The sequence below is a fragment of the Xiphophorus couchianus genome, chromosome 7 (genome assembly GCF_001444195.1).
Source record: "Xiphophorus couchianus chromosome 7, X_couchianus-1.0, whole genome shotgun sequence".
NCBI classification, from domain to species: Eukaryota; Metazoa; Chordata; class Actinopteri; order Cyprinodontiformes; family Poeciliidae; genus Xiphophorus; species Xiphophorus couchianus.
In genome coordinates this window covers 11,737,901-12,024,120 of record NC_040234.1, presented here as the reverse complement: position 1 = coordinate 12,024,120, position 286,220 = coordinate 11,737,901, and the positions used below count along the sequence as shown (strand labels likewise).

Below are 286,220 nucleotides of genomic sequence, written 5' to 3'. Positions count from 1 at the left end.
CATGAAGCTGCTTTCCCAGCTGCTGTCCGGCAGTGGCCTCCAGCCCTCCTTCTCTTGTTAGTAGCTACATTCAGCGCACCAGACTGCGTCTCATGCAAGTTTAAACATCATCTACCCACCAGCCCGTCACGTTGGACCCGCGCTGGAGCCAGGTGAGGAAGGGGGTGGTTGATGGATGGTGGTGTGACTGGAATCAAACCTTTTTTTTAAACCTGCCTCTGTAATAAAAGAAAATGGATCGTCTCTGTTGTAATTCGGCCCACATTGGTTTAGCATATGTCTGCCAGGTGGCTCCACAGGAAGCAGGAAACCCCTTCTACTGCACCGAAGACATCGTCACTGGGAGTTGTTTATATTAACGCTGAACAAAACAGCAATGAGAGTGAAACAACAGGCTGTAACAGCTAATTTAAACCCCTTTTCAGTAATTATCTTTATTGGAATTATGAATGAAATCCTTTACTTTCACTTTGTTTTTACTTGACAGTTTATCTTTGGTGATGAGCTCAAAGTCTTTGGGGTTGGAAGGCCTCCTTACCATCACCCTAAACTTTAGCCCCCTCCTCATATAGATTCGAGTCAGGACTCTGGCGAGGCCACACATAAATGTCAATACTATACCCAATCAAAAGAAAATTGTTGGTCAAATTGAAAGGAAAGTTTAAACCTAAATCTACCAGGTAATAATGTTGGATTGAACTGCTTGAGAAACTAGACTGAAAAAACACAATATTTTACCAAGTATTTTTGGTTTAGTTTCTGAGGCAAATATTTGTGTACCCTTGAAATTAGATAACAAGTAACTTTTCAGCAAGATATAAGGTATTTTTTAAGTCAATAATTCATCAAAAAGTACTCATTTCAGAGTTTCAGAGACATTTATGACATAATCTACCATTGGAACTAGTATGTTTTTAATCATTATTAAGGAATTACATATTTAAAACAAGCTTCCATATCTGGCTGGAAAGTAATTTCTAGGTTAGTTTTGTTTTATTTCAAATGTACAAAGATATTTGAACTAAAAACTAAACAGAAAATACTTGATAAGATTTTGTGTTTGCAGTGTATTAAGCTGACTGAACATTGAGTGTGGGAGTAAAAACGTGCCTAATAAATTAGTTATGAATATGTATTTCTGAGATGAGAAAAAAAAAATTTCAAGTCATTAATTTTTCATCTATTGTTTGTTTACAAGCCCACCCTGTAAATATGACAGCTTGAGAAAATCTTTTGAAAAGTTTAGTTTTTGGTGCAGCCCCTCAACATTGGTTCAGTTCAAGTCAGGTCAGTTTTTATTGATATTCCAAAGAGAAATTGTTTTGCAGCGGACATCATAAATACAAAACGAAAAACAGAGAACACATCTACAAAAGACATTCACTCTGTTATCTGGGCCTTTCCTTTTAGACCACCGCTGTACTCACTTCCTGTGGAAGTAAGCTGTGTAGCAGTGCTAATTATGGTTTTTTATTACTGACATTACAGGATGTTTATTGACTAACCTTTTATTATTATTATTATTGTGGAAAAGGAAATGCTGCATATAAGGACTGGAGTACATGCTAGATCCTTTTTAACTATTTAGAAGATAACTGTGCTCCAGTGACGTGCGGTCAGGGGAGGTAAGCAGAACCTCACCTGTCATCATGGAAGAATAATATATAATGATACAATAAGTTATATTGCTATTTTCACCCTGTGGTTTGTACTATAAAGTACCTATTTTTCATTTAGCTTAACCAATTTTGATTATTTGTTCTTCAAAATCGCTGAATTTTCGCATTTTCCCATTTAAATGCTCGGAAGCAAAGCTGGTGAGGCAGCATCGAGCTGAGCCTCACCTGGGATGGATCAACCTCTCACTAACTGCACTGGCTGCCATTCTATGAGAGAATGTTCCTCCTGTCTGTACGTCACCAATAAAATGGCTAAAAAAACATTTAATATATGAACAGATTTTCCATAATTTAGCTTATCTATATAATGTACAGTGCTTTTTGTCACCAACTGTGTGTGTGTAAGGTGATTCGTGGGCTGAGGAGCGATCAGAAACGGCAGAAAACAGATTCGAGGTGAGGCAGGCAGTTCTCTTGTTTCATGGCAGGGGGCGCTCATGATCCCAGACATTGTGACTCCACAACTGCAGAGTAAGAGACAGCGAGCTAGCGATACAGTAAAGTGCAGCGATGATTATTAATAAGTGAAAAAATCCCTTATTAATAATCGCAAAAAACCACAACCTAAAACCATACTTCTGCAACAGACTGAATGTTCTGCTCTTTGTGTAGGAAAAATTTGAGTGATTTTTTTTTGTTTTGTTTTGTTGTTGTGGCGTTGTTGTCCGTTGCTATGGCAACGAGTCTGCCCGTAGCTTGCACTGATTTAGAGAGCGACAAAGAAGTAGTTTTGAGTACTTTAACGGGGTTTCCCTTTACTGTGGAGCACAGCACGAAGTTAATATCATCTACATGTCCAAGTTTGATTGTGTTAACGGAATTATTCTACGTGGCTATGCATGACACGTAGTGTTTTTGCCCTCCAGCGTTGTCCGCATGCGCGAAATTTCCTTACGTAAACAATAACATGCAGGGGGTCTATATTTGTAAATCTGATTATGATGAAGTCAGTGCCTCACCAGCTGAACCTCACCGCACGTCACTGCTGTGCTCTGATGGCTCTAAATTGGGACCGCAGAATATCTATAGTGAATAGTTACTATAGACGTGTTTATTTTTATATCAAAGCACGCTGAGAAGGAATGTTTTCACTTTGTCCTGCTTTTTTGGCAAACCCAGTTCGGATCTCAGCTCACGTGTGTCTGTGAAAGTTTGTTTTGTACTCGAGTTTTACTATTAAAACTGATTTCAGAATGTTTACTCTGCTAATAATTTACAGCTTTTTCTCTCATCCACAAATGTTTCATTTTAATATTATTTTTAGAAACCACCACAAAATGAGCTCTGGATACAATCAGCTCAAAACAATACAAACAAATGAATAATTTAACATAGGTAATTTAGTTTTTTTTTTTTTACTAGTTTCTTTCCCCCATTAAAGCTAAACAGCTGGCAGTTCAAGGGCAATACTGCCCCCATGTGGAGAATTACAAGTAATGCAACAAATTATTCAAAGACCTGAATGATTTTTTCATAACGTAATCATAATCAGTTCTTTGCTGTAACTTTACTCAAGAGCATGTCTCTCCTCAGACTATGATTACTGGAACACCTCATCCCAAATGGGTGGACAACAGTGGAAAATGTGTGTAATATTATATCAAGGTACTGAGTGTGTGAAGCCGGTCACAAAAATAGGAAATGTCGATATGAAACTTTCCTTTCCTTCACCAGCAGCTCTCTGGTTCCACCTCAGTACCAGATAAGAACCCATCTGACAAGAATCATCCGTCCTCAGAGACGGGCAACACCTCAGATTGGAGCTCTCTATAAAAAACTACAGGAAATGATCTTTCAAGTGTTCACACCAAAACATGAAAGAACACAGCTTGGTCTTTCAAGCAATATAACACATAAACTGCAGTGTTGCAATGCTTAGACTGCATGACTCTTCTCTTTCTACGTTTCATTTTATGTCAGGTGATAACTCGGAAGCTGATAATAGCCAGCACACAGAAAGCATGGCATGAGTTTAAAAAGTCATTCAGAATCAACTTTATTCGCCAAGTTTGGTCCTAATAAAGACATTTAAAATATATTTTTTTAAAAGACAAAAGAAAAAAATAATTACACATAACAGCTAAAAGTAGATGGTGAACTTACTGTGATGTTCTCAGTGGATCTTTAAGCATTTATCAATTTAAACTTGCTGCAACAAAAAAAATGATGGATGGTAGCTTTCTTTGACAGGTTTTCTGTTACAGTTTACTTTGTTGGCAGAAACACATTTCTTATTTATAAATTTTCTTTTGTTTCCCTTGAACCGCAAAACTAAAGTAAGTGTTTGGTAATTTTTTGATTCATAAATGATAAAGAAAAAAACAAATGATAATCTCAGAAGAATGTAAACTTTTTCTCACTCTTTTTCAAACAAGTACAGTAGCTGAAATGAATGCTGCAAAACATTGTTTTTGTGTATGCTTAAATGTATGGATGCATGTCGCATGTGTATATATATTATTTTAAAAATAGATTTGTACAAAATAAAGCATAAGTAGCATGTCAAGACTTCGCATGATGACTTTAATCCAGTTGTGAAACCCAGGTGCCTTATGACCTCAGTAAGAACAGGAAGACACAATAGAACCATTAAGGAAGAAGCTAAATTTAGATGTTCTTTGGTACCAAAGGATTGTCAATAACCAGATAAGAGGGAAATAATCAAGAATGTAACCAAGAGACCAATCACAAAATGGCTTCAAAAAACTCCTTTATTGATGGTCCACATGGGAAGCTTCAAGCTCTACAAAGATTTAATTTATTAGGAAAAACAAAAAGGAAACCCTTAAACTCAAACTTCACTGGATTTAAACCCAGAACCGTCAACGCTGCATGAAACAGTCACGAGTGTTTGTCAAAAAATTTTATTGAACAAAAGTATCTCAATTCTCATCACGTTGTCAGTGATACAGTACCGTAGGTTGGATCTTAATGATTCATATATGCACCTCTTCTTATTTGAATATATACATACAGTGGAGACAAGAATTAAATAACAGTGCTCAATAACATTCAGATATATCATATAAAAGCTGAGGACCCCGTGATCAACACTTCCATTGGTAAACAAACACAGAAACAAGTGGATGTTTGGTGTTGCTAGATTTCTGGATGCAAATCAGATGGTGGTGTATTTGGTTTCTTTACAATGAAGGATGATTTATTTCAACTGAATACAAGCTAAACAAGGGTTTTAATCTGCTACTATGCTATGCCTGTATAATACAGTTATTGGGCCCTCTGTTAAAGATGTGTAAAATAGAATATTAATCTTATCACAGCAAATCCTACTAAAAAAGTTATTAGAACTTTTTAGTGTGTTTTTTCTTGTTAATTTGTGCATCCAGAAACATTTTCCATTGGTCAAATTATGATACCGAGGCCTAATTTTCTTAGCCACTCTTCTAAATGAGAAAGACAAGAAAACATTTGAACTTCTTCTTATTCTGTGGATAAAGAAATTTAAAAAATCCCTCAGTAAAACTAATTTTTTGCTGAACTTCACCTGTGCCAAAAATCAGCTCCAACATTTCATATGAAATAAATATAAATTTTAAAGTGTAGTTAAGTTTTCCTCTCTTGATCTCAGAGTCAATAAGCTTTTAATGACCAAGTGAAGATTTCATGTTTCCAGTGGGGATAATTACTTCAAAATAGGAAAGACAAGAAAACATGTCATTTTGTTAAAGTAGATGTGTGTTGATCAGATAACTCATAAAAGGATGCAACAAAAAACAAAAGCCACTCACCTAAATGTGACCATAGCAAGACTGAGAGAAGTGATTAAAAATAAAAAATCACTAAAGAACTGTGACAAAACACAGTTCTATAACTATCCCACTCTACAGAGAGTGGGATAGTAAATAAGGTAAAAAAATAAACCCTCACCTTTAAAAAATGATTTATTTTCCTTTTTGCACATCTTAAGCAGTGATGCCAATAAATGAGGAGCATCCAGAATGTCTAAATACAGCAAATCGACACTAATTTTACAATCAGGTGTTTGTGACTTTAATATTAAATAACTAGTTTTAAATATTCAGGCCTAAACAGAGCTGAAGTAGCCGCTAACCAAGGGTGCTAATATATCAAATTACTTTGATTTATAAAGATAGAGCTCTAAAATACCTATCCCTATATAGACTTCTGTTCAAATCGGGGTTTCATTTAATTACTGATTAGTCTTTAATATATATTTCCTGCAAAGTTATTTGTAATCACAAAGATACTATCAGAAGAGGTACTTTCTTTCTTTTTCCCCAAAAAGCATCGCCATCACAGAAACAGTGTAGTTACTCAGGAAGCATTCCCAAAACAAACAAACAAAAAAGATTTTATTGTTGTTCTTCCTCATGTAGCTACAGACACGTACTGGAGAACAGAACGGCAACATGTTCAACTCGACACAATATAAAGCATGAGCACTGAGCTGTGGGTTAATCTGAGAGTGCAGTGCAGACCTGGAGCCAGTAGTAAACGGGTACAGGGTGGCACGTTTGGTTACATGGATCAACATTCAAACTCTACAGGAACTCTGAGGTCTCTTCTATTGCACCGCCTGGTAGAAATACTACAGTGATTGTTGTTGTCCAGATTTAAAGTATCACTAGCAATTAACTGTTCGGTAGAAACAGAAAAAGGTGGCACTAAAAAAACAAAAAACAAAAACGAGCAGGTGGAGGAATGGTGAAAATTTGAAAGAAAAAAAAAAAAAGGCAAAAGTGATTCCGGTCACTTTGTGAAAAAGTAACTACAAAACTTGAACAAATTTAAATAAGCTTTAAAAAAAATATAATAAAGTGAGTTAACTAACAAGTGGGTCTTGATAGACTAAATGAAACATGGGCTGCGATTAGACGTGACAGAGTTGGGCCCCACTGAGGTCTGAGTCCCTCTTTGAACCGGTGAGAACGTCGATTCTCTCCTGGATGAGTTAAGAGCAATGGTGGAACTTACAATGTGCGTGCTAGTAAGAAGACGTTACATATGACATCAGAGGGAGAGCTCAACCCCCCGACAAGGCCTCAGGCGTTCTGTTAGCAGCAAATGTGGTCACTGCATGTTAGCACATCCAAGAGAACAGAGGCTCGGTACACACTGTGTTCTCCGTGTGGCTCGGTGATGGCTGTCTGAGGGTCGTCTGCAAAAAACAGTAAAGAGCTAGAAAAAACAAACAAGAAAACAAGTTTGTCTAGTTTTCACTTGAAAAAACAAATCCAGGAGATCTGAGGATCTGGATGTGGTACAGATGCCACAGCAGGAGGGGTCCAGAGCTAAGGCTTGGGTTAAGACATTTAGGGATCGTGTGTGTGTGTGTGTGTGTGTGTGTGTGAGAGAGAGATCCAGTGTAGGTGTGTAGATCACAGCAGCGCCTTCACCAGGTACAGCTTCTCTCCGTGATCGCTTGTGTAGATGGGGGCCTTCTTGTAATGCTCCACTAGTTCCTCCATGGAGTTGAACCTGCGCTGGCCGATGCAGTACATCCCGTCTGACAGCTGCACTTTAAAGTGCTTGTTTTTCTCCAGTGCCTTCAGGGACACGGAGAAATCACTGGGCTAAAAGACAAAACAGGAACACACGATTACGTTGAGCAAATTAAGATCGGCCAGCAGGGGGCAGCATTGTGCTCATAATATAAAAAAAGAAAAATCTTGTGCTATAATTTAAAGGTTTAAAATGGCAGTTTTACAACTTTTAAAACAAGTTAATCAAAAGGTGAAAAGTTACTTTCTATTAAGGCCATAAATACTGAGTGGATTTTATTTATTAAAATTTTTTTTCAACATTAAAGGGATTAATTGACACTAATCAGACAGGAAATGGGCAAAAAGAGTGAAAAGAGGGAGAAGAGATGCAGCAAAGGTGTCAGGTTCAGGAATCAAACCCAGGACGGCGGCAATGAGGATTACAGACTGTGTACGAGAGACGCTCACTCTAACGCTACACCACAAAGCCTCCTGAGCTCATTTTAGACCTCAGAAGTTCATCTACTGAGATTAAAATAGTTTCCTCTGAATTCAGGATGTTTACTAATTATGAGTGGCTCTAATGACTGAATTAGAAAAAAAGAGAAAAGTTAAGCAGAAAATAAGAATACCATTTATGTATGCATACATTAAACTGCTATGTATGAATTATGAAATTACTGAGCACTAAGTATATTTCAACATAAAATATTCTGCGCCATTTAGATAATTGTTTATTGGCGATTAATCAGTGTGAAAATGCAGAAATATGGTGGATTACTCGGATGCAGCCAGGTGCAACAGCTTGTTTAACTGGAAAATTATACGCAATGGGTACAGACCTTACTGATTCATCTGCAGCCATAGCTACAAGTCAACGACCTCAATAATGTGTGTGAAAACATTGCTGGAAGCAGATGTAGATTCAATTCCTGCACCTCAATTACATTTTCATGTGATTCTTGACCATCTACTCTTTAAAGTCGTTAATATGCTTCTTTCATTTTATAATGTGTGCAAATTTGCCATGAGAATTTAATTAAGATTTCTAATTTTATTAACTTTGGATAAAAACCTTGTCAGCGTCTCCTACATGGTGCCATGACTTCACCTAAATGACTCACCGATGACTCGCTGTCTCGTATGAGGAAGTCGCCCTCCTCTCCCCGTTCGTTGAGTATGCACTCAGCCTCATGTCTGGTGATGTTGCCGTAGTACCAGTCCCTGCCGGCAAACCTCCCCGAGCGAGCCGGTCCCGCATAGCGGCTCTGAGGGGAGCCCGACGTGGTGGAGGGTGGGCCGGGTTGCTCGTCCAGCACCACCACATAGTTTTTAGGCACCAGGCCCACTATGCCACGAGAGTTCTTACACCTCCACCACTCTGGGTCGTTCTCCGGCTTCTCTATCACGTCCATGATTTCTCCTTTTTCAAAGTTCAGCTCCTCCTCGGTTGTCGAGCTGAAGGGGTAGAGCGTTTGGACCAGGTGGAGGACGACGCCCCGGCCGCCGGCGCGGCCGTTGGCCAGCAGAGTTCCCTGAGGTCCGCCGATGTAACCCCGCGGGGAATCCCCCTCTCTGTCGTCCACCCCCATGAGCTCCTCCTGGACGTAATTGGAGGGGAACCAGCCGACGCGGCCGCCCTGACTGCCACGCCACCAGCCGTCGCTGCACTTCTCCATGACGACCACCCTGGAGCCTTTGAGCAGAGTTAGCTCGTCATCTCGCTCTTGTGTGTACGCAAACTTGACCACAGCAGGGATGTTGAGGTCATAGATCCTCTCTGCGGCGCCGACCACACCTCCGCCCCCGCTGCCGTTGGAAGGATACTCTGTGTCTGAGCTCGGCGTAGGGGAGGTATCACGCGCACTCGCCTTCCTCTTACCCTTTCCCAAACCTGTGCATGAAAAAGACAACACCTTCAGTTGAATAGTTTGGAAACACTGGACATAACTGCATCTGTGATCTTAAGTCCTTTAGCAGCATCTTAGATGGCCAAACTTAATCACAAAGTATAATTTGATTTCGTTTGTTTAAGCCTTCCTTTTTCTGGAAAGAAGTAATGACTTAAGAACTGACTGCCCTGCATTCAAGAAGACAAGCAGGAAGTTCGTGGATATTTTTGTTGTGAAAATATTGTTTAGGTAGAAACAAAAGTCTCATATGTCCTGTAGAATGGCTAGTTTTATCTGTATTTAAAATTTCAAGAAGTGTTCTTTTTCGTGCCATCTTTTGGATCAGCAGAATATCTTTTAGGAGTCACCACTTATCAAATATGACAATCAAGCATCCAGTTACTGGACGTCTGAAGACGGATTTCATTGAGCTCCTGCTATCGCTAAAAACACAAGCTGAAAAACAGTGCAGAAAATCAACGTCATTGTTCGCAACTTCTCCTTCTATTCCCTGATTGGCCAGCTTGAAATTCCACTGGAGGGAATCCAAACTAATGGGAAAAAAAGATTTAACTGAGTTGAGTTGTATCGAACCTTGGGGCTTGATCAGCAAACTAATCCGGGGGGGGGGGATTATAAAATAAAGATGCAGGCAAATTGAAGAAATTGTACTGGCATGTGTCAAGTCAGCCATTTCTTCAAAACTGATCAAATGAGGTTTTTATTGTAAAGCACATTAAAGTTGAGTACATGTGTTAATGCCATTTCAGTTATTTTTAATGCTGTAGTTTGCATGATCTCCCAGTTCATATGTGGTTTTCTCTCCAGCTTCTTCCCACAGTCCAGAAACATTACTGTTGGTTATTTGGGTTTTTTAAATTGTCCTTAGGTACGAGTGTGTGTGCATGGCTGTTTGTCCTGTGGTGCCCTGCGATGTACTGGCAACCTGTCCAGGGTGTACCCCACCTTTACCCCAATAAACCCTGGAGATTGGCACCAGCTCCCTTGCGACCCAGCAAGGATAAGCAAATTGACTGGAAATCAGTATTGCCCAAAATTAAAATATTTACAAAGGTTTCTGGGTCAAAAGAAACTCCTGATCAGGATATCCTTCACATTCGATATGAGGAAGACTTTGTTCTTGTAAGAACTTTTGTTTAATGATCAATTAGAAGAAAACAGAGAAACTGCTGAGGCTTTTGCGGTAAGATGTCCTGCACTGGACAACACATGCCTTCCCCCAACTCCTACAGAACAAAACTAGGGCTTTTCTCTACTTAGCATTCAGCTGACATCATCTACACACCACATACACCTCCATATAAACCCAAAGGTTGAAAATAGATGGAGCACAGAGGGAATGAAAAGTGGAGCAGGCACCATGGGCTTAATAATGACAGGCACATCCAGGATCAAAGTCAGGCCCTGCCTTACCTGCTTCTGACTCCGCCATTCATGTTCTTTCAAAGACGAGTCTTTAAACTGTTTGAACACTTCACTCGGAATCAAACATTGTTTTTTTGTTTTAAAACTCGACTGAACATAAACTGAGGAAGTCTCCTCTTCTTCCTCACATGGATGTTAAAACAGTAATTACACACAGCACGGCTGTCTGCATTTAAACCATTTACTTGACGGCTGAAGCTGGTGTCAGTGGAAGCTGGTGTGTGCTGCTAACGACTGAAGAGAGAGAAATTTTGACAGCTCCTCTCTCAGACTCTGCCGCAGAAATGTCACTGCTGAACAGAGCATTTACTTTGTTTGAAAATTGCAGGGTTCATGCAGAGTAGCATGAAACTTGTTGGCAGAGAGTAAGAGAGAGGGGAGTGTAGTGGAGAAAGACAGGGGGTCTCTTGGCAGCTGTTCCTCACACACGCTGGAGACCAAACACATCAGAGGCTATAGCTGACAAAAATGCAAAGGAGGAGGATGAGGTAGGAATAGCAAGCAGTGTGTGTTTGTGTATGGCACTGAGTAGCCCACAAATCTGATATTTATGAGTGAGGAGCAAGGCTGACATCTGGGACAACTTGAGAAGGTCAAGGAAAGAAAAACTAAATAAAACGACCAGGGTAATGCGGTTGAGAGATGCTTCACGTCTCCCTCTGAGCCTAGCAAAAAACACCTGTATCTCCACACACCTCTCCCCTACACACATTTCCACTTCAAGGCACCGGTCTGCCTGTTAGAGCAGCGGCGTGACATCTTCTCTGAGCCTTCATCTACCTCTTCATCTTGTGAAAGGAGACGCGATTTTTAAACCCAGAGGGCTTCAACTAAGGGGGAAGTGAGCTGATGAAAGGCTCAAAGTTGCAGCATATTGCTTCACTCTTCTGCTTCCACTGAAAGGCAGCGGGGAAATAACTGTATTAAGCGAGTCCTTGCAAAATCGTACCACCCACCAAACACATGTGTCCGCAATCAAAAAGCCCAACAGGACCGTGTAGTGAAGTGTTAGCTCTAAAACAGCGGGTGATGAGGTTTAAGAGCTCTTTGAGAGTGAATCACAGGTGAGATATGTGGTCTTTTAAATAGCCCCTCCAGCAGTGCGGCTCTGTTTTTAATCGAAGGGCTATGAGGTCTTAATGCCCCATTGTGTGTAAAGTCGGTAAGGCTGTCAAAAGGCTTGCGGAGTAAAAAAAAAAAAAAACTGAAGAAAAGAGGGAAAAAACTACAAGGAGTGTTGGACGACCCATGTTTTGGTCTAATATATTCTCTCAGACTAGGAGAACTTTGGACAAAAACTGTCAAACTTATCAAGTCAAAATGCTGGATGCTAATGACCAAAAATGACTTAGTGATGAAATCTAATAAAAACTTGGTGAGACAAAGTATTACTCTAAGGGTGTGCACACTTAAATGTAACCAGGAAATGGCAACTTTTTACAGTTTGTTTTTTGTTAGTTGAATCATATTTGACTACTTTTACAATACGAGTGAAAAACGCTTTGAAAAGGTCTTACTTTGTTGTGTTTGTGCAACAAACACAACAACGCATATATAGTCACACACAGTCAGGGTTACCCTCTAGTGTATTATATTTTTAAATTTCCTGTCAACTTTAAACATTTTTTAACTCAAAAACACGGCAGGCCGCTGAATGAATGACTGAGCTAACGCCCAACCGCCAGGCTTAGCAAGCTTCCTGGGGAAACCTTAGGAAGACTTAACGAAAATTGTACTCTTTAAAAACTCAAATAGGCAGAAATTGAATGTTCTATTTAGTTTTATAGGTGAGTATTGACCCAGTTCCAGCAACTATTAACACAACTATGTTTTTTTATTTCCAAGGAGAAGAAAGTGGGGCACCGAGCAGCAGGCAGCCATTTATAGTTAAGACTCTGTTCAGATGGATGCTAATGATACAACTGCTCTAAAAAGCAGCATACATAGAGAAGAGAAGCTGCAGAGAACAGAAAAGAGAGGGTATCAAAATGCTCACTGAAGAGAATTAAAACAATGAGGAGGAAAAAAAAAGTCTGACAAAGTCATCAAACTCTCAACCAATCAAATTGTCCTCTGAAGTGTGTGCGTAGTTTCCATTATCACCTGACCCTCACCTATTTCTCATCGGCTTGTCGTGAAAGTGTTCTCGCCTATTGGATTTTCGCAGGCTTTTAACAGGAAAGAGCTGCAGGCAGGAAGGATGCTGCCCAGACTGGGATGGAACGGGGCCATAATGTTGTAGTCGATATATAACTCAGTCAGAGAACAGGGGGGTGATCCATCATTCCGATACAGCCATTAGGTGCCTGATTTGTCCTGCAGTATAACTACTGATAAGAGAAAAGCAGGGGTCCAGAGAGGAGCTGATGAAATTGGCGCGGGAGTGGAGAACAGCGGGAGGAGGGCTTCATCCCTGCGCCCTGTGACCTCTGGTTAAGGTGACCGACTGCAGCAGGCTGCGTCAGGGCGGCCGGCATGCAGCTGCAGCTCCCCCCCTCCCCCCGAGGGTCTGGATCCACAGAGTGGGAGAGGTGAATACATTAAAGCTGACCTCGATCCACCTCGCTCCGTCACCTCCGACTACAGCTGCCTTAAGAAACCACACATTTATTGCTTGTTTTACATTTAAACTGCTTTCCACCAGACATTTCCATTTCCTGTCCAGGTTCCTCTCGTCCCCGTTCCCAACCATTCTGATAGCGGAACTGGTATCCCATAGTGAAGCTGTCAAAACAAATTAATTTCACTGTTTGCTTTGCTACCCATTAGTAGATCAAAAGAGCAAGTTTTTATATTTTGCTCCCTTGACTTGAGCATCAAAGATCAGGAAAAAAAACTAAGTGCTGCCATTTAATTTGTGGAGGATGTTTGCTGGGGGTGACATCTGTGGCATTTGTTCACTTCAGAGGGAAAACATCTGAGTGGGTGTTAAAGAGCGCCATTGTCCCAAATGATTTCTTGCCTACATTTTCATATTCAAAAACTTGTAAAAATGAATCAGGGCACAATCTACCTAAAGGCTAGAGAATTATTTCTCCCATAAGACGCCAAAATAAACTAAACTTTTCGTTCAACTTTACAAACTAAAAAGTCAACACTTGGATGCAAAACAATGTAACCAGAGGGCCCATTGTCACATAAAATATCACAACAACCAATCAGGATTCTTACCAAATTGATATTTGTCTAACCATGTCAGTCTTCTCATAAAGTATGTCTGCAAAAATTTATGATTTTACTGCAGATATTTTTATGTCAGTCAGACTTTATACCATCACAACCCAAAGAGGCATTTTTGCCCTCAGTCCGTCTGATAAAACTCATTTGGAGCTGCAGATATTACCGGACGCTTTAACAACAGGACTAATAATTTCGGATAAATATCTACTTTGTTGTCAATCTTAAAGGCAGACCATTTTATTTCTGTTTTAGGCGTTTTAAAATTTTTAAAATAAAAACATAACTTTTATTTTATGTTACAATGCAATGTTAACATTTGTGGAAAAAGATGAGAACAAAAAGCAGCTTCCAACTTGACATGACAATATATATACGTATATAAATATATAATTATTTTCAGGGTACTTTTAGTTATTTTGTTAATTCCTTTAAAAAAACAGTAAAACTTATATTTGTTATATCTATTTACAAAAACATTATGTGGTTCTTTATCATTTAAAGGGCCGTTGTAGAAGATCCAAGGAGCCACGGATGGACAAACAGATTGGTTGTCAGATGATGATTGGTGGAAAGACAAAAGGATTGATGGATTATGGACAGAAAATGGATGGACAGATTGATGAATGAACAGACGAATGATCGATGGATAAAACTTTGAGTCAGCAGGATTGGGAATATATATATATATAAAAACTATGCTCAGTGACAGCTTTTCGGGACCACTAATGCACTGCACACCTGTAAGCTCTGCTTACAAGCAAAAAATAAAAATAATAAAAAATTTTAAAAAAACACAGACCCACTAAATGTTGACCTAAAATGTTCAGTGTGTTCTGTTTTTTCTTTCAACAGCAACATAAATCATAATTTCTCAAAGCCTAACGTGTTTCTTTTTTCTGGGCAACAATATTATTTTTGTTCTTTGTTTCATTTTCCTCCTTTAGATTCAAAAGTTTTAAACATGACTTAATAATGGGATGGAAATTTCTTCCTTTGATACAGATAATTGGTGTCTTCTTTGTGCCTGAATGACAAAGTCGAGGAAAATTTATTGCATAAAGGAGAAGTCTCTTTGAATAATCTGTCATCTGTCGTTACTTTCATTGCCAATCAATAGAAGGAGGGCTTCTATTTTCCTCTTACTTAATCGGAGAAAAGTAGAGACTTCCTTTCACATACACTATACACACCATTTTCACCCCCTTAGCTGAAAGCTATACCCACACAGAGAGACTAATATATTCAAGTCATGGCTGGGGACACTGAGCAACAGAGTGCTGACAGCTGAGAGCAATGGCCGACTCAACAGGCTCCCTGGAGAGACTGGTGACAGCTTCCAGCCAAGATAGAAACACAGTGAGAAAATCGTTTTACTCTTTATGAAAATCCAGACTGAAAAACAAACTCACAGAGCACAGAAATATCTCATCTTAGTCAATGTGGGACACAGATTTACTGCTTTTGATGAAAAGCATTTCTACACGTTAGTAGTGATAATTTGTGCGCTCAGGGGACTTCATTCTCTGTCGCAGCCAGAAGCTGAAAGCCTCTTACCCAGAGTGTCTTTGATGTTCTTCACCAGAGAGCCTTTCTTCAGGCTGTTCTTGCGCTCCACGTAGTTCGACGGCACGTAACCCGTCTGGTTGGCGGTGTTGCGGACGCGCCACCACGTTTTCGAGTCGTCGAGGAGGTAGAGGCGCTCGTTTTTACGGATGTCAAGTTCCTGGTCCTGCTGGGCTATGTAGTCCCACTTGGCTACAACAATCACCTCCTCTGTCATCTTTCATGGAGTCCTCCTGGGGAGAAGGAGGAGGAGTCACAAGTCAACAACAAATACATGATGCCGAGCGATCTGTACATTTAAACAATCCGACTTTTTCTCATGACAGAAAAACAAAAGCTGAACAGACAATAGACTGAGTTAATAATTAATCGGCTATAAATTACTGCATTTCAATGGTAGCTCCTGCAAAGGATTTGCCATGTTGATATTAAACAGTAGTCTGAATGGACAAATTAAATATTTGGTTTTTAGGAAACTTTTTTTCAGCTTTATCAATGAGGCATCCCTCATTCAAACACAGAAGGGAGTTTTCTAGACATCTTCACATCATGGCCAAAAGCTTCCTGGTAAGTATTGGGATTTTATAAACTAAATGAACACAAAGTAGAGCACATTTCCAATATGGGAAGAAGTAGATTCATGGTTGTCAAAAGAATTTTACAAATGAAAAAAAACCCCTAAAGAGTCAATCTTCAGAGTTCACCCTATGAGTCCATCTGAATGTAATTTAATCTTGATATAGAGTTGGTCTGCATGAAACATGGTGGTGGCAGCATAATGTTGCGGGCACACTCTTTAGAGTTGCAACTAACGATTATTTTAGTAATCGATCATTCTTACGATTGAAAATAAAAGTTGTTTTATTATACAAAACTACAAATACATTAAAAGATGCAAACAAATAAATAGCTTTTTTTTTTTTTTAAAGAAAAAAAAGAAAAACACATTGCCTAAAATGCAATTACATACCATTGCTTCCGTGTATGCTTCATTCTTTGCAGTAAAGGAGGCATCTGCAGCTAAAACAATACTTTCAGCATCAACATGACAATAGCCCGGAGCTCTCAGCTTAACTTAATAGCTTCAAGCTAATCTGCCAACTATGTTTTGGATTAACTGATAAATAAATGGATAGCAAAAAAAAAATACATAGTTAAAAAAACTGATTTTGAACCAGGTGAAGCTAAAACTTTGCCACTTGAGGAGTTTTTGGTAGAACTTGTTTACAGACAAAAAAGGTTTTTCATCTTAAAAGCAAAATGTAAATTTTTTGTACAGTTTAGGCTTAATTATGTCTTTTTTTCAGTCTGCTATACTCAAGTTAATTACAAAATCAGTTGACAGTTATTTCAGTAATCGACTCATCACAATCTTTTCCATCTAACGTTGATCTACTACCAAGGTTGGTGGCTGTAACATGACTAAATGAGGAAGGGTTTAAAGGGTGTGAATACTTTATCGCTGTGTTTATGAAGCTCAGTGCTGCTGTCACAAGTAAGAAGTCATTAAAAAATGATCCACACTCATCCCCGAGTAGAATTGCTAAAGTGCTTATCCCTGCTCACGCTGGGTATTAGTCCGGATAAACCCAGGAAAGGTTTCCAGTATATTATATAACCAAGATGTTCAACCAAATGTTCATGGTAATATTTTGAGCATAAACTGGCATTAAAGCCTTTAATTCCTTAAATGGAAATTATGGCAGCATTTCATATACGTCTAACAGTGAAGCCCAGTCGTGTCAGAAGATACCAGGTAACACCATTAGCTCAAAGCACGAAGTTTAACGGCAGATACTGCAGCTCTACAGACATCGAAGCTTCTACAAAATGCTTATTTTGGCAGAAAGCAGCACAAACACACCAAATAAATCAATTTATGTGCTCTCGCTTGTGCACAAATACACAAACACACCTTGCCTGTTGGGGGTTTCGTTTTTTTAGACAGTGCAGTGAGCGATTACATGCTCTATTTCACCAGGCTTTGAGTAAGGTCATTTGACATGGGTCAACTAGACCACCTTCCTGTTCAGGAACTGTAGTCTTGAGTCTGTGCATGTATGAGTAACGGCTGCTGTGGGATAACCTCACTTAATAAATACAACCTCACGGTATGAAAACAATCTGATCGACCCAGTTTATATTTAGCTCACCTTCAAGGTGTGAGAATAAAAACAAGAACATGAAAGGAAAGTCAACCGTCTCCAGACTGATTTAATTACTTGTAACAAATTGGTGAATACTCAGTACAACAAACAGCCACTTTGTCAATGTTCCGCCATTGAAGATAAGCTGCAAAATTAATAAATGCGTGATCTTTTTATGAGCGATTGTTCTTTTAGAGTAATAAATGAAAACCTAATCTCAAGCAAGATTATGATTAGAGATTGAGATGTTAGGAAGTAGCTGTGAGCAACCTTTAGACAAGAGTTAAAAATAGTCTTCCACATAAAAGGGAATAATAGATATCCATTGAGTTTTTTTCCACCATGTTGAAATGATCAGTCATTAACTGATTCAAACAGAAACCCCTGCAGTGGTTAAAATGGAAAACAACATTGATTTGAGTGCAGAGAGAAGCATGTGGGTGAGATTACCCATTAATATTTAGTGTATGTGAACAATGGATAGTTTTACACAGTCTAGACAAGGAAAAAAATGCATATTAGCCTGCAGCACAGATGCAAGAAGAATGTTTGCTTAATTATTTACATTTTACTCTTCAGTGAAAAAAATGGGTAAAAGCTACTCTGAAGAAAGATGACTCACGCTAAGAGTTGCTTAAATTAGACGTTATAGAAAGATTCCATTAGCGGAGGAACAATTTATATCTTCTGCGTAGATTACTTATTAATACATGCTAATAGCAGCAGTGGAAAATGGTGCCCTCTTTACTCAACCACAGACATTTATCTCAGTTTCACTTAGGCCACAAGCGCAGAGTCAGAGATGACTGGGAACATTCCTGCTGTTACAACCCATAGGTTGTGTCACTGCAGGAGAATGCCTAATGGCTGCTCTACAGCCGCTCATGTGCAACAGTTTGCACAGAAAATGTGCCCCTGCTTGCCGTCACTAAAAGCTGTCAAACTGGCTCTCGCCTCGCAGGCCGGGACAGGGACGGCTGAGAGGAGGAGGAGGAGAAGAGTTGTGCAACACTGAGGAGTGTGTGCCAAGTTCGCTACAAGTTAAACAGCTTGACTGTTCAGGATGTGTGACTTTTATTTTTTCTTACTGCAGCGGAAGAATTGAGGTTAAGATGGTTCGGTTGATGTTTAAGGAGGAGACAAAAGCAACAGCTGGGATTCTTTAGAAACGGGGAGGAAAGTGGATCAGAAGGACGGATTTATGACAAGATGAGGGACGGTGACGTCAGCTCTTCCAGGAGACAGGCGGTGTGTGAATGTGCTTGGGTCTCTGTGCCTCAGAAAGCAGTAGCTGGATTAGACTGGATTACAACTTTCTGTCAGTTTTACAATGTTTATTCCTCCTTTAAATGCATTCATGAAATCTGAGAACCACTTCATTGTTGCAGTGCCCAGGATTCGCAGTCGTTAAACATCTACTGCAACCACAAACTTTTTTTTTTTTGATTCTATTATATACTAGCAAAAGTACTGCACTACTCCAAAGTGCAAGAAATTTTTTAAATGAGAAATTTAAAAAGCATTGCCTGCATTTGTAGTTAGCCCCTTTCTGCTGCATTAACACGTGTAGAAGTCCTGGTAATGATTACTGTTTGATAGTGTAATCAGGTTTGATCAAAAGATTTAACCCAAGTCACCACCAAACTTGTGAGGAGAAGAAGGTACTGTAGCTGAATTGGAAGCAAGACTAACAGGACATTTCCTTTCAAAAAACTGTTTTAATTTTTTCCTTTCACTTCACTCTGTTCTTATTATTAACCAGTTATTTGGCATGAAACACGAAACCGCTACCGCATAAGTTACTAAGTTACTTAACAGATTGTTGCTAGGTAACCAAAGAGCAGTGAGTTAGCTGATGCCACCAACATAGCTTAGCTTAGCTGGCCGAGAGAGGTTGAGCAGTTAAAGTCTTTCATCTGCCTACATTCCCCAGAATGCTGTGCGTTTCTGGATCAGAGTTCAGTGAAATTATTGAATATTCTATTGGATGTATTATCTATCGATATTACTCATGTGTCTATCACAATATATTATTGATTTATTGCCCTGTCTCACATTTTAGCACCTACTATTTTAGTATATTTACAGTCTACATCTTGTGTACTGATGGTTTATTTTTCTATGCAGTTTATCATTTTCAGTGAATACTATATCTGAAAATATAGTATTCCTCTTGGTGATCACCAGAGGAGACTAAGCTTTACTTGTCGCCTCTCCCGTCTAACAGTTACAGTAAAGACGGATTAAGCTAGGTTTATAGTGGCACCAACTGAACCTTCCCTGCACCTGCCTGTTGGCCTCACATGCTATTATTTTGAAATTAGGACACCTGCGCGTCCACCTCCAAATTTTTGTAACTTTTTACATTTTTTAACACACACGCGGTGGGCCACTAGTGGACTGTCCTACCGCCTCTACCACTGGGCTGAGCAGATCTACTGGGGTAAACCAGAAAATCCAGAAGAACCAGAAGATCTGCCACATGCCCTGTAAACAGGGCATGTGGCAGAGTGAAACTGCTTGTAACTGGAGTGAAACACATCCTGTTTCATTCCAGTTTTCAATATGAAGCACTGAAAATCTACTTTTTTGCCTGCTAGACATAAATAAAATATACATAAAACCTTTCGATGCTTTCTACCATTGTGCCATGATTTAGTGGCTTAATAATATTTTGTTTCTTAGCATGATTTCTCACATGACGATGTCAAAATGTTGCCTTTCTTTAGCTGTGATATCAATTTCTGCATCTTTGACAACCTTGCTCTGTATCTGCTACCCTAAATTATGAACACTCAGCAATCAGCCCCATGAGAGAGCTCCTTCTGACTTCCTGATTCACTCCCATTAAGACAGTCAGAAATCTATCTACGACAACCGAAGAGCAGTGAAAAACAGATCTGGTTATGCTAAAAATAACATCTATTTTATATGATTTTATTTGCTGCCTTTTTAGGGCCATGTAATTACTGGTTGCTCACTGGATGCTAACCAACAAATTTGGATGAAGTATGTTAAAATAAATAAATAAAGGAATGATTTACAGCTCAAACTCCTCATGACCCCCTGTTCCTCTACAAAGAGATGTTAAAAGAGAAAGATGAGCAACAGACTGCTGAGCTGGGGTTCAACAACACTTCACAGCTCCCCTCGCTGATGGGGGAGCGTTCAGAGGCTCTTTCAACACTTCACAAAGAGGAAGAGAGAAAATAAAAGAGGATTATAAAAAAGAGGGAATGTTTAAAGTGGAAAAAAAATGTTGGCAGAATTTTCTGTGTTTGGCATTTAGGTCAAAGGCTGGCAAATTTCAACCAATGAGAGACTATTTCCACCCCCCTATCCGCTCTACAATGTTTGCAGTAGCTACCTCTCACAGGAAGGAGGCGGACTGCTTCACTCCCCATTGGCAATCGCTGTCGGAAACATTTAGAGCGAACTGAACGCACTGAAACAGGAGGAAGCCAAATTTGATGCAAGAGCCACCCCGGACAAGACTTTCTGTGATTTAAAGAGCTCTAATGCTCGTCTTCACAAGATGATTCATCTCCGATAACAAAACCAGGCGGAGGCAGAGTTGGATACCTTTCACATGCACTTGGGGATGAAGATGTCATCCACATGTTTGCTGGCTGCTGCTATATTTCCTTGCATTTTGTGAAGGAAAAAAAAAACATAGAACTGGAGTGTACACCTCAAAAGGTTTTCTATCTGTAACATTTACACATTAGCAGCCCTTTTGTTTTCAAAAGCTCCTGAAACAGAGGGTGTGGTGTAAGTAGAGTGCATCTGCCTCCCCATGATGTGGTTGTTTTTTACTCCTCTTCAGTCTCAGAGGACAAAAATAGGTGCTGTGCACATGAATGCCATCATATTAATAAAAAAATCCCAAACCACAACAGGATGACATCAAAAGCATGTCTTGCAGTTAGATGGAAATAGGACAGAAAAACCACAAAAACTGAGCCAAGCCTGGTCACAGACAGAGGAGGCTTCTTCAGACTAGCTTCCTGGAAAAGTCAGGCATGTTTCAAGGTTTTTACAGAAAATCCAGACCAAAACCAATGAAATATAAAAAGAGTATTCCAGAAAGAAGCTCTGTCCTTCAGTAGGAGTAGAAATTGTGAAATACAGAAAAAAAAATTGCTCTATCAACACAACTCAGCCCAGAACTGTGATCCGTTGGATTAAATTCTCCTACATGCTCACAGTTACACAGTGAAAACATGAAGCTTAGAGATTCATAAAATTGCCTTACAATTTGGTACATCACAACTGCAACGGAGTACTTGGATGTAATATTTGATAGGATGTCATATTTCAAATGCCGTGGATGCATATCCTGCAAGTCAATAATATATTTGGGCTTCCCCTGCCCTCAATGTCCACACCTGGTATATTTTTAGTGACTGCGATGAAAACATTCACAAAGAGTGGAAACTCAGAGAGGGAAGAACTTCAAATGAATCCAACATGTCAAGATTCATTAAAACCTTTTTGTGAGTATGATGAGGAAAACAAATTAACTAAGAGCAATTTGAACATAAAGTTGACTTTATACAATACAATTTTTGTTTACATAACAGTTTCAGTAACTAGGAATCATGATTCTTAAGTTCTGTTAATATGTATGTAATATTTATCATCAGTAAAACTTCCCAGAGTTGTGCTGATTTACCAAGAACAAATAGTGATGGTTCCTCAGCTCTGAATGAGAGAATAATTACATAAAGTTCTCTTCAGGTCAGCAGTCTGGGGCCCTGATTGGATTATGTCTTAAATACACACCGACTTAAAGAAAAATGTCCTAAAAAGCTTTAAAAAAAAAAAAAGGTGTCATTTCCATGTTTCCATACTTTCAATGAGAGCAATTCCACTTTCATTTCCTGTCATCACTTCAGTCTGTCTCCCAAGAGGGGAAATTCAGATTCTTCAGTCGGTCTCAATGGGGGAAAAAATAGACAGTTCATTTTTCAGCTGCACAGTTGTTCCCTTATGAATTTCAGATTTATCCCTTCACCCTTCAGTTCTAGATAGCTCTTTTCTGAAGAACAAAATCTCAGCCACACAAAGGCAAATGGGAGCTATAGAGCCACAGGGTGGAGAAGAAAGGGGAAAAGAATGAGCCAGACAGAACCGGCATCTGATTAATCTACCAACAGAATGATCACTTCAATTACCTGCATCGCCTGCCAGATATGTCATCATCTGATTAAACAAAAATGCTAACCTTTCTGGAGCGAGTTAAATATAAAGGGTTTCTGGATAATAATGGTAGATTATTGATGCAAAATAATGCATTCTAATTCAAGAAACAATGATATCTCAAAATGGAAATGCGGTCCTCTTGGGGTTGCTTTTGAATGTTTTGGTATGTAACAAAAGCTAAGTCAGCTAAGTCAGTAATGTTTGATCTAATTGATCTAAAAGGTCAACTTATACACCTATGGCAGCCACTAAACCACTCACTGATAATGAAACCAGTAAATCACCCAGTTTACTACCCAGAAAGATCGGTCTGATTTGGATATAATTGAGCACATGCAGACCAGGAATTAGTATGCAAATGGTTTGATTTGCAAAGAGCTTTCTCATCTAAAACAGAAACGACAATACATGTGTGCATCATCAGTTGCGATGTGTGTTGCAGGTAGTTCCTGGTGCTTCTGACAGTCTGTCAAAGCAGTGAATGAGGATGCTTCATTCGTGCATTAGAAACAGAGTTTGACAGGATGCGCTTTGTGGGTTTGAATGAGGCCAGTGCAATAGTAGGGCATAAAGATGTCAAAAAACGGCAATACAAGATGTCACCGACACATAACGTGTCATCCTTCGCCGTGTTGTGAATAGTGTGTCCCTTGTGTCGGACAAAAACTGGCATTACCGCAGCCTATAGTGGATCACTCAACTCCTGGTGCCGCCGCTTATGTGCTGTGGTGCAGTTTAGAGACGGCTCAGCTTCTTGCTAATCAAATCATTTACATGCCCATCACCGGTCTTCATGCAGTCCAAATTACATTAAAATCAGATCATTCCCTCTGGGTGTCTATGCTCAAAATTTTGATGAAGCCTTTTATAAGATTCAAAGTTGTACCCACAGGGTTGCACCCCACTCGTGTTTGCTATAAGTTTTTTGATAATTTTTCATAACATCCCAAACTTGGGCTGCAGCATATCTGAAAAAACTCAACCTGAAAACTTTTGCTTAATATTGAAAATAATGATATTGATTAAAAATAACCCAGATTTCAAATTACTATTTTTCCAACATTACCAATTTCTTCACTAGCTTTAGGATCCAAGACACAAAAAATATACATATACTATGCTGAAAGGCAGCTTCGGTCTATCCATTTGGTCAAAAATTTTATCAGCAGGCACAATTACATGCACCGTAGTAGCTTGATTTGAAATACAAGTATATTCTTAGCATGCAGAGGGGGAATTCACAATACTTGAAATAAGATATTAAGCCAAATATTTAAATCAGGAGGTTCCTAGCCATTTTCAACAACAACATTGTGATGAACACTGCAATTTGATATATAGTGCAGCTCTATTTAAACCATGTATTTCCGTTTTACTGTAAATACATTTAAATATACCAATTAGAACAACCATTATGCATTAGTACAGATTCAGATTCATTTTATTCGTATCCCAATTTGGGCAATTAATATTGCAGCAAATACAGAGGGCTAAAAGACAAAGTATCAAAGATTTTAATAAACAAAACAAACAAAAAAAAAACTATAAGCACATAAAATACAGATCAACACATAAAGGGAAGAATACAGCAGCATATTTCATTATTGGTCAACAGTTGCTACACTATATCAGGTGCAAGTCCCCCTACCTTGTCCTGCATTAAAAATAGATATTGCTGTAGGAACAAAGGAGTGCTTGTACCTGTTACTTTTTATACAAGGAAGTCTGAGCCTCATGCGAGAAGGCAGAAACTGGAAATCAGCATGTAAAGGATGAGAAGTATATGCAATAATGTCTTTAGTTTTCCTAATGATTTGTTTTTTACACAGTTCTGTAAGTGATAATTGTTCAACCCCTAAGATCTTATTGCTAGTATGTATTACTCTGCTAAGGGCATTTTTTGGTCTAATACTGAGATTCCCAAACCAACAGAGGAGGGGAAAAAGTCAACACAGATTCAATATATGATCTATAAAATAGGATCATCAATGATTTATCAACTTGAAACTTTGCGAGCCTCCTTAGACAAAATAATCTTTGCTGGCCCTTTTTTTGTATGTTTTCTGAATGCAGGTAAATTTTAACTTATTATCCAAAATAGTCCCAAGATATTTGTAGTTTTCTACTCTACAGACTGATACTTAGAATATATAATCACAGAAGATGATTAAAAACTTTTTAAATAGAATGGATTTAAATTGTATGATATTTTGGAATATGTTTTAGAAACTAATAGTTGGCTGATGTTTGCTAAGCTAGTAAATGTCATCTACCAATGATGGCAAAAAAGCAGCAAAAAAATACAGAGTAAAACAAGATTTGCTCCATCACCAGTAATACTGTAGCCATCATACCACAGTTATGTTGTTAAAAAATAAAACAAATCAAGCAGAGGTTGACTTACCAAGAAGAAATGTAGCTTTTTACATGTAGCTACATCTAAAAAGCTGCTGTGATGATTAACCTTGTTTTATTTTGGGCTCTGCCTAATTCTTGCCTTTTAGGTTTGCCTGTCATCATGCGTTTAATTTTGTTTTCCTCTCGGTTTTTTTGAGCAGGTACAAGTCGAGAAATTTGCAGTTTTGCGATAACTTAATGTCACTTCTGTAACATTAGTCCATCTGCAACACACCAGTATCTTCAGCCTCAAAGGCGATTGCACGCTGTTCAGGAGAAGAGTGTGAGCAGCACATCTATGAGCATGATTGACAGCACTAAAACCCTCCTCCTGGCTCTGATTGGTTGTTTTTGAATAAGAGTGATGTATTACTGCAAGTGGCATTAGGACCGTAGGGAGAAGTCAAGGGAGCTTGATTTTGTTCAGATTATCTCTCATATTCTACTGTCAGGACCTACCAAGATTTTTTAAAAAATATGAAAAAAATATTTTCCAAAAAGTTACATACTGCAGCTTTAATCTCATATTTCACTCAGAAATACAGAACTGCGGAAGTGTATAACGTCCCAATTTTTAATAATTCCTTCCAGCAATGCACCACACTTTACTCTCTAGTACGATTGGATTCAAATTATGCAAGATTCTGTTTTGATTAACATCTTAATTTAAAAACAGAATGATGCTGCATACAAATTTGATTCAATTTTCCACTACTATGATTATATTAAAAGTTGATAAAAAGCCCTGGAGCTCAGAAATCTCAATAATTCCCAGTTTGTGTTTTTGTTTATAGGCCTAAATACAGCTTAAAAACTTGGGATACTTTTTCTACTGTTAATATTAGGTTTGTCTCCTTCCTCAACAGCACAGTGTTTGTTCCAGTTGCACACCTCCCTGTACTCTAAATATATAATGTAACACTTCTACAGAGCAGCATGTTCTCAGGAAATGAAATAGCCTAATTTTCTGTACACAGCCTTTTTCTACCTTGCAGACATGCTCACCAGCATAAGGTTTTTTGTGTCTTTTTTATTTATTTTAAGTAGTAATGTGGTGCATCTTGCAGGACAAAAGTAGAAAAGTGTAACTGCATAGGTTCAACAAACTGCAGATGTTTAGTTTTTTCTCTGGTTGAATAGACAAAGCACTTGAAATGATGATGTGATTGACAATTAAATGATGGAGAAGAATTCAAGGCAGAGTAATTCTGTATCAAATTAGTAGATTATTAAGAAAACTGAAGATGTCCTTTGTTGTAACAGAAAAACATCTGCCGTTTTCCTGCTGAGTTTAAGATCTAAATGACAGGGTTCAAGTCTTCTTCAGTACAACATCCCATTTAGAGTTGAAATAGACATCTTTTGGTTAACTTATAGCATCCAACCTCAAAGATACACAAAATGTTCAATGTTTATAATCCATGTCTATAACTGGCTTACGAATGCAGCAATTTATGCAAATGATACTGTTCAGGGTTCTTCTTCCTTTACTTATATCTCTAGATATTTTCCACCCATGCAAGATAGATCCTGGGGAACCTACTCAAGTAAAATGGGCCTGGGGACACGTTTGGTCAGAGATACTGCAGTCGCCAAATTCTCGAAACTCTTTACATAAGAGAAGTAATTACCAAACTACTTCAGCATCAAACAATGCAAACATTTCCCTATTATTTTAAACTAGGCATAGCAATTGGTGTTCAGTCAATGTGGAACATTGTTTTTAGTTTAAACTTCTGTAAAAACAAAATATGCAAAACAGATAATATTAATAGTAATAAAAACTAAAATAAACCACAGTCACACAATATTAGAAAACCGGACATATTGATTGCAACTGACCCAGATTTCCATCACTACTCTCTTTTCCATTACCACAATGTTCCCAACACTCTTGAGATTTATCATCTTGATAACCAAGATCTACATTAGGTGTGTGCCTGAATGATTGTGAAAGTCCATCCAAGTTGCTAAAATATATGATTTAGCAATATGATTGGTAATATGTTTTATATTTTTTGTAAATCTGAGATATTATTGCCACCCAACCTAAAATAAATGTTTTTAAATAAGAGTACTACAAGGTCAGAGTTTGTGGTGATCACTGGTGAAAAATGAAACCAGAAAAAAATCTATGACAAAAGCAATATGAGAAGCAATGACCCAATTACACCTGATCTAACTAACCACATTAGCGGAAGAATCTGGAGAAAATTTGGAGAAAGGAAAAGCAAAGAAAGCGTCTCAGTTTACGAAGTTGTAACCTCATGGTGGAATGAAGGCAAGGCAATAACACACATTTACATACATCTGTCAGATTTCCTACAAGCAACCAATTTTGCAGGGATTTCTGTTAATGAGGTAACATGGGAGATGAACCAGATCAGCCATTTTTGAAGAATGCATAATTAGTATGAATTCCTTACTTGTAGCTTAAGAGATCAATCAGAAGGATCACAACTGCTGAAAATAACATAATTTTGTAAGCCTATCGGGTGACTAGATTTAGTTAAATACTACCTATTCTCAATAGACTGATGTGAAAATTTAAGCTAACCAACTAGAGAAAACAAGCAAGAAAACAATCCAGACATTCTCCTCTAAATTTCTAATCTCTTCCTTGGGTAACGCAAACCACAGCTGACTAAAATTGTGGCTTGAGATTTACCTTCTCTTGCACTCTCTGCTCCAGTAACTCTCTCCCTACTCCTCCCTCAGCTATAAACCTGAATTATTCCCTTTGATCAGATTTTATCTTCAGGCTCCCAGGAGAGAACAGCCCAATGTTTTAATAAAAATGCACGAGGCGCAGTGTGATGTGATGAAAACCTGTTGGGCACAAATATAGAGATTACACAAACTGTCCTATGAATATTTTTGTATCTGACAACACTAATACACAATAATTATCCGCCTTTTAAGGTTAGACACTTGTGTTTCACCTCTGCTGGGACCAAGATTTAAAGTAAAGTGGTCTCAACGTTAACAGCATTTGCATTAATCCCATTAGTGCTCTTAGAAAGTGAATCGTGGGACAATAAAAACAAAACAACTGGGATGAATCTTGTCAATTTTTGCATCAATACAGTGACTGGGTCTTGAGTTTTCAGCCTTCGCAGAATTTAAACCTTAGACTTTAACCTGGTAATTTCCTGGTCCCAGTGGGACAATAAAGTTACAGAGTTACGTGTTTCATTAAAATGCCGTTAAACCTCATAGTAAGCACCACCATGTGCCTACGTAACTACGTGGTTTTCAAATAAGTTGACAGTGTAATTCATCAAGACTTGTCAAGCTTCCCTTTAGATTTGTTGAACAGTTCAATGAGATTTGACTGATACGACCAGAAAAGATTTAGATCATGTATGCACAGTAATTACAAACTCAAAATGAGCAAATTACTGGCAATATGAGGGGTGGAAGACAAAGCAGGAGTCAATGAAAGCACTGTGTCTCCAGAATTATCTTTAGTAATGACAATTATAGAAAAAATGTGAATTCTACTTGTTTTCAAAGAGTTTTGGAAAATTATTTTTTCATCTGAACTTAATTGTTCATGAATAAAATCTTCCATCACTGACTGGAGAGAAAAACAATCTATATTTAACCAAGTTTTCTGATACACATGGGAACCTTCTCTAAGGGAATTTGAGCAGGGAGTTTTTACTGCCGTTCTGCTCGTCAGTCTTGCTCGTGTTTATTTGCTTTTGTTGCACAACCTAATTTTGATCCGTGAGGCACAAGAGATGCTCTCAAAACTATGGTGGAAACATAGCAGCACGTAAAGCTTACATTGTGCCTTGCATGCTTAACTTAATCAGGAAGTCTTCAGATAAGAGCAAAAACAAGGGGGGACTTGCGTCACTGCACAAATCACAAAAATCAGATTACCAGCTAATGATTTTAACACCTAAAGGAAGTTTCCTTTTAGGGTGTTTATCAGCCAAAAGTGACAGCATTTTAATAGCAAATTATATCTGCAATCAAAGCAACAAACTGATCACAATTTCAGACGCATCAACCAACTGATCAGAGATTAGCTTTTTATTTTTTTTTCTACATTCAGTAAAATAGATTATAAAATGTTATTGGCCAAGATCAGCAGGTCAGACATTGAAGAAAAGTGGAAATCTGTATTGGCCATGAAAAGCCTTATCCGAACATTTCTAACTACAATTACAGTCAAATTAAAAGAAAGTTCACCAAGTCAAATGTGAGATGAATAATCTCATCATTATTTCCTAACACCATGAATCATACACAGAAATGTAACCAATGTGAAAATAATTGAGACAGTATTGATTATATCAAATTTATATTCTGGAGACCTTTTGAACATTTTCTATTTTCAAATTAATATTGTACCTCATGTGAAAACAAGATCCTGAAACCTCTGTGATTTTAATAAATATTGATTTTTCCTACAGTCTTTACTTATATCAATTGTCCTGCCATCCCCATTAATGCCGTCTCCTCTTTGTCCACCCCTCTGACTGATAATTCAATCCATTTAAGCCCTCCTGCTCCCAAGATGGTTTCTGCACTGCTGGGTTCCATAGCTTGACATTTTCCACTGCTGGCTACAGTGATTTGCTCTGGCCTGAACACACAAAGGCATTCCTGTTTCTGTGACACGAAGATGATATCACTCCTTCAACATAAAACCGTGAAGCGCCAGAGTCAGCAAATGTCTGCCGGCAGCTCGCTGGAAACTGCCAAGGTCACGTTCAAACAGATGTAGTTCTGCCAAGCTAAACCTGCACGAAAAGGGTAAACAGATGCTTTGTAGCAAGTGCATATAAGAATGAGAGAGAGCAAAGAGCGGATGCTTACAAGCCAAATACAGAGCACGCAAACGTGAATCCTCGGGAGAATCGTGTGGCATTCTGAGCTGTACACCTTATAAATAAAGCAGGACTCACTTCACCTGCAGCCATGTGGCTGTGTCTGAGTGTACGCCTGTTGAAGGAAATATAAGAGTGCACAAATGGATTAGACAAGGCCTATCACGTTGCTCTCTCCATCAATTGAATCAACTTCCAAGCACGCAGCAGCACCACATCACATGGTAATATCTAGTAGTATAGCTTGAATTTGTGAATAAATCTAGAAGAGAAATATCTAAAATGATGAAAACTGTCCAGATGGTTCACAGAAATCTATGTGACAATGAGTTAAATTATGTGTATTTACTGGTACTACGATTCTCTCTGGAACACCCTCTAAACACAGAACCCCAAATTAAGCTAATCACCACAAAACATTTATAATTCAAACTTGGACTTCTCAAAAAGAGTTTCATGGTTTATTGTAGCGATGGAGCCAAACTGATCAAATATCTGTAGCAAAGCCAACACTAATATCCTTCTTTTTCTATTGGATGTCGTCTAGACATTTAAGCCATCACTTAAACAAAAGTTAGAGATTTATGTGTTAAATTGTCAAATTAAATACATAGACTCGACAGATTGCTAGTAGTTCAAACATACTGATGGTACATTTAGTCAATCCTTATGAATTAAATTATGATTTTAAATGTTGGCCGACAAATCGAAAATTTTAAAACCAGGTAGGAATATGTAATTGTTAATCAATTCAATTTATTTAATCTAGAACATGGAGAAGTTGATGTTACTGAGTGCTAAACTGCTAAATTATTAAATGGTTTTGTGTAACTATTTGTTCACACCAATATGGCTCTGCTCATAATTACTGAGGGTTTGCTGCAGAAACCTTGTTGTGTAAGGATTCCTGAGACTAAATTACCAATATCTACACCCCAATAAAGCTTAGGAGTTGATGGCACCAACCTTTTATGAACTACTTTTATGTGCTGAAGTGCATCATGTTGACCATTCTGCTATTCAGTCCTTACTCTTAGTTTATTTACAGCTTTAACACTTCTATAAGATAATTTTGACAGGCATAAAATGGTCATTTTGAAACTTATTATGCAATTACCAATCCAGTGAATACAGAAAGAACTAAAATTATGGGTAAATAATGTAGCAGTTTTGCTGCAGTGTGTGCTTTATAGATTTGCTGATCGTACAGCAAAGAGCCCTTCAAGATTTCCCAACATGCAGAATTTCCATAATGGGATGAATAAAGTGTAAAAAGAGAATGAACGATAATAAGAAACGCACAACCTGGTAGGTCAGAGTTCTTTGCTGACAAAGGAGCAACTATCAGTTTGCTGGTTGCTGTTGTGTCTTGTCTCATCTATTTTGCAATTCCTGCAGCTCTGTTTGGCCTTGCAGTGGAAGCGGTGGGGTTGGTGGCAGGTTTACACTGGAGTTAAATTCCATTCACAGTTCCTCACTTAATTCATGCCTCAGCACAGGCACTCACCATTTGTATACTCCTGCTTTCATTTTTTTTCTGTGTATAGTCTGGGCACTTCCCATAAATGCAAGGATTTGTCCCTAATCTTTTAAGGCAACACTTTATTGTTGAGCTGAGTTAAATGTAATGTAGGAGCATAAAGGGTTTAAAGACAAAATCACAACCGAAGCAGATTTCAGGTTGGAAGTTTGTTAAACTTTATCTGTAGCCCGAGTCTCTGAAACCGGCTGTAGTAAATAACTACTGTTAAACAAAACCTTAAAATCAGCCAAACCCTTTGGAAAAATGTTGATGTTTTTGTTCCAGAAAACTCTCTAAAATGAAGACTTACACATCTACACTGCGACTTCTGTGAACTCACCCAATTCCTGGCAGTGCTGTGCCAGAATTTATTATCTTGGCTACTTCATAATTATATCATAGCTGTACCTGAAGTAAAGCATTTTGTTTAGAAATTCAATCTTATGTAGTGCGCTGTATCTTTTAATTAATTTGTTGTTAGCTAAAATTCTAATTTTTTTGTCAATTACAATAATCACACAACTACGAACATGCCCACCTGTCGCGGACCTTAATCAGATGGAGGAGGCACATCCACTCAGAGAGAAACTGGATTATTTTTCTACCGGTTACAGACAGAGATATCAAAATGAAAGTGGCTGATGAATCTAAATTTAATGTCTTTGTCTTGTATTTGTTCCCCCATTTGTAAACATAAGCATAAGAAGGATGAAAATCCTTTTCCCTCTTGTGCTCGGGCTAGAATAAAAGCACTAGAGGAAAAATAAAATTTTGCAGAGAACAGAGAAGGTATGATTTTACGAGTCACAACTACATGGAAGGAAGTAACTTTTACCAATCATAAACGTGACTTCCTTTTATGATTGGTCATTTCATTAGTGGATAACATCCCAGTCTTTCCATCCACCATTTTCAACCAATGACAGAAAATGAGCACCTTAAAATATTAACAATACCCAAGTATATTTTGCAAATCCAGACCTCCCTAATACAATGTAAGCATTTTTATACTGAAGTGGTTGCATCGTGCAGGTCTACACTAGTGGGAATAAAGCTGTTACACCTTAAACATTGTTTTAAAGGCCTGACCATCTAACAATGCTTTTGCTGCAGCTTTTAATGACCAAGACTATATAAAAAAAGAATGTGAAATCTAGATTCAGTTAAGCAAAATATCTATATAATATTACAGAAAGTACATAAAATCATGATTATGACTCACTATTATGCAGCTCTACCTCCTCTGTAAAGAATACATTATCTGACTTGACAAAACAATGAACTTAATAAAGTTTTTTGTGATTATTTTCATGTTTTCCTAATGTATTTTTCCACATTTATTAGAACGCTGATGCCTTCTGCAGCATCCACAAGAATGGCCCAAGTCCGTCAACGAGGTTGAACCACAGATGGATTGATGCTACGTGGGCTGGGAAGCTCTAGAGGGAAACTTGGATCGTTCTGCAAAATACAGATAAGCAAAGCTCATGTTGTGGAGTTTGAGATAACATGATGCGTGTCTGCATGCTGTCAGCTTGTGCATTAGAACAGCCAAAGGGGGGGGGGTGTACGTCCACTTAATTAAATCAATTAGAGCGTGAAGGGCCCGTCAAAGCCTCTGCCGAGAACAACAGAATCGAACGAACTCTGAAACAAAAGCTGAACTCTCTTTATGAGTCAGACAAGCTGCAACATTTTCCTCTGAACCTTTTTACAGACAATGCACCCACATTGATGCGATTACAACTATCCATCAACAAATGAAAACGGTCTGGTTCATATTTAAACTATTAACATTTTACCCTGCTTTAAAAAAATTTATCCATTCATCGACAATGTTTATATTTTTTTGCTCTCTTTCCTTGTTGTTCAGTTTTAGTAACGAGTTATAGTTGTGAGCTTTTGTCCCAATTTGAAAATTTCCTTTTAAGACGTGCTTGTCATCATGTCTCTCCTAATGGCTCAAGTGGTAATTTTCTCCCATGTAAGACAATCCCCATACACATTAAAGGAAAGAGTGGGGGGACTGTTACAATTTAACGAGCAGCTCTCCGCATGTTTATGAATTTGTGCTCACTTTCTCTCGAGTAAGGAGAAGATGAAGTTAGAATCTGCAAGATGATCTTCTAGAAAGCCTCGAACGGATCACAGCCTGGTCTTGAAACGCATTCCCTGAAGTAAAGAAGAAAAATGAGAATTTTCCTCAAAATAGGAGTTTAATTTCACAGCAGTCTGGGAAAACTGCTGCACATTAATTTGTAGCTGGCTGGTTTCACCGTTCCCTTTCTGATTTGCGTTTGGTGAGACGTGGTTAAAGCCAAAGAAAGAGTAAAACTCTTCAACTCAAATGACTGCTTTAAGTGGTTCTTCAAGTCAAAAAGTCTTGATTTAAAACAGGAAGACGGAAGCAGCATTGGAGAATAGCATGATATGACTCACAGTTGTTGCTTGTCTGAGAAAACCCTCACATCACAGCCGCGTTTATTCCCACATATTATATCCCACAGATCCCCGAAGATGAAAGTAATTCCAGGAAGAGAACGTTCTCCTTTTCCATCCAATGGATCTACACAGCAGATGTTTTTCCTCTCCCTGATGAATGCTTTGCATTAGGGGCGTCTACTTTTTTTCCAACTGAATTACCACCAGGAGCAACAAAGCCTACAGACTTTCCCCATTCTCCAGCAAACACACAGGAAAGTTGGCCTTCAAACCAGTCAATGAAAAAATGATTTATTTTGATCTTTCACCACTACTTTAGTGATTTCCTTCAATGCCATCTTGGGTCTTATCATACACCACTAAACAGCATGTTGGTTTCTGTGGAAAACTGGGCTTCTACCATATTTACTCACAAACTTACCACTCCTCCCAGTTTTCTGCCCTTTCTTGCCGTCCCAACCAATGCCAAGGATTAGGCAGGTTGCCCAGTGGTGAACAGGGACAGTGAGGCCAACAGACTGAAACCAGTTGTCTGGCATTAATTGGGAACTCAAGTCTGAGTGTTGGCGAAAGGAGATACTGACTGAGATGAATGTTAAAAAAAGAGAATAAATAGGAGAAGAGTAGTAAGTACAGATGAAAGAAGCAGAAAAAGGTCATGTCTGAATGACATTCAAATTTAAACAAGTTTAACACTTTGACAACAAAACGACTTTTAAGAAAAAACAAATCATTATGATGTATGGTTTTAGCATACATAAGATGTACCGGTACTATAGATTGTCAAAAAACAAACAAAAAACCCCCCATAATTTCACAAATGGATGTAGATCAAACATCCTGACATCAGATGATCCCAGAATAGCTTTGGCTGGCTTTAATAATGTTTGGAGTGCTAATATGTTTAATTAGCCTATTATTTCTCATAACTGATTCGGCTGTTTCACAACACATAACTTCAATATTTATTAATCATCTGGTGCTCAGTGTTGCGCAAGTTCACTAAGCACAACCACAGTTCACACAGTTAACCTAATTCAATATAGTTCACCATCGGAAAGGTTTTAGCTGTGTTCAAAGTTCCAAAATAAACAATATGGCATTCATCTACATTTTAATATACGAGTATACTGTCACCTCGTAGCACATTCACTACAACAGATTCTGTAGTCTGTGTTAATTTCCACTGTATTCACATTTAATAAATCTTAATTTCAGGATGCTCATCTGGAAGTCATTGCAATAATAATGTTCAAATGAGTCATTGAGTTGCAAGAAAGCTGCAATTTCATGCTTCCTTCATGATTATAGGCACCATGTGGGAGCACCTACTGCAGGGAGATGCCAAAATCCAGTAATAATTAATTTGTCATTAGCAACCAAAAAGAAATTTTACATATTTGGGATAGAAAAGGACACAAATGCTGCACTGCAAATGGTTATTTGAAAACAAATACTAAAAAGATCTTTTTTTACATCTGTATATCCAATCATATGTCCAATAAAGCATTTCATTTTCAAATACTCTCTTTTTATCATCAAAAAGTAAAAAAAGAAAAAGATCTTCCATTTCTCTACTATGTCTGGATACTATGGATGTAATTATGAATCAAGCTTACTAACTGAAACGATACACCGTAGGTCTCAAAGTCCAGTACTCACGAGCCACTTCCCAGAAATTTTTTTTGTTTCCTGCTCAAAACCATCTGGATCAAAGTTTAAGGCCATTTACCTGATTCCAGCATGTTGGACGCAAGCTGAAAGGCAATGGCTCTCAAGGACTGGAGTTAGAGACAGCAACAACAACCCGCATTGGGGTTATGAGAACAAAAAACAAACACATTTTCCAGTAGCGTAGTTTTTAAGCACTGTCTCATAGATTGGTCCTTAGTCCCCAAAATAGAAGTAGAATCCCAATTGTTATGATCCTATATTCAGATTTAAGTGTTTTAGATGTTTTAGCGATGCGTTATCAAAATCCTTAAAAGAACCATTTGCTCAGCACCCACCAGGAGCTACAGATCAGTTTCATAATTCAACATTTAACACTAAACAATTAATAAATTGTGCTTTAAATAAGCTGCAAGAATTGTGAAATAATTCAGTTCTAGTTGATATTCAGTCAGAACTGAATTAATGAGCCAGCGTGATATTCGGCGTTAAGAAAAAGTACTACAAAATGACTACAAAAATCATTAGCTCTTAAACCGATTAAGCCATGTAATTAATGTTTAAAAGCTAAAATTTTTTACCAAAAGGTTCCCCAGTTTCAAACACAGCCAAATCCTAGAGCAACCTATGCATGTTTAAAATACAGAAGATTTTGTGAACTGTGACCTGGAGTGACTCTTAAAAACACTGAGGCATGCGAGATTATGCAATTATAATACAATTTTAATTCTATGTCCCAAGCCCTTAATGCGTTTCCACTAATGTCACCACAGATGTAAACACAGTGCGATAGTTACCATATCTCTAGATCACTGGGTCATAGGAACAGGTTCAGCTATTAAGGTTGCTGGCCCTCCCAGTTTAACAACAATCCCATTCACCAGGTTACAGTTCCCCACTAAGACAAAGGCCTTTATTTTGCTATCAACATGATGATCTTCATGAGTAATTTTCTGTCTCCTGACCGCCCATCTGTTCCTACGCTTATTAATTCCTCTCTCTTTCTACTACAGAGCTTAAATTTTCCCAAAGGGAAACAAACATGTTGCTTTCCTCGGGACAAAAATACCATATGTGAAAAATATTTCCACTTCCTAAATATGCTTTCCTATTTCTCGATCCTAAAGATTACGACTAAAAATTAAGTTATTGTATTTTGCCAAGCAAACAAACAAAAAAATGGAAAAAAAATATAAACATCCCATAAGGGACGGAGAATTAATTATAGCAAAATAATTCTGATCCTAAACTGTAAACCCACAAGGTTTACAGTTTACACAAGTTTACACAAAAAAATATTCTAGTTACTTCCCAATTGGAAAGTCATAAGATACAGGTCACAAGATCTATGGCAATGTTTCTGCTCCATTTTATTTATTTATTTTTACATATTTTTTAAAAAGTCACCACAAACACAGATAAAGGTTTCAAACCTCTAATGAAATCCATCAGACGAAGGCATGTAGGCCTTTAAACCACCAGCAGTGACTCAGGACATTTCAAACGCATTAAGCAGGAGAGGAATAGGAGCAATTAGTCTGATGTCATGACTGCATTTACAAAGACTTCATCTGTCAAAACATTTCTCATTGGATCACTACATCTAAACAGAGATTCAATGCAAAAACTTAAAAGTAGATAATTTTTTGAACAATAAAAGAGAACAAACCCAGGAGCTTACATTGAGATACTTTATATCCAACACTGACGCACTAACCAGCAGTACGACCGAAACTAGAAGCTCAGAGTCCTTGCAGTTCACACACCTTGTATCAAACTGTAGTTCAAAGTGCTGAGGAACAAAAACATGTTTTCAAAATGAACTACATTATGTCATTAACCAGTTGTTATGTCTTCAGCACACTATGTTCAAGAAAACAACATATATCAATTTACTAATCATTTACTAAGTTTACTATGTTTTATATTCTCAATATTACAACCAGCACTAAACCAAGAATCACCAAGTACCCAATGGTTACCATTTCATAACATTCGACTTTGTTCATTTGTGATAACTAGTAAAGCCACTGAATGTGAAATAAAGGCTCAATTTATGCTGTACCGACAATTATTTTGTATACTTAGCTTAATAATACTTAGCTTAATTCTCAATTGTCCATTTTTTGAATACGCATTGTTTTTAAAATGGTCTAACGTGTTATTAGCTGAAGTTCAAAATTTCCCGCTAATAAAAAAGAAAAAAAAAGGAAGTGAATTCTTATAAACAAAATTATGGTACAAAAAAAAGTTTTAATCCAAATTACAATGAAATCTAGCTCGTTATGTTCTCAGCCCTTTCACACAATAAAGAAAATGTTTGCGATGTGAACTTTATTCCAAAAATAAAAAGATCACAAAGGAAGTGAACTCTAAAAAGACCAACAGGAAACAATGGTAAACCGAAAGCATTACCAAAGCACTCTGCTGCTGATCAACTGTCTATAAAACAAACATTAGAGATGGTTCAGATTTCCAAGGTTACCACAAGCCAGTGTCTTCTTGGGATACACCCAGGAAATGGTTATTGGTCAGTTAATGAATATGACTGGTGATCGGCAAGTCAAATTCAAAAACTGAATCAATTTACGCTCAGAGAACACGCCGCGTCTCAGCTAACGCGAATGCTAATGCTAAAAAAATTAGCCAGTCAGTGAGATGTTTAAAAAATAGTTACAAATGCTAACCAAGCTAATTAGTAATACTAAAATAAACAAGAAGTTTGACTTTTATTTTATTTATTTATTTTAACAGTCACTCCTCTCAAATATAGTGTTGCTTCACATATGTTCTTGATATCAATGATTGTTCCTGGTGAGAAAGGTAGAAAAAATACTTTTTCTACACAAATTAGCATATCTTTTCTTTAACCAATTCAAAATCTGAAGCTCTCATCTTAAAAAAGATTTTAAACAAAGGATTATTCAGAGAAATTTTATTCTGAGAAATTGAGGTTGGAGCCAAGTAAAGTAAATATACAACTTGCTCTTCCTGTTATTATATCTAAAATACCTAGTCAGAGTTTATACCTTTACTCAGATTTCTGAGATGATAAAATTGTCAGGTATTCAAAGCTGAAAGTGTCTCTGCTTGACATGTTGTAATAGTTTCTGTGATTCAGATCTAGGAGTCCAGAATGTGCTGTTGCCTTTCACCCAAGTAAAACACCTGAGTGAACCTTATCTTAGTCTCAAAATAATAACGTAGTGAACTCAGAGGGTGTGTCAGCAGAATGGGTGTGCCATGGAAGTAGCTGAATATAGGAATAGATGCCTTCTTGCACCTGTAACCCCTTCATTAACATTGCAAACCTGTAGTATAACTTTGGGCCTCTTCAGAAAAATGCTGATGAATCAATGATAATTACTACAATGCTTCTTACAATCCACAGAAACTAGGCATATAGGCTTCAACAAGCCTGTGGATGCCATCTTGGCTCCAACCACTTGATTGGTGATGGGGCTACTTGCTTGACCAACCCCTTAAAAATTTTTATGGCCTATTTGAGGTTTATAAAAGTCCCACTGATATAGTGAACAGACCCAGAATATCAATGGTTATCCATTTCTTTTACCGTTACTATTAGCAACATAGGGCTTAAGATGTGTTCAATGTGTCTCGGAAATCTGAGCTGGAACTGAAGTCACACCTAGGTTAAGTGATTTAAATTAGTAAGTCGGAAAAGAGTGGGATTTCTTTTGATGAAAAAATGGTATTGACATAAATAATATTAAGTTTGTTTGTTGTTTATTTTCAAATCAAGTAGCAATATGCAACAACAAGTTTCTTCCATTTTAAGAAATAAAGATTGACAACTGCAACAAATAAAAAGAAAAAAGATCAACTTAAATGGTCACAGATATAGATTTATTCATTTTGACTCTGAACCGAGACTGTCATTGCTAATGTTAGCTCACAGCAACATTCCTGGCATTGAAATCATACGGCTAGAAATGAACTGTAAAATATACAATTGAACAGACATTTTCAAAAGGATCTCTGTTTTCTGTAATTAATTAATAAAACTTGACACATTAAAGCCCCACAAATCCTTCCTAGGTTAAAAACCCCCCCACTAAATTCAACAATCATTTACAGCAAGTGCATGCGTTTAACGATACAATCTATCATGAGAACTGATGAACAGATAATACCTTTCATTTTATATGTGATTATTACGGGAAATTATGGGATACGAAAGATAATGTTCCTCTGAGGGTGTTATCGTATTATTTTATTCTCAAGATAAACTTATTTAAAGTGTAAGCACATTCTTAATAATTGTCCAATTTCTACCAAGTTGGGTAATAACATACTCTGGGAAACATAACGTGATAAACTGGCTCAATAAAGTCAATTAACTTACACTTATTATAAGAACACTAAAAAGATGCATGTTATCATTAAATTAGGCATTTATTTTGCTATTACTTACCACTTTCTTTCAGACGTACATTTTAAACCTACACACCTGACCTTGGCATCAACTGATAGATACTTCAATGCCAGTCCAGATAATCTCGTTTGTTTAGAAGTACAACTCCTAAAATCATTGGAAGCACATGTAATTAGAGGGATGGGTGGTGCAGTTCCCAATGAAAGCCACTAGAACCATTGACAAAGCTAGGCATGTGGCACCAGTCGCTAATCTCCAGTGTTTTGGCAAGTAAGGGTCATTGTGTACGCTGTTGCGGCTTCAACAGGAGATCCACCACACAGCAGGGCGCATTACGATTGAATGAATGAGAAAACGTCTGTCTGGATTTATTACAGACAATAAATGTGATGGACATTACAAATAAAAAGCAGATGTCTCACTACATAGAGATTTCTCAAGACCTGTTTGTGGATTGCAGCCCTCGCTTGCAGGCCTTTATTAAGTGGCCCCGAACAAAAATAAATAGGGAAATTATGATGTAGATGAACGTAAGCCTTTTGATTTTGCTGTAAACAGTAAGGAAAAGTAGACATGAGGCAGAACAGAGATAAATCAGGGGCGAATTGAGGTTTGAGCTCGATGTGTGGTTAAACCACATCTGAGTGGACAAAGAGCAGGCGTCAAAGCGTGAAAGTGACACCAGTAAGCCGCCGTCTTTGTCCCAACTTTTACTACAGTTTCCAGTCTCCTCAAAGACAGACCAAACTAAACCATAAAGATACAAAAGCGTCTAAAGTCACCGGTTCAACCCCACCAACTTAACACAGTTCATTTGTAGGGTTTGCAGGCTCTTACCTTAGTGTTCACTCCAGTGACAATGGGCAAACAGCGACACGCTCAACACGCCACAGCCCGAGAGCCAAACAATAAGTAACTGAGCCCGCGTGAAAGTGACGAAAACCCCACTCACATCCACATATCCTCCACTTTAACTAATTTTCCTTCTTTTAAAACACGGGCTGGGCATGTAGTGCCCGACCTGTCCTCGTTTGTTTTCCCTTCGCAGGCTGACTGCCTCCACCTCGATCACTTCTCTCAAGCTAGCTGGAGCGAACTACGCACTTCCGGTCAGACGTTTCACAATAAAACAACAAAAAAAAGGAAAGTTATGTTTACTGGCCATCCGTTTAAATTAATAAATGAACTACAAAAATAGATACCCTACTGTAGACACTCATTCCAAACTATATAGGACTTTTGCTGTCCTAAGATAGTTATCACGTCATTATGAGAGACTTTTCTCACCCTGAAATATTGAGATGATAATTCTGTTATTACGAGTAAAGAATATTGATTTTCCCAAAGAGAAAAAAAAAGAAAGATTTGATTTTTCCATTTTCATGAGAAAACAACTTTTACTATCATAAGATAATTAACCCGTTATCTTTAGATAATTAAAAATATTCACAGCAGGCATGGCTGCTATTGGCTTCACTAAAAATGGCAATAGCAAATATTTTAACTAAAAATGACAGTAAATGAAGAATATCTTCTTACCACGGCATTGTTTCGCACTGACTGGAAAAAAAAAAGTGTTTTTACACCAATTAGACAAACTAGGGTCTTCAACTCTGGGCCTTGATGGCTAATTTCCTGCAACTTGTAGGCGTTGTTTTCTGCTTCAACACCTAAGTCAAATGATTTTGACTTGAGCAGGAATCTGGAGAAATTGACTTCATACTGAGGAAGTAATTCAGCCAATTGAGAAAAGTGTTTTGGACCAAGGACACATTTAAAAGACACTGGCCCTTGAGGACTGGAGGTGAAGACCTCTCTTACACTGACAATTAAATTGAATAAAGCTGATTCGATCTTCATTATCACACGTTAACAGGTAGAATATTATTTGTCTGTAAGTGCTGTTAAAGCAGAAAAATGGGTAAGCATAAAGATTTCAGCTAGTTTGACAAAGGCAAATTGTGAGAGCATGATGATTGGGTCAGATCATCCCTTGTGGGTGATGTCGGTCTTCAGAGCTCAGTTTCTATTTCAGTCCAGTTGAGGGTCTGTTGCATGTATTGGGCAGACAAGTCCGATCCGCAGATGTCCCTACCTCACAACAGGACTTTATCTGTTGGTAACACATTGGCACAAACCTCATAGCACACCTTTGAGGGTCAGGTAGGGTCCATGTGTTGAGAAGTTAGCACTGTTTTGGCATCAAAATGGGAACCAACACATTCACAGGCGGATAGTCATAGCGTTATGCCGAATCAGCAATGAACAGTAATTGGCCACTTTTCAGGTACTTCTGTTACTTAATATTAAATTGGATCAGACAATCGGGTGGCAGAAACTCAGCACATGTAGGCATGTAGGTGAGAGCAACTTGCTTCAAGTTCAAATCATAATGGGGAGAAAGGATATTTAAGTACCTGGTCTGAGTGTTTCAGATCAAAAAGTTACATTTAGGGCATTTGTATATTCAAACATGTTTACTTAAAAAAAATCATCCAGATCTGACTTAATTTGCAAACAGATTTAACTTAACTGAATGTGGTGCAGACTTAAAATACGTTTGTGGTCAGTAGCTCAACGTGAACCTTTACACAAAACTTTATGACTATTCACAATGTAAATATTTATTTTTTCTTTTCATCATTTTACTACCGACTTTCCTTTCTTGTTTCTATTTTCTCCTTTGTTTTTAACTTTGCAGTAAATTTGGGGTGTCGAGCTCTTATTTTGAAAGAACACACTTTTAATTTGCGGTTTGACGTAGACGTTTTCCTGCAGCTTTATCGCGGACCCGCTTGGTGACGTCGCTGACGCCGGGACTAGTACAGGACAACGCCGGAGGAAAAGGGACAGATTGTGGATGAATATGTCGCCCCTTGGCGATGGCAGTGAGAAATGGGTGATACTTTCCTTGCCTCCTTTTTTTAGCTCACCCATCAAACCCTTTATTGCTCACTGATGTTGACAGTTTGCAGAAAGACCATATTAAGCATCAGAGGCCACCAAGTTTATAAATATTTCGATTGTTCAGAGAAAAATAAACAACCTTAACCACAATGGCTCACGTTATGATACGTAGTTACTCACATACTAAAATTGGACTGTTATTTCCTGTTGTGGTTTTATTTTTAGGGCTTTTTGACAACCTTCACACAACGTGGTAACCGTATATTGGTCTAACCAAAGCAACTGCGTTGTAAATTCTCCACCACATTTTAGATAATGCAAGTCAGCAGGACATAGCTAGACCAAAAAGACTTCTCCAGTTTGAAAAAGAGTGTTTTCTTAAAGTCTAGGGCTGTATTTATGGTAGAGTGAACGGTGGCATTGTGCAACTTATAATAAATATATTTAAAAATAGCTAAAGAGTGACTAAAATAAAAAAGAATATATATATATTGTAGACATTGGGTTAACTTTATGTTCCAGAAAACTATTAAAACTCATGTTACTCCAAACTGCTGCACACAGTGTAATACATGATGGGAAAAGCAAGGGTTAACTTTTTTTTTGTTGTTGCCGTGAAGACATATTGAACTTACAGTTCTTATAGATAATAGTTCAGATTATTTTTTTAGAGATATTAAATTAGTGTGCCCACTCTAAAGCCTGTCATATTTTCTACTGAGTCGAATCAAAGTCAAATCAAATTTTATTTGTATTGCACATTTCAGCAAGAAATAGTCGGTCTCACCTCGACGCATGGCTCTGGTTCTGGAACCAGTCTCCTTGAGAGGGGCTGGACATACTTCCACTCTGGAGTTGCCCAGGGAGAGAGACGTCGGGCAGGAGTGGGCATACTTGTTGCTCCCCATCTCGGCGCCTGTACGTTGGGGTTTACCCCGGTGAACGAGAGGGTAGGATCCCTCCGCCTACGGGTGGGGGGACGGGTTCTGACTGTCGTTTGTGCTTACGGGCCGAACGACAGTTCAGATTACCCACCCTTTTTGGAGTCCTTAGAGGGGGTACTGGAGAGTGCTCCTCCTGGGGACTCCCTTGTTCTGCTGGGGGACTTCAACGCTCACGTGGGCAACGACAGTGAGACCTGGAGGGGCGTGGTTGGGAGGAACGGCCCACCCGACCTGAACTCGAGCGGTGTTCTGTTGCTGGACTTCTGTGCTCGCCATGGATTGTCCATAACGAACACCATGTTCAAGCATAAGGGTGTCCATATGTGCACTTGGCACCAGGACACCCTAGGCCGCAGTTCGATGATCGACTTTGTCATCGTTTCATCGGATCTGCGGCCGTATGTCTTGGACACTCGGGTGAAGAGAGGTGCGGAGCTGTCCACTGACCACTACCTGGTGGTGAGTTGGCTCCGGTGGCGGGGGCGAAAGCCGGTCAGACCTGGCAGGCCCAAACGTGTTGTGAGGGTCTGCTGGGAACGTCTGGCGGAATCCCCTGTGAGACGGAGCTTTAACTCCCATCTCCGGCAAAACTTCGAACACGTCCCGGGGGAGGTGGGGGACATGGAGTCTGAGTGGACCGTGTTCCGTGCCTCCATTGTCGAGGCGGCCGATCGGAGCTGTGGCCGCAAGGTTGTCGGTGCCTGTCGCGGCGGCAACCCTCGAACCCGTTGGTGGACACCTTCGGTGAGGGATGCCGTCAGGCTGAAGAAGGAGTCCTATCGAGCCTTTTTGGCCTGTGGGACTCCGGAAGCAGCTGATGGGTACCGGCGGGCGAAGCGGCGTGCGGCTCGGGCGGTTGCTAAGGCAAAAACTCGGGTGTGGGAGGAGTTTGGAGAGGCCATGGAGAAAGACTTCCGCACGGCTTCGAGGCGATTCTGGTCCACCATCCGGCGTCTCAGGGGGGGGAAGCGGTGCAGCACCAACACTGTTTATAGTGGGGATGGTGTGCTGCTGACCTCTACTCGGGACGTTGTGGGCCGGTGGGCAGAGTACTTCGAAGACCTCCTCAATCCCACCAACATGCCTTCCACTGAGGAAGCGGAGCCTGGGGACTCTGGGTTGGGCTCTCCAATCTCTGGGGGCGAGGTCGCCGAGGTGGTTAAAAAGCTCCGCGGTGGCAAGGCCCCGGGGGTGGATGAGATCCGCCCGGAGTTCCTTAAGGCTCTGGATGTTGTAGGGTTGTGTTGGTTGACGCGACTCTGCAATATCGCATGGACATCGGGGGCAGTTCCCCTGGATTGGCAGACTGGGGTGGTGGTCCCCCTGTTCAAAAAGGGGGACCGGAGGGTGTGCTCCAATTATAGAGGGGTCACACTCTTAAGCCTCCCTGGCAAGGTCTATTCAGGGGTCCTGGAGAGGAGGGTCCGTCGGATAGTCGAACCTCGGATTCAGGAAGAGCAGTGTGGTTTTCGTCCTGGTCGTGGAACACTGGACCAGCTCTACACCCTCAGCAGAGTCCTGGAGGGTGCATGGGAGTTCGCCCAACCAGTCTACATGTGTTTTGTGGACTTGGAGAAGGCGTTCGACCGTGTCCCTCGGGGAGCCCTGTGGGGGGTTCTCCGGGAGTATGGGGTACCGGGCCCTTTGATACGGGCTGTCAGGTCCCTGTATGACCGGTGTCAGAGTCTGGTCCGCATTGCCGGCAGTAAGTCGGGCTCGTTTCCGGTGAGAGTTGGACTCCGCCAGGGCTGCCCTTTGTCACCAATTCTGTTCATCACTTTCATGGACAGAATTTCTAGGCGCAGCCAAGGTGTTGAGGGGATCCGATTTGGTGGCCTCAGGATCTCATCTCTGCTTTTCGCAGACGATGTGGTCCTTTTGGCTTCATCAGATCGTGATCTGCAGCTCTCGCTGGATCGGTTCGCAGCCGAGTGTGAAGCGGCCGGGATGGGGATCAGTGCCTCCAAATCCGAGGCCATGGTCTTGAGCCGGAAAAGGGTAGAGTGCCTTCTCCGGGTCAGGGGGGGTGTCCTGCCCCAAGTGGAGGAGTTTAAGTATCTCGGGATCTTGTTCACGAATGGGGGAAGAAGGGAGCGGGAGATCGACAGGCGGATTGGCGCAGCGTCTGCTGTCAAGCGGGCGCTGTACCGGTCCGTCGTGGTGAAGAGAGAGCTGAGCCAAAAAGCGAGGCTCTCGATTTACCGGTCGATCTACGTTCCCACCCTCATCTATGGTCATGAGCTTTGGGTCATGACCGAAAGAACGAGATCGCGGATACAAGCGGCCGAAATGGGTTTTCTCCGTAGGGTGGCTGGGCTCTCCCTTAGAGATAGGGTGAGAAGCTCAGTCATCCGGGAGGGACTCAGAGTAGAGCCGCTGCTCCTTCACATCGAGAGGAGCCAGTTGAGGTGGCTTGGGCATCTGGTCAGGATGCCTCCTGGACGCCTCCCTGGTGAGGTGTTCCGGGCACGTCCCACCGGGAGGAGGCCCCGGGGAAGACCCAGGACACGCTGGAGGGACTATGTCTCTCGGCTGGCCTGGGAACGCCTCGGGATTCCCCCGGAGGAGCTGGAAGAAGTGGCTGGGGAGAGGGAAGTCTGGGCCTCCCTTCTGAAGCTGCTACCCCCGCGACCCGACCTCGGATAAGCGGAAGAAGATGGATGGATGGATGGATGGACATTTCAGCAACAAGGCAGTTCAACATGCTTTACATCATAAAAACATAAGAACATCACAAAAACATTGTACAATCATCAGTTGTGAAACCAGTAACAAACATTTCATTTTGTCAAACGCCATAAACAAATGATCAAATATGTTGATCATTGTTCCAATTATTATGAATCAAAAGAAACTCTAAAAAGGCAGATTTTTAAAAAAAATTGTTTTAGCTTGTTTTCATTGCATCTCTGATGGCTGGGGGGAAAAATAACTGCTTGTTTACTGCTGTGCATTTCTGAGTTAAGCATGTACAGTAGACGTCATGCTCTTTGAAGACGTTCTGAGGACCAGAACTAAAGAACTTGCTGCAGAATTTAGTCTCTATGCTCCTCGTCTCGGGGACAAACTCCCTGAAAATGAGCTGTGGAGAAACTGCTGGCTCTTTTAGATCAGGTCTTTGAAAAACTGTTATTTACAATAGCCTTTGATAGAACAATTGAACTTATAAACTGTTTTCCTGCTTGAAACACTCTATTAAAGATGAGATTTGAATTTGGATTTAAATGTAAAGAACCCATTTCAGTTTATATTTTGTCCATTTTAAAATGTTATGCAACCCTTAAAAAAATTGAGCTCCTTTTCAAACCAGTTCGCCAGCTTCTTAATGTCCTGTAAACTCTATAGCTTGGCTTGTGTATGAATACTGCAACATAAATAAACTTGTCTTGCCTAGCATCACTGTGAGAAAAAAAAAACACAAAACAAAACACAAAGCATAATGGTATTAATGTCAAATGCTTCCTGAGATTTTCTATCACAAGGGGGCAGAGCATCCCAGCAGACAGATCTCACTGCACATCACCCTACTAAACTTCACCAGGTTGTTGCCATGGTGCCAGAAGGAGAGATAAATGTCCGAGCTGTGTGTGATTTAACCAGCAATTTACACTCCTTCTTTTAACTTTAAAGTTTTACCAGAATCAGTTCAACAAGGTAACCAGATGCACATGCTTGTCAGCTGAAGAGAGGCACGTTTCCCCTGAAACTTGCTTTCAGACAGCTGACTTGTGACCGGAAAGAGCTGAGTGGCGTGGCGAACATACTTAAGAGTTTGCATCGTTCAGTTACGTGACTGAGTTTAATTTAATTTAATGGAAACCTTATTACGCAGGACAGCGTAAGGCCACAGGTAGCATCTGCAACGCTGTGCTGAAAATGAGCAGTTAGTGGAATGGCTCGCTATTTGTAACCCTTCTCCTCGTAAGCTCGACTAATTCAACCAGCCCGAGGAACACATCAGCACTCTATCTGCTGCTATAACTGGGATGTCTTCCATTGTAGATCCACAACCCCTCATACTCTCACCAGCTGCACAATATGGTCCCACTGAGAGACTGTTTGCTGAGAGGCCTGCAGCAAAGTTATAGTTACTGATGAGGCTGGATGTTTATTTTGGCAGAAAGGCGCCTGTCCTTAAGTCCACCTGACTAGAGGTGATGATGTATGTGGTGAACTAGCGGCTCCTGTGCTATGTTTGCTATCCTCTGGCCTCTGCTCCCTCACTCTGTGAAACGTGAATCTCATGAAATGTAGATTATGTGTATGGTGAAAAGGTGTGTATGCAATTCACATAGATAAGATGCACTTATCTAAATCAGAAATATATCTTTGGGAATTAACACACTCTTAAGTTTTTACGCTATTTAATACGTAAATAACTGCCAGCAGCTGCTGTAGCTGAAAATTACAGCAGTCATCTAGTTAATTGTTAAGTTATGAGCTGTTTAAGAGAGATGTAGATACTTTTCACGCTGTCAAATATAAAGCAAAGATTCCCACAGGAGAGTTTGAAAACGGAAGGTTATATATTGAGAATGATCACATTATAAAAGTATAAACAAAATAAAAGAGAAATAAATATTAGTTATTATTTTTAGATAAATTAGTCACATAACCTTTAGAACTGAAAAAAATGCCAGATCTATATCTCTGGTTTAAGTAATTTAGATATAAGCGTTGTGAGAAGATTAAAAACACATACATTTTAATTAACATGACCCACAGTACAGCATTAGAGTTAGATGAAGATAAAATGTGAAATAGAAATATTAGGATTTAATGTATTAAAAGTGAGAAAAAAAACAATCAGAAGTAAAATTAAAATTTGGTAAAATTGTTTTTGGGGGGAAAAAAAGTTCCACTGATAGACAAGAAACAAGGAACAAAACAGGAAAACTGGAATGTAAGGAAGCAAGAAAAGCACTGGGAGTATTTCTAAATGATCATTTTCAAAGTGGCTTTATTCATCTGCTTTCCTCTGAACAATCATTATGATCAACTTATTGTTTCCATCTTTGAAGCTAAACTTAAAGGTATCAAACAAAAATGTGCTTGTTGCTTCCCCTATTTCTATTAACCCTTAGAGAATACGTTTGTGTACTTCCTTCAAGGTTGCAATTTTTCCTGTTTAACTTTGTTTTTCTCCCAATGTATGATGCTTTGTAGAATAAACAAGCTAATACATGTCTACCTGCATTTCTGGAACTGCCAGTATGAGCAACATCTTTTCTAGGAATCACAATTAGCAAAAGTTTCCAGTCATAAGTACAGTGAAGGGAAAGTACAGAAGACTCTCTGAGGGAACTTACTTTACAAAATGCTTTGAGGTTAGCTGTTTTATTGGCCAAAGAAGGACTTTAGTTATCAGTTATCTAAGGTCTAAGTAAAGAAAACGATAACTTAATCACTAAAAAGGGATCTAAAAGGAACTTTGTACAGTTTATTCCATTAGTTTCACCTTTAAAGTGGACAGCTTTGTCAGAGTAAACTAATAAACTTTGATAGTGGCTACTGAAGGACAAAGATAAACTAGAAAATTCCTGACAAAATTAAACCGGCACCTGCCAAAGTGTGCCCGTTGGTTTGGACCCAGGGTTCTGATGCTAAAACTTAGCATCAATGCTAAGCTTAGCTAAATTGTAGTCAATAGCCTGTGGAGAGTCAGAAGAATGTTGATTAACATGGACTTCTGCTAATAGAAAATTAGCTTGATGGCAACCTTGAACGGTTCAGTTCAACAGCTAAAGATTTATGCCTGCATCTCTGTGTGAAGCTGAGTTTTAACTTGAAATTAGTTGATTCTCCTGCTAGGCTCTGTATATTTCTGAGGTATTTTTGGCTTCAAAACGACGTTTGATAACATTTGATAACAATAATTAAAACTTCTCAATGTTTGACATTGCCTAGCAAAATGTTTTACATCAGGCTACATGGCTACTGCATTCATGGAGCTGCTCTAAGCTATAGTTGGGGATATGTTGTTTGCTGCTGATCATTTATGTGGCTAAAACAAACAATATATTTACATGATGGTGCAATACGCCCATCATATAAATATGATGGACGTATTTACAAAGTGAAATTTGAATGGCATTTCTACATGAATTCATGATGGCACAGAAATTCCTCAAAAACAGGGTACTTCTAGGATTTCTTTGTTCCCTCGCTCCCTTGACTTACATTGGATTTTGGGGCATCCTTTTTCGCTTTTTAAGTCGCCATAGTAACTCCGAATCCCAATAAAAGCAATAGCTCCCTTCTCGAGACCGTGCCTCACATTTTGATACCACTTGGGGATAGGGGAGGGTTAGAGTTATCCCTCTTGCAAGGATAAATAAACATCTTCAAGGACCAAAACCAAAATCGTTCATCTGGTAATATCTAGAGGTGGCATCATCTTTGTGAATACTGGAGTAAAAAAAAAAAAATCTCCATGAAAAAATAAAATCCATATTTTTCCTTATTCCGCTACCATGTGTGATTGTAACACTGTGAGCTCATCTTGAGCTCTGTATTCTCTATCTGGTGTGAGTATTTACTGTTTCACATTTAGCAAACTGAATATTAGATGTGCTTGCAAAGTGTGAACTTATGGTATCAAAGAAAGTACATTTCAAACAGTCCTTTAAAAAACAATATTCCTCACACTGATATTTTGATGAGTCTCTTTCTGCAAAGATTTATTGCAACTCTAAAGCTTGTTCCATCGCTGAGCCAAATTCTTGGAAGAAAAATCCACTGTATTGTTTTCTTGGAAAATTAAAACTAATCCAAGCACTGTGACTGCAGTCTGGATTTAGGCCTAGTTTGCAGAACAGGTCAGTAGAGAACTATAGAGAATATTATAATGAAATAGAGTAGCTCTTATTTGTAAATTAAATTTTAATAGAATTTTTGGGAAAATGGTCAGAAAAGCATTTTGGTATTTATGCAAATGTATTAATTTAAATATTTATTTGCAAAGCATTGCTTTAAAAATAAAGTAATGCAATAAAAATGGTTTTGCTAATTTAGTTGACTGTTTATGTTTTTCATCTTTTTTTTGTGTTGTAACTTATGTTTTTCACATTACAACTCTTTAGCAGAACCTTGTTTGGAGTTGCATCGGAGAAAAGTCAAAGTACCAAATAAACTATCTGCATTGTGAAAGGCCTGTTCTTCCACTTCTGAAATAGATTCCTTCAAACTCATGACACGCACACTGGGTGCCTTCACATGATTTTGTCTGGGTACAGTGTGTTTGAGAACTTAAGCAGATAATAAAAAAATAAATACCAGAATGTTTCTAAAAGCCTAACCTGATTAAGAATGTCAGTAAATAACTGAACTTTATTAAACACAAGAACAGGCCATATACTGTCTTTTTTTTTTAACAATCACTAGTGATTTTAACTTAAGCATGCAACTGCTTATTTTAGCAAATTCATTTAACTGAAACAGTTAAAATGAATATTTATTTGCAATGAATTCTTGTTGCCACGCGTCTGAAAAGTACAAATCCACAAAGAAAGTGGAAGGTAAACAAAATAAGTCAGATTTCAGCCTGAAGGGCCCTGAGAAGTAACTGGCTGGTTGGAAGCTCTCTCAAAACACTCTTCTGTGTCCTCTGCTCTAAAGAATAGGTGGTCTGTCAGTGGAAGCTGAGCTATTGCTGAGCTACGTCTGAAGAAAGAAAGGGCTACATTGTAAAATCGTCTCTTTTTTTTGTTTCACTTTATGTTAAAATGTAATTCTCTTATTAATGATTGTCTAATGAATAATGTTCTCCTTCAAAATACACGAATAAACCCAGAGTGTTGCTTTGATTCTTTTCTGCATGCTTGAGAAATCCTTGAGTCTCCCCAGCAATTAACAAACACCTGGTGGGATTGTGAGTCTGCTGAACCCATAACAGGAGCTAATTCTCGGTCCAAAGTTCCTAAAAATGGACGTAAACAACACAATGGACAGGCATTGTTATGGTGATGTGCTGAAGAAAGAGTGTTGGAAAGACAGAGGCCAATTTCAAAGTGTCAGATTGCAAAGTTAAATTTCTTTTAAGTTGTGTTTGATATATATACAGCTGAAGGTAACAAAGTTACTTTATTGTACTATAAATTGGTACCCTCTCTTAATACCCTCCCTTTAAAAATACATTGATAAACTGACTGTAAATAAAAACAAAAGTAAAACCGATCTAATTCCAATTCTGACAAAATGGGATTGTTGGGCACATTTGACCCTCATCTGCCACCATACCAACAGACTCGGCCTTCCCTCTCCTCGCCAGATCTTTTAGATCTGTGTCCAGCAAAGCGTGGGCTTTGTATTAGCTGTCAGGTTAGTCACCATATCAGCTGTCTTTTTTTTTTGCGGCAGACATATTTAGTGAGATAAATTCGTCCATGGGGGCCAGCTGTCATTCAACAGGTGCAGCTTTTAATCACCTGTTTGTGAATGCAAACACCAGAGAAACCAACAGGCTCTTACAGACATGTTCAGTACTCAACCTTATAGAGTAATTATTACTAAGGCGCATGTCTTTGTTTAGCATCATTCATGCACAAGGTAATAAAATAAAGAAAACTGAATTTCGTCATATTAGTAGTGAGTTTCTAGGTACTATTTGAAGTGAAATCATCTGAGAATGATTATTGAAGAGATTTTCAGAAGAAGTCTTGAAGTTGCATGAGGTTTTATGTAACTTCTATTGCTTTTGGTTTATTTAACATCTGGCTCCTGGAAGGCGTTTGACTCAAGATGAATTGAAGACCACCTCCTCCAAATGATCTAGGTAGGCTTGTTTTGGTCCCCATCCTACTGTGATTGCTGTGTTCACATGTAAACAAGCTGTGTAAAACAAACTAGTGTGTTCTGTATATTTCAAATACTTGAAATGTGAAAACAAGATTTAGATCAGAGGTAATTTTAGGCTAATATTAAGGGTGCATCTCTAAATCTTAACTTAGCAACCCCAAAACATAAATAAACAATTTTTAATATGGGAGTCCCAAATCTAAGATTTCCGTAAGTATTTTTTAGAGAATGGGAAAATATTGGCATGTTCATTTGTAGTCAAAACACAGAAAAATCAGTTTCTCAGTTAGAAAAATGGGATTGAAGTTTGTTTTTTTTACATGATCCATTTTTCTGGTGTTGACAGCATTATGGATGACTGACTGACCAGAGACATGCAAAGACACCTTTACAGTAATCTAACTTAGTGAAAGTCAAATCTTGTTTAAGTTTTTCTGTCATGCTAAAAACTTTTTTTTATCGTTAAGATGATCTAAGGTAACATGGAAAGCAAATGTTACAATAAAAATTAAAATGTAAATAATTGGAAAATCCTGTGCAAGTAAAATTCTAAATTAAACAAGAAAGGGAAAGCATTTCATTCTCACTGTAACCCCACACCAGGTGGCCCTTTAAGGGTGTGCTAAAAAAGAGGTTGCATCAGAACCCTGTTCTGATGTTTGGGGGGAAAAAATCCAAATCAAATTGTGAATTAAAATAATTTCTTTTAAATTTGGTAAACAAAATCTTTAAACACTTGCTTTTCTAAAAGTCTTTCATGTTGCACAATAAACTTCTTCTTTTGGATTAAAAAAAAGAAGCGGAGCTTTTGAGGCAGGTGTGACAGCATGAGGTATTTTGTGTGAAAATTAACACGGGCCAGGAAGAACATCAGACAAAAGAGAGATTTCAGTATCTAAATAAAGTGGCAGGTCAAAGCTGGGGTCGAAATACCCCCTCTAGTCTCTGCAGGGGATTTGGTCGCCAAGGAACACAACACCAAGCTAAATGACGGAGGATTTGTTGTGTCGTATTTAGACCCACACCACCACAGTGGCACCAAGTGCAAAAAGAGCGACAATGAGTGAAGGAGCCTTTTAATCATGCTCATAAATTCACGATTAGGTGGAAAATAACCCACCAGAGCAGAAATAGGTGCCGAGTGGATGGGTGCTCCAGGGTGATACGTTATATGTACATTGCATAGATCACAGAATCTGAAGCTCCGGCAGGAACTGTATATTTAAACTGTTCATAATTCAGAAAGTAATTACTTGTTTATCTTTTCAGCTTGCCATACAAGGATAAGACTATTTTTGTTTTTCACTTGAGAGTTATTTTGCACTTGCCACATGAGCGTTCCTCAAATCATTCATTTTCTCAGAGAAGATCACATTCTTCCCCTTAATTTTGGTTTACTGACTGGATTCATAAAAATGTCACATGTTGTAATTTGATGTTCATTTGGGTACAACAAATAACGACGCACATAAATGTTTTCCCTTAACAAAATGAGAGGAGCTGATGAGATTGGTGTCTTGTGAAGACCGGTGTCACGCCTTGCACTTTAGGATGAACCTTTCAGTAACACTCAACACATCAATCTCATTGTACTTCATGGTGGTGGCAGCATGCTGTGGTGGAGCTTTTCTACAAGTGGGACAGGTAATATGTGTTGGAAAGATGCATGGAGCAAAATACACAAAAATCCAGGGAGAAAACTTGTTAGAGGCCTCAAAAGACTTGAAAACCGAGCACATTCAAGTGCAAGAATGGCCCAGTCAAAGTCCATGGAAGGGGTTTGCTTCACACTGTTTTTATCACTGCATAATCTGTCCTGGAAGCACAATCTGTACCATTAGATCATGTGGGCATGTGATAAAATAAATACTTCTGAGGTTGTGTTTTTTTAAAACACACCCTCTTTTTGCTCTTTTTGTATCTTATTATAATTGCAAAAATAGCATGTGACAAAAGAGACTAAAAAAACAGAGATAAAAAGGGTTTAAATGCACTTTGCTAGACATCTTTTACTGCTATTTTCTAAAACAAACTTACTCAAATAAATTTATGCGTCTTTATAGAATAATCAAATGTGAAGAAAGTTGCTGTGATAAATTGGTGTTTCCCATGAACACATGGGATATAGTCTTGTACATTTTGATAACACCTTTAGTTAATCTTATAAAAGGTGAGACTATTATGAAAATAAAGGTCTTAAATTGTCTATGATGGGTCCAACGGAGGACACATTGATAGCGTAGATACATTACAGAAGCTCCTGTATTGGACTCAATTAAACTAAATTACAACAATTATTGTTAATTAAAGGAATTATTACTAATATTATTTTAACTAACATAAATAAATGTGCTGCACTTTCTAGAATAGTGATACGGAAGTGTGCAAATAAACTAAAGATAGGAATCGTGCTTCAGGGACTGATAGCATGGTGATACTTTTACAAGTTGTGGTTATCGCTGCAGGTTGTGCATCTTTTCTTGTTCCACACTTCTTCCTTCCAATAAACTTTCTATTAATACACTGTCTAAGATACAGTTGTCTGTAAACAGACAGCTTCTTTAGCAAGGACCTCGTGTGTCTTCCCTTCCTTATGCAGGGCGTCCGGCAGCTGTCTGCTGGACAGCCGGACAACTGTCAAATCAGCAGTCTTCCTTGTGATTACATGAACCATAAAATTGCATTTCTGTGTTTATAATAAGTTTTGCATTGGTCTTGTATAACATGCTAATTTTCTAGGAAGTTCCACTTCATTAGCTGTGAGCCAAAAGACAACACACATACACTTGTAATATATGACTTTGTGTTATTAATCTATGAAAATTTAGATTTTTTTAATTGGATTACTGAAATATACTTTTCAACAATAGTCTAATTTATTAATGTTGAACTTTTCTGTTTGCTATGTTCCTTCAATCCTTCTTTTGGTTTGTAAAACGACACAGATTTCTTCCCCACTGTTTTCATGCTCAACTAAACCACCTGGTGACTGCAGCCTCTTTTAAATTGTGTTCATGGAAGATGGATATGAAACACCTCGGCTCACGTAATGTCAAGACGGGGATAGTTGCCTTCCTATTCCCACAGTGGAAACCCCAAATGATTGTATCCGTCTTCACCGGCTCTAACTGCCCCTCTGAGACACTCATTGTGACGCTGCACGTTCTTCAAAGCTGGTTGCTGGGATCCATTTCGACCACCTCCACATGAAGTGCAGTTAAGTTCTTCCAAAGCGCTGATACTGGATCTTGGATGACCCAGAGTAATTCCAGTCCAATTGGTTGCTGTGGCATTAATGATTAACAGTACTCTGGTGATGATGGGGACTGCCTCGGCTGACCTTTTCACGCGGCTGTATTTGTGCTTGCGTAAGTACCGGGCTTTACCATCATGATAGTCCGGACAGCTGCACTTTTATCCGCTGGCTTTAGCAGCTGAGGTGGCCGCCCTGGTTCGGAGCCTGCGGAGTGGAGGAGGGGAGGCTTTGCACCAGCTGAATGGAAAGAAGAAGGGACAAGGAGAGAGGGAAAGCAAGGGGGCATTATTTCAGCTGGGCATTAAAACAGAGTTGTCCCTTGAGGTATTAATTTGATCACCCGTCTGAATCTAACCAGACTGAACTGAACTGATTGGCTCTCATGCCTAATTGTACAACTAATGGCAACATTTCTATAATAATCATTTCTATTATAGTAATAAAAAAAAAACAACAGGTAAGTGGTCTCCAAACTGTTAGTTTTTCCCAAATTAGAAGGCAGGTAATGGACCTTCATTTTGCTTTGAGCTGGAAACAAAGCAGGGACACCAGGACAGTGATTTTCATCATGAACAGCTTCTTCTATAATATAATAAAATCCTCCTCCAGTCGTTTTACCTCAGCTAATACAACATGATCTTCTATCATCTGACTTCAATTACAACTACAGTACTAGTCAAAACTGCACAAGTTCCTGTTTGTTCCAACTGTTTGGTTCTAACCTTATCGGCATGCAGAGACACTAGCAGAGTGTTTTTATGGTTGGAAATGAAGGAAATTAGATATTTATCTAATTTAATAATTGGTAGAATTTGAACTGGATCAGTTTGTTTTCTGAAATGTTTTTTTAAAAACTTGAGTATTGTTTTTCTGAAGATAGGACAAGAAACTCTTGATGCCCTGAATATGCATACACACACACACACATATATATATATATATATATATATATATATAAATCGTCATGATTATGCGGAGAGGAAGGATCTATGGTCGGATTTGAAATTTTCAACTTCCGTCATGAAAATACACATGGGCAGAGGTGGGTAGAGGGACCAAAACTTGAATTCAAGTAAGAGTACCGTTGTGTCCATGTATTTTTCTTTTTGAAGTGAAAACTAAATGACAAAACAAGCTCAACAGAAAAAAAACCCCCAAGACATTCAAACTATGAAGCATGTCTTAAAACCAAAAATATCTCTTTAACCTAAACTGTAATTGTATGTCTGTGTTGTCAAGTAAACTGGCATGGAGTTGTGAGATCTTTCCAGGTACATGCAGAAAAGGTGTATGAAGGCCTGAGAGAAATAAAGCAATCTAGTGGTTTACTTAAATAAATCATTTCAGTTTAATATGTATATCAATAATCAATATATAACTTCCAGAATTGTATTTCTAAATGTAATGTTGATCTGTAATGTGATTAATTATAATGAAGATGATTGATGACTTATAGTAAGAGAAAAATGTGATTAATTATAATATGTTGATCTGTAATGTGATTAATTATAAGGACTTAATGAATATCGAAGCCAAGATGATTTAAACAGATTCAAAATGGTTTTAATGCGATGGTTAAAGGTTTGTAACAGATGATAAAGTGAGTTATAGCGAAGTCAGGAAAGATACAGTCTCATGATGAGTGAGGCCTCGCTGACAAGATGTCGCAAGCTGGGGAAGCAAGGGACTTTCGCAAGACTCAGTGAACAGGGTGGGGAACACCGGGGATTACACAATGAGCAGCAGATGTTCAGGAAGCCACAGGAGCTCGCCATACACACATATGGGAGTGGAAAAGCAGAAGTTCAAGAAAAAAAAATAGTAAACCGAGCTGCCCATACACACATATGGAGGAAAAAAGTATAAAACAGGACGGGAAAGAGGAAGTAACTGTTCTTTGTCTGCGGCACCGAAGTAGAGTTGACACAAAGAAGCAGATCGAGGAGACAGCAGCAGACCACACCTTGGAGCTACGGGAAAAGCTGAAGCTTCGTGCCGCCAAAGGGAGACAAGTTCCAATCGTCCAACCCAGGTTCCTGATTCGATCGTCGGTCTTGCCTCAACCCAAACATTGCAACAGACTTGGAGGAAAGACAAAGGTTCCGGAGGGATAAAGAGTCGGGTTTTCAAAGCAATTGAACCCTCTCTACTTTGCTTCTATTCTAAAGAGGATTTTTCCACACAAAGGACAAAGATTCAGACCAAGGTTTTCGGACGTTCCTGTTGCTAAAGATCCACCTCCAACTGGGTATGAGTTGAACTTGCTTCCTAAAAAGCTATCTCAGAATCTGCGACATAGGTTAGGGAAAAGAGACAGGATGGTATGATTATACATGTTGATTTTATTACACTGCTCTTGAATTATATACAATTGATTATTGATTTGTATGTCACATATCCCTGCTTAAGCTTGCTTAATAAATTCATACTCTAAAATTCTAATGAGGTTGGTGGACATTGGAATTAATTGAGTCATTTACTCATTTTTCAGTTCTTTTAATAAAGGTAAAACTAATGTACAGGGTTCTAGTAAAGAGGAGGCTTCATAATTTCCTTTGGTGAGAGTAAAATAATGACCCAGGGACTTACATCCAAGTCACTAAATTTAATCTAGCCGGTTCCAAGAGCAAGTTATATTTTAGAAAGCGAGCTACCATTAACAGGAGTGGTTATTGGAATTATGCAGCTGTGAGGGCTACTCAGCTGATTGTTCCTTAACTGAAAAGGGTCGTAGCTTCTGGATTGAAGGTAGTTAGAGCTAGACGAATCGCTTTCGACACCAGTTTGAATAGATTATCTCTTATAGATCTCGTTTAGGGTAATATCCAGGTCTTAGAGATTTTCCAGACCTGTTAGATAGAGAACTGGTCAGTAGTCAGCCCCGGAGGGTTGTGATGAAGTGGGCGGGGCTAGCTATTGCAGGATAACGGACAGTGTTCAGTGCATTTTTGGTTGAAACTAGCTAGTTCTTCATTCAGTGAAGCAATTAGGTTGGTAGAGTATGCACAATTGTACTCAATGAAGAGCAGAGCGACTTTAAAATCGTATTGCTCGAGTAGACGTAAAAGCATGGTGCAGTAAAACTGCTTCTAGAAGTACGCACTTTTCAAAAAGTTACTCAAAATAAATGGAACTGTGTAAATGTATAGAGGTATTATGAACTAAAAGGAAAAAATGTAAAAACAATAATATATGCTCTATCGTCATCATCTAGAAACACAGATACACTTGGTGACACGTGGCCTCAAAATCAAAGTGGGTCCATGGTGATGCTCATTCTGAGAAAAACCTTCCCAATACACAGAGAGAGAGACTGGAAGAGCACCCACATGAAGGATTGAACACAAGAAAGCCAAACTTTCCTAGAAACGGTGTGAGTCTCTGTTGTTAGCAGGCCTGGATACCGTAGCCATCACACTGGGCTGTAAGACGGAGTCTCCTGTGAGGGAATGTAAGAAGACGTGGGGACAGATGAGACATCTGAGAATAGGAAATCCTCACTAATCTGTGACATCATTGCAATCATATACGTGAAACACAAAAAGTCAGCAGGGAAAAACCCTAGCAAGTGAATTACTTTACAATCCAAGGAAATTTTGAGTGAGTGCACGAGAGACTGAGAAGAACAACTGAGTGACCTTAAAAGGCTACGTGGTGGTGCTGGTGCCTGAGTGTGGACATGAAAAGGGGCCTTGAGAGTTATCTCTCAGAGGTGCTGCTGTATTTATAGATCATCTCAAAAAAAAAAGAAAAGAAAAAAAGACCCTGCCCTCATGTTGCACTCCCCCTGAACCCCTCCCTCATTTCCAATTAGCCCGTGATGGCTCAGCTAATGTAATCAGGAGTAACTACAGCGCGCCCGGAGCTTCCTCTCTCAGTCAGCCCCAGACTCAGCACAGACACACACTCCTCACACAGGAAGGTAAGAGCCAAACTCAGCTCCTCTACTCATCCATCCATTCACCTGTCCATCCTTCTCTTCCTCTTCACTGGTCTTCATTCACCATGTACTCCACTCTGAGGCCATGCTGCTCATCGGCATCCTCATGTGTGCCTCCCTTTTCCACCCATTCATGTTCTCCTGTTTTCCAGAGGCACAAGATCCCTAATTGTTTACCTCCTCTTCATCCCTCACTCCACTTTCCTCTCCATATTTCTGTGCAAATTGAACACTTTGAAAATCTGCTAAATGAATTTTATAGAGCTAGTTTAGGCCTTTCCTTCCTGTTTTCTCCTCATCCAAGAGAAACTCTTGTTGCAAATTGAAAAGTGGTGACTATCCTTTGATGCTATGATGCTGTTTATGGCAAACTATTACAGGGACATCTGATGTTTGGCTTCAGCATTAAATCTAGTGAGCATTGCGTGATTAACATGTACTTGTTTGGTTGAGTCGCATTATGGGTTGAGCATACATTCAAACTCAGCCCTTGCAAATTAAGGCCTAAATTGTTTTAACTCCATTATCCACTTTAAAGGCTGTAATTAATGTGCTGATGTCAAACTGTGTTTAATTGAAAAGGAATGCCCTCGTGATATGTTGCTTTGGAAAAGCAACTAATCCCAGAAAATAGCTGAAACATCTCAGTCAGAGTACGTACAAGTCGCTGAAATATTTAAATGCTGGAAGACAACTTCAAAAGCAACTATCAGCATCAATAAAACATCTGTAAGCTTGGAAAAAAAGCAGCAAATGACATTTTTTATTCTCTCATTTCTTTCTCCGGGATATTGTAAGTTTTATTTCAGATGTAAAGACGTTTTTAAAAGAGGCCGCCTTTTCTTTAGAGGTAAAGGCTCACTGGAGGTTAAATTCCTTGCAGTCTGTCTCCCAGATGGATGGGCATCAAAGTGGACCCCATAACCTGACAAAACAGCTGCATGGCACGTCCAAATAGCTGCAGGTCTTATTTGTGGCCGCTCAGATTATCTTTCCGTATTTTTAGGAGTCAGATAAATCCTTATATAAGCTAGGTGAGTCATGGTGGGAGCAGCAGACAATGAGGGAATGTTAGAGGAGTCCACTGCGTTCGTAACGGGGAGGCACGGACGGGATTAAAAGTCTTGGTTTTGTCCAGACAAAAGATGGTATTGCCTCCTCAATTCCAAGAGGATCCCCCAGTTGGTCACAGGTCTCGTTTTAAAACTAGAGCCAGTCATGAAGAATGGACAAAACTGACTGGATTTGTAAGAAAAATACGTAGTGTCACAGTAAACCCCAAGCAGCTGCTCGTTTTTTAATAGTCATTACTACGAGTGCCGCTCACAATGACCAGGGAAACAGGGATCTGGCGCTGACAGTTGGAGGTGAGGCCCTGGATGGGTCAGCACACACTTGTATAGTGGGCGTTGGTATGCAGGGAGGGCAAGTGTTGACTGTCTCTAAGCAGGGCTGATAGGAGTTATTTATATCTCCGCAACCAGTCACTCTCTGCTCCTGATGCACAGAACAAAGTGAAATCTGGTAGGAAAGATTAGAGAGAAAACTGTTTTCCTTTTTTATTTTGAAAGGTCTTACAAATAAATATAGCCTGCAGTCTTTTGATTCTCAGGTGAGTGACTCTTGGTCAAAATGACTGAGCGCTACGACTGCCACTACTGCAAGGAGTCTCTGTTTGGGAAAAAGTACGTTCTTCGAGAGGACAATCCCTACTGTGTGAAATGTTATGAGAGCCTGTACTCCAACACTTGTGAAGAGTGCAAGAAACCCATTGGCTGTAACACCAGGGTAAGTGATTGAACTGAAAAAGAAACACTACAAACATGTACAGGATGAGACTGTGTCATCTTGGCAACAACTATCTGACATTCCTTGCAGGATCTGTCCTACAAGGACCGTCACTGGCATGAGGACTGCTTCAAGTGCTTCCAGTGCAAGCGCTCCCTGGTGGACAAGCCATTCTCCACCAAGGATGAGCAGCTTCTTTGCACCGAGTGCTACTCCAATGAGTATTCCTCCAAGTGCCATGAGTGCAAGAAAACCATCATGCCAGGTAAAAAGGAAAGCAAATACGCCATGCAAAGATTTTTAGATTTTCCTTTGCCGAGCTTTGATGTGACCAAAAGCAGGCAAGTGGGGGACGTTTCCTGAGGGGTGGGTGGCCTGGTGTGAACAGCGGCATTTCTAGCATAACGTCTGCCTTAGCTGAGTTCTTATTTCTGCAAGTTGAGTACTGCTTGCACTGCCCAAAACGATTCCATTCACCTTTAAATGGACATGCACGTAAGCAATTCAAAAATTATTTGAGGCCCAAGCAACTTATAAAGAACTGACAAGATATTTTTGAGTGCCTGTTACCTCCATGATCAGGCTGAAGTGGCCTGAATGACACTCACAATGAAAAGTAGAAAGAAGTGACCAAAAATAAATTCCATCGCCAGAGGCATCAATAAGTGAAGTGGCATTCACATAGGTGGCAATTACATGTTCATTTTAAATCTACATCCTCATTAACACATCAACACTTAAATCTGCGCTATAATGATTACCTACTGACCGGTTTCCATCCTCCATCCATTTTCTTACACCCTTGTCCCTAGTGGGGTCAGCAGAGGTGCTGGTGCACCAGCGTGACATTTCAGGCGAGAGGCGGGTTACACCCTGGACATGTCGCCAGTCCATTGCAGGGCAATACCGGCCAGTTTGTCAAATGAAAAAGATATGAAAAAAAGACGAAAAAAACATGTCTACTTTTCTTACTTCCCACTACTTGTGGCTCTGCTGCATAACTATCAGCTTGTACATGAACAGGAAACATTTGGAAAAACTTTCAGTTTCTGCTCATGTGTTTTTTGTTTAGTTGGTAGAATACAAACTTCCATTGACCTTTTCTTTTTGTTTTTCCACCTTTTAAACTTTTTTACATACTACACTTCTTTCTATTAAAATTATACAATTGTAAAAAAGTTGACAAATAACCAAGGTTCATCCTTCCTCCAGTGTAGTTGAAATACTCTTATTTCTCCACCTACAGCAGAAAGCCAAAAATGTTCATCTTTGGCGTGTATAGATGTACTGCAGGGGTCCGCAAAGTCGGTCCTCGAGGGCCGGCATCCTGCACATTTTAGTTCTCTCCCTGGTAATACCAACAACCTTTTCAGCAAGCCAGTGTTCTTCTTAGGCCTTCTAACGAGCCATCATTTGATCCAGGTACGTTAAACCAGAGAGAGAACTAAAACATGCAGGATGCTGGACCTGAGGACCAACTTTGGAAATCCCTGACATACAGGATAAACTCCAACCACTTAGTCCTGATTTACTTCTGGTTACATTTATTCACACCATTCACAATTCAACCAGTCTTATAAACTCACCTGATTGTTATGAGTATACCCAATTACTCTAATTAGGATTCAAAGCTGCCTATTGGTGGTTCCTATAGTTTTGTCTCAGCACTGGTTCTTTTTCTGTCTCCTTAACTTCCTGTTGTCTCTTCCATCTCGATTTCCTGAAGGCTCCAGGAAGATGGAGCACAAGGGCAACAGCTGGCATGAGACCTGCTTCACCTGCAAGCGATGCCAGCAGCCAATTGGTACCAAGAGTTTCATCCCGAAGGAGAACCAAAACTTCTGTGTGCCCTGCTACGAGAAGCAGTTTGCTATGCAGTGTGTGCACTGTAAGAAGGTAGGACTTCAAGCACGTCTATGTGTATTTATGAAACACGAAAGGGTAATAAGATGATGCTCATTCTGATTAGCCCATCACTACCGGTGGGGTGACCTACCGTGACCAGCCCTGGCATAAGGACTGCTTCCTGTGCACCAGCTGCAAGCAGCAGTTGTCCGGCCAGAGGTTCACCTCCAGAGATGACTTTGCCTACTGTCTGAACTGCTTCTGCAACCTTTATGCCAAGAAGTGTGCCTCCTGCACCACCCCTATTAGTGGTAATCAAACAATCCTTGCGCTAACTGGATCCAAAACTGCTCTTCTCAGGTTTCCTGATGGCAGCCTTGATGTTTTTTCTTCAGGTCTGGGAGGAAGCAAATACATCTCCTTCGAGGAGCGCCAGTGGCACAACGACTGCTTCAACTGCAAGAAGTGCTCTGTGTCCCTGGTTGGCCGTGGCTTCCTGACTGAACGGGACGATATCCTGTGCCCAGAGTGTGGCAAAGATATCTAACTCGGCCTGAGGGATAACAATACAACTAACAAATAGCAGATATTGACTAAGTACTATTAGACCATAAAATATGTAACATCTTTAACGTAACTATGATTGTACATTGTTTTTAGCTCTGGATTGCACACTAATTGTGTTCTTTGACTTCATGAAGCTTATTCAAAGTTACCTGTAAGTTCCTTCAAGATGAAAATGTATTTACTAATAAAGTAGCTGTAGGCATGAATGTAAAGAGTTGCATGCTAAATAAAGCAACAGCGTTAATTTAAACTTTCAGCCATGAAGTGTAACATGATCAGCATTTTTTGAGCAGTCAAACCCGATGCAAGTACACCGTGTTCCAAATTATTATTCTAATTGGATTTAAGTGTCATAAAGATTACATTTTTTGTGGTGCTATTAAATTTATAGATGGTATTGTGTGTCAGGGCTCTTTGAATCACTATAATTAATTTCAGAGAGCTGGGTTCATTAGTTTGTCTGGTGAGTTCAATTATAGAAAATCTACTTAAGAAGGATGTTCCTCATTATCAAGCAGGCCACAGGTTTCAAGCAATATGGGAAAGAGAAAGGACCTCTGCTGACAAAAATCATCAGATAGTGTAGTGCTGTATGACAAGGTATGGAAACATTAGATATTTAACGAAAACTGAAGCGTTATCGTACTGTGAAGAGATTTGTGGCTGATTCAGAACAAAGATGGGTTTGTACAGATAAAGGCAGAATGAGGAAGGTTTCTGTTAGACAAATTCATCGGATTAAGAGAGCAGCTGTTAAAATGCCCTTACAAAACAGCAAACAGTTATTTGAAGCTGCTGGTGCCTCTGGAACCTCAAGGTGAAGGATCCTCCAGAGGCTTGCAGTGCATGAACCTACTATTCAGCCACCCCTGCACCATCTCATGCTGCAAGGAATACCACTGTGTCATTGGCTGCTATGATCATAAAAGGGGAGAAACTCATGGTGTGGTCACCATCCTCCTCTGACCTCAACCCTATTGAGAACCTTTGGAGTTTCCTCAAGCAGTCCATCTGAGGGTGGAATGCAGTTCATATCAAAACAGCTCTGGGAAGGTTTTCTGACATCCTGCAAAAAAATTCAAGCAGAAACTTTCCACAAACTCACAAGTTCAATAGATGCAAGAATGATGGTGCAGGTGATGTCAAAGAAGGTCCTATGTTAACATGTAACTCGGTCTGTTAAGATGTTTTTGATTGAAATAGCTTTTGATTTTAGTACATGTGACCACTTAATGCTGCACATTCAAAGAATGACCGTTTGCAGTTCTTTATAATCCATAAAATGTTTAGAAAATCTGCTGTGCATAATAATTTGGAACAGTGGATTTTGAGTTTTTTATTTTTGAAAAAAATACTGTTCTCATGGGAGCTTTGTTCAGTAACATTTGATTTATACTGTTTTATGTGGAAATGCTTTGAGAAAATTAGGTTACAAAACTATATCCCAAGCTCAAAACATTTCAGAGCCAATGTTTAAATCACCACTTCATAATAATAATAAAAGTGATACAATGGCTTCTCACCTAAACTGATAGCTCAGGTAAGCAGCCAAGATGCTCAAAGCAGCTCTGGAGGAGCTGCAGAGATCCACAGCTCCGGTGGGAAAATCTGTCAAGATACATTATTAGTCAAGCGGTCAATAAATCTGGCCTTCATGGAAAAGTAACAAGAAGAAATCCAACAGAAATCACACTTAAATTAAACAGCAAGTCATGCAGTTGATGCAGCAAAAACATTTTAAGATGGGAGGAGAAAAAAGTTACTTTTTGGCCTACAACGGTTTAGATCAAAGCATATTAATGTGTTAAAATTACCAAGTGAAACTCCAAACCTGAATCAATTTGAAAATTTGCGGCAACATTTGAAAATGTACATTGCAAGATGGATGTGGGAAAGCTGACAGAACTGCAAAAGACTTGAAACAGCGATTCAGGCAAGTAATACTATTCGCATTGTATTACAACTCTAATAAGGCCATATTGAACATAATACATGTTTGCTCACTACTAAAAAGCATTAAAAAGATACGCAAAAAACTCTCTGGAGGAGCTTTAGATACTGTAGTGTATTAGTTCTGGAAAGCATTTATTGAAAAGTAGTAATTATCAAGTAGTTTTGTAGGACTGATTAAGAGCTGATATAACTTTTTGTAGCCTTTTATAATGTGCAAACAAAATGACTTATAAAAAAATGAAAGGGCTTTGACAATAATATTTGATTTTATAACAGTACGTCATGTGCTGTAAATTTTAGAATAAATGTATATGAAATAATTGAGACAAAACCAACAAAACTTTCCTCAAGATTTAAGGCAGCAAAGAGATTTGTTGAGAATTTATTTTAAAAAACTGTTTCTACAAATGCTGAAAACATTTTTTTCCTGTGTGTCTGTAATGAACTTTGTCTACATCAAAGACATCCACTACAAAAGGGAAATTATCCTAACCAATAAATACAGCATTACAGGGATCTAAGCTCGGGTCAGTTGACGTTCAATATACAAAAGTAGTCATAATTTTCCCAAACCTTCTGCTTGATGCCTATTTAACCCTTGAGCATGATAAATTAAGGATTTTAGAAATATTACTAAATAAAACCTCGATCTTACTGGAATTACAGCAACAACTGAAAATAATCCATTGGTTACCAAATGACACTGATTCAACTGCTACACAATGTGGTGATTAGGGTAACAAGTCTGTCTCATTGGGGCATCAATATGCCTATCCATATCAAAGTGTAGGATTCTTCTGTATTTTTTATAAACCAGGAAAAATCACATTTTCATCAAATACATGAAATCATCAACAGTCATTCTTATCAAATTTAAAAAATAAAAAAACAACCGAGATGACAGATGCTGGATATGAGGACAAAAAGGGCACTTGAGGCTGCAAAAAGCAACCAGGAAGATCCTGACTTCAACAAGCAGGGTTGATCTCCTGAGCGTCTCTGTCCACCATAAATAAGAATATTAAAGGGGTCCTTATGTACGTCCAAAAAAAACCGCTCATTACATCTTTTAGTTGGAAAACTGTAATCGTGAGAGGTTAGGCTGTGAGAGGTAAAAGAGATGATGGGGAGAGATTTACGGATGAGTCTGAGCTGCTATGCTGGGTCAGATGTCATGGCCACGTTATGTGTTGGATCTTTTTCTTCACCTCTGGAGATTTTAGAGCACCCTGAAAAAACAAGAGAAAAATTAATCAGAGCACTTAATCGTTATTATAATCTTTTAAAAACAATATTTGTTCATCATCTTTTCGGGAAAACTCCGTAAGCTGTTATAGTACAATATTTTGAATTGATTTTAAGGATTTCCAGCCGATCAGAGTAACTTCCTACCGAGTCGCCTGTGTCCTGTTTGAGGTTTGCGGTTTCAGAGCCGCGATGTGTGGACGAGGAAGACGACGATGAAGTGCCTGAGAGTTTACGGATGGGGTTGGAAAGATTTGCAGCAGGAGGAGGTTTTAGTCTGTCTGTGACTCCGGCTGACACTTTCGTGCCCTCGGGTTTCTTCACTTTCAGCGGGCCCGACTGAGAGGACTTCCCGTCAAACACAATCAGTGGCCTCTTCCTGTGTTGGTCATTACAGGAGCTGAAAACACGACAAAAATATCCAACAGATGTTCAGTGTGAAAAGAATTCAGCTTAGTCAAAGATAGACACATCTGCAAAGGAATGAATAAACACTGAGGTCGGTACTGTTTTAATTTTTTTCTACCATTTCTTACATTTATGGTGGACAATTTCTTGTGATCGACCTCAGATCCCAGTAGGGATTTTCCAACTCTCCAAATGCATATCTACTACAGTTAGTCCAGTCTGAAACAAGTGACACACCTAATACTAAGATATAATTTGATTTTGTTGAATTATGATGTCTCAAAACCATGTTTCCAGGGGTGCTATGGTGGTGTAGGGTTACATAACGACCCATGTATGAAGGCCTTAGTCCTTGATGCAGCCACAGGTTCGAGTCCCAGCCTGATGCCCTTTCATGCATGTCTTTCCCCTCTCTCATTTCCCACTTTCATGTCAAATAAAGGCCACTAAAACCAATAAAACCATCTTTTTTAAAAAAGAAATGCTTCCAAGAACTACACCAGATGAGAAGATTATAGAAAATAAATAATAAATTATCAGCTGTAAAGCTGAGTAACAATCATCCATAAGGTGGGAATTTATTGACGAACGGCTGGTACAATGGCTGTGCTCGAAATCAATTGCAAAGAATAAAAAGCTCTTCTAAATGCAATACACTATGCGGGAAGCATGTACTGTAGTCTCTCAAAATGTTTCACAAGATCAACAATAAATATTTAAAAGAGACAAGTTGACCTGAAAGGTATTTGAAAGACCCTGTCAGCAATAGCGTGGCAGGAGAGTTAGTATGAGAACGCTGTCAAAAACAATCATGTATTGTACTCTCTGTGTGTAAATGTTACTTCATTAGGTTACATTTTTATGTAACAATAAAAATATAAAAATAAAGAATGATTCAGGAAATGCTCATCTAAAATCCTTATGATGGGTGTTTTTTGACATTAGAGGCTTAAAAAATTTAAAAAATGCAACGTCTTTTAATACTTAGCTTTGTCTAAAATCGATATTTTAGATATTTCTTCACTTTATGTGTTGATTTTTAAAAAAATGTTATTTTATTTTGTGGTGTTAAATGACACGTGGGATAAAATATATTTAAAATATGCAAGAGTTCCTTGGGATAAATATAGAAAAAAGTAGCCTAGCCGACAGCAAGAAATGTATCCTTCAGATAAAATCCATCAATGTCCTGCAGCCTGAAGAGTGAACCTTGACCTTTCTGACCTGTGTCCAGCGGCTGTCTGTCTCCCGCGGCTCTTCTGCATCCTCCGTCCCCAGCGGTTGTTGGGTAAAGTCCTCTGCGGCAGCGGGATGACATGCCGCAGGTAGAGCTCTGTGAGCCGGTCCCTGTCTTCACAGGCTCTGGTACCGACATTTCTCTGGTTCAGAACAAAGAAAACCTCAGAGTCCAACATAAAATTCACACAACAAGCACTGAGAGAGAGAGAGTTAAAAAAATAAAATAGCCCTACTGTTTAGCTGACAAGCTAAAATTTAAACATTCTTCTTTTTTCCACAATCAAAGGATTACCTCCGCATCCACCTTAAGCATTTAACTCACCTCCTTTAAAATGAGCCTCATAAAATCTTGAGATAGAAGCTCAGGGTGAAGTAAGAGGTCCGCATCTGAGGTTGAAACACTCTCTTTATTTTGTCCTGTGGAAGCAGCCATTGTTGCTACTCTTCTTCTTCGAGGATTTGTCGACGATGGCTTCTCCTTTGTAATCCTGCATTGCCACCTGCTGGACACAACAGGCTCTTTCTGCTGTGTCTTTCAGAAGGCCGTTTTCTTTCTTAATTTCTTGGTAAATTCCTACATTTCATGATAAACGAAACTCTCGAATAGGAAAGAATCATTCGAGAACGGCATTAGCTCCTTGAGGGTCAAGTACCCACAGAAGATGGATGAGCAGATAGATGGATGGACAAAGGCCTAGACTATATTTTGTTTCCTATTTTAGGAAAAACACACACACTTAGTGGAACTTCATACAAAAAAGATCTTTAATAACCTTGCTTTGCCTTTCAAAAAATTAGAAATTAAACTCAACAAACATTTAAAACTGACAAAACAACTGTTTGATATTACAAAATTCTGCACTTCTTGGTATTGTTTTTTTTTTTTTTTAATAGCTTACTGAACATTTATACTGCCTGATTTGTCTGTAACCCCTTCACTTTTACACATTTGACAACAACAGTATTTTCCCCCCCAATGATTTGTTTCAGGACAACAGGTTACAGCGTGCAGCAGACAGGTCAAACCAGTAGCTCACAAGGGAAGATGTACAACAGGTGGAACTTCTGTAATAATCTGCAAACTAAGCATATATTTACTTATGGAAACAAACAGTAGACAATATACTGCACATGATGTTTTCAGAAGATATGATGTGTTTCTTCTATTTCATTTTTTTACCTTTTTGTACACAGAAAGGACACACTGGCTCAGTGCCATATAAGACTGTTCACACCAATGTTACAACCCAGAACTTTTACGTGTTTTATTAAGATTTTATCTGTTAGGCCAACACAAAGTAGCACCTAATTGTGTAATGTAAGAAAAATGATACATAGTTTTAAAGATAAAATGAAAAGTGAATAAATGGGGTGGGATAGGCTATACAAAATTACCCCAAGCTTTCAGCATCTCACTGAGCACTACATAATCCATCTTCTTAAAGCAAATGGAGTGTAGTACAACATCAAGCTTATCAAGACATAGGCAGGTGTTTTACATTCTATTCACTTCCACCCCATTGTTAAACCATGGTAGTGGCAGCAATCTGTTGTGGAAAGGTTTTTCTTCAGCAGGGAGAACTAATCTGGTTGGAGTTGATTGGAACAGTGATGGAGTTAAATAAAGGACTATTGTGGAAGAAAACCAGAGGCTGTAATGACTTGAGGTGAAGCTTTTCCTTCCAGCAGGACAGCAACCCTAAACATACAGACAGAACTACAATAGAATGGTTTAGATCAGTGGTGTCCTATTGCACTCCTCTAGATCTTCCGTCCTGCAGCTTTGAGATGCATCCATGTTTTCTCACACCTGAATCACATTAATGATCCTGTTGGAGAAACTGTATATATTTATCAGACATTTGCTTAAACATTGTATATTCTGAATTGTTTTAACTATATTTCTGAGTGTGTTAAGTACGCATGGTTTAGAACAAAAATATAAAAATCTTAGAATGGCCCAGTCAAAGTGCAGATCTATCTCTACCTGAAAATATGCATCGAGACTTCAGAATAAATGTTTACATACCTTCTCCAGGTATGAAACATTGCTTAAAGTTAGCTTACATAAAATGATGGGAACAAATGTCATCCTCTGATGTATGTGCTACTTTGTGTTGGAGTATGCACATGAGTTTATGGTTGCAAACAAAACAATGTGAAAAAGTTCAAGAGATTATGTTTAGATGGAGTGTTCATTATTGAATCTATGTTTTGTGGTATATTGCTTTTAAACATACTTCCTGTTGGGCAGCATTTAAGACAGGAAAACATCTAGCAGAAGGGTCAGTTGCTGTTTCACACAGCAGACTGAGTCTCGCTGCACACATAAATGTTGCTGGGCCTCACTCTCCTGTGGCTCCTGCCTGGCATTTGGGGACACAGCCTGCAGCTTTTGGGGATGAACTCCTGACAGGCCTCCCTGAACTTGCGGATCCTCCAGCAGTAGATGACGGGGTTGAACACCGTCTTCAGGTAGCTGAGCCACAGAGCGCCGATGCTCACCGGGTAGAAGATGGGGCTGTAATAGAACTGCCGGCTGAACACGGCCAACAGGCTGACCACGGTGTGGGGCAGCCAACACACGGAGAAACCCACAAAGAGGATGAGGATGGTGGTGAAAGCTCGGGTCTTGAAGCTCATGTCTACCTTGATGTGAGGCGGTCGCTGCAGCCCGGTGAGCCTCATCTTGCTGACCTGGTTGAGGGCGGGCAGACAGGAACGCTCGCTGGTGTGGTTGTGTATGCGCAGGGTGTTGCGGCGCACCGTGTTTAGGATGCACATGTACGAGTACAGCATGACAGCAAAAGGTACAAAGAACACGGCCACAGCCAGGAGCACCGTGTACCCCCGGTCTGCCATTGACTCGCTGTATCCCAGCACGCACTGCGGCGCCCAGGTGCCCCCGATCCCCGCTGCACCTGTCCTCCACCCAACCACAGATGGCAGTGACACGCACAGACTCAGCACCCAGGAACCTGCTATCAGCACTTTGGCCCTGTGTGGGGTCAGCTTATCCTGCCGTTGCACAATGATGAGAAATCGGTCCACGCTGATGATGAGGAGAATGGACACCCCTTCCAGAACGAACAGCCAGTACAGCATGATGGAGGCCCGGCAGAAGCCGCTCCCGAAGCTCCAGTCAGATGTAGCCACGGTGACAGCGGTGAAGGGCATGCAGAGCAGCGAGAGCATTATGTCAGAGAAAGCCAATGTGGCCAGCAGGAGATTGATAGCTGAGCGCATGGCGGGCTTCTGGTAGACGATCAGACAAACGATTGCGTTGCCGAGGAAACCAATGGTTATCATGAAGATCATAATGGCCGCCAGTGTCACCCGGAGAGTGACCGATATGAGAGGAGGCGATGCTTCCGGCGGAAGAGTTTCTGCTGGTTGCTCCACATCTGGCTCCAAAAGGTCACAATCGTCCAGCAGGCTTTCGTTACAAAAAGCCATGGCAGCTTTCATCAGGCACAATCAACCCAGAGGAAGAAGAACATAGCTGGCTGGATGCTGTCACTCTGAACAGTTTACCAAGTGATGCTTCTGGCAAAACCTGGAACAGGAAGACAAGAGTAAAAAACTTTGTGATTCCGTAAAGTGAATGCAGTGTTTTTCTGAAGTACGTTAATATTTTTAGATTTTGTCATGTACAACTGCAGACTTTTGAGAAAAGAAAGAAGAGGAAAGCAAGCTTTTTCACAGTTTTGCAAATAGAACGTTTAAAAATTGTATTCATCCCCTTAGGATAGGACAGACGAACTCACGGCGCTGGTTAGGACCCAGAAGGAGTACTGGGAGTGCAGTATCTCTGCTTCACGGAAACCTGGCTGCACTCGCTTATTGAGGTCTTGTGCGCTATTCGGTTCCCCTGCGAAAATCTGTTCCCCCTGTGTCGGGAGCGCGCATTACAGCCGGAGAGGCGGATCTGACCATTTTCACGGCGCTTCTGATCGATTTCTCGGTAAAAACAACTCAGTTAATCATGTCAAGCTTGTAACATTTAGTTTAATCGGCAGCTATTGTTTACAAAATTGTAAAAATAATTAAATAAACGAGGTCTTTTTACGCTGTTTTATGTTATTTTAAACGCCAAGAGAATCGGTCTTTTTCTAACTTTTGTCACTTACGCCTGACAGAAATAAAAGTCAGTCAACACTTAGTGTGTATTTATAATTTTTCATTGCTGATATAAGACGATTGCTGAAAGCATGGCATAATTATTAAGACTTCCTGAAAAGACGAAAGCGTGGACTTTCTGGTAAATCCCGTTCTAATGTAAAATATGACAGATTACTGTAGTAAGGGCATTTCTAGTATACTGCAGGCTATCACACATAACAATTTTTGAGAATTTGGCAACAGTTGCCCTTTATTCCCAAACGTTATGGGGGGAGGAGAGTAGAGAATGAATATTTCAGCTGCCTGAAATAACCTGTTCCCCTCCATAACATGGGAACAAATTAATTCACCAACAAGGCCTTAACTCTGTTTATTCCTCTTATCATCAACAATAAATCCTGTGAATTTGGTAACATTTGCTCTTTATTTGACAAAGTTATGAGGGGCCTTGGGATTTAAACTTTTTTCCATAGCTGCCTTATATCAAAGTCTTGTAAGTATAAATATCAAACTACTACAGCCAAACTCCAGACTCAACACCCAGACGTTGTTATTGTGTCTTGTCTCTATGCTGTAACTGCGAAGTAATTTCCCTGCTGGGATGAATAAAGTACTTCTATTCTATTCTATTCTATTCTATTCTATTCTATTCTATTCTATTCTATTCTATTATTCTGTGGTACCCCTGAATAAAATCCAGCTCAACTATCTGCCATCAGAGGTAAGCTAATGAGTAAATGGAATAGCTCCAGCAATGTTCTTATACAACTCTAACTAGCTTCTTTTTACCTGCTAAATTAAAGAATCCACTCAGCATGATGCTGCTACCGCTATGTTTCACTGATGCACCACAGACAGCATTTTGCATGTAGATTTTCAGTTTTGATCTTGTCGATGTCAGCTGTGTCCTCTAAATGGCTTAGGGTGAACGACAAATGAGACTACTTATGGCCTTCTCTATTTAAGAAAGAATTTTATCTTTCCACATCTCTATAATGCACTCCACATTTCCATGTAGAATAGTTCATGCAATAGTTCTTCATTGTTTTTCAGCCCTTCCCACCTGAGTTGTGGATCTCTGTTGCTCCTCCAGATGTACATCTACTGACTGCTTCTCTGATCACTGCTCTCTTGATCTTTTTTAGTTTAGGTAGACGGCTATCTCTAAATTGGTTTGCATTAGTGCCAGATGTTTAACAATCTGTGCAAAGAACCAAAGATCAATGTCGATAGAAAGGATCCTCAGAAGTTTCATGATCTGAGGACAGTTTGTGGAAGAATAGGTCAAAAATAATTTCTTGTGATGCCTGTGACTAGTTTCTCCATAAAGATGTCTTGAAGTTTTTGTTACCAATAAAAGGCTTTCGTGTGTTCAATTACTCCATATGTTCTTCAATTTTTTTTCTTACATATACATTTATTTGAGGACAAATTTTGTATATGTGGATCACTTGTGTTGCTACCAACATCTGGTGTGAATTTCATGTCAGTGGAAATGCTTCAAAAATATTCACTGAGGAAAGTGTTGACGATTCAATACTGCTTTTACCCGCTGTTTACAGGCCTGGAAAACAGGAGAGAAATGTGTCGCCGAGCTCAGTCCACAGAAGTTGATGATTAACTGCCAAGCGGTCATCATCAGAGTTTCACACGAGTGGGAATATACACATTTACAGCCCACCCACGGTGCAGTCAGCTGTCATCCTAATCCACTCTCCCTCTAGGTTGCCTTATTGGATAATGATGATGCAGCTTTATTAAGTCAGAGGCATGTGAGTCACCCCTGAGTGTGTGGTGACTCTCAGCATGATAAGATTTTTATTATTACACTTTAACTGTCATGGTAGTTAGGGCTCTGTTCTGTTTTAGCCTTTATATTTAAAGGAACCATATTTTCTTTATTGGCAACACTTCAAGATGGCTGCTGCATGTCTTCAATTTTTTGGCAAAACTAAAGGTGACACCGTATCTCATCATGTTAACTATAACTTAAAATGATTTCAAAAATGACTTATTAGGCTAACATATTTTTTGTTGTTGTTCTATTTTAGATTGAAATACCAGAAAGTAATGAAAATATATTATTTTATATTGTCAAACCAATTTTCAAAGTTCAAGTGGGAGCAATGTGGATATTTATATACATACTACAGTAAAAGCCAACATTATATGAATTCTTAATTGCACTTTCATCCAGCTACAGTTTATATCTCAATGCAAAATAGTTCAAATCTTTCCAGACATGAAACCTTTTAAAATATGGATATAAGCAAACCAGGACTGTGAGTACATTCTCTTATTTATGGCACCTCTGGTAAAGATATAAAACCTTTAAAACTATCTCTGGCTATCTTTATAACTGAAGTATAAGTATATTTTTGTTATCAAAATGTCCAATGTGAGATAAAGCTACTGGAGTAGCAAATTAATTTATTTCAAGTATTTTAAACATAAAGCATCGAAATCCAATTTAGAAGATCAACACTAATATTAACTCATTTGATGTAAGTTATATTTTCTATAAAAGGTTTATAATTTCAATGTATTTGTAATGTCTTGCATAAATGTAGATTAAAATCAGAATCCAATAAATCAGTCAGAATCCTATCATTTCTAAATAAAAAAAGAGAGAAAGAAAGAAAACAAAACAAAAATTAATTGCAAAAAAAAAAAACAACAAAGAAAATCATCTCTGTAGAACTGAAATCTATCAAGTCACTGCATAGTGATGCTGGTTGTTGCCATGGAAACAAGGTCAGCAGTTCCATGGCAACAAGCAGCTCTCACTTTCATCCGCTGTGCACAACTGTCAAAAAGAAATGCTCATGATCAGCCTGTCTGCGCAGACAGAAGAGGATTACAGTCCCCGTATGAATAAAGGCCAAATAAACAGCAACATCTCATCTGCTTTAGGGTCGCAGTTTTCAGGTGTGGTCAGAATTACAGCAGCCCTGCTGCGATTACAGCCTGAGATAGAGCCGCGAATTTCTTCATTTTCATGCAGATTTCCAGGCATTTTCCCCCACCGGATGTTCCCAACATTTTCCCTCTATTAAAGTTTCTTTTTTTTTTTGATTCAGCTCCGTCACTTGGGCTGCACAGCGTGTTCTCAGCTCGACAAGCGAATATGGATTTCTCCCGCAGATGATTTACTTTGCTGCAAGCCGCATCCGTCGTTTTTCTACGGAAACCGAAGGAGAAAATGCCCTCTTAAGAGAACCGACCAAAATCTCTTTAAATGCTCCCCAGAATGACTTACCTGATACAAGAGGTTTGAGGGTAAAAAAGGAGTCGTTCCCGTGCCTTTTATCCGGCGCATGCCAGCGTTGTTATGAGAAGATGTCACATTGCAACATTTCACTGCCGGATCGATCGTGCAGCCATCGTGCCGCCCGTGGGCGCTGCTGACGCCAGAGGAGCAGGTGGTCTCTGAGTTAAAGGAGCAGCCAGGCAGGAAACATGATATTCCTCACGATGTTCCTCCTTATGGCCAACTTCGCCATGCTGCATCAATTGCTCCCGACAAGTGTGTTCGTTAAAGATAAAAATAACGACTTTGTCATTATGTTTATTATTTTTTTATGTAATCAAGTTTAAAATAGGTTAAATTGGAACAGAAAGCTCTGCCACAGGACTGAAGTCTGGACTTTGACTGGACCATATGGTTCTCAAGCTGTGGAAAGTACCTCAGAGAGTTTTGACTTCTTGGATTCTCAGAAGAAAGATTTTGCATCAATTCCAGTGCACTAGGTGTTATGTGCTGGGATACTTCTGTTGACTTCAAGCTAAAGTTTGCTGTAATCCAGTTGTATTTGCTTATTGTTGTCTTCACTGACCAGGCTGCAGCTAGCCAGTTGAACTGTACACAGTAATAAAGTATTTCTATCCATTTGTACTTTTCAATAAAGACGTTTATCTAAGATAGTGCTGCTTGGAGGCCTTAACGTTTGCTTTATTGGTACTTGTATAAACATTTGAGCTGAAATATAGAGTTTAAATATTTCATTAAAGCTCTGACTTTATATTAAGGGTTGTCATCCTGCTGCAGTGAACCTCCAGCTCAAACTCAAACACTTTGCAACTTCCAACAGGTTTGTTTTTTCATAATGTTCCTTTTTCTACTTCCATCCACCCTTCCAACAATTTTGAACAGATTGCCTGTTCTTCCTGAAAAAAGACAACCCACATCAAGATGCTGCCATCCCTATGTTTCACAGACAATGGTGCGTTCAGGGTGATGGGCAATGTGTGTGTTTCCTCCATGCAAAATATTCTGCATCAAGGTCGAAACGTTCAGCTGTATCTCATCTAACCAGCGCCTCTTTGTCTGCATGTTTGCTGTGTCCTCTTCGGACTTTCTTTTATCAATAGTTCTTTTTTTCAATAAAGGTCAGATTAAACAAGCAAACACCTGGCAAGCAGAGTTATAGTGATCATCCTATAGGCAGATGTGTAGGAAAAGATAAGTTATTTATAGACAGACATGTAGCTAAAATGTTAATTGTATTATTTTTTCTAATGTCCATTAAATGTACAAAATTAATCATAAAAACAGCATTTTTAAAAAAAGAAGTCCTTCTGGTGATGGTTCAGTTCTGAATGAATCACATATTCATTGCATAACTCATTAACATGACTCATCTAGATTAGCTTCATAACTCAGAAACAAATCCAGTTTTTTCCAAAGGTAATTTATTTGTGTTTGTCCAAATTGGGAAATTGTTTTGCTTGTTCCAAAATGTATTTTATTATCGCCCTTAGTGTTGTCAACGTATTGTTTTGCTTTATTTATTTTTGTTGAAGGTAAATGGGTTTGTTTTTGTTCTTATCCCTTTTTTCTTTTTACCCAGAACCATTAATAAAGTTCACATGCGTTGCTAATTCTCTCCAGAAGATGGCAGTATTGCTGTAATACTAACTTCCTTCTGGTCAAGCTATTCTGCATTGTACTGTATGTCCAGGTACTGATTGAATTACTGTTTGCTTTTAACTTATATGTATTTAATATCTGTCTACATTAATACAAAAAATAAATATCCTGTCTTCCTTCGGATCTTATTGATTTTTAATTGAATGCCAAAGGGGAGTAAAACCTCCCCTTCATACACAGGCTTTCCACAAATATTTGAGTTTTTGCAATAGATACCTGGTGTGCTCATACAGAAACAGCTACGTTTAGTCACTTAGCATGCAGGCCGATATTCTTTCAAATGGCATGCTTGTCTAAATTGGCATCGTGCCCATGTGCTGAACATGCCCATCAAACGAGTTCCACTCCAGCGGTCTGGCACATGCATGCTTGTCACGTTCGGTGGCAGCCACACAACAAAGCTTGCTGGAAAGACAATTCATTCCCCCGTCCGTCGTTCCACAGATGTTTGCTTTAATTCCTTCCTGATTGGGAGACTTTGGTACCTGCTCCATCAATCAGCGAAGAAAAAGCAAACACAAGCAAAGTGAAAAATCTCTTTTGATCAGAACCTTCAGATGGGAGAGGACACTGAGCTTTGTTCAGGGTTTTTTGTTTTTTTTTTAAAAAAAGGGGGAAAAAGTCAAGACTCTTTAAAATGCACTCGCACGCACTGAATAGGGGCACTTTTTAGGATCTTCTGATTCCAGGAAATCATTACTCACCTCATGAGTTTCTGCTCTTTTCTGTAGAACCCGCAGTGTGTTAATCAGTGCTAGACGTGGTGGTTAACATATCTCCCTGTTGTAAAAAATAATTAACACAGAGCAGTGGGGATTGATAATGTTCAAACTGGATTGAAACAGTTGTAGATTGGGGCTTTGCCGCTGTTAAATGATTAGTTTGATGCAGGCACAGGTGTTAGTCAGCTGAATGTGTGGCTGTGCTGCAAACTGTGAGACACAAACAACAACTATTAAAGAGGGGGATTAATCTCGCAGTAATTGCTTCATGAAAAGCACCTCTGAACAAGGCTTTAAGAGCAATTATGAGCAATCATATTAGTAGTTACAACTGCAAGGAGGTAATAACGTCCTCGGTGTGGAACTGCAATCACCACATGGCTCAGAGACGCAGAAAACAATAATCTATTGATGAATGATGTCACTTTTGAGCTGAGCACACAGACACAATTTGATTCCTCATATGAACGTTGCATGTTTTTTTAAATATATATATACGAGCTGAGCCTGTTCTGCTGATTGAGGAGTTTGCATGTCTGTAGCATCATCAGCTCGTCCTCTTCAAATCCCAGCATTGATATTCACTGAGCGACATGTGATGACAAAACCCTTTAAACATCTTTTTATCCCCCAATTCCAGACTTATCTCCTATCTTTGCATCACCAGGCTTTGAGGGGATCACAACACAATCCTGCAAGCGTATATTATACCTCCATTTTCTTCTTGCTGTTAAGAGGGAAGATGTCATGTTAAAAGGCAAAGGATAGATGTTGACCATTAACACTGTGACCGAGGATGCTGCTAAAATGTGCAGAGGACTTTCTTTTTTACTTATTTTTATCGAAAAATGCTTGTGAAAGGACATAAAATGTCAAGTTGTGTAAAGTTGCATCAAAGTTTTAGTTTAGGTTTGACTGCTAATGTCTCAGGAATAAAATATAGTTGCAAAAATGGATTTAATAAGTATGTTTGCAAAATTACTCATTTAAAAATCAACCATAAAAGAAGAAGAAAAAGAAACGTTTTATCAAACGTAACAGAAAAGAAAATGTACAAGAGAATTGTCAGAAATGCAAAACAAGGAGACCATCCATCCACTGTTTCCACCCGTTTGTCCTTGCAGGGTCACAAGAGGTCATAGTACAAGAGGCAGGGTACACCATGGACAGGTCGCCAAAACACAAAATATTAAAAGATGTTGTAGCAAAATGTAGAACTGGACAAAATAAAAATAAAAAACAGTAACTAAGTTGGCAATATACTAAGCAAAAATATTGACTGAAGACAGCAAAAGCAAACAAACTGATTCAATTAACCAAAGCAAGACAACTAAAACCTAAAACTTCAAACATTTTTTCAGCAAATTGTGAAAAACAAAACAATTTGCTCTTTCTGAAACAAAACAGGAGAAATACAGCATAAGCAAAGAAGAAAGAAACTCAGGCTTAATAAAACAAAAACAAAAAAAGGCAGAATATGCAAATTATAACTAATATGCAATCAGTGTGTTATAAAACGAAACTTTATAACTCAACACGGCAAAACAAAAATATGGAAGCTGTTTGGCAATAAAAAAAACAAATCACCAAAAGGGAAAAAACTGAGAAAATTCAAAAATATTACCAAGCAAAACAAAACGACAAACAAATTCAAGTAAATAAACCAAAACTAACAATGTATCTTTATTGTAAAACAAAACATTTTCAAAGAATTTAAAGCATCTATTTTAAACAAATCAGAAAATGTACTAGAAAAAAAATACAAACAGGCTAAAAGAAATAACAGCAAAAATAGGAAAATAAATAAAGTTAGCAAAAAAAACCTGAAGAAACTCATCTTCAAAAATACAAAACTTTTTGATGATGTCAGCAAAAAAAGGAAGACCAAATGTCATATAAATACAGTAACAACAGTGCAATTAAGTCTGTAAAAACAAAATCAACAGAAAGTAAAACTTCCATCAAAAACTACATTTCTGTTAAACTAAATTAGAAATTGTTGTATTTTTGTCTTTAAAGTTGTTTTTTTGCAATATTTCTGAAACATACCCTGAAAAAATCGCGTTTTCTGAAAAACTGTCAGTGAAAATGTTTTATTTCTTCTGTTCTCAAATAGTTTAAATGTTGCTGCTGTGGTTTGTTGGGAAAAAAAAAACCTTCTGAAACTTTGTTCCACTTTGATTTTCGCTCTATTTTCACAGTGTAGCGTTATTGGTTTTTCTTGTTGCAGTTTGTCCAAAGTCTGTCCAGACTTTTCCTGAAACTCTGCCAGCTGCCCAGCGAGGAACAACAAACGAACACCTTGTACAGTTTCTGCCGCCTGCTTGGGTGTTTTGACAAATCTACACGACAAGCTACTCCAGCGGTAAAAGATATAAAAAACTGATTTCATTATGTAGCGTATAGAGTGACAGCTCCAGAAGAGAAAAATAAAAATAAAAATCACGTGTATAAGGCAGTGTTTTGTTTGCATGCCAGCACAGACAGTGACCAAAAGTGATGCATTAACTTCCTGGTTTGTTGTTTACCTCCCAGCAGCTACAGTAGCAGCAAACCTTTGACCTCTCGCAAGGGGTCAGACAACCTCTGTGACTTTTTCTACAGCTTCGCCCCCTTACCGTCAGCGTCCCCAGATGTCCAACATCATCTCATGGATTATTGTGATATTTAGAGACAAGGAGATGAAATTACAGGCTGTTTGTTAACCCTCGCTCACTCGGCTCCCATCTCCCCAAACCCATCATCCGTGGCAAAAGATCCGCTTGCTGCCTCGTGTCACTCCATCTCTCCGTCACCTTGGCAACTGCTGCCGAGGTGAACCGCCATCTGGGATAGCCGACCCCATCCGCTGGCTGATTTCCACGGAGCTGCAGTCCACAGCACTGCCACACCGGCTGGTCTGATGTGCGGTTTATCACCCCACGAACGGGCTCATTAACTGATCCGTGATCAGTTCAGCCACTCTTGATGGGGTTAGAGGGGCTCCAACAGAAACATGAGGCAAATTATTCAGATTTGTGCTCAGTGTGAGAGCAAACTAATTTGTTTCAACAAATTTGGGGTGCTGATCTTCCTTAGATCCTCTGTGTCTACGTCAGTCTTCCTCTGTAAACGAGGAGTCCTAAAAAATGGCCCCTCATTATCTTTTTTTCTAACCCACAAAACCAGCACATGATTTAAAATAAAAAGAACTTGGTGTTGATTTCCCTGCACCTATGTGAAAATATCTGTAGGTTACCCCACAATATCTAAAAGTGTAGACCAATCAAGGGTTTTTTTTAGGCCTTAAATGGTCACAAAAATCACAGATCACGTCTTAGTTTATCAAAACCTAAGCAGAGATGATGCTGATGAGATGTGAGCATGTGAATGTAAGAACAAATGATGATCATCTCATATATTAACATGGTTTTATTTCAAATTTATTAAATTATTGGTCTTCCATGAAAATAGACACATAGGGAAAAATAAATAGACTGAATCTTTACACAGGAGCACACAGCAGACCTTACATACAGTTTTGGGAATTTGTGCTAAATTCTTACTGAATAAAAGGAGTGTTCAACTACACTTTTTTGCCATTTTCGTGTCACAACTTAATTCCACTTATGCACAACACAAAATGGGAGGTGATTAAATTATTATTGCTGGCTTACAAAAACTATTCATGGACAAAGTGAATAAAACAAATGTCTTTCTTTCAGGTCTAACAGGATGGACATGAAAATCTGCAGAATCACAAAGAAAACTTGTATTTTGTACAATTTAGGAAAAATGTTTAACTTTTTGTCTTCATATTTATGTAACTTTATATTTAGAGTACTTTATTCTTGCTTCTGTGCAGATTCTAGATTAGCGTTAATATTTTTGTCCCAGAGACAGTATCACAGATAAATACCAAACAAACACAAAAGTAGATTTCTTGTCTTTTTTCTTTTTGTTTCTTTTTTTTTTTTTGCTTCTGGAATGAACACATACAGAAAAACACTAAAACTGCGGATGGATTTATGATATATAAAAAACTTCTTCAGAAATTCTGGTGAGTCAGGAAACATTTTCCCTCCTCTTTGCTCTCAGTTTCTTGCCTTGGCGGTTCGTCCTGGCTGTTTTCACGTGTCGCTGTACATCCTCTTGCACTCTATGGAAGGAGACGGCGTGTCCGGACCGATGCTCCCCACCTGAGAATACGCGTCCTCCGGGGTGCGCGGCAGTCCAGGCGGCGTCATGCGCTTCTCCTTCTGCCTGCGGTTGCAGAACCAGACCCGGACCACCTCCTTCTCCAACTGCAGCGTGTCCGCCAGGGAGTTGATTTCCTGCGCGGACGGCTTGGGACACTTGAGGAAATGGCTCTCCAGCGCGCCTTTTACGCTCACCTCGATAGACGTGCGCTTCTTCCTCTTCCTCCCCTGCGTGGCGATCTTGTCGATGCTGGTCGGGCTCCCCGTCGTGGAGTCGGCCTCCTCCAGCCATTTGTTGAGCAGGGGCTTCAGTTTGCACATGTTTTTGAAGCTCAGCTGGAGCGCCTCGAACCTGCAGATGGTGGTCTGGGAGAACACGTTGCCGTACAGCGTCCCCAAGGCTAAGCCTACGTCCGCCTGGGTGAAGCCCAGCTTGATCCGACGTTGCTTGAACTGTTTGGCGAAATGCTCCAAGTCGTCCGACGTCGGCGTGTCCTCGTCGGACTGCGGCTCGTGGCCCATTTCGTGGTGCTGGTGATGGTGCGTGTGGTGGTTGTGGCTCTGGTGGTGATGGTGGTGGTGGTCCAGCTCAGGGGAGTCCCCGCGCAGCAGCCCCGAATGAGCGAGGCTCTGCCCGGTGTGTGAGCTCAGCATCCCGTTGACTGTAAATCCTGAAGGCTGGGAGTAAACCAGAGACTGTTGCTGCTGTTGCTGCTGCTGCTGGCCCTCGCTGATGATGCTGATGTGCGCCGCGGAGCTTCCTCCCCAGCTTCCCGCGTGCGTCTGGTGAGCTCCCAGATGCGGGGACCTGTGGTGCAGAGCGGAGCCCGAGTGCAGGTCATCCCTGTTCCGCTTCACCTCCTGCGGCTGGGAGGTGGGGGGCCACGGGGAGCCGGTCTCTGCTGCTGCAGCGGCCGCCGCCGCCGCCGCCGCTGCTGCGGCCGCTGCGTGAGGCAACGATGTCACCCACTGGTGGGCATGGCTCAGCATGTGTCCACCGTTGCTCGCCACCATGGCTCCATGCATGAAGTCTGCACTCTGCACCATCTTAACCGATGGGTCCCCTCTGTATCCGCCGGACACCGTGGTCACGGCGGTGGTGCCCGGCTGCATTCCAGCACCTCTCCGGTCAGAGTGCACGATGGGACCGGATAAAATCCTGCTGCTGGCCAAATACGGACCGGAGGTGGCTGCTGCCATCCCCCAAGGCATAAATCTGCAGATGTGTCTCACCTTTAGGTTTGGTCTTACTTTGCTTTAATCCATAAAAAAAATACTCTAATAAGTCTTGGCGCTATTAAAAAAGCACCAAACACTCCCGAGACAATTTGACGGAAAAAAAAAATGTTCAGCTTTTCATAAAGTTTACTTCCCTGTGTATCCCCGAGAGTTTGATAACTTTCTTGAGTCCCAGAATCCACACAGAGCGTAATCCACTGTGCAGGTGATGAGAAGAGAGAGAGAGAGAAAAAAAAACCCTCTTTCTTTGATCCGTTCCAAGCAGTCGATCTTTTATCATGAGATTAAATAACCTTGAAGTGATACGAATTAAAACTGTAAAACTGAAATTGTTTCACCTCCTCCTTTTGAATCTGCGCGATCTGGTGCGTCTTCTATCAGGAGCCACGAAGACGGATTGTGAGTTTACTCTGTGCCAAGGCTGCGTTTTGCTCCCACCATCTCCGCCCAATTACAACAGCAGGGCTGCGCAGACCCCCCTCCCTCTCCCCCCCGCTGATTGGACTCTCTGCTGAAAGAGAAGTTTGTGTGTTTATGTGGTCGGTGCTCGGAGTTCCTGCTTTCAGGTAAAGATGCGACAATTTGATGGTGGGAAAAAGTATAAAAACACTCACGAAAAAGCCGCGTTTAGTGATGGAATAGAACAAAAAGGAGAAGATTTGATTAAATTACAATATTATTTCGTATGTACAATTATTATTATTTGCTGGACAATATATTCATGTAATTTGGAGCAGCCTGGGCTTGAATCGAAACTATCAGATTCGGGCAAAAACAAAAGCAAACAAAAAAGAAGGTGTTCGCGCGCGTCTCTCGTGCCTAATGGTCCCCCTTTGCATGTTGTAACCTTGAGGCGCGCGCCAGAGAGCTGTGCTGAAACATTTCTTCATTTTTTTTTTTTCTAAGACCAAACAACACAAACCACTGCCTCGGTGTACACATGCAACCTCAGTCATAAAGTGGGGGGTTTTGTTTCACCGGGTCGCCTCGATTTTTACAGGGCGTCGGAGAGAAAATGAACATGGACACACGGAGGTTTGAGTCTGGAGGAGACAGCCAGGTGCTGGTCAGTCAACTTTCTGCTAATTTATATCTTTCCTTGGATTTGTCTTGGGCTGTGTCCAAAAAGGGAATGATAAATAGACTCCATTTCAGTTAAGGGTTTGGTAAGCCATTAGGGTTACTTTTAGCTTATTATGGCAGTGGCGTCCAACGCTGGGGCCAGGAGCCCGCTGGGGGCTGCAAATCAACAAGTGTGGTCTTGAGATTTGATAGATAGATAGATAGATAGATAGATAGATAGATAGATAGATAGATAGATAGATAGATAGATAGATAGATAGATAGATTCCTACAATAAATATATAAATCACACTAAATAAGAAACATAGTAAAAATATTTTTTGACGTGTTATTACAAGAGTTAAAAACAGATAGAGACACTGTATTGGTTTTGATGTTGTTTGTCTTGTTTCATACATGTAGAGCTTATGCCCATTTATTTTTTCGGTAATAGGCTAAAAACTTAATGAAGCACTGGATCACTTTGAATATTAAATATGATATATTAACTAAATTTTGCAATCATTTACAATTGATGAAGCACCTCAGCAACAGGACCTTGCTGATACATGCTTTTTTTCTGATTGTCAAGATGGTTTTAGATATACATTTTACAATATTAACACACACACACACACGCACACACACACACACACACCCACACCTATATATATACACTGCTCAAAAAAATAAAGGGAACACTCAAATAACACATCCTAGATCTGAATGAAAGAAATATTCTCATTGAATACTTTGTTCTGTACAAAGTTCCATTTGCACAACAGGAGGTGAAATTGATTATCAATCAGTGTTGCTTCCTAAGTGGACAGTTTGATTTCACAGAAGTTTGATTTACTTGGAGTTATATTGTGCTGTTTAAGTGTTCCCTTTATTTTTTTGAGCAGTATATATATACATATCTGTACATGCGTGTGTGTGTTTAACCATATATATAGACAATCTGCATATATTACCACTTCTAATGCTCCTGGAAGGATGTGTAAACATACATAATCTTTTATTGCAGCTATATAAACTTGCGATATGGGAAAAAAATATCAAACTTCTGTTATTTTTTTCAGTTGAAGGGAAAACATGCAAAGTTGTGATTTTTTTTAAAACAAAATTCACATTTCCACAAATCCAGGTACCCTTAAAAATAAAATAAAAAACAAAAAGTACCTGAAACATTTTTTTAAACTTGTAATTAATTTCCAAAGTTAATCACAGTGTGTAGGTACTTCTAATTAGTAAGCCAAACCTTCCTCTTTCCCTGGTGAATAGAAGTGAGGTGACAAAAAGTCCCAAGGTGACAGCTTAGGCCAGAATTTCTCTACAATAGGTGAAAATGGGATGTGGTACAGAGGTAAATTTCTCCCTGCTGCTGTTCAAAATTAATAAGATGAGAGAATTTTTAAAGTAAGTTGTTCTTTGTGAGTCATTTGCTATAAAGGAAACTACCACAAAGCTTGTGCACATTGGGAGCAATAATTACAAACTTTAAAACCAAATGTATCTTTCCATCTCTACAGTAGGTGAGATGGAAGAACGATTTCAGTGAGGAGAACGATGATGGGTTTGTTAAAGTTTTAGTAGTCCGCTTTTAGAGAACAGCAGCATTTTCTTTTACAGGGTAATAGCACAGCAATGCAAGAGGAGCTTATTTTAAGATTTTTCGCACAACTTTAACACGGATGTTGATAAATGCGGCGGGGCTTGTATATAAACACACAACCAAAGGCAAAAATTGTCTTAGGAAAAGTCTCAGTTAGAATTTATGGTGCTGCTAAAATGATTTTGTAGAATCAGTGGTCAAACTGTTTACTGCAGTAGCCCATTCAGCTAACTTAAAATACAGAAAAGCACCTTAAATATACCAAATATAACCACCGGGGCCCTCATTGAGCTACATGATGCAAAAAAAAATAAATAAATGAAAAACTAAACTCTTGAAATTTCTGTTAAATCAAAACACCAGGAATATCACTGTGATAAGTTTTTACACTTATCACAAAAACCTCCTTCTGACCATGTATGGGTGTAGAATAACATCTTCCACACCGTAAAATCTGCTCATTACCAAGCTGCAATCTGTGAAACAGCCCAATGTGCATCCAAATGGCACAAAAAGCTCCACAGTGTTTCACATGTTGCGAGCGTCCCACCATAATGTGGGGAGACGCAGACAAATCAGGGAAGGCAGTAATGCTTTTCATGTGTTGTGCTGCCTGGTCACAGCTCTCGCTCCTCTATTTGTTATTCATGAAGGAAGCTGGGTGAAGAGGCCTTCTTATGATGCACATTTTTTCCCGCTGCCCCCACCCAGCCGCCCCTGCTTCACCCTCTCAACTGGGGAGCTGCTCGACAACTACAACTATAATCTGTTAGCGAATGCTGCAATTAATCCAGCGTAATGAGCATGACACCGTCGGCTAATTGACATTATTGTTTCTTTACGATCAACCTCGGATCATGTGTGCAGGGACTCCCTCTGTCGCCCTCCCACCCCGGCCCCCCTTCTCCTAGTCCTCCTCCTGCGCCCTCTGTTCAGGCTTCAATATGCAGATCAGACATTTCTGTCCCCGGGGCTATTTTCTTTGGTGGACTTTTGAAAAATGTAAATGCTTCCAAAAAATTCCGAAAGAGAAAAGTAAAAGCTTTCGTCTGGCAACCAGGAGTTGTTTTTTTTTTCTTTTTCTTTCTCTTTTCCGTTAAGAGAAACAGATGATTTTCTTTATTCTTTTCTGGTGTTTTCGTTTGGTTTGCTTCATCAGTCAAGAGCCAAGCTAATTTAAATGAGAGAGGAGGACGGCCAGAGCAAATGCAACAAGAAATATATTCTCTACAAAGACAACACTGCAATTTTTTAAATAGTTTTTTAGCATAATTTTCTTTACAGATTCTCCCTCTACATAGGGTACTATAGAACAGCGTGAACTCTTTCATTTGGAATATTTGCATGAAGTAGATATTAAAAGACGTACAAAAAGAAAGAAACTGTTGCAATTTACTCTGGGCTCTAAAATGTGGCCTTTGCACACAGAAGCAGACTGTCTGCAGCAAACAATGCAAAGAGAAAACAGACCTTAAGTATCTCTGAGCACTCTTTATTTTCAACCGCTTCAGTGTTGTCCCACGATTCTGATCATGAGTGTGTTTGACCTTCAGCTCCGCCAGAGCAAGAGAGATCCTTCACAGCGTGAGGTCCCCATGCCCACAATCCCCCACTGCGCGTGCTTGGATCAGGAGTAGAGGCAGTCGAGGGAAGACAGAGGCACCAGGACGGACGAACCGCGGTGGTGCAGCGTGCAGAGCAAATGAAAAGCGAAGGAGATGGAGGAGAAATGATCAAAGCGCATTCATCTCCAAGGTCCTCTTTTACGAAGACTGGGAAATATGAGACTAATGTGACCAATAAAGCGCCACTTCAGTGATGGACGTTTTTAAAGGTTTAGCCATCGCTATCAGTGAGCCTGGATGTCATGTTTCAGCCATGTTGCAGTGTGATTCACAGAGCTTTCTTTACATCTTTGTCTGCTATAGAAAGTTTATTTATCAACTTTTCGTCCATTTATCAGAATGGACAGAAAACAGCAAACAAATGGTTTCAATTTAAAAAGTTCTCAGTACTTTGAATCCTATATCCTGTTTTGAAAGACATTTATTTGCAATTACAGCTACAAGTGTTCTGACATTTATTTATCAGCTTTCAGCATCTACAGACTAAAATTTTGGACCTTTCTTTTTTTGCAGAACAGCTCAGTGAGATTTGATGGAGAGCTTTTTTTGAACAACTTTAAGTTTTACCACAACTGAAATTTGAACTCGGATCATTCTAACACAAACGTTCCACAATATTATTCCAGTATTGCACTAAATTTGGCTCCATCTTTCAGATAACCTTGACCAGCATCCCAGTTCCTTAGTAAAACAGCCTTCCCACAGAGTGACACCACTGTTCAAGTACTATTATCACACATTTGATTATTGTCACTTTAACAGATTTTCCTACCTGAGCTATGAATCTCTCCTGCTCCTCCACAGTTACCCTGGGCTACATAATGTCTTGGTTATCGCTTGTGTCTGTTTTCAGATTATGGTTTAAAGTGTGCTCTGTTCGTTGTTCAAACTCTAGGACGCAGGTCCATAACATTAACATGCCCTCAGCTTCTTCCCAGCTTTATTGGGGACAAATCTGGTGTTTTTCTTGCCGTTGTTTACTAGCTAATGTTTACAGCAGAACCATTAAAGCTCACTTTACATACTTAAACTGACATGCAGCTTTCAAGAACCCAGCGCAGAGTTTACTTGTAAGGTTTCAGATAATTTTTTTATTAGCAATCCTGACAAAAGTCTAGAAGATGATGATAACGCTCATTTTCAAAAAGAGTTTAAAAGAAGCACTGCGTTGCTTGTATCATGTGAACTGATTTTTTTTTTTTTACTTTGGTGCAAGAAACTGACAAATGAATAAATTTACTACAGCAGTTTGTTACAATAGATTTTATTTTGGTGTATTGTAGTCAGGGAAGTGAAACCCATGCATTTTCTTTGGTCCAACTTTACAATTGTGCACACCTTTGTGTTGGATTGTCACATTAAATCCAATACAACATTCACAAATGTGAAAAAGTTCAAGGTGTGTCGATATTTTTTGCAAGGCAGAGTAGGAAGGTTCCTGCTGACTAGTCCTGCATCTCTTACAGCCTAGAGAGAGCAGAAAGCAACTGGACCAATCGTCAGTCCCAGACACTGCTGCAGCTTAAAGGAAGGAACCCAATGGACAAATTCAAAGGGAAAACACAGTTGTGGGTCGGCCAATTATGGATGAATGCGAGGCAGTTAATGTGTGAAAATTACAATCATTAATCCCAGCAGATAATTTGAAAGGGACCAAAGTGATGCAGAGACAGAGTACAGCCCAGAAAGGCATCTCTCTTGCTGTTTTTCTATGTGTGCACCCAGGTGTTTGCAGGTGCTCGAAGCCTCTTTCTAAGTGTCTGTATTCATTAACATAATGGTGAGAGGTGTTCCAGGAATGATGGCGCAGAAGTCTATGATTAATGTTTATGTTAAACTAAACACGGAGTAGAACAACATCTGGGCCATCACAGAGGGAAAAAACAGAGGAAATTGCAAAAAGATGAGACTCTTGGCTTTGGAGTATCCAAATAAAGTCCCGACCTGCATGAAAAATGTGGCGCTTATACAACGACGAAAAATAAGACATGTAAGATGGGTGTAGCTGGGGGGGTGGGATGACTTTGGGTTTTATAATTTCCTTTTAGGTTTTTTAGTCAAGCATGAGCAGAAAAAGTAGGGAAATACAGGGCTTCTGCAGTTGTTCTTTATGTTGGATTCATCCATGTTCTGTCTCCAAAGTTTCCTTCACTGAATACAACTGCAAACAGCAGGACAGAGAAATTTAGTCAGGAAATACCTGCAGCTCTGCAGTTCGTGGCTACAGACAACAGTTGCCCTGTGCCGGGCTCTGGACAGAGAGCCAAGTCAAACAGCCGGTGTCTCTGAAGGCCTGGCCAGGCTGAATCTGGCTGGCCCTGGGCCTTTCATAAAGGCAGAGAGCGCTCTCTGAAGCTCCCACCGAGGCCCACGCGGTTATAAAGGCGCTCTGTAGTTAAGATTAATCCTCTACTGGATTTGGGGGGGAAAGAAGGAAGTATTACAAAGAGAAATATTAAGTGACATACAACCAGCAGAACAATTTTGGGGTGTTTACATGGTCCTCTAAAGAATAAACTACATTCCTGTTGCTATTAAGTATTGAAATTCATTTATTAATCATGGTTTTATTAATCATATCCTCTCATGGATTGTTTCAGTCTTAAAACTCAGAGATAAGTTTTAAAACTTATCAGATGGAGATTAAGTTGAATGCTGATAAAAGTAATGAAAGTGAAACAGTGTCCGTCAAAAGTGTATAAACCTCTGTCTAGATTTCAGGTTACTTAAAACTTATCGAACGAATCATTTCCAAAATTTCCCTCTGTGAAGTGACATGTATCTCTTACAATAAGCTGAAAGAAAACTGTTAGAGGGAAGCATCTGAACAATTAAAAACTTGGAATATATTGGTTGAACAAGTTTTTATATCCTTACATTAAAAATTTGTTGGAATGCTTTTGATTAAGTTTTCCTCTTGAGTTCACACACGCCTTTAGTTCAGGGAATCTGATTAACGTGAAATGAAGCTGAGCAGGATTTTGCTCATTTTTGACATTTGCTCATATGCATCCTTTAGCTAAAGTGATAGTTTGCAGGAAGGTTATAAAAGAAAAACAATAAAAGTATCAGTTGGGAATAGAGCTTAAAGAAAACATGCAGTATTACATTATGTGTAAGTTTAGAAAATATGGACGACGACAAAAAGTTGAGTATTTTTCCTAGTAAAACACAAGCTGGAGACTGGTTGCGGAGACCGATAGTTATGTTTTAGCATCTCCCGATAAGTACCGGTTAGCTCCTGTATCATACATGGACTGAGAAACTACAACAGAACCAATGAAACCAACCAGGCCTGACTAAAATCTCCTAAAATCCCATAAGAGAACGTGAAGGAACCAATCTCGAATTATTGTACCGAAATTCCAAAATGGTTCTGTTTGGCACAAGAACATCATTAGTTATTGCCAAAAATAATGCTAACAGTGAAACATGGTTGTGGCAACATCATGATCTGGGTCCCTTTCCGTCAGCTATGGTTTTCATTGAGCTGGATTAAATCCTGAACAGGTCCAAATATTAGTTTGACATAAAGAATTTGGTAAAGATTTTGAACGACTCAGCCAGAGTTGAAAACTAAACCTGACATAAATTTCTGAAATCCTCTCAAGAGGGATGCGGACAGGAAACAGCGCTACAATCTGATAGTTTTGGAGAACCTTTATGAGGCAAAGTAAGCTCTTATTGTCAAGTCATAGAGTGGGATTATGATAGATTCTGAGTGCTTGGATCAAAACAAGGTTGTGGTTTAAGTATGCAGACTTCAACCAGGTTATTATAGGCTTTTATAACAGATTTCTTTGTTAATCCAGTTAGGATTTTCAGTATTTGTATGAGATTAAAGGTCGAAAAGATTTGATAATGATTTACCAAGGTCTCTTTTTTTTCCCCTTACTCTTAAAACCTGAAATTTTAGCCAGTATGTGTACAGACTCCTTCAAAAATTAGAATATTAATGAAACTCTTTTATGTCAGGAACTTAATCACACATTGAAACACATTATGTAGAATAATTACACACAGATGGGTGTTTGAAAGTCCTTATTTCTGTTAATTATAATGACTTTCCACTTACAGGTAATGAATACATGACATTTAAAATTAGAATATTATATAAGACCAATAAAAACATAGCAATGTAGGTTTAATGGAAAGTATGCTCAATATCCTCTTAAACATTGTTATTTTCAAAAGGTACTTTTAATCTGACAACTGAGACTCATCTAAACACATATGCTAATTTATTATGTAAATTATGACTGTACATTTAAAAAAACATCTGTGCTATGGACTGACATTTCTGTTACCAAAAAATAGTCTTTCAATATATATGTAGTTTGGAAAACTTTAATTTTCTGACTAGCTTAATTATGCTTTTGTTAAAGCATAATTATGAGCCTAGCTAAAAAAAAAATAATACTCTAAAATGAGCTTTACATTTTAACATAATTATTTGAATTTATTCTCTTTTTGATGATATTCGGATTTATTGAGATTCAGCATTTTTAAACTATAACTGTATAACTTTGGTGTTACGACCCGTCTAGGGGTGGCCAGATCATAACATGAAAGGTCCCTCCTCCTCGTCCCATCCCAAACAGCCAACACATACAAAGTTAAACATTTTACAATGATGTTTATTAAAAAATATATGTTTGATTTAAATATAACAAAAATGGAGCATATAACTTCAGAATGAGCTAGTGCCAAAACAACAAACAAAAGGAACTATCTAAATAATAATCAACTTACCTAACCGAAAAATAAATAAACCAAATGACAAAAACTTACCTCCCTAACTAAAAAAACAGGAAAGAACTAAGGCAACATAAATGGCAGCTCACTCCTACAAACTCCAAACCAAGAAGTTGAACAAACAAAACAAACAGTGTGGCCGGTTGAGATGAGCAGAGGAGAGATCTTCCAGGAAGTCCACGTCAGCCGCTTTTATACTCCTCACATCCGGGAAGCCACCAATCGGACGTCCCCCGTCGTCCTCCAGGCACCAATCAAAAACAAGTACCTGCACACTCATTTACATAATAACATTTAACGACTCCAGTCGTAACATTGGTGTTTATACTCTTTTATGAAAGAATATTTCTGCGGAGGTTCGCTGGACCAAAAGCTGAAGTCCGCTTTAATTATTGATGAAGCGTTTTGCAGAAAGTGTAAGAGCCAACTTAGGCGGCACACAAACATCCCACTGTACGAGGAACCACAGCGTTTTAGATGAGGAGAAACACAGATGCGAGGACTTCCAACCTCGCACCAGCATCCCACATATGCTCCCTGTGAGTCAGGGGGAATCTGTGTCAAACGAGGGCGGCGTCCCGAACCTGTGAGAGAGCGTTGCTGGTTGCAGCGTTTGACCCACCCCCTCCCCGCGTTGAACTCGGTTTCCGCAGACCCCGCAGCTCACCTTGTGCCATCGAGTTGGCCTGCGTGCTCAAAGCGCACGAGCGGGATCAGAGACGACCTTGGCATGCACACAACGAAAACACAGCCCACTTCAGCGTCTGTCTTTGATGTACATTATCAAAGGCCTTCTCTCCTCCTCTCCTCCCCGGACCAAAGGCTACTATTGTTTTTGTTGTTGTTATTGATATTGTTTTCCAGCCTTATAACACAAAGCAGTCTGACCATGACTCCGATGCTAATGTGGAGGTGGAGAGGGTGTTTTAATGAGCTGCCGAGTAGATCAGAGGGGCTCAGGGGGGGCCGCAGAGGGGGGAAATAGGTAGCTCTGAACATCAAAACAAAGCTGGTGCTCCACAGCTTCTGCTTTTCGCCAGCCTTGACCTTTAAATGCAATGTAAACATCCAACTTCAATTCTACGACTTTAAGCCAAATAATGCAGAAAGATAACCGATGATAGAGGAATACCTTCCACTGGTCACAATCGATACTCGTCGGCTACTCACTGTTAGAGAAAAATCGTGTAAAACCAGACACACAGAAGCACATAAAACATTTACTTTATGTGTTGTGGAATACATTTAGTGCAACTTTGAGAAGGGCTATGAAAAATAGAGAAAATGATTGAAATTTGTTAAGAAAATCTATATTTTCATCTGCTTCTTATCCTGAACAAAAAGTGGTAATGACATTAGTCAGATAAAGATTAACAGATTAATCTATCATAGTCATTAAGCTATCATCATCATCATCAGAATCATTATTGTCAGGGATATCACAGTAATGCAATATGCTACAACAAATAACAGCAGCAGCCTTAATTCATTGTATAAAATTCTTATCCACGGTTTTTAAAGTACAGAGTAAAATATGCAAATGTTGGTGATCACCACAATGGCCACTTCTAAATAGTCACAAATCTGCAGCACACAAGTAATTGTGCTATGTGTTTCAAAAATGTCCTGCCTGAGACGTTTCATGTCTCCCAGTTTAAGAGACATAGCTCAAACATTTTTTTGCAAACACTGCATGTGAGAGATGGTGGGATAAAAACTAGTCTCTGGATCTGGAGAAGAAATAATTTATAGAAAAAGGTGAGGCTGGAGCAAAACAGGACGAGAGAGAAGCAGAAGGAGCACTACACCTAAAGATAAATTACAGGAAGGAAAACGGAAGAATGGAATGCATGCAGCATAAAACGAGGACAAAATTTTATTTTTAAGCTGAAACTTCTGATTATGTCCAAAAACGTTTAGTTTCCAACATCACAAAGCCTTGCAAGCTTCTCCCTCTACCCTACAAATGCAGTGATGGTCATTGTGGCCAAACACTTCCATTTTTATTTCTTCTTCAGATCATAGAACATTTTGGAAAAATGTGAAGAAATAGTGTTAGTGCTTGTACAGAACCCCTCTCCTTCCTAAATATTTTTGGGAAACATTTAAGAACCTAAACCTACTCTTGTTTAGGAATAGGTCCAGATCTGAATATTTAACTGGTGTTTCCTCTTGCAGGCAATTGTCTGACCAGATAAATTTGGCTCTTTCAAACTTCTGGAAGTTGCACTTAAATGCAAACTAGATTGTGGAGTTTCAAATTTCCCTTCCTGCAATCTTGGCTGATTTATTTGGACTTTCAATGATGTCCATGAAAGTCGGGTGTCTTCGATTTTGCCTAAAAATACGCCCAGATGTGTGAATCCAATTGCCGGAAAATATATGTAATTTAATTTATCATAAACTCACAAAGGAGAAAAAAATGTTTTGTAAGACAATCAATTTAGTGTGTGTACATTTTCTGAATTTAAATAAAAATATATTTTTCATCATTCTGGCCATTTAGCACATATGAATAAAACAGAAATTGTTCAGCCAGAGTCAAGGTCAGACAGTTATTTATCTTTTTATGCTGAGTAGATGTCTGATTTAAATAGTTTGAAATGTATTCAGAGATGAGCTCCACTACCACACATTTTCAAACTAGATTATTGCACCAAAAGTTTTTAACTGCTTTGGGCAAATGTTTAAAAAAAAAAACAAACAAAAAAAAAACCTTTTGTTTTATGCAAATTGTTCTGAAGGTGTTTAGAAATTTGCACCTCTACAGCACACTTACAGCTATAACCAGAGAACATTCACTTGAATAACACATATGCCTCTGAAAAGCAAACACATTTTCATCATCTTGTCTAAACTGTCCTTATATTACTGCAAAAAAAAAAAAGAAAAACAATTAAAGATGCATTTTTATCAAGTCTTCAAGCCAGGTTAGAGATCAGCAGAGGGGGAAAAGAGTTGTTGAACAAAACAGATGGCAGGAAGGGAAAGAAAAGACTTGTTTACGTTTCCTCCCTTTCTGGGTGAAGGGGTATTCATTAACTGCTGTGTAAATCAATCTGCTTCTTCTTAAAGGCCTGTCAATTTAACCGTGATGTCTGGCAGCCTGACATCGCTCACTGGATATTTAACTTGAAAGCCAATTAATCATCATGATTAATTCACTCACAAACTGCATGAAACTGTTCCGCTTTACGTTTCGGAGCGAGAGACGAATTTTCCCCCAACATCAAACGAGAAAGAAACGAGAGAATAAGAAAGTCCCGATCACTCTTTATCAGACTGTGGAAAACACTGTTTCAGCTGGATGTCTATTCTCTCTCTCTCTGTTTCTCTCTGCCTGTTTCCTACAAAGCCAACACTCGAAAGGTTCCTCTGCAAACACTGCACTTCTGAAGAAAAAGCAACCAGTGCCGGTGATTATAGAGTGGTGGCTGTAATTGGATTTGTATGTTAGCGCGGGTTTGAACAGTCAATATGAATTTGACTGCGCACATAAAGAAAGAAGAAAAAAAAAGACCCTAGGAGCAGGACAAAGAAAATACATCTGTGCTTAGCGCTGCTCGCCGTGTTCCGCCTGGCTAATATTTTTCTCGCTTAACCTTAATATGCCCACCTCTTTCTCAGTGGAAAAAAAAGGGGGGGATTACAGATCAGGAAAGTGGAGTGTGAATATGTATTCCACTCAGTTCGCTATCATCAATTTCTAAAGTCTCAGTTGTGGTAATGGAAATGACCTAAACTGTGTGCAGAGTTACTGAGAAAGAGGGTCGCACTATCAGCAAACAAGAGATGGCTTTTGCGTTCTTCAATCATCTTCTGTTCTTTCCTCTGCTCATTCACTGAGCCGCGAGAGAATTTAATCCATTCCTTTGGCTGCACGGCTCCGATAGACGGCCCCCAAAAGTGTGTTTTTTAATCGCACCTTTCTATCCTATTTTGCGGTGGAAATGGACATTGCATAATTGGAGCTGCTAAAGAAAGCTCTCAAAGTGTCACATTCATCCTCTTGTGGATCTCACCACGATTGACCAAAGCTGATTCAACCACTTAAACAAGGGAAATAGTAGTTGAAAAATTGCAGCAATCGGCTGACTGATGACTTCCTGCTCCAGTCGCCGTTAGTGCTACTTTCCATTGGATGACACAGATCAGCAGATCAATACACTAATGAATCTTTTAGCCCCTGAAATCATTGAGAACGTTCTTTAGTTGCTGTCTAATCTGTTGTTGGAAGCAGAAACTATGCTGGTAAAGTTGACCGCATATTTTTCCCCTACATTTTTGCCAGAGGGGAAGGATTCAATGTGTGCAGCAACATCTGCTGAACACGTGTAACGTCTTCAAATTACTCCTGAGCTGGTTGTTCTGAACACTCAGAGGAAAAGTCCTAACACTCAACTGTAAATTGGTGCTTGTTTGAGACAAGCTATTTGGATTGAAAAAAAAAAAAAGTTATATATCAGACAGGTCTAACACCATTCATTACTGGTACATTAAAACACTGAATCTCACTTGCAAACATTAACTCTTTTTGCTACCATTACTTGATGGATGTATCAAAACCAGACCAACTTTGTACATTTGGTCTGGCATTTCACACATTGCTCCCAAGCTTGGAAGATTCTGTCATGAAGCGGTGTGTTGAGGTGGTGGTGAGGCAGACGCAGCAGACCCAGGTAGGATGAATAAATGATTTTAATAATGAATGTCCCAAAACCGTCCACACAACCAGGCAGTACGACTGAGCAGAAGCCAGGGCTCAACGCCGGTAGCAACTGGTAAATTGAATGGACAAGACGAAGGACTGAACGCACATTAGACGAGGACCCCACAGAGACACAGGTGACACTAAATACACACGGGGTAATCAGGGAACGAGAAACACCTGGGGACTAATCAAAGGGAGACAGGACAACACGGATACACAGGAAACTCAAAATAAACACACAGAAAAACACAGATCCTGACAGATTCCAGTTTACTGTATTTTGTTTTGAAGCGTTGGGTGATATCGGAAACCGTTTAAGTTGACTCATAAGTGCCTTCTCTATAATAATCATCTTAAAGCTTTCTGAAATAATTTCAAAGATTTTATGCCAGCTTGACATTTAAATTCAGAATAGAATAGAAAGACTTTATTGCCATTGCACACAACCAGCCTTCCTGCAAGTAAAGCTAAATTGTGAGCTTTCAGAGTGCTTGATTGCAATAAAATTTCAAAACAACAGAACAAAAATGTAAAGACAAATAAGACGCAGCATTTTTATTAAATATACAACATAATTAGTTTGTTGCACATGAAAGTTTATTGCATGCGCGACAGAAAATGGTTAAATCATGCTGAAATCCAAAGTTTCTGTCTGACACTGAACTAGTTGCTAAGTTGATCAATCACTGTGTAGCTCTTTTAATTAACTTCTTCACCTTTCTGGATAGGCATCCCCTTTACACACAGTGATACACAAACTCAACATGCAGCAACAACAAACCGCCTCCTGCTGTGCCAGATCCTGTACCAAACTGTCCGCGACGCGAGGCCGAACCTCTATTTGAGGAGCTGGACATGAAAGCAACCGCAGACCCTCCACGTGGGCTTGTATCGGATCTTAATTAAAAAGCTCTGCATATTATTTTCTGTAACAAAGGGAAATTTGGGGGTTCATTTAAATCCAATTAGGCCTGCACTGATGCCTCGGGAGATGAGGGAGTAATTGGTGTTTGAACACGAAGGTCTTTGTTCTGAGCTCCGGTAGATTGATAAAGGCAATGAGCGCACAACGTAGCAACTGGAGCTGGGACCAGGCTGTGAATTTGCAGTGGAAGGGTGCAACCACACCAGCACCTCATAACAGGACAATTAACAGTGAGTTAATTGTTAGGATTTAAAAAAAAAAAAGTTATTCTTGGCCCATATACTGCAGGAGTTACTGAAAAAATCACCTGAATCGATTGATTGAGCCCCACTGTAATTCAATTGAAGGTTTTACGAATTTAAGATCAGAAACCAAAGATATGTTTATTATGTGGCCACCATCTTTTCTTCCGCATTGAATAAATACTGTGGTGCTACTTAGCTAAGAGACCAAATGTTTAATTATCAATCATCCACCCAACAATCCATCCCTCTAAAAATAATACATGCATTCACACTAAACCATCACAACACAGATGACACCTGCAGTCAGTCACAGGTGACCACTGCTATAATTCATAAAAGGACAAACACATTGTATTTTTTCTTCATAAAGATGCAGCTCTGAAAAAAGAATTAAGAGACCATTGCACTGAACCCCATTGAAAACCTCCTGGTTATTCCACCAAATATTGATTTCTGAACTCTTCCTGAGTTAAAGTTTTAATATTGTTGCTTCTAAATGAATATTAACTTGTTTTCTTTGCATTATTTGAGGTCTGAAAGCCCTGCATCTTTTCTGTTATTTTGATCATTTCTCATATTAAATGTTTGCTTGGAATTTCGGATATATGCTGTCAGTAGATTATAGAATAAAAAAATAATGTTCATTTTACTCAAACGTATACCTATAAGAAGTTAAATCAGAGAAACTGATCATTTTAAGTGGTCTCTTTCTTTTTCCAGAGCTGTAAAATACTGTCTAAATCTCTCCACACCAAACAAATGCAAGGATGGTTGGTAATCTCAACATGCGTGCTGCTAAGGAGCAGAAAGTTATATATTTTTAAACTACAGCAGCAGTAAATCTTTAGCAATCGCAAACCTTATGTAAGCCAAGCTGTATCTGAATTTATTTTGTGTTCCTGATTTTTATGTGCAAGTGTGTATATATGCTTATGGCTGCGATCAGGCCTTATTTTTGACTACTTTTTTTAGCTGGTCCTACTGAGAACACCAATACCACCTCTTCACATACGTTCATGTTTCCTTTCCCATTCCTCTGCTAGTTATTAATGGTTGGTAGAAGTGAAATGTAACCTAATATTATTGTTTCTTTTTGTTGTTGTCCTGTACCCATTAGTTAGGTTCACATCTATTTCACAATCTTTTTTTAAAAAAAAAAACAAGATATTTTTGAATGAATTACCTAAGTTGTGTCTGAAATTGTTTGTGTTATTTCATAGTTTTAAAAATAACCCCAAAAAATATTGTTGGTAACTTCATGTTTTTAAATAACAAGGTAGTCTCAAAAAGATTAATTAAAAATATATATTTTTGATAGGCTGATATTTTACCCAACACCTCAGCTTGAGTGTTCAACTGTGTTGAATTATATTAAATTACTAAACATAGAGATTTATTGCTATAGTACAGAGAGCAATCACTATTTCTGTTCTTCTGTATTTAAATTAAAAGGATGCTTAAGTAATTGAATCATGAAATCAATATAATGGAAGTAACCTTACACCTGCTTCATCCATGTGTTTCCTCAGATAACATCCTGCATTGGACATTTCAGACGAGTGAAATCTTCACTTTCTTATAACTTCTCTCAAGGTGATTTTTTTTTTGCTCAGGTAATTTGACCAGGAGCACTGCTGCTAGATATCCACCACAACGCTGTTCAGGTCACATCTGCAGGGGCCAGAGATCAAACGATGAAGACTGAAAGGCAGCTTTCTTGGCTTAAGGCCAAGGTCATAGGGTCAGAGGTCAGTGTCTTGGTTTAGCCTCATCCTGCCCTTGGCCTTCAGTAGATCAATATCAGGAGGTTTTCTTTCTGCTTCAGTCAAGCAATCAATGCAGTATTTACATTTTGCTCAGTCACTCCATACCTATCCCAGTGTCCCAGTGTTTCACACCTCCACTATCTGAGGCCTGCAGAGTTCCTTTGGTCCATTTCTTTCTGCCCCCAAGTCATTTTGAATTTTTCATGGAGACCATAATGTTGTTTTCAAACACAACCTTGTTTACTTAACTTTTAGAGGAACCTTAGTTTTGCTTGTTTTCTTTTTTTTAGATAGATTTACTTTAAGGTATGTGGCTTCTCCCTGCTTTGTTTGACTCCTATCCACAACCTCAGGCTTATTTACCCTAGAGGAACATTTTCTAGAAAGCAGGACAGTTTTCTGGGGTTAATATTTCCCCAGTGCCTAGAAACAAATTACCATGGTAGAAATAGTAGAAATTTATCCCAGATAAACATTCTGGTATGGATGTTACGATCCCAAAGTGTTAGACCTGTGGTTTTCATCTCTGTTTCTGCTTTGATCATTAGTTTATTGTTGTTATTTTTTGCTAACATCTTTTTATTTTAGTTTTTACTATGTGTTAGTTTGTTTATTCTTATCATTTGTGCTTTGGACACGTTAGTTTCAGATTTCTCCTTTCGTCTATGATTTCTCTGTCTCAGCTTTGTTTGAGCCTGCGTCCCTGTCCAGCTTCTTCTTCTTGGATCAAATACTTGATCAAAATATTATTCACAGAACTAATCCAAACATCAGGTAGCAAGTGTTTCATCGTTTTTCATCGTTTTTCATCATCCACCATCCCGTGCCCCACACATGTGCAATGCATCTGCATAATATGGTATGAGATTAAGCTACAAAGTTAAAAGCATTGTTAGCTTTGTGGCGTTAATGCCATGCTGGACCTTTCTGAAAGTTTCAAGCAAAACACCACCTCCAAGTCAGTAGAAGGAAACAATGTGGTGTTATGTAATAATAAAACCTTTGGAAAAAAGACCAAACCTCATCTACAACCTCTCAAACTTCAGCCTCGATATAAAAACTTTTCCTTCCACAGCTTCTACACATGGACTCCTTCCACTCTCCTTCTTTCACTTTCAAATATTCTTGTTTTTTCATCCATACCAAAGTGGGCTCAGGCTTGTCCTACTTACTAAGAAAGACTTCTTGAACTTCGGCCATACATCATCAGAGTTCCCTCTTTTTCCTTTTCCATCTTTAATATTTAGGTGTGGTCTGCAGTAGAAATGTTGACATTTTAAAGATCAAATTACAAAAGGAAATTATGGACTAAACTCTTGGTTCAAAATGTTCCCTCATTCCTTTTACATTTTCTGATTTATCACACACATAGTCACAGGATTACTATTTAGGCTTGACTAACATATAAATAAAAACATTAAATCACTTACTTTACCTTTTCTCTATATACAGTAAGTCCAATGTTATTCAACCAGCTAGGCCATCACTTCCACTTATTTTTGTTCTATTGTTGTGTGTTTTGTACTTTTGAGACGCAGTACATTCTTTATTCTATGAACTTCCACTTTTAGATATATGTTAGCTTTTCAGCCATCATCTTTGGCTGTACAATTATCTTCTTAACCCTGCTGAATTGCCTCCTTCTCCTTGCTTTTGACAGACTGCCATGATTAGCTTTCCCCTTTTTACTTTTTATCTACTTTATTGTTTCTTGCCCGTTAGCTTCCCTTGCTCTCACCTTTTGTAGCCGCTATCATGAGCCACTCTCCATCCTCTGCAGGTTCTCAGTAACATGGGACATTTAGACAAACTGAAGCTATGTTGTTTGGACAGTGTTTCCTATTAAATGGCCCTTCCTTTATATTCACACATGGTGCATTTCCAGTCCCAGAGCAATTATACACATGACTACACATGGAGCTAAAGGAACGGGTTGAATCTTTATCACCAGGCAAAGAGCTGCAGCTCTGTGAGTTGAACTGAGCCGCCTGCCTTCTGTGCTTGGGTCTGCGTTCGCTGCCAAAGAGGAGGGAAATATTATTTTATTCTAATCTAATGACTGGGATTCAGACAGGGAAACATAAAAAGTACCTCAATTAGCATTTCGCATTTCTTGCAGAATTTCTCCACCAACAGAGCAGAGATAATTATTCTCTACGACTAGGTTTGGTAAGTCCAATAATATCACTTTGAATGACAATGACAAAAAACAGTTGCAAGCAAAGTCCTGGCACTACGTTTCACTTGAAGCTGGTCCTCTATATTATGATCCAACCATCTTGATGGGCTGCTTTGTATCTGCAATAAAACTAAATACATTTGTCAAAAAATGTTATGTTTATTTTTATGGGGGGAAAAAGAATAATAATGCAGTGTTAAGCAGTATGCAATACATCGTAAATTTCTTTATTTTTCTACTAGATTAATGTGTTAGGAATCAACGGACACCATTGACTCAAAATCTAAATAAATAAGATTACATGATATTTTCTTTATATTAAAGTAATAAATGCCATTTTGAATTTGGGACTGATAAGGTAGGTGCTTTCTTAAAGTCCTAACCTATACGAGATCTAAAATGACAATTAATTTAAGTAGATGGCCATAAAATGGTTTCTTGATCGATACAAAATGGAAGTGGAAATGTTTAGGTAAGAAATAGAGAGATGAGTTAACAAAAAGGTGAATTCACCAGGAGGTTTTTTTTTAGCCTCAACTCAGAAGCAGAAGCAGAATCAGAATCAGAAGGTTGTCTAATCAAGTCCGTGTGTTTTAAATTATTCTGATGAAAACCTTTTTTTGTATGTTTTAGTGGTTGTTCACATTAGAATTTCAGTGAAACTGCAGTGAGAATAGTCCATGACTCTGAAGTGAGCACTATGCACAGACATAAACCTGATGGCAGATGTTCAAAAGATGGATGCCACACAGGTCTACATGTCTATTTGAAACTGATGTTAAATTGGAAAGGACAGCATTAGCCGCCTGCTGTAGTATTCGTAAATACTGTTGCGGCCAGACTTTTACTTTGAAGGAGTGCAACTACTTCCCATGTGAATAGCTTTACCACTTTTAAGTTGCAATTTTCTGCACTGAGTCCAAAAAAAGAGAGACCCAGTTTAGTGTCTCACTGTTTACTACAGTGAGTCTGTCACTGTGGTAAACCAGCAAACACAGTGGTAAAAGTTGAATGAAATGCAACATGACCATTCAGTGGAGTTGAAGATTTCATTGTATCTTAGAAAATGTTTGTCCCACATTACACTAAGTATTCCAAAAATAACATATCTAATAATAAAATCTCTTAAATTAAGTCGTGTTTTTACAGTGTTTTTTAAAACCGAGAGAATCATCATTGGTTATGAAAATTCAGAGGCAACCAATACAGATAGTTTTAATCCCAGGTATTATGAGCAACACTAAGGGAAGATAAATATTGCAAAAAATAATATATTTAGTTAATCTTCCACTGTTAATCAAGCAATTAAGCGTAAAAGCTGAACGTGAAACTTGTGGCACAACTTACTATCTAATTTAATTAAGCTAGTTAGTATCTAACCACAGACAACACAATTATGGTTGTTTAGCGTAGATTTTAAAATCACACATTATTTTACGAAACAAACTTAAGACCTAAAAGCAGACATAGGGTAAAAATGGGTGCTTAGGGGAGAAAATGACGTACTGACATATGTAATTATCAACAACAGACATGTTGCTGAAAAGGAACCATGAAAGGTTAAACCTAGAAAAAGAAAATATAATTTAAAATTGTTCAGAATAAGACAGAAAAAAGGCTGAAAACTGACCTCACGACTCACATAGACCCCTGTGCAGTACATCAGAGACAAATTTCTATTTGGTCATCATCCTTATTTTACCTAAGTCTTTGCAGAAACTCTTCCTGCAGCTAAGATGAAGAAAGTTTTAAAGATGAAAGATGTTTCAGTCTGCCAGCTCTTCTTAGTGTCCCAGAGGGGTGAATACATGTGGAAACAGGTTACGCAATATACTCAAATCTAAAATTGTGCTTGATCAAGGTTTGACTGGGAAGAGCTTCCAGTTTTAATCTGTGTGGAAAAACTAATGCTTCCAAATGATGCTGACCTTCTGACCTTTACTTTGGATAAAATTCAAAACAGACGTGCAACCAACATTAAATACCCATATTTAAATACTGTACCTATCCTACCAGGCAGGACTGAAATAATCCAGCATGCTATCCCTTGATGAGGCATTAAAAACACTAACATACAATAGCAGAACCACCGGGACCGAATGTTTCAGTCGATCCCTAATTAAACCAGAGATTCCAAGCAACATGGCCTTACACCATTCAGCAAACGAGCCATAGCTAATAAAGCCCTTCAGTAATTAGAAGCTCTGATTTGCGGCTAAAGCACCTTATTAACGGATCAACATTATAATCCCATGATTATAGAGCAGTTTCTCCTGTCAAATGAAGAAAATCAGAATCATATTAGGTATAAAGTCAAACACATGAAGTAAAAAATGTGTTAAAGAGCCACTAAAGAAACAGAAAAAAACAAAAGAGGTGATTTAATTTTAGTCAAATCTCCTCAGGACTGCACCTTGGACAGATGCATGAAACAAATGAAATATACCTTTCAGCTTGATGTTTTGCTGTTTATAGCTTAATCAGAGTGTCTACAACAAACAACACAATCCTTTATATTTCCACAGTGTTAAAACAGAACATGAACCAGAGGTTAATTTCTTTAAACAGTTCTTTAAGATAAAAGACCTTTAAGGCTGTCAACCTTCATAAATCTAAACATATAAGGAAATAGCCGCTTACCACTTTAAACATCAAGAACTGAGACAAGCAAGGCAGAATGAGGACCCGAGGTTGTCTTTCCACCGGCAGTGACCGAAATGGTTCACCAGACATAAAATCAACTCATTTCCATTTACATCTTAATGGCCAGACCTAAATTCAACAGAAACCTGCAGGGTGAGCTAGACAGAATAACAGTATAAAAGAAGGACAATATATTAAGATGATACTAAGGTCGTTCTTCCTGTTTTCTCCACCTTTTGAAATGCTACAGGAGAAGATTAAGTGATTTCCTATTGGTTGTACTAAAGAAAAAAGAAGTGTTTTGGATGAACCAACACTGCCAAACAAGACTTTTTGACAAATTTACACAAAAAAAAAACTTCTTAACCTTCAAGCTACTCTGTACATTGTCATGTTTAAATATTCCCCAGGAAGATTTATTGTCCTCTGTTGATAGGTCTGTAAAGTTGGACAAATGCCTCCAAAAGATGGCTTATCCTGTGTTTTCCCCCCACCTCCTTCCAGCAAGCGCTCGGATCTACAGTCAAGATAATCCATCACTGTGGCATATAATGCAAAAACAGATATTAAACTCCCTGTGAGAAAATGTATTCCCGGGGACTAGGAATGAGTATAAAATGCTGCTTAAGCATTTAGTGAAGGTTAAAAAAGGAGAAGACTTCAGGTGAGACGCCTTCAAACTTGATATCTGAGTAATTCATTTGAGTCTTCACGTCGTTTTGTATTTTGACAACATTCAGTTTTTATTTTTAAAAAATGATTACACAAAGATGACATGTAAATAATAGCCAAACAATAGTGAAAAAAAATTATCATAGATAGATAGATAGATAGATAGATAGATAGATAGATAGATAGATAGATAGATAGATAGATAGATAGATAGATAGATAGATAGATAGATAGATAGATAGATAGATAGTGTGAAAACCCATCTTATTAACCAAACCGTGTCCAGACGCCAAGGCCTTCTCTAATGCCTGTTTCTAAGGGCAACCCGTTCAGCCTCTCTGTCTGCAAAGCAGATGCCCCATTGCTTGTCCCACAGGCTCAGATGTCAGCTTGCCAACAAGCAGGTGTCCTTTGTGCCAATGGGCAAGAGACTCACGCGGCATCTTCTGTTGACTGTGGAGGGGCAGAGCAGCGAGGGAACGGGAGGAAGCTCTTCAGCAAACTCAGGGAAAGTAAAATAATTTTTTTGTTAATAAGAGTTCTTCTATATTTCCTTCATCTTGTTACCTAAAGTAAACTTCTGCCAGGTCATGCTGACAGTATTACTCTTCAGTGTGGAAGTTCAGTGAGAAAAACTCCAAATTATCGGTATCAGTGGAGCGCTTAAAAATTAAGTCAAAAGAATCAATAAGTTATTTGCGAGGAAGTTATTTTATATAGCAGTTGGAGATATTTCTGTGGTTTATCCAAGCTGCAAGAGAATGAGAGAGAGCAGGACAATAATAACAAAATGACAGGAAGGCTGGAAATGTGCTCTGTTAATCTCCTTTTGAGATTTTAGCCTCTATCTGTTATAGAACAGGGTGGATTTGGAAAGGTTGTCAGCCTGTTAGGACATTTTACAAGTAAGGAACGACATTCTGTACACAGAATATACACACAAGCTAATACAGATTGTAATACTAACTGTGCATTAACCACTAGTTTAAGATGCTAAAACCTGTTCAAAATGTGATGTTTTAACCATTTTGTGAAAAAAACAGTAAAGCGACGCACCAGCTTTGGATCTTTTTACATGATACACGTTTTTAGAATTGGCATTCTTCGCTTCTAGCTAAGTGTTTCCATTCATAGTAGATTTACATGGGAAAACATTGCAGTCAAATTTCAGGTAATTGTTAAAATTGAAGAGTCGAGTCCAGCTGTTGCATTAGATCGGTAAATAGTGTTGTATCTGATAATCTGAGTTAAGTTTGTTCTAAACAGCCATCTTATGACAAAACATAAAATATATAGACTAATGACTGAATATAATGAAAATACCTTGTAGCAAAGGTGGGGTTTTTTTGTCTTTAGTGAAATTATTATAAATGTATCTGAGTTTTTGTATATTTTTCAATTATTTTTGTTTTAGTTGCAGGGATTAATATTCTCTTTATTACGACTGATAGATCTGCAAAAGCAACCCTGATCTCACCAGTGAGCCAAGTTGTCCCAGTGTATCAATAGCACATCTTCTTTTTCCAGTACTAGAGAATACACTCCAAGAAAAATAAAATGTAACATTTATCAGTCTAGTTTCTCAATACATACACTAGCTCCTGTACAATTAAATGTTTAATTATAAAAACTGAATGTATTTGAAGAGTAAGTTTTAAGAAAATATGGAAAAATTTTGTTACTGAAATTCAAAAACACCTGGCTTATTTAAACTGAATCATTTCAGAAATAATTCAAATTAAGTTTCACTTAACGTGTCTCTACAGATCACACTACACTGCAACTGTTTAAATGTAGACTTTATATTTTCTTTTACCACTTGGTAGGTGACATTTGGAGACAGTTGGTACTTAAACACTTTTGGTAAGTTTTCTGATTAATTAGTTAATCAAACAACCGAGTTAAGCTAAATTGTATTTAATTTTACTGATCAGTTTTAGACGTTTTCTTTTGAAATAAGTCATACACAAAATAAAGCAACATTTAAACTTCGCATTGTTCTGCTAATGCAAACAAATTTAAATCATCAGCATGCAAATCTTAAACAAAAGTGTCCTAGTCGTGTGTGTGTGGGCGTGTACGCGGGGGTGTGTGTGTGTGTGTGTGCCTGTGGCTTTCAGTAAAAGGCTATTTGTGATTATTCATGTCATTCAGGAGAGCGATTTAATATTCTTTATACCCTGAGAGCAGCGAAACAAATGAACCACAGCCTGCTTCTAACAGGAGCTGACAGATCTTTTAAATAATGTTTATTTATCAACAGTAACATTTTCAGCCCTCATCTGGTCCCTCTGGCATGTGACTTCAGCTGCCTCAAGACCGGCAGCAACCTTCTCGCTCTAAGACTTTGGAAAACTCTGCAGAACTTTGTGCCGTGTTTATCCAGCTTTTTTCTCTCAGCTCATCTTCACATATACATAAAAGAAACATTTGAGGTGTGTAAAAACAAGTGGGTGAATTTGGCTCTGCAATATTGGAGTAAACTGAGCAGGATGGGATTTTGTCTGTCTTCCTACTGTAGGATGTAACAAAAGATCACAATTAAACAAGTGATTTAATGTTGCAAAGATTAACTTTAATGACAAATTAAAAATGAGCTTAGTTTTAAATAATGTTTGGAATAAAAGAAAGCTAAATGCCAATCCAAATGTATAAATTAATAAATGAATATATGAACATATTCATTATGTGCATAGAGATACATTATTCACTGCTTTCTCGTCTCCGCACCGTCCCGGCCACGGATATCATTATACTTCCATTAATACAAAGTCTACTTTTACCATTGCAAACAAAAGCCGCGTGTTTTCCATACAGGATTTTACTTTCAAGAAATGTCAGTCTCACTTGGGGTCAAAGGTATAATTTTGCACGTTGAAACTGGTATAAAAGATCAGCAGCAGCCACAGGACGAGGACATGTGTGGAGCTTTTTCTGGAGCAGCAGAGAAGTCAAAGGATGGTGGGATTAGTTTTCTTTACATTCATTTCAAGCCACAGCCGTAATGTGGATTTTGCTCCTGTGGGATAGCAAAGGAAATCTGAAGGTAAATTTTCCTATATTTCTCTGCAATGTGTTTCATGTTCCTTTGCATTGCAAGATGCATATCCTTTTTTGCCGTTGTTGTTGTTTTCCTGCATGTGTTTTAACTTCTAATTTGAAGGTTTGACTGACTGAATCAAACTTTTTAAATAAAATTTAAGATTCTTAATCAGTTAGTTTCTAACTTTCTGCAACATTAATATTTGCCGTTCACCTTGTTCAACGGAAACCTGAGCCCAAAGGAAGTCCATCGTTGCCTTGCTCCTGGAAGAACGTCGCCCCTGTTCCAATCAAAGCGACTTCTGCTCAGATGTAGTTCAAGTGTTAATAACAGGCCCGTGTTAGCGCCGCCGCGATTTCAATACATCATTTTCATGAGCGTTGCTGCGACAAAATGAGTTTACGTACGAGGCGCCGCTTATGAATACACATGAAGAGGCAAACAAAGAGTGTAGGAATCATTTGAATAGCAACATTAGAATTGTATATTTAGTTTCTATTAATTATGGTAAATAGAGCTTGTGCCTGCTCATTTTTTGAATGCTTTTACGCACACTGACAGGTTTAACACTAACAGATATGACAGATGCTCCTCCGCCCCCCCTTGAACAAATGTCATTAATAAACATGTATGTTGTTAAAACTGACTGTTGAGCCCTAGCTGAAGCAGCAGACCCATCATGTTTAGCAAAATATGAAGCAAAAAGCTAAAGACATAGTTTTGCCACATTTGTTAAAAGCTAGTTAATAAATATTTTAGTTCAGTTTTAAGGAGAGCCATAGGACACATAATAGACATATTCCTTGGATTGTAATGATTAAAAATACTTTTTGGTTTGTCTTTTTTCTGGGGTAGAACAAATATATTTGTAGATACTGACAGAGCAACATGAAATCTTGGTTTTTCCTTTGTAAACAATTATGACTAAAGTGTCTTAGTTCACAATGAGTAAATAAATGAGTAAGCAAGTGAAAACACAACAAAAATAATAATACTGATAATAATTTTAATAATAATGTTTAAAGAGGGAGGCTCTACAAGACAAAGACAAGACTGAGAATAATAAGCTTGAAAGCAACATTTGCAGTTGCAGCAATTAAAGGCACTGCTGCCAAAAACATAAAAAATTCAACTGTGTTTTGTTAGATTTTGCTGTGCTACTTTCCTGTAATTATTAGCAGCTTGACAGGAAGAAGGGCAGATGTTCAGTAAATGACCCAGGGTCGGAAACCAAACCTGGCTGCATGTTGAGGGCTCTGACATCTGTATACGGTGAATCTGCTCTACCACTGATCCGCACGCCACTGTGAACCGAACCAACAAATTTGTAGAATAAAATAGTCCAGGATGATAGCTGTAACTTTTTACAAATGTTTTTTCAACTACACATGATCAATGCAGTCTAGACTACTTAGAAATAGTCCTTTAATTTAGCAAAGAATCCTTTCTTGTGAATCAAATAACATCTTCTGCCACATCAGTCAGCTGGATTTTATGGTTGAATATTCTTCCCCCCATAAAAGTGCATTTCAATGGTAACTTGGCAAAACAACTTTTAACTTTTAAGGAGATCTTTTCTACTGATGGAATCGACATGACATCCTCGTACAAAAAAGATAGTTGTAGGATAAAATGACTTTTCAAGGAATAAGGTGCGATGTCTTTAAAGAATCATTTCTACTGCATGAAAGAAATTTTGAGCGGAACAAACGGAGCTCTGAAGGGGTCCGATTGTTTAAGAGCACCTAAAACTTGAGACAAAACCATAAAGGAATCACTTGAAAATGAATACAAGGCAAAACTGAAATAAGCTCAACTTGCACGATGAGATCAATGCTTGAAAAAGGTGGATTATGCTTAAATCAATTGATTTTCTAAGGCGCGGTTATGTCCAGCGCCTAAAGAGTTACACAAGAAATCAAAGACAAAGTTAGCGTAATCATAAATGTAAAATTAAAACCAGCAGAAGAATGTCACATTTCATTGTGTTAGGTCTCACTTCACGGAAAGAGAAAAAAAAACCCATAAGAGTGTAGATTGCAGGTTTATTGTTCACACTGAAACAGATACACATGGTACATGGAGCCTACTCCTTTGTGGCTCTGCAGCTCACCAACGCTCAGTGTTAGAACACTGCATGAGAAATTATATGCAAGAGAGCCGTCTTTGAATATTCATGACCAAATCCGTTGGCTGTTTGTACTGAAGCATTAATTAATGGCTTGGGGGGGAGCGAGCAAAACCCAAATGCAGAACTGAACTTCTAAAAGCTAAAACAAGAATCCCAAAGAAAGTTAGAAAAGGGGAGAGAACTAGCGGCTTTTTGTGCAGCACGGTTCTCCACAGTGCTCCACTTGATCTCCTACATTTACGCTAAGCGATGTCTTCTCTTAAAACTCTGGAATAATTTCTCAGACTGTGACAGATTTTGAAGTTTTCGTTTTGTTTAGGACTTGTGGATCCATATGCGGCGTTAGAGACGTGTGAATATTCAGGAGGTAAAAGGTGGCAGTGGAGTCCCAATCATCCCCTTCACGGTTGCTCTGGCAGTTTAAAAAACAGAGAGAGAGCCGCTGAGAGGAGCGACAGACATTAGCATGCCTTTGAAACAAGAGACCTTGTGTACGAACAAGAGCCGTCCATACGCTCTCTGGAATGTCATTTATATGCAGGAGCCGAGGTGTGAGGCCACAGGATGTTGGAGGGCCAGAGAGGATCCGCTCAATACAGGTGTAGCTTTCACTGGCCAACAATGTAATAACCGCTTTTAGGCTGCCGGTGCTTCTTTACACATCAGTGAGCTTTTTCTCAACTTGCAGACTCCATTGAAAGAGTCTCTCAGCTGAAAATGAGAGCTGCGTTAGAGAAACGGGATGATGTGCTTCTATGAACTTTTGTCCAAATCTTTTTTTTTTTTTTTGCTGCTGCTGCATCCAGATAAACGTATGGATTTTTACCTTTCTGTGTTGGACGACCCGAGTTACTTCCCATGCCACTGCCACCAATGACCTATGCACTCAGCTCTCTGAATTATGCATGATGATTATACGACATAGTCCTCTGAATTGTAAATTCTCACAATTATGCGGCCCATTGTCTATTCATTATTTCAAACGAATGGGAAATTATGTAAAACTACCTCTAAAGAGGAAAGCAGCGTGTAATATGACTTGCCATATTGTTCATGCAATTCAAATACTTTTTGCTTTTTCGGAGAGTTGAAAGCAATCAGATTTAAATGAAATGCGACTTTGCGTGTCGCGGGGGATTATGATACAGTCGCGAGATAAGCTATGATAACTACACAACATGCCATAAGGTGTGTGCACTCAGGCAGAGACTGTTTTCCAATTAGCTCAAAACTCCTCCAAGGTTGAACAGGAACGACTGAGAGCTGAGCTTATCTTGCCTTGACCACATCAGTCAAGAACGGTGACTATTACTACTTCTCAAATGGCTACATATATTTGGTCAGTCATGGTTTAAATAAAATAAAAATTCAAAAGGTATGATGAATAAAAACACATATTTAAAATAAAGTTTCCAGGTTGATTATCTAGCATACTGTTAATACTCCGGCTCAGACTCAGAACCACTTCCTAATTGAAACTGATTCTTTCAGATGCAATAAGTTTAATCGTATGAGAGTTTTCGGTTTTGTTTTCTTGATCCTGTTTTCATCCTTTTCCTACAGACCTGTTTTATTAAATAGATATATGGTATTCTATTTTCTTTAGCAATGTATTAAAACAATATATAATCCTGTGCAATAAAAACTCAGAAATAATCTCTAAAAGTCTCACAGTCAACAGATGTATGTTGATCTGCTAACTTTTGAGACCTGTTAATGAAATTTGATGAATTATCAAGGTTGTCAGAACATTAAAAAACATATATGGATATACACACTGCATTGATTAGCATCTCCCTATGGAAGTTCTTATTTGTACGTATATGAGTTATTTTTAATTGTGATGTTAGTTTTAACATATTTGACTTAGCTTTTTAAGTCACCTCTTTTATTGTCACATGTATTTATTATATAGTTACTTAAATCCGATTTTTAATTTTCATATAATTTAAAGTAGTTTGGCCACTTATTTAAAATCAAATTTTATTTAAATCTTTAATCACAAAATGTATTTTTAAACAGTTTTATAATCAAATTTCTCTGGTGTTCGGTGTTTTGTTACTCATGGAGCATTTATCTAAAATTGTGAGGTACAGTGAGATAAAACCTTTCTGGGAGCAACACATTTTTTCTGATTAAGGAACAAATATGTCAAATTAAGTAAATAAAGAACTTAAATTGAACTCTGACCCCTAGGTTAAATCCAGAGTAGAAACTTCAGGAAGGCCGGTTATAAACTGCACCCTTAAGTTGTCTTTACAAGATGTTATTGTATATTCATTTGACTAATTTTGCCTGATTTTATTAAGCAATTTTCACAATTTTAAACTGTCCTGTGCAGGTGTGTCATAATAAATGCATCACAATAAATTTTAATTTAATTAAGAAAGGTACAGTATGCACACTCTTTACACACAGTGATAAAGTCCAAGCATTTATTTCACTTGATGTTGACAATTATGGCTTACAGCTTCTGAAATCCCACTTTTTTGTTTCTCAGAAAATTTAATAGCACATAAGACTAATAAAAATAGTTGTAATATTTATTTTATGGTCTACATAATGATGGGGAAGACTGCTGAATTGACAGTTTCAGACAGCAGACAGTCACTAATACTCTTTACAAGCAGAATACGTCTCAAGAGGCACAAGCTTTTTGTTTAGAGTGTTGGATCCAAGCACAATACTGGAAAGTTAAGTGAAAGGAAAACAAATGGAAAAAAAAAGACAGAAGCAAAGCCCATTCAAACGTTTTGGGGGATGACTGCAGCTGATGTCAGAGTTTCAAAGGTCACATGTGCAGGACATGGACCACAGATGTATTATTCCTCATGATGTGTTCCTTATAAACAAGAGTACATTTTGGATTTTATTTACATTTAGATTCTGGATGAGAAGTGGAGAGAGAGAGAGAGAGTTGAAGCTGCCTGAGGTCCAGTTTAAGATTTCTGTAGTCAGTGATGATTATGGGAGTCATATTATCTACTTCATGCTTCCTTCCGCTGACAAGATTCATGGAGACGATGGTTTCATTTAATAATTTGTAAAGGATGTGTGCATACCACAGTACCACTGAGGGTGACTGACCAACAACACAGCCTCACCTTAACCCAGGTGAACCAAGCGCTGAGCACATTTAATGTACAGAATATATAGTATATTTTTCAGTAGGTGCACATTTCTGTATTAAATTTGGGTTTTTTGATAACTGCAAGCCATAATAGCCATAAAAAAATAGATATTTGTTACACTCTGAGCAATAAATCTATCTGCAAATGATTTTCACTTTTTATGTATAAAGACTGAAATAAATTCCTTTCAAATAAATTTGGTTGCAAATAAAAAGCTCATCTAAGAAGGAAAATTGCAAATGAATGATGCCTGTTGATGCCAAGAACTCCCTGTACAAATAGAGAAATTAATAGGTTAAAATAAATGTAATATTGATGTAATTATCAGATTTAAGGTGTTGAGTGTCCCCGATAACAATTGGAATAAATGTGTGATTAAATTGAAATGAACTGAATTTAATTGAATTCAATCAGACTAAACTCAGTCGCTGATCTTGCTAAAAAGAAAAAGCTCACTTTTATAATTCTCAAACTCCCATTAAATCTTAGTTATGCTCTATATTTTACAGAAATTTGCACATCGTTCTACATGGTTCATGAGTTCCTCTAATAAATTGATTCTACTCATGATTCTTATTATTCTCCAGCTTCTCTTATTCTAATTTTTGTCATGTGAAGGACTTTGCAGTGCAACTACTTCCGTTTGTCCTTCCTCCTCCTCCTCTTCCTGCTCCTCATCTCCCTTCTCTGCAAGTGCTACCCTCTCATCCTCTATCTCCCCTCATCCGCTATTCTTCTCCTCACCTCCTGCTGCACTCCATCCCTCTGCTGAGCATAGGTATTTGTTTAGGAATCTCTCGGTGGAAATTATACTCCATCTCCGGCGCTCCCTATCAACACACAATTATCATGGGCAATCATGCAGAACAGTGCTGAATTCAGCTGGGACTCCCACTCTGATGACATTACCGACTGCAGGGCCCCACTTCTCCAGGACCTTGGCTGCTCAGCACATGCATTATGCCTCAACCTTTTACTCCCTCCCCCCTCACCCTTCCTAATCACACTGTATTACTCGGATATGCTTGAAGAAATTATTAAACTTTTTGTAAATCAAATTAGGATTTCATTTAAATCAGGAAGTCTAGTAGATAAGAAATCTCTTTGCTAGGGGAAACTTGGCCGAAAGGACGGCTCCCCGCCTCGGCCCAGGACAAATGCTGAGATCATATCTTGCAATTTATTAGCATTTGCCCACCTGACCTGCAGAGGTTCACCACAGTGCGGATTCTCACATGGCTCCGCCGAAGATGATGCTGCACGATGTGGAGGCAGTAATTTAAAAAAAAAAAAAAAAAATCTCAGAAATGCAGAAGTGGGAACTTCCTTCATTAGAGTCTTTTGTGTGGGGCAAAGTCAGTCTCACAAAAATAATCAGCGCCTCACATTGTGTCACTCCCTCCTGCATTCTGAGGCAAACTGCAGATGCTTTTCCCCGTGTGTGATAAGTACATTATGAATCTTGAAAGGCACAGAGTTGATGCAGACGCACGAGAATCAACACAGGAGTACATTCAGATCCTGATCAAATGCTCCATTCATGAGTGAAATTACCATCCGTCTGTCAAGTCAAGGTGTGAATTCTTTCATCTACAGATCCAAGCTCTGAAGTTGTGATTAAATGCATAACGCCTCGTACTCTCCACACAGACCCCAGATAAGCAAAATGGGATTTCTGCCTTTCAGGTTGTGCAGACTGGAAAGGAGACTCTTTCAGGAAAACACTGCCATCTGGTGGTATGTCCCTTCACTTGTTTACAATTTTTCAGGTCTTTGGTCTTATTTTGTTATGTATATGTTGATCTACTTTAAGGACTTCAAATAATTACAAGCTGAAAAGACTCAAAGTAAAAACTTCGGGAGTGTGGTTATTTGTTAAATTTATTCCGTTGAAGAGCTTGGAAACTTTGAAGCTTCAGTTATTTGTTGTTTTTTTAATGTATTTCTTAAAAATGGTCAAAGTCTTTGGTTTAAGCTCCTACAACTGTCAACAGAGGGCCGTTTTATATATTATATTACTTACAATATAATGATGGTATGCGTTGTGTCATTCTCTGCTTCGGAAGAACTATTCACACCCAAATTTTGACTTCCTGGTTAATCTATTGAGATGTTGTTTTCTTAATATGCCATCTATTTTGAGAGGCACAACAAAACAACCCACAGTATGATACTGCCATGCCTACACTTCACAGTTGGGATGGAGAATAAAAGGTTCCTCCTTTGGGTCTTTATCTCTGAGTAGATTTTCAAATTTTTTTTTTCATGAGTCACTTTTGGAGTAATGGCTTCTTCCTCGCTGGGTGGCCTTTCAGACCCCTTTCCGTCGGATATTGACTCTTTTACCAGCATCTTTACAAGATCTTTTGCTTCTATTTGGAAATTAGCAGAGTTTGAGGTGTTGCCTTAAAATACATTCACAGCTTTGCCTCCAACCATCTTTTTATATAATCATAATTTGGGCTCTCTCATTTTGTTCAAAGGTAATATTTGTGAAAGTAATCTTTACATATTTGAATAAAAGTAATACAAAACGTTATGGAAAAAAAATGTTTTCCTTGATATTTTGACATTTAGCAAATGGAGAAATGTTCTCATATTATTAACACATAAAACAGGAAATAATTACTCTGCTTTAATATCAACTGATATAAAAATTATAACTCATAAGTATTTTTTCTGATATTTTTAAGCTTTAAAATAAAATTTAAAAAGAAGAAATAATTGTGCATCTTGTTAGAAATAAAATTTGACAAAACTGCACAGGAATTTTTTGCAGTTTATGCACACAGTATTTACGAACAGGAATACTGATTTAAATTTATACAAAGTGCATTACCTGGTATTTGCTTCTAAACATGTTATAGCAAACATAGTAAAATAAAAAGATATTTTCTGATGACAAAGTGTTTGAGAGTCAGTAAAGGTTAATTATTCATTTTTGGAAGTACTTATATAAATTAAAACTTAACCAAGTTATTTTGAGCCATCAGCTTTAGCTGTGATTAAATGAGAGAGTTGTTGAATGGTTCATGCAACAACTTTGATAACCAACACTTGTCCACCACACAGACTGAAAAAAAACTTGGAACAAGCACAAATATGCAGGACTCTGCAAATTTAAGTAAAAATAAGTCATGACTTCCCCATCTGCCTAGTAGTAAGTTTTTCTAATTTATTCATTTTTTTGTCATGTGAGAAGTTTTTCTATTATTTTGGAGAAAATTATCATTTTAAGACTGAACAGGACAAATAAAATTAACTACTTCACAGTCAAAGAGCACAAACAGTTTAATATTTTTTTGCAGTTGTGATAAAATCATTTACAGCAAATAGTGTAAAGCCACCAACATAAAACTGTTGCTTCAGACGTGAACCGACTTGATCAGTAAGTAACATCATCACATCAGAATGAAGTCACCAGGATATTCTACAATTTTATCTTCATTATCAATCTGATATCTCTTAGAAAAGGATGAAACGGTGAGTGTGATAGGCTGAAAATACTTTGCTATATTGCATAACATGAAAGCATTCTTATTGCAAAAACGTTGACTAAAACAGCAATAATCCTATTTAAAAAGTCTACTGATAGGTCTGTGTATAAAGCTCCAACATTGCACCAACAAAACTGAAGCCTTTATACCTCCAGCTGCAGCCTAATACTTAGCATCATGCATAAGCCACTCTGCTGCGGAGAAATCACACAAATTCATTCTTTAACTAAAACTAATATAGATATTGCTGCTTCCACTATTGTGAATGTACAGTTGAAAAATGTACCGCAGGGACAATCCTGTACCCGGTTTGGACTCATGGTGCGGAAAAATTAGAATTTGTATAGAAATGTACTCCTTCAACGTCTTGTGCTAATGCAAAAAAATAAAAAATAAAAATAAGCATTGTTCAACAAAATAAAATAAAAAACACAAATTTTACAAAGTGACCTAAAAACTACAGAACCTTGAGAAAATGTATTTACAACCCCTAATGCACAAATCTGACAAAAATGTTGGGATTTTATATGATCGACCAGCAAAATGCATTAGATAACAGTGATGATCATAATGTTACAAGATTTTCAACATTTCCTAAAATAAAAATCCTGGAATAATGTCATGCTTTTATATTCACCCTCTGGAAATCAATACTTTGTAAAATTCCCTTTTGTTGCAATTAAAAGTCGCTGAACAAGAATATTCCTCCCCACAGATAAAAACCTTCTGACTATTTAAAGAAACTTGGACAATGAAATTTACACCAGAATCTAATTTTTTGGGGGTTTAATGAAGTTCATTTTTTGGAGTATGTCTCTGCAAGCTTTACACCTCCTAAGACCAAATGTTTCTCTTTTTTATCGTAACAAAGTTCATTGTTCTCTGAGAAACCTCTGAGACCTTCGCAGAACAGCTGGATTTTGGCTGAGCTCAAGTTACTCAAACATTGGCTATATTTTCTAATCGAGTGACTTTCCAAGACAGCTGCCTCAACTGGCCTTTACTAATTGGCAACAGAGTAAATGGGGGTGAGTGCAATGCTGGAAAAGTGTTATTCTTTTTCTCCCTCTTCACAATTATGTACTGCTATGTGTTGATCAATCTAAAAACAATAGAAATTGACTTAAATTTTAGACTTCAAAGTGACAAAACTGGAAAAAGTAAAAGGGGTATAAATATGTTTTCATCGCACTGTTTCTCAGGCTACCATTTATCAAAACTGCACAAGAAAACAAAGCAAGTGTCTCACTCCAAAATGTTCAAGCTTGTCAGATCATTAAAACCACAGAGGAGAGAACGAATCCACAGAGTCCCGATGACACGGTATCAGACGGGCGTGAAAAGCGAAAACATTTCAATCAGTGTTGAATCTTTACAGTTCGACCGATGAGCAGGAACAGAAGGCCTGCCAAGAGGGAGAAGAAGATCCCAATGGGGGCAAACACGAAGGACAGACCGTAGCTGAGGTTCAGTGTGAAGTTTGGACACTGGGAAGCTCGCTGTTCGTTGATGAAGGTTTGGACCACATTCAGGACCTGAAGCCACACCACATGCATCACCACGGCACACAGCATGAAAAAACCTGCAGGTGCAGAGAAGAGTTACAGAGTGAGCCTGGGATGATTTCAAGTCCTGAAATTCCCTCACTGTAAGTCATATTCAGCATCTGCTCAATAATTTATTTTCTCACATTACACACAGTTAGACCAATCACTTTGAACATTTTAGTCCCCGTCAGCTTGTAGCTATAATCACTTTAAATTCCATCTCTGATTGGCTAATCAGTCCCTCGTGAAGGCTCCTGTTCAAGAAGTAAAGGGTGTTAAAGGGCAGCCAGGTGTTTGTAGACACAAAGAGAACAGAACTTAATTAACTTTTATCCATAAAATAACCCGACTCAGTCACAAGGCCTGTAATCTTGTGCAGAATGTGGTGCAATAATCTTATCTTTGTTTCCAAAACTTTAGGTTTCTGTTGTTTTTTCTTTCCCCTTTTTTAATTTTTTAAATTAAAGTAGATCATAAATGTCTGAATGAATCCATTACAATGACTTACATAATTGCATCTTAGATTCAAACAAATTATTGATTTTCATCTCAGCTTTAAGACATCTCCTCTTTTGTTAGTGCAATTGTTAGCTCACTCGAAATGAGAAACTCACAATTTAGATGAATAAAAGACTTATTTGATTTTTAATAACCCATAAGAACTACTGAGTTATGAACATCGGCGCCTTTTAAAGAGGCTGAAATTCACTCTGGGGGGTTGGTATTTTCAGTACATTAATGCTCAGAAAAACATGTGCTTAGTCACTCACGCCCCTGGATTAAACTCACCAGATGTCAGGAAGAGGCCGCCTCCTGCTTTGTACAAACAGTGGCTCGCAAACGGAGCCGCACAGATGATGAGGAACCCTCCGAAAGTTACCGCTGCCACACTAATGAGCATGAAGATCCTCCAGAAGCCTCCATAGACTGGAGAAAGTGGAGATATTAGCCTGCTGCAGAGAAATGCTGCATCATAATTTGTATGAATGATACTCACTGATAGCTGTATTGTCTTTTGTTGTACTGTTGGTAGGACCTGGCTCTGGGAAAGGGAACAGGTAGCCAGGGTAGCAGGCTTTTATGAAAGACTTGTCCACTTCAGAAAAGAGACATGCACATATTTTAACACCGGCTACAGAAATTAAAGTTAGCAGCACTTAGTTGTACTCATTAGTTTGCAACCTACAGTATGATTTTATATCTTCTCATTACTCATGTGAAATTTCATAAATTCTCAGAAGGCCCCTTTTTATTTCTGCAGACTGTGTCACCATAGTGACCATTAAAAAAAACGGGTGACACATAACCAGCTGACAGACGACATGAAAAACATCACATGGTGCTGCCTCGTTCATCCAGTCACATGAGAGTTTGGGACGTTTCTATCAATAATAATAGAGAAACAAACTCTGCTCCTCCTGTATGAGCAGATTATTTCACTCTTATTGATGTTTTCACTTTATTTAGTGAAAATGAATGAGTATTGTGATTAAATAAAAAAAAATAATGTCAGTTCAAACAATAAAATGATGCTCGCTCACAGAACCATTTTGTCACCATCGTGTTGAGAAACGCATCCGGAAGGATTCCAGAATAGCAACTCCAGAAGAAACCAGAATGGAATGAAACGATCTTGCTGCTTTGGTCGTGCACCACATCAACGGCTAGCTGAAATGAGATTCACAAAACAAATATGGAACTTAAGATGTACACTGAGTATGTTCAGCTTTAATTAATATAATTAATATTGTGTCTCGTGAAAAATATTCAAACATCTTAAAATACAATGCAATCACATTGACTTTTATTTAGAGCTATCAGGATAAGGGAGCTGAATATCAATGCATGCCACACTTTTACTATATTTTTGATGAAACAAATATTAAAAATCATGCATTATTTTATTTCTGCTTCAAAATTAAGTACTACTTTGCTTTACTCTGTCACATGAAATCCCAATAAAATACACTGTTTTGAGTTATAAAACAATGTTTTGGTAAAAAGGTTCAATGTGTTTGGCAAAGTACTGTATGAGGCCTGCTAGGTGTGGCACTTTCTCAAACCTATGAGATACAGTTGCAGCATCTGCTGCCACTTTGTCTGTGCAGCTGCTAAAGAAGGTCAAAGGTTGAGCTGAGCAAGGCCCATTAACCTCTGGCTGCTCCTCTTTGGTGCCAACTGAGATTGCAGGCTCTTCATTCACCAGATAAATGGTGATGGAAATAGGGAGGATGTATTTTCTCATTATGTTTTAGAAAGGAGAAAAAAAGACATTTGATTTCTTATTAAGAAATTCTTACTAAGCGCAGTAAATCAGGTCTGTTTTCCGTATCTTTAAAATGCATTCACGCGCCCCGAACCACAACCTTTAATCAGTTTTATTGATTTATTGATAAATATGAACACAAAGTAAAGAATAAGCATAAAGGTTAAATCATACCAGGTTTTCAAAAGCTTTCCCAATTAATGCCACATCTTTTAAATTACATTTTGGCTTTGATATTCACTGACACTGAAACGTATTTTGATTAAAATCATTTAATTGTCTAAACCCTTAGAAAGTTATAATAGGTTTTCTTCAACAATCTTTCTTTATTTAGTTCTTCTCATCTACTATGACCATCTTTCCCACAGCATGATGCTGTCACCACTATGTTGCACAATGCGGATGAATATAGGCACACAAGCTGAATTTCTGGTCCTTCTGCCTTTCCAAACATGCTATGTCCCCTACATAGCTTGACTTCTAGTGGCTTCTTTCAACAATGGCTTTACTCATCCTTCTTCCACACAGGCTGGAGTTGAGCAGTGTTCAATTAACAGTTGTCTTCTCAACCAATTCTATAACCTGAGCTGAAGATCTCTGCAGTTTCTTTATTTTTTGATAAAATAGTATTTTGTCCAAGGAGCTGTCTCAGTGATTAATGCTTTATTTGATTTCCAAAATCAATTGATTACACTAGATGTTAAAGAGAGTTGAACACAAATGCATGCCACACCTTTTAAAGATTTTATCAATATAAAAATCTTAAAAATGTGGTATAATTATACGAAAACATTTGTTTCCTTTCATCTCACAACTACTTTGATCGCATAAAATCTTTATATCTTGTTGAAACTTAGAAACTTCTCTGTACATCAGATCATCAACCTAAAGCTTCATAAGGAGTCACACTTGTAATACATCTCAGTGTAGCCGGCACACCCAGCACCACACTAGTTTTATGGTCCTGCTGTCCAGTGTCGGTGTCAGTACAAGCCCACTCTGGAAGCTGGAAAGCTAAGTATGGTCTACTCGGTGATATATAATACACCATCATGCCTTTGTGACTACAGGGACTTGTATTTCTATCTTAGAGGCACACGGTACAAGCTCTTCCTCAATCACTGCATAGCTGCACACATATTACATTAAACAGAGTCGAATTACAGGGATCCCTCTCCACTCCGTAGTCCAGCTGCTGAGAAAATAATCGGAGCAGCTGATCTTTGAATCTTGTTGAATGTCAGAAACTAAATGAGTTGATGTCTGGGGAGAATGTTATACAGTAATAAACACAACATGAAGAGAAAAACAGCTTGTCTTATTCTAGTTTCATTAACTAGTCCAAACTTGTAGTGAATACAGCTGTTCTCATATTCTCCCTGACCTGCAGCCTTTTAGAGATCAGTACTCACCGTAATTGTCAGACTGTCTTTAGATTCCTTATCTTCTGGGTCGCAGGTTTGTGAGCCTAAAAGCCAGTAATCAGTTCCAAAAGAAAGGAAGATAAATGCTGCTGCCAAAGCCCCAAAGACCCCAGCAAAACACAATGCCACACTGAGCTTCATATTCCAGAATCAGCCGCTAGATTCACACTCTTGATTTTCTTTAATAGAGATTCAAATCCTCTGATTTGGTGGGTTGCTAGCCTATTCAGTTGTGTATCATTGGGTTACTGGATCTTCAGACCTCCTCACTATCTGTTTCTGTGTTATGGGAGGATAAAGTTGTCCACATGATTCTTTTGGATCCTCCGCTGGGGTCTGAAGCCAACCCAGTCCCCTCCCTGCCCCTGGGCTATTTTTGATGTCTGGCTGAAGGTGGCTTCGCTCCACTGTGGAGCTGAATGTATGGAGCATTTGGAGAGCGTGAGGGGAGGGGGATTAGTGCAGAAATAACTAGGCAATTGGACACCCAGAATCTGAGAGGGAATGTCAGTGGGGTGAGACAGAAATGGCAGCAAAGGAGAGAATAATCCAACAACACCAACCCCTTCTCTCCTACAAGACAACAAAGTGATGATGCCCCAGGAGTGACGAGTTTTAAAACTACTAGCCAGACTTTTCTGCAAAATCTGTGGAACTCACTTCAGAGATTTGACTTATTCTGAAGTGAGTTTTCACACAAAACAGCATATCAATAACCTTTTCCATTAGTTATGCAATATTTGCTTTAAATTGTTTGTCAAAACAAAATCTACGACCTCGTCTATTGACATAGTATGAGGCTCCTGACCGGAGTTTTACATTTTTCTTGTTTTTAATCAGATTTCTTCTTCAAGTGTGTTTCTCTGTATTGTGATTAAGCAGTTTGAATCGTAAGTGAGAATAAAGAAATTATTAAAATATAGCAACAATAAAACACATGGAGGAGTTTTGTTTGGAAGACCAAATCGGGCTGAAATTCTTTATCACTATTTCATTGTCAAACACAATCGGCTGCCATTACAAGCCATCTTAAATACTGTAATGATTGGTTGGTACATGCAAGTAAAATTATACTCAAGTCCCAACAATTATTTCCTGTAGAATTGCTAGTTTGTACTCTAAATCCACTGGATTCACTAACACAAGAATCATCCAGTGATCTTCGGCAGGCAGTAGTCCTTACAAATCATACGAGTATTCAGTGTCAGTGTCAGTTTTATTTATAAAGCATTTTAAAAACAGATATTAACTCCATCAAAGTGCTGTGCAGCATTCATAAAAGTACAGTATTCAAGAAGGTAAAAGCTCAATTTGTCATGTATTCATTTTACAAGTGATGAACTTACACAGAAATGTACCAGACAGAACAATTTCTAACAATAATATAAACATATTTATATTATATAAAGCTCTGAAGACAATCATTGTCACTGTTTGCTTCAGATATCTCTACTTTAACAGTGTTTGGCAGTTCTAGGACTCATCATGGTCAAACTCTGGCTCTAGTACAAACCCTAATACACATAAAGTAGAATTTGAAGAGACTGTCTTTATTTTTGTGACTTGTGGTTTCCCTCCTTTTTTTTGTATGTTTATTTTAATTCATTTCTATATTTTTGCGGTGTTTGTGTGCACACATCCAATAATTCCCTTCATGAACACCTAAAGTAAAATATTTAGCAGTGAACCTATAGATGAGCACTTTCCAATTAACACGCTTCTGTGACCGGTCCGCACTCGACCAAAGATTTTATATCTCGATGCTTGTGAGTGCATGAGTTGGTTTGGTCAGTTTGTGGCGGTCAGGAGTCTAACAGAGTTGGTGTGAACATCTCCTCTCATCCCATTCTGATTTTCAACAAAACATTTTCAGTTTTAGTAATAGCTCAGTTTGGTTAACTGGCAAATTTGAACTTTAATGAAATGCAGAAAATGTGTTTACCTGATAAACAAGAACATAATTATTCACATTCATTATCATTTAGGTTTCCTGATCTCTTTCTCTCTGTTTCTCTCTCTATTTGTACGACAAAATGAGCAAACTGAGGTCCTGACAAATGTTTTAAAGACAATTTTATTTATGTTTTGTTGTTTTTATTATTTAATGTTATATAATTTATTAATATCTTACCTTGCTTGTTTTATCTCACCTTGATACACGTTTATGGTGTCTATTTAGAATTACAGTAATTATATTTTAAAGAGAGCAGCAGTAAACCTGATGACCCACCAGGGCGCAGACAACACAGTTTCTGATAATACAAATGTTATTAAGCAAAATTACACAAAACTAAATAAATGTGCCTTGTATCTGGCATCAGTAAAACATAAATGTTCTTGTTTTTGTGCACATGGAGAATTAGGGGTTTTGTTTTCATTCTGAGAAAAAGAATCCTGCACAGATTTTTCTTTAAGGACAATAATTACATTTTATTTTATTTTGTTTTTGTTTTATTTCGGTTTTCTTTTGATATAAATAATGTGGCCCACCAATTCTTAAAGTCCACATGATACATACTTTAGAAACTGTTTCAGGGTGCATATTTTACTGTATTTATTTGTTTCTTTTTAATGACTCTTTAAAAATACAATTTTAGTTCAATGTGTATTTTACTATATAGTTCCTAACTTCCATGCCATACATCCTTGAGAAATTTGTTGTTAAGAAATTGAGACTTTTTCACTTATTTATCTACTTATTTTTATTTTATTTATTTATTTCACTTCTTTCAGCACATTTAATTTTCCTTGCATGTTTTCAAGGTTTATGTGATGTGTACTTGAGAAATTGTTAAAGACAATAATTTACTTTTGAAAATATGTTTGGTTTCATTATTTCTAATGTCAATTTTAACGTATGTTTTGGTTCTTAAGGATTAACACTATGAATTGTTGAGATTTTATATTTATTTTGTTCTTTGTAATTTGTTTTGTTTTATTATATATCTTTGAAGTATATTAAATTATATTGGTCCTGATGCTAAATTTATTTTATTTTATTTTATTTTATTTTATACTATGTGTTGCATGTTCGTTTTTTTTTTAAATTAATAGCAGTGCTCGAGATGATCCAGTAGGTGGCAGGAAATAAACACAATTTGTTAATTCAACGGTCGTTGAAGAAAACAAACGGAAGGACCTCAAAAATTTAATCTACATCCGTTTTTATTAAACGTCAGAATTACAGGCAGAGCTTTCTATAACTCAAAATAAATTGAAATAAAATTATTTTAATTTCTTCGTTACAAACAATTACAGCTAGTAACGAAAAATAAAATATCTTTTTTTTTTTTCATGTCCACGCTGTGACGTAAATGGATGATACCATCTACTCCACAGCCACGGGGGAATATTCACTTCAAAAATTACTCATAAGAATAAAACAATTCACCTTTAACCTCTGTGATAAGAAATACACACTTCTCTTACAGTTTAAAATGTTTCTGTTATCCCAGTAGCTTTAACGCGATCCAACATGTCTGCCCCCTCCGGCACCAGTTCACCGTCTCCCCCATTGCGGCTGCTGGATCGGCCCGCCGGCTCTGAGACTTGTGCCGTGTTTGCTTACAGTAGAGCCGGATGGGAGCTTCCGCTTCGGCTGTGAGCGAGCTGTCACCGCAGGAGGATGAACAACCAGAGATGTAGCACTTTATTCCTGAAACTGAAAGGACGGAGGGGGATCATACACTGTATCTATGTGGTGGGCTTCATGGTGAGTCGGGAACTGCGGGGTTTTGTTGCTGCTTCGGGTATCTAACTGGGTGAGACGGGAAATCAATGACACTGATAGTCCAGGCAGGCTTTCATAACTCAGGTGTGATGTCAAACATGTAAAGGTACAAGTTAGAACCGGCTCAGTCTTTCTATTAGTGTATAACACAGTGACAGAAAATAATAATAATAATAATAATCATCATTGCTGCCACTGGTTAACCAGTGCTGTGGTAATGTGCTAATCATTGAGAAATCTGAGAATGTTAAATTGTTTTAACGCCTCTGTTTGTTTTCAACAAGCTGCTGCAGAGGAGATTTAAATTCACAAAAACACTCTGATCAATTCCTTGAAGCTCTTGTAATAAAGGAGGTTTTGGGTCACCCCCTCAGATTCTTCCTAATTAAAATCCGTCTGAGTTTCAGTCATCTAATTAAAGGTGACTAAAATAATTCAGGAAACTGACTTGAAAACTAAGGGAGGAGGGGATAAATGTTACCTAAGCTTTAAAAGAATGTCATTATTGGATTGTGTTAGAACGCTGTATGAGCAGCTGTGTGCCTCCAATTAAGCATCTGGCAAAAGCTGCTTCAAACTCAGCTACGCAGAAAAACAGGATGTAGCTGCTGATTGAGAGTCTGACTTGTGCTGTGTAAGCGTGCACGGAATACTGTAATAATAGCTGTAGATTATCTGCATATTTCACCTGTTTCTAACCTGCTGGCTGTCACTTTTTCTGTGACTCCTCCCTCCTGCAGGGAGTGAAGCTGCTGTCAGACACACCCATGTCCTCCATCAGAATGAAAACAAAACAGCAGCCATTCTTTTGAAGCTTGTGTATTCACAAAGTCAAAGATATGTAATTCAGACAAATATTTGCAGAAGAGTATATCCGTAAAAGATCTGATGAATAAGTTGTTGCTTTATAATATTTTCTTCTTTGTTTTTGGTGTGACAGGTTGCCCTGAGAAACATAAGCTTAGACTGGAAGCGCTGCTGATTTAATTTAAGCAGCAGCACAAAGTATAAAATCTGGGAGGATATAATAATTAACTTTTTCTTTTCCAAATCTTCTACAAAGTGTACATACAGACATATTCAATTAATTCCTAGGATACTCTCTAAACCAACATTACAAAATAAAATACAAAAATGTCAGCGCCTTTTATACATACCATATGTGCGCTGAATAAAAACTACATTTTGAAAATAATCTTTCAGGAGATATCAAACATACTTTTCATTACACTTAAATTCCTCTATTAAAATGTATTTTTATTTAGCTGATGAAATATTCTAATCTTAAATGTCACATTTTCATGAACTGTGAGTGAGTAATTATCAACATTAACAGCAAAAAAAGCTTTAAAATATATCAATTTGTGTGATTAATATATGTAATGTTTCAATTAGTGAGTTAAGTTACTGAAATAAACACACCTTTCAATAATATTTTAATTTATTGAATATTACTGTATTTACTTCCACACTTACTCGTAGTAATTTATGCCGTTATTCTTTAGGTTTTGTTTTCTTTTATTGTTTGTTTTTTTTCTTTTTTTTGTCCTGTCCCAAAATGATTGGATCGTTTTTGTGATCTTCTCTTGTTTTCTGTAGGACTTGTTCGGGGTGAGCATGATCATCCCGCTCTTGAGCCACCATGTAAAGGCTCTTGGAGCGAGTCCCACAGTGGCTGGAATCGTGGGTGAGTTGTGTTTTCAAAATAGTTAGTAATATGTTACATTTCTGTGAGCTCAGCCTTCTGAAACAAACTGTCTGATGGCTACAAAAGACAAATCAGATAACATAAATATCACATTAAAAATTAATTAGATGCTAAAAATTTACAGATCAATACGAAAAGGACAAAATTAGTAAATGAATTCAGAAAACATTCATCTTTAACCCAAAACTTAACACATTAGTGTGCTTTTACCAAAGAGTGTCTTCTGTATATTAGAATGCTTTACTTCATTCAACATGTTTTATTGGATTTTTTGTGACAGATCAACACAAAATAATTACTAAGTTGGAAAGGTAAAAGATTTTCATTTTGTTATTAAAATTCGAAATCTAATTAACATCTAGCCCTCTTTGTGACACCCTTCAAAAATAACAAATATTATGACATAAAAAACCACCAAGATATGGTAAACTCACAGGTCGGGTAAGAGAGCATTACTCAGGAAAGCAGCCAAGAATTAGTTATTCATGTCACATATCTGAAGGGACAACAAGAACAAAACCATAAGAAGTCCTGTTTAAACATTTTTGAAAAGCCAAACGGCTTGAGAAAGATGAATGTAATATTTTAACTTGTTCGCCTTCGCTTAAATTTCAATTTGTGGTAGAAAACTAATATAGCAAATCATACTGAGCTCTCCATCCCCAGTTCAGAACATGGAAGTGCAAGCTTTATGTTTTGTAGAGTAATAAATTTCTGCAAGGTCAGAAAAGGTTTTCAGCATAAATAGGAAAATGGACAGAGAACAATATTTAAAAGAAAAGCTATATATAAAAAAAAGACTTGTTATTTGAGCAGATAACATCCTAATAAAAGATGCTGTTGTTTGTGGTTGTTTGTGAAAACGTTCCTGAAATTTGAAGGGTTATGAATACATGTGGTGCTGTGCAATAACCAACATTACCATTGTGGAAAAAAACACAAAATGTTTTCATTTCTTATTATGGATTGTTGAGGGTAGATTAACAAGGAAATGTACATGCAATTTAAATGCAACACTTAAATTGTTTGTTGTGATTTCTTTCATAACTTCCCTTCATATATCAGGATTTATCCACATAAACTCAAAAAATGGAAGTTCCCCAGTTTATAATTGTGGATGCAAATCTGAATCATAAAACCAGTTTTACAGTCAGCTTAATTGTTTAGTAGATAGTAATTAATCAATAACTAGTATTTACACTTTTAATGGTAACAACAAAACCAAGTTTTTTATTTGTAACTTGATCTATAATTTGCAGGATCTACGTATGGAATATTGCAGCTTTTCTCCAGCACAATAGTAGTGAGTATTGACTTTGTTTCTCTGTGCAACCTCTTTTTCTGTAGGATTTCCTGGTAAACAAGATGAGCCCAGTTTAGTGGCCAAAATGGCTGAATTCCTAGTAATTCGTGGAAACAAAAAAAAAACACTGGCTGTTCAGGATTGATTGTGATCGCACAATGGGATCACTGTGAAGACTTTAACGCGCATAACTGGCTCCTGGTCAGCCACAAAATCCTTCTTTTAAAACAGAAATCATTTCTAATTGTCTCCTTCAGAGAGCAACCTACGAAATAAGCAAAATCATAAATGATTTTAAAAAAATAAATTAAGAAAGAGCACAAAGTAAGTTTGGCATCTGCAGCTGAATTCTTAACTCCTTCTGTTGCTGCACACGGCTCCAGAAATTGGTTTAATTTTCAGGGGTCATGGGACAAATTGAGCACATATAGAGTCATCTGTTGGTGCCCTCATGCAGACGGGCTGGATCCCCGTGAATGTTGGGATAATATGAACAGCTGCAACCCAAAAGTTTACATCCAGAGCACAGATCATCTCAACTGTCCCTAATTTGATTATTTCATCATTGCTGTGGGTCTGTGAGAGAGGGAGGGAGAAAGAGGGCGAGAATCTAATCAAACCACAGCTGCTTGGCACACAGAGGATGTGGAGTTTTAGTTGTTGTGCCTCTTGTTTCTGAGTTGTGTGATTTGTTATTACACGACTACTATGGTTTATGAACAAAGTTACAAACGTTTCTTTACTGTACAGCTTGTTAAGAAATATGCTTTTCCTTTGTCTAACTCTGTCATTGATTGCTTAACGATACGCTTATTGCCAAAGCGTATGTCGATGTGTCATTGAATGGATCGGCGTGTGATTGGCAGGGCAGCTGGAGCGACGTGGTGGGGCGGCAATACTCCCTGCTGACTTCCATCCTGCTGAGCGCCTGCGGCTATGGCCTGCTGGGGATTTCTACAAGCATCACTTTATTTGTCCTCGCACGAATACCTGTGGGTGAGTTTAGGGGGGGCAAACCGCCCCAAATGACCGCCTGTTCCAAAGACTCTTGTGGATAAAACGTCTGATTTAAGCTGTACATCCTCTAAACACATCAGAGCCACCTTTTGTTTTTGCCCTGTTGTGCTTTGAAAATATCTCAAGTTCAGCCATGCTGGATTGATTCTGTGAAAATGTATTTTCCCGCAGGTTCTCCACTGTATTTAGGTGTTGACTTTAACTAGGCCATTCTAATACATGGGGATGCTTTGATCTAAGCCAAGTGTCTGCAACCTTAACAATCCAAAGAGGCATTTTTCCCTCTGACCAGCAGAATAAAACTTGTTAACAGCCACAAATGTTAAACAAAATGTACATTTTTCAGCTGGAATGTGAAATTTTAATTCAATCTCAGTCCTGTTGATTTCTTGTAGGATTTAGCTCAATCCATCTTCATATTTTCTCTATTCCTGCTGAAGAAAATCATCCCCACAGCATGATGCTGCCACCATCTTTCACCACCTGGATGGTGTGTTCAGTGCTGTGGACTCAATTCACTAATTAGACAACATCTGGTTGCACTTCATGAATGAAGGATAATGCAAACACACATCCCACATTTCAGATTTTCATTGATTAAAGTCTGCATTTTCTATCTAATTATGCACTACTTTGTTTTATATATCAAACATCAATATGTAGAAAATTTACCAACAATTGTATAACTAGTGTGTGTGTATTTGTTTTTTCAGGACTGTTCAAACACTCCTTGTCCATCTGCAGAGCTTTGCTGTCAGACCTGGTGTCTGAATCAGAGCGCCCTCTTGTGATGGGACACTTTAACGCAGCTTCCAGCGTCGGCTTCATCCTGGGTCCTGTAGTAGGCGGCTACCTCACTGAGCACGAAGGAGGCTTTTACACCTCCTCATTCACATGTGCAGCCATCTTTCTTATCAATGCTGGTGAGCCAAAAGCGCTAAATAATCTAATATTACAAAATCTCTTTCTTAAAACTGTGTTTTTATTTATTTTTATTCCATCTTTGTTCTTCATGCTTCAACTGATTTCACCAATTCATATATTACAAACGTTCACCTTCTTCTGGTGAATTCTGCCGTATCTTTTGGTAATTTCAACTTTCATACTTTTTTGCGATATTTTAACATTTATCCAGATTTTGGCTCCATAGAAACGCATTGAAAAAAATCAGAATTCCACAAAACTCAGCAAAAACTTTGTGCTCTTTAACAGTCTATTATTTTTGCGTACTTCAACCTAGAAACTCCATTCAACTTTTAGATAAATCACAAGATATTAAGCTGTTTTTAACTGATTCAGCTTCTTGATATCTCTTTCGGTTTTTCTAAAATCTGGATTTAAGTTTTATGCAGATTTTTGTCCATTTTCAGTGTTTCAATGTGTTTCAATGATGCGATTCTTCAATTGGCACAGTGTGCACTGACACGTTTTCAAGTTTGACTGGTTTTTCACAAACAAAATGCTGCTGTTCATACATTTTTAACCCTAAGGAAATAATTTGTGCTTCAAAAGATAGCCCCAGGCATCTGCTTTGAGGAAATATAGGCATCATTGCTGCAGGTCTTATGGTTTTCTTTTAAACACTTCCTGAGCGCCAGCATGTCTCCCCTTCCTCCATTGGGCCCCATATGAAATATTTCCAGCTCCGTCTCTTTCTTCAACAACTTCTGGCTCGTTCTTTCAGCAGTTTTTCTATTTGCTGTCTAATGTCGTCTTTGTGCTTCAGGGCTGGTGTGGTTGCTGCCATGGAGCGAGACGATAACCGATCGAAACGCAACTAACGGCAGCAACAGCGCCAGTAAAAGATGCCACAATGAATACTGCGGCAAGTCTGTGCAAAACGGCTCTCACGCAAACAACCACCACTCGGCGTTACCGACGGAGACCGAAGCGGAGCGCAGAGCTGCTGGGAAGCCTGGCCTCAGGTGGAGGGAGGTGTCACTGCTCCAGCCTGCGTGGAGACAGCTCACCTCCGTCAGCTCCAGGATTCACATGGTGGCCTCTTCTGACATGTGGGACCTCTTTCTGGTGCGTCTCTTGATGGCCGTAGCCATCATGCTCTACTACAGTAACTTCTCTCTGGCCATGGAGGAGCGTTTCTCGATGAAACCGAAGATGACGGGTTATCTGATCAGCTACAGCAGCACCTTAGGGGCCCTGGCCGGGTTCCTGGTGGGGCCGGTCACACAGCTCTACAGAAACAACATGCCCGCTCTGCTGCTTCACTCCACCATGCTCACCTGTCTGCTCATTTTCCTCTACGCCGCCGCTCCCAGTGTGTGGCAGGTGCTGCTCACCTCCACCTTCTTCGCCATTTCTACCTCTATCGGACGGACGTGCATCACAGACCTGGAGCTTCAAAGGGGAGGCGTCCACACCAGCGGGACTCTGATCGGGGCCGGCCAGTCGGTGACGGCCGTGGGTCGCGTCCTGGCCCCGCTCCTCTCCGGTCTGGCCCAGGAGATCAGCCCCTGCGGACCGCCCAGTCTGGGGGTTGTGCTCGCTCTGGCAGCTGTGGGTTTGCTCCTCGTCAGAATCCCAAAGTGGGACAGGAGGGCGCTGGCAAAAACAGTAAAATTTTAAAACAGTTTCTGCAGCTGAATGATGATCTTTTATTGAGTCAATGCAGATCTACCACTTTTGGAAGTGCTCTTATTTGCAGCAAGCAGCTGTGGTGAACAGCAGACCCTCGGCGTGAACAGAGTTTCTCCGCCAAACGAATCTGCTGATGTCATGACTCGACACAAGGACCGCAGGCCTTTCTCTCAGGGACCGTGGACGTTTGCAGCTTGGAGGAAACGGCTGCAGAGTTTCTTGTGCTTCCATAAATGCTGAAGTCAGATCTCACAGAAGCATGCAGTGAGGGCCTTAACTTTGGCTCGGTGTCCTTGTTACTGCAATAATCTACTCTGTGTTGTTAATTTAGTTCTGTCGGCACTACTTACAGGTATACTGATTTATGAAGACACAAGACCACTGAAATTGTCATTATTGGAGATCCACTGGTTATAACTTTGTGACCAATACTCGTTCTGCAACTGTTGGAAAGGTTCGCAAGGGTTTTATCCGACTCTAATTTCTCTTTCCAAACCATTTGTGTGCATTTCAAATGTTTCTGCTGTAAGCAGTCATTAAATATTTATATTAGAAATGTTCAGATGTAAAAAAATAAAAGGGGGTTTTACTATCTTAGAAGAAACACTAATTGATGTTGCTGTTTACATTTTAATTCTGTTCAAACTTCCCATTATCTACTTTACTCCATTACATCCTGATTTTTTTACTGTTATATTTCCATTATACACATTTTTGTGTGTGTGGGGGGGGGAAGGTTCTGACAAGCAGATGCTAAAATAAATAAAAATGTTTTATTTAAATATAGGCCGTGTAGTTAATATTAAATTTAGACATATTTCTAATTATTAACATGAACTATAATTGTGAATAATGGTAGGTAAGCTATTTGAAGAACTTAAATTATTTTATTAATGCTGCTATTGCTAAACAGAGCTTTGAAAAATTGAATTAAAGCATGAGTTTTATTGCGGCTTTTTATATACATGTAGTCCTGCACACTGTTACCACTAGATGGCAGGAAGGTTCTTCCAAAATGAACCAAGGATAGATTTTGCATCCACACAGGTAAGTCCTTTGCATTAGGACCAGAAGCAGTTCAAGGCAAAGTCTCAACACTGAAAAGGGTTAGGTCTTGCTCTCTCTCACCGACTCGAAGCCTGATCGAACTGCAGACATGTTTGGAAATGTAATTACCAATGTAATTTCTTGACGCATCTCCACTATTAATTATTTAAGAGAAAGACATATTGTAACTGAGGAAATGTTGAGAAAAGGTCATAAAGTATCAGAATGTAAAGATAATCTACCAAAGAAGAGATTATGGCTTCATCTATACAACACATGCTGTTCTAGACACATCAGTTGTATTTCCTCCTTTTCATTTAGCCTTATGAAATAGCTTTCATGTAGCAAAATTGCACTATGCCTGTGTGTCATTAATTGATTTCTTTTAACTTTGTTTTTTTTTTTTTCAGCTTCATTTGCCGTTTTTGATTTGTCCTAAACAGTTTGAGATTTACAGTACCTACAGTCCCCGGTGAGAAATTTCACCTTAGATAAGTCATTGTGGTAAATTTGTGATTGTAATTTTTACCATTTAAAAATATGTTCTATATTATTTTGGGCATATTGACCCGTCCAAATTGTAGAAGTAGTAATGTAAAAAACTTTTCTTTTCTAATGCAGTGTAAATGATGTAAAGTAAATTCAACTTCTAACCTTAATGGCACCTGTAAATGAAGTTAATGTATTTTTGTTTGCACTACATATTAAATAAACAAGTACAGCCCTAAATAATAGTAAATATTGTACAAAATAATTGTGAATGAAAGTTTTTTTTTTTATGCCTGAATTCAAAATGCCTTTACTGTGACGCATAAAAAAAATGTCCAGTTTCACTTAAAACTGTATTTTGAAAGTTTCATTATATTTCATATTCAGTTGATAAACACCATAATTAATCATTACAACATATTAATATGGACACAGTCCTTTAGATTTAGGGCCAAATCACTTTTTGTTAAACTATTTTAGTTTTACAGTAAGCCCATTTTCTGAAAGAAATGCAATGTGAGTTCATCTTTCTGATGTAATTTTGCTTTTTCCCCCCACTGCATAACTGCACCTCTAATCTATCTGGGCCTCATATGGCTGGATGGAAACTGAGCTTGCAATAGGCACTTGAATTTACTAAATATAACTAATAGCAGTAAAACTGCTGTTCTACTACTACTGTTTTCTGAAAATTTAAAACACATCTAGGACTCCCACAAGACCCACAGCTTTAATTTTTCAATATTTTGCAGGTTCAGAGACTTTGGGAGAGTTTAAATACAAAACATCTGTGTTTTTATAGTTTAATCAGGTTTTGCATTCTTCAGTTGCCTCCCATGTGTTATACAGGAGTTTGTGTTTATGAAGGTTCATCACTGCTGTTGGTTGGACTAATGCTTTACTATTTGCAGTGCCTTTATAAAAGTGTTTGCATGATGCATCAAGAAAAAATGTGCATGATTATGAAATGGAAAGAAAATGATAAACGGTTTTCAAAATAATTGCAAATAAAAAAACTGAAAAATCTGAAACATTTTTTGTGACTAAACTCTTTTGTTTCAGATATAGCTGCAGGCTTTTGAAGAATGTTTATGCTGCCTTTGCAAATCAGAGAAACTGAAGTATTTTTTTTTATATTTGTTTTGCAAAGATGCTCCAGTTCAGTCAGACTGGATGGAGACCATCTCTGTACTTCAGTGATAAAGACTTACCAGATGCAACTGCAAAAAGAGATTTTTATTTGAGGGTGGTAGAATAAAGTCTTGTGAATGAATTTTCCTCTATCATAATTATGAACTACATAAATAATAACATGCACAACATTTTTAGTTATATTTTTTAGTTATAACAAAATGTAAAAATATGAATACTTTTGCCAAGCCCGTCTAGTTTGACATTTTTAAATTGACGAATGAATGAAACATTTGCCTAAAATCGGAGTTTTGTCGTTTTGGGGGTTTTTTGGAAAAACAATTGTAAGAACCTACATATCTAGAGTTGTCCAAACATTTATGTCATGATATATTTTTGTTTTCAAGACTAAAATTGCACGAAAATAATAGTCAAATAAAATAATCTTAAATTTTCCCATCGTTCTCCCTTTATTTATCCAAGTAAATTAGTTTTTCTGATTCAGCTTTTAGTGTTACCTTAAGTTGCGATTGTGCAGTCTACAGTCAACCACATGTTATGCTTAGGGACAAGTTTCTGAAGTTATATCCACATATGCAATACTTGGCAATTTCATGCAACATTGAATTTAAAGATAAAATGGACCAGTGGGTGACGACACTTTAAATACATTAAGGTATCCATAAAATGAAGCTTCCTCAGCTTTATGACATGGAATAAAATAAAAGTCATAATATTTACATTGTAATTCCCTGATAAAATTTATTTGACAACTTAAAACAATATAAAAATTAATAATAAAACTTTAAATGGCAACACATTGAGAGTTGCCTGACATTCTGAAATAGTTCCTTCTCCGTAGTGCGCCGTGTCTCTGATGCGCATCTTTTCTACGAGGTGCTCCTATGAGCTGGGGCTTTATTCAGAAAAAATGGGAAAACAAGACCTCCAGTATAAATTTGCCTTCATCTTTGAAAGTAAAAGTCAGGACACTCAAAGATTTGTTGTTTTTCTTACAATTTGAGGTTCTATTTGATGCAGTCATTTACTTTTTTGGGTTCCACTGCGGCCGTCTGAGCAGAGGGTTTCGAGGCGCGTTGTCTCTGGGTTCAGCTGCCCAGCTGGGAGGAAGCCTCAAAGCCCCACGATGCCGCCGCCGCTGCTCCTCTTCTGCCTCATCCTCATTTCTTAAGTCATCAGCAGAGCCGTTGTTATTGTCAAAAGGAGGGTTGAAGTGGCGACGATGTGTTGGGAAGCGGGAATCCCTGTAAGAGGAGCCAGTCTGGGGTTTGCACTGGTCTTTGCTGAAGCTCTCACTCTGGCTTTCATTGAGGACATCAGTGGAGGGAACTTCCTTCAGAGTTTCCAGCGTGTGAAGAGGCATCATGGCTCCGGACGAGGAGCGTTTGGGCTGGTTGAATCGAGAGCGCCGGGTAGGATAGGCTACCTCTGACATGGTTTCATGGTCATCTGAGAATAAAAGGACGGGAAACATGAAGGAAAAATTATAAAGCAGCAATTAAAAGAACAGACATTTGTGACTTCTCCAACATTTTCTTTCCACTTCACAGGCCTCTTCTATTTGTTGGTCATATTTTAATACGTTGATATTTACTATTATAACATATTGTGAGTAGAGCTATTAAATGGGTCTCTACACGTTTGTCCCAAAACTTTGGTGTCTAATGAAAAAGGACATTTGGGCATGGAATATAGATCATTAATAAAAGGAATTGGTTGCACTGGATTTTGTTTATGGTCTGCAAAGTATTTAAAATACTTTATTAAAACAAATTAGCATGAGCATTTTTGTATTTTATTTTATTTAGCAGAAACTGTTTATTCTTTTCCTTCCAGTTTACAGTTTTTCTGTTCCAGATCACATAAAATCTCAATAAAATACATCAATATTTGTTGTTGACATCAGAAAATGTTAGAAAAGTTAAGTCTGTCTGACTCAATACATTTGCCTCATTAATTTCCTAGCTTGTGAAAAATAAAAAATTGGGTTTGTAAGTTTAGTTTTAGAAGCTTACCTGCATAACGCCGCCTCACAGATGGATATTTTGACCCCAAATTCTGTCCAGTAGGAAGTGAGAAATATTTCTGAGACCTTGGAATCTGGGAATAAAAATACAAAACATATACAAAAATTAGCCTGCCTGCAAGGGTTTTCGTTTTAACCTTTACATCTACATCGTGTTTAGGAATGTGTGTTGAGACCACTAGAATTATCTGATTTTAAAGAAGTAAACTTTAGCCCCTTAAACATCAACAAACCACAAAAAAACTGATGTAATTGAAAAGGATCTTGAAAATTATTTTGTTTCAAAATAAAATATTCAGTTCTCAAATGTACTCATGAATTCCCCAATTCATTTAACAGAGTCACTGAAATTCAGATCCACAAAACCCATTTCTGCAAGTGTCGAAATTAGAACCTGGCAAATAATGATGGATTTTAAGCTTTAGTCACATGATAATTAATAAATAAATGCAATCACTTAGGCAAATTTTCTAATTTCACTATATTAACATTTAATTGCACCAAATTGCAATAATTTTTTTTTTTGGTTTGGGATAATGTTCACTACATGAGAAATAAATTCTGAATTATATTATAATTATATTATGGATTTTACCATATCATGCAACCAAAACAGAAAAAAACAAATAAAGGCAATTTTGGTTAATATATTTAAATTAAACATACGTATAAATCACTTAAAGTTATTGATTTATATCAAAAAATATTACACATACTTTACTATTGGGACTGATCAAAGTCTCCTAAGACACTATCCCAGATGGTTTTCAGATTTCATTCATTTGGATTTTTCTTTAGTTCTTCTACAATTTCTACTAATGATGCAAAAAAGAAAAAATCATGGTTTGATTGCAAAACCAAAAAATTTTTTTAAAGTACGGTAGCATTTGGAAGAATCTGTGAAATCCTGAATTAGAGCTCACTGTTGACTGAAAGCTGCCGTGACGGAGGCTTCGGCGGATGTTGGCGTGGCGTCTGATCAGGATCTCTCTGGGCTGGTCGTCATTGGGCAGAGCATGCTTACTCGTAAATGCCACCGTCTGAAAACATAAACACAAAGTAAGACGACGTTATTTGCATAGTTGTGGCCTTTATGAAGGGCTTCTTTCACACATTTGATCAAGTTTGGCTTTGCAGAAGTCAGAAATGCAACTCCACTGCCTACATCGTCCTCTAGAGATAACCAAGGCTCTGACAAATGAACCAGTAAGTGCTCTCTTTCAGGGGAGACAGCATTCTCTGAAGCTCGGATTGCTCAGCCAAACCTGAACACACCTGTCTGAGCAACAAGGGGGAAGTTTCTGTGTTTGTGCTTTGCAACCATAAAATCATCCTCCATGACACAAAACAACCATTTTTATTTATGTAGATATAAGCAAAACAGTGCAACAGAAAACATGATGTACTGTCACATATGGGATTATTGAATCAAAATTATTTTCTTAATTACACCTTAAGTATGTAAGGGCTGAGTTTAAGGCTGGCAGTTTTCATAACTCCTCAGCAATATCATAAAAAAAGGACATTAGTTCATAATGGACACTGTTTAAAAAGAACAACGCACAACACAGTACTGTAACTATTTAAAATAAAGCTGCCAGCCCAACCAGGAAGCATGTTTTCCATTTGTCTGCACATCAAAGAGGCTTTTGAGGGCTGATGTCATTGTCACTGGTGGAAAAGTACTGCCAGAGACACACCATCGTTATGCAAAACAAGCCCAGTTTCAGTGTTTGGAGTTTCCACATGTCGCTAACACATTACTGGAAGAAAAAAAAAACAATGAAGCTCCATTTACTTTGCCAGACCTGTGTAAAAAAAAAAAATCATTTTGTTTCTGGTTTCCATGTCGACTCTGGCTGTCTGACTCAGTCAATTAAAGACTAACAATGTTATGCTGAAGTTTTTGTCGATAAACAGCTACTGCGTGGACCGTTTGATTAGCTTTACAGAATTTTATTTAAAATAAACATGCTAAAATCAACTTTTATAACAAGGAATGTTTTCTTCAGATATGGAAAAGTGCAGGACCTTCTCTATAAGATGTAGTAAAGTTTAAAATAACAGAAAAATCTATGAAAATTATCCACACACCTAGTCTCATTATTTTCCGGCACTGTTGACGGCATCCCTCAATTTCTTGGCAATACTGGCAAAAAAAAACGTATAAAGCGTGACAGGTGGTTTTTTTTTCTTATCAAATGTTTGAAATGTTTTAATCCAAAATTATTTTAAAAAATTATTCCATGGGAAATAAATGCCAGCATAAAAAAGTAATTAACTATGACACAATAATTGGTAGCAATACCACTTCTATTACAATAAATGTAACTGATGCATTGCACTATTTTTCTTTACTTTGGTAAGTTTATCAGTTTTGGTGAACTTTTCATCCGTAATGCATCACTTTTTTTTCCCTTTAACATAAATCTGACATAAACACTGGCACATTTCTCTTGCCTGTTTCCATCTGAATGAGAACCAAAGCTTATCTTGCCCACAGAAACAAAGAGCAGGGTGGAAATGAAAGTAGAATAAGCAGAAGAGAACTATAGCAAAGTCACAAGTAACTAAGTGTCCATCACAAACATCAGACTGATGCATTTTATCCAGTGGACTCCATTATTCATGGGGCAAAGGATCAGAAAATCTGCATAAACTAGATTTCCTCTAGAAACTCTTACAACTGCCCATATAATAGTTCAAAACACCAAATATATCTTCAGGTGAATTAATACACACAGTACAAACAAGTGTCAAAAATATCATATTCTCACGATTGAGCGTGAAAGAGGATGGTGATGTCAAGGAGGTCTCTCTTCCAAAGTTATTTACAACCTTGCTAGGTTACACCGCATCATGATTTATTTGAAATGTGGAGAAATTTTAAACAACTCTCGTGAATTATTTAAAATAAATTGAAAATGGTTTTAACACAGGGTCTGTCAGTTGGATTTTTACCAAAATAAAAGAGAAATGGTTCCCGAGACAGCAAATGAAAATGACTCCATGGATTGAGTCTGACAAATAAACGACCAAATCCTAGTAGCCTAGAAGCAGTGCTGTTTTTATTGTCCATCTTACCCGTTGCCTGATCTTGTACATGTTCTTGGAAAGGAGGTCGTGCATGTTTTTCAGGTCCTCAGCCATGAATGTCTTCTTTGGATTAGTAGATTCTTTCTTCTCTCCCCTAAATTAAAAAAAAGAGATATTAATTCAGAAAGAACGGTTATTAGTTAGGCTCCTGTTGATCTGACCAAACAATAAGGAAGTTGTGTGGTTTTAGGATCAAGGTTTCATACTGAAGAGAGACGAGGGAAGGAGCAGCACTGATGTCCCCAGACACCGTGTCCAGGATCTCCATGGCGTTCTGCAGCTCCAGCTTCTTGTACAACGCGACAATACTGGACTCAGCCCTGCTGTCTCGGATCAGGATCCTACGTAGTATTCGGTTGTTGAACTTCATGAACCTAGGATTGGGATAAGAAATTTTGTTTGTATGAAATTATTTTCTCATCCTAAGATTCATGAACACAGGCTAAATTTCTGTAGTTCTGACAGTAGCTTCCTGTGTTGCTGTCTTAAAGTTACTCTTGGATTTTTCTCTTTTTAAATCAGTCCCTCCAGGTTGCTGCAGTGTTTCACTAAATCACTAAGTCACAAAGTGGAATCTGAGGGATGATAGAGGAGATAATTCAGGGAGTTATCCAGTTGAAGAACTTCCAGACTCCCCTGCTTTCTCTGGCTGTACCAGTTCACCTGTGTGTTCTTATGCCACATCAGCTTCATAGTTTTGCAGGTAAGTTCTAGCTTTAGGCGTGTTTCTTAATTTTTTATTTCTATTTTTTTAAATGTACATTTATGCACTGACCTATTTCCGAAGTGTTAATGTTTGTCGTGCTTACTGGATGCACACTGGGTTGTCTCATAAAGCTCCGGTCAGTAGTTTACATACATTCTTTATCTGCATGAATGCCGTGTATTATTTGAAGTTTCAAAGCTTCATTTAAACAGTTCTTTTTTTGAAAAGGTGCCACCTTTTCAAATATTTGTAGTTGAAGTTGTGATTTTTTTTAAAATCTGATATTCTAGCATGGGTATTATTATCTGTTTACTTGGAAGAACACTGCAAAATTATTTGCCTTTTGGCTGGCCGATTGCTGAACATGACAGAATGTGCAGCACAGCCAAGAAAATCACATTACCACATCTAATTATTATTTGCTAAATTGTTGTAATAACTGAAAAAAGTGCAGGAGATAGAGGGCATGTATATGGGAAGTGCAGCGGGACATGTCCCCTTCGTTTTTGGAAGAAAAAAAAAAGGTAAATGTTACCGTTAAGCATCGTACATGCTAAATTAAATCAGCTTTCAAGAAACCTTGTGAAATGAGGTTAGATTAAAAGGAGACTAAGGGGAATTGGCCAAAATTCATTTATAAAAAAATGAAATTCAGATCTGCAAAAATGATGATTGTTGAAAATCCCAAATCCTCTTAAAATTTGTGAATGGTGAATTACAACATCACAACTTCCTTGAGGGACTGGTCAATACTCTTCTTGCCCAACCTGCCGGCTTGAAGATGCCAAATAAATGGCATCCGAGTAAAAGGGGGTGAATACAAATATCTTCTCTGACTTTTCTTTTATGTGAAGCCATCAATTGCCCTTTGTACCATTTCCAGTCCAGAAGACTTTCTCCCACTGTTCAAAATAACATGTGACTGAGTTTCTAAAAGTTTGCCCTTAATAATAATCTAGTAGTCCTATATCAATATAAACTTGCTGTGTCAATACATACAACCTGATTGCTCTATATGTAAGTGTCATGTTCAGAGCATGTTTCGACTGGTTAAAACTAATCCACTGTTAGAAACTTGAGAGACCAGTCTCACAAGGCCCGCTAGGGGAATGTCGACACAGCCAAGAGGAAGAGGAAGAAAGGGGGACAACAAAAGAAAATGAAGATGAAAAGAGCAGCATATACAAAAATACAATTAATTTTGAGCAGAAGGAAATTGTACATATTTTCTTTGCTGACTGCTGAGGCTGAACACGGCATTCCTCACCTCGCCATCATGAACACACGCTGCTAAACACGATGTGAAAGACACTCGTCCTCCAGATTTTTAACAGCATTTGATTTGTTGGCATGCAACAAGAAGTGCCAAACCATAAACATACCAACCCGTTAAATAACAATTTAAGCAGAATTAGGATGCCAGAGTTACTCACTTGTCCTTCCAGTAGAAGTGACTCCACTGTCCACAGAGATCCTCTATTCCTGCCATTGTGTGCTCCATGAGCTGAAAGTGACAAAGAGCATCTCACCATTTCCTTGTGAACACACACACACACACACATGCACACACACACAGTAGATGATAAGAATAAATGTCTGCGTTATACCCTGCTGTGAATCTCTACATTGATGGTCTCTACGTCACGGTTGGTCCTCCGTACGTTGATTAACTCAATCAGAGGTCGGATACTGATGCCCTGCAGAGAGAAACAAAAAACACTTTTAAAGTGTTTAAAATGAGCCTGGCTTTATATGATGGTGTCAATTAGAAATTATTAGATGTTTTTCTTTGAATTGAAAGACACAAATATTTGTATTTCAATATAACTCGCGTATTTGCCTCTCACCCAATGAATGCTTGAGCCAGGCATTAACCCGCTTTTTAAACCAGATAACATTAAATTGTTAGACTTTTATCATGTTGATCAGATCTATGCATCAAAATAATAAACTAATGTATATTTACTAATATGTCATGTTATTGTGACAAGAGGAATAAAAGTTGATTTTATTCTTTAAAACCCCCTTAATAAATAATGAAAAACATTCTTGTTTAAAATAGTAATATGATATTTTAACTCAAGGATAATACAGTGAGAATCCAATATCACTCATTAAATCCAAACCTCCCAACATTTCTAGATAGTTTTAATATCACAATGCGCTTCTAGTTCATGAAAATACGCCAGAACTGGCTTCAGTGAAAAGTTTTCAATAAATTAATCTAGTAGGAGAATCATGAACCCCTAACATTACCGATAAATGAACGTTTTAAAGACAAATTACACCAGCAAAACTAATTTAATTATTTTCATTTGTGTCTTTTGTATTCTTTCATTTACTATCAATCATTTAATTAATCTTGCTATGCAGTATTTTAGTGCTTGTAAAGTGTTTTATCAATAAAGTTAACATTGACAGAAGCCAAGTCTAAAAGTCTGACTATGCCATCACATAGTGTAAAGGTGCTTCTCTGAAAGCTTTCACATTAACACATATCATGTTGTTAAACGATCTCGTGACTGATCTACTCACTTCCTGACTTCAGCAGATCTAATTATGATTTGCAAAGCTTCTAGCAAGCTTCAACCACAGCATACAGTCCAGTTTTTTCCACAGACTTTGCATTAAACTGAACTGAAACTGTCACCTGGAGAAACACTGTGAAGAGGATTACTGCGATGGTGGCAGTGATGAACAGCTGTTTCCGGCCAATGCTGTCAGGAAGTGTGAAGGCCAGAGCGAAGGAAATGGCGCCCCGCAGTCCTCCGTAGGCCAAACCGAACTGATCCTTCATATTGAATGGGATGGTTCGGAAAGGGTTAATGATCAGAGTCAGCACCAAAACACCTGGAAGGGGAAAAAATAAAATTATATATATATAAATATATATATACAGTACAGACCAAAAGTTTGGACACACCTTTTAATTCAATGAGTTTCCTTTATTTTCATGACTATTGACATTGTAGATTCACACTGAAGGCATCAAAACTATGAATAACACATGTGGAAATATGCACTAAACAAAAACGTGTAAAACAACTGAAAATACCCCTTATATTCTAGTTTCTTCAAAGTAGCAACCTTTTGCTGTGATTACTGCTTTGCACACACTCTGCATTTTCTTGATGAGCTTCAAGAGGTCGTCACCTGAAATGGTTTTCACTTCATAGGTCAACCTGTCCTGTCAGGTTAATAAGTGGGATTTCTTGCCTTATAAATAGTCATGAAAATAAAGAAAACCCATTGAATTAGAAGGTGTGTCCAAACTTTTGGTCTGTACTGTATATGCTAAATTATACAAACACTGCTCAAAACTTTGAAGTAAATCTTAAAAGTAACACCAATCTTGTAATTTCACTAACAGATTCACATTATTAACACAGCGCCTTGCATCCTGCTTACCCAGACCTCTCCATAAAAAGGTAAATAGCAGCGTGAACAGGATGTAGCCCCAGTTCCACTCATGCTCGGTTGTTATGGTGACGACGCCTAAGAAGAAGAAGATGAGGGTCTCCGAGATAGAGCCGAGCATCTTGACCACGTGCCGGATGGTTGTGGAAGAACGCTGGGAAACGTTCTCCTCGACGTAGTACTTCATGGTGAGGGCACAGCAAACAATGCTGTATCAACGCACAAACAGTAGCAGCTTTTTGATTTATTGTGGTTAAAGCAGTCTACAGGTCAGATATTTGAATACGCAAGACCATTTCAAAGCCACTCACGCCATGATGGAGGAGATGGCAAAGAGCTCGGCCACCAGATACGCCAGATAGCTGAACATGAAGATGAGGAGGGGTTCGATTTCTCTGACCTTGGAGGTGAATCTTGTTGTGAAGGCGGCCACAAAACCAAAAAGGACGCCAAAGCCCATCCCCCCAAGGCCGACCACAAGGAACCTCGCCACTCCCAAGAACACATCTTCGGGCTCCACCACCTCCATTTCCGCCACAAAGGTGAACATGCTGTACAACACCTGAAAACAAGCAAACATAGAAGTTCTCAGAGATCATGGGAATGGTTAGAAACTCTGGTCTCTAATTTTGAAATGTATTCATTTATTTCAGGGTGTCAAACTCCAGGCCTTAAGGGTCGCTGTCCTGCAGTTTTTAGATGTGCCACAGGTACAAAACACTGAAATGAAATGGCTTAATTGCCTCCTCCTTGTGTAGATCAGTTCTCCAGAGCCTTGCTAAAGACCTAATTATTCTATTCAGGTGTGGTGCAGCAGAGGCACATCTAAAAGTTGCAGGATAGCGGCCCTTGAGGACTGGAGTTTGACACCTGTGATTTATGTGGTAGGGACATCGCACATTAAATGTTTTGTAAAAAGCAACAGAAATAGCCAAAAGGCTATTTTTTTTATCTGTGGTTCCTGAACAATGTGCAATTTGTCTAGTTAAAAACAAACAAGGCAAAATTAAAATGACTTACACACATTTTGTCAATAAATACAATCATTACAAACAGAAAATACAAATCCCTGATGACTGAAAAGGTTGTTGAGATTGTTTTGATCTCATTCAGCCAAGATCCTTGGACGACAAATCAGCTCAAGGCAGAGTAATATTTTAACCAGATGTCATCATATCCCCCTAAGTAAAAAACTAAATATTTTTTAGGTGGCTTCAAATTTTTGTGAAAAGCTTTTCACAGAGTAGTAAGCACCTTTCACAAACAAAATAAAAATTCATGTAGAAGTGTGGGCTCGTGTTCCTTAAAAAAGGTCCCTGTCATAATCATTAATTGAGAAAGAAATTAATGATAATTAAAATGCTAATATTTCCAAAAGAATAAAAAATAAAAATACACTACTGAATACTAGTCAGGTTCTAACAACTCTGTGCGTGTAGTAACTACGGTGCTCTCAGTTTTCTGTTTGTATTTGCATACAAATGCCAGTAATACAATAAGCAAACACATTTCCAGCCTAAAGGAGACACTTGAAATAAAACTGCCCACCTGCTAAATGAGGAGTAAACCAGGTGGTCATATGTAAATCCTGGGAGAATCTTATAATTGCTGAAAACACTGCTCCTACTTTTAGCTTATTGGCAAAGTGTCAAATATGTGATCATTCTTATTCCTGGGCTTCCCTATTGACCCAGTGTAATGTTTGTTTTCTGTTTAATCTACTGATGCTAAACAAAAAGGCGACGAACTCAGTGAAAGGAGAACTGGTTTACAGAGCTGGGTTTGGCCGGAGTGTTTGAATATAAAACGAAGAGAACTTGAGTGGTGAGGGAGGGGGATGAGCTCACTTCAGTCATGTAACAGACGATATGTGCATGTGTTGACTCCTCCCACGCTACCAAACGCACATGCAACTGTGACCTCAGAAACAGGTTTGGCAGCATGTGAGCAAACAGGTTCTGAATGAGGCTGACATGACACATTTGTTTCATATCTCAAACATCCCTTTGCTTTTTCTCCCCCTCGTTTTTCTGTACGGCCATCATGCCTGTGGGCCAGCGTTTCTCCCACACACATTATGTTGTCACGCATGCACCCTAACTCCAAAAAAGTAAAATTAAGAAAGTGTTAGTATGGAGATGAAACCTGAGTTGAACCTTTCGAGTGCAGAAGAATAGAAAAACTTGCTCACTGCATAATGGTAGATGTTTCATGTGCTAAAAGGGTTTTAAATGACAGGAGGGGTGAAGCAGTGACGATGATGAATTTAAACTTTTGAAATAATATAAAGAAATACATATTCCTGTGGGACTAGAATGTGTTTATGTGAAGACTAGTGCCATTTTGCTGCGCATTTGTGAAGAAAAATAAACACTAATTGCATACTTTATTTTCTAACCAAATAGTGACACAGAACAATCCCAATAAGGGCAGCAAGTTTCAACGTTAGCAGAAAGGATCAGAAGCGTTCTAGCTCACCACAGTGACAGCATCGCTAAAGAGACATTCTCCGAACACCACGATGTAGAGCTGCTCGTTCACAGAAATGTCCTCAAAGACGCTGAGAACCGCCACGGGGTCCACGGCTGAGATGATGGCCGCAAACAGCAGGTTCTCCTGCAGGTTGATGTCCTGCACGCCGAACGCCTCGATGTGGCATATGGCGAACAGGGACACGCCAATGCCGATGCTGTTCCAGAGGGTCCCCACCACTGCGAACCACATCACCTGCACACCGAAGGAAGAGCACAGGTCATTAAGTGCAGATGAGTGAAGAAACGGGAATGTGGTTGAGTCGTTTACTCACGGTGCCCACGTTCTCGAAGAACAGCCTGGTGGGCATGAAGTAGCCCGAGTCCAGGACGATAGGGGGGAGCATGTAAAGGAAGAAGACATTGCTGCTGAGAACAGCTGGAGGCTCCTCTAGGACTGAGTGCATGATGGCGCCAACAATCAGACCGATGCTTATGAGAAGGCATGACTCTGGCACCCAGATCGTTATCTTGTGATACACATGAAAACCTGAAAGAAAAAAAAGAGGAAGATGTGACTTTGGTGTAGCATTTCCTGCAACTCAATAAGTTATAAAATTATTACTAAGTTATTTCAACGATTCAACCAAAACAAAGCCAAACACTATGTAGATTTGTTACACACAGAATAACATGGTTCAAGTGTTTATTTTTGTTAATTTTTGCTATCTTGGCTTACAGCTAATAAAAAGCCCAGGTTAATTTTCTCAACAAATGAAAATATTATAAGAGCAGTTAAGGAAAATAATTTTAAACACATCTGGGGGAAGACTGCTGAATTGACAGCTGAAGCAGACAGTCATGAAAACCCTTCATGTGGGGTGCTGTGGGGGCGCAGGGCTAAAGCACAACCCAAATGGAGAATTCGATGCCACTGGTTCGAGACCCAGCCTGATGACCTTTGCTGCATGATGTTTTCAGAAAAACTAAAATCCCGGAGTCTGCAGGATGATTGGAAAGCCACAGAATCCAAGTTGCTTGAGGTCTAGCACTAGAATGGCTTGAGTTAGTCCACTTTGACATATACCTATTTCGGCTTAGATAGTCCAACTGGCCTGAAGGATTTTATCTAGCAGGTGCTTTTGTTCAGTAAATAGGGCCATTACCTTAGAAGTACTCTGGTAATGGCCTCAACGCATCTCACAGTTGCACAATTGTTCCTTAGACTTCGACTTAGACTTAGACTGACTTTGTTGTCATTTTCAATGCACAGGGTGTATACAGAACGAAATTTCGTTGCATACGGCTCAGGATAATGTTTGAGGTTCCAATGTTGTGAGTAAAATAAAATACAGTATAAAATATGAATATAAATCTAAATATAAAATATAAAGTGCAGGACTGACAGTAAAATAGAAGTTATTTAGCTCTGTACATGTGCAAGGTATAAAGTGGAGACCAGTTTTTGAGTGCAGTCCAGTTAAGAGTTCAGCAGTCTGATAGCAAGTAGGAAAAAGCTGTTTCGGAACCAGGTGGGCCTGCACCGGATGCTGCAGAACCTCTTTCCAGAGGGCAGCAGGGAGAACAGTCCATGGTGGGGGTGTGAGGGGTCACTGATGATGTTTCGGCCTCAGGACACGCATCCTGCATCGATGGTTGACCTGACACTTCGCCCTTTTGCCTGAGCTGGGTGTGGAAGGTTGTTGCCGAAGCAGTTTCTCCTTGTGTGCCTTCTTCTCACTCACATGAGAGTTACCGAACTCTTTTGCAAGCTCAACCAGGAAGTCCACCCGTCTCTCCTGCACCCCAATGCATGCCTGATAAAGCACATGTGCATTCAGTGCTGCCATGTCAATCATGTTTGCCAGGTTTGCTGACCAGCTGTCACATAGTGATGGAACCTTGGTCACCCCCCGCAAGATTATGACTGAAATAAATGCCATTAGTTCTTGTGAACTAAATAGGTGAAGCAGTCACCTATTTATCCTCCACAGCACAAAAGGCTGCATGCAAATTTGCATGTGCTAAGTCTCCCAGATTTCTTTTGCTTACACTTTTTGCATGATTTTTTTGAGGTGGATCAACACAATTAATTTGGTTAGTTTATTTCTAAACTGTCATGTTATACCCTCTTAGCTTTATTTCAAAGAGAAACATTACTAATTTCTTTTAGAAAAACCTTTGCATATTTTTTGAAACAGATTGTATGTTTTGCAAACTCTATGTACATTTGGCAAAATGACCTGGATAATGCAGCACAACATCATGGATCAGCTGCAAAAGGTAACATCTCTCCAAAAACACTTCATGTATGCTTCAAAACTAAACTGAAGAGCACTACCTACAGGAGAGTCTACTGTAGAGCTGCCTCCATCATAGATCGCACCCACCCCCAACATGGACTATTCACATTCCTACCCTCTGGCCTGACGGTCAACGGCCACATTTACAATTGAAGAAGGGATGCTAATTTGAGCCATCAGAGTCGTCAGGGTGGACTCCGGCCTTTTGGCCCTGTTGAGCCGATATGGGAAGGACTCGAAAACCGAGCCATCCCAGTGCTAGTGGGCATTTTCCACAGTTGGTCTTCATGCTTCATTTTACTTACAAGCTTAATGGACATGATGAGGGCTTGGCCCCTCCCACACTGCTAAAAGTACCAATACCTGCTTTACAAGTGGTACCTTTTTGTAATTGTGATAAACCTGCCAGAAGCTGACTTGACCTAAACCCCATAGAGACTCTATAAAGTAATGTCAAGAGGAAGATAAGAGAGACTGACCCAACAGTGCAGATGAGGTGAAGGCTGCTATTAAATTAATCAGGGCTTCTTTAACATCTCACCAAACCCACGCAAGTATAGAATGTAAAATCTGCATCAATATACTTTTCAGCGGTTTGACATTTCTGTATTAAAAGATATTATTTTGTTCTTGTGCAGTATTCACATTTACTGGAAAGCAGCATTTTGGGTTGTCCAAATGTTGTCCATAATCCAAAACAAACCCAATAACTTTATTTTTCATGAATTTGAATGGACTGAATTATTCAGATACGTTTATGTACAACAAGCTTATATTTGACATCAGACCATCTGTAAATTTCACATATTTAACCCTCCTGTTATGTTCATTTCTCGGGTACAGCAATAATGTCCGTGGGTCAATTTGACCCGGGGAGTGTTTAATCATGCTATAGTGTCAAAAATCAAAAAATTCCTCCAAAACATTTTTGTATCTGATTGTTAACTCCAATACTAACCATTCCGATCAATATTTGTGCAATGGTGTTTTTTTATTTCTCAGAATTTAAGGATCAATGACGACAACCTACTCATTTACTCATTTGGACATAAAAAATCGAATTTACATTTTTTATGTCCACTGAAAAAAACCTAGGCACAAAAAAAACTATAATTTCCTTGAAATTGATCTTTAGTAAAACTTTTTATATTACACTTTTTTGTCAATGGGTGATCTTTATAATTGAACTTGAGACACACAAACTGTTCAGGGTCAAATTGATCTGCTGATTAAAATCAAGATAAATGAGTCATGCAGAGAGTATTTATGTTTCCCTCCACTTCTGCTGAGTGTCACTCAGTGTGGGTGAAGTTTGCCCACGGGAACAGAAAATGTTCCCGTCAAAAGTTGTGTGAACACCTGCTTTCTCACAGTTTCCTAGTGAAGTAAAGAGAATAGTGAGAAAGTGGGCTGGCGTGTGTCGAGGTGTGCATGTATGTGTGTGGTGGGGTGCGTTTGTGTGTGTGTGGTGAAATATGGTTCATAGCTGCAAGGAAACATATAGAATTTGACTTTTTTATTTATTTATCTTTTTTTGCCCTTCAACTTGACTGCCGGGTCAAATTGACCCGAATAATATCTATGTAAAAAGTGGACCCAGGGGGTGGTGCAAATGTGTAAAATGTACAGATTTTCAATTTATATGTAGAATGCACCTATTGAGGCAAATAGAAAAAGTTTTATGCAAAAAAAATACTTCCAACTATTTAAAAAAAAATTTAAACTTTAAAGCGGGTCAATTTGACCCGCAACATAACAGGGGGGTTAAGAAACTATACTCACCGATTTTTGCGAAGGAGGCCAGAAGCATCCATAACGTGATCTCAAACGGGATTTGTATTCTGGGATAGTCCATAGTGAACACAGGTAAATTTGAAGGCACATCCTCTGGATAAGCCTGGGGTCCATTATCGGGCTTAGTCTGGGGCAAAATCGTGGCCCCTGCACTTGGTTTATGTGGAGCTTCTCCGTTACAGCCATAAGGAAGACTTAAAAATATGCAGGTAATAAGCACAGCTAGCGCTCGTTTGGTGGAGCTGTAATTCATGGTGCGCAAAAGACGCAGTTCATAAGCTCCAGTATGAACACCGTGGAGGTTGAAACACAATCACTCCATCGTTAGTCAACAAAAAATTGTAAAAAAAAAATTAAATAAAAGCGAACATCACTTCTGTTAAAAACTCATTGAAATTAAAATTACAGTATACTCTGAGGCAAACCTCTTCAGAAAATCCAGCAGTGATAAAGAAAAAAAGGGAAACCAGTATGGTGTTGTCTTTTTCTACCTGTGGGACTGGACACCTGTGTTTCACCTGAGTCCACAAGTTTCGATACTGACTGGGTGCGGCCACAAGCCTCCCTGGAGAAGGTAAAAAAAAAAAAAAAAAAGAAAAAGAGGCACGTTCTGTGTTTCTGCAGGGCTCACCGCAAGCAGTTTCTGTCAGCAACGTTTCAATTCTCAAAAAACAACAACTACTGCAAAGTGTTTTACAGCCCAAGTGACTGAACTAGATTTATACGACTGATTAAAGCTTATACAGACTGAAATGAGTAGATTTGATTGCTTGTAAATGAAGAAACCTACCAAGTAAAACTTGAACTATGTAAGAAATCGTGGCTGAAATATTTTTCTGCCCATTTACAGTATCACATTTTTTTTATTATTTTGTATATTTTTTTCCCAATAATTTACATAAACAATCTCACGTAATAAATTTACTCATGATTATGTTATTTATTCGTAATGTTCCCTGAGTATTTTCATCTGTTTTGTTTGGATCCCCATCCATGCACCACATGTGGTCGCCATGCGATTTTAGCAGACTGTTGTTGTATTTCATCAACTTATACTGTTGTCTTCAATTCTTTGCTAATGACTTCAAAATAACTCTCTTTTTTTATAATTCAGAATTAGGGTTTTATTTTATTATTTTTATTGACTAAATTTAGCAGCAACAATAATTATAAATACCATTGCTACCAGTAAATATTGATTTAATATCCAAGATAATATTCTTTTGACATTAAATTATTTAAATGTCTCCATACTTTAGAATGCATTTGTTAAAAAGAATAAGACATTTGTCTGATAATCCTGACTGGTTCATCCAAAGATTATCTTCAGTACATGACTGTATTGTATTTTCACATATTGAAAATATCCATAATTCAACATTTTGCCAACAAAATAAATATTTTTTTAAAGTTTTATTGGTTCTAGTGGCCTGGATTTGACAGTAAATTGGGTAATTGGAGAAGGGGGAAAACATGCAGCAAAGGTCACCAGGCCAGGAATTGAACTAAGGCCTCCATATGTGGGTTGTGCTTAACCCCTGCACCACCTCAGGACCCCAAAAAAATAGCATCTAATCTAATTCACAATAACCTAAAATGCTCCTTTTCAATTTTTAATTAAACCTTTCCAGGTGTAGACTACCCTGGAAAAAACATCCTTCTTTTCAGGATAGTTAACACCTCAGATTTATCCATGTTTCCTAATATTCAGATATCCTAAAAAACTGTAGACAGTAGTCTACTACTGTCTACTGTAAACAGTGACAATACTCATTTCACCTGTTTAAATCAAAATTACACAATTGCTACAAAAAATGTGATTAAAAAGTCTTTTTCCTCAATACTATTGTATAATCAATACTCAAATCAATGCCTAAATTTATTTCAATTAAGTAAAAATGTTTTTCCAACATTTAAAGATACTGTGTCACAGATATTCCCCCCTTTTTTTATTATTTTAAATCTATAACAACAGGATTGTATCCGAAAAGTATTTTTTTTCTTTTCTTCCGTTCATTATTGTTTTAGTAAGAAATATGTTTGCATACCAACACACTCGAATATGAAAAATAACATCACGTCTCAAGAATGAACAGTGTGTAAAAACAATTAAAGAACATATTTCATTACGTTACAAATGAGCTTTCCATACCCGCCGTCAGTTTCCTCCAACAGGTACAACAGCGGCCCCCAGTGGCTGGAGCAAGCTTTGCTTCCATCAAGGATATTACGTCTGGATGTGCCAGAGGGAGTCAGGGCGAGTCTTGACTGCAGGCGTCGTCATTGCAACCAGGATGCGCATCAGTGAGGCGAGAAGCCTTCACCTTTTTCCTACAGGTATGACAGATTTCTGTTCAGAGCGTGTTTATGACGCGATTTGGTGGTTACGGCTTTGGATGTTTGTTCTCAGAGAAAGATGATCTCATGAAGCGACGGCGTCGCTCGCAGCCTGATCCCAATGAGACGTGTTTACAGCCATAGCAAGGAGTCCAAACGTCGGTGGTTTGTTTTTAAATGTAATGTAACAGATCGGAGTGAATGTTCTCCTGCAGCCCAGGGCAGCAGCACCAGAGGATGGATGTTGTGACGCAATGCTTGTTATTGTACGTGAACAAATGTAGACATTGAATATTATGGCTTATGTTGCCATAAAAAATAAAAAAGATTTACTCCGGAGGATTTTCTATGTAGGCTGTTTACGTCCAATCAGCATATTAAACAAAGTAGCAATAATGAGGCTTATTAAACAAAGTGATAATTATTAGTAGTTATGAAGGAAATATCATTTTCCCCCTCATTTGAAAGCAGAGGTATGTGCTGCCTTGTGAAGCAACGTGTCACGCCATTGCAGGCCTTACTAACGCTGCTAAAGGCGTCCAAAGGAATACATCTGAACAGCAAGTTGACTTTATGTTTTCTTTTCTGAAATTAAAGGTATATTGACATTCAGATTCCTACTTTCAAATACCTTTTACAGAAGAATTTGTTTGTTTTTAACCTATATTTGTTTATCTGATTTTAAGTTTAAAAATGTATATTTCATGCTGGTTTTATTTGATTTCAATTTGTAGAAAGCAATCACGCAACGTAAGCCAAAACACCCTAATTACATAGATGTGAAGCCTTGCACATTCTTGACTTAAAATTGTCTCCAGAGGTTCTCAGTTATCTGGGGAGCGGTTGTAGGTACGTTTTTTGCTTTTCTGTTCTCTCCCTAGGCGCAAAGTCTTTTGCATAGCCTCCTCGTCTTTCTAGTAGTTTAATTTTAGTGATTAATGAGATACATTTGTTTGGATCAGATTCTCCTGGCCCGCAGATGTTGCACTGGTCAGCACCGAACCGAATCCTTCAGTCGATAAAGTGAAATAAACAGGCTCACTGAGTGACAGAGGAAAGGAAGTTTGCTGGTGCCAAAATGAAGAGAAGACAGGGATGATGACAGAGCAGAAGAGACAGGTCCAGAATGATGTAGAGGAGGTCTGAGAGAGAGGAGCTGCAGTGAATCTGCTGCTGACTGCATCTGCAGGAGGCCCAGTTGTGTACAGGCAGCCCAACAAACTGGGTCATCTTTGTTTCCAGACCATCCCGGAGGACCAACGACCACCTAGAGCTCTGCCTTGCTTTTACTGACGCAGTTATGCTCAGAACTTACACGCATCATGTTTGCAATTGACTTTTGGCTTTTGTTGATATATTTTTTCCAGGTTAGAATGATTTATGGCATATAACATCAACAATATTTGCTGAAAAAACATATCACGATAAAAGCCAGGGGCGTCAAACTCATTTTCATTTTGGGCCGTATAAAAAATCTGAATGTTCTTAAAGGGCAGGTTGTGCCAGAATCTATTGGTAAAACCCATTAAACTGTTGAAATACATGTAAACAGCTTTTTGTTTCAATAAGTGTTTGCTAAAATGAAATAATATGAGACATCTTTTTACACTGATCAGTCCATCCAGAATTTTGTGATTGTTTTTGTAGGTTTTTTTGCAATCAAAGTCATAGATTTTGTGGTGCTGATTTAGAAATATTTGAAGGGAATTTATATGATAGTTGTGCTAATGTATGATGCTAAATGTGACTTTTTGTTTTATTGTCGTATCGATGGCTTGACATCAAGTAAAGCTGAGGCAGCAGTCACTTAAACCCAATGGATTTGGCCAAGTTTGACAAACATTTGCAGTAAAATCAGGATCAAATGTGGGGATCGGTTGATTTTGTGTGAATTTTGCAGATTTGTGAATAACTGGATGTCTGGAGGGCCACATAAAAAGCTGTGGCGGGCCATATTTGGCCCCTGGGCCTTGAGTTTGACACGTGATATAAGCGTTTCATAACAGTTTATCAATAACTATTGACTAGTTTTTTGTTTTAAATATCTGAAATACTGCCGAACTAGCAGCCGTTGCTTCTTTTTTTTAAGCAGTTATGAGGAAACCTTAAACTGCTGCTGCGTAAGTTACTGAATAGGCTGTTGCTAGGTAACCAAAGAGTGAGTGAGTTACTATATGCCACCATCATAGTTTAACTGGCCTTGGAAGGTCGAGCAGCTAAAGACTTTCCTCTGCCTACATCCCCCAGAAGGCTTTGCACTTCTGTATTGGAGTTCAGTGAAATGATTGGACATTCTGTCAGAGGAATTATGGAGGTGTCTATCATAATATATGTTCTTATTGGTTTATTGTGCAGTCCTGCAACAACAGTTTTTAAAGTTTGTAGTTTGACTGTTGTGCCATTTAACAACTTGAATTGTTGACCTAATTCTTCAAGAAATACACACAGCTTTTAGGCACTGTTCAACAATTTTCTGTTATTTATTTATTTTTTAATCTGGACTTTTCTAGAAACTTTAAGATAGTCAATTTAAGTTTATTATTATCCAGTTGAAAAACAAAACTGTGACCAAGTTTCAACTGTCTGATCAGAACGATCACTCTCAGATGAACGGAAATTATCAAAAGCATCCGCCAAGCCTCAAGTTAGAAGCAACGGTGTAGTTGTCCAATGAGCCCCTGCTCAAAAATCAACACTTTCAGTCATGAGTAACAGTTTTATCTGCCTACAAAGATGGACCAAAGCCTTACGAAGAAGGGTTTTATGGTCAAATGATGCAGAGACTGATCTAATTGGGCACAATGGTATTGTGCCCAATTCAAAATCTTGAACTGATCTTGAGACCAGTTCAAGATTAAACCCACCATGATGGTGGTAGCATGATGCTTAGGGCCTGTCTCACTTCCAGAGATACTTGTACGTTGCACAGAATTGGGTGGAATAATGAATGTTTCTAAATCAGCTAGCAAATTTATTCCTACTCTGGACAGATAGATTTAAGGTTATTTTCTTTAAACCAATAAGTTTTCTTCTGATTGGAAATGTTACAGGCATTTCTCAAAAAATAAGAAAACAATGGAAAATATGATCAATTTCTCAATCAAAATGATTGAAAGTGCAAAAACTCAAACTCTGTGAAGGGTCTGTATGTCACTATGAGACAAGTGAAAGGGTGATTATCCTTCCCTGTGGCTTTACATTAGTTCCAGCGTTTGCTTCCTATAGAGATTCCCACAGCGCCCTAGGCAGTAAAGGCTAGAGCTTGTTAAAAAATGTCTCCGACTGACAAAGACTCCCACACAGCCTAATGAGCCATAGCATCCATGGTGTAATTATCATCTGCTTCGGTCTCGCATGTCAGTGCCAAATCAGAAACCAAACTGGCAACGAGCGTCACACTCACTGGGTGGACGGATGGTGTGGCTTTGGGTGAAGAGTACTTGGAGCATCGTATGTGTGTCATTGCGAGAAATGCTGTTTTCATCTGCACGTGCTGCGTGACGTCAGAACTGATTCAAGACTAAAAATAGATCCTCACTGCCAGGGTCTTTAAGCTTGAATGCACAGCATCGAATAGACAATCAGAAACGAGTCTGAATAGACTTGTGGCAGACGCACAAGTGCTTTAATCCTGGTTTGCGTGTATCGGAGCTGAGCGGAAGGAGGAAATCTTTATCACACTGAGCAAAGGTGGCTGGGTATTTGAATGGTGGACACAAATACCAGAGAGGGGATGCTAACTGAGTGTGACGTGCCACAGGAAATGTAAACATTTACCTGTCAGCTCAAATAGAAGCAGCCCATGTTAGTCATCCCACCACCGACTCTGTCCTTTTCAGCCCGCTCAACGGTTCGCAGTTTCTTTGAGATTGTCCTTTTAAAGGTACATAGAGATCTTTGAATGGCTGCCGATGCAGGGAGTTGTTTTGTGCCGGTGCTTCTTGACCTCAGTGCACCATTTGATACTGTGGGCCACAGAAACATACTCTATTGCAGAGATGAGAGTTACAGCTCTTAAAAACAAACAAAAAAAAAACTGATTTTAAAGATTTGTACCAGTCAAAGCCACATTCAAAAGATTTTCATGTTTATTTATTCTTGTTTGCCCAGAGAGCAGAACACTGTAAAGGAACATTCAGATGAGTCGGATCATTTTGTTTGACCCAAATGAATCAGGGTTATATTGGACTGGTTTCCACCCTAATTAAAGGTCCATGTAAATGAAAGAAGTTTCTATGAACAAATGACTTGCTATTATTATGTTAAAAAAGAGCATGTGGGGTTCAGTAGAACTGAGAAAACAATTGTTGTGTTTTTGTCTTAGTCTGAAAACCAACCGGTTTTGCCAGACATTAATCTTTAGATTTATTTTTTATACATGTTCTTATTGTTTGTGTCATCAAGTGGTGGAGTTGGGTGGTGAGGCAGACGCGGTGGAACCAGGTTGCAGAAAAATTATGTTTAATGATGAAAAACAAACCCAACGTCCAAAAAACCTGGCAGCACAGCTGAGCGGAAACTAAGGCTCAACACTGGTAGCAAGCAGGATAAACGAATGGACACGACGACGGAATGAGCAAACATCAGACGAGGACCCGACAAAGACAGAAACACAGGTGACACAGGGGGTAATCAGGAAACGAGACACACCTGGGAATAATCAAGGGGAAGACAGGACAACACGGAGACTCAAAAACACAGAAAACTCAAAACACAGACCATGACAGTTTGCCCTTATATAACCCCCTATATCTTTAAGTGTCGTTTTGTAATTTAGACTTTTATGATCTTGTGACCACGTCTATGAAAACCGTTTCGTAAATAAATTATACATTCATTCACTTACGCAGTTTTTATGATTAATTGTTCTGTACGGTAATTTAATCAACACATTTCTCTTATAATAGTGTTCATGAGAAATTTTATACTTGAATTTATTTTTATTGAATGACAGTTTGTTTGATGAAATGTGTTATATTTGTAATGTTTGGTTTCCTGAGAACAAGGCGCTCTAACACCTGACCAGGCAAAAAAAGAAACTAGAGAAGCAAAATCAAAAAAGGAAACTGCATGCTCGTGGTTAAAACAGAAATAGAGTTGATCTGTCAACACTGACAGATAAACCCTAGTTGACAATTTGATTTTTATTTTTTTTTTGTCAATTTGTACAAGGTTTCTACTTTCTTTTTCACTCTGACAACATGCTAACACCAACACACCCAGCAAGTCCAGCATATGTGAGAAATTTGTACTTTATGGCTTTGGTCACCTCTGCACCTGCTGTGCTTGAGGCTGAAACTAAAACGATTCAAAAATAAAGAAATTTTATTTTCGCCCAGACATTGAGCGGTCTGGGTCCCGATAAGACACTCCTCAAAACTGCTAGAGCAAATTCTCTCAGCATGATGGAGTTGATTGTATTTCTAAGTCATGAACGTTTTCACTTAAAAAAAACAACACACTGAAACATTTCATCAGCTTCACTGATGAACATTGACAAGTTATGGATATAGTGCCAAATGTATGAAATTTCATTGTTCTTTTGTGTAATACATAATTACAGTAATTATTTTTAATATTTTGAAAGATTAAAATATGCAGATTGACATTTTTTGCAATCTTTTTAGGGCAATAATTTCACAATTTCAAACGAGACTTAATTTCTTTGTAAATGGGAACGCAAACATCCAGTGACATTTGCTTAGATTCAGATATTGGTTGAACATGACCAAACAGAGCAACCATTTTTGAAGACAGATTAACTGCAAACAAAACATCAACATTTAGCGTAGCAAAGCTAGCAGAATAGGACTAAAAAATAAGGAATATTAAACATTTTTTTTCAAGTACAACACTCCATTACTTATTTTCATGTATTTAACAAAGTAGAAGTAATTTATTAAATTGAAGGCTGCTTGCTTTGTTAGTGGCCAAATGTGATAAAAAGTATAGAGCTCAGAGCCAGCTCTGCTGTTATGGCCCACTTGGCACAGCGTTAGCTTCCTGCTCCCAATGAGCAACCTTATGTGCCGCGGCCTTTCCTTCATCAGCTGCAGTTTTCTCTGAGCACACAGCATACATTACTGAAAGCTGGGTTGTTATTTGACTCTGGTCTTTGTGTGAATGATAACTCATAAAGAACAGTTACAAGAAATATCTGAATGTTGGAATGTTAGTAATAGTAAAAAGATTTGAGTCCTTTTGTTTTATTTGTTTTATTTAAACTTCTGTATTTTTCAGTTGCATTCGAGCTTTCCAGACGCTGAGTATTAGTGGTGTAGATCCCTCTTTATGTTCATTTTGTGAACTGTATCATGGTGCGAACTGAGACTAGAAATCCTGACCTGCAGCCATTTTAGCTTGTTTAATGCAGTAAGGCGTCAGAACTGATGTTCAGTCTGTAGGGAGATGTAAACAGAGCCCCTGGCCGTCATCTCAGCAGCAACACCAAACTTCAAATTCCAAACAATTGATACATGACTGAGGTTTTCTTCTCTCTAGCAAAACTGAGTTTTTAAAAGTGCCATAAAAACTATTTTCCCCCTTGCAGATCTCTAATGTTATTTGCTCTCTTTTTCACCACTTTCTAATGTTTCAGATCATCTAATTTTATTATCTGAAAAATATTATCTGACTAAAGCAGTTGTTAAATGAGGATCTCATTTATTCAGGGGGAAAAAGCTATGGGAAAGTTTAATTAGCTCCTAAAGGTTATTGACTCACCACTCTTGGCAGCAGCATTAAGTTTAGGAATTGTTTTCCCACTGGTCTTTGCAGAATTGTTTTCTTTTAATCACATCAGAAGGTTATCAAGCAACATGGATGTAGGTCCAAACTTTGACAAAGCCACTCCTCAGCCTTACTGCTCTCTTGGACTAGCTTTTCTATGAGAATTATGTCTCTTAAAGTGGTTTTCTTGACTGGATATTTAGATTGATAGATGATTATATTTCCCATATTTTGCAGGTTAGTTTAGATATTTTTTTTCTTAAGAAATTACATTGTTCTGGTATTTATTCTTCTTTGTGTGATAATCTGAAGCATTCAAATGCAATAAATATATATTAAAAAAACAGAAGGGATCATTACTCTACATTCATAAGGGGCAGATGTAGATTCAGCTCGCTGCAGTGTGTGCAGAGTTTCATAGCCTACAGCTGTGTGAAAGTCTCACTTTTCACAGCGAGATTCATCTCACTGCATATGTTATCACCCTCGAAACCCAAGAACTAATTTAGTTCAACTTGAAAAAAGGCATCATGCCAATTACGACACAGCTGGATTTGATGGTGGGGTTTTGTTGCACTCCTAATGGCACAAATCAACAGCAGGAGTTATTTTTGTTCCTGAATGCTGAACGTTCTTGTAAAAAACAGTGTTCGCTCTAATTCGATTTTCTCTTTGTCTTCCAGATTTATCACAATCAAGCGCCTGAAAATAAAAGGGAGAGCAACAAAGGAACAGCAGCTGTGCACAACGTGACAGGCCAGTTTTAATCTCTACTCTTCAAGCTCTTTCCTCTAAAACCCATCGTTTGCCCGAACGCCAGCCCACCATGTCTGGGAAGGAGCGCAGCCCCCGCCACCGGCCGTGGTCGGTCTACCGGGCCAACACCTTTGATCTCTCAGCGGAGATGATGGGGCTAGCGCTCTCAGGTAGCTAAGTAACTGGTACCATGGCAACCAGCATTAGAAATTAGATTTATCTCATGTTTCTTTTATTTGTCTACTTCACAGGCAGCAGTCAAGATCCAGATGAACCAGTTCTGGAGTTCAGTGTGGGTATGTTCAGAAAAATCTGACTTCAGCATTTAAAGTTTGACAGTCCTACTCAAGTAAAACTTAGATTTTTATTTAACAAATATTTATGTTATTAATAAATCCAATCAAAGCTGTAAATTCTTGCCATCCTTCGGTTTTCACCCTAGCTTAGTGAAAATAGTCTTGTAAAAATGATGTGTAAGTTTAATAATGTTGGAAAAGGCCTCTGTTGAAGATGATAATTTATTTTCTCAATGAGATTTATCCCGTATAAAACATGGAAGCAGATCAGATATATCAATTAATAAGGTAATAAGAAGTCCTGAGGAAGCTGGAAGATTTAGTGCAAAAAACGAGAAAAATATAAAAGTAAAATGCATATCCAAATCACAGAATAAAAGCCTTAGAGCATGTAAAACATAAAAATATTCTAAAAAATATAGAAGTAAGAAAGTCACACAAAAGGCACAAAATAACTCAGGACAGTTTTAAAATGGATATCTTCTCTAAACTAGCAGCTAGATGAATTCAGTGAATCGTGGCTGTGATTGTGTGCCAGGTTTGTAGGACAGTAGGAAACGGTCTAGTTACTGCTCAGAGTAAAAAAGTATTACATGACATCTGCTTATAAAGAACAGCTCTGAAGTTCTATGACTCCGTGCAGGGATTATTTGCCACCCAACCATCTAAATCCCACTTTTAGTAATCTGTTGCGTTGCCATGTTGCTGCAGCCTGCAGTGAGCTGGTCACGCCCTCTCTGGACCGCAAGCCGACCAGCTTTGTGGCCGTCAGCTGCACCACACCGCCGCAGGCCTTCTGGACTAAACACGCCCAAACTGAAATCATAGAGGTAAAAGGAAACAGTTCGCTCTGACTTCCTGGGAGCTCTGTGAGACTTTTACCACCTCCTCATCTCTCTCGCCTTCACCGTCTCCCCTCAGGGCACCAGTAATCCCATCTACCTAAGCAGCATAGCGTTCTTTCAGGACTCGCTCATCACCCAGCAGACTCAGGTCAAACTCTCCGTCTATGATGTAAAGGACCGATCACAGGGCACGGTAATATCTAAAAAAAAACTACAACAAATATACTGAAATGTAAATCCTTCATGGTCTACTTTTATCTGCATTAAATCCTTTAAATTCTCTGACTTTATGCTCTCCCACAACAGATGTACATGCTTGGGTCATCCATGTTTTCTGTAAAGGAGCTGCTGCAGGACAAACACCACAGACTGCACTTGACTCTAAGGTGACAGAAAGGAATATGACAATATGGATGCAAAAATGCTCGCTTACACCAAAGCTATGGTTGGATCTGATATGATGTCATGGTGTGTGTGTGTTTGTGGGCGTGTGTGTGTGTGTGTGTGTGACAGGTCAGCAGAGAATGAACGTGTGGGCAACATCACAGTCATCGCCTGGCAAATAGAGGAGAAGCGTGAACAGAGAGCACCAGTTGCAAGATTACAGAGGGGGGATACGGTCAATGGAAGGGTGAAATAAGCTCATCGTTTTCTTCAAACTCTCCACAGTTTCTCTGTTTTTGATTGAAGTGATTAAAAATGAAGCCGGTTAATCTAATTTTCTGTTTCAAGCAATGTGCAGAACTTGTCTTTAAGACAAATGCTATGTTTGTTGTTGTTTTGAGGTGTAAATGACAGCTGAAACCAGATATTTACACACGCTAACACTTTTTTTTTCTCTCTTGTTGAAGTTAAATCAGACCAAACTTTTCCTGTCTTAGCTTAGTTAGGATTACCAAAATTATTTGTATATGTCAAATGCCAGAAAACTTGTCACGAAGATTTTTTTTAAAGTTTTTTTTATTTATTTTCTTTGAATTCAAATGTTTGCATACATTTGGTCAGCATCAGGGATAACTATCTTTTAAAATGTATGACTTGGGTCAAAGCCAAAACAAGAAAAGCTTTGTCTGATTTACCTTCAAACCGTGAGAAAGAAATCGCTTTTGTCTTTTCGTGTGTAAGTATCTGGTTTCAAATGTATCTCTCAGGAAAATTATTGGGAAAACCACCTATTCACTTCCATTTTTGTGGCGTCGTGATCATCAATTTTGATTTCATGATTAAGGAATGAATTTGTATATTAACATATGGAGGTCAGAGGCTTTAGTTCAAGTGTCCTTGTTTTTGCTGTTTCAGATGGTTCTCCCAGTCGATGAAAGCCTAACCGGATCCATGGCTATTAAATCCAAGTGTTCGTCTTTATGTAAAGATCCGATGCTAAAGGCAGGTGAGTGTGTTTAAATGCGCTCTACTCACAGGTCCATGCACAATGTTCACCATCCTTGAAGTGTTTTATACTTTGTCAAAACAAAACCGCTAGCTTCAGTGTTTTAGTGGGGATTGTATGTGGCAGCTGTGGATACCTTTGGAGACAGAGGAAAGTAATCAATCTGCATGCCTGAATTTGCATTCAGACCATGAAACAATACTTTACAAAATCATATTTTTCTTCAATTACAGCTGTAAGTATTTTGGGGTATGACCCAATCGGCTTTTCACATCTAGAGACATCTTTGTCCATTTTTTATAATAAAATAATTCAAGGTCTCTCCCTCAACTTTACAACTAAAACCAATTTGCACTTCCTTTTTACTAATGGTTTTCCCAACAAACTTGGAGGGCTTCATAGAACAGCTGGAGAAATCACAACAACCCCAATAAAATCGATTAGCATTTGTGGTTGTATGATGAGAACTGAGAAAACATTTCATGCACTGTTTTATGGTAACTTTATGAGGTCTCGTCTCTACTCCTGTGTGTTTAAGTTTTTGGAGGTGTGATGTCTCGGACGTATCGTTTCCCAACCACGGATGGAAACCACCTTCGCGTCCTGGAGCAGATGGCTGAAAGCGTCCTCTCCTTGCATATTCCTCGACAGTTCGTCAAACTGCTCCTGGAGGAGGACGCCGTGAGGTAGCTTTGAGGAACTAGAGTCTCAACATAAGAGAAACTCAGGCACTTTCTTGCAGTCATCATGTGGTTAAATTGTATATAGTTGAAATCTAAAAACTTTGATTTAATTTTTTGTGCATTTGTGTTTAAAGACAGTTTGACGTGCACAGCACACTGTAAACCTTGGATTTATTTATATTTTTTTATTCTTTTGTTGTGCTGCAACTGCAAACGAATACACTTGCCGTCTGCTTGGTGTCTGACACAGCAGCAGCAAACACAGCTTTTTAAATATTCTTTGACTTCGCTGAATGTCTTGACTGTGACAGTGTGTGTGTTCGATTCGCAGGGTGTGTGAGCTGGAGGAGCTGGGCGAGCTCGCTCCATGTCGGGAGAATCTCAGGAGGCAGATCATCACTCAGTATCAGACTATCATCCTCACATACCAGGAGACCATAAGTGACCTGCATGAATACAAAGGTCAGAAACAGAAGCACACTTCTGCATGACAGGCACTACACACTACGATGAAATGTTAATCTGGGGCTAAGTTGTAGACCATAGATGATTTCACAATGTGAGATTTAAAAAAAAGAAAATCTATCTGCGTTAAACATCCTGCATTTCATCTCCCAAAACTTTTATCTCTTTAAGAGTTAAAACTCTTGAAGGTCTCATTAGTCTCTCACTCCTCTATTATGACTTGTTTGCTGTCAGATGATTCTAATTAGAAAGTTTAATAAACAGGTTGACATCTCAGATCTTCTGTCTCCAAACACTGGTGGTTATTTGGGTTTTATGATTTTATTTAGTAACCAGGATATCGTGACTATCTGCAACTATGGAGGTTAAATGTTCAGAGGTCAGCAAATCAAAGTGACTGATTATTAGACTAATCATATTCTGTTATTTTGTACAGAAATATTGAACAATTACAAGCTTTCCCAGAATAATCTGATATAGAAAATCATTTCTGTCTTGACAAAGAACCCACACAGAAATGTAAAAAATACATAGTTGTTTTTTTTTTTTTTAATGTTTGATATACTTTATATGTGATCTTTTATGAAATGAGTAAAATATTGGAGTATTTAACTTTGTGAAGAAGATATGAATAATCTGTCTTTCTTTTACTCCTGTTGTCTCCCAGGACCTTCGTTTAAGCCCAGCACCTTAAAAGCTGAGAGAAAGTTGGAATTCATTCCCACCAACCTGCACATCCAGAGGATGAGAGTACAAGGAGAGACGAGTTATGGTACGTCGCTGTGCTTTGTTCTCCTAAACAGGCCTGGGACTAATGATGATATATTTGATTCAGTACAGTCGCTTTACAGTCTGTGTTTGTTGTGTCTTTCCCATCAGATTGGACGTATGACGTCGTGACCATAGGGGCTCCTGCAGCACATCATCAGGGCTTTAAAGGCTGCGGCCTAAGAAAACTGCTGCACAAGCTTGAAGAAGCCAGGAAACAGTGAGTGAAATCAAAACAAAGTTGCTCGGCAGCTCCACTCTTTGCACCCATTCATGAATGTTTTCTGTGTGATTTTCTGTCCTTTATTCAATCAGCACTTATGAGGAAGAAAGGTAAGGGCTAGAGTAAAGGGTTATATGAAGCCATTTTCTAAGGGTTTTTGAATGTTTTCTCAATTTTGCCACACTGCTCCCTCTGTTTACTCTCTCTGTCCTCTTTTTCCTGTTATGCGGGCCATCTGACACGCACCAAAAGCTCTGCTGGCTTTGGTTCAAAAGGAATGATCTACCAGCCTCAGGATGTCGTTAAAGCGAAGGAGCTGATTGCTCAGATTAACACTCTGAAGACGCAGGTGTGTTACTACACCGAACGTCTGTCCAGAGCCGCCAAGGAACGCTCAGCCAACGCTCTGGAGAGAACTCTGGCCATCCTAATGGAGAAGGTAAAACATTGCTCAGAGAAACTGGAAGGTTGTCATTTTTATTATAGCAGTCACAAATGCATTTTACTAGAATTTCATGTGATGGGAAAAGGGAGCACATAATTGTGAGGGGAAAGGGAAATGGTATACAATTGTCAAAAATCTTGCAAAATGTTCTGCTTGGGGGAAAAAAACTACCAGGTCATGGATGAAAAGCTTGAATTTTTGAGAAGGTGAGCTGAACCATTGTTAGAAAAGCATTTTTTCCAACAATAATAATGTAGCTCGCTCTGCAATGAACTTAATTACTCACCTGAAAAAATTTCAAGCTGAATTTAAACATTATTGATACTGGAGGAAAAGCAGCTGACGTCCAAATGACTGCCTGGCTCTGGCATCCAATCAGCCCAAACTCAGCATGTCACAGAAATGCAAGTTGAGGGGATTTCCCCAACAGATGTCATGCTGCATTCAGGTACAGCTGGGACACTAGGTTTGTTCAAAAATATCAAAACAACTCCAAAATGATGTAAGCATGTTGTCTTCTCAAATGTGGGTTCAGTCTGATTCAAAAGTTTACCAACATCAACAATGACCATTTTTAAGTAGCTGTTTTGTTGTATATTCTGTCTATTCAGACTTTCCATATGTCTGCTTATATCACTTTATTCACAGAAAAAAGCCCAAACAAAACGGCAGGCAGCCACTTCTTTGCGTTTCACTTTTTTTTAACTTTTAGAATATAATAAAATCAAATTAACATCAGAAATGAAAAAAAAAATAGATTCTTTGTGTACTGCTGATTGAAGTAAAACCAAGAATTATACATTTTTATAAATTTTTCTGATCTGAAACGTACCAAAAACATTCCAAACCGTTACTTAAGAACTGTGACATGCACCTAATCTTGATTATTTTGTAACCCCACTAAACACAAGCAGTGCTGCAGAGTAGTTGCTTAGATCAAAAAAACCACACAGGGGTTTGCACAAAGTCCAGACCTTAATGTAGTTGACAGCAAAGAATAGACAAAATCTTTATCTCTAGATCTGCAAAGCTGACTGAGACTTAACTCAAAATACCTGAAGTTGGTTCTACAAACTATTGAACAAGAGGAGCTAAGTGCCATGCTCAAGGATTTTTATTTAGAAATCCTGGCTTTTCTCTTTAGCTTGAAGAGTAAAACATTCATAATTGATTTCAATGTTCAAATTCATGTGAAATATTTATTTATAGCAACTTTCTTTTGGCAGAGCTTCAGTATCTCTTCCCCTCCTATTGCAGACCCGTCAGTTGGTGACAGTGTGCGACTCCAAGCTGCTGTCATCAGCCATCGTTGCCCTTGCCGCTGCCCGCCCACAGTTTTCGCAGCAGAGCACCCCATCCCCTTCCTCCTCTTCCCTCTCACCTTCTTCTCGCTCTCCATCCCGTTCCCCCTCTCGCCATCCCACCTCACCTTCCCGCCCAGCCACTTCTCCGTCGAGACATGCAGCTCCTCCAGAGGGCAGCGAAGGGAGCAAAAGCAAGCGAGCCTCGACGCACTCTGACTATCATGAGGAAGAGTGGGTGAGTGGAGATAAACCTCCCTACTTTTCTTCTGTTTAAATTAGGATTTGCCTGTTTGGCTTGGTTTTCACCCATGATGTGCGTTTATGCGCAGGAGAAGGTTTGGTTAAATGTCGATAAAAGCCTAGAGTGTGTGATCCAGACGGTGGACCGGCTGCTGCAGAGAGACAAACTCCAGAGTGACAGCAGCTCTGAAGACGTCTTTCTGCTCGCCAACGAAGTGCCGAGTGGCACTAAGAAAGGTAAGTCAGTGAATCTGCCCTGTGTCCTGATTCCTGCATCATGTGGAAGAAAAACAGGCTAAAGTTTTGCTTCAGGGAAAGCCTTCTGAAATAAACAATTATTTAGCTCCACATCCTTCACCAGCATCTCTTATTTTTTGTAGAAAGCAGTCCAGAAGTTGAGAAGAAGTCAGGTGAGTTTTTTGTTTTATTTTGTTTTTTTGGCAAGTTTATATTCTGCATTATATTTTCACTGCAAAAACACAAAATCTTGCCAAGTATTTTTGGCCCAGTTTCTAGTGCATATATCCTAGTACTCTAGAAATAAGACAAAACTAATTGCTCCTATTTCTTTCTATTTTTTAAGCAGGAAATAGGAGCTTGTTTTGAGTCAATAACTCCTTGATGAAAAAGTAAAAGCAGAAAATCTCACTTGTAACATGGGAAAATTATCTTGTTGCAAGTGCCAATAGAACAAGTACTTTTACATCATATTACCCTTTTCATGCATGAATTATGATTCTATATGTCAGGATTTTTTTCCAAAGTGTTTGTAATTTTTAAGGCATAAAAAAGGTGCAAAAAATAAACTTTTGTAATTATTTCTTTTTCTTTAGGATTTTTTTTTCTAGATGATCAGTTGTAATTTTCTTCAAATAGAAAGTTGTTATTTGGAAAATACATCAGTAGTATTAGTCTTTCGGGGTCACTTGATGTCAGAATACATTTCTTACCGACAGTCCCTTCTTCTGCCATATTGGATTTAACCAAAATTGTCTTGCACTTGCAGTGGATGGCCAGTAGTTGATGGTGTATTGCACGATGCACTAGTGTCCACTTCAGTGGTCTGTGTGCATTTATAACATAAAAATCCACAAGAAACACAAGAAAATGGCGTTTAGATAGCTGTCCTCTGTAGAGACCACTATGCATGAAAGGGTTAAGGGATTAATGACTTGAGATAAGCTCATATTTCCTGCTGAAAAGTTACATGTAAATTAGTTTTCTCTTATTTCTAGTGTACTAAGATATTTGCACTAGAAACTAGACCAAACTTACTTGGTAACATTTTGTGTTTTTGCAGTGTTTAAATGGAGCTCTCATAACAACACAGGGTTCTTTTCTCCTGTTTGCATCTTTCAGGCGAATGGAACGAAGTGCTGTATCCCTTCCTCACCACCCTGACAGAATGTGTGTCTCTGATGAGCGACAAAGCAAAGAAAGCCTTGGTGTTTCTGCTGATGCAGGACAGCGCCCCCACTATCGCCATGAGCCTCACTATGCAGTATCGTCGCGACGTTGTTTTCTGCCAGACGGTCTGTCAGCTCCTGCAGCCAAGTCCTACACACACTCACGTACAATGGGAACCTGACTGACGGTGTTTGTTTGCAGCTGACGGCGCTGATCTGCGGCTTCGTTCTCAAGCTGAGGAACTGTCTCTGCGACTCGGGCTTCCTGCGGCAGCTACGCACCATCGGCTTGTTGGTTCAGTATGAGAGTCTGCTCAGCACCTACGGTAACTGCACACAAAACACGTTATGTCAAAACATACAAGTCGTCCTAGTGATGTCATGAATGGCTACTGTAAGTGCCCTGTGTGACTTCCTATTTCTCAAAGGGGAGGAGTTGGCCATGCTGGAGGACATGAGTGTTGGCGTGATGGACCTGAGGAATGTCACCTTTAAGGTTACTCAGGCAACCTCTGGTTTCAGCCCTGACATGCTGCCAGTGATCACAGGGAACAGGACTGGATTTAACGTCAGGGTTCCCATGCCTGGCCTGATGTTCGACACGTTGCCCAGAGAGATCCAGAACGGGATGCTGCTTCGGGTGCAGCCCATCCTGTTCAACGTGGGGATCAACGAGCAGCAGACATTGGCTGAGAAGTGAGTCACTGACACCGATAAATGCATTTAATACGTTTATTATTGAGAATCCTGAAAAAGCCTAAATCTGGTGACGTGTTAGATTGCCAAAAAGATTGCCAACATTTCGCAATCCAACATGTTTCATGTCATTATCTTGGTCTCTGGCACCCCGAATGAAGAAAAAGTTTACGTTATCTCAAAGAGTGTCTGCTAAAAATCTATAAAAATATAAAGCTATTTGTCACTTTTCTTCTCTCAGTAATAACATATACACTAAAGATTAATCTTACTGTTATGCCACTCTGGTAGCTTTTACATTTAGTGTGTTCACTAATCATAAAAAAGATCAGATTTTTCAACTTCCAACCAGTTTGTGCTGATTTCTCTGCGCCTCTAAACAAAGGAGTTGTTCAGATGTTATGTCTTGGTCAATGAAAGCCTGGAGAGAAAAATTACACATTTAGGTTTTCCTGTTACATTCAAAAAAAGTTTCAGAAAATCTGAAAGCAGTATTTAAAACTTTAAATGTTTATTGTAAAGGAAGTAAAAATCAATATAGCACAGAATGAGAGCTTACAGAAAAGTAGAATAATTTATAATTTGTATCTGTGCAGATTTGGAGACACGTCGCTCCAAGATGTCATCAATATGGAGAACATGACTCGCCTCAGTTCATATTATGACCAGTTCAAAGAAGTCCTTCCAGAAGACTGTGAGTCAAACGTAATAATTTATTATTATTATTTTTATTATTTTTGTCAGCAGATTTCTTATTCCTCTTATATCTCTTCAGGTCTCCCTCGGACCCGCAGCACCACCACTCTGCCTGACATCCTCAAGCTGCTGAGTCAGAATGTGAACGCCAAGAAAAGCAAGAACGTAGAAATCCTGTGGCAGGCAGCCGAGGTGGACTTCTTCTTCTTCTTCTTTTCCTCTAAATGTTGCCCCAAAATTAACAACTAAATGAATAAAACGTTTCGAGTCACATCTGCTTCTTTGCACCCTAAAGGCATGTCGGCGCCTGAACGGTGTCCGCTTCACCAGCTGTAAAAGCGCCAAGGACCGCACAGCCATGTCGCTGACCCTGGAGCAATGTCAGATCCTGCAGCAGGAGCACGCCATGGCGCCGCAGGTCTTCTACCAGGCCTTGGATTGCATGCGCAGGTCGGTCCCGCCTACTCCCACTTGCTTGTATGTTGGTTATTATTTGTCAAATAGCTTAAAATGATTTCTGTGTGTCCACAGTGAGGGCTGCAGGAGGGAGAACACTATGAAGAATGTGGGATGTCGAAAATATGCCTTTAACTCTCTTCAGCTCAAGGCCTTCCCCAAACAGTACCGCCCCCCAGAAGGGACATACGGGAAAGTTGAGACCTAAATGGACTGATATTTGATGGAACCAAAAAAAAAAAAACTGATATTAGAGACTGAAAAAAATTATACATATATATGTTTAAAAAAAGACAATATCAAACAAAATTGCCACAGCAGCCGTGGTTTTGTGTTTAGTCCGTGTTAGGATAATCAGTGTCCCAGTGCCGGTTCTGTTAGATTGTTTTCAAAATGTTTCCTCCTCCCATCTTAGCTTTGCTTCTAGAATCACAATTCACAGCTAACGCGAGGCTTTCTGTGTCACATTGTGGGCTGTGTCATGGCTGCACCAGCTGTAGCATCTGGAGGTTTGCAGCCATGCTGGATCAATAATATTCTAATTTCTGTCTGAAAAATCACATAAAATGTGTTTATATGAGAGACAGACTACAGTACAGGAAAAAACTACAAACCACTTTACGGATTTCTTCTGTTTTTTTTTTTTTATTATTATTATTATTTCTGTGTCTCATTTAAATGTTTCAGTAAAACAATCCCAAATAACAGGGCTCTGTGTGGGAAAAAGTAATCACCCCATTGTTAAATTATGAACTAACTGGGGTTTAAAGACATTAAAACAGTTTTTTGCTTCACTTGGCAAACCCAGCCCAGATTCCTGACTGACCTGTAGAATAAAAAATTACCTATTGGACAACACAAAGTAGGCTGAAATATCTCAAAAGTAACAGAGTATAAAGAAAACTGAGAGCAGATGAGAAATAGACTAACTTTCATCTATCACCATGGAAATGGCTACATAATCATTTCTAATGTTTTGGGACACTAGTAAGCCATAATGTGAATTATTATCAACAGAGGAAATGTGTAACAATGGAGAACCGCCATGCGCCGGCACCCCCACCAGACAAAGGGTTTTGAGTGGTCTAGTCCAAGTCCAGACTTAAATCAGACTGCCGTGGGACCTCAAACAGGTCCTGAAATGTGTCAGAATTACAACAGTTCTGCAAAAAAGATCAGGCCGATTTTTTTCCCCCCAAAGAAATCTAAAGCTTCATTAGTACTTAATGGAAATGTTATAGAGGTTGTTGCTATCAAGGATGGCACATACAGTTATTACGCTTATTAGGTTTATGAAAGTTTTTCGTAATAATTGACGTTTTTGTTTTTTTTTCCTTAATTGATTAGTTATATAAAATAATTTTTTTAAAACTGTAGTTTTTAATTTGTCTGATATTAAAATCTGTTTGATAATCTGCAACAATTAATTTTGATAATAAAAACAGAACAAATCTGTCAGGGGTAAATACTTTTGCGCTGTATGGCACCTGTTTGTCCTTGTCAACTCTGTTATTATTTAATGTCATCTAAATAGCTGGTATAACAACACACAAACTTTGTGTTCTTTTTTTACTTTCAACAAGCATTAGCAAAAGCCTTATTATATCGGTTATTTAACTTTGTCGCAGATCCTGCTGACTTGATTCTCCATAAGTAAAAACTTCTGTTACTGAGCACAGCTGAGTTGTTTTAGAGAGGAATTCCAAAACTGCATAAAGTTAATAGAGACATTTTTTAATAATTATCTTTAGAAGCTTCAAAAATAAACTCAACTAAACAACTCAAGGCAAACGTTTGGACATCCTGAAGGGTCATCCTAATTTACATTCTCTATGCAAGCAAGCAAGTCTTAATATTTGCTTAAACTGTGTAAACTTTTCATCGTTTGCCTTCTGCACTACTATTTGAAAGTGTTTTCTACATTTAGACATGCCTTAGGTTTTAAAGTTGCAGTATGAATTGTGGCTTTAGACCTGTGCTATGTTGGAACCGTCTTATTTTTATCCTTATGTTGAAGCTATAACACTTCCTTTATTAGTGAATAACGGCCCAGCCAATCGCACGACAGCAATTGAATTAATTTGAACATCTAGATGGGGTCAAAATAACTTGCTGAGCATCAGAATGGTTCCAATCCAGAAGGCATTTCTATATTGGAAACTGGAAAATTGCTAATCCGCTTGAGGCCTTTTGCAGCTTTCGTTTTTTTTGTATGAGAGGGGAAAAATAAAATTATAAAGAGTTGACGTATTTAAGATTCGTAATTGGAATCACCTCCCATCCAAACAGAATGGGAGGTATACTGTATATCGGTATATTGCTGTATATCAGTCCGTACTTGAAATACGTTGAAAATTGAAGTGTTTTATCCAGAAGGCCCACTCCAAATTTACTAAGGCATTTCTTCCATTGATCCCAATCACATTTAGATATCTTCATGCAGGCATTTTTTAAAATTTTCAGTCAAATTTTAGCTTTTTTTAGACAAATAGCAACACCTTTACAGTAAAAGTTTGCTTTGGAAGTGAGTTTGCCTGATTAAGTCGCTATACGAGCCAAATCTCTGACATGCTAATTAAAGTCCAAAAACTTTCTAAAACTGATCTGACATCTTAGGAATGTGATATGCTGTTTGGTTTGATTTTAAATTTTAATTCCCATTATTTCTATTGTTTGGCTCTTTAACTTTGTGCTTTTGGAGTTTGTCTTTTACTTGGTTGCAGCTGGCAAAATTTTGACTGGTGGTGCACTTACTGTATATTATGTACAAACTACAGTGTTGATCCACTTCTTAATACTTAATAAATCTTAGTACATATTCCTAACCTTTTTGGAGAAAACACTATCTAGGACCGGCATTCACATAGTACAGGTGCAGAAAAGATGGAAATTAGAAAACAAACATTCTGTTTTTGATCATTTTGTGCTATTTGCTCACAGTCAACAGAAATGAAATCAAAAGTCACACCAGCAAAACTTGACGAATAGACTGGATTCATAGCAGATGTGTGAAGTAAAACTTTGCCAAACACTGAGTCAGATCAGATAAGACACTGTCATTCAGAGATGCTGTAATGTTCCACTGTGTTTAGTTTATATCCATCATAGGCAGCAATGCAGATGATCTGCTTCAGTACCAGCTCAGAAACCTTCCTCTGGACCCTGGCTGCACTGCAGCATTACAGCTGTAGAATAATTTATTGGCTTTATGTTAGTGCTCATTTCTCTAATACAACTTTTCATCACTTTTGACAATAAGCACACAAATGTTCTGGGAGCCTTTCATACATTTTCTTTCACAAAACTGTTAAATTTACAAATTACAACGTCTCAATTATAACGAATGCTAAGCTTTTGGATTCTACTTGCATGAAGATAACTTCAGCTTAAATGTGCTGCAGTTGCTTTGCCTTTCAGATTTCCCATAAATCTGGAAAGCCTGAGTTACAACAAACACCAGTAACAGTTTCATTTATCAGCTCTGGCCTTCAGTATATTGTATGTTTTTCTGAGTAATGGATCATATTTTCAGCTATTTTTTTCTCCTTTAAGAGTATGTTTACCTGTTACTGACCAAAATATGACTTTATTTTAATAGTACATGCCCACAACAATGGCACAGTGCTTTACCCTCTGAGAATGGATTAAAACTGAATAATGAATAAAGGACTGTTGAAACCAGCCGAGGGTCAGTGTCTCAGATTAAATCTTTTGCAAAAAAAACAATTGGGTTTTTGTGTTTCCATTGTTTCATTCCATAGAACAAATTTAAGAGTGCAGTGTTGGTGTGCAACGACTCAGCCAGTAAGTCAAGTAAAATCTATTTATTAAATTATTGTTAAATGCTTTGAAATAAATTTGGATTCAATTCCACACACAAAAAGGAAATGTGTTCTAAATTATATTTGAACATACAAATTATTGTCATGAGTCCTTCTGATGTGAAGAAGCAGGTTATGGTAACTTTAGGTGAACTCACAGCAAAAGCCCTACAATGAAATTGCAAGCCCAGCCATACAGCCTCTAACACTCTTCATACCCCTTAAACATTTTCACATTTTGTCACATTATGATTGCCAACATAAAGAGGTGCAGGATTGTGAAGCACAACATCTCAGCTCCGAACATCTCTTAGTAAACTGATCAGTCTATCATCCAAAACTGTAGTTGGGCAAAGTAAAAACCCAAGTACAGCACAGCAGAAAACCTGACTGACGTCAATGATTATTTGCGCAGGAAGTGGAGATGGGAGGTGGTGCGCCACCAATAATTCAAGACCATAAATCATTTGTGGTTAATTTGATCTGATTTTAGTAAAATCAATATAAAAATCAATTATATAGTGTTGACCTAAATCACTAACAAATCTCGTTGCAGTTACTCTCTTACCAGCAATGCTCCATATTAATATGTTAAACACAGAATGATTATTAGCGGCCCACTATTTCCTACCTTCACTTTCAGTGTATTGTTGGACTCTTCAAGGGAAATGTTACAACTGTCATAAAATTGTATTGCCTTATATGATAACTTAAAGATTGGTGTTGTTTTAAGACAATAAAAGTCTCCGTTGGTTATGGCCCCTCTCAAATATCTTCGACATCCAGAACCAGCACTCTGGATTGATACAAAATGAAGACACCAAAAGAGATATTTACAGAAAGAGTAATATTAATTACTGTTAGCTTTTTGACAGAATGAAATTACAAATATTAAATATCTCTGAAAATGAACAAAATGTGCAATACTGATTATGTCCAGAAGATGGCAGTAATGCAAATACTAATAAATTACTGGCTGGCGGGAAAGTAAAGGAAGAACTAGAAGGTTGACCCGGAAAAAGAAAAACAGTCAAAGATAGCTGTCAGTATGCCACTGACTTTATTGTGGTTTATAAATGTTATTTAATAGGTTTTTTCGGCCAGTAGCATCTCATATTATCAAGATCTGTGTGAAAAGGTGAGACATTGCTATGCGTTCTTCAGCTGATAAAAAGAGAGTATCGTAGAAACACTTTCCTCACTCCTTTGTCTGCTGGTGATTGAGCTACGTAACGTGCTTAAAAACCCTCAAATTTGCGCTTTTAACATATCAGTGGTTCTCAGTTAATAGAGATTTTTAAATAGAGGTTCCGTAGTTTTTGTTAATCCCATGTAATTCTCTAGTCTAATCTGAACCGGTGTAGTGTCGGTTTTTGTCTCCAGCCATTGATTTACTTTACCACGCGCGAGTTTGACGTCTTGTCGCGCCAAAATAAATTAGAAAAAAAATTTATTTATTTTATTTAATTTTATTGGAGGGTTTATATTTCATTAAGGAGAACTGGATTCTACGGTACGGAGCCCCTTAGGGGACATGGGGATTTTTTTTTCTTTTGCGTTCCCTCGCAATACTGTACTGGTCAGTTATGCAGCATAATTGAATACTGCCAGCCTTTCTTACGGCGGGCGCCGTACTTTATGCTTTAATATAAGCTTATGTGAGGTATTTCCATGAATGTTAGTATCTTTTTGTGAAATATCTGAAGTTTTATATCTTTCTTTAGGATAGAAATTGGCGCCACAAACCTACGATATAAACAGAAACCTTCCGTAAGTAGGAAAGAAATAAAAATATATCCTAATTTGGACTATTTCTGAGTTATTATCGCGGGTAATAAATCATCTGACAGTTTTGATTGTGTCTCTGTTGTGTTCTAGTCTGAATGGTTTAAAGAGCTGCTTTCAGTGCCGCTCCATCTTAGCCTTAACAGACATAAACAAGCAGTAATAAATCGATTTTCAATCAGTGTTTTGCACCAAACAGTTTTTATTATTAACAAGTTTTTATTATTAAAAACACAACAAACTAATGATGGTAAAGGGCCGAACTGGGTTAACTCGGGGAATCTAACCTGTCCGTGTATCAATCAACTCCAAACCTTTTCTTTATTCTGTCACAATTATCGATTTATTCCATTTTGATGATCAGGCTCCAAACTTTGCAAGGACTGACCGCCCCGCTCACCTGCTTCCTAAAACACACAAAGCCAGTATCCTTCCCATTCATACCTGGTGACGTCACTCCCACGTCGACACACCTAAGTGTCAAAGCCGCTGCTCCTGTCATATCAATAATTACTTATTTCATTCATATGGCTCTTACAGAGCCTCAGTGAAAACTTGTTTTTTATTATTGTTAACTGTTTGGTGCAAAACACTGATTGAAAATCGATTTATTACTGCATGTTTATGTCTGTTAAGGCTAAGATGGAACTGAAAGCAGCTCTTTAAACCATTCAGACTAGAACACAACAGAGACACAATCAAAACTGTCAGATGATTTATTACCCGCGATAATAACTCAGAAATAGTCCAAATTAGGATGTATTTTTATTTCTTTCCTACTTACGGAAAGTTTCTGTTTATATCGTAGGTTTGTGGCGCCAATTTCTATCCTAAAGAAAGATATAAAACTTCAGATATTTCACAAAAAGATACTAACATTCATGGAAAAACCTCATATAACCTTATATTAAAGCAGAAAGTACGGCGCCCACCGTAAGAAAGGCTGGCAGTATTAAATTATGCTGCATAACTGACCAGTACAGTATTGCGAGGGAACGCAAAAGTTTTAACACAAAAGAAAAAAAATTCCCCATGTCCCCTAAGGGGCTCCGTATCTAACGAGCCATAAAAATATAAATATTTCTTCAGAGTTTTAGTTTCTGCTTTTTATGTATGGAATTAAATAATACAAATGAGGCGTTTATCTTCAAATCAAAGCTGGTGGACATTATCTGACTTGTAATGGGACATTTACATGTCGGTATGAATTTAAAGTAAGCAGATGGAAATAACAAAACATATTAATTTATGTTGAAAAAGAAACTCCTTGCCTAAAAAGATCATTTGTTCTCCAGCACTTGGATCCCTCAGCACCTAATTACACGTTCATATTTACTGTTTTTATTCTTTTAAGCCTTTAATGTAAATTGAAAAGAGCTCATGATTCTGGATCATAACAAGCTATGCTATAAAAAAGGACAAAGGAAATAGGTTGAAGTTCTTCCATTGAAGTGAAGTTGTTCCACTTGTGCACCATTGTTGTTACTAGCAGAATGTGTTCACTATAAGTTATTTTATTTTAATTTTAATATCAATTGATCTTTGCTAATTATAGCTACTCGCAAAGGTTTTCAAACAACTTGAACTTTCTTTTTGTCATGTTAAACCCACAAACCTAACTGTATTTTATTTCACTTTTATTGGATAGATTAACACAGTTAGAACATATTTGTAGAAGTAACATCTCTAAAGTGTGGCACTCCCGTTAGTCAGATACTCTAAATAAAAATCCATACCAAAATCTTGTAAAATTATCTTGTTTTCAGAAGATATAAATTTTAGTCTAAACCAGACATGCGCCACGACTCTAACGACTAAGGAGAAAGGTTTTGTTTTTTTTTTAATAAAGTCAATATTCTGGTGTACATTTTTCCACAAGTAATACACCGGAATTATGTTGAGAAAAACACCAGACATGACCTTAAACACACCAGGAACATGAATACTTGTACTAGACGCTGTAAGAGCATTGTCACAGATTTCATACCGTTGAAAAATGTCAGCATGTCAAATCAATTTGCAAAAAAGCTACGATACAAAGATCTACACAGAGGCTGTCTTTATTTGTTACTAAATACACAGCCTGAAATAAATTATCTTTTTCCCACCAATTTGATAGTCTTCCACATGAATTGAACTATTTCCTCTTTACTCATCTTTCTCTTATTCCAGTTTCTCTTTCCATCCTGTGCTGTCGGCTTGCTGCAGCGTCCCCACTCAGCAATGGGTAAGTTTGCTCAGGCTTCACTGAGCAAACTGACTCAATTTACAATCCCACATTTTGTTTTCTTTTGTTTTTCTTTTTCCTCACACAGGAAAAATGTCATCCAGGTGTAGAAAGAGGAAAAGGAGGCCTCAAAAGGATGCAGAGCAGAACAGCCAGGAGAAGCAACTGCAAGCTCCTCAAAACAGCAAGGAGGAAGGTAAAAGACGTATTCATCGCTTTTATGCTCCACCCCTAAAAGAAAAACTCACTTCAGACTGAAATCAGAACTGGAAAGATTTGACTGCAAGGGACTGATAGTTTCCTCTTTCTGGTTAGAAGGCAGAAGTTCAACTTACTCAGTTACTTTTCGGATTAAACAGGATGTCTTTTGTCTGTGGGTTGCAGGGTCCAGGATGAAGAAGAAGCTGCTGGTGGACGTGGACTGTGGCGTGGATGACGCTCAGGCCATCATGCTGGCGCTGGCCGCCCCCAATGTGGAGATCCTGGGCATCACCTGCGTGCACGGGAACACCGCGGTGGAGAATGTGTGCAAGAACGTTCTGCGGGTTCTCCAAGCCTGCAAAAAGCCGGAGGTGGGTGCAGAACCAAAACCACAGAGTCCCGAGAGAGAAATCATTATAGTCATTTAAGTAAAGTTAGTATTTATTTGAGATATTTACATATTCTCTGTAATCTTTTCATTTTTTTCTGTTATTAAAAAGCATAGTTAATCTTTGACACATTGGAATAATACATTTTAAAAGTTGTTCTACTGTATGGAGGTTTGGGCAGGGGATTGTTTTGTTAAATACCGACCTTTCATCCAGCACACCAGTGCTGAATAAACCAGCTTTTTACCCAAGACAACAAGTATCTTGCAGTCAGCATCTAAAGTACCACATTTCTGGAATTTCCTTAAAATGTGAGCAGTAATTGTGTTGAATGACAATAATTAGCAGTCATTGGAGTCATGTGAAAAGTCAGCCTGTTTTAATTTTTCTGCCTAACAATGAGTTCCTCAAGTCACATGATTTAGAGAAAAAGTGGACAACAAGTTCCTCTAAGTTTACAGCACAGACAGGAGTTGCATCCATTCTGTACGTCTCAGTTTCACACCACTTTCTTCCTTAACAATTAAAGTTTAAAAGAAAAAGTGTATTGAAGACCAAACAGATTTATTTATGGACTAAATTGTGTTGCGGTCATTGAAGTTTGAGGATGATGAATTTTGTTCTCGTTACAACCACAAGTTTGAATGTATTTTATTGAGATTTTGTGGGGTAGACCAACACAAAGTAACACATAGACGGCCTCCTTCATTCTGATACCCCTAAATGAAACATACCACAACTAGCTATCTTTAGAAGTCAGCTATCTGTAAATTAAGTCTAAGTCAGCTGTTCTCAGAAGGTCTTGGATGTTTATTGACCAGTCCCTCCAGCTTTTCATGATTCCAAGATTGTGGAAATTGACGCAAAATACATTTTTTTCACTCTGATACATAATTTTTAGTTTATTGCAAATTTTCCTGCCAAAATGGTCAAAACGTTGTGTTTAAGTGATGGCTAACTCTCACCTGCAGGTGGCAGTATTTCTTACTTTCTGATGACTCAGCGTTACTTGATGTCACGTAGGACATCAAGTATCAAAAATTGAGCCATTCAAATTCTTTAAAGAATAAAAATGTACATGTATTCAATCTGTCTGATTCTTTTTCCATCTTTTTTCTTCTATATCTAGATTTTGGAAGGGCTTTAATATTTCTAAAGTAGCACCATAAAAATCTATGATTTTGAAAATCACAAAAACAATCATGAAATTCTAGAGGGACTGATTAGTAAACATAGTTGAACATCATCATAATAAAGACTAAGGAGCACAGCAGGTGAGGGAGAAAGTCGACGACTTCATAAATCTCCCGTTAATGGAAGAATAAAGCCATAAAATACATTTGCAGTCACACATCATGTTGAAGAAGAAGCTGCTAAAAAATTAATGAAATTTTGAATCTGAGGCTAATTTCAAAATTGCTGTTCACAAATGCTGTTTGTCAAACGTTTGAGAAATTTTGCTGCATAAAAAACAGCAAAATGCATCAGAGTTTTTGTTGTAACATGACAAAATGTCAGAGGGGAAAAAAGCTAGCAGCATCTTTTCTGGAAAAGAAGCTGTTGTGTTTTCACTTAGTCACACATTCTGATTTTCTGATGTTTTCACAAAGGATCCAGAAAGAAAATTCAGTTTCAGTTTATTCATTCACTCACAATCCAAAAAGTCCATAAACCATAAGGTTTAGTTTAGACATGATGATGATGATGATGTTGGCACTGCGTAACACCAGGATAAGATGTTATGTGGTAAATTTGGACCAGTACATTTCTCACCAGTGCTCTTGTTTTCATTGGCTAGATTCCGGTGTTTAAAGGTGCTGCTAAGTCCATCCTTGGCATCAGAGTCGGCGATGAAAGCTTCCACGGTCAGGATGGCCTCGGAGACGCCCCCGACGCCGGCGCTCCTGGTCTGGACCTGATTCAGGAGGAGAATGCCGTGTCGGCCATAGTCCGGATTGTTAATGAGAACCCTGGAGAGGTGAGAAGAGCTGCGTAAAACTTGTGTTACTGTTCGTTCTGCATATCCTGAGTCTGTGTACGCTGCCCAGGTGTCCTTGGTTGCCACGGCGCCCCTCACCAACCTGGCTCTGGCTGTGAGGATGGATCCAACGCTGCCGGGCAAACTCAAAGGACTCTACATCATGGGAGGGAACACTGAGTGTGAGTGAAACACTGACGGCTATAGGATAAAATGTTCATACACAAAGTTCAATGAATAACATAAATGTATTTGATAAAAACGGAGACGGTGCCATAAAAAAGTGCTACAGATTTCTTCTGTTTTTGCTTTTATTTTTTTATCACGCTTAAATGTTTCAGATTATGTAACAAAAATTATATTGGACAAAGAGAAAATGCAGTTTAAGCTGATAATTTAATTTATTATCGAGTTAAATGTGATTGCCAGCGTATTTTCAAAAGCTGTGTAAAATTCAGCTAACCGTGTCACACAAAGGACTGATTCCTGCTAGACTTGTTTAGTCAAGAATTCACTTAAATAGAACTTGACTGATAACATAAATTACATTAAAAGATCTTAAAAAGCAGCATATACTGCCATAATCTAAAAAAATAAAATCAAATTCTTTAAGGGATACAAAGGCATGTGTTAAGTTTTGTGACCCCCAAAGAAAACTATTATCCACAGACAGAGAAATTGTGATTAAAAGCTGTAAAATCAGACAAAGCGATTAGGGTTATAAAGTCACCTGCAGACAAATGTGTCGGCAGAATGAAGAGATCTGAGATGAGGAAAGGCTGAGGTCCGATTAGGATCACAGTCAGCTGTTAGAAAGCATAAATTGTGACAGTTTAATGCTGGCAAGTCTCTTAAACTGAATTAAGACTAACTTTGACTCAGAGAAAGTTTGTGATCTGTATCTGAGAACATAAATCTCTGCAATATGTTATAAATTTACCAGTTACAAATCACTAGAGGAGCTGAAAGCAGAAGCCCACACTTCCTTTTGAGCAATTTATTTACAAAAACACTGGCAGATTTTAACCATGGGCTTGAATGTAAACAACAATATTTAACACAGTGATATTTAGCACAAGTGGCTGAACTTTGATGTGATTGCAAACAAAAATAAAGAATAAACTGACCGAGACTTAATTCTGGTTACCCTCAGCCAGTGGGTAATGTTAAGTCTCCTCCTAACAGGAAGTGTCCAGTTCGGGTTTATCCAGAAAGTTCTGTCTCCCTCAAAGCACAGATTTCTGAGCACTTTGTTCTGGTGTCTGTGGTTTCTGCAGTGGAAACACATCGAGGAGAGAAACTAACCCTGAAAACTACACTGGTTGCTGTATTGGTTTTTGCTGGGAAAATGCACATGAACTTAATCAGACCATGTATTCTTCACTTGGCTATGCATAAATTATGGTGATCGTTACGTATTATAAGTGAGTCCACCTCAGCTGACTGTGTAGTTTTTATTCTGATTCAGACTTTGTGCAGAAAAGAGTTTTACTCTAAAAAATGGCTAGTTTTCATTTTTAAGAAAAAGGAAAAAATCCTAAACTTCTCCTAATAGCCTGTGGGAATGTCTGGTATTGTGTAATAACATATTTCCTCCTTTAGTCAAATTTTTCTGTTATTGTAACAGATATATTCTCTGCTGTTGAAGTAGTTTTACAGATTAATTACATAAAATTAAGATTTATTTAATGCGACTCACTGGAGTGACTTAAATCTTTCCTTCTTGCTCTGTTAAAGCTCTGCCCTTCGTCTCACATGCATAATGTCCTCATTTGGGTTTGACCTTGGTTTTACAGAACGTTAATCTTTATTTTTCCTGGTTCTTCTCTCGTTCAGCACGAGGGAACACCACAGTGTGTGGCGAGTTTAATTTTGCATCTGATCCAGAGGCAGCATACATCGTGCTGAATGATTACCAGTGTGAAACTTACTTGGCGTGCTGGGAGTTCACCTGCTACAGCCAGCTGCCATGGGTAAGGCTCGTTATAACTCCTAAATCTAATTTATTGTTAGACGAACTAAAGCATCCAGCACAACTGAATTACTTAGAATATTGTGTCGTTGTGTAGCTCCGGAGCCACAAGTGGCTTTTTGGACCTTCCACAATGGCTCTTATTAAAGTAATAAAGAACCAACTAATGTATTTAATTAAAGATATAACAACAAATGCAGGTTTTGGCAAATTTTCTTTTATATTTTTTTTAAAAATGCAATAATTCCACAAAATATTCACAAGAGCGTGCGACCCCAAAACACATTTTTCTCATTCCATTGGAAACTATTGGATTGGATTCTGTGCCCAAAGAATTTTGACTTTGATTTTAAGCGCTCACAGTGTACAGACATTAAGTAGAAATATATACATTTTAGAGGAAATAAATTATTCTTTAATTACATTTTCTACAAATATCAACATCCTGTAGAAGAAATTGTATCCCTGCCACTTTATTGCAACATCTTTTGCATCTTTCTTGGTTTTTAAATCTAAAAATGGAGATAAAATTATGGTTCTTTTAAATGCAAGAACACATTTTCTATATTTATTAAACATTATAAAAGACCATATAACATTTGCAGTCCTAAATAAGTGCTATTTATCTGGAATGGTGGCGTCTTGTTTTAGTTTTTACTGCTGTTCAGATAACCTGAGGATTTGTTAAACGGTGCATTTTATTCACAATGTCTTGTGTGTACTTGATGTTGGAGCGGTGTGTTTCCTCACACTGCTTTTTGAATCAATGACACAGACACATTCTAATAACATGTCCTCTAACTGTGTTCATCCAAGGTTGATTTAAAGAACTATCCACTTATGGATGTCATTTTTCTGTTCCTCTGAGCCTGAAAAACAAAAAGAAAATACCTAAATGATGATTTCGGTGCCACATTTTTCTATTTATAATCTGTACGTTTTTCAGTTTGTGCCTGTTTTCTTTTCTCCAGGACTTCTGCGACGCCTGGTTGGGTCAGGACAGCGACAAAGCTCGCTTCATGGCGAAGATCTTCCACCACAGTATGGAGAAGGCCAAGAAAGACAGCGGATGCCTGGGTTTCACGGGCTTCGTTTCCTGTGACTCGTACGCCATGGCGGCCGCGGTGGACGACTCGTTTGTCACAGAAAGCGATTGTTATCCAGTCAGTGTTGAACTGACAGGAACTCACACCAGAGGAATGATGATAGTGGATACTGTAGGGCTGCTAAAGAAGACGCACAAAGCGTGTATTATGAAGAAGGTGGACATGAAGAAGTTTAAAAAGATGATGATGGCAGCTTTGCAATGACATCTGCGAATGGAGGGAACTTTGTTTCTTAGGTAGGTCAGACGACACAGTCATCCAGGTAAAAGCCTGACCATTCACACCTGGTATTGATTTCCATCATGAAGGATCAGATCTCAGTCCTGGTGACCAAAAAGTGTAACATCAGCCCGTGTGTGGTCAGCTGATCATCAAACTATAAAGGAGGTATCTTACAAAACGCAGCACAGAAGGAGAAATTATCTTAAAAACAGATGGAATAAAACTACAGAGAAACTATAACTGTATCCATCTATATGTGTTTACACTTACCTGAGATTTACCTTTTACCTCCAAAAAGGTAAGAGGTCAAGAAGGTAAACTCTGACTTCGCTCACCTGCTTGATATTTTTAATTTGTTTCTGATTCGTATCCCTCGACAGTAGGTGAAGGTCTGAACGTAAACGGATTCTGTTATGACCACAACAGACCAGAAAAACTTCCTCATCACAGCTGATCACAGGAATCTTTTAATTCCCTGCTTCATCCAGAAATACTTATAAAAGCCTTGAACTCGTCATATTACAACCTGAAGGCAGTCCACCAGCAGCAACTAATGTTTTTAGAAACGGTTTGCTGCTGTGGGGGTTTTTGTCTTTTGCAAAAAAAAAAAATTTTAACAGAGTAATAACTGCTGCTTGATGTTAGTCCATTCAGGTCAGTTTGGTGCTTCTCCGTCACCTCTGACTTTGCTTCAAGAAAACTGTCCTCAAGACATTTTCTGTGCGTTAAAGGTTCATTTTCTGACATTTACACAAAACTGGGAGACAGCAGAGCAGCACCTTTTCTAGCTATGGAGCGCTGCACACTTACTTTCCAACTTGACTCTCACTACCTCTGCTGGCAAATTGGAAGCAAAAGGAAGGACTTCATCATTCAATCATGAATAACATCGGGTGTCGTTTACCACCCTCTTGTGCTGCTTCAGGCTTTTACTAGGACAGCGAGATGGCATGCAGACGTTATGGGCCGGCCCTGGATGTAGATTTGAAAGGATCTTCAGCCTGAAGCTTTCGTAGAGGACCTGTAACTTTTTAATGTGCGTTCTATAGATTTGTGTTTATTGAAAATAAACACAAATCTATAATCAATAGATTATCTACATAAAAACAATAATAAAAATGTTTTTGTATGGAGGGTGAAATATGATTTCTGTGCTCCAACTGTAGAAACTGTCAAAGGTTTGACCGTTGTGGTTAAACATGAAGTGTTAACTTTCTAGAGAGACCAAGCTTTTCCATAAGTTCTAAGAGGTTCAAAGTTCATCGCTCGTATTTTTTTTTTTTTTTTTTTTTTAAAGGCTTTGCACTTCTTTTCCAATGTTGGACAAGAAACTCCACTTTAAAAAGAAAATAATAAATCAAAGGTGGCATTAGATTTTTCTTGTGTGTAATAAATGCTGAAACATTTAAGGTTAAATGTTGTAAATTAACAGAAATCAAAAAATGATCATTTAAACAAGCTTCTTTGTGCCTCTGATCTGATTTAAACATAAATCCTGATTTACGCCCAGCAGCCGTTTCAAGGCAGAGTGAATCCCCCTTGTGTAGAGTACGGCCAAAAACATCATGGCCGCACATCCAACACTAAACCAGTCTAGATGGCAAGCTACATTTGACATGAGAGCAACCTCTGTACTTTAGCGAACCAGTCTACTCTACAAATGTGGAATCAAATTAAAATGTATGTTTTTGTCGTTTCAAACGTTTTCTGTAATCTCCGGTCCAGCTCTTTTATCCCCGTCGATAAACTATCCGAAATGTCTCCCATGTTGTATGTGAAACTTTTAATAAAAAGTATGCAGAGACTTTTGTTTTAAATGGGAAGAACAACAAGAACCCCTCTTTTGTCAGAGTGAAATGTGATTTAATGGTTTCCCTTCAGATGAGAGATTTTAAATATATCTAATCCATATTAGGGTAGTTTTCTGTGTTATGGCAAAAAAAAAAAAATCTCATTTAGAAAGGCTAAGATAGTTTTGTTTTCTTTCTTTTTTGGCACAATTATTCTTTGTTTTATTGTCTGTCTTTAACATTAATAGTTTTTAAGTACTTGATTTTTATTTAAATTCATCAGCCAGTTTTCTTTTAATTTGTTGTCAGTAAATCTCAGCCTTTCAACTTTTTAGTTGATTCTTGAGTCATTTCCACCGACATTGTGATATCTAGAGTATGTGAAAAGGTATTTGTCACCTCTACATATTTATACTGACATATTAAAATCTTTCTGTTCACAAAACAAATGTTTATATTGAACAAAGAAAAGTAAATACAAAAATCTGTTTTCAAATGAGGACAGGGAAACGAGCTATCCAAACCAACCTAAGCTTTATATGGAAAGTAATTACTGCCATTATTAAATGAGTTATCCACATTTTTGGAAAGCCGAGTTGAATCACACACTGGCTGATCTGTAGAATCGCTTGATTAAAACCTGCCCAATCTAAAGAAATTCAAAATCAGATGAGAATTAAGTCATCGACAACCATCAGTCTGGAAAAGTTGATAGAGTCATTTCTAAGGCCACAAATGGAGAAAAAAATGTAACAATCCAATTTAGATTTTTAAACAGGCTGCACATGCTAAAAGAAACTCTAATATGGCTAAAAGTAAACATTACTGCATAGAAGAGTGGGCTAAAATGTCTCCTCTGGCAGTTGCTGCTGCTCAGCAGCTCAACATGTAACTAGGTTAACGGATTAATTCACATAAGGTCAGGTCGGTGTTGGCAGCTGATTTTTTTTTCCCTCAATGAATGATTTTTTTTTTAATGAGCTCAGACTATGTTTGTTTTATGGTGACATTTGTACAGGATCTGAAACATAGTAATGTTGCACAAAAAAAAAGCAGAAACAGAAGAAATATGGGGGGAGAAATAGGTTTTAGCAGCACTGAGTGAATTCTACGTCAGCACAAATACAAGAAAAGAAGAAATGGGAGTATTTTCAAAAATTCTTTTTTATTATAACGCATCTTATGATTTCTATTTAGAAAGCTTCTTCTGTAAATTATCTGTACTTAACAAAAAGCGCATGGCAGCCTGCTGAGAATTTCCCAAAAGGAACCTAAATTATTCTGAGAGGAAGAAGCAAAATATTTCAGTGTTTTGTGGTGTGGCAGTCGCAGTGACGTTGTGAGTGATATTCAGAAACATCCCAGCTGGAGCTGCAGTCTACGGCGGAGACGATACAGAACTGACCCTTAACTTGAAGGTAGGAGATCTCAGACTTGGGACATTTCTGGGCGTGTGCAGGTACTAAACAGAGATCACGCAAAGTGACCTTTGCCCCTTATTTCAGCTTCTTTCTAGGAATCAGGGTTTATCTTTTCTTTTAAAGTGTGCTGATGTATAGACTATATTTAAAAACACTGAATCTGTACCAGCGATTTTGAAGGCTGTCATCTGAGTTCTCCAGATTTACCTCTAAAGCACATTGTGTTTATTTACAGTCCACGTAACAAACAGTCTGCTACTGTTGAGTAAATGATTAATTAACATCTGGCCTCCCGTTTTGTAACTTTCGTCATGTACAACCTGCTCATGATTCAGCTGGTTTTCCGCTCAAAGGTTGTTTTCAGCCGACTGTCCCTGGCTACATTTAGTCAGAAACTTCAACCGCTTCATTCTTCCTACATCAAGTTCCAGGTACGTGCCAATGTTTCAGATCATTTGTGAGGATCTAATTAGATGTTTCAGAAGTCCAGTTTACATTCAGACTGTATTGAAAATGAAACATTTAAGGTGATTGTTTCTGAGTCAGACATGAATGTGTGCTCTTGCAGGGTTCAGGATGATGAAGAAGCTGCTGGTGGACGTGGACTGTGGCGTGGATGACGCTCAGGCCATCATGCTGGCGCTGGCCGCCCCCAATGTGGAGATCCTGGGCATCACCTGCGTGCACGGGAACACCGCGGTGAAGAACGTGTGCAAGAACGTTCTGCGGGTTCTCCAAGCCTGCAATAAGCTGGAGGTGGGTCAGAGTAGTTACACTCATTATCTCTATTTAGTGCTGTTACATATTGGAACGTTTTGAAGTTGTTCTCTTTGCATCATACCGAGTTCTCACTGATGTTGTTTGGGCCAGATTCCAGTCTTTAAAGGCGCTGACAAGCCTATCCTTGGGAAAAGACTAAATGCGGGATCCTTTCATGGGAAGGACGGGCTGGGCGACGCTCCTGACCCCAACGCTCCAGGTCTGGACCAGCTTCAAAAGGAGAGTGCCGTGTCGGCCATAGTCAGGATTGTTAACAAAAACCCAGGAGAGGTGAGAGACGGAGGACTGTCAGATCTACAGGATACGTTTGATCGTTTCCTCATGTATACAAATCATGGTCAATGTGTGTGCTAAAGAACTTTAGGGAGCAAACAGCATTATGAAGAAACAGAGACTGTGAAAACAAGATTGATAGCTTTGAACTGTTCATTGTGTTCCCTGAGTCTGTCCTGGCAGGGAAAGCATTAATCTGAGAAGCAACTAAAGATAGTTAGGCTCTACCTAAGATAGTTAGAAGTCCTAACTATCTTAGGTAGAGCCTAACTATATGCAAACGTTGCAGAAGGTGCTCCGGTTATATGAGACTGAAACTGAACTTTGTATGCCACAAATCACCATGTGAGGCAGAAAACCATCTCAGTGCAGTGCCCCTGAACGCACCATCCTCACTGTGAAACATTGTGGTGGCAGAGTCATGCCATGGGGATGGATGCTTATTTCAGCAGAAGCAGAGAAACTGGTTTCAGTTGGTATGACGGTGAGTGAACGACCCTAAACATACCGCCAGAGCTGCATTGGAGTGGCTCATGTCAATGCATATTCATGTGTTAGAGTGGCCCAGTCAAAGACTAGACAAAAAAATCAGCTGAGAATCTGGGGCATGACTTAAAGATTGATTGTCATAGATGTTCTCCATCCAACCTGAAGTCTGAAGTCTGTGGTTTTTATGTAAAAAAAAAAAAAAAAGTGAAAAAGTTTTTTGTGTGTATACTTTAGCTGGGCTTGTGTGACGACTTACTGCAGGATTATTTCCTGAGAAAATTTAGGAAGGATTTCAGTAACAAACTCAGCAGATCTGAGCATGCTTATTAATGGGTAATGGTTCAAGAAGCAGAAATTAAAGATTTAAGCTGCAGAAAAGACAGAGTACATAAAACGGATTTGGTGATTAGTATGAATTTTAGAAGAAGCAATATTAAAATTCTGCCTGCTTGGTACTAAAAAAAACACTCTTCAAATAAAGCTAAAAGGGAACGCTTTAGTTAAAATGTGAATGCTAATGCTATGTAAAATACATAGCTAAAGTCACAAAGATGGCATCATGTATGAGCAACTGTGTACTCCGTATTATGTGATGAAATGAGGGCACATGATTAAATATTAAATTCTTTATAAGGAAATGTTTACATATCAGCGTTTAATCGTGTCTTCTTTCTTTGATTTTGGAAAAGAAAGCGAAAACGTAAGATATGTCTTTCTGGTCTTTAGGTCTCCTAATGACATTTTAGAGATTTGGGAACATCTTGAGCATCGTCACCGGTTTGAACTCGTGTAGATTTCCAGGGCTGAGTTATTGGGCAGCTGTTTTGAATGTCCATCATTTGTACACGTCTTTTAGTGTCTTCCAAATGTTTTGAGTCCGCTGCAGATCCCTTAATAGACTTAGATACTGCTAAAGTCAAACTAAACATATCAGGTCTAAACAGGGAAAACCTTGCAGAAATTTCTCATTATGCGTTTTCTAAATGTTACTTTCACAATATTAAGCAGGAACAGACGTAGAAGTATCCGCATTTGTTCCACACCAGAAATAGCATTTTTTACTATTACATATATTTTTAAAACGTCCATACTTACATGTATCAGTATTGCATGAATTGTTTTAAAATATCCATGTGTTTATGTAAAAAGCAAACAAAATATATTAAAAAAACAGGTTTTCATAGGGTGTCCTTATTTGTTCACGTACTTTACATCTCTCAGGTGTTACTGGTTGCCACGGCGCCCCTCACCAACCTGGCTCTGGCTGTGAGGATGGATCCGTCTTTGCCGGCCAAACTCAAAGGACTCTACATCATGGGAGGGAACACCGAGTGTGAGTGAAACACTGATTGTTGCTAGTTTGAAGGAGTCGACTTTTGTCGCAGCTAAAGGGAGGTCACAGTATATTAGTATAAAGTCACTGACTTTTATTTTTACTCAAAGGTTTACTGACAAATATACTTTTAGGGGTTACATTTGGTTTAATACAGCAAGCATTTTCAAAGTAAGAGTGTCACAAATTCTGGTTTTATTGCCAATAGGCTACATTTTTTAAATTTTTTTAATAATCAAGCCCAGAAGAATTTGCAAACTGGATGACTTTCTCTTAATAAGGCAAAGGCAAAATTCTTTTAAAGTTTTGGATATGCAATTATTTACACATCTTCTTCCTACAGAAAATCGGACTGCTTTATTTTATTAATTAAAACACTGCACGTTTAATTCATTGTTGAGCTACTAAAAAAAATTCACAACATTTTGTGATTTTAGTTTTAAAAATAGTATTTTGTGGGTTGTGAGTACTTTTGACTGCCATTTTGTCCCTCGCAACAAAAAGTTTGTACATCACTTCCAAAATGTGGAAACTTTTGTTGTTTATAGTATTTAAGATATATTTCTTGTCACTAGTCATTTAGTTGAAAAGGACAGGGGATTTTTTTTACATCATTTTCCACAAATTGTAAAGTCCTATTGGAGAAAATCCATCCTTCTTCTTTTAGATTAAATGAAATGGTGGTTCTTAATAAACCACATTTCCTATAGTAGATATTTATCAATATTATGGGTTATTTTTTTACAAAATGTTATGCAATATTTGCAGCTCTAAACATGTTTCACCTTGTTGGACTGCAGACAAAAATAAATCTTTGGTTTGCAAAAGTTGCAGCGCTCTGGTCTAAACCGACTTTTGTTTTGTGGTTCTGTTCTGCAGCCCGAGGAAACACCTCGGTGTGTGGCGAGTTCAACTTCACTGCTGATCCAGAAGCTGCATACATCGTGCTGAATGATTACCGGTGTCCAACCTACTTGGCCTGCTGGGAGTTCACCTGCTACAACAAGTTGCCTTGGGTAACCTCTCATTTCCATATTTTGTCATATCTGGATGAATGCGACTCATTATCATCATTTATCCACAGTAAACACTGCAGCTGCTGAACGTTTTCGTTTCTTCAGGACTTTTGCGACGCCTGGCTGGCGCAGAACAGCCACAAAGCTCGCTTCATGGCGAAGATCTTCAGCCACAGCATCGAGGCGTCGAAAACCGAACGCTTCGAGAAAGAGTTCATCGTGGGGTCAGGCCTGATTTCCTGCGACTCGTACGCCATGGCGGCCGCCGTGGACGACTCCTTCGTCATAGAGAGCGACCAGTTCCCAGTTAGCGTGGAGCTGGTGGGCACGCACACCAGAGGGATGATGGTAGTGGACACTCTGGGCTTACTGGACAAGACGCACAAAGTTTTTATCATAAAAAAGGTAGACATGGAGAAGTTCAGGAAGATGATGATGGCGGCTCTGAAATGAGAGTCTTAACTTCATACTGAAGGTCGGTGCTGTTCTCCACGTTTTGTGGTTCACTTAGTTTTTGTATTGTAAAACCCAGTTACCTCAACAATGTAATGACTCCACTTTAAACAGACAAAACTTTGACTTTGGTCATTATTTATTGAAGTTGATGATTTTCATTCAAAATAACAAAATAAAATGTTCTAACACGGAAGGAGAACAACCAATGAGAGCTCTCGTCTTTCCCCACGTTAAAGATCATTAATCCTGCTGTGGGTTCTTTCACATCCTGTAGTTTGTTGCTACTCTTCCCCACCTGTGCTTCAGATGAGGTGTTCATAATGCTGAAGGTGCAGCATCACACACGTTGCTGCATTGATATCAGTCAACACAAGCATACAAACTGTTCAGTCTCGTCACAACGAAACATCAGTTGGTTCCTCAGTATCCCTTCCTCCCTCTGAATCGCGACCTTGTGTCCAGCTGCGGGTAGAAGATGTTTAAAGTTGGTTATTTTCGTTAGACATTAAAGGCCTTTAGTGTTTATCATTAAAAGCCTTGTACCAAACAGCGTCGTACAGTAACTGAGTGACTACAGCTGACTGACTCACCATGGACCTCTTGCACTCAAAGAATGACGTCTGCAGCGCTTTGCAGTGGCCTTCCTTCAGGCACTCACTGGGCAGCTTTCCCTCCTGGGAGACACAGGGACACTTTAAAACTCACCGATGTATACTGAGACAGTCACAAGAGCTTTTAGAAAGGCCACTGATTAAGCTTTAGGCTTTGATTTGAAATTATGACAAGTATTTCTTCTTCAATGCATTTACGATTTACGTATTTTCTCTATCAAATACATTAAACTTGTGGCATCAAAGAAACTTATTTTAATTGTTTTAAATAGGAGATGTTGCAATATGTGACCCTGAAGCGTTACATTTTTTTCTTGTTTGGAAAGGTTCCTGGTACAAATGTTCTGATCAGAAATCAGTAATGAACAATAAAACGACTTTTGTTGTAAGTTACTAAACTTTACATCAACGTACCAGTTGACTTTTCTTTTTTAAGACCAGAGTGAATGAATAGCATCTATAAAAAGTATCCACTCCCTTTGATGCTTTCCCTTTTTATTGCTTTTACAAATCAATCTTGATCAATATAATTAGGCTTTTGTGACAAAAAGAAAATACAAAAAAAAGCCTTTTATATCAAAGTGAAGACTTATTTCTACAAAATTAGGACAATTAAGTAAAACTACGCAACATAAAATAAGTGACTGCATAAACATTGACCCTTTGTAAAGTGGCTGACCTAATTCAACAGAGGTCCAGCCAATTGGTAGCTATTAGCTATAAAATGAAGAGAATGGAGGTCGCCTGAGAACAAGTGATTCTAGTTTAGAAACACTTGTATCTGGACGGTCCAGCCACTGATTAATCAGTATTCCTGCCTGCCATTACAACATAAAGACAAAACAACACTCCCAGCATATCAGAGGAAACTATATTGAGAAGTATAAGTCAGGGGATGGATACAAAAGAAATTCTCCACAGCACTGAACAACCCTTGGAGTTTAGTTAAATCGTAATCTGCAAAGATCAGGTCTTTTATTTTTAGAAGTGAGCTTATGTTTCCATTATGTCACTTATTGCTAGATCTTTTTTCTGCTTTTGATTTCTATTTTTTTTTCTAACTCTTGTGTCCAATGTTATATTTTTAATTATTACATTTTGATTGGGTTTTTTTTTTGTTTTGTTTTGTTTTATCATTATTATGTTCGGGCCTTTAAAACTGTTTTTATTTATAACGCTTTAAAGTGCGTTATAAATAAAACTGTATTGGATTAAAAAAAATTAAAAATTCTTTTCAACCTCGTTTTTAAATGGGATATTTTGTCTTTTAATACGAAATTCACATTTTCAATTACTTTGCTTGGAAAAGTAAACATCAACTCAGCGTTCAGCATTGGCCGTGTAGCTGTACCGTCGCTGGAAAGCGACTATTTAATCAGAATATTAGAACAATTATCCTGTAAAATAATCGTTTCTGTTTAGGGGGCTACAAACATTTTCGCTACAATTTAGAATTTGTTGCACAGCCGCATGCAAAGTTGAGTTAGTAAACCTGAAATATTTTTACCTAGACATTTGGTTTAAAAATATGACATATTTAACTACATCACTGCTAAATAGAGCCACTATTCTCATTAAAATGTTGCATAAATTAAAGAGTCCGTAACGAGCGTGTTTGGATTCAGCTGTGTGGTCTTATTTAATGGCCTCTCCGGTGTAAATAGTTTTAATTTCCATTTGTACCTGAAGTGTGCACCGCCTTACCTTCACTACGCAGTCATGCTGAAGGAGACAAGCCTTGAAGTCCTCTCTGATGCCAGCGCAGGCTCTGGTGTCCTCCTCTTTATCTTCGTAATATTTAGGCATTTTCAGAAGTCACGCAAACAACAAGAAAACACGCTTACAAACCAAGAGCTGCAATAATTCACGCGTAAACAGCGGCGACACGTAAATGTTATGAGATACTGTCAGCCGCCATGATTATGAAAGGCATGATGGGAAGACGGAAGTACAGGTGCATGCTGGGAACGTTTGTAGTTTTTATTGCCATGTATTCAAATCATGTGACGTTCAGGTGAATTTCTGGCCGTGTGTGTTGATGTTAACATTTTAAATAAAACCTGGCAATGCGGTTGGGATGAGTGATGAGAGAAGAACAAAATCACAACACAAAATATGATCATTACTTCTAACCAGAACAGTTGTTTATTTAAAATTTACGTTCATGGAAAATCGATGCCAAAAAATATCACCAAAATCAGGCAAACACATGAACACGATGAAGGCACATAAACTGATGAGCATTGGAGGTGATTGGGTGAATGTCCTTTGTGTGTGTGGTTTTTTTTGTTTTGTTTTGTTTTCATTTCCTGTCCCTCTTCCTTAAAAAGGAGCGGGGGAAATCCCGAAGATCACACGACAATTCTTCCCTTACATGTGCTCATTTTTTTTGTTTATGAAAGCAGAGGAAACATCGTGGAAGGAGGAAAATGTCATTTTCAAACATAACTGTGCTCAGCTTTCCAAATTAAAAGATGAACCAGAGAAACTGGACGGAGCACATACTTCGATTGGGTTAAAACCCATTTAGATCTAAACAAAATGTTTGTAAATTACCGTACATGTCATGAATGCAAACAAGCATAAGCCAGAAATTAGAGTCATTAGAAAACAATCCCACCTAAAGGCACTTCACTAACCCCTTTGCAATGAAAACAACAATCACTAATACAAAAGATCAGTCAAGTTTTACTTACAAATAGTTTCCACTGAGTTAATTGGCCACAAACATGAAAATGTAGAAAGAAACTACTTCAAACGGGAAAAAAAGTGATAGAATATATATTTTAGATGTAGTATGTACAATCAGAAGTGTACTCTAATGATCAGTAGTCATGTCCTGTCCAATAAAAATTGACAAAATAAATGGTTGAATTTGTTAAAAAGGTGCGTGGAGGTGAAAAGTGAGGTACAATGAGGACAGTGCGATTTAAACAAAAACAGTACAAAACAAAAAACAATAAAGCAGTGCAAATATCGCTATGTCAGAGATTGAGCTAATATAACTACGTCTTTCACTCATTTTGGACAGCAGTAAGATCATCTTTGACATCAGTTTATACTGTTATTTTTAAATATTAACATACAATGTATTTCTAGGGAAGAAACCAAGAGGGAACGAATTATAAAGATTTTGGGGCAATTTTTAAAATAACTGTGTTATAAGGCACATTTGTCCTATTTTAAACCCATATCTACAACAGGGTTCCTACACTTCACATATTTCAATATTCCACTTGTTCTACATCAGTTTTCTAATAGCCTAACCAACCAACTTGGTTTTATTGTGATAGCTAAATTCTCTGTACATTTAGCTAGTTGCAGTATTAAAATCATGATACTTTTACAGCTTATTTTATTATATCAAGATATCAGGCAAGATGAGTTTCATCATCTCAGGATAACAAGCACTACAGCTTTTAACTCTTCATACTGATCATTTTGTTTTGATAATTTTTATCACTTTATCTTCAGAAATTGAAATCTCAAATTAAGTTTTGTTTTGTTGGTATAACTAAAATGGTTTGGGTGTTTTCACATGCACTACTTGCATCATTGTTTTATTATAGTGAGATAAAATCCTCAAGCTTATTTTGTCATGACAGTTACATTATCTCGAGATAACAGACTCCATAGCTTTAAGCAAGTCGTTACAGAGCAAAACCCAAGACTTCAAGATCATCTTCTCGGTTTTCCCATTCTAGCCTGATAAATTATTAAAATAAAGGTTCATAGCACATCATTATCTCAATATCTTAAAAGGTTGCGACTGATTGTTTTTGTAATTGTGTTTTCAAAACGTCCGATTTTTACGTTCTTGAAAGTGGAGCACAGAAGATTCTAGAAAACTAATTTTACACAAGTCAACACGTTTGTTACAAAGCATGAAGTGCGAATTAAAAGTTTCCTTAATGTGTAGGAACCCTGCAAACAGGTTTCTGTGCAATTCAAATTAATGCGATTCAGGACTTTGCAACGAGGTGAATGTATGCCTGAATATAAGGATGCACAGAAGCAATTCAGATTAAAAAGAAAAAAATTACATAAAAACAGACTCGTAACTACCGTAAACATCTCTTAGAATAAAAATATATTTTACCTCTTGTACAAATTAAAGATTTATTTCCAATAAATTAAGTCAACTTCATAGATCGTCATAGCTGTAGTAATAATAATAATAATAATAATAATAATAATAATAATAATATCAGTATAACAATATATCTTTTCTGGGAAATTTAGCCAGGCTAATGTCCAAGTTAGTCGACTATAAACTGACCTCAAGGTCAAACAGCATGTCAGACAAAAAGGTGAGAAAGATTGGACGTCAAGGTGCTGATTTTCTTTATGGATCATTAGGCTGCCCTACAGTCAAATATCACTCAGATGGAACAATAAGCTCACCAGCGTAACAACGGGACCAGTATTTGTTTGATTGTAGTGAAGAAAAAAAGATTTTGTTTGGGCTGGTGTTGATTAATCTAGAGTCACGTGTTGGAAGGTAGACCTCCACCATTTCTGCTCGGAACGGAGAACAACTGGCCTTTAGAGACGTAGACATTCTTAATCATCGCTGGGTTCGCTGAGGCACTAGAGACAGTGCAATGCCCCCACTCGCCCAGGTGTGGCAGCATTGAGTAATTGAAGGATTTGGCAGCATCTCCACCACCGGCCAGGTGGACTGGTTCTCTCCACCTGTAAAGATTCGGCCTCTTTCATCCAGCAACTATCTGACTGGTCTCCAAGCTGCTCAGCAACACAGTCACTTTGAGAGTCCGAGCTGCTGCGAGCAGACGTCTTCACACCCATCCTTCGTTGATTGCAGACCGTAGCGTTTCCATTCTCAAAAATAAATGGAATTCACAAGAGTGTGGGAGTCATGGAGAAAGAGAGGGGAGAAACCGATAAATAAGAAGCAAAAACAAAGCAAATCAGGAAGAACGGGGACAGAGAGCTGGCATTTCTTAGACAACTCTAAGCTCTAATCACTTCTCTGCTGGTTGCTAGGTACTAGAGACCCCGCATTAGCAGTCTGGGAGATTTTGGCCTTCCAGGGGCTGAGATTCATGTGTCTCCTGCAGAACAATCAGCCAGATACCCTCTTTATGTGGATCTGCAATGAGAGAGCACGCCAGATTTTCATTCAGTTATTCGCCCGAGTAGGCACAAACAAAGAGGGGCTCCACATCTGGAAAAAAGTTGAACATGTCGTGACCTGGACAACTGACTTACCTCACTGAGGATGGCCCACACCGCGGAGTCTTTCAGAACGGAAAGCCGAAGGGCAACAACAGGGTTGAAGGCTGGATCTACCGCTCCCTCTGCCACACCTTTCTCAAAATTACCTGAGTGTTCACACATGAACACACAAAATCATTTAAACCTTAGCCATCTTCACTGGCTGAGAACAATACTTAAAATGCAAGAAACAGCGACAAAATGTGAGTCATAGTTATAAACTGATCAGAGCAGAGAGAACAATTATCTTGCAAATGATCAAAAAATGAATAAGGAAATTGTGAAGAGAACATGCAGAGGAAAATTAGAAGGCATATCACATGTTGTACACAAAGGTGGAAAGAGTATAAAAGTAATGTATTAATGTAAAAGTACAGTTACTTTGACCAATTTTAAGTCACCAGTCTAAAGTGTACTCAAAAACAAATATACAATACCTCATTAAAATGTTACTTTATGTAAAAGTTAATTAGTTTCATGAGCAGAAGAATGTTCCACTCGTAGACTTTATAAAATAAAAAATATTGGTCTGAAACTGTTTTTAGTTAAAAAACAGCCTTTATAAATAAAAATGTAACCCAAAATAAAACGTATTAACATAAATATTTGTGCAGTATTAAGTGTGTTTTTAAAGACATATTTTCAAAATCTTTGGTTTATTTTATTTTTTCTCATTAATACAAGATTTCAAATGTATAAGAGTAGAATACTTTTCTCAAAACAAACCTAAGTAAAAGCAAAAGTTCACGTCTTCAAAAAGTACAAAGTACACATAAAGTGTACTTAATTGCAGCTACACGAGTAAATGTAACTAGTTACTTTCCATAGTTGGTTGCACACTAAGACCTTCCTGGTGTCACATCATCATTATGATGTTCACATGTTTCCATCAACTAATTTGCAACTTTTTGCCTTCCCTCATTATTACTAACAAGCAGAAATATTGGTAAACTAAAGTGAACCTTTACAAGCAATTTAACTAAAACTATTGATATTTTAAGTTGATCAGAGTTTAGTGAATCATTTCATTATGAAACCACGACTTCTTGATCGTCTTGGCAGCAAGTATGATAGCCCAGGAGGCTCATTTCTGTTGGGAATGATAACAGGGAAAAGAAAAACTTTTCTGTTCTTCCATTATGTCAGTAAACATGTAGAGTTTGTTCAAATCTACCAGGATTTTATCTGGAATTGTGTCTTTAAGTCAAATGAAGCGAAGAATGAGAAAAGATAAATATGTGGAACAGCTCTCAAACCTGTTAAGTCAGGCACTTTCTCTTTAAAAGGAATGCTTGGGGAACCAATAACTATAGAATCAACACATTAAAAACTCTTACCAATCCTGTAAAAGCGATCTTCAGTTCGCTTGTACTTCTCTTTGGTCTGCAGTCCACTTTCCTAAAATTGAAAGACAGAAAACAAAATGTAAAGACAAATTCAAATGTCACTGACGTACCATTTAAACAGCACCTAGCATGCTCATACGTTAAATGTTTTACAATAAATGTGTAAATTACATATTCCGACCGAAGTGACAGAAGCAGTGATTTTGTCATCACCCTCAGTACTGTCAAAAATCAATACGCTACGTATAAAAGAGCAACCACTCAATGTAATGTAATCAGGGTCTTTTGCACATCTCTCAGTGACGGACTGTGTGTGTGTGTGTGTGTGTGTGTGTGTGTGTGTAGGTGGGTGTGTGTGTGTGTGTGGGGCGGGGCGGGAGGTGTTTCCCTACCAATGAAGGTAGTATTTCCACTGTGGTGTTTTCAATCTTGTCCCCTGGGTGCTCCTGGTTTCCGCTGCGAAACAGGAACCTGCCAATTAAATAATGCATTATTTTAACATTTGCATCCAAGGATGAGCACTAGTCGCTTCAACAGGGAGACAGTCCAACCAATATTTGTATGTCATGAAATTGGATACACGTGGTTAAGGCATTCAGTGCCTTGCAAAAGTAAGCCAACACAAAGCAGTAGAGGACAGTAAAATGATGCATTGTTTTTTTTATTTTTTTCTATCCCAAATAAAAATATAAAAAAGTCCTTAATCGAAATCCAAATGTGACTGAGTGGAAGCCTTGAAATTTTGATGGACTAAGATACAAACAAGGTTGTTGCAGTAATGCGGCAGCATGTAAAAAGGTTATGGAGTACCAATATTTTTGCAAGACATTGTAAAAACAAGCTGCCTACAGTTGTGTAAGGCATGTAAGCTTGTGGTTTTTAGATTTCTTGTTCAAAACATTTCTCAACGTTCCAAATGCTACGTTCTCTTTGGTTTAGGCAGCTGAAGTTTTCAAAAAAAAATCCAAGACAAACTGGAGAAAAATTGCAGCAATGTTCCAAGATCATAGCCTTAAAGAAAGAAAAACTTTTTATCCTATTACATTTGAAACAATTTCCTTTCACTATTTGGATGGCTTTAGTTGTTATACTTAGGAGTGAACTGACTGCAGTTGTCTGCCCAATCACAAATTTTTAAAATTCAGATTTTGGCCGATATCAATTTTATTTGTTTTGAAGATAAAATACTCCCTCAATGTTCCAATTTTTTTTTTATTAAAAAAAAACACTGTACAAAACCAGAGGAAGAGGAAGTTCTAGTTTAGTGATTTTCAGATCTTTGAAGAGGTAGATGAGATTGATGGATAAGATCGGTGGCACATGTAGGTATGGGCATTGCACTTGTAATGTTATTTTCACAACTGCAGCCTTATTTTACCTCGTTTCAACATGAACAAAGGGTTTTGGTTGTCTCTCCACTCAGTCTGGTTTTAACCTGCTTCTATTTCTCCATCTTCCTTCCTATCTGCCTCACCACTGCAGAGCAGCAGCCTGAGAATGCTGAATTTAGAGCGCTCTCATTAGCTCACCCTGACCTCCAGAGACATGCACACACACACACACCTACATCCTCACTGAAGCCGAGCCACACTTACTGAAGGACAGAAAAGAAAAATAGGTAAAAAAAGCTCTCTGTGTGTGCCTGTGTGTGAAAATGTTTGGCCTGTAAGGTAAAGATACACCGTATGTAGGGTGCTGCTGCTCCTTACCTTTCTATGCTAACTGGTCTGTCAAATTTAAAGAGGATGTAGTCTCCAGAAGTAGGTGTGATAGCCCAGAAGAAATCTTCTCCAAGGTACGTCTTCTCGAGAGTGTGGCCCTGATAAACCTGCATGATGCAAAAGACACATTTACTATTAAAAAATTATTTTCAATATGATTTAACTGACCACAATACAGAGCATATATTACAAAACCTCTGGAGTGTTACCTTCATGGAAGTGGAAACCTCTGCTGGGGGATTAACATGCATCTTATGGAGCAGCGGCTTCAGGAAGTCCTTATCCTACAAACGCAGACAGAAAGGAAACCACTGTTTCTATACAGGAAACAGATTTCCCTCACTCTCAACGTCAACAACGGTCAGGACACGAGAACTCACTGTGAGTTTCTGAATCTTTCCAGCAAGAGAAGAATGGAGTCCAACGTGCTGGAAGAGAGAGGGTCTAAACCGCACACGAAGGCTGGATTTCTGCCGCTCACAGTGTTTCTGGAGGGAAAGAAAAAAAGAGCAACAAATGAGACAATGATGAGATTAATCCCCGCTATGTTGAATCTCTTGTTTGTACATTATTGACAGGACATACCGCATCCTTCTCAGGGTTACAAACTTTGACCCAGAGAATATGGTCCAGCAGCCAGTCAATAGGCTTCTCTTTGTAGAACATAAAGATGAACTCAACAATGAGGTTCAGATCTGGAGCCTGGAACATTTTTCCTGTAAGAACGAGAAAACAACTCAAGAAATGTTTCTTGTTCCTTCAGAGAAGGTTGATAATAAGTTACCAGTTACTTGAAACAAGATGAACCCCTGAAAGAATCACAGAGGCCACAAGACTCCAACATGATACAACAACATAAGAGTTTGATTGAGATCTTTGACAAATTACTGAAGAGATCAAACAGATTAGAAATTAATTAAAAATGAATAAATGCCATACTATAATTTGCAAAATATTAACAGCAGTTCGACAGAAAGCCATGCAGCAATGATAGTTTGATGTTTTAGTTCATGTTGGTGCCCATCTCAGACTCATACAGAGTAGTCTGTACGTTCTGTACAGATCGTCAGTCTAACACAGTATATTGGTCTAAGGATTTACAAATTATATTTTCATTGTTAAAAACACTCAATGGAACGTGAACTACTTTTTTTTTTTATTAAAAGACTTGAGATGCAACAAACCAGCAGCCATTATATTTGCTAGTGTGTATAACAGTTGGTTTTCTTGTGATCAGAAGTCAGAATTTACAAGTTCTCAGTTGGAAATGCAACAATCAATCAAATCAATCAATCAAATTTTATTTGTATAGCACATTTCAGCAGCAAGACATTTCAAAGTGCTTTACATCATTACAAACACAGAATCACAATGCAATATAGAATCAATCATTAAGTCAAGTTCCATCAATAAATTTGTAATTGATTACATTTCAAATACAATTCTAAACAGGTGGGTTTTCAGTTGAGATTTAAAAGAAGCCAGTGTTTCAGCTGTTATACAGTTTTCTGGAAGTTTGTTCCAAATTTGTGGTGCATAGATGCTGAAAGCTGCTTCTCCTCGTTTGGTTCTGGTTCTGGGGATGCAGAGCAGACCAGAACCGGAAGACCTGAGAGGTCTGGAAGGTTGATACAATAAAAGCAGATCTTTAATGTATTGTGGTGCTGAGCCGTTCAGTGATTTATAAACTAACAACAGTATTTTAAAGTCTATTCTTTGAGCTACAGGGAGCCAGTGGAGGGACTTTAAAACTGGTGTTATGTGCTCTATCTTAATAATCAATCCACAGTCATTATGTGTATTTAAATCAGCATTTTATTCTAGGAAGTAATAATGATTTCATTGACTAATTTTATCTTATCTTATTGGTTGACAGTATTTATCATTTTGAATTTTAGTAATTTTGCAGTGCTGTTACAATGAGTTATACCTGCAAACTCCATTATATTGCTTTTATAAGCAAACATTTACTTAATAAAAACCTAGGTATTTAAGAATGCAAGCCATATAGTTTAATAGATAGTAGTAATAATAGTGCAGAAATAGTCTGTACCACACTGCATTTGTTTGGTAATTGTTTTGAGGTTGATTGATAGAAGGTAATACCAATGAAGCCAAGCTGGGAGAACTCCAGGATCATCCAGTCCTCAGAGGACAGCTGCAGGGCGAAGTTCTTCATAGTGGCAAAATAGTTTGGCTTGGCCACAATGTCGTCCTCCAGCTAAAAGAAGCAACACAGAATGATAAAAATACCAGAAAGGAAACACTGTGTGAGATTAATGTGAGGTAATCCTTAATGGGGAGGGGAGCTCTTCTATTTTCATGATCAACATTGTCTGAGCTGAGCTAGGAAACAACTACACTAAACTAGAGTCACAGGTTACACTAAGACAGTTGAAAATATTTTCTCATGACAATACCTCTTTTCTTTCCACTGATCGCAGATAGAAATGACATTTAATGGATGAGAGAAAAAGGACGTTTTAACACAGTAAAAATTCTGTCAACACTTCTAACTTCATTAGGATCATAAACAACGTGCCTAGATTACATCAGACAAGAGTTGGAGAAGCCCAAGAGATTTATGGTAATAGAGAAAATCACTGCCATCTTAAAAAGCACTAGTTAAGTGCTGAGGGAAAGAAAATGACTGCCTTTTTTTTTTTTTTTTTTTCGATTCTCAATCTTTATTAAATCCTTCAACAATAAAACATACAGTGAAACCAATGTTAACAATATCACTACTGTGAAGTATACAACCTTAAGTAGTTATACAGAGAAGGATTTGAGTTTTTAACATTTTCCCCCCTGAACCCCTCCCGATCCTCCCGTACTCCCCCCACCCCAACCAGCAGAAGGAGCTAAAGGAAAAAAAAAAAAAAAAGTACAAACACACTATCTTTTATTCTGGACCAATAGTGTTTGAGCCTTTCCTCTATGGTTTTAAGAACGGTTCCCACATACTCTGATACGCCTCAATCTGACCGTTTATCTTGTAGATGAGTCGTTCATAAGAAGCAGTTTCTAAAAGAGCTGCATACCATTCTGTATAAGTAGGGATACTTTGACCTTTCCAGTGTCTTAATATAACTCGTTTAGCCGTTGTGAGGGCTATTTTTAACCACTGTATTTTTTTTGTTCCTATTTTGACTTTATAATCAAAGAAGTTAAGAAGTGCCAGTGTAGGTGTCAACAATAGGTTGGAGTTGAGGGTGCTGTTAATTTTCCCCATGACCTCCTGCCAATAGGAAATTAGTTTCGGACACATGAGGAACATATGAAGCATGTCTCCTGAGCTTTGTTTGCATCGCCAGCAAGTATCAGAGTAACTTATTTTAGCTCTGAATAATTTAACTGGTGTCCAATATAATCGATTCGTAATTTTGAACTGTATCAGTTTGGAGCGTGCATCTCTCATGGGCTTTAACATTTGTTTGACTATTGCAGCCCACTGTTCCTCTGTGAACTGTATGTTTAACTCTGATTCCCACACCTTCTTAAGTCCTGTATTAATATTGCAAGTGTTCTCAATCAGATAGTTATAAATATGACTTACCCGTCTTGGGGAGTCTTTTACTTTGTTAAATATGGTGTATATTGGTGATTCCATGGGTATGCTTCCCTCAGGATTCTTTAATTTTGTAAGGCAGTCTCTAATTTGTAGGAACTTCCAGAAATCCTTGTGGTTTAGATTGTATAGTTCTTGAAATTGTTGAAATGACAGTAAGGTACCATTTTTGAAGAAGCAGTTTATACGGTCAATCCCTTTTATAAGCCAGCTCCTCCAAAAGATCATTTTCCCCCCTATTTTTATTTTTGGGTTATTCCACACTGAGGCTGTTCCCTGAGCGAAAGGACAGCTGTTTGCTTTTTTATGTAACTGCTGCCAAACCTTTTTAGTGTGAGTGATAATTGGATTGGATTTAACTCCATCATTTGAATGTTGGGATAGATAATCAAAAACTTTAAATGGAGCATTTATTTCACCTTCCAAGCTCACCCAGATCGGACTATTGTGGTTGTGTAACATAATGGATGTTATTTGTGCGCTTGTAAAAGCTTCCTGATAAAGTTGCATATTGGGAAGTCGTAATCCTCCGTATTCTACTTTAGTTTGGAGTTTTAGGACAGACATTTTAGGCTTTTTCCCCTCCCAGATAAAGTTGTTTATCATTTTGTCCAGGGTCTTAAATATAGAGTGTGGAATTTTGAGAGGTAATAAACTGAATAGGTAATTTAATTTTGGTGTAATAATCATTTTAATGGCTTGGACTCTACCCCATAGTGATATTTGTAGCTTGTCCCATCCCTTTAAAAGTAAACTTATCTTATTTATCACAGGTTCAAAGTTGTCCAGAATAATGTCTTCCAGGCCCGGGTTCAGCAGTATTCCTAAGTATTTAAGGTTTTTTGGTACCCACTGAAATTTCCATTTTTGTATATGGCTTTTGTAACAAAGTTTTGACAAGGGCATTACTTCGCATTTAGACCAGTTAATCTTGTATCCAGACAAATCAGAAAAATTGTTAATTAAATCCAGTAAAGGAGGTAATGATTCCTCAGGATTCGACAGCAGAAGCAGCACATCATCTGCAAATATTAACATTTTGTTGTCTATTTCACCCATTGTTATACCTTTTATTATTTTGTTTTGTCTGATGGCTTGGGCTAAGGGTTCGAGTGCAATAATAAAGAGTAGGGGCGACAATGGATCTCCCTGTTTAGTCCCGCGTTCAATTAAGAATTGATCTGATCTTGATCCATTTGTCGTTACAGTTGCTTTTGAGTCTGTGTATATCATTTTTATTATTTCTAGAAAAGAGTGTTGAAACCCAAATTTTCCAAGTGTATAGTAAAGATAGTTCCAGCTGACCCTGTCAAACGCTTTTTCCGCGTCAAGTGACAGGGCCGCTACAGGAAAATTTAAATGTTGGGCCTTCCAAATCAGATGTAGTAAACGTCTTAGACTATCAGAGGAGGTTCTGCCCTTGACGAAGCCTGTTTGGTCCGGATGTATAATTGATGTTATGACTTTATTAATCCGCAATGATAATATTTTTGTGAATAATTTTGCATCACAGCACAATAAGCTTATTGGCCTGTAGCTTGAACATTCCAGAGGGTCTTTTCCTTTCTTCGGAATGACAGTAATTAATGATTCCTTCATGGATGTGGGGAGTCGATGCGAATTGATAGCTGAATTAAAGGTTTTTAATATTTCTGTGCCCAGTTCAGATGTAAATGTTTTATAAAACTCGTTAGGAAAACCGTCCAGGCCTGGGGTTTTCCCATTGGGTGAGGTTTTAATGCATTTAACGAGTTCTTCCATAGTAATAGGCCTTTCTAGTTGTGTGGCACTCTCTTTGGACAATTTCTGAAGACTTAACCTTCCAAAAAACTCTTCTGCTGTATTTGAATCAAATTGTCCTTCTTGAGAATAAAGGTGCTTATAGAAATCTTTGAATACTTTGTTGATTTCTTTCTGACTAGTAACTACATTCCCAGCCCCATTCTTTATCGCACTAATTTGACGCGCTGCTTGTTTGGCCTTTAATTGGCTGGCTAATAATTTATCCGCTTTATCGCCTGATTCATACCATCTCTGTTTGATCCTGAAAAGAGAGTACTCTACTTTTTTAGAAAATATTGTATTTAGCTCATATTTAGCTCTGACTAATTTATCAAAGATTGAAGGGTTAAGATTTTCCGAATATTCCCTCTCCAATTTCTTTATCTCATTTTCATATCGGTTTATATTTTGGGAGTCTTGTTTTTTGATCCGGGAGGAGTGTTGTATCAGTATTCCCCTAATATATGCTTTGAACCCATCCCAAATTGAGTTTTGGTCTGCAGTATTGTTGTTGTTTATAAAGTATTCAGTAATTAGTTCTCTGAGTTTTTTGCATAGGTCAGCATCATTTAGTAAACTGGTGTTCAACCTCCATCCCCTAGCCCTTTCATAATGAGAACCCAATTGTAGGACTAGGTCTATGGGGGCATGATCGGTTATTGCTATTGAACCAATATTACAATTCCCAACATTTTCAATGAGAGAGTGTGAGATCAGGAAATAGTCTATCCGGCTATAAACAGAGTGCCTACTTGAGAAGAAGGTATAGTCTCGCGCTGAAGGATTTAGGAGCCTCCATACATCTGATAGACCAGCATGTTTGCACAGAGTTTTAATCGCTTCCTGGGTTTTGCTGGTTCTATGAATTGATTTCCCGGATTTATCCAAAACAGGGTCTAAGACTTGATTGAAATCTCCTGCTACGATAGTAGGGAAGTCCCCAAAATCCGTAAAAATTGTCTTTAGCTGTAAGAAAAAATCTGGATCCTCTGTATTAGGGGCATATATATTCGCTATAATAATGTTTTGTCCTGAAATATTGACTAGAAGAACTATTACTCGACCCTCTTTGTCTTTATATTCTTTCTCCACCTGAATTGAGAGATGTTTAGAAAATAGAATAGACACTCCTCGTTTTTTCTGTTTGAAAGTATTATGGTAAGCTTGTCCCACCCACCTATCTTTAATTCTGTTAACATCTTTCTCTAACAAGTGTGTTTCTTGTAGCATCATCACATCTACTTTTTTCTGCTTTAGATATTTAAGTACTTTGCATCGTTTGGTGTAAGAGCCCAAACCATTAACGTTCCATGAGGATATTTTAACTATGGTCCCCATATTTTATGTTCGTTTATCAATAATAGTAACAAGACCATCATTGTGTCTTGTGCTGTGTCAGTTGTGTTTATACATATAACAAAAGAAAACACAGAAAAAGGCTGGCTGAGATGGAGGACCCCAAAAACAAAAACAAAAATTAGACGCAAACAAAAGCGTCTTTTGTAAAGTAACCACGCCTTATTCCTTATGACGAGCATGGAGGCCTTCAGAGTGAGCTGCCTCGGCCAATAACATAGAATAATAATAGGCATCAAGAACTTCCGCCAGAACTTTGTTAGTGCAAATGAATTAGATAAGAAAAAAAAAGGGGAAAATTACCAAATAAGCTGGGCTATTTAAACTGTATGTTAAACCAATATGAGGGACATGAACACCTAGCAATTTAGATTGCCACACACTCATATTTATCGATCCAAAACACCAAATATGCGACTTAAATTGCTTACATAGCAATCGATTTTCCCCATCAGCAAAAATTCACCGAAATAACATAAATCTGACCAGATTAACGAAGTCCAGTTTCAACGTGTATAATATGATAAACATCTTAGTCTTAATAAGTTGGAGGTTATGATTAGTGATCTCAGAAAGGAGGTATTACCACTGATCATCGCAGCCTGTTCGTTCATTCACCTTCCTCTGGGGGTTGGTATTTGTCTATCATCTTCTTTGCTGCGGTGGCGTCTTCAAAGCGGAGGCGTTCCTTACCGAGGGAGACCCAAAACACTGCTGGGTACTGCGTGGTGTATTTCAGTCCCTTGGCTCTGCACATACGTCTGACCTCAAAGAATTTGTTTCTTTTTTCTTGTACTTCCCTCGTGAAGTCTGGAAAAAACTCTATCTTGTTTCCCCTCCAGTGAAAAGTTCCAACCTCTCGAGCTCTGAGTCGTATTTTCTCCTTGTCTGTGAAGCGAAGGAATCTCACCAGGATGTGTCGGGGTCCGGCTGGCGTGTTTCGTCTGTTTTCTTTTAGAGTAGCAGGTACCCTGTGAGCCCTTTCAATGACGATTTGATCCGTTCCCTGATCCTGTGGGAGTAGGGCTCGTAGTATGTCCATGACACACTCCGGTACGTTATCCCCCTTCTCCGAGAGCTCCGGGACACCCTTGATCCTTAGATTGTTTCTCTTGCTGTAGTTTTCTTGATATTGGATCCGATCTTCCAGCTGTGCAACTTTGGACTTGAGCTCAGCCGTGCTCGCAGTGAGCACCGCATTCTCATCCTCAAGTTGCGACACTCTGTTTTCCGCTTCCCCCATCCTGCCGCTGAGGCCGGCCAAGTCTGATTTCAACGAGTCCAGACAGTCTCTAATTGTGATCACGTCTGCTCCGACCTGCTGTATTTTGTCTTGGAGGTCCCGGTTCATGACGCGAATCTCGTTTAAAATCATTGAATCTGTCCCTGCATCAGCGAGCGTCTCCATGCTAGTGTTAGCATTAGCCTCGTTAGCTCGTGGGTTCGACCGGATCATTTGGTCAATTTTAGGGCCCGGTGTGCTCTTTATCCTTGAATTTTTCCCTCTGTTCATCTGTATTGCTTACCCTGTACCTCGCTCACACGGGTTAAGTCTTCTGACGGAAAGTAGCAACGTAAAACTGGCCGATATCAGCTCTGGCTCCTCAGCATGCGTTCTCTCCTCGCCGCATCGTCACCGGAAGTCAAAATGACTGCCTTTTTAAATTTTCAGAAATAAAAACAGCTTTCTTGTTTGGTTTCATTAGGTTACTGTTGATTACAACAGTTTCTCATGTATTAAAGATTTGTTAGCCTTTAAAGAAATTCATTTTTACTTGTAGTGACACAAATATCTCATGCTCAAGATATTTAGAAAAAAAAATCTTCAATTTATGCACATTTACACATTGGGGGGAAAATAACCAACATAAAAATATATTTTAACAAAATCCCTTCATGTACCATTTCATCATGATGGTAAATATAAAAAGATTGCCAACATTGCAAGCTTTTAAGCAAAAAGCAAGGATAACATCACCAACTCCAATGTCTCTCTGACAGGCTTTTTAACCAAATGGCCAAACAGAGATTTATAAAGGAGTGGCAAAAGCAAATGAGGTGGTTTAGCAGCGCTTGCTAACAACTGGTGGTGTCTTTCAGGGCATGTTACTGTTAGATATCTTCTCTGCAGCTGTTATATTGAGTTGTTAGCATATCATCACAGGCATGAGGCTGTCATACAGCAGCAGTTTTCAGTCGGAGGTCGAGCACTAGCTGAGATCTGTCCTCCCCACAACGTCATCACTCTTTGAAATTACTTGGATGATACGAGTTAAGACAGCATTTAATTTCCCTTTGGCATAAAAGTATTTTTCAACTGAATTAAAGAGAAGTAGGTGTGTCTTTTTGGGACACAGTAAAAAGTGTTGAAAGCTGGAGTACTGTTGATTTTAGCCGAGGGGATTTTGGCATAAATTTTTATTTACGTGGGATTCTTTCCCCTCCAACTGTGTTGAGATTCTATTTTGTAGAATTTCCATGTTTCATTATGCGACTGAAGTTAAAAAAATACATTTCACACATCTTTAGCACTGTTGCTTGTAAAATGGCTGGCACTGTAGCAGAGTTATAAATACACTTATCTTGACTGACATGTAATATTTACACACAAAGGTTTATTATTGTAATATTTTACCTTTCAGAGTGAAGTGACAAAAAAGCTTTTCGGATAATACATTTTAAGCATGTTGTGTTTATACTCATGCTGCAGCAAACATACCAAATTGAGACTCTTCTGAATTATGTCACACATAATGATTCAGCTCCTAATAGAAGCATTGAAGAAATTTCTGCATTAAAATTCAAGTACATACCTGGACATAATAAACCCCTTTGCTTACAGCATACATCATGAGAAAGGAATAATCCAGATTCTGCTTCGTTCGCCATCTAAATAAAAACAGAAGTCATTGAAACACAAACATAAAAATCAACCCATGATAGCTGAGTCCATCCTCCTGAATGTTAAGGAGTCTTACATTTGTGAAGTGCATGTCAGACAGACTGCTTTACATGTACAAAGCAAAAGTGCTTTTCCAGGTATGCGTGCAAAGTTGCGAGAGCAGACTCTGCTTGAATAATTTATAAACCCCAGCTGCCACACTAATTGTTTGATCCAAATGATGTAGCGGTTGGGAATAAGATTGCTCACAGAGGACTGCAGGTATTTCTGTGTGGGAGCTGTCAAAGACATATTTCTGACTACACAAGCTCTGTTACATATAAATGTGCATGCCTGCCTTCTTATAACACACCAGTAAGCAGGGATGGTCACTTATTCCAACTTTGAAAGTCCACAGTATTTTCTTAGCTAATTTAGATGCAAACATAGAAAATGTGACAATCATGTTGATCTAGATGCAATCTGAAACGTCTGTGCACTCAAAACACCCACACAGAGTGCGGCGCTCCTGAAAGCTATTATATGAATACATAGAAGAAGCCTGCACTGCACTGTAAACAGATTTCTAATCAATTCAACTACAAAGAGAAGATAAAGCACGGTGGATCAGATGGAGCCCTGCTTAGAGACAGTGACACAGAGTGCTGCTGCTGATGACCTTGATCTGACTTTGACAAATGCCTGTGGAATACTAAGCGCCCCATCAAGCCACCTAAAAGCTATCACATACTCCCTCCCCTCCGTTTTCCCCTGACTCATCTCTCCACTTTTTCTGCAATTCTCATCACAGCTCTTTTACATTCCATCAGAGAATTGGTTAAACTAAATTTAACTCAGTATTTTAGCATGTTTTATTACTAAGTACCAGAAGAAACGTCGATGTATGCTGTACACAAAAACAAACACCAGAGATCTGACCACTCTCTGGTCAGATCTCTGACAGCTGTTATACATTTAACAACTGTCTTTGAAATCTTCAAGTCTTCATCTTTTTTTTTTTTAAACGGTCTGTCTCATTAGAACATCAAAGCTCTAACGTGCATCCTACTTTGCTCAACTCAAAAACCAGAGAGGTTTCAATTTAATCCATGATTAGTTAAATCTAAATATTATTTTAAGTGGTAAACTCAGTCTTTTTACTCAATTAAAAGATAATTGAGTATTATACAGAAGAATAACTTTTTTTACATTATATATTTCACTCGAGTTTAAAGGACATGGTAGCAATTTAATAAGATAATATGTTTTTCTTATTGGCCAACTAACAAAATTGACCAAAATCTCCTGATTGGCTGATCAGGTCATCTTGAGGACTCCACTGACTCCCCAGAGTTTAAGCAAGTCAAAGTGCAGTATAAAAGTACACTCACAGCTGATTATAAACAACAAAAACAAAATTTCTGATTCAGTCTATTAACAATGTCGGTGTTTTAATATCAGCAGGTTGTACTAATAAAAGTTGTGATGAGAGATCAGCTGATTGTGAAGCATTCCCAAGCAATGACTAAAAAAAAGTTACTATAAGGTAAGTTGGGGATATTATGGTATCTACTTGCAGGGATACAGGGATAAATACTGTAATATGTGTACATAAACATTTTCCATACACTGTAATCCTTCACAAAAACCCAGTGGAAGGATCAAATATTAACCGAATGAAACTTTTATAAAGAAGTAGCTCCAACTTGGCTCTTAGGTGGAAGAAAAGCAAATGAGTTCTTTTACAGATCCAGTTAAAAACTGTCTCTAGCATTAACCCTAGTTAAGCACCTGAACTACTTTTGTGAAAAAGCTCTGAACTGAACAGAGAAGATCTGGGCCAACAAAAGGGACTTAACGTCTTCTGTGAAAATGGATGTCTGATGCCTCAAAATCACATATTAAGGTGATTTGGAGACTTTAAATCGCTCCCCCCCCCGTTTATTTGTTCCTCTCTCAAAGTCTATGCTTCATACTGACGTGGAGAATTAGGTGGCCCTTTCTTTAAACTTCTGGGAGAATAGTTCAATTTTGATTACAGTTTAAACATTTAAATCAGTTTACTTATTCAGAAAATGTTCCACTTTCTCCATGTAGCAGTGGAGCAGAATTAGCGATAGATATCTGTTTACCATTTGTTAGTGGGTTGATATTTTGTTCAACATATTCATATTTTTAAACAAAAAGTTTGATTAATAACTTTAAATCAAATTCTTGACTATGCTATTAACCAGTTCCCAGTCACTTTAATTTTAACAGACTTTACTTAAAGTATAAGCATAATTACCAAATATTTTCTTTAGATTGTCTTTGTTTCCTTTTTTAAGTCACACAATTCAATCATTAGACATTTTTTTTGATAGTTTACATAATAATTTAAAAGATTTATGTACACTGTTGGAAGTATTTTATATTTTATTATCTTTTATTATCATTTATTTGCTTTACCTTTATTTGCTTTATCTTTATTTTATATTATCATCCATTTATCTACCTTTGCATTTACATTTTAATGATGTGTTTTAAGTGTTTTGAAGTGCTTTGAGTGTTTTAAAGTGTTTGCAGAAACTCTGGAAGCAGCCTGCTGAGGAGTGAAAAAGGAGGATACCATGAACGAGGCATTCCAGCGCCAATTGTCCAGGGGAACTGCAAATCTATAGTCTTACCTTGTTCGTATAAATGAGTTATGTTCATATGAGTGTGCAGCTGTTTTTCTTTTCCCCCTCCCTTCAGAGCTGCACGCTGTCATGTAACTAGGGAGTTCCTAATGCTAATAAAAGCAGGGTAAGACTCAGTTGAAGCTTCAGAGCATAGGTAGAAATCTGTAACTGGGTTTCAACTGTGCTCTCCCTGCAGGTAAAATGTAGTTCTGACTCTTGTCTCTTCTTTGTGTCTGTGTTTAGGTAATTTAGACCTAACATACAGTAATATTGCTTAACGTAACATATCTACTAAGGTCTAGTTACTTGTGTAAAGCATTTTTACCTGACTCTTTCTTTGGAGTCTCCAAACGTCTCTTTGAGGTTGTTCAGGTCAGGATAATAGGCGGCTGGTGGGGATATGACCTCCAACAAACCGGAGTTGAGCTCTGTAGAGAACCTAATGACAGAAACGGTTTGGACGCAGATGAGACATGAAGCTTTCCGTGGGTTGCTGTGTACAAATGTTAGTATTCTGAGCTTTAAAGCTGTCTGCACAAAAAAAAGAAGTGTACTTACTCTTTTTCGAGGCCAACAACCACGCTGTGAACATAGTCCAGGTCCGTCTGCAGAGATCACACCAGGAGGAAACATTACACCCACGCAGTATGGTTTTTTTGTTTGCTTTTTCCTTCGACTCTGAGAAAGCATTACACTACCACTCAAGTTCTCACCTCCCCAACAAACACAATGATGACACAGTCAAGCTTTTCCTCTGGTGAGAGCTTGTCTATTAGTGAACGTAGCGTCTCTGACAGATACGACTTCACCTTTCGCTTCACTGTGGGGATCCCCATCACCATGGTAACTGAGGAAAAGATACAGCACGAGGTGAGAAACAGGAAAGAACCGTAGGGGTAGCAGTTTAATCACAACTGAGTGGGCCAAAACAAATAATCTTTAGCGTGAGTGAGACAGTCGACAACAGATTAAGTCAACCTAGATCCACAAAAAAATGCAATTTGTGCCAAGACTGGCAGATGGCATAGAGAAGGATGACAAATAGAAAGAGTTTGTAAGATACAATGCCACAAGATACAATTATAACTCAACAGGAATATTTTTGATTATTAGCACTGTTTTCCCACAGAGAGAGAGATAGTATGGATATGGTTCAATGGGCGCGGTTGGGAGATGTAATTAACAGAAGTATCTAATAAGGTTCATATACTCTAAACTACATTAAGACAATATTCAGATTTTAAAATAAGACAATATTTTATTTGAAAAATGCTATGGCATTATAGCTTATACAAACTTTGAAAAAAAGTCTAAATATATATATATATATATATATATATAAAAAAAACTTTGTTCATTAGCTGCTGCCTCACAGCAAGCTAAAGCAATCCATCAAATCAAATACTCAAAAATAAATAGTATTGTGGGTCTCTCTTTAATCACAGAGGTAAAGGCTTCACTAGAGTTTGCCTGGTTTACATAAAGGTCGATGTTTAGCTTAGGAAATGTTAACCAAGGTTAAGAGCTGATAACAGCTCCACATGACTTACTTTATTGGGGCAGCAATCAGCAGATATGAATATGGAATGTGTGAGAGATTGTGTGTTTGATAGTTGCAGGCGGAGGACGGTTAAAGGGGGAACATGCTGACTGCGCCGATTCAGTGGACACATGGGGCCCAAGTAAAAGCAGGCAACAAAACTTGAGGTGTAGCATGAGTGAACAGCACAGCGGATTGAGAAGGGGTGCAATTCTCTAGAGTGATCTGTGCAGCATGGAGAATCTGTCCTAGTTCTGCTTTTGTGTTTTTCACACTGAGCTCCATGTTGTATAGCGACACCCACCACCAAGAAAGTAGGTCGAGGATGAAAGGAGAATGTGGGAGGAAGGAGAAAAGACAAGAGTGACAGGGAGGATGGCAGACAATGAATGAGGGATAATGCATGCATGTGCAGCAGGACTGACTCCAGGACTGCACCGCCCCTCGTCCCTTGATCAGCTCGCCCGCTCCGCTCCGCTGGGCTGTCCTTTTCACTCCACCAGAAGGCAGGAGGAGGGAAAAAAATGCTACATGTTTCTGTCAGATCGCTGAAAACAAGTGACTGGTACAGTTTCTAGTGTTTTGCAAAACGTTGTTCAATCATTTACTGAAATGAGTGTGAACGTGTTGTTTTTAGTTCAGACACCATGGATGCAATTTATTTAGTGTGAAATAGAAAGAGACAAGAAGTGTAAACGAAAAATAAAACAAGCAAACAAAAGAAAGATACAAGTGTAAAACCATACACAGCAGGTAAAATAAGTGTTGAACCTAAAAATGCCACATTTACATTTTAAAACATGAATTGACAATTGTTGTACAATATTCAGCAGCTCAACTGCACAGCTAAATGTAACTCAACTGGAAATAGCAGATTTATTGGTGTAAAAGCCATATTTGTGCTGACTGACTACGTAGAGTAATGGCTTTATAGCCTAAAAACAACACATTTTACTTTTTATCTTCACTTACTTTTTATATAATCATCTCAATAAACAGTAAAAAGTATTTTAGTAAACTTTGAAGTCCATACACCTTCCTTGTGGTAGCATATCATTCATTTTTAAAACTTTATCAACACATTACATTAGGTGATGGAACAGAAATGATTTGCATTTATTTTAGGAAAATGTTACTAATAAAAAGAATAAATGTTTTCTTTTTTACTGTCTTAAGTAAACCTCATTGCCATATAGGTTTAAATTTAAATACTAGAGATCTTCAACGAACAAAAAAGCACTTCTAACAGAGTTTGCGTCTTTCAAATCATGACATCATCTTCCCGTTTGGTCAATGAATTTTTTAAATCATCTGTTATGACAGGCATTAAAATGAACTCTAGTGCTCTTGAGTAGGGAAGTCAGTTTACTCAGCTGACAAGCAGGTGTGAGGAGGGCTGTGGTGGAAGAGCTACTTCACCGTACCCACAGGCATTGCTGTCACTACCTGGTTTCACAATAGTGATTGCACTGTTAAAATATGAATCATCATATTATTAGTTTCATCTGTCAACAACCAAAGTGCCTCCAAGAAGAGTTTGTATTGGTGTTGTGAAAGAGTCAGGTGAAAGTGTTTGAGGGATACCATAAATAAACCAACATGTTTTTAGATAAGCTTGTAAAACACTGTAGAGGAACAGTTCTGTGGTGCTTTTGTCCATTCATTCTGTGCCACATCAGTCCCTGAAATTCTGAAACTCAAACATCAGGCCAAACAAGTTTTACCTCAGAAAATTTCAAATGTAAATAAGAAAACAAAACCACAAAAGATGCAAATATGAGGTTTGTCAGCTGACAGCACTGCTGTAGTGTTTCCTTCTAAAAACAGAAGAAAGAATCTGTGGAATAGAGATCTTGTGATCGAAGAAGTTGCCCACCAAAGGAGAGATAAAAATCTGGGGTCCTCACAATCACAGTCATAGTTGTCAGAACTAGTAAGTGAGACGCCAATGAATGACAATAGTCATGTGATGGGACTGGAAACTCCAATTGTCGTCCAATCTGAGTGTTTCCACGCTGAGCAGACACTGAAGGCTGTGGGGTGACGTCTTCCTTTTTCTGTCATATTTTTAAATAGAGAAAAACATCTGAGACCACGAATATCTGAGCAGGCACATGAATGCCCACCTAGATCTCTCTCAGAAGTCTCTCCACCCACTGTTATTTCATCAGCATTGTTAAATTTTGAGTTGGATAGCATCCTGAATTGTGCAGCTATAAATAACCCAGTGCCAAACATTCACAGACTGGCAATGAAACAAGAAATTCAAGATAGAGATTTCTAAGCTCTATGATGCAGTGCTTTTACCTTGAAGGAAGGGTTGCCAGTGGCAACTAACAATGTCATGTATCCAGCATTACTGGTACAGTGATAAGGTATGAAAAAAAAAAAGTGCCACACATCAATAAAAAAAACGAATCCCTTGAAGATTAGTGTAACCAGTCAAATGTCCTGGTTAACAGTGTAACTACATTAAAGGAACAATGAAATAAAAACGAAAACTAAGACTAGATTGTTACATTTAAAACTTCAAATTTTAATTAATTAGACAAGCTAGGGAAAATCTGCAGGCAGCAGTTGTGAGCCACCATGACAGATCGCTTCCCAGGAGCTGTAGCTCCGCTTTGTGCATTGCAATAAACCCAACTGAGCATAATTCAGAGACGAAAGCTGATGGCACTGATGCAAAGGGCTGCAGTGAGTTGGCATTCTTTTTCACTTCTGAAGAAAGCAATAGTCTCTTAAAACATTGCTGATAAGAGGTGTTTGTACACCTGGTCAGACAAGAAAGACAACTACCCGGTACTTCCTAGAAATCTTGTCAGGCTAAGCCTTAGTGACATGTGACATCTCAGGTCCCTGATCCAAGGACAGGGAGTAGAAGGGAAAAAAAGCCTAAAAAGGACGCCTTTTACTTACGGCAAAAAACTGCTAACAATGATATACAGATTTCATCTTTGGTTTTCATTAATAGCTACAGTTGACTTGATGTTTTGCTGTCTGTTTAGAGTCTGTTTTATTTTCTCAATTTTAATGATTAAATATGGGACAGGGTCATTAGATTGATTTAAACCTTAAGCTTATTTCAGCCTTAAATCTAGTGCACACATAAAGCACGAAAAGCAAGATAAGGACACTTCTTACTAGGAATTAAATGCAGAAGAGGTCATATGGAGTATGATGCAGCTTACAGGATAAAAACTAAATCAGCAGCAAAATAGATGGAAAACAGACGGAAAGTATCCCAACAACTAGGAGAAAAACACATTGTGCAGAACTGCTGGCTCATAAAAAACACTGATGCAGGCAAGAGAGAGAAAAAAATACCCCACAGGAGGGTTCAATGCATCATAAATTTTAAGAGGTTCTTGTATTTGGTTTATGTTATCAGTGTAAAGTTTTGCTGCAACGCTCTTTAGGAAGAACATAAGAGGAAAACAATTATAATTTTAATTATAAGTTATGTTTTACGTAAATATCTGTGTGGAAAGCTAAATCCTCAGAGGACACTTGTTGTGAACAAGTAACAACCTGAGAACATGTTGAGACCTGAGGATCTCCCTGGTGTAATAAAGATGTCGGAGGGTTTTACTGTGTTTGTTAATCATTCGCTGTACAGAAGGGGGTGGAGGGGAAGTACCATTAAAAGTTGGCAAAGTTAACTTCATGCCGAGTGAGCAAAATGTATAAATCCACTTCTTACCTCCTGTGCGTCCAAGACCCACTTGGACTGCCGGCTGCAAGCTGCCCTCATTGTTGAGGAGGTGAGGCAGGTGGTGGTAGATGTTTGGCACCTGGAGAGCTTTCTTGTTTGTGAGCTCCTTCAGTAGTTTCTGTGTCTCATCTGAAAACAGGGCCGAACAAAACAGCTCACGGTGAGCTATTTTAAGAGCTCTAACTGGAGAGGATTTATGAGCACATGGCCAAATTGTTTAGACAGATATCCCATTGAAACCAAACATCACATAAGTCATTACTGACTGATAAAGAGCAGAAGGCTAGATGAAAGCAAAATGCTGGTGATGTACAGTGATGTACTTCTCAGCTGTAAAATTTGGTCATAACTAATATATGACTTAAAAAAAAGAATGCTTTTAATCAACCCCATTAGAGCTAATTAAGTAATAATAAACTTAAGTAAACTGCAAAACAAACCACATTAATGTGCAAACTGTCACAAATACACATTACAAATAGGCTGAAGAGATATTAAACTGATTCCACTTTGGTGAGCTTTTAATCAAAGCTTTATGCTTTTAATGAATAAGCTTTTCAAATTAGCTAGTGGGTCACCATAACAAGAATCTTGTTCAACAAGATAATCCATCTCTCACTTAATAGATCTAAGGTGTGTTTCACTGCTGTCAGTCTGACAATTAGTTGTTTTCAGTGGGTTTTATGTATTTTACTTGACTTAATAGATGTTTAATCGCACCATTGTGATGAAATAATAATTAAATCCATAAAGATAAACAGAAGTACAAGAAGGAATGCTGGATTGGAATAAAACAATGTTGAGAACAATGCCTGTCAAGGCGTCGGCCTCGGTTACCTGAGAAGTTAATGAGCGCATCTTTGCTGCCGTTGGTTTCGGCGATGGCCCGTCTGAACTGCTCGAGAATGTGGTTGAGCTCAGACGAACGCTGCAGAGTCCTGTGTTCTGCAACACGAAGCCGTTCTTTCAAAGCGTGGAACTCCCGTTGGTATGCCATCAGCTTCTCTATAAAGACAAATAAATACGTGGATTAAACTTCATGCATTTAAAGGTGACAACTTGCATAGAGGAAAAAAGAAAAGGAGAAAAACATGGCTTAAAGACTTAAACCATGTTTTTCAGCAGTATTGGCGTATCTAACCGCTCCAAATCCTGATTTAAATATTTATTGGATGTTTGGCCCTGCAATCCTAAATGTATTTATGTTTATGTTTTGACAAACTCCGAGTAAACTGGGCATTTTTTCTCTGCATTTTATGCAACAGCGATTGAAGTTAAGGGAGAACAGAATGCAACAACCAGATCTAAGACTCAGTTTGAGGAGGAGCACACATCTTATTTTTAGAATAAACAGGGTATAAAAAAAAACAGAAGCTGAATTGGATTTTGGTTGAATTATGGGTGAATGTTTTTTATGAGCACTGGAGAAAGGGAGCAGCAGCAGGAGCAGCGGAGTGCAAGAGTATAACAGATGGAACAATGAGATCTGGATTTCTGAAGACGAGAAGGTAAACCTTAGTCATGTTTCGTCTTGTATTGAGCCAAATTTCATAGAAAGTCAAGAAATAAATGTTTCACAAATCTCCAAAAACTGACCCACAATGTTCACAAAAAGGATGCCATCATTTCAGTCTTCTCATAGCTGTTGCAACAAATGAATATCTATTATAAACAATGTGACATTGCAGTCTGTTAGGCCAGTGTTTCACCTCATAAAAACAATGCAATCTCATGCAGAGGACATTAACAGGACTCATTCCTTCAATCACACATCTTTCATTGGAAATTTAGAAGTTGTACATGCTTTAAAAGAAATCCCGTTTCAGAATATCACTGACCATCTGGACTGTCACTCTGCACAAGGTTCATGTATAACAGCAAACAATGGGTATACGCTAACGGTAGCTGTTGCGTCATGAAAGGCTTCCAGTATGAGCTCCTTCTTTTTCCAAACACACACCCACTCCGGAGACAAAGCCCACTTCGCACAAAACTACTTGTTATGCAGCATTAAGAACAAAAGATCTCCCATATTTTCTATAGATCGCTCCGTTTTTAATGCAACCATAATCATTGTAGAATACTTTAGTCCAGGTTTGACCAATTTACAGGCTACGCTTTTCATGTTTGTCTCAATCTAAGGTTGTTCCCACAGAAGAGAACAACTATTTATTGGCTGCATGAAAAGTGTTTTAATAAGAAACACAAAACAGGATTTTCTACAAGATTTTCTTTCAGTGTATGGATGGCAGGGGGTGGGGCAGCCATTCTTATTGACTGAATATGGAAATAAGCAGCAAAAACCTCCTTCAGGGCATGAGTGGCACAACTTTTTTTCTTTTTTTGCATCCACAGACTGATATATAAAATGTGTAACTTATAAACACAAAAATGGGGAGTGAGACTTTAAAAACACCGTTAATGGTTTTAAAAAATAGATGTGTGTAAAACTAGGAATAGTTGTGTGCAAGTTTATAAAGGCAGCAAAGTTGGTGCCGACCACAACATATTTTTTGACTAATTTTTCTGCCAATCTGTGATAAACTCAGCATTCCATAAGTGTTACATCATTAATTTATTTCATGTTTTGAGGGGTTTTAGTAGAAGCCTGTATTGTTAGGAGTCACTGCATTGTAAAATGCTATTCCTCAAACTACAGGAACAGTGACTCTATACACCTACACAGTGTTTGCAAGCATAGCTGAGTAAGGACCAGCTTAAGGCCAGATGGCAAGCTGCTGAAACTTTAGAGGATTGAAAACAATGAAAGTTATGGAGCCAGCAGCACTAGAAGTATAAACTTGACCTGAAAATACAGATGGGCAATATCCTCTCTGACTCGTGGTTGTTAGTGCGTGCTGAGAAGGTGTGATATGGGCTTGGGTAGTCTCTGATCTTTCTTCTTTCAACTTTAGAGTGGCCTTTAACAGTGTGGTCACAATAACAAACTTCTGGATCCCTTCATCTTTCCCTCACCAGCACTCTCTTAAATAAGCTATTGTCCACCCACTGTGGTCACAACATTGGTTTTCTTCGGGTTTTTTGTTTGTTTTTTGCACAGAAGCTTATTATTCACCTCTGAATGTCGGTCTCTAAGACTCACACAGATGTTGTCGTTTGGCCCAGACTTCAATGAAAGGGCAACTTCAAACTGCATACAAGACTTTCATCTTCACTCCCAACCCTTTAATTGTAGGATGCTGCTGAAATGAAGCTCCACCTGCGCTCTTACAGTGAGAACGGATCAGAAAGCAAGCAAAAGAGACAAAAATATGGCAAAGAAGTAGTTCACTGTGGACAGACGTATTACATGGCAACAGTGGGGGGAAGTAGCGTGTTATATGTTGAAGCTACAGTATACTGTATAAAAAGTAATTGTGAAATAAACAACCTGTTAGAGACAGCATGTTTACTTCTAGAGATCGAGGGAGCGGTTCACCTTCCAGTTGGAGAAGAATAATCAAATCAAATTAATCATGATGAATACAGATGGAAAGGCTTCGTAAAGGCTCTAAAGACACTTTTTCATACTATTGGAATCCATTCCTGGAACACTTTTCACAGACTAGACTGAGTTGAACAAACTTTTCCATGGACTCTCCCCTCTGCCTCCCCTTAATGGATGTATGTATTCACATGTATGTGACTTTGTACACATTTGTTATGTGTATACACCATTTGTCAACTGGATTGTTTCATAAATGACCTGCGCATCTGGGTTTTGTCTGTTTGCCTATCTGTATGTTCTAAACCTTGAAAACTTAAAATAAAATTTATAAAAAAAAAAAAATTTAATCATGATGAATCGACAACTGGAACACTCGTTAACTCATTTAGTAATTGATTAATCGTTACCTGAATTATACAAACTCAAAAAAAGCTGAAAGATCTCCACCCTCAGAGCAGGAATTAAGTCAAAACTTTACCAAAAGAGCATATATTTGTTTTTAAGAGGAAAAAAACAACTTTGTTTGCAACAATGTTTTAGCTAGAACTCATCAAGTGGCATAGTGTTATCTTCACCTTGTTCAAATTCAGTAAAAACAAATCCATTAAGCTCCTTTTGCTATCCAATTATTAATCGGTTAATCCAAAAAAATAATTACCAGATTAGCCTCAAGCAGAAAGGGCCGAGCTTTTTATATTTATGCTAGAAGTGTTTTTTGACTTTGCTACAAATGATCAAGTGTACACTTAAGGCAATAAATGTTCACTTATTTAAAAAGGAATTGATTTATTTGCATTTTAATGCATTAATAATATTGTGTAAAAAAAAATGCTAGCGTGGTTAAATGAAAAATCTGAAGAAAGTCCGTTTTTTTTTTTATCAGATTAATCTGATTGTCAAAATAAACGGTAGAATAATCGATTGTTATACTGTCAGTTGCAGCACGACTAACGCTACAGCCAGAGCTAAAATGGAATAGTTCATAGCATATTATTCATGTGTTAGAATGGTCTAGTCAAAGTTAAGCACTAGATACAATTGAGATTTTTCACAAAGACCTACAGCTGCGCTTGCAGTCAGAGAAAGCTCTACAATATATTGACTACAACATAAAATCTTTTTAAAATTATGTGATTGTAACAGGATAACACTGTAAAAACTCTTTCCTGCTGTATTTTGCTTTGATTCCTTTGGCCAGCATATTTTATTGAAGACATGTGGGAGGAATGAGGGGGCAGATATGCAAATGGACGCTCAGCAGCTAGCCTTTAGAACGAGCTGAATCAAAGTCGCATACACTGGCTTGGACACACACACATCCACACTTGATGAAAGCGCTGCTCTCAAAAACAAAAAATGTTAAATTCTTGTAGAACTTCTCACCGCCATCTGAATGCACCGACTCATTAATTAGGCCTATCTGTATTTAATGGAGGACAGTACGTGCATTTCCATGATGTTTGCTGCATTGATTTTTTCATTTTTTTATTTGAGGGTTTCTCTGGTGGCTGGGGAAACTGTTCTTAATGAAGCACAAAATCAGCATGAGGATCTTAAACTCACAAGTCAACATGTACAAATTATTGTACATGTTGAAATGTAAAAGGGCCCACTGGGCTCGGTTGATTGTATTGTAATCAGTGAGGTCAATTTAGGCTACCCCTTGACGTTTAATAGGTTTGCTCAAACCCATATAATCCTGCCTTAATGTGGTTTCTCTGTTAATTCAGTCACCACCTCCATTCAGCTCTTATCTTAAGAATAGCGCTTCTAAGCTCAGAGTTTAAAATAACATAACCTGAGGTGTTGTGTAACGGCAGAAATATGAGCTTGATGTCACAAACAACAGAAAGCTTAGCTCTTTTATCTTCTTTAATCTAAGGCTCATAATTCGTAAACGTCATTTCACTTTTAGCCGCAGTAAGAAAAGAAAGTAAAGCCATTACGTGAGATGTTAGGAATGTTCCAGATCAGATCAAGACATGCTTTAAATGATCGGCATCCAGGTTCCTGTCAAAATTTGCATTCCACTTTGTTGAGATAAGCAAGTGAAAGAAAGGCAGTATTGGCTGCTGCAGCTCCAAGTACATCTGAGTCAGCAGAACTACTTTTCTGTAAGTTTTGTGTTCATAAATAACTGGAGAGCCATATTGAAATACATTAAAAGCAGGGTTATTAAGTCATATCAAAACAAAGAGCAAATATGCTAATGTTAACCTAGAGCTTCAGCAAATATCTTCACGTGAAATCATCAAAGTGAGTTAGAAATGAGTTTATTGAAGTTTGCAGCTGTATTTGTTGAGTAAGACCATATACAAACAAAGGTGTTTCATGTGATATGCTGTCAGAATACAGCAGATTTCTTAAATCAAGTTAATTGTTTGAATTGCTAAGGGCAAGATCATAATTATTACTAATATTTAAGTGAAACAGTTTTGAGACAAATAAGTATGTTTCAAGTAAGAACATAGCTGTTTTTGGTACAGCTTGTTTTCAGTATGACAAAAGGTAAAGAGACAATCTTAGCTTCCCTATGTATAAACTTAAGCCACAACTTTCTGAATTTCAAAGCTAAAGCAAAATAGCTATTTTATATATATATATAAAATAGCTATTTTGCTTTAGCTTTCATATACAGTACAGACCAAAAGTTTGGACACACCTTTTAATTCAATGGGTTTTCTTTATTTTCATGACTATTTATAAGGCAAGAAATCCCACTTATTAACCTGACAGGGCACACCTATGAAGTGAAAACCATTTCAGGTGACTACCTCTTGAAGCTCATCAAGAAAATGCAAAGTGTGTGCAAAGCAGTAATCACAGCAAAAGGTTGCTACTTTGAAGAAACTAGAATATAAGGGGTATTTTCAATTGTTTTACACTTTTTTGTTTAGTGCATATTTCCACATGTGTTATTCATAGTTTTGATGCCTGCAGTGTGAATCTACAATGTCAAAAGTCATGAAAATAAATGAAACTCATTGAATTACAAGGTGTGTCCAAACATTTGGTCTGTACTGTATACATATATATATATATATATATATAAATACAACTGACAAAGACTGTATCAGGCCATTTATCTGTTCATCCAAAGCCTGCACTGCTAATCTGCCCTTCACTTAATTCTAGCTTGCTGAGGCAAGGAGCTGACAGACAGTTCATGAGTGCTGAGGTGGGATTTGTGTCTTATGTCTACACAAGTGGAAGACATGCAGCACAGAATGTGCAGATGTCAGTGATGGAGCCAAGTTTCACACTTCCAGCACATTGTCACTTTTCAACACACAACTGATCACCTATCAATCCAAGTAGCATCGCGACAAATATGGAATTACTGAATAAAGGACAAGAAGGTGAAGACTGTGTGCTAAAATAAAAGCGATACTGAAAAACGGATGATTTATGAGCTGATTTAGAAAGTGTCTTAAAACACAGGCTCAGCTAAATACTACCAGTGATGCAGATGATTCAACATAAACTGTGAAGCAGAAAGTGTGCTTGCGGGGTAATTTAACCCAATTACACACACAGAAATATCTACCGTAGTACTGGATGTAGATTTATCTGCTGACGTCTAAAGATATCACCGTTACATCTCTGGTTACGCAACAGAAAGGCATTAAGCAAAAGTTACGTTTTGCTCGCCATTCTTAAAAACAGCAAACTCACTACATGCATCACACGCTATAGAGAAAAAAATGGCCTCGTTTATATTTCCGCCACATTTTCCTTTTGTAATACAACATTGCAAAATATATTTGACAAACTAAAGCAGCAAACTAGAAACTGTTTTGATAACATATAGTAGCTAATTTACCCTATATGTATGACAGAATTTGTTCCTCTTGTGCAATAAAACCAATCATTTGACAGTGTGTCCAAAGCAAATAATCTCATTCCAACTGGAGAACAGCAACTTTACATGCATTGTGCATATAGGGAGTGGTGCACCTGCTGACTTTGTGGCTTTAGAGAAGAGCTTATATGTACAAAAGATAACTTTGCCAGGCTGTGAAATCCTAAGGAGTGCAAAGAAGGCATTGATGTTTGTAGAAAAATGTTCACAAACCTGTCTATTTTGATCCATTATACCTCAAACTCCTCAGAGGTTAAATACTTAAAACTTCTCATTTGGTCTAAAAATCAGGGAGTATGACTGTGATCTCTGTTTAAACCTGCTTGTCAGTATATGCAGTCTGCATCACAGCAGAGAATAAAAGCTACCAAACACACATCACTAATACTGCACGAGTACACAGTAGTAGTATTGATTTTTGGAGGTATTGTCTTGACAAGAAGTGCAAATCAATCCATGAGTCGGCATGTGATACTCCCCTAACGGGTTCGAGTAATTTGCAGGGAAAAACGCACACCTTTATCCAGCTCTCTCTTTTTGAGAGGCTTCTACATCCTTTTATTTCACTGATAAAATGAAAGCGAAAAGGTCGAGTGATCAAAGAGAGAAAGAGCCTGAAAAGCTGAGCTCATTTGCCCGCTTGGCAGGTTTCCCACCCAGCGTTTTAATTTTGCTTCCTCACCATGGACTCATTGTTTTACCCCGAAAACCACCCAATGTTCTTCCTCTCCTGTGCTGCAAGTCACGATAAGAACCAGCAGTCGACTGGTTTTCTGTGTGGGAGAACAAGCGGTGTGTTACACCATATGATTCCGTTCATCTTACTTCCACCTTTCTGACTTTACCACCACAACAAGCTTTTTTTTTTTCTCTTTAAAGTTCCCCTCAATGGAAGGGTTTTTCTGATGCAATACGTTTTCTAGAGTACCATCTTTTAATAACTTTATTACCATCAATTCATCTCAGACTACTGCTTCACTGATTTTCCCCATCCGGATTTCACACATCAAGGACATTTATAAATCTAAATCATAATCAGAAAAAGCATAAGTACTAAAGTACAACTGGAGTAACAGAAAATCATACGATGCCTACGTTACAAATAGACTGATTTGCTTCATTCAAATAATGAAACATCAAATATTATTTAAGTCTAGCTCCTCTTAAAAGCTGGCAGTAAAATAAAAAATAGGTAAATGTCCTGTCATATTTAAAATGGACTTCAACAATGTCAGGATTCCTATGCACACCCTGCCATCATAAATACTGGTGATGCTCTGCAAAAACGTTGCCAAGTACTAGTTGGCAGCGGGGTTTTGTTCCCTTCAGCTGAGCAGCTATGTGTACCACGTTCATGGGAAAAGAAAAAAAACTTCTAGACGGCAAATTGTGTTACCTTACCAGGGATTTCTTTTGTAAAGAAAGGAAAGCAGCACTGCTTTCAGTATTCTAGAGAAATTATTGTCAATTATTGGGAACAGTTCATATAAAATAAATGCAACTGAAGTACTTATTAGATATCAGAGCTTTCAGTCTGTAATGATTTCCTGGATTTAGGATTTTGACATTGTTTTCACAGGCTTTTATCTCCTGCTTACTTCAGGAGACCACAGCAAGCTTTTTTTTTTTTTTAAAAGGTCCCCTCAACAAAAGGGTTTTTCTGCTGTAATACGTTTTCTAGAGTACAACCCTGGCTTATTAAATAAGCTGGGGTAGATATTTGATGACAAAATTAATTCTTGTACAAAAGAGAGTTTAGATTTCTATTAATCTTTTCCATATAGAGTTGAGCAGAGTTAGAATTGCTTTTCTTGTACAGCCACATCAAATGTGTTCTCCTGAAGCTCATTTGTCAGATTAAAAATAACCTTTATGCAGGTAATAAACATACTTTTCAATAAATGCACATTTCAGTGTTTTTATTGTTCTGATGTAATATTCTAATCTTAAATATGTCACTAGCTGTCAGCGGAAAATCATCATAAATAACATAAATAAAGGCTTTAAAAGATTAGTCTGTGTGTAATTAATTAACACATGTTTCATTTAGTGCATTGAGTGACATAAATAATGAGTATTTTAATTTATCAAATATGATTGTATAAGCAACAAGTAGTTCATATAAAACTGGATTTCTGCTTTGGCTTTTTTAATAAACTGTTATGATTTCCATGTTTATTCTTTCCATAGATATTGATCCTAAAAATACATCGCTTAAAAAAACGTCCTCGTCTTTCTGAATGCATATTTTTTTAACCTTCCCGCTTAAAAAAACGGTATTGATAAATTTGAAGACTGACTTTGACAACCAGTGAGCCAGAAGGGCCTATGGAGGTCAAACTGAAAACGTAACTATGACACAAAGCTCACAGCAAACTTCAGCGAAGAGTTGATATCAAACAGATGATGTCAACTTCCTGTGACACACAGAGCAATTTATTTTAGTTCTAAGTATGTTCGAGGATTGAAATGTCTTTTTATATCATCGTCTTATTGCCCAGCAGCCACAATGTTTGCTGGCATGCAAATAGGCAACAAACAAAGTGTATACCAGTATAAAGAGAAGTCTCATGACACATAATAAAACAGAGGACTACTAGAAGCAAAGAACAGCCATCTCTCTTCCCCAGACTGAAAGGAAACTGTGTGCTGTCTGGGAATGCTGTTCAGAAGTAAAAGAGGGAAAATGCTCAAATGAATGGAGAGCACTGTGGCACAGAGGAAGCCAACAGAAAGCATGAGGAGGCAAACAATAACGATTGTTAACTCACTAACAGCTGACGACATCCGTTTAAATGGAGGAAAACTGCTTTGGACAACGACAAATGCGTATGTCTGCACCTCACTGCTCCCCTGCCTTGTCAGCATTCGAGGCCTCTCCCTCTCCATTATACAGATAGCACCTCAGGATCCTCAAGCTTTACTCTTTAAGCTTTACTCCTTCCACTCTTCTTTGGCCTCCGGGCCACTTGAGATTTGGCTGGCAAGCTGCCCCGTTTCAAACTGTCCACTCTAAATGTGCGCAGAGACACACACTCAAACAGTGAGTGGCTACAAACAGGACAGCACAACATATCCAAGCCACATCCTTTACTATCCCAAGCTATTTTATGGAGCTACCCTTTCAAACAGCATCTGCTGGCTCAGTTGCCTCCTATGCTGCAATGACATAAGCTATTTCTGGCCTATTGTGTTAAAAATGATGTGGCGATGAAGGAAAACGAAAAACGAAGGGAGCTGTAAATGGGCAAGGAAAGCAAGGGTGAAGTAGCATTTCCAAGTAGGAAGTTGCCTGTTGTTGTAAATCAGACAAAAAGCCTTAATCTCATATTAAACACATTCTTTCTTAGAGCAGATGAGCTTGCATGTAAATCATCCAGAAGACATTTTATTATAGGCCTTGTAAGAATTAGTGGATTGAAAAGGTCCACTGTGCATTTCTCATAATAGCGATGATCTAAGCTGTGCGCTCATCATCCTGCCACACCAAAATAAACACCTCTCATGTAGCTTTAACCACAGAGCCTAGTCATTTATTATTTAGGACCACAATCATAATAAATAAAAAGCCTAGCTGATCATCCTTGTATTTAGAAGCCATTAAACACAAGAGTTATTGTTATATTGCAGGAGAAGCTGCCAAAACTCCTCTACATCAAAATTTAAAGTGGACAACAACTACATCCCCATGTCAGCAGGTCTTTAAATTAGGCATGGCCTGAGGTTAAGGAATGCTGGAGGGTGCAAACTGATCTGTGACCGAAAAAAGTACCCTAGTTTTACGGTAATTACAACAAAGATATTAAAACAAAAAGGCACACTGTGTTCTGATTACTTGGATTATAAAAGGGCATTAATTCCTCATACCACTTCTAAAATCACATTGATTATCACAAGTATGTTACAAACACTTATTATATTGATTTTTAAGCATTCCAAGCAGAAATATTTAATAATCACCTTTGAAATTTAGCATTTTCAAAGTGCCAAGAATATTATGCCTGTTTGTAAGACAGTCTATAAAAAGTATCAAGCAGATTTGAGCTGGTTAATTAGGGAGGCTATCTGCTGGGGTAGTTCTTTTAACTTCACATACCTTTTCACATTTTACTGTAACCTGACATATTTCTGGAAAAAACTGGGTACCTTTCTTTCAGTCAGCTGACATGTCGGTGCATACCGAGAGGTGGAGAAGGACTTTCTCTAGCAAGTAGAAGCATTTTAAATCAAATGTGGGTCGGAAAATGGTTGTGGTTTGGAGACATAACTAACCACCAAACTCTAACTGGCTTAGGTGTAGTTTCAGTATCTGCTGAAATGTTCAAACTTTTTGTAACCTAACACAAAGCTTTGAATTGTAAAAGACTGCTGCTATAAAATGCTAAAGCTTCCAATTACTATAAAAATAAAAAATAAATTAAAAACTGATCTATCCGCACATTTCACCGATGCTCATGTTTCTCACTGTACTTTCGTTTTTTTGTGCTCTTTGTTATCAACTTGCGTTGTTAGATGCTCAGCATGCTTTGATGGTTTATTTTTAATCTCTCTGCAGTTGAATAAAACCGACTTCCTGAAATAAGTCGATCAAAATTTCTCTGATCAAATTTTGTGATCAGAGAAACTAACAAACTGATAATCACTTGGCAACATGATGTCAGATAATGAAGTTAGATATCCAACATTTTTGCATGTCTTGAGGTTGACAACCAAATCAATTGAGTTATACTACGAGAACAAAATGTCCCAATTCTCTAAACCTCATCAATTGTGTCTGTATTTTTGCTGTGAAAGCTAGCGGTGCTCATTAGCACCTAACTGGCTGCTTTCAGTCACTACAAATTCAAATCCTCTAAAACATTTTGCAGTTGTTTCTTTCGAGATTTGTCTTCTGTGTCACTAGGTTTTTATCAAGTGTTTTGTATCCAACTAGAAAATCTGACTTGTTATTGCATAAATGGGTAATCTACAGTGCATGGGTTTAATAACGAGAACTAGTGAAAAACAGAATTCAAAATGATTATGTATAAAGAAGGATCAACATCTATGTCCAAACTATAGAATATAGAAATATTTGAGGATTAAACAAAAAACTTTTCTTAAGAGTAGTAACATATAGTCTGCTTGCTGTTGCAAAATGTCAGGCCGACAGTAGAAAGCTGTCAGTCCTAATTTTACACTCAGTACAACAGAAAAACAACAAGTGCAGTTCAGTCACCAATGGCATCCCCGAAAAACAGCTGGTGGACAGATAAAAGCTGCATACTTTTGATTAAGAGCAGCTTATGAAACAAAGTTTACTTTTTCTGCCTATTTGACCAGCAAAACACAATCTGAATGATACTTATTCTGTTTGTAGATGCTGTCAAAATCTATTTGAGATATAATCACTGACATGCCACCCTACTAAGAGGATGAAGGACACCCTGACAGAAAAGTACACATTCTGGAGAGTCATTCACCAAAGCATGTTTGGACAGCTGACAAATAACAGCTAAACAAGGCTGGCTGTCAGCAGTGAGGAATACGTCCAAAAATAAATGATAACAACAATAAAAAAAAGTAAATTCTCCAACATTATTTCTTCTCCAACAGTCCTCATTGCAAAACATATAAATGGGAAAATTGTAACTCCACGCCCTGTTATTAGTAAACGCGTGTTTGTTTCCTGTGAACAGTGATTTTCAAAATGACCTGGTCCTGAAGTGACGCCCTCAAAGGGTGTAGTCAGGAAGAGAAATTATATTAAAAACAAACTAAAAGCTAGTTATTGTCAAATATAAAAACATTTGGTTAATGCATGCTAAGCATGTACAGTAAACAGAGTGTAGTGTGACCTTTGACTAAAGCTTGACTAGTGCTAAAATACACCCCAGGGGATAAAAAGCTGATAAATAATTAAACAGCAAATTTATTTTTTAATGATGAAATATTGTGCAGATCTGACTGAATAGCTTGGGGATTTTGGAACCAAGATATTCATTTTGTAGAATGATGTAGCATCTTTGCAAGTTTGAAGTCGCATGTTGGACAACTTCCAGACAACTTTAAGACCTGGAGAAGCACAGAAACAAACCACCTTCAATCCTGTTGCACAGAGCACTCTGTCACAAAATCTAATGGTTCACTTCAGAACATAACTAGTAACTCTTGTGACTACTCTCTCATATCAATGACTATACATTCTGTAATACATTCTTGATTTACAAGAATGTCAACATTTTTGAGTTAATATAGCTAAAAATAAAGATCAGCAAAAAAAAAAAAAAAAAGAGTTTTCTTGTCAAGTCTTTATAACTCCACTTTTAGGAATTTCTTCAGCTTTCTATTTGACATTTGTGCACCACAAGGACCTTTTGCTGAGAACACCACACACCAGTGACGTGCGGTCAGGGGAGGCAGGTGAGGCAGTGCCTCACCAGCCATCATGGAAAGAAAGAAAATATATAATCATAAAGTAATTTAAATTGTTATATTCATCCGGTGGTTTGTACTAAAAAATATTTATTTTTCATGTAGCTTCACCAATTTCGATTTTTATTTGTTCAAAATCGCTGAATTTTCTTATTTTCCCATTCAAATGCTTGGAAGCGATGCCGGTGAGGCAGCAGCGAGCTCTGCCTCACCTTGGATTGCGCAACCCCTGGCTCTGCGCTGGCTGCTAAGCGGAGAGAGCATGTTGCTGTACGGCGTCAATAAAATGGTTTAAACAAATTTAATATGTGAACTTATTTCCAATAATTTAGCTTATGTATATAATGTACAGTGCTTTTTGTCACCAACTGTGTTTGTGTAACGTGTTTCGTGTAATGAGCGATTATAAACGGCAGAGAACAGGTTCGAGGTGAGGCAGGCAGTTCTCTTGCCTCATGGCAGGGGGCGCTCAAGATCCCAGACGTTCGTCTTGTTCACTCCTCAACTGCCGAGTAAGTGACAGCGAGCTAGGCTAAACGATTCGGGAAGCAAGTCAAGTGCAGCGATAGATTATAATAGAGATAGTGATTTTTTTTCCTCTCGCTTATCCCGACTTTCGACATGGATGACTACATTACAACACTAAAAAAGTTTTCTCAAGTGGACTTTCAATCGAAGCAGGAGATAATAACCTTTATAAGTAAAGGTAAGACAGTAATAACATTTATTTTGTTTTGTTTTTTAAGGAAATGTGTGTTTTGTGAGCTACAGTTTGTATGTGTAAGGATGCAGAAGTGAAACATAACCTGTAAACTGCTGTCAATCTATGCATCTATTTGCAAATCTGATTCTGATGACGTCAGTGCCTCACCAGCTATGAACCTCACCGCACGTCACTGCCACACACATAACCTCACTTCAAGAAAAACCTAAAGTGTCCAGGCAAACTCGGATCCAAGAGCAGCATGCATGTTTTAGCTGCAAGTTTTCAACACCTGGTTTCAGTCTGAATTATCTACCCGACCTTACAATTTCTGCCAGTCATTTAGTCAGAACAACATCTTAACCATACAGGACACCCTGACTGAAACTCCCCACCCATACATTTAGGTACATTTTCCTATTCAATTAGACACTCAGAGAAACATCGTGAGCTACTACGGACTTAAAACTGAAAGTAATGTGCAAAGACTGACAGATATATGTTTTTTTATTGTTAGCTAAATATCAAAAGCATAGCAAGACATAAAGCAAAACATTAAAATAAATTTGAAAGAGTGAAGATGGGACAAATTGAGCTTTTGTCTGTTTTAGTTAAAATGATATTTTGTTAAAATATTTGTGAAGTAACAATTCCACTTCAGAGCATTTATTTTCATTTTTAAATAATATTTCATTTCAAATCCAGAATTGTATAATAGGCTGCAGCCTTAACTTCTGACCTTCTCAGCCACATTCAGTACATGATTGCACACTCACTGTTTCCAGACCGGTTAAATAGTACAATGCCTTTTCAGCCATCTCAGTTCTAGACTGAGGTGAACCACTTCTCAGTCACACCAACTTCAAGCCCACAACAGATGCAGAAGCAATACTTTGCTGCAAACCCTTTTTGTCTAATGCACAAGATTCAAAATTCAAGATTTACTTATTATCCCTGACGGCCAATTTGATTTACAAGTGGCATTACCGCATAACCAGAAAATCCTCAAACAACAGGTTCTGTGAGAACAAAAACATATTTTGTACAAAGGCGGTGAGATATAAGGTAAAAAGAACAGCTACATTAAAAGGCGACTAGTGTTAAAGTTAGACATTATCATCGTCCAAACTGAGCCAGAATCCGATTCTACGTTTTTCAAGACAAGTATGTTACTGTAATATTAAACTGAGCAATTAAGTGCTCACTCCTAATGATATTGACAGAATGCATTTTATCAACATGGGCTACAAACAAAGCAGACAGCATAATCTCTTGAACGCTGCTCATCGTGCCTGCCCTCTTAACTGACCGGTGACTGAGCATTTTCTGCCTGCTTTTAGTGCTGCCGCTCACTCACACTGCCTTTAATGGAAAATATGCCATCAAAATGATAAGCTTCTGAGAAATCACAACATGAAGCTTTGGCTGGTGATTTATCTAAAAGCTGCTACTATTTGCACTCTGCTAATAACGAGACGCTGAGGCCCTTAACCGTCCCGACATATGCTGGGGGAGCCTGGTATAATTCCTCCCAGTGAAACAACCAAAACACAGCTTCAGTAGAGTGATAATCTCATGGTCAAATGTTGGCAGGATGTATATAAATATCATTGATCATCTGACAAAAGACCTCAAGTTTCTTTTTTTTTGGAAAGAAAGCTGCACTTCAATGGTGACATAGGTGTTCTGACTACGCTATCTGTTGCTATAACTTAAACATGAAGATATGTTATCTCGCTGAGATTCAATGGGGTGTGTTAGCAGATGTAAATATGTTCCCATGTAAAGGTGGTTGTCGTTTTCAGCAGACTGTGCTCCTTGCGTGAAGTGAGCATCGGTACGTTTCCCGGAAATGCTGGGCTACTGGATAAAAGTTTAATGAATCTAAAGACACAACAGCAGCTGCTGCCTCACAACGTTCAGCTGGTCTCAAGTCAGCTTGTTGTTCCCCAGATTGTTAACAGGGCCTCATATAGAAACTGTGTCAAAGCCAATCACAGTGGTAAGAGAGCAAAGTGTCCTCTGGTGACCATCCCAAAGAGTCAGGAAGTTGTTTATAACAATAAGATTTAAACAAGAAACAAACCAAGATGGTAATAGAAGAAGAAAGGATGTTTATAACTTAAGACATTTCTAAAAAGTTAGGCAGAAGACCAGGTTTCTTTGCATTTTCCACTCAAATACTCCCGACTTGTACATTTTGATTTTTTTCTGCCGTTTTTATGAATAGACATTGGTAAGAAAAAAAATAGGAAATGCCTAGAAGATGATTGTTAGAATTAGTGCAGTCTACAACTCCGACACAACTCTTCAGTTTCACCAGAGCTAAAAGGCTATTTCTGTATGAATCTTAGAAATGATAAACAGAACTTGAAAATCTGTTTACAAAAGAATCTATAAAAACCCTAAAGATGTGAAATAATAAATAAATAAATAAAAAACATTTGCCAATCAATCTGCAAGAAATCAGAAAATGGTTAGGTGGATGTTCTTCGATCTATAATAGGGGATAATCTGAAGTTTTGTCATCTGGTGTTCAGACACCTACTTAACACTTTTTTTTTTGGTGAATGCCAGTCACTATACTCACTCATTCCCTTTCCTCACAAAACTACTTCATTCTTTTAAAAAAGCCTTCAGTAAATATTCTCATCTAAAAAGTCCAGGTTTACAGAAAAAAAAAAGCTATAATGTTGAGTGATAAATCCGCATCGGTCAGGAAAGGACAAATCAGTGCACCCCAAACGAGACGCTAATAAATACAAATATCAAGGGGCTAAATAACTTAAGTGAAGAAATGGCTCCAAACCTTTTCATTATACATTATTTTGAGACGCATTAAAACCAACAGACTACTTTCTCTATGCTTTGCGGCTGTTTTGTGCTGTGCTCAGTCACGAAGTCATAGCTCTTTCAGGCACAAGTAGGGGGCCTCTGCTAGCCCATTGATGTGAGTTGTATTGAACCTACCTTTGCCATTCTGCCATGCTGTGTACCAGGACAGGCTGAGGAAGGACGTGAAGAAAATTAACGCAGTGGCCACAGTTCCATTTCTGAGCCTCATCTCATTTCAGCGATGCCTCTCCTCGGCTGAGTGTCGGGGGAACCCGGAGCTACCGTTGCCTCCCTCCACTCCCTCTCCGTCCGTCTCTTCCTGCCCTCAGGATGTTGAGACGGGCGTAGGCGAAAGCATACGAACGTATCAAAACCGCCCAGTTCACAACACAGTAAAACACCGACTTCTCAGCTGAGAGAGACCAGCGCTCAGACGTAACCTTGGTCCTCTCTGCGTGGTCTCTGGTCGGTTTTAGTCGGAGGGCTGCTTTTCTTCTACCTTTCTACTGCGGTCTGACACAATTCAAACGACTTACGCGACAAGACGGCTTACATGGTCGCCTAGCTGTCCATACAGCCCATTTTGATATTTACAGACGCCGCTCGTTACCTACAAGTTCCAAGCAGAAGGCATTTCGAGTGTGTGACGGCGGATCCTCCGGGATAGGCTGCTGAAGCTCTGACGGTGTGCGGGAGGCTACGCCTCAAATTACGTTGATTCCGCTTCAACTGCCAACAGATAAAGGCGGGTTCGCTTTAGAAACCTACGTGTTGCTGCCTCCTTGGGGCACGTCCACAGAAGCCACCAAATCTTACCCGTTAGGCGAGCCCCGGTCCAGTACGACCGCTCGGATAAGCTAGCTAGCTGACTGAGCTAACATGAAGTAGAAACTCCACTGGCTGTGTCCATAAACCTGCGGTCAACAACACCAAAAGCTGCCAGAACAGAACAAGGGACTCGTTTCACTATTTGAAGGCTAATTACTTCTTATTTTTGCGTTTGCCTCTTCGTTTTGGGTAAATACCAAAATTATCAGACAACCCGTTATTTCAATATATTATACAGCCATACGTAACGTGACATTAGTAACTAACTACTTGGTCCACTTGTCATGTCAGATGTTTTACAGATCAATGTCTTCCGGTAGCAACTTTCAAAATAAAGGCCCTGCTGTTCCAGGGTGATGATTTTCATCTATAACTGTTTCAAATTAAAATCGTTTGTATTTGTCAAAATATGGTAAATAAAACTCTTCAAACTTAATTAAAACCAGAACTGCGACTACTAATACTTTATTCATTCTAAAATCCAAGTACTGATTTCAGAGGTAAACGGAACATGATTAGCCATCAGAACTTGTTTGTTGACCATTGTCGTCCAATTCATCGTAGGTGATTTCTTTGCACTTACCACCCAGCAACTTATTCCACATACTGAGAACCAGTGCATTGGCTCTCAAATGATGGTTCAACGATCCAATCCTCGAGGGTCAGTGTCCTGAAACTGAATTGTTTCTCTGATTTAATACATCTAAGTCGAATAATCAGGTCATTAGCAGCTCTGGACAACTCGACTTGGTTGTTGGAACAGGGATATTAGGTAAAAGTTGCAGGAGTTGCAGACCCCTGCAAGAAAACCTCCAGCGCATGCTTTCATAATGTGGCTACTAGGGGAACCAGTCACAACATCATCCTACTTCACACATACTTGCCAGTTTGGCTGTGTATACCTTTGTTTACTTTTAGTCCTCGAAGGTTACAAAATTCCATGATATAAGATGGGGAGAAGGCTTCCAAAGGAGGCTTAAATATTTTAATTAAAAATTTGTCTGCTTTATAATTTGCTTTTCCATATCTTGCAAATAATTAGCACTGATGTTTTTCCTAATAAGCATCAGTGTAGCCCCTCTGAGTTTCATAAAATCTTCTTTCCTGTGTTTTCCAGAAGGGTCTGTGTGATGGATCAGATACCAGCAAGTCTTGCAGCAAAGATGTCCCGGATTCGAATCCCAGACTGGGATCTTTCTACATAGAGTGTGTATGTTGCCCAAGTGCATACATGGGTTCTCTCCGCCTTCCTCCAAGTCAGGGTAGGTCAACTGTGTTTTTTCAGTTATTATTAGAAAACAAAATAGTCCCTTAGCACACATTTAAGCTATATTATTAAAGGTCAACTTGCAACACCATTTGACCAAAGTAGATTTTTTAGCTTTGTCACTATAAAAACACCTTCTGCAACAAACAGTCTTCATCAGATAGGGGTAATCAAGTTCTTCAAAATGCTCATTTTACACATTTTTTGATACACAGTTACTCAACATTTTTTGGCATATTGTCCTGAAATGCTTCTGATTATGGAATTAATAAAAAACCATACAAAAAGGTGCCTGACTCAAGAGGAGTACTAACACAAAATTAAAGATTTCAATAAGAAATTTTACTTTATTTTTAAAACACCATTATTGTAGTGCAAACCCATAAAATATCCTAAAAAGATTACATTTACATATAATCAGTCAGTTTAAAAACACTATACATACATTCACGCATAAAGCTTAAGAAACCGATAAGCGGGGAACAGACTGCAAACATGCAACAACCTTTCTCTCTCGCTAATTAGAACAGCAGCAGCATTCTGAAAAGCAATGCACACACACACACACTTTTACATTTATAGTCTTTGCACATCACTGCTTCCTTATCAGACTGTGCCAGGTGTCCACTGTGGCACAGATAGCAGAACTGATGTGAAGCAAGGTGAGGCAGGATCTCAGAAGGGCGTAGCTTTGAAGTATTCTTCCAGTGGGATGACTGATACTCCCCCGATCCAGTCCTGTAGCCAGACCTGAATCAAATCCATCTTCAAGAAGAACCACTTGTGTCCCACCGGCCACTTTGCCATCACAGGATGTCTGTTTAAAACAGAGCCACATGTGAGTTTACACTTATCAAATGTAGTGTTAGCACACTAGCGTTGCTTACAGTCCTAGCACCTCGAAAACATCGCTTCCTTTGCAAAAGCGAGCTCCTCTGGGGCCACCTCCACCATTTTGCCTGTCAGTGTGAGTCGAGCACATCTGGGATCCTCTGGATCATACACCATTTGCCTTGAAACACAGCGGAATATGTCACCTTGGTTACTAAAAAAATTTTTTTAAGCTTTTCGGTAAGTACATTATGTGGTGGCAGATTTCCTTTTACGTCTAGGGCAACAGGAATGAATAACTGTTTTTTGTTCAAACCATAAAAAGGGGTGTTTGTTTTGATAACACCAAAAAAATCTTTTTAAAGCTAAAAGTTGATACAATTTAATAAGGCAGGTGTTTGTTATTGGTATCAAGATTACAGAACGAAGCAAATGCAGTAAAGATGAAGGAATGTTAGTCAACCCCTTCCTAGAAGTAAATTGCAAAATAGAAAAAAGTCTGTGGTTTCAAAGCTGTCTAAGTGTCCTTGTATAGCAATTTAGATAAAATTTTTATGAGTAACAGGAATTTAAAAATGACGCCGCCTCTGTCTTGACCCTTACATGTCAGCGAATGATGGGGTAAAATGTGTAAATGTGAAGTGTATCTCCCCTCTCTATGTTGTATATATCTCTTTTTTAAATGCTAGCACCTCTTTGTGATGGTATCTACGCAGAGTGAATGTTAAATATACTTTATTGTTTCATATTGTTTACAGAACTGTAAACAATGATGTTCAGGAAATCTCTTAAGATCTTGGTCAATTTTTTTTGACAACTTCGGATTTCGATCTAACTGAAACTCTGCCACCTGCTGGCTGACGCAGGTAAAAGCAGTTATCTCTGAATTTGGGGAGATCAGATAGCGCCAGGGGTCTCAAACTCCAGGCCTCGAGGGCCGCAGTCCTGCAGTTTTTAGATGTGCCACAGGTACAAAACACTGTAATGAAATGGCTTAATTACCTCCTCCTTGTGTAGATCAGTTCTCCAGAGCCTTAATGACCTAATTATTCTGTTCAGGTGTGGTGCAGCAGAGGCACATCTAAAAGTTGCAGGACTGCGGCCCTTGAGGACTGGAGTTTGAGACCCCTGATGGCCCTTGTGCAATTTGTGGATTATATTCTACCACTTTTAAAATATTGCTGAAGATTAAAAAGTTTATTTATCAAACATTCCCAAAATCTAGATCTATGACAGAGTTTGAAACAATGATAAAGTTTATAAAATTAGATAAAAAATGTGGAGTTACAAGTACCTTTCACATGGACAATTTTCTTAAACCCTAGAAGCACAATTTGATGGAAGCCAAATTAAATATTTTACACTATGTTCTGAACTTCATAGTGTGGTTTAAGTTTGCATACTGGCGTCATTTTATCAAAAAGAATAATACAAGTGTATTTTCAGTAAGCTTAGGCTTGCCTGCAGAAGTCCCCCTCAGCTTCTGAGAATGTGAGAGAGGCATACGGATTACTTTTCAGGTCCGTCACAGTGTTGTCCATTGGAGTCACATAAAAATAGATCACTCCAGTGCTGTTGTCCAGTGGTCCGTCACTGACCGAGAAGATGTTTCCAAAGGGAACACCTCTGATCTGTGTAAAAAAGGTGTTGAAAAAGAATACAATTATAATCTTAAACAAAAAGGGCTATTTGACTGTTTTTCATGGAATCAATGATCACCTCTAGCACAAAAACCTAAAATACCTTGACTACACATTGAACAGGAACTATTTTAAAAAACAAGTTTATGAAACCAATATTTTATGTATGAAAACACAAAATTAGCATTTTTTTATTCTTCTTCACAACCACCTCAACTTAAGACAAGTGTGAAATGGCAAAATATAGACTGTGGAAATGAAGGTTGGGTTATTCTAAATTAATCTGCAATTAAAACAAAAAACTGCTTGGATTTGTTGAATTTGTTTTTAAAAACTAAGGACATTGCACAGAGCTTCAGAGGGATTCTTTGTTTTCTCAAAAATACAGTTAAAAGATGGGCTCTCATCATTATGCAACTTTGTTTCAAATGTCATACAAAATAACCTAGAATACCACACAAAAGTTTTGGCCACAGAATTTAATTCTGACACTTACATAATAGGGCAAGTGTCAGAAAAAGAAGAAAAAAATATTATGGAATATGGAAACAGCCAAAAATAATCTTTATCTGAGGTTGCCATAGGAAGGGGAGAATAGCAAGCGACTTCACAGATAAATATGGCAGTATAATGGTTTCTGTAGTTCAACATTGTGAAGAGGAGAATTAAAGAACAAACTTAGTGCAAGGATGTATGTAGAGATTTGTCAGAGAGTGACAAAGAGAACCTAAATACTGTTGCCAGGACACATAAAGGGGTTTCCAGTCTTAGCAGCTGACCCATACAGATGGACGGCCACCTGGACAACGAGATTTCTTTTTTTTTTGTAACTCTGATGATCAAGTGAGGTGGGATGACCATTAATCCACAGACAAAACAGGATCCAAATCTGTCAAAATGTTCATCAGTGTATATTTTAGAGTGAAAAATAAGTGTTTCTTCCCATCCAGGAACTGCCACTGTTCATTATAGTGGCACAGAGCAGCAGTGTCTAAGTCATTCCTCAGTGGCTGGTATCCAACATGTTCTAGCTCTTTCCCTGGTTTGATACAACTGAATCAAATTTTGGTTTGAAAGTTTTTTCTCTGGTGTTTTGCACCCAGTAGTTTTTTTTTTTCTTTCTGGTACATGGTGACCTTGACGAATCTGCTACATAACACATTACGGAGCTTTAGATCCATTTTCATGTATTGAAGTTTCTGAGATTAACTAATGTTTTATAAAGTTTGATAAAGTTGTAAATGGATTTGGGGAGTTTAACCTTATTAGAAGGAACATTCCAGCCTTGTTGCTAAATAAAGTTTACCCACCCAGACAGGACCATGTCACTGAGTCTTACCTTGTCTTGAGTGGAAATGGTGGCCAGATGACCCCAGTCGCTGTAGTGGGCGATGTATCTGGCAGTCCTGGCCGTCTCCTGGTGTGGAGGAGGGAAGCTGCTGCCGCCGGACTTCTTCACCTTCTCCAAGGGATACGAGAACAGCCGAGAGGACAGCTGCGCCGCTTCTCCGCTTTCGGGCTCCACCTGCTCTCTGAGTCCGGGAGTCTCCAGGCGGTCTCCGAAGACGTTGGCTTTCCACAGCCCGGCGCCGTCCACCAGCAGCGCCGGTGCAGCCTCTTCGGACAAGTCGGCATCTTCTACATCCACGTCGTTGGAAGACACGACCCAGGACACGGAGCTCCTGAGGGTGTAGCTCCGGCAAAGACACAGGAGGCTGGCGCACAACGCCAGGGGAAAGTATCGGGGCCTCATGGAGGTAAGAGGACCGTTCGTTCACATCCACTCTGGTGTTTACAAACTCACGTGTGGGCGATTTCATAACACGAGGGCGTTCGGCTGGCGGAGGTAGCTTTCTGCAGCGACCTCTGGTGGTCCATGTTGTGAAACTGCATCAAAATTCACTACGCTTACACGAAAACCTCACTCGTTATTTTTTAATCATCTTATGGGTGCATATTGAGTGCAGATATAAAAAAAATATATATATATATTTTTTTAAAAAACATGTCCATTTTAATTTTTGTTCATGTATGCGTTTAGATTTTTTTTAAATATATTGCATACTGAGTGAAAACCAGATTTCTCGTTAATAATATTTTAGTGAACATACACCAACTGCCCACTAGGTGGCAGTGAGTGGAGCAAAACAATAAAGCAGCTTATTTGCACCAAGCCCCACACAAGTAAGAAAATGGCTTTTAAATAAATCTATTCTAGTTCTGCTGTTATGCATAAAGGGGCTCAGTGAAATAAAACTACTTAGTAGTTATGTAGTAAATGCATAATTGCTGGTGCACTGTTTAATTGTGGAGGTAAAATATGCTGAATAAAAAAATGATGCAACTCAGTAATTTTGCATAAATGTACAGAAATAGATCAAGAATTACCAATTGATCTATTCTCTTTTGTTCTGTAATATAACATGAAACATTTCACTTCCTGTAAAAATCAGCAAATTTTATGAATTCTAATTCACTTTTTGTAAAAAAATAAAAATAAAAAAGGTTTACATGTGCACACAGCTATTTCCTTAAGGACTGTAAGGGGGTGAGAGATTATAATTTTGAAGTATATGGAGTATTGAAATGTTTTCCTGTTCGTCAGATAGGCTCTCACTTCCATCTGGAGAGTTCAGTCCTCTGCAGGAAATATCTCGATGTTACCGTAAATTATGCAGGTCCTGCAGTACATTAATCTTATTAATGAACTGTTTCATTCTGTCTTGGGGTTTTTTTCTGTTCCTGCTGGGCAATGACCCATCTTTTAAGTCTTACTTGCAGAGACCTAAACTGTAAAACGCTATGTTAGGTTAGGTACAGGCAAGTATCTACACAAGATAATAAAAAGTTTCACCACTTTTCTATGTACATTAATGTATATCATAGGAGGTTATTTAGTAAACTGCCATGCAGTCCTTATTTGATAGCACACATTTTGACATGTCATAGGTGAAATAACATGAACATGGCTGTCTTGCACCTGGGGCAAGATTTTGCTGTTTTATATTATTCATTATCAAAGCAAATAAAGTAAAGTTACACATCAAAATGTCATTTAATATACTCGTAATGTTTTTATGCTGCACAAGAGGCGTGTTTGTGGTAAACAAACACGCCTCTTGTTTGTTTAAGTAAACAGTACTTAAATTTGGTACTTAAATTTAAGTACCAAATTTAAAATATACATTAAAAGAAAAATTTTTCCTTTCCCAATACAATTTATAATTTATAAAATCTGCTGATGTATTATGCAAAGGGCTAATTAATAATGAATAATAAAAATGTCAATCAATCACAACCACATCGTTCATTAGAGATGTAAAGTATGAGAAAGACAGATTGTTTTATACCATGTAAAATCTTAACTGGCCATGGTAAGGTGAAAACCTTACCATGGTTTGTACCTTATTAATAAGATTCTCATCAGCTTTTTTGTCAAAGAAAGACATCATGGGAGAATCTGCTCAGAATGCCTGGAGCTTCAAAATAAAGCAATGAAATAGATTTGAACCATCTTCACTTTTCCTTATTTATGATTAGTTTTCTTAATTCAAGGTCTATAAATAGGATAAGAAAATGAAGTTCTCTTTCTGGTAGACTGTTGTATCCTTGCCTGTAGATGGTGCTGTAAGTTAAATTTCTCGACATAAAATTAGAGAAACCAATAACTTTTGTTTATTTTTGCTCAGCTCTTTGAAAATAAAATGTTCGATAAGAGAAACTAATAAAATGTGTTTGTTTGATTATCATAAACATTTTACAGTAATAAACTGTCTAATATAATTAGTAACGATTCATAAACATCTTTTTATGACGTGGGATCATAATGAAATGAATTTACTGAGTCTCTCTTTCTGTTCCTAAAACAATAAAACTTTGTGATTACATAGAAACAGTGCAAAATTTTTCCATCACATCTGATCAACACCTTCCAGGCAGCTTTACTCAACCTTTATCTTATTCTCTCATTCAAATCAGTACTTATTCTTGTTTCCAGAACCCGTAAATCTCTCAGGTTCCCCTCTTAGCCCGTGCTCTTATCGCTCCAAGCCATTGACTTCCTCTTAGCCAGCTCCATCCAGGACGGCTGGCTGCTGTCAGAATGCAGCGCTGATGAACGAGTGAGTAAAGAAGATGGGGAGGAGGGCAACTCCACATTTTTCTGGGTCCATTTGTCCTCAGGAGGCTTTTCTATAACCCTGGACGGGCTGGATTCTACACAATGCAAAGAGGGAAAACCGTTCAACACAGCTCAGCTTACCATTGTCAATATTAGGGAAGCAGCACCTATAAACTCACAGTGCCTCAAATCATTCTACATTTTGCACATTTAAACTAAAAACTATTTGCAATGTGCCTCAAGTCATATTTGGCACACAGCAAACGTGGGGAACCTCTGGTCAGATAGAACCAAAACCGAACTTTATTACTCTAAATTCAAACCTTGTGCTTGGCACTAAAGTACCACTGCTCATACTCTTGAGCACCTTCCCTTCAGTGAAACATGGTGGTGATCGTATCATCCTGTGGGGATACTTTGTCACTTTAATTTAGAGTCTATAAGTTCAAATAATTTAAAACAATAAGACGTTCAAGCACATTGATCTTTGCTTCAAACAGCTCTATGCCAAATTACATCAAGCACAGTGAAAACAGTTTTGTGGTTCATGTAGGTAGATTTACATTTGTTTGTGATGTTCATTTTTAATCCACAAATTGAAACTGAAAAATTTGAAGACATATTGTGAAGGGAATGACAGTGGAAAGTGGTTCGAAGAAACGAAGAAAGCAGATAACAGTGAATCTTCAAGTGCTGCAGTCCACTTAGTTCCGAATTTAAAATGTATCAGAAAATAACGTCAAACCCAACTTAAACATGTTTTGCTATGCCAACAATCAACAATCCAAACTCATGTAAATACATTTGTTTTCTCTCCACTAAAACATGGCAGCTCTATTGGATGTTGAGGTTGGGGTTGGTGAGAAACCTCCACCTGTCCATTGCTTGAAATTCTCAATCAGGGGTTTTTCTTTCAAGCTAGGAAGTTCTACTTAAAAACATGAAGTGCAAATGAATATAAATGCTTTTGCTTTTATGTGACAAATAATAAACAGAAAACTCCAATGACTGCTTTAAAATGTCTCAACAATACTGTGGCACCTGGAAAATCTAGTATTTTGTGAGGTGGCTCAAAATGTCCTGAAACCAGTGGTTTAGATCAAGGTTTATTCGTGTGCTTAAATGGTCGAGTCGAAGTCTAAACTTAAATCCAACCTGAAATCTGTGACAACACTGAAATGTTAATATTCATAGACACTCTTCATATCATCTGACTAAACTTAGGTTATGCTGCAAAGAGGAATAGAGAAGTAAATCATGTGCAAAGCTAGTAGTAGACATTCCCAGAGGACTTGCAGCTCTTACTGCAGGTAAAGGTGGTTACAACATTCTGACACCAGGGGGGCTAAATACAGACGTACATCAACCTTTTGTAAACATATCTGAAAACCATGTATCATTTTACTAATTATTCTATGCTTTGTGTTGGTATGTTGCAAAGTCTTTGTGGATGCAATGTAACAGGGTGCATAAATGTTGAAGTGGTACTGTATTGCAATGACAAACGTGTGCCAACATACCTGCTGATTTTGCCACTTGTCTAATTTCCATTGTATCTTTGCTTAGAGGGAAAAGATAAGCCAGAGTGTCAGTGTCACTCGAGGTTTGCATTTGTGCTTGAGATTTCTTCTGTTCCACCTGAGAAAGGTATAAAATTATTTATTTTTCACAAAATTAGCAAAGACTTATTTTACTATTCAGATAAAATGACATATTAGTTCAGCACCAAATATAACTTTTGAATCTAAATAATTTATTCTGTATAACTATCTGATTTAAGTATCAAGTTGTGTTACAATAGCTTTACTGACAGTTCCACAAGAGGGATACCGCACCAAAGTGCGACTAACCTCCTTTAGCAATGGTGGCGTTGTCCATTCTGCCCGTTTCTCCATGAAGGCAACCCTGTCGGCCGCTGATCCAGTCCAAAGTACCCGCTTGCTTACGAGGGATGGACTTTCTTTCGGAACACTGGATTCTTTTTCTCTTCTTTCCAAGGCAAAGTCAAGAGTTGGAGCTGCAGCTGATGTGACTGCAGGTTCTGAATCCAGAGCTGAAGGTACATGTTTGAATTGAGTGGCAGGTTGGAGACCTTGACTGGTCCAGCAGGTTTGCTGCTGGGGAGAGGATTGATTAGGCTGTGCAAGTGACTGGGGCGCGTTCCTTCGTGTAAATGTAAATGGAGACGTGTTGCCTATTAGAGGAGATGAGGGTGATGGAGAGTGGGTTGTTCTTGGGATGGCCTGAGGGTCTGATTGAGCTCTGTTAGGCTGCGTCTGGCCTTGGCTCATTTGTCTAGAGATTGGAGAGTCTCTAGAGCTGCATGACTCAAACTGAGTTATCAGCGTCATCTTCTTTTGAGATGCTGGTGCCGAGGGTTTGACAGCTTGCTCTTCGCCACTGCTTTGAACGGATTCTTCTTTCATTTTGTCTGATGATAGCTGTGGTGTGCTCTGTTGAATCTTTACTGTCTGGTTCTGCACCTGAGGTCCAGTGATTGTCTCTTCTTGGCTTTTAGGCCGAGCTCCAGTTTGTGTGCCAGTAAAATCTCTTTGAAATCTGCTGGTCAAAAGATGTTGGAGACTCCTGGTCTTTTCCATGGCCAAACTCATCCAGGACACATCAGATGAGGATGCTTGTGAGCTAGGCTGAGTCACCTGGGGGGCAGTTTCAGATTCCGCTAGGTGCATGGAAGTTGTTTGGACTTCTACGGGAGTGGTTTGAGAACTTTCTTCAAGTGAAGTGTTGCGCCTGACTGGAAGGGTAACGCCGAAAGGAGCTGGATCTGAGGAGTGACACAACTCTGTTAGACATGTTAGCCAAGTGGTATTTTAGTGGGTGCAAAGTTCCTATGTGATTGCAAGAAGTCTTATCTTTCTGGATTGATTATTTACAATGTGGGACCTTGCTATGAAGACACAGCTGCACAGCATGCAATGTTTAACTAGAGTACTAAAATTATGCAAAAGTTGCAAAAACACACTACATGTTTCAATACATGCAGTGTCTGTAATCTGCACTAAATAGTGTTTTATCTTATCAATGTAATATCAACTGCAAATATAATCCTTATTTTGTCTGTGCAGTTTTATGTGTTTTTTTTTTTTTTTTAGAAACTTTAAAAAAAAAAAAATTCACAGGGTGAAAATGTATCAAAAGCCTTAAAATAACTGGTGGGCATTCGTCGTTGGACAGTCTAAACATTGTGCAGCATTTTGGGTCCTGAATTAAACTCTTCTCCTCAGGTTACCTTATAGGTTTGTGACTTGGATTTACATAGGAGGACTGATGTCATAGAGCAAACTGGATATGTCTTTGTTAATTTGGCAATATGTTTTGGGTCATTGCCCTACTGAGAAACTCAATGATGATTCATCTGAACTTTTCTGGAAGAGGGCACTAGAGTTCTATTCAGAATGTCCTGGTGTTTCAAAAATTAAATGAAGCCATGTGCTCCAATAAGTTTTCCAAAACAAAAAACAAACGACACAAATCTTCCACTATATTTAGCACTGGGCGTGAGGTGCCTATTCTTATATTCATCCTTTGTTATATGCCAGATTGAAAAGCTTATCCTCAGTCTCAGTACCATCTGACTAAGTCTCAGTGAAGTGAAGTCTCAGTAAATATATGACATTTAAATGTCATATATTTACATTGGTTTTCTGTCATTCTTCTCATTTATCACTCTAAATGGGTCAATAGACAAGTTCAGGCCAGTCGCTTTTTGCAGTCCTTTCCTGATTTATGAAGATCAAAGCCCATCTGCCTTGCTTCAATAGAATGCTTTCCTGTCTTTCCCACTTTGAAGAGCACCAGAGAGTCTGAGAAAATCAATTATTCTCTAAAATGATAAAAATAACAGTTGTGACAGACTCACCTGGTGATCTGCGGGAGCTGCTTGTGTTTGCTAGTATCTTTTCAGATATTTGACTGGAACAGTCGACCATTTTCTGTCTTTTCTTTGTGTCGACATCTTGGTCATCGGACAGCAGCGTCGCTGAATGGCGCTGAGAGGCTGTTTCAGAGCGGAACTTGAATGAGCGCGATGTGGAGCGAAGCTTTACGCCAAACGGTGTCCTTGTTTCATCCTCCGGAAGCTCCTTTGCTTCCACAGCCTCATCCACTATCTCCGGAGTGCCGTCCACTCTCGCTGCCTCTATGACATACGTGTCTAAGGGTGAGTTTTTGGCTGTTGTCACTGGTTCTATTTTTTTATAGTTGAGATTTCTTTCCCATGGAAGAGATGAGCCCGTGGATCTGTCTGCAGCAAAGGGGCTTCCTTTAGGCTGTAAACTTTTAACTTCCTCCCTTTCTCTTGTGATTTTTTCTTCTGTTCCCCCAAATGATCTGGTCTTGGCTTCAGGTTTCTCAAGGACTCCAGTAAAATTTTTAAGTTCCTCTCTTTGTCTTGTCTTTTTTTCTTCTGTTCCCCCAAATGGTCTAGTCTTGACTTCAGGTTTTTCCCAGAATCCTGTAAAACCTTCAACTTCCTCCTTTTCTTTTGTTATTTTCTCTTCTGTTCCCCCAAATGATCTGGTCTTGACATCAGGTTTTTCCAGGAACTCTGTAAAATGTTTAGCTTCCTCCTTTTCATTTGTGATTTTTTCTTCTGTTCCACCAAATAATCTGGTCTTGGCTTCAGGTTTCCCAAGGACTTCAGAAAAATATTTAAGTTCCTCTCTTTCTCTTGTGTTTTTCTCTTCTGCTCCCCCAAATGATCTAATCTTGGCTTCATGTTTTTCCAGGAATCCTGTGACATTTTTAAGTTCCTTTATTTTGCTTGTGTTTTTCTCTTCAGTTCCCCCAAATGGTCTACTTTTGGCTTCAGATTTTTCCCGCAATCCTGTAAAACTTTTAACTTCCTCCTTTTCTTTTGTGATTTTCTCTTCTGTTCCCTCAAATGATTTAGTCCTGACTTCAGGTTTCTCAAAGAATCCAGTGACACTCTTTAAATCCTCTCTTTCTCTCGTAATTTTCTCTTCTGTTCCCCCAAATTCTCTAGTCTTGGCTTCGGGTTTTTCCAGGGATCCAGTGAAACGTTTAACTTCCTCCTTTTCTCTTGTGATTTTCTCTGAAGCCAAGCTTTTCTTGGCTTCAGGTTTTTCAAAGACTCCTGTTAAACTTCTAACTTTCTCCTCTTCTCTTGTGATTTTATCTTCTATCCCCTCAAATGATCTAGATTTGGCTTCAGGTTTTTCCAAGGATCCTGTTAAATTCTTTAGTTCTTCTCTTTCTTTTGCAATTTTCTCTTCAGCTACCCCGAATGATTTAGTCCTGGGCTTAGACTTTTCCAGGAGTCCTGTGAAACTGCCTGATCGAGGTCTTTCTTCATCCCAGTTTCTGTACAAATTAAAGGAGTCAGATCCTGATGATTGTGTCTTTATTCTTGTTGAGATGTCCTCATTATTTTTAGCCTGTTGTTGCTGAGCAAGAGGTGACCTGGATGTCAACCATGAGCTGAATGGCGAGAGCTGCTCAGAGGACACTTCAGTCATGCTGGCAAAAAAAGTATTTCTCTTGTTTTGGGACGTTACTTGGCTCTCCAAATCCGATTCCTTTTTCTCTTTGATTTCTGAATCAATGTAGGATGAGTGTGGCCGTTTAGTGGGCGATGCATCCAATTGCCCTGGAGGCTTCACTCGAAGAATTGGGAAGGCTTTGGTCTCAGGAAGAGCATTGTCCTGACTGGGTAATTTGGACGCAACCTCAGATGAAACTGGTGACAATTCTTCAAATGTTAGTGGAGAAAGCTGGGAAAGATTGGCCTGTCCTTTGTCTGTCTCCACTGTTTGTCCCTCTTGAGCAACAACCGCCTTCTCTTGTTCTTGAACACGCTCAAATCGGTCACGGACTTTCAGGTCCCGTAAAGGAGATCCAGATTCAATCTAAAAAGAGAAGAAAAACAGTAAAATATATATTTTTAGCGCTGTCTTTGTGAAGATAGATGTGGATTCTCACCCCAGAAGATGGTTTTCTCTTTGAACTGGCTCTCTGGTTTCTAGGTTTGATCGACATCCTGTGGCGTAAAGCAGATGTATCTAGGGAGGCGGTGAATTCGGCTGGTGTGCTGAAGTCTACCGGAGTCTCAGCTGTAGCTGGTGATGAATAGTTGGGTCCAGAAACAGAAAAGTGATGGGAAGGCATTTGGGACGGTGATACTGTTTGAGCCAATTTTGAGATGGGCGAGACTGGAGGAGAAGTTGGCTGAGATGTTGACTGAAAAGAAAAGGCAAGAGGTCACGCTTTATAGCATTTAAAACAAATCATTGATTACTATGATTTAAAAAAGCATATATATCCATGAATTGAGATTTTTCACATTCAACCCTCAAACTTCCATTTATGTGAACAGAATGATGTGCATTTGTGTTCAACTCACAAGGAAATGCTTTTAGAACCACATTTTCCTGCAACTACGGCTGCAGACTTTGCACTGCATATCAAAAGAATAACAAATTGACCCATTGTTCAGAGAAAATTTTGTCAAACTCATTAAGACTGTAGGAAAAACATTTGTGTACAGTAATTTTTATGTGATGGCCTGGATTCTCTATTGAATTCAGGTCTCGACCCAGAATAAGCAGTTCACTTGATAGACCATAGTCATGTAGCCCTGGCTTCTGCTCCAGCCCAGTCTCATAAGTTTCACAGCCTCTACATGGTTTTCATCCAGGACCTTTTATTCATTCAGCTTCATCTACCTATCAACTCTGACTATCTTTCCTGTCCCAGCTAAAACAAACAAACAAAAAAAAGCATCCCAAAGCATGATGCTTCCACTCCCAAGTCTTGAATTGGGAATGTTATTTTCAGGTTCAGGTGCAGTGGTTGCTCGATTAAATACCACACTTTTCAACTCCGTTAACTTCATTGGGAAAATTCTGAAGGCAGGTGATTTTTGTTAAGGGTACAACAGCAAATGGAGCAGAATATAAATTCATCCTGTGTATTTTAAATTCTTAGAACCGTAAAATAATTTTCTTTCCACTTCACATTGTGACCTACTTTGTGTTAGGCTGTCACATAAAATCCCAGTAAAATGCACTGAGGTTTGTAACAGTAATGAACAAAAACACAGAAGTACCATCTACCAAAAAAAAAAAGCCAGAGCAATAATGGAGCTATATTACATTGTTCTAGCAAATTATTTTTCATTCAAATTCAAAACTACTTCATTGATCCCAAAGGGAAATTAAATAGTACATGATTGTACAATATACTAAAATATATGTCACGTTATTACAATATTCATATTTATGACATTATAACAAAAACCTTTTACATTCTTAAATTTATAAATATTATCTAGTAGTAAAATATATACTACAAACATGTAGTATAAATGTTTGTATTATGTTTTAATAAACAAAAATGCATTTTCTTGTTAGAATATAATATATGTTTACCTTACAACATAATTAAATTATGATGGGATAGATTAGAGAATTAGAAAATACCTCGTCAACCAGAACCGATTAAGTTGTATTTCACGCTTTGATTGAGCCATGAAGAGATTATGTTGTTGTTCAACATTGTGTACAGTGCTGTGATAATTATCCGTACACTGATAAGGACCTTAAAACACATGGAGCTGCACAGGAGGTACAATGAGTCTGTTTTGACTGAGGTGACAGCATTCTCAACTCCATTAATGCATACCACACCAGCTGAACTGCATTCAGACAGGTTATGTTGTCTCTCAGGGTGGTGTGAAACATTTACAGACTACCTGGACCCAAACAGGGTTGAGAAAAGAGAAATGTGGCATCTTGACTGTGTCTAGAGGGAGCAACTGAACGTAGAAGGTTTTATGTTTCAACAAGAAAACGTATTGTTCAAAAATGATCTTTTTGACATTTGCACAAGAAATGATCGTATTTATACAATGTGAATGTTAGGTGGTAAGTATCTGAAAGTTTCTTTTGTTATAACATTATATGCATTTTGCACAAACGTGACAAGTACATTGTTACAACAATAAAGGTTCTTGTGTTATAACTTAATTTTGCTCTGTTTCTCTTTAGCCTGGTTGACTCTACGCTTCCATACAATATGTGGGAAAGTTCTGAATTATATCTTATCCTGACACCTTTTTCTTATTTTGATTATAGGCCTGCTTATAGTACAGAAGAGGGACTATAAATGTGGTTTAACAATGCATAACAGTGACTTAAACAAAATTTATTGCTGTTTTTTATCTAATCAATTACCCCCTCCTTAATAAAACACATTGTGCTGTTGTGTTGGTAAAATAAATATAAAATTTAGTATGAAACAGATTTTTCTTCCACTCTTCCATTGGGACTGTTGTATTTGACGCTTTTATTTATTCACTCTACACCTTGGTGAAGCAAAAATCAGATACTGAATTACCTTTGTGAGGGTTCCCTCTCCTGAGCTTTCATTAGAGCCGTGGAAAGTAAAGTCCTCCGACTGCTGAGCCATTTCCTCTGGACTCCTGATTGGCAGAACCATTGGCGGTGGCCCAAAATGCATCTTCTGCAGCTGGAGCTTCATCTACAGCAGTAAAGCACGGGATGCTGCTGTTAAATGTGCTGCTCCTGCCTTAAATTCCCCGTAAAGAGAACAAGAAGCCATACCTGCAGAGATTTGATTTTGCTGTGAACATTCTCCTGAGATGAAACCCTGACTGGATCCGGGTCCGAAAGGACCTGGTCATCCAGAAAGATGCTTTCGTGGGAAATTGCTCGGGAGCCCATTGTACCCTGAGAACTTTTAGTGACAGAGAATAGAAGATTGAGGGGAATAAGGATGTGAAATTAGATGTACTATTTGCAAAGCTTTTTTGTCAGCTGTGCACTCACGCTAAATTTTCATCTGAACCAAGTCCTTTTCCAGCGGTTATATCACTAGCTGACTGGCTGAGCTTGGCATCTGCCTCTGCACCCTTCTTCTTAGCCCTCCTGAAGAAACGGCTTTTCAGAGACTTGATTTTGGAACTTTTACGTTCTGTAAGGGCCAAGAAAGAGGCAGATTCAAGCTGATTCACACAAAGGCAGAACAAATTCTATCACATCTCCAAAATCTTTTGATTTTGTCTTTTTTTTTTTTTTAAAACCCTTCCAATTTAGCAATTTTCTGCAAGAGCTAATCTTACTTGTGATGTCCTCTGTGCCTTCTTCATTGTCTCCTGAGAACGACTCCATCTGTTCGATCCTTTAAAAGAAAACATACAAAAAAGGACAAAAATTTGTTATTTTTTGTAGGAGACATTTACAAAAAGCACTTGCCTCCACAAAAACTCCACGTATACCATGTTTGCGGGCTGTTCTTCCATGGTGGAGTACATTTAAAATGATATGAACATAGCAGTGGTGTGCTCTTTGTTCTCAAGCATAAATACAGACATGCGGTTCAAAGGTTTATTACAGGGCTGATTATCAGGAGCAGAAATAACCTTTGCTGAAAAGCAGGCAGCGGTGGGCAGCATCTTGCCCTGATCAGCAAAATGCAATCACTATTTTAGAAGAGCTAATTTATTATATTATCCAGGTGGTCTTATTAGTATAATAATTATGGTACCAATTAAGTTTATGCAGCAGAACAACAGGCATCGTTACAACATTCAAATGAAACAACGGAGTCGCGTTCATATGGTCACTTCCTAAATGATTTTCTGCAATGGCTTTAATTTTTATTTTGTAGCCATGTTCAGAATTTTCTTTGATCAATAGTGACTATTGCAACAATCCAATAATCTCTGAAATGTATTGAGTAAGATTATTCAATGGCGACTTTTCCACGTTTTGTCTTCTTATAACAACAAACTTCAATGTATTTTGTTCATATCTTATGTTATTGATTGATGGAAAGCAGCACAGTAGATGTATATTTAGGGTCAATATCCAGCAGGATAGTCAGCCTCCAGCTCAGGTTTTCTTAACAGCTCATCTGACCCATGTGAAGAAAAACAACCCCACATCATGATGCTGCCACCACTACACTATGTCTTATTGTGGGGATGCTGCACTCAGGTTGATGAGCAAGGTGAATTTGTTGACAGTGTTTTAGACCAAACAACTTTTTATGACTTTTTATGACTTTCTCTCAAGAGTAACGTTCCTCTTGCCAGTCTTCCACAAATGTCAAATGTTTTTTAGCTGTCAATTTACAAGGCAACCATGTCTTGGTACAGTTGTGCCAAACACTTGTAACTTTTTGGTGATGGATCGAACACTGACATGTTTAAACCCTGAGACATTGTTTCCTGTCTTAACCCTGCTTTAAACGTCTCCATAACACCATCCCTGGCTGTTCTGCTGGTCTTCTTATTACTGTTTGTTCACTATTGTTCCCCAACAAACCTCTGAGGCCTTCACTGAATGGTTGCTTTTATGTTGGGATTGTGTTACACACAGGTGGAGTCTGTGTACTGACTAGGTGTGTACTGAAGGCCATTTGTTGCATTATATTATTTCTAGGGATACCAAGATAAATGGTGGATGACAACCACCAAACTCACACCACACGTTTTTGATTTTATACCTGTATAAATCTTTTAAAAATGCTTTTTCCTTTGTGTTGCTCTGTTGCATTAAACCCCAATAAAAATACATTTATGTTTGTGGATATAAAGTGACAAGAGGTATACACTTTAGCAAGAGTGAAATTGAATTTTATGAACACTAGAGCCATTCTAGAAGAGATTCAAAATCTCCCCAGCTCTTCCAAGTTGGAAGGATTTAAGACTAAGGTCTTAAATCTGGCTGCGTTTTGTATATTTTTGTATTGTAACGTCGCTCTGGTGTTTTGTGAGCTGCAGCCACTCTGTGTTTCATGCTGTTGTGCCTCAGTCGTCAAGGAGTCAAAAGGGTGTAATCTTGCTTGCCTGACTGATAACACCAGATAGATCAGGTTATAGGCAAACATGCAAAGTCCATACTGCACCTTGTCTAATGGAGCACACCTTCTTAAAAGGATACAAACACATGATAACCATGTGACAATAGAGGGAGGGGCAGGAAGAGTAACCCAAAAATATAATTTTCCTTGTGCTTTAAGGCTAAAAATTAAATCAACATGAAATGAAGTTGTGATATTTACAGAGCCAAACAACAGCATCTAGAGAAAAAGAGGATAATCTGGTGGATTATTGACAATGCAGAGAGATTCTAGTAAGATTTCACAGCAGCACAGTAATCCACAGACAGAGCTACATCGGAGTATTTCATTCAAAAACATAACATTTCCAAGAATTTCACCTGGAAAAACTCAATCACTCCCTCTCCATGCAGTCTGAAACTCACCAAACGACCAAACCAGCAGCGCGGCTTCCCTCCCTCCTGTTTGTCCTCGTCTCCAGTCGGAGTTCTCAGCCGTGTGACAGACCTAATGTTTAACCCTCAGGCTGACATCATCCACATCTGCAGAAGCAGAGGCAAAGGAGCGAAGAAAAGTGGAAAAAACAGGCTGGGAGAAGAATGGACAACAGAGGGAGAAGGTCACTGCATGACAGGATAAGCAAATGCACAAAGAGAAAAGAGGACAGATGAGAATGTGTGTGTGAGGGAGAGGGAGGGATACTCTATTACATTAGTGGCACACTGTGGCCCTCTGCGCTAAGCTCCTTATAAAACGCTAACCTGGTTTTTAGGCCCAGAAATGAGAGTAGAGGGAAAAAATAAAGCTCCAGTCCAGTTGGAAGGAGGGCATGCACACAGGAATCATGGCTCATGAGATTGTTTATAGACCACACTAGGTCATTCGCTCTCCCAGATGAATACAGGGAGAAGTCTGGGACAAAAAAACAAAACAAAAAACAAGTTGAAATTGTCAGTCATAATTTAGTTGTCTTATATTCTTGGTACGGTAATTTCTAAGGCTAAAATTTGTCTTTTTAAAGGCATTAACTTTTTTGACATTCTTTTATGGTATTAAAAAGAAGCAAAGTATAAATAACAAAAAAAGCCAGAAGTTACACTATATAGCCATTGGTTCATGTGAGTGAAATAAAGTAGCTTAGAATGGATTTAAAAATGTAAAAATATTTAAATAAAAAGTTTGTTTGAAGTTTTGTTTATTTACAGCGTCAATTCACAAAACACCATAAACTCTTTGCAAGACAGCAGGTCCATTTCATATCCAGTTACACAGAACTGAGCTCCTTAATGATTAGTTTCAAATCTATCAGATTAAAATAATGACTACATTCCTCTCAACTAATACATAAATGTAAAGAAGCAGGAAGAATATGTCCATTTATGGATTTCTCTCTGATTTAAACATAAAGACCAATATGCATGGCTGCGTTTTGTGACCTGTGTATAATGTGATTGTAGATTATTTACATTATTTACGCTACAATGAGATAATCAGAACATGAACTGAACTCTTTCCCTCCCTGCTGTGGAGAAACGGAGGGAAACTGACCTTATTTACTGCATGTGATTGTCTCTTGTTCAGGAGGTTTCCTCATGGATTATAATTTCTTCATCTCTGAACCCAGATGAGGTCTGTGCATATCGAGATTAAGGCTGATAGATAATCCGATCACAGAGCCGTGTGAACCCATGAGAGTCACCCTTCAGTTAAGCAAAAGGTTTCCCATGAAAACCTTTTAGAAAACCATTTAGATTTTTATTTTCCTTTAACCGGTTTTATTTATTAATTTATTTTTTACAAAAAATGTTTTATTTCAACATGTTGACTGGTAATACAGACGGTATCATAGCGCATTACCTGTTTTTTAAAGAGGGATTCAGTAAACAAATATGTAAAATCTCCTTGTTAGTTTTAATACGTTTTTAGTAATTTTATCTTTTTTTTATGAGTGCATGAGCGCCACATTTTCTGTAATCCCAGCCTTTCGTTCCTCCATCCCTGTCAGTTTAACCCCATTTAATTGAAAACAAACAAACAAACAAAAAACACGTGACAATAATGGAACAGAAATCAAGCTTGTAAACAAAGACGTGATTTCTTAGCAAATATAGCTTAATTTGTGACACACAACACTCAGCCTGCTGATGCAACATGGTCAAAGTCAGTTGAACAGCTGGTGTCAGTGTGCCTTAAGATAAGCTTGAGATTGTATCAACAAAAAAGAAACCAATGTTTAGCCACTTATACCACTCTTGTTGAATCAGATATAAAGGCATAAAAATACGTCTTTTACTACAACTATAAAATTTAGTTCCTAACATAGTATTTGTAATAATATATATTATTTGATAATATAATAACATAATATTTGAAACTTTTTTTTTTAAATGTGCATTTTAAAAGAGACGTGTTGTGGTTTTATGCATCTATAAATCACTTTTCACAGCTTATTTAAACAAGACTTTATTTCCTTTTTGGTAAATTAGCCATTTTCAGATTTTAACTAAAAACTTTTTAAATAAATTGGGGAAAGAGCCATGGTCCTCCACCAGTCTGATTCATCCTTGGACAACAAACCTGAAGCTGCCACATTCATCTGTTCAAAACCTATGCAAACGTTCAACCTTCGTACCATTAAGGAAAGAGACAAGTTATGTGTTTCAGTGGTGAACCTGCGTGGACCAAAAATATAATTCTACAAAACCCTCAAATGTATGTAAACTGGTCAAATAAATCTTGAAATTCAGCAAAGAGGCATTTCTTATTAACCCCAACCCCAGTTAAGATTATTTTATTACAAATGAATGTTTATATCTCTTATTTGTTTCAGTCTATTTCTCCATACTGACCAGGTCTCTCTGACTGAAAAGATTTATTTTTGTAGGATTTTTTCAACTAAATATTAATACATTTTTAAAAGATCCCATTTTTATCCAATATCCTTCATGCCATTATTATCATGGCTTTATGAATTTAAGATAGCTTTTTATTCATATTGCTTAACCACAAAAAAAAAAACAGTGTTGCATTTATAGATCAGTAAAAGAACATTTTAATTATTCAGAAAATGTATTAAAGCATTTTAACAGCTTATGCCATCACACATTCATACAAGATTCATAAAAGCAACCTTAATAAATACGACAAAAGAGAGGCGGGTGTTCAAAAGAACGTCTTAAAGTAAAGAAAGTTTTAATAGTCCTGTCAACTTTGGCTATGACACACCAGTGCAAGAAAAATCCAGCGGGAGAAGCTGTATGTTAAGGCAAAATTAAAATCACTGCAGATGTGTTTCGGTTTAGTTTTTGAGGTCAGTCTCTGAAGTTAGAGGAAAATATTATTTTGAGCAGGATGAATATCATAGAGTTTTTGTGTGTTTGGTGTGGAAAATGTCAACAGAAGTCTCATGGCAGTGTCTGAGGTCGTAGTCACAATATCCGATAGAGAACCGGCCCTGTTGGACACAACAATCAGAACTTAACATCCACAGGTATCAGAAAAAAAGATGATTACTCAGAATATGAAGCTTCAGTCTCACCTTAGGCTTCTTAAAGTAATCCAACCCTCTTCCGATTTTTATAATCCAACCATTGTCAAACCTATAAACAGTTACCAGAGTATTAATTCCTCATTTTGAACACAAGAAAAAAAAAAACATCGTTGCACATAGTTGTAAACTGAAAGCAAACAAGAAAAAAAACACCCTGTAGGTAAAAGACACACCTGATCTCCCTGTCATGAATGGTGGAGGAGTACTGAACATCCAGAGTCACCCCATGACCCCCCAGACTGCCCCTCAGCTCGGACAGAGCGCTGTTCTGCTGGGTGTTATCACCCTGGACAAAAAATCCATCAGAATTATTAACATCTGTGACTGCTTGACATTTGTCACACAATGTCAGCTCATTATTTAGGTAACCTACTTCATCCTGGGATGTGAGGAGGTGGATCTTATTCACCTTGCCGCACGATTTTAGCAACATCTCACAGAACCGTAGGAAGTTGTACAACTGGTGCAGAGGAGACATACAGGTTTAATTAGCATTAATAAAGCACGTTTGTGCTGAGAGGAGACTTCAAACTATTAAACTGTATCAAGTTTAACTCAAAGTTTAAATATGATTCACATGAGTTAAAGATAACAACAGCTGTGTAGGAAGATACATTTTCAGAAAAAAATGTTATTTAAAAACATGACTTTTAAAGAATATTAGAATAAATTGAACACCAAAGCAAAAAAAAATAAACTATAAAAAATAAACTTTAATTTTGGAACACCGTCTCTGAGTAAAAATCCTCACCACTTTTTGTTAGCTTACTCTCTATCTCTAAGAATATGGATCCAGTGCGGGCAGCAAAGGGAAAGAAAGAAGGGGGCAGAAATAGTATTTCAATGCAGAATTTGCATGCATGGCAATGCACCAACTCTTGTTTCCTTTAAATTTTGTGGCAAAATACAAGAAAAATTAAAATTGAATCACAGCGTAACCCTGATTATCAGAATACAGTAGCTGCTGCCATCTTTGAGCAAAGCCTAATATGAATGAATCCAGCAGAAAGAAACCACACAATAATAAATAAAAGAAAAAAAACAGGGATCATACCTGGTGGGTATGACGTATGTATGGGTCCTCCACCCAAATCTCAGAGAGAGCGCTGCTGATGTAAGGTTTAAACAGAGCCTCATAGCAGTAGCCTGTGGCATCCTCCGAGATCTTTATCTGCTCGTGATATTTCCCATCTGTCAGCACGAGAAAAAATATTTACATTTTTCACGTTTTGTGTCATTACAACTAAAAACATCACAGTATTTTACATGACTTTTATGTGATAAGCAAACAAAAAGGGGCACATTATTGTGAAGTGAAAGAAAAAGAATGTATAAATTTTATTTATTTTTTAAGTAATAAGAATAGTTTGTATTCAGTCAGGTGTGTAAAAATAAATCTCAGCATAAATTCAACTGTTCTGGAAAAGTGTCCGAAGTTTGTTAGAGAACATTAGAGAACAAACAGCATAAGAAACGCAGGAAAAGGTTATGGAGAGGTTCAAGGCAGAGGTTAAAAAACAATACCCAGAACTTTGGAGAGCTCACAGAACCTTGCTCATTTCTTCCTCTGAACATGGAAATGTTATCACACAACTACCAATTACCACATTAAAACCTAGGAAAACGCGTCATACATGCAGACGGAGGAAATGTAAATATGTTGAAGCGGTATGGAGAGTTCTGGAAGTCCTGTGTTTGATGACAGTACCTTCTTTCATCTGGTTAACATGAGATTTGATTTGCTCTGCTCTGTCCATGTAGCCCTTGATCTTCTCCCTGTAGTGTCCTCTCTTTGAGTCATCTTTCAAAGCTGTTAAGACCGGAAGGAAACATGTGAGCTGAGAGTTGTGAATTTTAATGTTTACATCAGGAGCAATGGGATACCTTTCAACACGTCTAAGAGCAGCTGGATCCCCTCCTGGTAGCAGACCAGAGACTCCTGGAAGCGGCCGCTGTGGTCCAGCTCCACGGCTCGTTTCAGAACTGACACGGCCGAAGCCTCCATCCCGGACACGTGGTTCTCTGTCATTTTCCTTTATGGTTTTTACCTTTTAATATTTATTTTTATGTTATCGCTGGTTCGTGCTTCATTTGTAAAAGAAAATGACCTAAAAATTGGCGGAACTCGCCCAGACGTTGAAAGCTATCTAAGAGCTCCTGCAAAATAATTCCCCAGGAAAAGGTGATGGTTCATTTGTTAATTTCAGATATGCAGATGAAACTAAGTTTTGAAAATACTTATAGAAGTGCTTATTTATCTAGATACAATTCTTAAACTTTTAAATGTGCATTTTAGACCGGTAATAAAGTTTTATATTAAAATAAATAAATAAAGGAAGTAGTGTTTTCCAACCGGTACAGTTTAGATGTAACTCAGTCACGTTTTCGGTTAGCTTATCGCAAGTAAAACTCAGGACAAAAGTGTTTAGGCTGTTTTGGAGTATAATGTTATTTTTCTTGAACGGAGGATTTGGTGGTGAATTTAGTGAATATTGTTAGACATTAAGCTCTCAACTTAATTGCGACTTAACGTTAGCATTTTCTATATTTAGCCTTTAGCAGCGCTGTAACCTTGGCGTCTTGCGTCTAAGTAGCAGCTTGTGCCTCACAAATTCAATATGTCAGGCATTTGCCGCGGTTTGAGCTTTCTCACAAGTAAGGTAAGTGTTTTAGTATATTTAGGGCATATTCGTGGAAAGTTCAATTTTATTCTTTATTATTTTCAAAGATGTAATACAATTGATGGCCCTAATCTCTAATTGGGCTATTTGACTCGTACAAAATATTACTTCTACTGGTCATAATTATTTATCAATCATATGGAGACATTTTCTTGGAGACATTTCTTAGCTGTTGTTAAGCTGGAAGCGACCAAAGCTGCAAAGAAACACAACAGTGAAGAGATAAAAGGACCAGCAATACAGGGAGACAATTATTTATGCACACTCTCAGACGTAGGATCATTTAAAAATGGTCAAATAATTTTGTATTGTATTGTGGAGTCTCCGAGAAAACACAGTTGCAGTTGGGGAATAGATAAGGAATATGGAAGATTAATCTGATATAGAAACTTTTTGTGTTGTCGACGTTTCGCAGAATTTTGTGCATCAGAAAAGATACCACCCTCCTGGCTCACAGTGCTACAGTACAGTCTCTATTTCTTCTGATGTTGCAGGCATTGAAAGACGCCACAGTTTTATCACCTTGTTCGTGGTTTGTGCCCACTCGCAGCAAATTTTCCAAATCAAGAATCCCAGAGACGGTGAGAATCAAGAAAAAATACTCAATGTTCTCACACTTGTCACTTTTTGTATGTATTTTTTTAATATTCATTTTCAACATTTTATGGGGAAATAAGAGTAAGATGCATTTCATTGTCAATGCTACGAAGTGGTGTAAAAATAAGGCACCTGCTGCAGCTCGTTTGCCTTGTCTGTGATGAGAAATTAAATGTTTGTTCCCGTTTGACAGATTTTTGAAGAGAGATCAAAAGAGCACGAGAAGTATGGAGGCGATCCAGAGCAACCTCACAAACTGCACATAGTGACCCGGGTCAAAAGTGCAATGCGAAGGCCATACTGGGAGAAGAACATCGTGAAATACTTTGGACTTCAAAAGGTACTATTAATATCATCTAAAATGAGCAACAAGAGTTGGGAGATATTCAGTCAAGTCTTGATCCACGTGTGCAACCTGGACTTTATGTCTACCTGTCAATAAAGCCCATAATTTATTTATTACTAGTAGCTGGCAGAATAATTGTTTAATAATAAGATAAGCACACAGTGTTTGTCAACCTAACACTTAAGCTATCATAAATACAAATGGCACTGTATATAATGCATAGACAATGTTTTAATCTTTCTCTCTGTTTGTCTTCCTGTCAGGCCCACAAACCTGTAATCCATAAAAACACGCCTTCAGTTAATAACCAACTGAAAATTATCAAGCATCTTATAAGGTAAGATTACTTTACAATGCAGAGTGCTTTAAATAATAAAGTAACAAAATCAAAGCAGGCATTTAAAAAAAATGACCATGAAGATTACTACAGATTAAGTCATTCAAGTAATGATTTGTAGTGCCAGAACACTTAAAAAAATGTTTTATTAAGCCTTCTGTCACATTCATCATAGGTCTCTATGATGAATGTGGTATACAACTGTATGATTGTGACCCGTCTCCCACCTTTTACGGTTTCCTGTTGCATGAAGGATACAGCCCCTGAAAACTCCACATGGTCTCCCTTCTGAGGAGGACATGGCCGACACATACATCAACAGCAAGGGAGAGCTGATTGTACGTCGCCTTCTCCAACCTGTCGACAACAAGGCTATTGAGTCTTAGTTCTGCTCTGTGATGTTTGTTCATATTTAAGCTGTTAATAAATAAATAGGAAGAAATATAAAAAATAGGTTCCAGTCTTGTTCTCTTCTAAGGTGTCTTTTGAGCTTAATGAAATATTTTGTAGTGATTGGATTAGTTTGAAATCCTTCAGCAAACCTAGCTTAACAAATAACCAAGACACAGTTTGAAACTACTGGTGTATCTAAATAAGTCTAAATGATTGAAAAGTTTGTTTCAGTAATTAAAAGTATAATGAACCTATACAGGTAAAGCTTAGCATAGGAGGAAAGGAACCGATACCTGTCCTAAAGATCAGAGTGTAAATGTGCCCTTTGTGTCGGCTCCAATGTGTTCAGTGTAATGTCAGGGGGGAAAAGCTATGAGAGTCACGCTGTGTGTAAATATCTTATTTCACTGTAAATACAGCTGCTCAGTCACAGCCTGATAGAGAACATAAAAGAAATCCAGAACATCCTGACTGTTGGACCTAGGAATTTGGCCTTCCTAGATCCATGGATATAATCAGGCTATTGAAATATTTGAAATACTTTTAACTATTCAGATAAATCCATAAAGAAGTCACATTTGCAATTTGCCACCATCAAAATAGAACAAACTGCATCCCCGCGTTGGCACGTGGCAGTGGCAGCATTAGACTGTTAAGATGCTTTTGTTCAGTGATGATGGAAGCTTGTCAGTGTTTTAACGTTTTGAGACAGGGGCGGCAAGACGGTGACCCTAAAAACAACAGAACAGAACCAGTTCGTCTCAAACATTCATGTTAGAGTTGTCTGGTTTTAATGCCACTGAAAATCTTAAAATGTAAAAATTGCTCAACAATCTGATTTACATTTAGGCTGTTTTTCTTCTTGACTTAGAAAATGTTTAAATTTCTTTACTTTGTAGAAAAAGCTGATTTGTATCTCAAAATACTTGCTGCTATAATTGCATAGAAACATGGTTCTACAATGCTCAGACATTTGAAGGGTTGAAAAACATAAGCAAGCCACAATTAATTTGTATTACTAAAAATAGTTCCAGCATATAAAATCCCAGTAAAGTATGCAGAAATTTGTGGTTGTAGCATAAAAAGAAATTGAAAGTAAGTCGAGGTAAATTAATAGTTTTGCAGGATGTTGTAAAGCCTTTACAAAGGCTCCAGGAATCGGTACAGCTGACAGGACAGCCAGCTGTCATATGTGAAGGTGTGCTGTGGTGGAAACATGACAAAAATGTAGAAAACGTCTTAACTTGCATGAATATTTTTTCCAAGGCACTCAAAAGAAAAATTTTGATTTGGTTGTTTTCAGGCCTGCATCTGTTCTTGATTCAAAATAAATCAGATGTCAATTAACATCATTGGGACCCCGTCTGTAAACAGTGAAAACAAGAATCACAGGAGGAAAGTGAAATTATTTTACTGCTTTTTATTACATCAATATTTATCAAGTGAAACTCTTTGCTACATGGTCATGTTATGTATAAATGTATTCTGATGCTAAAAACTGAATACATTTGATCTTGGCACCCACATGCATCACAGGCTCTGTTCTAACTAACACTTGAAAAAACGCAATGAAACCAACAAGTCTGATTCAAAAAGAAGGCTTAAAGTGTATTGGCCATTAGAAGACTAAAACAGTGAATCACATCATGTGTGATTCCTTGCTCAGGATGACCAAATTATTATTATTACTGTATGTCCAAGTTAGTCATATGCAATATCTTGACTGATCTAAATATAAAACATAACATTTCATTAAATAAAAGATGAAAATCACAGATCAGGTAAATTGTAAAAATGAATGAGTAGGTGATGAAAACAAAACAATGAAAGAGGGCTGTCTGCTGGAAATAACGGATAAAACCAGCCACATCAAAGCGTTTCAGTCGTCCTCGGAGTCGGAGTCGTAACCTCGCCCTCTGATACTTTTCTTCTCCACTTTTGTGATCTTTGAGCCAGACTTTTGTGATCCTGTCGGTGGCTCCATCAGGTTGCCGCTACAAAAACGAAACAAGAAGGTGGAAATTAAAATGAATGCGTACTTCTTCCTTTGTGAAATCCCACAGATGGAGGAGTGATTGTTCTGCAGGTCTTACCTGTAGTTAATCACATCTGCGCATCCAAGTCTCCATTCAAGCATCTCGGTGGAAAACTCATCTGTGTTGCCCAGATCTGTGAATCCCACTACATAATCCTTTGTTTTCCCATCTAAAAGCAAAGCCAGTGTAGGAATAACTTTGATGCGTAGCCTCTCTGTCAAAAATGGGGCCTTTTCTACATTTAGTTTAATGAACTTGGTTTCAACATGCTTCTTTGCCAAGAGAGCCAGGTGTTTGTCCAGGATCTTACATCTACAAGAAGAAAAATACAAAATGGCAAACGTAACAATGTTCTCACCTGCACAGCAAGAATAAGCCTATGGATTTTGCATCTGAGAATAAAAGTAAAACTGTTTTTTTGTAGATTTGCAGTTTATTTCTTTAGTTTTAGTTCATCAGTGACTTGCGTTGGAATTGATCTTTCCTTTTTTCAAGTGGAATAAACTGTTAGATTTTCCGCATTGATTATTTTAATTAACATTAATTCTAAAATAGTAAAAAAAAAATTAATGAGTGCAGTTTTTAGTTCCCTAAAAAGTTTGAATTAATGCCTCATATATAATTTATTGTATTTACAAATTATGAAACTTAAATTGTATTTTAGATAGCCAATAACATTGCTTGACTTAACACGAACATCTTTAAAAGTAGCTAAGATTTTCTGCAACTACTGGAAAAACAGTGGTCATAAATTAAACTAAACTAAAATATTAAAACCAAATGTTTGCAACATGCTGTGTAGTTACCTGAAGGTTGAATTTCTGTAAAAGTGGCAGACAACATTCTTGCTGTCCTTTACTTCATCAAAAAAGTCTTTCTCGCTGGAGATTTCTCTGTACTCGCCATGGCCTTTGGACAGCCACTCCTTCAAAGTAGAAAATTCAAAACAAGTAAAATATGAAAAGTTTGTTATTTCTAAGTGCAATTGACGTCCAAGTATTACTTTCTCAGGAAGATAACTGCTCCTCAATGTATGTATTTTTAAAGATGTCTTTAGGGTTTCCTATCAAACTTTAATTGGAAAATTGTCATTTATCCTCATTTTCCTTCACCAGCTTATAACAGAATCCCTCACCAAGTTTAATCTTTTGCTTTGATTTCTACTGATCTGACTGAACTGGTCATCTAAACTTGAAACACCTGCACCTTTCATACACAGAGTTTATACAAACGTCCAGTCACCTGCATCTGTTTCTGAGTGTTTTTAAAGCACCTCCAGTTTCCTATCCAGGTGGGTAAAGTGTCACACTTACTTGCTTTTGCTTCTGTGCTTTTTTAAGTGCCTCCAATCGTCTTTCCTTCAGCCTCTCAAGATCGTCGTCGTCCATTTCATTCAGCTTGCTGAGCTGCGCCTCCACCTGCTCGTCTACCACCTTAGCCGTTTGCTCTATCACCTTGCTTATGATTTCAACGGGAATGGCCATGGCTGCCTGTGTCAAAAGCTCTGAATCTGAGGAGGAAGAAAGAACAAGTGGAAACTGAGACATGGCAACAATGTACAGCATCGTGTGATTTAAACACTTTGCAAAAACCCAATTTGATATGAGGTTGCACTTCTTAAATATAGCTACATACTAACTCCGGGTTAGTTTCCAGGATAAAGAAAACAACTGGAGGAGGAAGGAAGCAAGAAAGCAACTGGAGGAGGACTGACCTCTTCCCGACACATTGCTGCACACTATCAATCAGCTGGTTGAAAGAAAGAAAGCCACTACACTTTTCAATTTCTTACCAGAAATTCCAATGTTTAAAACGTTTCCAGTTGTGCACAAGCTGATTGCTTGCATATCAAGCAATCAGCTTGTTATGCTAACAAGTAGTGATGCACAATATAGCCACATTAATATCAGAGTCAGCCAATATTAGGGAAATTGAAAAGAATATCAAATAAAAATAGTTTAAGGGACAGATGGAATCGAGGAACTGCACCTACAGCAAACCAAAACTGTAACATAGTGATCCATAGTGGGATCCAGAGCTGAACAAAGATATTTTTGGCTGTTTTTCATCTTTAATATTCCTCTGTTAAACTATACACGTTACATAAAATATTTCTATTTTTATTTAATGTCAAACTTTGTACAAGTGCAGTTTAAAACGTGGAACCAAGACCTGGCAGAGCAGTTGTGTAGCCATATAAACAGTTCTTATGTGCACTATTTCAGCTCGAGTCTAACACAAACAACGAGCAACAATCATTTTACTTTTAAATTTAAATCCACTGCTCATTTAATTAAAAGCAGTGGAATAGCTGTTAATCTCAAACACCTGCAGCTAACAAAAGCCATGGTAACAACAGGGCACACCTTATTTTCACCGACTACAGTTTATGAAGTCTATGTTGCGGTTATTTACTCATCTCCTGTTAAAGACTAGCTCCGAACATAATTATGAGTTAACATGTCAGGAGGGACCGACTACTTACAGTCAGCTATCAGAAATAAAACAAATACCTGAATTTACGTTACGTTTGCTTGATATGCTAGCTAGCAGGCTAACGCTGTCGGTACCTTCTACATATAAAAGTATTATACATTTTAAAAATGGTAGGATTAAGAACAACAGTATTGTCATCAGCAAACTGTTCAATTATAATAGACATTTACAATATAACAACTAAAATGAAGTAAAACAGTACCAGAAAATAATGACGGTAGATACCACAGTTAATGCGCGAAACTGCCACACTGGATACGACGTCAAAATAGGCCTGTTTGATGTCATTAATAGCTCTTCCGGCCGGGTATCTTACAAAATAAAAAATATTTTTGAAATACCGTGTTAATTTTCCGTGATAGTGGATTTTGGGTTTTCACATTATCTATAAGTCACAGTCATCAAATGTACAAGAAATAAGATAAATATTTCATTCTGTGTAATGAATCGATGAAATGAAACAGTTTTGCCTTCTGAAATGAGTTACAAAATTTACAACATTCTAGTTTTTTTGTTTTTGTTTTTGCGTTTGTGTAACATTTGTACGTTACACAAATGCAGACCAGAACTTGTGCATGTGCCCAAACATATCTTTTTTAGACCAGAATTCTAATTGTAACAGTTCTGGTCAATTAATAAAAAGCATCAATAAAATATTTCCTGCATATTTTTACATTGTGTCACATTACAACCACAAATGCCAATGTGTCTTACTACTGTTTTCCATTATAAACCAACAAAAAGAGTCCTTCACTTTAAAGTGAGGAGGAGAAAAAATATTTTTTAAATTGGATTTAGGTCTGGACTTTGACTGGGCCATTCTATCAAACGAATGTGCTTTACATGAAACCGTTTCATCAGCCTCTCCAGTATCAGTGATTTTAGCCTCTCAGAAGAGTTTAATCCAGGATTGTTCTTTGTTTAGCTTACCATAATCTGATGCTGAAACTGCCATGTTACATGGTTGAGTTGCTATGTTCAGGCTGAAACTGAAAACTTTCTGGGACTTATTTAGACCAACTTTCAACAATGGTTTCTACTTGCCACTCTTTTACAAAAGCACTACTTTAGTTTAGGCTTCTTTAGCTGTTTGTGGCTTCCTTTGTTCAACGCTAAGCAGCAATGTCTAATGCACAAAAAGGACAGGTAGAGTATTAGAAGTTTAAGTTTATTAGCAAGGTTTAGAAAACTTACAAACAAATTCACAGCTTCAGGTCTTCAGGCACAAGCCAGATTAGAGAACACTGGCCAGTTTTTACTTGTGGCCATTTCTTTCATGAAAGAAGTGAAAGGTGATGTGAAGCAACATCTTAAAAGTGAAAACTCACACATTCCAAATTACATTCAGACTGATCTGGTTTGCATATAATTACTGCTTTAAGCAAACTTTTCAACAACGTACTTATTGTCTTCTGTGAGGAGATCAGAATCCAGTTAGCTGTGTCTTCCAACGACAGGTCATACAAGTTAAATTCAGGACCTATGTACAGAAATGAAGTCAGTTGCCGTACAACGTTTCCAGAGTGAATAACAAAAGATGGGTCACCTGAATCAATCCAAATCCAACATTATTTCAACAGATTCAGAACATGTTGAAAACAGGAAGCTACTGCTTGAGTTACACCTAATTTAAATGCTTAACAAATGTCGCATCATCTTCATCAGTCCTCTCTTGTTTGTTAGCGACAAAAAAGAGAAATGAATAAGCTGATTGATTGCCATTACATATGTTGATGACCTCCCAAATTAGACTGCTACTGTCCAGGAAATACTTTGGCTAGCTTCAGATTTCCATGTCGGAACACTTGCAAGCTTTTAGACTTCAGAGTTACAATTTAAAGACGGTTACTAAGAATTCACTACTGGTAAACAATACAAGAGGCAATTCCTCCACATACATTTTGTTTAAAACATTTGACAAAGGTCTTTCAAACATTATTTACACTCTATAACAAGGTTTGGCACTTTAAAAAAAACAAAACAGAATTGAATGAAACACTACAGAGTGCAGGAGTTAGTTTTTTTCTTTCTTTCTTCTTCTTCCACAAAAAAGTGCTTTTAGATCAGAGCACCAAAATAACACGCATAAAAAATATTGTCTTTTTGTTGAACCATTTCAGTCGGCTTCAAATGTGCATTCGGACTGCTACGAGGTTAGCAAATTCCAAACGTGATCCAAGAGTTTGGTTTTGTCACTACAACATGATGAATCTTATATTCAACACTAGTACCTGTGCCTGTGAGGTAAGTTGAATGCCCTTCTGAAAATAAAACGGAAAATTAAAATATCTAAGCACTACAATGCTGGGTCAGAACTGGTGTGTAAAAAAATAAAAAATAAACAAAAAAAAAAGTGAGCAAACAGAACTGTGCTGCGTTCGATTTGTACTTGAAAGTTTCAGAGTCCAGAGTCGTAAAAACAAGAACAGAACACATCGAAGTCTGAATGCCGACTGGGAAAGCTAGAGGTCCCTGCGCCATTGCATGTTCAACATCTGTCATGGCTGCCACACGTATAAAAGATGGTGAAAGTTGCAGGAATAACCAGTTTCTTTGCACTTCAGTCTGTCACATATTTCACTTCCCGTTCATGTCTCTCTAGTGTTGCATCCACAGAAGCTGTGACTGGCTTGTAACAATAACAGTAGCACCTCAACAGTGAAATATCCAACTTACAATCAGAACGAGCTGAACTTGGGTATGACATCATGCCCGTATCAAACTTCTGCGACAAATCAAACGCAGTGCTAAACATCTGAGGAAAGGAAAACAAAACAAATCACACATTTATAACAAAACCAACCATTTAATTTGGATTACCAACCATTTAAACTGCACTAAGTTGACAGTGAGACTGTTTTTTGCCCTTCAGTTTAAGCTACTCCAACACTGAAAACAAATATTTGTACAAAAAGTGACATACTGTACATGCTTTCAAATAATACACCGATGGCTCTTTGCGTTCCTGCCATTATTTTGTTGGCCACTGAGGAAAAAGAAAGATGCTGCGGGGGAAGCTAGGACAGCAAATAGTAATCATTCAAATGTCATGATTCGTTTGGTACAGGGTACATCGTTGCAGAACAACAACAGGGTACGTCTTTCCTCTTCTTCTCATGTTATCTTCAAGATGCTACCATAAGCTTGATGCACAACCACCTGTATGTTGTCTAAAATGAAGTCAAATGCCATACTCCAAACTGACTCCACAGACTCCTGCATAAGCCTGAAGGAAAAAACAAAACAAAACGACAATAAACTATAAGCAAACTGAGATCAGATAAAAAGAGAGAACAACGCATGCAAAATGTTACATTGTGCACCACCGACCTTTTCATATATCTTATTATCAAATCCAACTTCTCTAGGTCTTTATCTTCAATGAGATCAGTGCAGTACTTTACTACCTGCAGGATGTCCTCCTCCATCGGTTCTAAACAAAAAGGCATTTTAAAAGGTAAGCAGTTGTGTAGCAGTTTATTTTTCATTTAAGCGATTTCATAAGTTATGGAGATAAATCGGAACAAAACGGCCTACATGCCCTCAAAACTATTATGACATATCTAAATAGATCAAATCTGAAGAGGCCTGTCACAATAAACAATAAATCAATTAATCACATGGCAAATTAAAAGAAACTCAATCATCTTCATTTGCTTGATTTATCGTTTTTCTCTTTTCTTTCTCTTTTTACTAAAAACTGAAGGATAAAATGAAGTCTGGTGCTTTGGTTTTAACTATCCCTTTTCTTAGAAAGATAATTTTGTTAACAATTATGAACTTCATAATTCATTTTATTTGTCGTTCCAGGGTTTAAATGTTCATTAGAATTTAAAATTTACTGATCCTTGAGAGTGTGCTCTTGCCTTATTATGCCATTATAGCTATTATATTACTTGAAAATGGTCTCAAAACAACAATATTCTCGTTTATCGCAGTAGCTTCTGGGACAATTTATTGTCTGGCAAAATTTATCATCGTGACAGGCCTACGCTGACACCCTTAAATAAATTTCGGTATACCCAACTGCCTTAAAATGTGTAATTTAATCCCAGCACAAAGCTACACCCAAAAGGAATTACAGCCGGACCTGCAGCAAAAGGTGGCACTATAAAGCTTAGATAAACGTCGTTACTGTAGATGTCTTATCAACATTGGGACATCTGTACCTGTGATGGTGGTGACCCATTCCCGTAGGAGAGTTTTAATGTCCGTTAGGTCACAAGCTCCAGCCAACGTTGGAACAGGACGAGGCAATGACTTTGTCACAGACACCATGATGTCCTGTTCTGAGGTGGACGGGTTCATTTCAGTCTGAAGGAAGAGACAAGAAGTGAAAGAGAAAAGGGGTTAGCAACGAATAAAGTAATCTCTCCATCTGTAACCACACGCAGAATCACCTTTGGTACATTCACAGGTTCTAGTGGTTTTATCGGCGGCACGTGTTTGGCTGGACTGTTTGTGGCCTGACGTCTCTTTAAGGGTGAGGTTCCTTTTTTAACAGGGCTCACTCCGTTCTTCCTCTTGTAGCGCCGCTTTAACCGTCCAATGCCAGTTCCTGCAGCAGGCTGCTTCAGCTGCAACAGTGGATTCTTCTGCTCGGCTGCAGACAAACCAACATGTCAAAAAATAAAAATCTACATGAAGGGGGAACAAAAACTACGTGGCGGCAGCCGCTGGTTAACTCACCCATTTTCACCTGGGGTTGGACATTGTTTGCACGGCTGTAGGCAGACTTCAGTTCATCCTGCAGATCTTTGGGAAGGGCAGCAAAGACGTCCGGATCAACCTGCAATCAATTATAGAAGCCGAGTGTCCTGAAAATCTCCAGGAGACACCACTTAATCCTAATTTCTTAAATTACAGACGTGATAAGACAGTTACTACTCTTTATTCTTGAATTAACACAGAGCTACCGGACACCAAGTCAAAATTTCCAACAGGTGCTTTTCTACCTGTGAGAAGTTTGGTAATTCGAGGACAATTCCCGGATTGTCTGGCTGGTTTGGAAACTGCAGCACCAACGTTCCAGCAGGGGGAGCATAGGGCGCAGGATGGGGAGAGGAAAGCTGCAGATCGGGTGAATGGCAGTGATTTGACCTCTCGTCTCTCTTAGTCCACGACTGCTCCACTTGCTCCCTCAGCTCGGCCGGCAGGGCCTCCAGGACAGAACGATCCACCTTGGAAATTATTCAAAAATTGTGAAGAAGAAAAAAAAAAATAGAGAAGGTCTAGATAACGAACCTCATTTAGTAAAAGGTGTTAAAATATGCTGTTGGTCAGATCTGGTATAGGAATGCCGGGAGAAAAAAGGCAGGAATTTTCTTCAGCTGAATGGAGTATAGAATGATGCAACTATCAAATTCAAAAATACATTATTGATCTCAAAGGGAAATTAAATATTTATTAATTAATTTAAATTAAATTTACCCTCAATAAACTGATACTGATACCATTATAGGCAAAACTCACTGACACACAAAGTGTCAATTTCAAAAGTGTCCCAATTTCAACAGACATCCGAGATAATCTACAATCAAAACAAATCATACAACAAATTACATGAATTGTACAAAATAAAAAAATGCAGTAAGACATTAAAGAACAAAGAAATTAAAACTTTACAAATCAACTAAGTCACATAGCGTCAGGTCCAGTTGTACTTCGTTTTAAGTAAAAATAAGCATTACTGGACTATGCCTCTTTGTAATTACTTTGCTGCCATAGAGAAATTAGTTAGATTTTTCTATGCTTAAGTATCAGAGGGAACTGTTGTTTTTCTGCTTTAAATAAAAGCATTTGATCATATTTCTAAATCTTTTTCTAAATACTACTTTATTGTGAAACGGTGGTATTTTCCCCTCAAAGTTATAAAACCGCAAGAATCTCATGCCTGCGTTGGCGATGATCCAGCATTAAAAATCCCAGATTTACCTGTGAGGGGGAGGGGACTTCAATGCTGAGATTGAGACGGGTCCGTGAAAGTTTTGGCGCTGCTCTGCAGACGGGCGTTTCTTTGCTCGTCCCAGGGACTGGCTCAGCAGGTGTCAAAGGATGTGGTGATGAGCTACCTGAGAGAGCCGCTGTCGAGGAAGTCTGCTTGTGCCGAGTGTCTGCTGCATTTTTTAAAACACATATAAACGACTAAGCCAGGAGTTTAGATGGAAATAAACAAAGCAAAGATCGAACCATGAAGACAAATCAGACCTTTGTTGGTAGTTCTGGCATTTGATCCTTGGCCTAACAACATGTCCTTGATGGAGCGTGTCCGAGTTCCCCGGCAGTCCTGTGCTTGGGGCTGATTTCCCTCGAGCTGCTGAACCTGAATTCCGACCCCTCTGAGGTCCTGGACCTCCAGCTTCATGGCGTGGAGCAGCTTGATGACAGCGGAGGCGATCAGCTGACCACTGTCAGTGGACTGAGCGAGCATCACAGTCCTGACAAGCAGCAAGAAGAAACAAAATCACCTTTTTACTCCCGCATCAATATCAGTCTCAATTTTAACCATGTGGTGCTTTGCATGTTCGTCTGTTCATCACCCTTTTATTCATTGACCATTTTATTTTATTTTCTCAAATTTTGACATGTTGCAAGCACAAACTTTAATGTATTTTATTGAGTAAGCTCTAGTTCAAAGGGCATGAATACTTTTGCAACGAGGTGCCAAAGATCCTTACTTGGCGAGATTATCACATATGCCATGACCTCCGTATTTGGCCGGCTCCAGAGGCGCTCCGACCTTGCGCACCATGACCTTCAGAGTAACTCTCCGACCCCGCAGTCCTGCTTCCTTTAGACGCCGCTGCACCTCCATCGATAGATTAGTCAGGAAACACTCTGCCTCGTCCACCTGGTGAGTTTTAAAGGGAAGAAGATTAGAAATCAGGAGGCGCCTGGACTGACATGTGAGTGTAAACCTCGCAGGTCTAACCGTGACAAAGCGGATGTTGTAGTTCATCTCGGCGGAGACGGATTTTCTTTCCTTTTCGAAGCGGACGGGTCGGTCGTCTAAACCCCTGCAGAATCGAAATAGAGTTTGTCCGGTACGAGGTCCAAACTTTTTCTGCAGCTGAGATAGAGACAGTTGCTGGAGGTCCCCACAAGACTTCACGCCCATCACAGCAAGTTTTTTGGCCATAACGTGCCCGACACCTGGGGAAAATGAATGAAAAAGATAAAAAAAAATAATAACAATTTAGCTTCATGTTTCCTGAGAATCTCTTCTAGAGTAGAGAGTAGAGCAGGACACAGAGCAGCATATCCACCTGGCAAACTGGTCACTGGTAAGTCCCTGATGAAATCATCCACTTCTTCATACCTAAGGAAGTACTGCCCGTTCGGCTTGGCCTTACGGGTCGCGAGTCGAGCCAGAAGAATGTTGGACCCTGAACAGAGCGTTGCAGTCGGTCTGAATTATTTCCATATGAATTCTGGCTTCATTGAATTTACGGTGTGGGGAAAAATGGGACTCACCCATTCCCACTGAGGCACAGCATCCCGTTTTCCCCTGGATGTCTGCTCTAATGGCTTCGGCCAAATCGTCTGGAGTAACGCCCACCTCAGCCAGCAGATGAGAAGCATCTATAAGAGCTTCGTCACAGCTGAGAGCCTCGATGTCGTTGGTATAACTGCACAGAGCAAATTAAGATCAACATCGCAAGTAAATCCTTTCTAGCTAGATTGACAGATTTGAGGTTCTGTACCTGGCCAGGATTTCATACATGTTCAGAGCCACCTCCTTGTAGGCGTCAAAGTCGTACGGGACCGACTGCAGCAAGGGGCACAGCTGCTTCGCTTTGCCAAAAAACATCCCGTTCCTCACACCCGCCTGCCTGTAGAGAGAAAACAAGATGTCCTTACATTTCTGTCAGCACAGGACAGTTGAGGTCATGTTAACATCTCACCTGGCCTCGTAACTGCAAGATGCAATCTCTGCCATCGACAGGCCAGCAGCGTCCGGGTTCACACCGTTTCCATGGGAGTCAGGGATGTCTTGCGAGGGAGTTACAGAGAGGTCGTCATCTGCTTTCCCTGACAAAAAAAGCAACATTGTAGCAGTAATGTTATTCACAAGGCATACAGATGGGGGGATTTTGGTGAATTCCAGTCTGGATTTTGTCATTTTGCTTTCAGAAGTAAAGCCCTTTTTGGCTTCCTTCCATGGAGCACAAATAGAAAGTGAGTTATTTTGGCCTTAAGAGTTTTGTCAGTTCTTCCACAGCAGCCATCTAATCAACCTGTGGTTGCATTACGTCGTGTCCAAATCCTGGCAGATCAAGCTCTACGGAGATAATCTATCCCTTATCTTTAACGCAGGATATCTTCCATCCTATTTCTGAGCTCCATGTTTAGTGCAGTGCACACAGCGACACCAAACTATCCAGCAGCACGGCTGTTGCCTTTAAATAGGTTGAATGGCTGATGAAAAGCCTGGAGGCATCTCTTAATGCAAGCATCAGTAGGGGTAACAACAGAACCATCAATCCTCTTTTTGCATATCTTAGTCAAATAATTCATTAATTATTTAATGAATTAATGAATAAGAATTCATTAATTATTTGTAGGGCTAAAATGAGTAACTGGAATAAAAGATTATTGAAATAATCGGCAACTGATTCAGTAATCAAATAATCATTAACTGGAGAATACAGACTCTAATACATGACATTTGCAGAAAGAAAGAATGCCACAGTAAGAGCAGTAATGAAGCCAAAAATATACAATAAATATATACATTTTGTGCTCTAGCTGAAAAACATGTTTTGAACTGCTTAAATTCTGTAAATAAATCCCCTTTTGCTATCTAGTTGTTAATTGGTTAAATGAAAAAGATTGACAGACAAGCCCGACGCTATAGAGCAGGGGTCCCCAAACTTTCTCCTGTGAGGGCCACATAACTTGTCCCTTCTCTGATGGGGGGCCGGGGTCATTTTGTAACAGAAAAAGTGTGACGATTGTAAGAGTGCTAAACATAAAAATGTATTGTTTTTCAGAAAGCACAATCAAATAACCTTTTCTGGATTCTTCAGAGAACAAAAGTCAGGAAATAACACTATTTATGAAATAAATAATAACCAAATAACACTGGGTTCTCCACATAAAAAAAAGGGTTAGGGTCAATTATATGCATGTATAAAATAGTTACTAACTAATAGTTAATAATAAATAAAGTTCATTACTAAGGAACATTTTATTGCAAAAGTCCAACTTATCAAATAAAAATGCACATATATGAAAATACTCTGGTATTGTTCAGGGGGCCGGACCAAATGTGGAGGCGGGCCGCATCTGGCCCGCGGGCCGTAGTTTGGGGACCACTGCTATAGAGTACTGATGTTAAACAGAAAGGGTTGAGCTTTTCACATTTACATGCTGTACAAGTATTTTCTCACTGGCTGCAGATGCATCCTTTACTGCAAATGATCAAGTGTTCACTAAAGGAATGTTATGTTAGGCACTAAGAGGTCTATTTTGTTATTTTAAAAAGAAATTGAATTATTTGTGTATTTTGGATTTCTTGTGAATTCCTAATATTGTATAAAATAAGCTGAAGTGGTTCCATAAAAAAAATTGCACCGTGCCAATTTTTTTCTATCTGATTAATCGATTAATAGAATAACTGACTACTGAAGTAAACATTAGCTGCAGCCCCAGTTATTTATTTTTTATTATTGTACTGTTCCCTCTACCATATACCTTTTGCCATGCAGATATAAGCTACTTGTTTAACTTGAAAGCATTATTTCTATGAGCTTTTGGGGTAGCAGCGACTTCCCCACACTATTGAAGATCCATTTAATTACCCGGATGACCTGATCTCACCTGGCTGAGGATGAGTATGCCTCATCTGGTAGTACTGCAGCTCCACCTGATGGTTGGCTCCAGGTCTGATGGGGACTTTGCCCAGTCCACGGTTACTGGTGACAGCCACAGGCTTCCCTGCACAGAAATGTTTCCAGAACTAGAGATCAAATTTCAAATCCCTTTCATTCAATGGGCTTTGCATAAACAAGGTTCACAGTGCACATCTAAACGATAAGGAAGACTTGCCTTTAAGTTCTGGTCTGTGTCGGATCCCCACAGACACAAAGAAGCAGTCCATGTCCACGTGGAAGATGCACGATTTCACACTGCCTGCCGATGATGAGCCTGCTACAAACAAGGAGACATTACAGCAATGAACACTTTTCTAGATTTCAAATCACAAATAATTAGTTAGTGCAAAAGTAACTCATACCTGATTAAAAACTAAGTATTTTTCAGGGGATTTTATGTGGCAGAACAACACAAAGTGCTGCAGAATTGTAAAATGTAAGGAAAATTTGGAATATATGACAGAAGCTGAAAACTGCTGACTGCAGAAGATTTTCATCCAGTCTGACTGAGCTTGAGCCTTTTTGTAAAACCCCCCAAAAGGCCTGCAGCTGTAAAGTCAGCGCATTGTTTGCGTTGAAGCCTCTTTTTAATCAGCCGATTTATGAAGTATTTGCTAAGAACTACTCTATGCCTAATCGCAAGAGTATTAAGAATATGATTATAATTCATTCCCAGACAGAAATAAAACAACATGAGATCAAATTTGTCCATTATCATCAATACTGATAATAAATGTTGTTATTTAGATGTGGCCGTGACTGAATATCTTGTGGCCAAACAATATTATTGTTTTTTTGTCCGTGACAGATGGAAGAGATGGAAATGAATAATGCTCCTGATAATTAGGACGTGAGCATAAACATGTACCTTTTTCAGGGGTTTTTTGTGGTATATTTGGGTGTCGAGCATTTTTAAAAAGAATATTGTCTTTTATATAAAAGCAAGACTCTTGGTTTTGCACATAAAAAAAGACATCAGGGGGAAACGTTTTTTAACATCTTGTAAAACTAACCACAGCAGTTTGTTTCATTTGTGTATTTTAAATATTTTTATTTACATTAGGTAGCTGACTGTTCAGACTATTTTTTGTTGGCCAAAATTAGTTTGCATACTTATTTATCTATTACTATATTTTCTTTCACACACTAAACTTATTGTGTGATTTTGTATTTATTTAAATATGTTTTTAATCCTAGTAAAAAAACTGTTTTGAAGTTACATATTTGTTTGGACGAATCAAAAAAAAAAGGAGGAAAAAATGAAAGCAGAAAATGTGGAGCACTAATTTCTGTGATATCTTTACAGATATTTTTGGCCATATCGCACACCCCTATTTGTGGCACATACATTAATCTATAAATGGTAAAAAATTTAAAAAACTTTCTTCATTTTTGGGGAGAATTCAGAAGACATCATTATGAAATAAATAGAGAAGAAAAGAATAACTTCCTTTTCCCTACCTTGTCCATGAGAGGATCGCTGTGCCATAGATTTCCTCAGTCGATCTTTCCCGGGATAGGATGGGCTCCCCTCAGTCTTCCGTTTGCTGTGTAGTTCGTTGACATACTCGGAGAAAGCGATCCTCCAAGTGGAGATCTGGTGCAAACGCGAGTGAGAGTAAAACTCCGAGATCAGACCGCCCGTCTGCTCCAGCAGCTGGTCCGAAGACGTGGAGGCTGAGGACGCCTCGGTGGGAGGATCGGGCTTGGCTGCCACGCGGGCCGTGTTCGGGAGAGGGGCATCAGTCAGAAACACTTTGTGGTGACTTCCGTTTAATCTAACGGACGAAAGGGAACAAGAAGGAGGAGATTGGGAAGTCTGCTCCGAAATCAGCTCAACCTGAGTGGGAGGTTGGAGACATTTCAAAGGCGTCTGGGGTTTGTTGGCTCTCGAAGGCTCATGAGAGGAGGACGACGAAGGTTTAGGGTCGCAAAGGCCTCCGTCTTGTGTGCTGGATTGCTCCAGACGAATAGGAAGAGAGTCTGATTGCTTTGGAGGGCTGGGGGGGAACTCATATGGATCGGGTTTGGTGTGTGACTGCACTGAAGAACTCTGAGGTTTCTCTGTTGAACTCTTTGCTCTACATATGGACGCGTCCCCGTCAGAGGAGCGTGGATCTGCAACAGGGGACGAGTCCTCTGGCTTTAAGGCACCGTTAAAAAGGTGAGCGTGTCCATTGGTCAGGGGGGCTTCTCCCACAGCGGCCGAGGCCCCGGCAAGACAAGGATCTCCGCGCTCTAGCATTTCCGTCATTTTAGAATGGCTCGAGGTATCCGGTGAGGTCTGGAGAACTCCATTTCTAGGAAAAGCAAAAGAGAGGAAATTGTAACATCTTACCTGAACATAAAATATTAATTTAAAAGTTGGAACTGCTTCATAAGAAGAAAATAAAAAGTATCAAATTAGTTATTTCCTGAAAACGCTCACATTTTTAAGTCTTCCTCATTCATGTGAGCAGAACCGGGAGACTTGTGTGGGAGCTTTATGTGGCCCTTGTTGGGAATTGGGTTCTTGTGTAAAGATCGGCTTATGTGCAGGGAACCTGAAACGAGTTGACTGGTTTTCAAATGACTCGGTTGGTGGTAATCCAAGCTCGCTTTGGAGCTGCGGCGGACGGACTGAGGCTCGGCTTCGCTGCAGCCGGGGACAGGGAAGGGGTTGTTTGAGGATCCCCCGCTGCGGGGAACAGAGGGCTCTGTGTTGTGCGGTGGGAAAAGAGGCTTTTGATGCATGCTCGGCTGAAGGGGACAGTGGCTCGGTTCGGACATCTCTGAGGTGTGGCGCAGAATCACGGCGGGGAAGAGCGTGTTCTTCTGTTTAGCATACAACTGGTACTTCAAGCAAGGAAGGAGACGGCCGGCCTTGATGCTGGAGTAAACAAAGGAACGCAGATTTCAGCTCATGCTGCACAGACTTACATTCAATATAAAAAACTCTCGTTTTGTACTAAACACACCTGTCAGTGACCCACTCTGGCCTGATGACCTTTTCCCCTCGGAGCTCCTGAATCTTGCAGTTGGGCAGGTTGTTGGCAATGATGTGGGTGGTCTTTGAGCGAGAGTAGTAGACGTGAAACTGACCCCCATGCAGCATCATCAGCCGGCGGAGCTCGTCTGCGCTCGGGTCTGATTAGAAGGACAAAACAGTGACACATTCATTCATTCAATCATCGATGAGAGGAGTGTGAGGAAGAGTACGCCGCCATGGCAGAGTGCCCTGGTATCGCAAAGCCAACACAGACACTTACTCATGCCTTTGGAAATAGACATTAACCCCAACAAGGATGGCATTAAAACGTATGTCTGTCACACTCAGCCACCTGGCATAAGACGGGGCATGAACAACAAGTAATGGGAATTGGGTATAACAAAGTTTTCGATGATTAAATAATACATGATATTTGAAAATTTGCTAGACTATTTATCTTTATAATCCATGGCATACTTGCGTGCAAGAAAAAAATAAAGTGACATGGACAGGCAATAATTTGTTTGCAGGTACAAATAAGTGTTTGTTTGGATAAGTGGTAATGCGAGGGATAACAAAGGGCCATGAAATACAAACTACATAATCAGAGAATTTGCTTGTACCTGTGTATCCGTTGACATAAATAGACACCCCACTGAAGATGATGGAGCCGGTTCCTTCCTTCTGCTTTTCTCTAGTGGCATTGAGTTTGAACTGCTCGTCCAGTTTGGTAACCTTGGCAGCCATGTAGCCGCCCTGCACCGACAGAAATTCAGGGGAAAAAAAGAAGAAAAAAAGAGTAAGGGACACTTAGGAACCAAAGAGGAATCAGGATACAAATACATCTAATTTACATGATACAACATTTTGTGACTGATCAGAGCTAAACGACTTGTGTGGAAAGAACATGATATGAAACTGAGCATACAGAAGATTTATATACACCGGATATTAATCATTTCACTTGGACTAGCACGTAAACACCACACCATATGTTGACTGACAGACCCTTTTAAACATGACAGGATAGCTGAGTTTATAGCCATGTGTTTGTTAAAGGTTTAATTTAGCTATGCCATTTAGAGTAACCTGATACCCAGACTGTTTTTAACTGATGTAACGTCTAAGTAGTTCTGATAAATCTTCTGCAGTATTATTGAGCCCCTTGAATCAGACTATAATAGGTACATCCTTGAAGTTCTTAGGCTGTTAGATCAAATGCTATGAGGGGAACATGGGATTAGAGCGGTCTACTTAAGCAAGCTTGCTCAGAGAATACAGTAACCTCTTCAATGTTACACTGGAGTTTTAAGTGACTGACCAACAAAATCTATAGCATACTTGTGAAGTGGAAGTCAAATTATGCATGGCTATGATTTTTTTGCGTGGTTCGGATGCCCTTAAATAAAATGCAGTGCAATAAGTTTCTTTCAGAAGTCACCTAAGTAGTTAAACCTTTAGACTTCTCTGCAACTTCAGCTTCATGTTGGTCTTGGCAATATTAAAAGGGGTGGAACACACATATTCCCCACTATTTCCATGTACTATTTTGCCATGCATGCCTCTGGTTCTTTGTGAAGCTCTCACAGCTGGATGTACTCACCCTTTCTCCCCAACCATTGTCATCGCTGCCATTGGCTCTCTTTCTCATCCAACCATCTCGACTCATACTGAGCTTCCTGTAAACACAAAGAAAGCCAAATCTCAGGACTGGGACACAAGTAAAAATGAAAAATATTGACTCACACCCCAAACCAAAACTACTCAAATTATCTGATGCTGCATTAAGACATTCTGGAAATGTCAACAATCCTGAACTGTTAGGGGTTTTAAACGTTTTTAACGCATAATACAGACAGATTTGCTATATCTTTCATAACGCATGCACTGATATTATTTCAGAGCAAATGTTATGACCCTGGCTGGCGTTAGCAGAGCTGTTTGCCACCCTAAGGCATGTCTGGACAGACTTTCTCCCTCTTACAGACAGGTAATAACAGCAACATGCTGCTAACGTTAGCCTAGCTCCGGGAATTAAATCCATTTCAGAGCAACACGTCGCTTTATCATCCTGTCAGTTTAATGAGGACAGCTGGAAATGTTCTGACTGTACTTGCTAACATAACAATACAGGCGAAATTAGCTGGCAAACCACCAACAGGGTGTGTTTCTGAGCAACTTCAGTGCAGCGGTAATCATGTGTAAACAAACTACGGTCCCGCCAGCAGAAGTCGTCTTGTAGTTCTCTCTGTTGTACCTTTAAAGCTGTCAGACGAGGCTGCTGGCCACACTCCTCTCTGCAGATACCGCTAAGCAGAAAGGCTGCTCAATGCTGCTGCTGCTGCTGCTGTTTGAGTTAAACGAGGTTAGAGAGCAAAGCAAAGCGAAATGAAAACCCTTCAGACAGGCAGCTCACAGCCACGGCTTTTACTTTGTTCCTCAGAAAAGTCCTGCTTTTGGTGAGGTGAGATCCTCCTATTGTGTCACGCAACCACGCCATGTCTCCCGAATATTTTTGGTCACCCTCCCAATCCTTTCGCTCTCCATTTCAACCGCCTGATCCATTTACCTCTTTTCTCTCTGCGAGCGTGAAACCAAGCGATGCGGAACTTCCGGTGTTTACATTCAAAATAAAAGGTTGTTGCTAGTCAGTTGCGTACCCACATTTTTAAAAAAAACACATTTAATAGGTATACATTCCAAAATTAAATAAGTAAATAAAAATAATTTTAAAAAGAGATAAGTAAAAATAGGTTTTTGTAAAAATGGGTAACTAATCATAACATCTGATAAAAATAAATAAATAAAATGTAATCAGACATGAATGTGAAGTTATGTGTGAACTCTGCTATTCTGAAGGATAACATTAAAAAAGTGTAAAAGCTAATGACAAAATAACAAAAAATGCAATCCATCTCGCACACAACTCAGCTGCTGTAAAATGACCCACTGTTTTTTCTTGTAGTGTTTCGGTTCATTTTAGCATTTAAATAAATACTATGCAAATATAGAAAAAATTAGCACTAGTTTCAAGAAAGTCTCTTTAACTCCGTTTTCTTAGCCAAGAAGTCATTTATTTTGAAATAAAACAAGATAGGCGCAACTTCCGACATTGTGACGTTCGTCAGGTAGCTTAACAAAACGCCATTCCACCGGCTTCTTGTTTTGCAGCTTCACTCGGTGTTATAGCGCCACTACGCGGACAATCGAAGAAATGTCATTCTGAATGTACCACTGTAGTTTATTGCGAATCTGAACACTTATAACCCACACAGTCTCGTTTCCGTAAAAGCAAATTATCTGCTAAGAAGCTTACTGCGTATTTATATTGTAGAAGCTGCTTGCTCTCAATCAGGCGGTGTGGTTGTTTTTTATGCTGCCTGTTTGTTACCCTAGCACCAGTCTTGTCAGGGATTTCTGTTGTAAATATACCGTTTGATTTTGCTAGCTATTGCCCTGAGACCTCTCCAGTCCGGAAACTATATAGTCCTGCCTTGGTGACAATAACCTTGTGTTTCCTCTGAGGGGAAAAAAATGAGCTCAACCTCCTGAGAGCTTGATTTGTTTTGGACACGTGGACTCTTGGCTGTCTCGGAGGGACTGACAACAGGAAATGTGATGAAAATACTCTTGTTTAAAACCAGTCCATTAAACGACAGCGTCATTCTTCAGTTATTAGATCACATCCAAGATGAAGCTTAACGCTGAATTTATGTAAATTAGACTTCGTATTCTAAAGAAAAGTCACGACGCTGTTTGATGCTATCCCAAAGACTCTTCTTATTGGATGATCTCTGTTGCTATGGCACCAGACATCTGATGCTGAGCGCTTCGGTCCCTCTAACATGTTGGTGCAGTAGTGGTTTCTCATCTGAGCTCTGAGCAACTGGACTGAGTCACATGTCTGGTTGTGACACAGTCAGTGGACGTGTGTGCTTTTACACATAACGTAGAAGGAAACCTGTTGACATCACCTCCTTTGTCCTTTAGATGTCCATTTTAGATTTAATTTGAAATAAGAAATAATACCCTTGAATGTTAAAAAACAACAACAACAACAACAAACAAAAAACTTATACATACTAATATTTATCAGAAAATTGGCACTGTAGCTTGTGCATATATTAAATATTGTTCTGAAAGGGCTGAATTTTAATGCAACAATTGACTTCACCTTTTATATTTTAATTACTGACATTCTTTTGTAAAAATATATTTTTACCTTGATATTGTTTTCTTTTCTAACATTCTTGTCAACATTCTTGACCGTGATGTTATTTTTTTACCAGCAATCAAAGAATCAAACATACTTTTTTGACAATGTATGCATACACCCCAAAATATATTTTTTAAAAACATCCCTAAGCAATATGTAGCATCTTGATAAACTGTTTGTAATAATCAACAAACATCAAGCAAGAATAGTTCTAGTTGGTTAATTGACCGCTTTTCATGGTAGATAAAGACCGAGATAATGATCCACAATGACAAGGAGACTGTTTGAAAGAAGTTGAATTGAGTCGTTTGAACCAAAGGACACTGTACAAAATGTTAATCATGGTTTTGGCAGCATCATGGGATGGGCTGGGACTGCTTAGTCAGTCAACAGTACAGATGAATTGCATTTAAAGTCTATGGAATAAACTTTAGATTTATTCTCAATTCAACAGCTTCTGCCAAGAAGTGTGGTCAAATATCAATCTAAAACTTGTCCAGG

At 38.4% G+C, this 286,220-nt stretch overlaps 19 protein-coding genes across 29 annotated transcripts; 6 read left to right on the top strand and 13 right to left on the bottom strand.

The window, feature by feature from the left end:
• Positions 1-4,372: 4,372 nt before the first annotated feature.
• nck2a (NCK adaptor protein 2a) lies at positions 4,373-40,946 on the bottom strand. The gene is made up of 4 exons (XM_028023891.1): positions 40,687-40,946; positions 15,217-15,458; positions 8,269-9,038; positions 4,373-7,234 (listed from the first exon to the last, which is right to left on the bottom strand). The coding sequence occupies exons 2-4, from the start codon at positions 15,440-15,442 to the stop codon at positions 7,040-7,042; spliced, it is 1,191 nt and encodes a 396-aa protein (XP_027879692.1). The 5' UTR covers positions 15,443-15,458; positions 40,687-40,946; the 3' UTR covers positions 4,373-7,039.
• Positions 40,947-59,548: 18,602 nt separating this feature from the next.
• On the top strand, positions 59,549-64,152 carry fhl2a (four and a half LIM domains 2a). Of its 2 annotated transcripts, none has more exons than XM_028023906.1 (6): positions 59,549-59,674; positions 61,305-61,480; positions 61,571-61,745; positions 63,207-63,376; positions 63,450-63,636; positions 63,721-64,152. In XM_028023906.1, exons 2-6 carry the CDS (start codon positions 61,325-61,327, stop codon positions 63,870-63,872), a joined length of 840 nt encoding a protein of 279 aa, XP_027879707.1. In that variant the 5' UTR covers positions 59,549-59,674; positions 61,305-61,324; the 3' UTR covers positions 63,873-64,152. The 2 variants fall into 2 exon arrangements, with proteins under 2 accessions (XP_027879707.1, XP_027879708.1); XM_028023907.1 differs by lacking the exon at positions 59,549-59,674 and adding an exon at positions 60,816-61,216.
• A 2,034-nt stretch (positions 64,153-66,186) lies between these two features.
• c7h2orf49 (chromosome 7 C2orf49 homolog) lies at positions 66,187-69,217 on the bottom strand. The gene is made up of 4 exons (XM_028023916.1): positions 69,060-69,217; positions 68,723-68,877; positions 67,238-67,490; positions 66,187-67,074 (listed from the first exon to the last, which is right to left on the bottom strand). The coding sequence occupies exons 1-4, from the start codon at positions 69,168-69,170 to the stop codon at positions 67,018-67,020; spliced, it is 576 nt and encodes a 191-aa protein (XP_027879717.1). The 5' UTR covers positions 69,171-69,217; the 3' UTR covers positions 66,187-67,017.
• Positions 69,218-69,478: 261 nt separating this feature from the next.
• On the bottom strand, positions 69,479-77,823 carry gpr45 (G protein-coupled receptor 45). Of its 2 annotated transcripts, none has more exons than XM_028023892.1 (2): positions 76,119-77,823; positions 69,479-72,293 (listed from the first exon to the last, which is right to left on the bottom strand). In XM_028023892.1, exon 2 carries the CDS (start codon positions 72,203-72,205, stop codon positions 71,036-71,038), a length of 1,170 nt encoding a protein of 389 aa, XP_027879693.1. In that variant the 5' UTR covers positions 72,206-72,293; positions 76,119-77,823; the 3' UTR covers positions 69,479-71,035. The 2 variants fall into 2 exon arrangements, with proteins under 2 accessions (XP_027879693.1, XP_027879694.1); XM_028023893.1 differs by lacking the exon at positions 76,119-77,823 and adding an exon at positions 72,505-72,539.
• A 4,084-nt stretch (positions 77,824-81,907) lies between these two features.
• LOC114148527 (POU domain, class 3, transcription factor 3-A) lies at positions 81,908-85,108 on the bottom strand. Its single transcript, XM_075410496.1, has one exon. The coding sequence runs from the start codon at positions 83,899-83,901 to the stop codon at positions 82,621-82,623; it is 1,281 nt and encodes a 426-aa protein (XP_075266611.1). The 5' UTR covers positions 83,902-85,108; the 3' UTR covers positions 81,908-82,620.
• Positions 85,109-117,697: 32,589 nt separating this feature from the next.
• On the bottom strand, positions 117,698-123,495 carry tmem182a (transmembrane protein 182a). The gene is made up of 5 exons (XM_028023912.1): positions 123,154-123,495; positions 121,017-121,143; positions 120,473-120,571; positions 120,265-120,402; positions 117,698-119,510 (listed from the first exon to the last, which is right to left on the bottom strand). Exons 1-5 carry the CDS (start codon positions 123,304-123,306, stop codon positions 119,287-119,289), a joined length of 741 nt encoding a protein of 246 aa, XP_027879713.1. The 5' UTR covers positions 123,307-123,495; the 3' UTR covers positions 117,698-119,286.
• A 3,240-nt stretch (positions 123,496-126,735) lies between these two features.
• On the top strand, positions 126,736-135,304 carry mfsd9 (major facilitator superfamily domain containing 9). Its single transcript, XM_028023884.1, has 6 exons — positions 126,736-126,877; positions 128,495-128,582; positions 129,863-129,906; positions 130,773-130,902; positions 131,637-131,846; positions 132,650-135,304. The coding sequence occupies exons 1-6, from the start codon at positions 126,791-126,793 to the stop codon at positions 133,504-133,506; spliced, it is 1,416 nt and encodes a 471-aa protein (XP_027879685.1). The 5' UTR covers positions 126,736-126,790; the 3' UTR covers positions 133,507-135,304.
• On the bottom strand, positions 134,974-152,552 carry slc9a2 (solute carrier family 9 member 2). The gene is made up of 13 exons (XM_028023842.1): positions 152,008-152,552; positions 148,258-148,472; positions 147,930-148,178; positions 145,763-146,013; positions 145,443-145,660; positions 144,685-144,884; positions 143,642-143,731; positions 143,468-143,538; positions 141,535-141,702; positions 141,317-141,422; positions 139,156-139,272; positions 138,222-138,306; positions 134,974-137,655 (listed from the first exon to the last, which is right to left on the bottom strand). The coding sequence occupies exons 1-13, from the start codon at positions 152,270-152,272 to the stop codon at positions 137,231-137,233; spliced, it is 2,460 nt and encodes an 819-aa protein (XP_027879643.1). The 5' UTR covers positions 152,273-152,552; the 3' UTR covers positions 134,974-137,230.
• Positions 152,553-154,210: 1,658 nt separating this feature from the next.
• inpp4aa (inositol polyphosphate-4-phosphatase type I Aa) lies at positions 154,211-175,435 on the top strand. 2 transcript variants are annotated; one of them, XM_028023840.1, is made up of 24 exons: positions 154,211-154,356; positions 161,769-162,011; positions 162,093-162,137; positions 162,849-162,967; positions 163,059-163,175; positions 163,289-163,368; positions 163,496-163,613; positions 164,282-164,372; positions 164,911-165,058; positions 165,387-165,517; positions 166,188-166,292; positions 166,400-166,508; positions 166,604-166,621; positions 166,764-166,950; positions 168,214-168,495; positions 168,590-168,737; positions 168,881-168,908; positions 169,855-170,032; positions 170,109-170,232; positions 170,335-170,602; positions 171,199-171,296; positions 171,378-171,490; positions 171,594-171,748; positions 171,830-175,435. In XM_028023840.1, exons 2-24 carry the CDS (start codon positions 161,912-161,914, stop codon positions 171,960-171,962), a joined length of 2,895 nt encoding a protein of 964 aa, XP_027879641.1. In that variant the 5' UTR covers positions 154,211-154,356; positions 161,769-161,911; the 3' UTR covers positions 171,963-175,435. The 2 variants fall into 2 exon arrangements, with proteins under 2 accessions (XP_027879641.1, XP_027879642.1); XM_028023841.1 differs by having other exon boundaries at positions 168,881-168,910; positions 169,860-170,032.
• Positions 175,436-176,564: 1,129 nt separating this feature from the next.
• LOC114148535 (pyrimidine-specific ribonucleoside hydrolase RihA-like) lies at positions 176,565-187,272 on the top strand. Of its 2 annotated transcripts, XM_028023897.1 has the most exons (8): positions 176,571-176,713; positions 179,533-179,591; positions 179,676-179,783; positions 179,972-180,159; positions 181,976-182,155; positions 182,226-182,337; positions 183,992-184,128; positions 185,099-187,272. In XM_028023897.1, exons 1-8 carry the CDS (start codon positions 176,652-176,654, stop codon positions 185,435-185,437), a joined length of 1,185 nt encoding a protein of 394 aa, XP_027879698.1. In that variant the 5' UTR covers positions 176,571-176,651; the 3' UTR covers positions 185,438-187,272. The 2 variants fall into 2 exon arrangements, with proteins under 2 accessions (XP_027879697.1, XP_027879698.1); XM_028023896.1 differs by lacking the exon at positions 179,533-179,591 and having other exon boundaries at positions 176,565-176,713.
• A 1,747-nt stretch (positions 187,273-189,019) lies between these two features.
• On the top strand, positions 189,020-193,206 carry LOC114148539 (inosine-uridine preferring nucleoside hydrolase). Of its 2 annotated transcripts, XM_028023901.1 has the most exons (6): positions 189,020-189,097; positions 189,235-189,422; positions 189,537-189,716; positions 191,430-191,541; positions 192,421-192,557; positions 192,663-193,206. In XM_028023901.1, exons 2-6 carry the CDS (start codon positions 189,243-189,245, stop codon positions 193,008-193,010), a joined length of 957 nt encoding a protein of 318 aa, XP_027879702.1. In that variant the 5' UTR covers positions 189,020-189,097; positions 189,235-189,242; the 3' UTR covers positions 193,011-193,206. The 2 variants fall into 2 exon arrangements, with proteins under 2 accessions (XP_027879702.1, XP_027879701.1); XM_028023900.1 differs by lacking the exon at positions 189,020-189,097 and having other exon boundaries at positions 189,204-189,422.
• coa5 (cytochrome C oxidase assembly factor 5) lies at positions 193,132-195,549 on the bottom strand. Its single transcript, XM_028023924.1, has 3 exons — positions 195,329-195,549; positions 193,604-193,687; positions 193,132-193,475 (listed from the first exon to the last, which is right to left on the bottom strand). Exons 1-3 carry the CDS (start codon positions 195,428-195,430, stop codon positions 193,434-193,436), a joined length of 228 nt encoding a protein of 75 aa, XP_027879725.1. The 5' UTR covers positions 195,431-195,549; the 3' UTR covers positions 193,132-193,433.
• Positions 195,550-195,740: 191 nt separating this feature from the next.
• On the bottom strand, positions 195,741-237,796 carry mgat4a (alpha-1,3-mannosyl-glycoprotein 4-beta-N-acetylglucosaminyltransferase A). 2 transcript variants are annotated; one of them, XM_028023876.1, is made up of 17 exons: positions 237,510-237,796; positions 236,829-237,422; positions 220,269-220,436; positions 219,420-219,560; positions 214,890-215,023; positions 214,735-214,781; positions 214,502-214,615; positions 211,449-211,524; positions 204,036-204,150; positions 202,515-202,645; positions 202,310-202,417; positions 202,139-202,213; positions 201,918-202,036; positions 200,601-200,679; positions 200,200-200,260; positions 198,857-198,969; positions 195,741-198,737 (listed from the first exon to the last, which is right to left on the bottom strand). In XM_028023876.1, exons 2-17 carry the CDS (start codon positions 236,920-236,922, stop codon positions 198,711-198,713), a joined length of 1,602 nt encoding a protein of 533 aa, XP_027879677.1. In that variant the 5' UTR covers positions 236,923-237,422; positions 237,510-237,796; the 3' UTR covers positions 195,741-198,710. The 2 variants fall into 2 exon arrangements, with proteins under 2 accessions (XP_027879677.1, XP_027879676.1); XM_028023875.1 differs by having other exon boundaries at positions 236,829-237,796.
• A 1,153-nt stretch (positions 237,797-238,949) lies between these two features.
• creg2 (cellular repressor of E1A-stimulated genes 2) lies at positions 238,950-243,094 on the bottom strand. The gene is given in 5 exon segments (XM_028023903.1): positions 238,950-239,605; positions 239,687-239,800; positions 241,081-241,250; positions 242,599-243,030; positions 243,032-243,094. Coding segments are annotated over 5 exon segments (906 nt in total). The 5' UTR covers positions 243,080-243,094; the 3' UTR covers positions 238,950-239,463.
• A 1,201-nt stretch (positions 243,095-244,295) lies between these two features.
• Positions 244,296-256,897, bottom strand: cracdla (cracd like a). Of its 2 annotated transcripts, none has more exons than XM_028023832.1 (10): positions 256,650-256,897; positions 254,501-254,559; positions 254,208-254,352; positions 253,983-254,115; positions 253,756-253,899; positions 251,341-251,598; positions 249,260-251,267; positions 247,230-248,164; positions 246,900-247,017; positions 244,296-245,474 (listed from the first exon to the last, which is right to left on the bottom strand). In XM_028023832.1, the coding sequence occupies exons 2-10, from the start codon at positions 254,547-254,549 to the stop codon at positions 245,284-245,286; spliced, it is 3,981 nt and encodes a 1,326-aa protein (XP_027879633.1). In that variant the 5' UTR covers positions 254,550-254,559; positions 256,650-256,897; the 3' UTR covers positions 244,296-245,283. The 2 variants fall into 2 exon arrangements, with proteins under 2 accessions (XP_027879633.1, XP_027879632.1); XM_028023831.1 differs by lacking the exon at positions 256,650-256,897 and adding an exon at positions 254,657-254,750.
• A 2,488-nt stretch (positions 256,898-259,385) lies between these two features.
• Positions 259,386-261,918, bottom strand: mitd1 (MIT, microtubule interacting and transport, domain containing 1). The gene is made up of 7 exons (XM_028023913.1): positions 261,659-261,918; positions 261,483-261,584; positions 260,829-260,965; positions 260,148-260,234; positions 259,948-260,060; positions 259,763-259,823; positions 259,386-259,678 (listed from the first exon to the last, which is right to left on the bottom strand). Exons 1-7 carry the CDS (start codon positions 261,801-261,803, stop codon positions 259,583-259,585), a joined length of 741 nt encoding a protein of 246 aa, XP_027879714.1. The 5' UTR covers positions 261,804-261,918; the 3' UTR covers positions 259,386-259,582.
• Positions 261,919-262,148: 230 nt separating this feature from the next.
• mrpl30 (mitochondrial ribosomal protein L30) lies at positions 262,149-265,475 on the top strand. Its single transcript, XM_028023917.1, has 5 exons — positions 262,149-262,434; positions 262,950-263,036; positions 263,246-263,392; positions 263,662-263,735; positions 263,989-265,475. The coding sequence occupies exons 1-5, from the start codon at positions 262,393-262,395 to the stop codon at positions 264,119-264,121; spliced, it is 483 nt and encodes a 160-aa protein (XP_027879718.1). The 5' UTR covers positions 262,149-262,392; the 3' UTR covers positions 264,122-265,475.
• Positions 265,476-265,533: 58 nt separating this feature from the next.
• txndc9 (thioredoxin domain containing 9) lies at positions 265,534-268,999 on the bottom strand. Its single transcript, XM_028023915.1, has 5 exons — positions 268,863-268,999; positions 267,478-267,674; positions 266,971-267,089; positions 266,222-266,476; positions 265,534-266,122 (listed from the first exon to the last, which is right to left on the bottom strand). Exons 2-5 carry the CDS (start codon positions 267,646-267,648, stop codon positions 266,008-266,010), a joined length of 660 nt encoding a protein of 219 aa, XP_027879716.1. The 5' UTR covers positions 267,649-267,674; positions 268,863-268,999; the 3' UTR covers positions 265,534-266,007.
• Positions 269,000-269,812: 813 nt separating this feature from the next.
• rev1 (REV1 DNA directed polymerase) lies at positions 269,813-284,104 on the bottom strand. 4 transcript variants are annotated; one of them, XM_028023827.1, is made up of 22 exons: positions 283,761-284,104; positions 283,107-283,182; positions 282,127-282,259; positions 281,493-281,661; positions 280,964-281,404; positions 279,997-280,835; positions 278,711-278,812; positions 278,483-278,599; positions 276,565-276,691; positions 276,364-276,492; positions 276,134-276,288; positions 275,926-276,045; positions 275,592-275,812; positions 275,338-275,510; positions 274,868-275,097; positions 274,595-274,776; positions 273,616-273,840; positions 273,350-273,449; positions 273,061-273,263; positions 272,830-272,974; positions 271,991-272,093; positions 269,813-271,886 (listed from the first exon to the last, which is right to left on the bottom strand). In XM_028023827.1, exons 2-22 carry the CDS (start codon positions 283,170-283,172, stop codon positions 271,775-271,777), a joined length of 4,092 nt encoding a protein of 1,363 aa, XP_027879628.1. In that variant the 5' UTR covers positions 283,173-283,182; positions 283,761-284,104; the 3' UTR covers positions 269,813-271,774. The 4 variants fall into 4 exon arrangements, with proteins under 4 accessions (XP_027879628.1, XP_027879631.1, XP_027879629.1 ...); XM_028023830.1 differs by having other exon boundaries at positions 278,711-278,809; XM_028023828.1 differs by having other exon boundaries at positions 283,935-284,104.
• Positions 284,105-286,220: the final 2,116 nt, after the last annotated feature.

Coding starts and splice junctions, on each gene's coding strand:
- nck2a (XM_028023891.1), bottom strand. CDS start 15,442: ATGACAGAGGAGGTGATTGTTGTAGCCAAGTGGGACTACATAGCCCAG. Junction 9,039..15,216: donor GAACATCAAAGACACTCTGG/GTAAGAGGCTTT, acceptor TTTCATGCACAG/GTTTGGGAAAGGGTAAGAGG. Junction 7,235..8,268: donor TACGAGACAGCGAGTCATCG/GTGAGTCATTTA, acceptor TTTGTCTTTTAG/CCCAGTGATTTCTCCGTGTC.
- fhl2a (XM_028023906.1), top strand. CDS start 61,325: ATGACTGAGCGCTACGACTGCCACTACTGCAAGGAGTCTCTGTTTGGG. Junction 63,377..63,449: donor AGTGTGTGCACTGTAAGAAG/GTAGGACTTCAA, acceptor CATTCTGATTAG/CCCATCACTACCGGTGGGGT. Junction 63,637..63,720: donor CTGCACCACCCCTATTAGTG/GTAATCAAACAA, acceptor TTTTTTCTTCAG/GTCTGGGAGGAAGCAAATAC.
- c7h2orf49 (XM_028023916.1), bottom strand. CDS start 69,170: ATGGCTGCTTCCACAGGACAAAATAAAGAGAGTGTTTCAACCTCAGAT. Junction 68,878..69,059: donor TGAGGCTCATTTTAAAGGAG/GTGAGTTAAATG, acceptor GTTCTGAACCAG/AGAAATGTCGGTACCAGAGC. Junction 67,491..68,722: donor CAGACAGCCGCTGGACACAG/GTCAGAAAGGTC, acceptor TCGTGTTTTCAG/CTCCTGTAATGACCAACACA.
- gpr45 (XM_028023892.1), bottom strand. CDS start 72,205: ATGAAAGCTGCCATGGCTTTTTGTAACGAAAGCCTGCTGGACGATTGT.
- LOC114148527 (XM_075410496.1), bottom strand. CDS start 83,901: ATGCCTTGGGGGATGGCAGCAGCCACCTCCGGTCCGTATTTGGCCAGC.
- tmem182a (XM_028023912.1), bottom strand. CDS start 123,306: ATGAAGCTCAGTGTGGCATTGTGTTTTGCTGGGGTCTTTGGGGCTTTG. Junction 121,144..123,153: donor AAGACAGTCTGACAATTACG/GTGAGTACTGAT, acceptor ATCTCATTTCAG/CTAGCCGTTGATGTGGTGCA. Junction 120,403..120,472: donor AAAAGACAATACAGCTATCA/GTGAGTATCATT, acceptor CACTTTCTCCAG/TCTATGGAGGCTTCTGGAGG.
- mfsd9 (XM_028023884.1), top strand. CDS start 126,791: ATGAACAACCAGAGATGTAGCACTTTATTCCTGAAACTGAAAGGACGG. Junction 130,903..131,636: donor CCTCGCACGAATACCTGTGG/GTGAGTTTAGGG, acceptor TTGTTTTTTCAG/GACTGTTCAAACACTCCTTG. Junction 131,847..132,649: donor CATCTTTCTTATCAATGCTG/GTGAGCCAAAAG, acceptor TTTGTGCTTCAG/GGCTGGTGTGGTTGCTGCCA.
- slc9a2 (XM_028023842.1), bottom strand. CDS start 152,272: ATGAATTACAGCTCCACCAAACGAGCGCTAGCTGTGCTTATTACCTGC. Junction 148,179..148,257: donor TCTTCGAGAACGTGGGCACC/GTGAGTAAACGA, acceptor TTCGGTGTGCAG/GTGATGTGGTTCGCAGTGGT. Junction 137,656..138,221: donor TGTGAGGCGGCGTTATGCAG/GTAAGCTTCTAA, acceptor TTTTATTCTCAG/ATGACCATGAAACCATGTCA.
- inpp4aa (XM_028023840.1), top strand. CDS start 161,912: ATGTCTGGGAAGGAGCGCAGCCCCCGCCACCGGCCGTGGTCGGTCTAC. Junction 164,373..164,910: donor AGATCCGATGCTAAAGGCAG/GTGAGTGTGTTT, acceptor TGTGTGTTTAAG/TTTTTGGAGGTGTGATGTCT. Junction 166,951..168,213: donor TGGCCATCCTAATGGAGAAG/GTAAAACATTGC, acceptor CTCCTATTGCAG/ACCCGTCAGTTGGTGACAGT.
- LOC114148535 (XM_028023897.1), top strand. CDS start 176,652: ATGTTATTTAATAGGTTTTTTCGGCCAGTAGCATCTCATATTATCAAG. Junction 176,714..179,532: donor ATCAAGATCTGTGTGAAAAG/GTGAGACATTGC, acceptor CTCTTATTCCAG/TTTCTCTTTCCATCCTGTGC. Junction 184,129..185,098: donor GCTACAGCCAGCTGCCATGG/GTAAGGCTCGTT, acceptor TCTTTTCTCCAG/GACTTCTGCGACGCCTGGTT.
- LOC114148539 (XM_028023900.1), top strand. CDS start 189,219: ATGTGTGCTCTTGCAGGGTTCAGGATGATGAAGAAGCTGCTGGTGGAC. Junction 189,717..191,429: donor TTAACAAAAACCCAGGAGAG/GTGAGAGACGGA, acceptor TACATCTCTCAG/GTGTTACTGGTTGCCACGGC. Junction 191,542..192,420: donor CATGGGAGGGAACACCGAGT/GTGAGTGAAACA, acceptor TCTGTTCTGCAG/CCCGAGGAAACACCTCGGTG.
- coa5 (XM_028023924.1), bottom strand. CDS start 195,430: ATGCCTAAATATTACGAAGATAAAGAGGAGGACACCAGAGCCTGCGCT. Junction 193,688..195,328: donor AGCATGACTGCGTAGTGAAG/GTAAGGCGGTGC, acceptor TGTGTCTCCCAG/GAGGGAAAGCTGCCCAGTGA. Junction 193,476..193,603: donor TTGAGTGCAAGAGGTCCATG/GTGAGTCAGTCA, acceptor TTCTACCCGCAG/CTGGACACAAGGTCGCGATT.
- mgat4a (XM_028023875.1), bottom strand. CDS start 236,922: ATGAGGCTCAGAAATGGAACTGTGGCCACTGCGTTAATTTTCTTCACG. Junction 204,151..211,448: donor AAGGGGTTTATTATGTCCAG/GTATGTACTTGA, acceptor TGCTTCTTTTAG/CTGGAGGACGACATTGTGGC. Junction 200,261..200,600: donor TGGAAATACTACCTTCATTG/GTAGGGAAACAC, acceptor TTTCAATTTTAG/GAAAGTGGACTGCAGACCAA.
- cracdla (XM_028023832.1), bottom strand. CDS start 254,549: ATGGAGTCGTTCTCAGGAGACAATGAAGAAGGCACAGAGGACATCACA. Junction 253,900..253,982: donor GCAAAATCAAATCTCTGCAG/GTATGGCTTCTT, acceptor TTACTGCTGTAG/ATGAAGCTCCAGCTGCAGAA. Junction 245,475..246,899: donor ACAAGTGGCAAAATCAGCAG/GTATGTTGGCAC, acceptor TGCATTGTGTAG/AATCCAGCCCGTCCAGGGTT.
- mitd1 (XM_028023913.1), bottom strand. CDS start 261,803: ATGACAGAGAACCACGTGTCCGGGATGGAGGCTTCGGCCGTGTCAGTT. Junction 260,966..261,482: donor TGTTAACCAGATGAAAGAAG/GTACTGTCATCA, acceptor TCGTGCTGACAG/ATGGGAAATATCACGAGCAG. Junction 260,235..260,828: donor ACATACGTCATACCCACCAG/GTATGATCCCTG, acceptor CCTCTGCACCAG/TTGTACAACTTCCTACGGTT.
- mrpl30 (XM_028023917.1), top strand. CDS start 262,393: ATGTCAGGCATTTGCCGCGGTTTGAGCTTTCTCACAAGTAAG. Junction 262,435..262,949: donor TGAGCTTTCTCACAAGTAAG/GTAAGTGTTTTA, acceptor CTGATGTTGCAG/GCATTGAAAGACGCCACAGT. Junction 263,393..263,661: donor AATACTTTGGACTTCAAAAG/GTACTATTAATA, acceptor TCTTCCTGTCAG/GCCCACAAACCTGTAATCCA.
- txndc9 (XM_028023915.1), bottom strand. CDS start 267,648: ATGGCCATTCCCGTTGAAATCATAAGCAAGGTGATAGAGCAAACGGCT. Junction 267,090..267,477: donor AAGCACAGAAGCAAAAGCAA/GTAAGTGTGACA, acceptor TCTACTTTGAAG/GAGTGGCTGTCCAAAGGCCA. Junction 266,477..266,970: donor TACAGAAATTCAACCTTCAG/GTAACTACACAG, acceptor TTCTTCTTGTAG/ATGTAAGATCCTGGACAAAC.
- rev1 (XM_028023827.1), bottom strand. CDS start 283,172: ATGAGTCGAGATGGTTGGATGAGAAAGAGAGCCAATGGCAGCGATGAC. Junction 275,511..275,591: donor ACAACATCCGCTTTGTCACG/GTTAGACCTGCG, acceptor AAAACTCACCAG/GTGGACGAGGCAGAGTGTTT. Junction 273,264..273,349: donor CCAACCCCAGGTGAAAATGG/GTGAGTTAACCA, acceptor GTTTGTCTGCAG/CCGAGCAGAAGAATCCACTG.